Source organism: Anastrepha obliqua, chromosome 1 (genome assembly GCF_027943255.1).
Source record: "Anastrepha obliqua isolate idAnaObli1 chromosome 1, idAnaObli1_1.0, whole genome shotgun sequence".
Taxonomy (NCBI): Eukaryota; Metazoa; Arthropoda; class Insecta; order Diptera; family Tephritidae; genus Anastrepha; species Anastrepha obliqua.
This window is the reverse complement of record NC_072892.1, coordinates 85232142-85520499: the sequence shown is the minus strand read 5'-3', so window position 1 is coordinate 85520499 and position 288358 is coordinate 85232142. Positions and strand designations below refer to the sequence as shown.

General features: G+C 35.9%; 9 protein-coding genes across 11 annotated transcripts in view; 3 read left to right on the top strand and 6 right to left on the bottom strand.

Moving 5' to 3' along the window:
• Window positions 1-8158, bottom strand: part of LOC129247859 (serine/threonine-protein kinase D3) — a 28742-nt gene extending 20584 nt beyond the window's left edge. Inside the window, exon 1 of the mRNA XM_054887220.1 lies at window positions 7336-8158. The gene's annotated coding sequence lies outside the window, so the exon portion shown is untranslated. The remainder of the gene's footprint in view (window positions 1-7335) is intronic.
• Window positions 8159-50363: 42205 nt separating this feature from the next.
• Window positions 50364-51279, top strand: LOC129235779 (uncharacterized). The gene is made up of 3 exons (XM_054869816.1): window positions 50364-50468; window positions 50529-50902; window positions 50956-51279. The coding sequence occupies exons 1-3, from the start codon at window positions 50372-50374 to the stop codon at window positions 51277-51279; spliced, it is 795 nt and encodes a 264-aa protein (XP_054725791.1). The 5' UTR covers window positions 50364-50371.
• Window positions 51280-52917: 1638 nt separating this feature from the next.
• On the bottom strand, window positions 52918-102076 carry LOC129250709 (retinol dehydrogenase 13). Of its 2 annotated transcripts, XM_054890317.1 has the most exons (6): window positions 101895-102076; window positions 101616-101795; window positions 92741-93375; window positions 88048-88111; window positions 55092-55238; window positions 52918-53340 (listed from the first exon to the last, which is right to left on the bottom strand). In XM_054890317.1, exons 2-6 carry the CDS (start codon window positions 101711-101713, stop codon window positions 53112-53114), a joined length of 1173 nt encoding a protein of 390 aa, XP_054746292.1. In that variant the 5' UTR covers window positions 101714-101795; window positions 101895-102076; the 3' UTR covers window positions 52918-53111. The 2 variants fall into 2 exon arrangements, with proteins under 2 accessions (XP_054746292.1, XP_054746286.1); XM_054890311.1 differs by having other exon boundaries at window positions 101616-102076.
• Window positions 102077-124609: 22533 nt separating this feature from the next.
• Window positions 124610-216508, bottom strand: LOC129253234 (patj homolog). Of its 2 annotated transcripts, XM_054891528.1 has the most exons (3): window positions 214244-216142; window positions 213395-214192; window positions 124610-125175 (listed from the first exon to the last, which is right to left on the bottom strand). In XM_054891528.1, exons 1-2 carry the CDS (start codon window positions 216042-216044, stop codon window positions 213414-213416), a joined length of 2580 nt encoding a protein of 859 aa, XP_054747503.1. In that variant the 5' UTR covers window positions 216045-216142; the 3' UTR covers window positions 124610-125175; window positions 213395-213413. The 2 variants fall into 2 exon arrangements, with proteins under 2 accessions (XP_054747503.1, XP_054747502.1); XM_054891527.1 differs by having other exon boundaries at window positions 213395-216508.
• Window positions 216509-216603: 95 nt separating this feature from the next.
• On the bottom strand, window positions 216604-225031 carry LOC129253236 (putative uncharacterized protein DDB_G0283431). Its single transcript, XM_054891530.1, has 2 exons — window positions 224745-225031; window positions 216604-217319 (listed from the first exon to the last, which is right to left on the bottom strand). The coding sequence occupies exon 2, from the start codon at window positions 216999-217001 to the stop codon at window positions 216606-216608; it is 396 nt and encodes a 131-aa protein (XP_054747505.1). The 5' UTR covers window positions 217002-217319; window positions 224745-225031; the 3' UTR covers window positions 216604-216605.
• A 12073-nt stretch (window positions 225032-237104) lies between these two features.
• Window positions 237105-238776, top strand: LOC129253235 (protein hemingway). The gene is made up of 4 exons (XM_054891529.1): window positions 237105-237367; window positions 237425-238167; window positions 238226-238364; window positions 238529-238776. Exons 1-4 carry the CDS (start codon window positions 237230-237232, stop codon window positions 238676-238678), a joined length of 1170 nt encoding a protein of 389 aa, XP_054747504.1. The 5' UTR covers window positions 237105-237229; the 3' UTR covers window positions 238679-238776.
• A 712-nt stretch (window positions 238777-239488) lies between these two features.
• LOC129248799 (3'-5' exonuclease) lies at window positions 239489-241074 on the bottom strand. Its single transcript, XM_054888417.1, has 6 exons — window positions 240918-241074; window positions 240624-240850; window positions 240334-240561; window positions 240127-240268; window positions 239895-239996; window positions 239489-239828 (listed from the first exon to the last, which is right to left on the bottom strand). Exons 1-6 carry the CDS (start codon window positions 240951-240953, stop codon window positions 239592-239594), a joined length of 972 nt encoding a protein of 323 aa, XP_054744392.1. The 5' UTR covers window positions 240954-241074; the 3' UTR covers window positions 239489-239591.
• Window positions 241075-244224: 3150 nt separating this feature from the next.
• LOC129247909 (nucleoporin Nup43) lies at window positions 244225-245832 on the top strand. Its single transcript, XM_054887278.1, has 2 exons — window positions 244225-244601; window positions 244665-245832. Exons 1-2 carry the CDS (start codon window positions 244331-244333, stop codon window positions 245471-245473), a joined length of 1080 nt encoding a protein of 359 aa, XP_054743253.1. The 5' UTR covers window positions 244225-244330; the 3' UTR covers window positions 245474-245832.
• A 20166-nt stretch (window positions 245833-265998) lies between these two features.
• LOC129252672 (prolyl 4-hydroxylase subunit alpha-1) lies at window positions 265999-281745 on the bottom strand. The gene is made up of 9 exons (XM_054890951.1): window positions 281415-281745; window positions 272587-272741; window positions 272360-272516; window positions 271439-271620; window positions 271194-271339; window positions 270657-271106; window positions 270487-270543; window positions 270251-270416; window positions 265999-266198 (listed from the first exon to the last, which is right to left on the bottom strand). Exons 1-9 carry the CDS (start codon window positions 281609-281611, stop codon window positions 266098-266100), a joined length of 1611 nt encoding a protein of 536 aa, XP_054746926.1. The 5' UTR covers window positions 281612-281745; the 3' UTR covers window positions 265999-266097.
• Window positions 281746-288358: the final 6613 nt, after the last annotated feature.

The following is a 288358-nucleotide window of genomic DNA, read 5'->3' as shown; positions in this document are numbered from 1 at the left end:
TAGTCATACATACATATACATAGGAAAGCACGTATGTATGTGTAACACACATATGGACGGGTGTTTGCATGTTCTTTTATTTAAGAGCGTCTTAGCTGCTTTGGGAAACGATTTTTTTTTTCGTATAGGTAATTCCGTTTTGAAAAATTGCCAGTAAGTTTCTCAAGTGAGTTGCACATTTCAATTTCTCGTTCTCCGAATCATATACTCATATTATTTTGTTGTGAGCATGATTTCATACACATGGCTATTTTGACCACAGACAATGTGTAGATAGATACGATTTTGAGCAACTTTCTTGTGGACTACAATGTACATATGTATTAGGAATGCCAATCCCGGGATCTCAGTGTCGTTCAATTTGTAAAACAAAAAAAAAAAAATTAATTGTTTAACTCATTTTAACTTTAAAAAATATGCATTTTGTTCATAAATCTAAATTTAGGAGAAACTATTTAAAAAAATTATTATGCGATAATTTTAAGAATTCTTAGTTTTTATTGTTTTGCCTTAAATAAACTATATTCTATACTCCAATTTATTTTCAATTTTCGTCAAAATGATATGTGTTAAAAGGCTCATAATTTTTATAAAAAATTTAAACTTATTGAATATTTACTGAATTTAAGCATGCTTCAGGATTAGATTAAAAATATCATTAAGTCCCGGAATAAAAAAATAGTCGCTAATATTGGCATCCGTGGTATGTACATACATGCATACAAACATATGTATGTGTGTCGTATAGGTATGCATATTAATGGACAAGCATGGGCTAAGCCACAAAGATACAATTTGTTTGCACATGCATTTAAATATGTATGTATGTGTGTAGTGGACCATGGCTTCTAAGTAATACTTGAAAGTTAAGTAAGTTTAATGTTCTTGTTTTTGCTGAAAGTAGTGTGTTTGACATTAGGGAGTTGTGATTCTAGTAAAGAAAAATAAAATTCATTTTTAATATAGCTTATGTAGACCGAGAAGTGTATGTTAGTTTGGGAAAAGATTATTTACACACTCTACAGGGTGCAAAGTTAATTATCCAAATTTGGTTTTGAATAACTTTTTCACTTAACAAAAAAAAATTCCTATGAGAAATGAAAATCTTTATATTTCCACGCGCTCCATTGCTTGCCTGTTTGTATACTGCGGCTGTATAGTTCACAAGTGTCCAATAAGATTGATGTGCGACGTCATTTGCAAAGATTATTAGTGTCCTGATAGAGTAATTCATTTTGCGTCACCTTGTATATCAATTGAGAACGTGCGATAGGTGAAGTAGAAAGTTCTGAAGTTTTCCGCTAGATGACTTCAGTGAGCCGTATCTCACGCATTTTATATTGCATCAGGTGGTGCTGTACGGCAATTTAAAGCTGACTTTATGCTTAAAAAAAGTTCTTGGACAGTACTATGTTTGATGAAGTCAGTGTGGATGACAGCATTACAATATAAAGGTAAAATATAGGAAATTTAATATATTCTTTAGTAAGGGTACCACTATGCCCAAGGTGAAAAGCCGGAGCTGGTGGCCAAAAAAGTGTGTTGTTTATGAACTTAATACAGTATCGAATTGAAAGCCATGATTCAAATTATTCTATTCTAGTTGTCGAAAATGTTGATGAAAATCATCGAGGCAGACCGCCATGTGAGCGCTTATTCCATTGCCCAGGGATTGAGCACCGCGTTGTTATCAAATTTTAGAAGAAATGCCATTGTTCTTAAGAATAATGGACCTTCATGTACTTATATATTTAGATACAAGAGGCTTGTGAAGTCTACCTCTGTCCGGGCTACCCAGTGATGGCAGTGAGTGAACAAAATATCAAAAAGTCGAAAAATTAGTAGTGATCGAGTGAAAAATTAAGTCAAAGCATATAACGGAATAGAACTGGAGATAAGCAAAGAACGAATAGGAAAAGTTTTATAAAAAAAATGCATATGTCAAAAATTAATGCGCATTGCGAGTTTGCAGAAATTAACCACAAGGCCCACAGTCCAGCTCCGACTCTCAGTGACCTTTTCCTTTTTTTAAATTAAAAAAGTAGTCGCGGGAGCGAAGATTTCTGTGCGAAAATATTTTTTCAGTGACATAAAGGAATTATATTCTCCATGTGAAAAGTGTATTTCCCTTGAGGGGGCCAACATTAAAAAATTAAAAATATCGCACCCAATTTTCCGTTTATTAAGTGGCTTAGACCAAAAATTTTTCAGTCGCCCCACAAGTTTTACTTTTTGGATTTTCTTTTATTCATAGTTCCTGAGGTTAATAGCGTGGTACGAGTAGAAAAACAACCGTCGTCATGGTACATAGGCCCACTATAGATACACACACACACCCCCGCAGTAAACACTTCTGAGGAAGGGACAAAATAATATACTTATACTGACTTTCGAAGTCCGTTGACAGAGTTTTTCTTCAAGTTCCTGATGTGCATCTTGATGGTGATGATTATTAATGGACTTGCAGTTTAATATTAATTTCGAATGGCAGATGGTCTCTATGGTCCCTGGTAACGCAGATGCTGAAATCAAAAGAGAAATGGAAAGCAGTACAAAAGTTTGCAGCAAGGATTGTTATAAAACTCCGAAACATAGAATGGGGTCGCAAAGCGGAGGTTTGACGAATGCGACCGAGCTAGACCATTTAACAGATGCCTTATCCAAGGGAGCTATATTAAATCACATCTGCTGTGGGGGTGACTGTACTTAATCAAGACGAAAACAAACAGGTGACAAGTCGATATCGAGCAACGATATTACAAATTTCCATTGGTCTCAAAGTATTAATGGAGGCTACTGATAGCGTACAACTAAGAAGGGAATACAGGTGCTTGGTGTGTCTAAAAAGCAAAAAACGCGGCTTCACCTTGATGAAATGCTTGTACCAGTCCCAGGGTAGAATCAGCTGAGAGGAAGGGGACAGTGTTAGTGGGAGTATGCCCCCCATACCACTCGTGTGACGGCATCTTTGATGATATTCTGCACGAATCATAGCTACATAATAAATCTTCATCAAGATGGGCATGATACATGCCGCAAAAGCTAGGACATACGATAAGGAGACTTCTTGAAGTGCCCGAGTACATTATGTGCACATCTGCTAGAGATTTACTACCTGAATACTCACCACCAGACGTTAGAATGACAATCCGTATGAGATCTACAAAGACGTAGACTTAGTGTGACTCCGCTGGCTAGGGTATGTCAAATGGCTACAAACCCAACCCGATGCGGTGCCGGCTAATAATGGCAGAAATAGAGGAAGACCACTTCTGTATTGGAAACACTAAGTAGAGCAGAGCTTGACTTCGCGCGCCCTTTTGTGTACCTTAATAAGCTATTACATTAGGAGATGAAGTGGGTTAATTAAAAGATGAACCTCGGTAAGAACTTATTAGAGCTAAGTTGCTCATACTGAAAAGCAAAAACAAAAAAAAAACAATAAATTTGCACCATCTTGCTCGACCTTGGCTTCAACCTCTTTCTATTGTTAAAAGTTTAAAGGATTTTAAAAGCAGTAGCGAACTTAACACCAAAGTCAAACTGCGAAGGAATTCAAAAAGTAGACAAAAATTCAAAAAGGACAAGCAAAGAGTTGGAGAGACGAGAAGCCACATTGAGGAAAATATATTATACAGAATAACAAAATAAGAGCAAGTAAAAAAGTAAGTTAACCGTAAAAATTATCATGCAAGCAACTTTCTAAATTTTTAAGTAGGTGTATCGATGGGTAATGTGATGTTGTTGTTGGTACTTTTCTGATGATGCTATTCTAGAAAGGCAAAACCAGAGCAACGAGACATGGTGCTTATAATTACACAAGAATACATACAGAGTATTTGTGTAAGTGCACGATTCAGTTTTCAATTGAATTGCTGTCTCATTGGCGAAGCAGGCATTTCGTAAATGCTGGCAACTTCTGCAACAACCGCAGACACTGACTCGGAGTTGAAGCTGTGGTTTTACTTTTGCCGGTAGCAGTTGGTTTGTGGGTAGGTTAGTTGGTTGGTAAGTTAAAGAGTTAAAAGGTACAAGCGGAATATATGAAGTATATACACATACATATATAATATATGTATGTATGTATATATTATAGAAAAAATTCATTTACAACTGCAAAGGGGCACACTGTTGACAGCAATTGCAATTAAAATACCTTCAAGTGTTGTGTTACAATGTTTTTTTGTTCGAGTATGCAACTCCTCTCCTTCGCATTCGAGTGTCTGCGTATGGCGGCTGTTGGCTTTATGTGGAAAGCATAAAAATTCCAGTCAGCTTATAAACCGTGAAAAGTTTGCACATAAATAGCAAAAATGGAAGGAGAATATAGTAAAAAAATATTATATAAAAAGTAACAAAATATGATAATGGTGCTGTAAAGAATTTTTGCAGAAATGAAGATGGATTTTGCGCTATAAAAATAAGAGATACAAAGGCACAAAATTTCCCAAGTTATTCTAACTTTAATAAAAGCAACCAGTTCAACGATTTTCTATTTCTGCGCAAACATTATTTCGTCGAAAGCGAACCAGTTTGTTTGTGACTAGATGGTCACCAGTTCAGAAGCAACATAATAAAGTTATCCTGTTAAGATGCTGACCCAATGCATGCTTACTTCGAAAAGCATGCTTTCCTGTCAAAAATGAAAGGAAATGTACTGTAATGTATGAAAGTTGGCTAGATGATAGCTTTGCCTCACTATCTTGCAGCGTTTTAAAGTTGCGAATAACTCAATACTCTATTTGACAGCGCTTTGTCGGTCTTTGGTATTTCAATTCGACACTTCGCTTCCTTTTATTCAGACAGCACTCAATTGTCCATAGAAGTTATCACAGTATAGCAAAGCAAGACATGTAAGCAACTCAATTCACAACTCAGAAATGTGCCTGCGTAAAAAGCACATCACTTCCTTTATACACCGCCCACCCATTTTAATCTGGTTTAGCGAGTTCAGAGGTTCGCCTCTCTGAACATATTTACTTAAAGTTTCATAACCTAACCTAGCTATGACGCCGCAAATTCATTTCCGCCGTCTTATTTTCCTCAACACAGGCAAGATAAATTAGTTAAAATATCGACCATATTCTGCAAATGGAACCATATTAAAAAATACCAGTGAACATTAAACACCAGACAGACATTAAACGGCGTGCATCGAGAGTCTCTTACCACATTCCTAAGCTCTCGATCCCTGAATGCCGTGACTGGAGTCTAAACATCACTCATCGCAGACGAAGAGCTTCAGCTGCCTCGTGATAGCTTCGTTACTTTGGCACAATACCCTTCTGGATATTGTAGCAGATAAAACTCCTCGACCCCAATATACTCATCATGCATCAAATAATATGGCATGGGGAACTATTGCCAAAAATTTGTTTCTTATTTAATTTTAATAATTTTTTTATGTAAACATTCCACAAAAGCCATAAAAATCCGAGCTTTTACTTTTTATTTTCATAAAATTTTAACTTTTTCATCGTTGGATAAAAAAAATATTACAATAAAACGTGTCCTTGAGCTATAGTTACTTAGCGCAGTATAACTGGAGCAGATTTAGACAATGGGATTGGCCCACCAGCAGCTACTCGAAGCCTGCCAATCATTACTGGCTTAAAAACTCACAGCTTTTTGAAGGTGGTTTTCACGCCCGATAGTGATCGCTAGCAAAGAAAAGCTTGTTCAGAATCCGCGTGTACTGGTAACTACAGTCGAATAAGCCCCTTATGTATACTAACTAGTTTCAATGTAGTAAGAGAGCTGTTGCTTGCCTTCAGCCCAACTTGGCTGTCAACTTCTGGAACTCCACCTGCCCTTAACGACGCAATTCACAGCTTTCGTTATTATGTTTACCTCTACTTAGAGTACCGAATCACACTTTCCCAGTGAAAATTACGTAAGGCTAGAATCCTTCAAGGAGGATTTTCAAGCTGCTGTGTATGTAATGTATACGTTAAGTCCGGGATCCGTATTGCTCACAAATTGTATTATCACAGATAAGAATCGGCATTGGGGCAAAATAATTAACGTTCGAAAAGTTTTACAGAACTTTCTTCTTTGCAACAGGTAGTAATACACCTGTGAACATATATATATTATATATATTCCACTGCATATGCATTTACATAATGTACATATATGAAACCTAAGTTTGCTGTGTTACGTCTTTGCCCCTGCATAGTTCATTATTACATCATTAGCAATAATCGCCGTCCCATAAATCTCTCGTTTCTTTCGACTACTCTTCCTTGTAATGTTTGTGCCCCACATATTTAATATAACAGTCATGATAAAAGACCTATAAAGTATGACTTTCTCTATTGCCTTTTAAGCCAATGTTGATTTCGAAACTAACAAAGCCCTATGCTACATCAAAATCACACTTTTAAGTGTCAGCAGTGAGCTCCATAGGTGGAAGGACCCGACTGCATTGGCTGTTTGCTTGGCTTATTCGAGTTGACTATCAGTCTTTACTGCTTACACCAAAGATGTCGATGTCATCGGCATACGCCAGAGATTCTATGCTCTTATAAAATGGGACTCTTGAAAATTAAGTGTACTATCTAGTATCGGTTTAAATAAATCATACGATTGCTTCTCTGAGCGAAACCCATTTGATATCGCAGATATTCTTCTCAATTCAGAGTGAGTGATGGTGTTTTTCAGTGGTACCAGATTCAGGCATACCGGCAGACAAACAATTCCTTTTATTGCTGTCGAAAGCAGAATTAAAACTGATAAAGAGTTGGCGGGTACTGATAAAAATGTGAAGTGTATTGCCGATTGCTAGATCTAAAGCCGTTGTAATAAAGTCAAGTTATAAAGACTGGTTCCATATTGTTTTTGCACATTTTGAGATTGTGAATTACTTTCGCTCGTCAGGCATGCATTCATCAGAGCACAGGAGTTGATACATGCACCTTAGCAGCTTTTCGTCGCCTTACTTAAATGGCTTCGTCAGAAGTCTGTTAATTACCATTTACCCCTTCTTTCATATTAATTAATAATTAATAAAAATAATACTAGGATATTTTGGATGATCTATTTTCAGCTAAATTGAGCAATTCATTTAGAAAGGTTCATTTTCTAACTGGTACCAGTTACATGGATATATGGATAAATATATAGCATATTTCACTGCTTGTCACTTTGATGACAGATTCTGTGTGCCAATGAAATGATTAGCGTGAGACCAATAACTATCGTTGTTAACCGAATCGAAAAAATGTCATAGTTACAACATAGGCCGAGACGGGACAATGTGGGCGAACGGTAGAGGTAGAGGATGGTTGATGGACATATAAACTTAAGCTAGCTTGGTAATTGCTTATTACTTACTTGTTGTTGTTGTTGTTTGCTATTATGCTTTGGGCCTTTCTGCTGCTTTCCTCTTATTGCCACTTCTATTCTTCTCTTCGCCGTCTTCAATCCTGTCAGCTGCTGGGAACTACTGCTTTTGTTGTTGTTATTTTTACTGTTGAATTTTCTGTTGTTTTTACCACCGCTTAGCCGAACTTTTTATTTTATTTTCTTCTAGTTTATATAACACCAGCCGCCGCGCCCGTATGAATAAAGCCAATCGTTATTTCTTTGGATTATTTTGCTGCTATTGGCCTTTAAAGTGGCTTTTATACATACCGCCTCTGCCGTTTTAATATTATAGTATTTTTCACTTTTTATTTCCACCTTATATAATATGTATGTATGTACATATTATGCTTGGCTGATTTTTTTCATTTTGAGTTAATTTCTTTTCCTTTGTCCATTAAAAATGTCGCATATCGTCATTGCACTATTTCAAAGCCATCGATGTGCGTAAATATTTACATTCTATTCCTGGCGTCTACGGCAAAGTGCTGCTAGGTAGTAGTTGCGGCGTCTAGAAGTGCATTCAAACATGGAAATAGTGAAGTGCGCAAACACAAAGACACAAGTTTACATATTATTATAACATACAAGTAGGTGTGTATGTGTGTTAGGTGATGTGCTTGAGCGCGTTAATACACAGTTATTTCTTTCACTACTTTTTCTTCATTCTAAGCTTTCACTTTATTTTCACAGTAATTTTTATTAATTAGTTTTCATGTAAAGAAGTTGAATTTTTCAAAAACACTTGATTTTAGAATAAAAAACACTATCAAAATAGAATTTCTTCACATACTCTTAACGTACTATGCCTTAAATTAAATGATTTTCCGCCTAAGCGTTATTGAGTAAGCCAAGTTAAGCGGCAGTATTGCTAAGCTCAGTAATGTGTAAAAGCAACCGCACAGCTCCACAACGTTCGGATGTATGACGAGTGCTTGTCTGCTTGGCCTGAAGTTTACTTTAGCAGTCAGCACCAGCTAACTATACCTAACACCAATTTCAAGCACTTCGGTCGGCTGGTATATGCAGCCGAGAGTAGCAGACAAGACAAGTTAAAAAGTACAACAAATACAATGAAATAAACTAACAGCTTGAAAACTCGTTTTACCACAAAACAGAAAAAGATCAACTAGTTTTAAAGTGTAGTATGGACGAGAAGCAGCAGAAGAAAGATTTGGAATTATATATGTATGTATGTACAGGTATTTCTATTGATGTATTGAGGTGTCTGCATGTGAAATTTGTACTAGTATATATTTTGAATTATTTACGAGACTTAAAGAATCTCTAGCTGGAGTTGGAAAATAATTCCAAGCTTGGCTCGTATGAAAAAATGTTTTTTGAAAATAGGAACGGAAGTAATACTTTTTTTAAATTTGTTTTTAAAAGTCTTTGTGTCTATGTGCAACCTCTCTTCTTATTAATTAAAATTAATCTCATTAATTAAAAATTAGAAAATATGCCTATATTGTTTGTGAGAAAATTCAAACTATAACCATTTAGTTTGAAAAAAATATATATACTTATCTATATATATTATATAAAAAGGAAACAAAAATCTGAGATTAAAACCAAATAAAGTAGATACAATTTTAAAATTTAAACTAATTTTTATTGTACCAAAAATGTATTATACTTCATTTGTGGGTGAGTAGTTATAAATTTAAGCAAAACCATTATTTTGATGTAAAAAAGATAAAAAAAGTAAGTAGGTAAAAACAAAAAAAATTTTTATACAAAAATGCAAAAAAAGAATTAAAATGAATCGTTCCTTATTTGTGGTAGAGAAAATTAAAAGCAATAACCATTATTTTGATGTAAAAAGTAAAAAACTTAAGTAACCAAACAAAAAAAAAAGTTAAAAATCTGAGGTTAAAACTAAATAAAGTAAGTAAAAACTTAAAATTTAAACTAATTTTTATTATTATATATTTTTTGTGAGCGAGAAGTTATAAATTTATAATTTTATAAAAAAATTAAGTAGAGAAAGAGAAAAGTGAAAATGTGAGCAATAATCATTATTTTGATGTTCAAAATGATTAATAAAAATTACGTAGGTAAAAAAATAAAAATTAAGCAAAATTTTATGCCACAAAAAAATAAACGAATTAAAACAAATCGTTAATTATTCGTGAGCTAGAAAAATACAAATTTAAGCCATAACCATTATTCTGAGGTAAAAAAGATAAAAAAATAAATAGGTAAAAATATGCACCAATTTTTATTATATGTTACAAAAACAAAAAAATTAAATTAAAATTAATCATTTATTATTCGAGGAAGAGAAAATTTTAAGCAATAACAATTATTTTTATTTATTTTAATAAGCAAAAAACTAAGAAATCCAAGCAATAAACAAGCGATGATTTTTTAAAAATTGAGTATGTTTTTAATTAAAAATTAAACAAATTTCATAAGTCTCAGTCACAATCATATCCGCGCATAACATATTAAAAATTACAAAAACCAATTAGGTATTTTTAGTAAAAGTATTAGCTTATCGGCATTTTCTCTTTGTTGGCGGCACAGTTTACCGGTATAGAGATGACTCGCAGCACAGAACAATTTCTCACCAACCACAGTCGCTGTAGGAGCAGATGCTATTTCGAAACAATTAAAAACAAAAAATTGGGCTTTGATACGAATATTCAAAAAAGGCTACAAAAACTGAAACTAAAAAAAAAAAATTGTAAGAAATGATAGTGTGGCCACAGTGGGATGATTAATTCATACCTATAGCAAAAATGGAAAATGAATGGCAGATGCTTTTTGTAAGAAAATTTTTGAGTTTGCCTTGAAAAACTGTGTAATGAGCAGCTAAAGCGAACGCTATTTGGAATTTGTGCTTTTCTCTTCAAGGCGATAAAAACGTCTTGCATATCCATACCTTACATAAGAAATACTCCAATGTTTACTCCACATGAAAATTACTAAACTCTTGATTTCTGTTATATTTTTTAAGAAATTCAGCTTGTTTTGGAGAGTGGACATAAATTGTACGAGGTTAAAAATTTGCTTCTTATTTTCTCTTAAAATATCTTATCTCATTATCTCTTCTTTAAGAATACATATAATATTTTCCCATGAAGGATTTTTTATTTATTTATTTATTTATTTTAAAAATTGACCTAAAGAGTAAATCTTATAAGCTAATTGTAACATAAAGCGATAGCGTCGAGGCCTTACCCTTAAACTGTGTATATGGAGTACTTTTGTATTGTGTCTTAAATTCTATGGTATAGGCTGGTTATTTTAAGGAATTTGGTTATTAAAGATATTGAGTCGGAGCGGTGTGTAGTGGGTAATGAAGGAGGATATGGGGTATGGTACATCTTACATCCGGGTTGCACGTGCACGTAGTTGGGTTGATGTTGATGAAGGATTTTATTCTCCAGCTATTTCTTAGAAACGTTCGATTATCTAATAGTTTCACACACTCTAAATACCTTTACCATGCACTGCTACTGAATTATACACCAACTGTTTTTTGTATGAAAGTACCACAAATTGTAAACTTAATCCAAAACAGCCTGTATGATTATGTTATGGAAACTAAATCATTGAAAGTCGCAGAGAATTTAAAATAAACTAATTATGTTCTACTATATTTACTTTCCAGGTATATCCTTTAACATCCATGGCGCAGCCTTGAACCACCGAGGCTGCTAGCAAATAAATAATACAAAAATGGCAAGACAAAAGTGTTCATACATACATACATGTATACGTAAAGCTAACAAATGAATTCAGTATATGACAGAAGTACTTGCATACATACATATATGTACGTATGTATATGTACATCCAACCATTCATATATGTATATGTGTACATGTAAGTACACATATTCCTTCTACCACTTTGGTAGGTAGGAGAAGCAAGTGAGCTGAAATGACGCCAACAAAAAATTTCTACAAGCATTTGCTACTTATTTGTTACCTATAGCCGTTAACTCGCTTTCATACTTAGCTTAAATATACTTGTATGTGTATGTAGATAACCAATGTGTAGCAGAACTTAAGCATTTGTTAAGTCGTCGTTAGATGTAAATTAAACCGCAGTGCTGTGAGGTTCACATAACTTTGTTGGCTGGTCTACCGGTCGCCTGGCAAAGCAATCGTGCATGCACTTGTGTGTGTGCTGCTTAGTTTCTCAGCTCTCTTTTACTCTTGATACTACTACTGCGCACTTCTGATGGCTGAGTTTTACTGCAACTACATACTAAGAACTGGTCTGTTCCCTTATTCTCAGGCTGAAACCTGTAGAACAGTCAAATAACAAAATTTCTCTCTGAAGCTAGAGTATTAGAGTAGCCATAAAAAAGGTAAGAGAATGAAAAAAACCAATGTTCGAGACATGAAATAAATGCCAAAATATATTAGTTTACAGAACTGTCACATTTCTGTAATTTCTCATATCAGGTATTATACTATGATCATTTGTGTTTCTATAGGTCAAAATGAGAAATATGGATTATCTAAAAAAGACGTAAGCCAGAAAGAGGAATGAATTCTACTATAATATATTTTATATTAAATATTTTGTTTTAAATATAATAAAAGTGTAGAGCCGTCGTGACGGAAAAATCGCGCCTTTTCGATAAAAAATATTGTTGTTGTATTTATATATCAAGATAGAGATAAATCAGGATATTAACACCTACGGAAATATGGCAATTTATAGGAAGTGGGCATATTTGTTGTTGGATAATCATCGTAATAACATTTTTTACTAATCCTTATCACAGAATTCAAATTAAAAATTCTTGCTAAATTTTTACTATACATGGCTAAATTTTGTATAAAACGCAGGCGTATATTGAAAATATTATAATAAAATGTAGATAGTACAGAGAGTGTCTAAAACATATTAAAACCATTTAAACATTTTTTGGTAACAGGTGATGCTTTAAGTTTGATTTCAGTTCTATTTTTTTTGTTTGGTTGCCACATCTGTGACTTGGGTATATCTACCCCTGCACGTGATTTCGATTTTTTACAGTTTTAAAAATGGACTTTTCAATGAGCTTGCATTAAATTTTGTGTTAAAAATGCATTCGATGATGCGAAAACCTTAGAAATGTTTGGAAACTGTTTCGGTAATGATACTCTGAAAACAGCATGACCGCTTCAGAAGAGAGCCTAAGTCCATCGAGGATTACGAACATAGTGGCAGGTCGTCGACATTGAAAACTGATGAAAACATCAGTAATGTGAAGAAAAATTGACCCTCAGGGAGCTGGTTGAGGACTTAAAAATTGCTTATGAATCCGTTCAGGACATTGTAGTTAATGATTTGGGTTTGCGCCGCTTGCTGCAAAGTTAGTCCCAAGGGGTCTGAACTTCATGCAAAAATGGAAGCGCGTTGATATCTCCAAAGATATGATTTCCAAGGCTGAATCCGACCCAGCATTCATCAAACATATCATTACTGCAGACGAGATATGGATTTATAAGTGCGTCGTACTCTAAAGACAATCCAGACATCAGGCGAGTGAGTGGAGGGCTCCGAATGAGCCAACACCAAAAAAAATACTGAAAAGCCGAATACCTGAAATATGTTCTATCCAAGGTTAGAGTTATTATCCTTTTTCGCTCAGGTCTTAGGTACATAACACCAACTATATTTCAGAGAATGAGGGCGGAAGAGATAAGAGCATGCGGACAAGGTCCAAGTCAATATATTTTTAGGTATTTTGAGAAATGTTAAAAAAAAAAACGCTTGAATAAAAGGCTTGTTAAAATATGGCGGACATGAACTTCAAATAAAAGAGAACAGTTTTTGGTGAAAGCATATCAAGAGGAGCCCAAGAGAAAATTTATATATAATTTTTATTCCAAGGAGCTAACAGGGAATAAAGGGGTGCTTTCAAAGAGCCGAACTCTGTCTGCCTCCTTGGATATTTAAATATACTAGTCTTCAAAACTACCACTCGAATTTGCTTGGCTACTTGAACGTACATACGTAGTTTAGAGTCATAAATACGCTTAATTTCATCAACGTGTGGAGTTCATAATCGAGAATATTTTTGCCACTGAGTTTCGTATTCGCTTGTTCATTCCTATAACTTTTCTCCGCAGCCGTCAGTACCGCGCAACTGTTAATCAAGGCTAGATACCATATACGCATATTTATTCCAGGTGGGTAAAAAAAACTACCGCCGCTGGCCTAAGAGACCTATGCTAGGTGGTTACGTGAGTTTTCTTAAAAAAGTATTTCTTATTATATACCTATATAATTGGCGCGTACACCCGTTTTGGGTGTTTGGCCGAGCTCCTCCTTCTATTTGTGGAGTGCGTTTTGATGTTGTTCCACAAATGGAGGGACCTACAGTGTTAAACCGATTCCGAACGGCAGATATTTTTTATGAGGAGCTTTTTCATGGCAGAAATACACTCGGAGGTTTGCCATTGTCTGCCCGGGGGCGACCGCTATTAGAAAACACTTTTTTTTCATTTTGGTGTTCCACCGAGATTCGAACCTACGGTCTCTCTGAATTCTGAATGGTAGTCACGCACGAACGAATTCGGAAACGGCGGCCGCCATATCTTTCTTATTACTTTAATTTAAAATGTTTCTTAGCGATGCTAATATTGCGCGGTGGCTGGAAGGACATCTGTCTGATAACGTGGGGTCTGATTTGGGGCTTGTTCATGTAATGGAAGAAAGTTGTACGTCTGATTATGTTGTGGGTAATAGAAAAATTCTCCAGCACTACTAAAGTAACGGCAGTACTGAAGAAGGGCAAGCGGTTCGCAAAAACTCTTCAACTTGTACTTAAATAAAGGAACGCAAAACAAATATGTTCAAATGCAAATCACCAATAGCCTTACATGCATAAAGTTGAGTTTTCGCTGTCGTGAAAAGCTATAAATATAGACCTTGCAATTTTATTTTATTTTAGAAGACTTATTTATTTGTTTTATAGAACATTTAATTCTTTTTACATTTATTGTTTATTGAACTGTAGAAAACATATATAAAGAAGTTCCTATTCACAATGATCATTTGTTTGTGTCTCATTTTCCAAGTATGCTGGTTTTTAAGCTCAAAATAAGATTAGTGTCAAATAATGGAAAAAATAATAATTTTTTCGTGTATGAATAAAAATGATAAGTGTGCATGTATTTATGAGCTTTAATTTTATTTTTTTTAGATTTTTCTTCACATGATTTTGCAACAAGACAAATATCGGGCTAAACCATTTCTTTTATGGAATTTTTGGGAATAATAAAGAACGCAACAAAATTGAATAAAATACAGTCTAAGCCTGTAAAACTTGTATGCATCTTTGTTTTACTTTTCTATATTCAGGTACGGATATTTTTTCTACAACATTTTTTTGTATTAATTAAATTTGTTTTTTGTATTCTGTCTGTACTTAAAATTCATAATAAACCTTTTAAAAATATTTGAATTTATTTAAAACGTGACATTGATTTATGTGTTAAGGGCATATTTCATGTGAAATATCGCTCGCCTTTTCAACCCTTAAAAGTCACCCAATGGTGGCATGAGAGTAGAGGAAATTTGGTATTTCCTGGTTACATTTTTCATTTCCTCTTTTATTAAACATTTTTAAATCCCGATGAATTTGTGCACTGGTTTGGGTACAGATTTGCAAAGGAGAAGCTTGTTGTCCGTTGAGAGGGGGGATATACGGTTTAACAGCCAATACATGTTTCAAAAACAATATTCCTAGGGTAAAGATGTGTGTTCTCCACGTAAGCCGTTTATCCAAATGAATGTCTAGGTATTTCGCAGTACCACATTGCGGGATTGAGGTAAGGTTTGAGTTGATTTGTGGATTTATTTTCGTTCACTTTCAAGTCCTAACTCCGGAGCCATTTTGAGATTTTATTTGCAATGATTTGGAGCTCTGTGGGATTTGCTGCTGTCACCATAATAGTAGCCTCATCGGCAACCACCATTTGAGGTTGGCGGTTCGTGTGTATAAATTAAGTACAGGGTTGGATCTAATATGCTGCCTTGGGGCACCCTAGCTTTAATTTGTTGGAGATTGGAGAACTCATTTTCGTAATTTACGTAGATCTGTAGTTGGCTAAAATACGATTTAAGGAGCAAATATGCATTTAGATGTAATTCGTTTTTTTTTAAGAGTAGACCTTGGTGTTACACTCAGTTGAAAGCTTGTGATATGGTGATACGTCTGCTGAACAATAACAACCTTTAAACGTTAAAGGAAAACTTTTTCAAAAACTTTTCACAGAACTGGTAGAATACTGATAGGACGATAAGATTTCACTTCATCGCCTAGTTTTCCCGGTTTGAGCACCACTTTAATTTCTGTCTCCTTTAATCGAGCTGGGAAGATATTTCTGGATAAGCAGGCATTGAACAAATGAGTGATAAAATTATAGAGTTCAGGATCTGATGCCTTGTGATTTTTTAGTTTTTTAATGGTGCTAATTATTTCACTTTCAGTGAATTTCCTTATCGGCAATTCTATTTGGTGGTGCTCTTTTAGAAAGGCAGCTACAGTAGTGTCAAAATAAGGATCAGCTTAAGTATCGGGAGTTCAACAAAGGATCAATTAAGAAATATTGAGGTTTTCGCCCAGAAGCCATCTATTTTACGAAATGGCGGTCAGTACTCTATAGTAGTGCTTACGTTTTTGTTAATCTTCCACAAGGAGTAATTGGTTAAATGTGTTGTGACACCATTTGAAGTAGCAGTTCAATTAAAAATCAAACAGGTTGCCAATGAAAAGTTTTAAATACAAGAAACAATATGAAGTTTTTCGCAACGAAAGTTTGGGAATATTTTCCTTTTTCATCGTCAGAAAATTTCTAAAATTATCCTTAACCACCAAGGTAAGCGTGAAATAAATAGAAATTGACTATTACGTCCATATGTAATGTATCATCGTAAATGTATCACAGTGGCTTCTGAAGCTTTTCGAACGAATGCTAGTCAGTGAAAGTTTGCTCAAATAAGTTTGGGTGCTATGCTAACAAACACAACTGCCGCATCTGGGGGACGGAAAACCTTCATGTGATTCTCAATTGGCCAATGCATTCACAGGGAGTTACACTTTTATGCCGATTTTAGAGTGTTAGCATGACTGGCCCGTTTTTTCGAAAATGTTGCAGGGAAAGCCGCTTTGGTTACAAATCCATGATTCCAAAAGTGTTATTTAGCACACATAGTTTTTTACTCCTAAATATCTTTCTTTATTTCGTATATATAAGTAGCTTAAAGTTTAAGCTTAGCGATAACGCGGCTAAAGAACAACAAAGACGCGGGCGCCGACGGTCTGCCGGCTGAGCTATTCAAACATGACGGTGAGGAGCTGGTAAGTGCATGCATCAGCTACTATGCAAAATATGGTCGAATGAAAGTATGCCTGCCTATTGGAATTTAAGTGTGCTCTGCCCAATCCATAAGAAGGGTGATCCTGCAATCTGTGCTAATTACCGCGGGATTAGTTTTCTAAATATCGCCTTTAAGGTTCTAGCGAGCGTATTGTGTGAAAGGCTGAAGCCCTCCATCAACCAACTGGTTGGACCTTATCAGTGTGGCTTTAGACCTGAAAAGTTTACCATCGACCAAATATTCACCATACGCCAAATCTTGGAAAAGGCCCATGAAAGGAGAATCGACACACACCATCTTTTCGTCGATTTCAAAGCTGCATTTGACAGTACGAAAAGGAGTTACCTGTATGCGCGATGTCTGAAACTAATACGGCTATGCAAGATGACGTTGCTCAATACCAGTAGCGCCATCAGAATTGGGAAGGACCTCTCCAAGCCGTTTGATACCAAATGAGGTTTCAGACAGGTTGACTCGCTGTCGTGTAATTTCTTTAACCTGATCTTGGCGAAGATCGTGCGAGCCGCAGAACTTTATCGCTCAGCGACGCTTGGAGTGTTTGAGAGAAAGATTCTGTGGAAGATTTTTTGACCTTTGCACATTGGCATCGGCGAATATCGCAGCGAATAAAGATCCAGCGGCTACGCTGGCTGGGTCATGTTGTCCGAATGGATAAAAACGCTCCGGCTCTGAAAGTATTCGATGCGGTACCAGTTGGTGGTAGCAGAGGAAGAGGAAGACCTCCTCTGCGTTGGAAAGATCAGGTGGAGAAGGACTTGGCTTCTTATGGTGTGTTCAACTGGTGCCGGTTAGCACGAGAAAGAAACGACTGGCGCGCTTTGTTAAACTCGGTCGAAATCGCGTAAGCAGCTATCGCGCCAATTAAGAAGAAGACGTCGCTTTGATATCTTTTGAGTTCTTTACTATAAAGTGAGGCTCCTTTGTTTGATTTAAAGTAACTTTATGCGCGCGATAGTTCCAAACGGTAGGATCGTTTAATGCTGACTGACTTAAAACTATAATATTATGTGAATGTGGAGAAAGGGCTGCATAAAAAAAAAAATTAATAAATAAAATAAAGAACAATAACGCCACGTGGTGATGGCTTCATTTGAAAATGTCCGTTTACTCTAATAGACGGAGGCGTACTATGATAAAATAAGGCTACCCGATTGTCAAATTTCCCTGAATACCTCGCAGTACATCTCAACATTAAAGCCGCCAAGGTTAACTATTTTCAATAATATGCAGAATAATTACAAAAAGCTTATTTTATTTAAAGCTTGAATCGCCGTGACTATTTATACACGACCATGTTTTAGATAAGAGTAACTAAAATTAAGTGTTTACGTATGTGCGGTTAGAAAATAGTCACAGGTTGGTTGAGTTTTAAAAGCGTGTAACCAACGTGTAAGTATGCATGGGTGAATGGGTGTATGGGTGTATGGGTGTATGGGCGCATAGTTGAGCGCACAGAGTTCTGCAAGTGCAAAGGTCAACAGCAATCCGAGGATATGCTGCAGGTTAAATTAGATTCCGTGTGACGCGAGCGCAGTGCTTTATGGCTTACAACTACCATCCCAGTAAGATAATATTTCATAGGCCATATTAATAAATACACCTACTGTTAGAGATGCTAATGCACTTAAATATTTGTAAAATTACTAGTGAGCTAAGATATGTTAGACACTGCTGAACCGTTATGTAAATTTATCAACCGCTGCTATGTCTACCTTTTTGCTGAACCCAGTATGGAGCTTCTTAAGAGAATTTTTTAGATTTTGCGTTAATGTGAGTGCATAAATCTTTTGAAGGTCAAGGCCAAATTTTATTAGTATCATAAAAAAAAATCATCAACCATACAAATAAGTAAGAATTAGTTTAGAGTCAAACGTGTTCCCAGAAATGCCCGTCTCTGAACACGTCTATTTATTTTTTATATGTTTCGGCATTAACATAGTAATATTTTGAAAGCATTTGGAGTACAAAAACATATTTGTATTGTATTATCCTCATTGGACAGTACTCCATTTTTGTGTGTCCAAATTTACAGAATTTCAATAGTAACGACACCCACCATCCACAGTTTTGGTACGCTCTTGTAAGTAAATAAATTATACGTTTTCTCGACTTCCTCTAACCAAGTTCAAGCAGGCCTTAATAAGATCGTAATAGTGGATAGTTGTGGACCAAATATGCTTTACATTCTCCTTAATGTGAAGATCAAGCCTTCGGAATGACTTTGTGGTGGTAACTGAATCAGACTTCATTGCTTGGGAGATATTACACCCCATTATTCAAGCCCTACAAGGTGCACCATTAAACTGGACCTTCCAGGAAAGCATACAGTGTATAAGTTCGTATTAAATCAGCAAAGTTCTGTAGCTTATTGGAAGCCTATAGGTGATGTAGTAACAAACAAACACATTGTGTTTGGAGAGTCAAATATTTCTTCTTATGTAAATGTTATATAATATAAGAGTAACGATACTGGAGCACTATAGAAACATTACATATGCTCCAAATGTCAGTAACCATCAGCTTTTTTTTGAATACATTATTTATTTATTCATTTGGTAAATCTGGAAATATATGGTTCTTTACAAACTACATAGAACTACCAGTATTTGTAACAATTATATATATAGTAAAGGGTGATCATATTGGAGGTACATTTTTTGACAAATCACGCGTGACTGTTCCGAAACTAAATACATAATTTGTTTCAGTATTCATTGATATTTCATCATGTAAAAACTTACGCCTCGATAACGTCTACAAATCGTACAACTGTATTTTGAAAATCGACGTTCTGCGCTCAGGCCAACTTATGGCGTTTGGTGATGAGACTAATTTCTGGCTTAATGTCAATAAGCAAAATCGCCGTATTTGAGCTGAAAGGCAAGCCGAAGCCATTCAAGAACAGCCATTACATCCATTGAAAACAAGCGTTTGGTGCGGCGTATGACCTGGAGGAATTATCGGTCCATATTTCTTTTCAAACACGTGGCTGGCGCCAATGCAACAGTGAATAGCGAACGCTATCGCGCCATGATAAAAAATCGTTTTGATACCGGATATTGAAGTCCGCGATCTCTACAACATTTGGTTCCAACAAGAGGGCGCTACTTGACATGCAGCCCGTGAAACAATGGATTTACTGCGTCGCTGTTTCCCGGAGCAATTTATATCTCGGCTCGGACCAGTGGATTATTGGCCTGCAAGATCGTGTGATATCACACTTTCAGACTTTTATTTGTGGATTTATGTAAAGCATGTATGTATGTATGTGGATGTATGGAGGCATCGGAAGTTAACATTACTAAAGTTATTCACGAGATACTCACTGAAGTCCTCCAGCGAGTCATTCAAAATTGCTGTTTACGGATGGCCATATTGCGGAGCAGTTGCGGCCAACATTTGAAAGGGACTATCTTTAAAAAATAAATGTCATGAATGATTCTATACAAATATAATGAAGACTGCGCAATTAATTTGATTTTTCGTTCTTTTATTCAAATTTAAATTCCGATACCCCTAAATTGTTCACCCTTTAGATACGTAAGAATATCGACACTATTTAAAAAATGTATTAATTGATAACTTGAATTTATAATTAGATAGCGATAAATCCAAAGTCGAAGAACTTGAAATATGGTTAAACTCATTCAATATTCTAATTATAAGTGTTTTCGGGACATAACAGTTCTAACGCGCTCTTGGAAGCGTAAATCATTACTCTGAAGATGTTTCTGAGGTATGTGAAAATGAATGCACTCTAAGAGTAAAGGCGAGTCACCTGTGCCATTTATAATATCGAAAACAAAATATAGTGAAAATATGCTACTTCTACTTTCTACCTCTCGTTTAAACTAGATGTACCAAATAAAAATTTTTTGCTTCACTGGAGAAATGCTAAATATGTATAGCAATAGCGCAACGCATTGTTGTAAAATGGAAGTTTATAATGTGCCGAAGAAATGTATGCGAACGAAAGGTGTTAGTCGCGCGCCCCTTCATTGAGTTCTCGAAGGTCTAAATATTTGTTTTTTATTTATGCTTAATTCTTACTTTTTAGTTAGCAAATCATTTAAATCAGCAAATTTTTTTGAAACTCAAACACAACGATTTAACTCGGAGCTATCTGATTTTTGCTAGCCTAACAGAAAATGTTACATTAACAGTGACAACCGTAAAGGTAAATGCAATTATTTTTTATAAGATACTTTTAGGCGCACTCAGAGCCGTAACTAAGCAAACGAGCGATAAAACATGAATGAAGCTTTATTCTATCATAAATATGTATGTATACTTTATTTTTTTAAGGAGTAAATAATACTCTTATTATTTGAGGATAATAAATTTGCATAACACTAGTTTACACCAAAAATGGTCCTCGACCAAAAGGCGTTTTTTAAACTAATTTGAGGTCGCTGAAACCAAAAATGAATTTTATTTTTTTTTCAAAGAACGGTTTCCGAGTTTTTGGGGAAATAGTGCAGTTATTACCTGCAATCTGCCATTTCTTTGAAGTGCATAAATTTCGAAAGACACACATATAACCTATATGGATATATATAATTCGTGTCAATGGAAGTCGTAGTTTTCGCAAAACAGCTGTTGAAAATAAAAAAAGGCATTTTTGACGTTTTTTACTAAATTATTAAAGTTTATTAACTTTTTATGGAACAACAAATTTTTTTATATCGACATAAGATGGGTTTTCTGAAAGACAATTTTGTCACCTACATTTTAAGCCTAAGTTTGTCTGAATCGACGAAAAATTGTAGAAGTTATGAACCATAAAGTCAACACGTGTGATTTTGCAGCTTTTGGTCAAAAATACGCTTTTACTCTCAAATTTCTTCTTTTATGTTGCACGGAATCTTCACGAAGTTGCATCCAGCAGTAGTCGCTCATCATTCCTTGATCCCAAAAGCCGTCATAACGCTTTTCAATCGTAGCAATATCTTGATGAAATCGCTCGCCTTGCTCATCACTTTCAGCCCCCAAATTCGGAGGAAAAAAATCCAAATGACAGTGAAGTAGGTGCATTTTTAACGACATGCGAGCACCTCTTAACAAAAACAAAGTTAATTGTAAATTTTCCTATTTCTTTATCTGTGGACCGACGAATATACCCGCTTTGATTTTCTCTGTTAACAATCTTGGGAACTTGGTTTTCAAGTATTTAAGGGCTGTGTTTTCCGGTCTTTTTGCCAAAGCTTTCACAAAATTCTTCATTAGTCCTCTGTCATCGTGCACAAATTTATACTTGCAGAAATATGGCGCCACCGAAAAATATACACAGACGTACAATGTTCATACTTAACTCTTATTTAGCTGGAATTGGTACAATGGGCAAATAAGCCTATTCTGCGACATACATATATATATATATATATATTATACAATATATATATATATTTATTTATTTGTATGAAATAAATATTGTTTTTAATTATAGTAAGCCTAAGAACAGTTATTTTGCGTGACTCAATACGCAGGCTGGCATGATTTACTTTTGTTCGAAACCGTATTGTAAACATCAAAAGGATATACGACAGACGATGAAATTGTCTTCATTCACATAATACGTTATAACTTCTACAATTTTTCGTCGATTCAGACAAACTTATTCTTAAAATGTAGGTGACAAAATTGTCTTTCAGAAAACCCATCTTATGTCGATATAAAAAAATTTATTGTTCCAGAAAAAGTTAATAAACTTTGATAATTTAGTAAAAAACGTCAAAAATGCCTTTTTTTTACTTTCAACAGCTGTTTTGCGAAAACTACGACTTCCATTGACACGAATTATATATTGCCACTTCAAAAAAATGGCACGCACTATTTTCGAGATTGCAGGTAATAACTGCACTATTTCCCCAAAAAACAGGTTTTTTGGGAATATCTCGGAAACCGTTCTTTGAAAAAAAAAAAAATCATTTTTGGTTACAGCGACCTCAAATTAGTCTAAAAAACGCTTTTTGGTCGAGGACCATTTTTGAAAGTGAAAATTCGTAAACTAGTGTAATAAGTTAAACTGTAAAAAAAAACAAGAACAAATACAGATCAGCTGTTGGTGATTTAATAAATGAAACTAACAGAGATTTTAGCTTTACTACTGTATATGTGCCTATAACTTTCCGAAACCATTATTTTTCTTTTTGCTCTTTATCCGATAAGACATGGAGGGCTATAACTTAACTCAAAAAATTAAGAGACTTGCAGTTATAGCGACGATAATGCGCTAGTCACACCGATTTAGAAATCTTTAATTTTCTTAAGTGCTCCCATTCATCCATTCATAATCTTTGCCGTGAATTGGAAGCATCTGGCGACGATGCAGAACCTGTTTCAAACGCAAAAAAAAAAAAAAAAAAACACGAAGAAAGTTCTGACACTGTCCGATTTGCAGAATTTATTCAACAAGTGCTCTTGTAAGGGAGCGAAATGGGGGTCTTATCCGTCGAAGAAGCTCCGCAATAAATCCTACGGTATGCGCAGAAGACAGTTTACATCGAGAACCTGAAGCGCCTGAGATGTTATGTTTTTTTTTACGAAAAAAATATTGCAATTTGTTTTTATCAAAGGATAACATTTTTGCAGTCCTCTTTTTTTGTATGTTTATTCCTTCGACTCTACGCAAGCAACACACCTGGCAATATTGCCGTTTATTTATTTATATATATACAAAATTCAAACGAAATACGTGACATTTTGTGCAAAAATATAATTTGAAAAGAACGCGCATAGCTGGGGAATAAAAGTCTATAGTAACTCCATACAAAAATTTTCTATAGCCTTGTTGTATTTCTACGTAGCTCAATGTCATTTAATCTCGCCAGCAGCATAATCCCGTGTTCTGAGAAGGAAATTGATAGTCAACTTTCACATTTATTTTCAAGCAGCTTGACACATTGCTTTGGCCTTTCAGTACTAAAAAAAGTATTAGTATTCAATTTCTAACTTTGCTTAATTCAGTTACATCGCATTCTTATTACGCTTGCTGCGAAACTTAATTTTGACATATTTAAGTAATTTCCAATGGTATTTTATACGTCTGCTTCTTGCATATTAAATTCGCAAAGAAATACAGCGACACTTGTCAGTGACATCGGACGAGGCCATTAGCAGCACACACACATGAAAGTGGAAAGTATTTTGCGATGAGCGCACTTCACTCCTTCAACATTACGTGCAGAGGCGAGACCTTCGACAAGAGCGCCAAGAAAGTATTATTCATTGCATGCATTGTGAGTAGGGAGATTTTGTTATTACTGAATTGGATGCCACTTTTTCTTCTATCCTTATTCTTTTCTTTCCATTTACTGTCTTTGCTTTTGCTTCATTACTTTTTAACATTACAGTTCTTCTTCTGTTTCTATGCACTTTTCGTATTTTATTTTATTTGCACTCGCACTTATACTTTTATTGACGTATTCGCATTCGCGTTCACGTTCCGCCATTCAATCAGCGAGTTTTATGTTAAGTATACGCCATGTCAGTGCGTGATGTGACAACAATTTGCTTTTCGCACGAGTACAAACAAAAGTGCAAACAAAACTTACTAAGCGGCAGCTTTTCGCACTCTATCTGCATTGCTTTTCAGTAGTGTGTTCGATCGTTGCGGTGGTTGTTTTTGCTCTTGCCATTGTTATGTCTTTCTCTTGATATTATCGTCATTCTACTCTAATCGATTCATTGTATTCGTCATTACGCCGGTATTTGTATGCACATGTGTGTGTGTTTGGTGTACATTTTGTTGTGTGTGTGTTCCTTTTGTGATTAGTCTAATGCTTCCACAATTGTTGTTAAGCTTTTTATTTCTTTTATTGCTTTTGTAGTTACTTTGAATTAATTTTTTGTTGTTATACTTAGTTGCTATTAGCGCCATTTGGTATTTTATAAATTTTCATGGAATAAATAAAATATGCAAAGTGAATTGGAAGTGTGTAAATGTACACGTGGGCATGTACAGTATAATTTGAGCGCCAGGTGTACCACAATCGGGTTGGAGGTGGAATATTGGAGAAGATATATAAAATGTTCTTCATTAAATGTGTGTTACAGTTGAAGTAAATATATTTATAAAATTCGTATGCAGATATGAACCTACTTATTCAAATCTTTTTGGAACCACAGTTCTTATGTCGCTTAAATTTGTTAATTTAATTTCAAAGCTGACTAAGATCACACACAAACACATGTTCGGCGACTGGATGCTTTCCTATCAATTGTATTATGAGAAAACCTTTTCATGACAGAAATGCATTCCAAGGGTTGCCTTTTTCAACAATAGCCATTAAATCATAGATGAACTGAAAGGTCTTCACAAACGAACTTACTCGTGGATGATTATTGGAGTTTGGCCGAAAATTTGCATCACATACACCATATGATACATGTATGCAGCCTTGACTTTTCAAAGATCCATCAGATTTAAGAGTTTCCGATATTTGCACAGCTCTGTTAACGTTCTGTTATCAAATTGATAAAATTGTAATTAAACTAATTGCTTTTATTTATAAATGAAATATGGTTGGTGACGCGAATGCATAGCAGTGATTAGGTTAGGTTAGCCTGGTTGGCAACAAGCCACGCGTAGACCTTTTGGTTCCTAGCGATACCAGATGAAGACCGACCTCTATGAATACCTGAAGTAGACATCATGTAGGTTGTCAGCGCTTTTGGCGAATCTAAGTAGGGCTGGGAGCTCCGCTTTTGCGACGTCTTCCAGACCCTCAAACAGTGGGGCTCCCAGGCATCTTAGTCGCGTTTTTAATAATGCCGGACAAACGCACAGAAGGTGTTCTAAAGTTTCCTCAACATCCTCTCTGCATTTCCTGCATTTGTCCGTATTAGCAATCCATATCTTGAACGCATGTGCAGCCAATAGATTATGACTTGTTAGTATACCTATGATAGTTCTGCAGTCCTTTCGCGAGAGCATAAGTACGAATTGAGTCAGTTTTTTGTCTTTAGTTCTACACATGACTTTTGCTGTTTTCCATGACTTTTGCTGTCTTCCACTCGCATTTTCATGTAGTCGTCCATTTCATTGTATATTGTATTTAGCGGGTTTGGTATGTCATTCTCTTGTTCAAATGGTAGTCTAAGCAGTGATACTTCCTATTTAAAATGAACGAGGCTTTGACGTCCGATCGTAGGCGGTATAACCTTTAAACATGCGCAGAGAAAATGCTGTAGCCCCCCAGGCAGGGAGTCAGGAAGACTTTTTCAGCGCCCTATGGTTTTGTCTTAGCCTAAATCCATTGTCTAATACACTTAACAACACTTAATATTAAACACGAAAAAAATATGGAATACAGAATAAGCCAATAAGCTTGACCCTATCTCTGCTAAAGCCCGTGTGTGCTTTTCAAAAATTTTAGAATATCTCTGATTTCCAACTCATTAAAATATTGTTTAGTTGGTGCGAGATTGTCTCTTCCTCTTCCTCATCACCTGTAGAAGACAGAGGTCATATGTTTGCACACCCATCCTTTGGGCGTGTCTACCTATTAGGCAGTGCCCCGTTATGACTGAAATCAGTGTGCTAAGACTGTGTTTATTTTGGTTTAGCAGAGATTCTGTGCGTTTAGCATAGAGAGTCTGCCACAGTTGACGGGCGATTTTGCAGGTGGCTTCATTACGCCATCTTTCATTTGCTTTCCTTGCGATTTCTTCAAGGATGAGTAGCTTACATGTTTGTGAGGGTATCCCTATGCCATTGCTTATGTACTCATCGGACAATTTGGTGCCGAGTTTGCAATATCGCGATGGCCAGGAACCCATAAGTGAAATGACTTAGCCGTCTCGTTAAGAGATGTGCGGCATTTCATGGCTACCTTGGAGGTTCTCGACTATTTTGTGAGGGATTTTATACACAGAAAGGCATAATACAGTTGCATAAATTCTGCACCAAAAAATAGCAAACCAACTACAACTGTTGAAAACCAAGGAACCATTTTATAAATACACTGCATGCAATATAATAGAAAATGAAATATATACACTATGCTATACATACAGATAAAAGCATAATTAACAATAGATCAGATATAACCCTTATTAACAAAACCAATAAAACCACCTTCTTTATGGAAATTAGCAACCTAAGTGATACAAATATTCATAGGAAATATATAGAAAAAATAGGGGAATACATTGAACTTATACAAGAAATAAAACGCGTATGGAAACATAAAAGTGTTCGAACAATTCCGTTTATAATACCAGCCAATTTTATATTACATGAAACATTTATGCCCAATCTGAAACATTTAGAAATATTCCCTAATATTCATCGCAGAATACAAAAATCGGTGATTCTTAAAAGTGCAATATGACAAGAAAATTCTTAAATCTTTAACGAAATATAATAAATAAAAAAATATAATAAGCAATATTTATACGTTATAATTACATTATAGCAATATTTTTCAATTCAATATAAACGGCAGGCCGCAGCTGCCGTCGTGCTTGGTGAAAATGGACCACGCCTCGCGGTATGCGGGGGGAGTAGCGTGGCATAATAATTTTAATAATAAAAAAAAATGAAACACTCAATTCAAAATACATAAAAACAATCTTCAGAAAATATTTAAATACCAAAGGATTAATTATACATCATTACAGCAACAAAATCGAGACTTGTATTAACTTGGCAAACAATCGAACATCGATTTCTAAGGCCAAACATTTTCAAGGTCCCAAAAATAAACAACCAGGCTTCCTTTAAGATAAGAGTTTATTAAGTAGAAAAACGTTACAATATTTATGTTATCGCACAATTTACAGAATATGATATAAATCTTAATTCTACATAATTATATTTGTATATTTATCACAGGTTTGGTTATTTAAACGATTTTTTTTTTTAAATCCAGTATATTTATTAAATAAAAGCAAAAAAGATGCATACGTTTCAATTACATTAATTTCAGTTCTTATTATATTCTTATGCTTGTAAAAATAACGAAAAACACGTCGAAAAACAAAAAAAAAAATGCACTTCACAGTTGAATAGTTTTATATTTTAATGACTGCAGCGACCGTAGCCGAATAAGTTGGTGCGTGACTAACATTCGGAATTCAGAGAGAACGTAGGTTCGAAATAACCAATAAAACACTAAATGAGGAAAACGTTTTTTCTAGTAGCGGTCTTCCCTCGGCAGGCAATGGTAAACCTCCGAGTGTATTTCTACCATGAAAAAGCTCCTCATAAAAAATATCTACCGTTCGGAGTTGGCTTGAAACTGTAAGTTCCTCCATTGAAACAACATCAAGACGCACGCCACACAGGAGTAGGAGCTCGACCAAACACCTTAAAAAGGGTGTATATACATATGTATATGCATATATACACATCATATAACATCATCCAAACACTGTTCCTTCAGTAAAACTCGGATGGATCTGGATAGGGCTGAGCGTATGTGCCTTTCCTCTGGCCACACCAAGCCAAAGTGACTACCTCTTCTTGTAATGCAATGTATAACCAATCACTTACCGACATTGCAAGTGGCACCGTTAATTTGTATATAGGTGTCCTGCAGCACTGAATAAACGCGATGGGACAGGGGCTGTACTTTCTCTAGCAACATCGGAGTAAATTCATCTGAGCAGTATCTGAGCTTTTTGAATTTCTGAGTAAATCTTATTTTTTATAAAATATTTCATTGGGCGAAAAGGAAATTCGAGTGTACACGTTTTATTATACATGTCTACAGCTCACGACGAAATGATAGCACATCAGTATTTTGACTAGTTTTCGCAATTTTTTTTTGCTGTTTTGAAAGCTGATTAAATTTGTATAAAAGTATACCATAATTCTCTAGCAAAAACTATAAAAATCGATTTTTAAAATTAGAAAAAATCCATACACTTTTTATCCCAGTCCATTGTTTTTAATCATAATTTCTAGTAAAAATTGAGGTATGCAATTTTATAGCTTATGAAAGTTTAATTAGATAATTTTGCAAATTTGAGGTTGGTAAAGAGTTTCATTGACTTTTTATAATTTTTTTCCTCCATGGTGTTGCGCAATTTCTCCATATAACAAATGTACGACTTTTTTATACTACAACCATTGTGTAAATTTGATAATTGTGCAATAATTTTGAAATCGGAATGTCGACACTTCCCAAATACAAATTTGAAATACCATAAGTAATACCTCACCAAGAAGGGAGCTTTACGAACGCAGCTGATCGACTTTTATTCACTTTAAGCTGTCCTTTAACTCCCTCATCTTCTGAGCTGCTTAAACAAGAAAAATTTACTGCTACGAAAAACCGCAGAGATGGAGCGAAATCTATTTTTTTCAACTATTTTCAAAACTAGTTGACAGGCACAGCCACGAGTTCCCGAAGATGACTTCTAATGGAGGTATTAATATCCATATTAAAAAATAATAATAGCAACAATTTTATTTATTGTTGAACCGGCCTTTCGCTCACGAAATAAAAATACGAAAACTAACTATTTAAAGGTCCTCCAAACAGTTTAGATTACCATTAAATAATTTCACTTAATTTTGTATCAATATAAATCTAATTAAACATTTTAAACGCAGGGCATTACCTAACCTTTAGGGGTTAAGTTTTGGGAAATTTAGTTACCGTTTTGATAAAGTGAACTGTAATGTTAGCGGTTTATTAAGAAATATATCCTTAATGGTTGGAATCGAACAAAATATTACTTTACATGTATTTAATGAGTCTCTTCCGCACCTGATCCCACAGTTCAACCTACAATCAATCAATCAGTCAGCCAGCTAACTTGAACGCCTATAATCCGAAAATCATTAAAAGGTAGATAGAGTGACGAATATGTGGATGAGCTTTTGCTGCTCTGTAGCATATATACATAAATATTTAGTTGGATAGTTATGTATAATATGTATTTGTGCTTGTACTCGTATATGGTTTATTAGAGCAATCGCATAACAAATACATGTACGAAAGCTTTGTGAATTTACGCTTGAAGGGGTGCCGTTTACGGGGTAGCACAGTGCCCATAAGTACATTAAGTTAATCGTAAAAGCCATACGAACACATACATACATAAAATTTGACATACTACAATTGAAGAGCTTTGCAACAGTGCAAATTTATATGTCAGCATGTGTATGCAATATGCGAATACTTGTGTATATATGTATGTATGTATGTGCAAGTATGATAATGGCAGTAAATATTAAAAAATACTCATCATTTTTGTTGTTCTTCAACTATTGCAATTGTTGGAATTTTTTTGTTTTATTTGTGGAAACCGGCATTAGCTGCTCATATCAGCACTTTGTTTTGAGATGCTTTGAGAATTATGCGCTGCAAAATTTATTGATATATTTACATATATACCACATACAGTGCGTTAAATAGTTATAGCACAGGGACAAGTTTTAACAAATTATTCGTTTCACATTTGGTTTTATAAATAATGTAGTTTGTTCTTCAACAAACTATATATGTAGTATATCCAAAAATTGTTTTTATTATTGTTTCTATATTTTTTCATAAAAAATTAGGACATTCTTTATATTGCATAAGAAAGCCAGCAAAAAAACAAAAAAAAAACACTTCAATACACAACGCGATTTTGCAGCTATTCCATACTTGCCCCAAAATGCATTGAACTATAAAACTGCGCACCCGGATTTTTTTTTTTTTAAATTCTGATTAAAAAGTGTGAACTTTTTGTATTTTTTTTGAATTTGCTAAATGTTTCGAACTTGGATTTATAATGTTTTTGTAGGAGAATGAACTATATATGTGTATATACTTTCAGAAAATGTATAAAAATTAAATGAGAAGTGAATAAATCGTTAAAACTTCTCAACTATGGAGTGTATGGTATGTGAATTTGAGAGTCTATTTGCATAAGCAATAATATAACATAACTGAGAAAATATATTTTTTGATATTTAACAACAATTTTTGTTATTTTGCGTCATGCTTCTGGCTATTGTGGAAGACACAGCTAATAAATACAACAATAAAAATATAGTCAAATGGAGCATAAAATTCATCATCATTTATTTACACTATTGCATTCGGTTTGATTGCCTAATCTAAGGATAAGCCTCTAAGCTGTGAATGTCGTCACTCGCAAATACTGTGAATTTGAAAAATTGTTTTTGCATTCATTGAATTAAGTCTGATATGAAAAAAATATAGTGTAATTAGAATGAAATTTTTCGAAGAAGCGGAGGGGAATTCATTTTGCGACAAATCCCACTACTACTACTACTACTGTCTACTTATCTATGTATAGTATATGTAGTAAATATATTAATGCACATAAGAAATATTTCATTTAATGTGTTTTATGGTAGTAGAAGACTTCGTTCACTTGACGTACAACATTAACACTGATATTACCATCAGCCTTTCAAATCCATTGGTAAATAAACTCACCATTTTACGTGGCCTACCACGAATACTTCAGGAAATGAAAATATGAGTTATAAAAATATTGCAAAGATAAAGAAGTGAGACCCCGACTGGTCTCCTGGCTGGTTTACGTCGCGGCCGTGATTTTTATTTCCTTTCCATATAAAATGTAGGAAAAATAGAATTATGGACGCATTTAAATGAAAATTTGTAAATATGCCCCTTTTACTATAAAAAATGTTTGAAAGATGTCGTATTGTATGTCAGATAATATCTTGAAAAATTTTATTAAAACTAACGACTTAGGCTTCTTTTTTTGACATAAACTCAGCTTTAATAGTCATATTAATTTTGTCATTGTGCGTCATAACGCTGCGAAATTTACTGATCGGTACACACAGGCTCTGCGCGGATGCAACACAGATTCCTAACGATCTACACCGCACAGAGTTTCGCAGCCGTCAACAATAATTAGGAGTCTTTGAACTGACCAGCCTCGTGAGGTAATACCTTTTCGGCAGTACACGTTAAACATTTTGTTTACGAGCTTCGTCCGTTCTGATCTAGAATATGCTGTAATTGTTGGAGACCTTGAAATCAACTCCCTAATCGTATGTATAAATAAGTCTGGAAAAATTGCTTGTAACAAAGAGGGTATACATTTTGAGGATTCTGAATTCAAAAATGTGAAAAATGTGTTTTGATAAGCAAGTAAGGTGCAGTTGTATGCTGGCTGCAATATATTTAGTAAGTTTTGTGTAATTTAATTCCAAAATTCATGACCTTATAATTTTCTACTATCTATATAAATACATCCATATAAATAAAAAAGTCATACCAGCATTTAATTTCAAAAAAATGATTTTTAAATTTTTTTCGGGAAGTATTAAATATGTAAACCTTAGTGGCCTTACTGCTGTATATACAATAATTGTTTTTTTTTTTTTTATAGAGAAATTTCGGCATTATTTTTTTTAGTTGCGCAATTACTTTTTCAACAAAACCAGAAACGTTTTCATTGCAAACTACGGGTTTTTTTTCGATTTTCGTGGATTAAGGCAACACCCTGCGTCGTGTATAATTTGTATGCCCATACTCTAGTTCTTAAAATATTTTATGCAGTAAGGGTTGTAATGGCGGTAGTTTAATCGTAAAAAAATAGCTCAAAGCGTTAAACTGCTCAAAATAGCTTAAGGTGTTAAATGCCACTTAATAAAACAATATGTTTATTTATTAAATTACTTGCGTCTATGGTCACTGTGGTGAATCAAACGTTGTTAGCTCCTTTAGGCGATCTGCCCGCTCTTCTTTATTATACCTCATGCAGACCCAGATCCTTCAATAAAACTAGAATGGAACTGGATTGTGTTGAGCAGTTGTGCCTCTCTTCCGGCAGTTGTGCCTCTTTTTCTCCTCGATATGGCATTTCAACTGTGACGGTTATCTGAGGATAGGTTGTATAAAAAGCAGAAGTCACTAGAACATATCCCGAGCTTGTGCAGATGACTACGCATGACTTGAATTATTGGTAAGAATGCCTGTGAGCATTCATAATTTGACCTTAAGGCGGCTTGTGAGATGTTTAAATATCTTCTGATTATGCGTGGTGTAGTATCAAAAGTATGCTGCACGTGACATGTAACTTTTTATAACCTAATATCCATACTATGTTTATAAAAACCCACTTATAAAGAGACGTTCTCCATCATTCCTCATATGACAACCAATTTCTCGAAAACGAGACTTCCCCAAAGGTAAAGGGACAACAGTTTAGTTGATACTGGTTAGACGGCTAGCGACATCACCAGCAGTTTTGAAAATAAAAATTCTTCAAATTTATGAGATAAGAAATCAACTAACCTGGGATTAATGTGAGTTTTCGAGCATTTTGGGTTGGGGGAAATAATGGTAATGAGGGAAACCGCCAAAGGCAGTAACTGAAAACTTATAAATCTGTTTAGCTCGAGACCTGAGGTCACCTTATTAAACATACTTTGTGATACTTCATAAGCAAATCTTTGCTCGAGACTCCTTAAATGCATACATTTTATTTAATTCTGCTCTTTAAATATTTGCCAGAAAATTTTTTGGAAATCCCAAACACATACACAGTGTTAATATGGAGCATAAGTATCACTAGTAAGTAAGAACAAGAGATAATATGGTAACTAAATTTGAAGTATAATTGCACAAAAGTTAATTAGGCTGTTACTAATTACAGTAATGCGCATAAAACAAAAAAAAAAAACATTTTTAAACGCATACACCTTAAAAAATTTTAAAATTTTAGATTTTTAAATTATCACACTACAACACTGGTTACTAAACACGAGCAAACATAAATAATTATTAAGGAAGATGGCAGCAGGATCAATTTTCCCGAAGAAATTGTCAAAAATGTCCATTTAGATAGGAAATAGGGAAATTGTAAAAAATGTCCATTTAGATAGGAGGTAGAGGATTAAAAAGTATTGCAAAAATTGTTTGCATTAAATTCCACTTTGGAAGTCTGAGGACAGAAATTTTAATTGAAGTCGCTTTATATGCGATATTTTTATACACTATTCGCACTTTCGTCCGAAATTGGAAAATTTAACTCACCGCAGAAAAAAGTTCAGACCCTCTGTATTAGATTTTTCGATATCCATTTTGATTTCGAATAGCCGCTATATTTTTTCGTTATCAACCACCTCTAATATTTGCCAAACGTAATAAAAACTGATTTTTCAAACAGCTAAAGTATATTCGCGGGAATTTTGTAGAACAAACCTGACCTGTTAATGCACCGAGGTGTGTGTGTGCCTACATTAAACACCTGTCAAATGTAAGTAATCTGGTAAACAAAACATTTTCAAATAACATCGATCACTTTTGGAAACTGCATTTTGCTTTACGTAGCACTCCCCACATGGAATACAGGGCTATGAATAGTTGCGTCAGCCAATAGCCTAATATTGGTCAAACTATTTAAAAGTAATTTTAAAAAATAAATTCATAATATTACATTTAATATTATTATAGACACCATCATCGTATCCCCTGAACGAAAGGACTATATTTGGAGCAATCTTCAGCATTACAAATAGTGGCGTAGAACATTTTTGTGGTGTGACTGATTTAAATTATTTATGTGCCTTGAATAAGGATCTATGGAGAAAATTGACTTAACTGTGGCACAGAAAATGCAACACAAGAACAATCAACAATTATTACCTCATTAATAGATTCTGTTAATTTGTATGCCCCATTCAAACATACCATGTCTTTCAGGCCTCCCAATCCCTCTTCTTCTTAAGAAATCACCCTTACAATGGCACACACGCACTGCTTTAGCATACAATACTTCGACACAGCCATGAATAGGTGCCACTTACCACCTCTCGGTAGCCGATCATCCTAGGGTTAAATTAGTTAATCAGCAAACATACAGTTAATACAGAATTTGGAACACAATGGATTTTAGTGACAAAGCGAAATGAGTTAAAGCCGGTCCGTTTCTCTAAGATAACCAGCTAGTAGGTTAAGAAAGCTAAAGCATCAGAAGTTAATTGGATCTAATCCTATTAGAATCGATTCTTCTTGGATTTAAAAGTGATGCAATTTTTGGATGGATGCTTGCTGTTTTTAAACAATATTTGACTGAAGCTTCGGAAAAGGTAACAAGGCTTCGGTTGACACCGAGCAAAGAGGGTAAAGTACATTTTGAGTTGTTAGTGGCTAGCTAAAGGATTGGTTCTGATCTTTACTGCCAATAAATATTAAGATTGAAGCAAGCATTTCAATTTAAACGACCGCAATTGATAAGCAAAAGGGCGATGCGTTCCCTAAGGACAAGGCAAGAATACCTATAATAGTACATACATTCTGTTAAAAAAGTACCGGGTATTGTTCAATAAAACGCAAAATAATTGTTTAATTATCAAAATGTGCTTTGTCGCCTTCAAAATAGGCTCCATTCGAAGCAATAAACATGTGCCAATGGTAGTCCAGTCATCAAACCGCCTTTTAAATGCGTTTGAAGATATCTTCTTCATCTCCTTCAGCGAAATCTCCTTAATGGGCTCTATCGACTGAAAGCGGAGTCCGCGTAGTGGCAATTTAGGTTTTGGGAAAAGGAAAAAGTCATAGGGGACTAAGTCCGAAGAATACGATGGTTGTTCAAGTTTTTGGTCAAAAAAGTGTTCACAATATGAGTCTTGTGAGACGGTACGTTATCATGGTGCAAGATCCATGAGTTCTCTTTACACAAATCGGGCCGTTTTCTACGCACATTCTGTCTCAAAGGTCGCATAACTTCCAAATAACTTTATTTACCGCAGAACCGTTTGGAACGAATTCTAAGTGCACAACACCATGATAATCAAAGAAGTATTAGGATAATAACGAGTAGCATGACTTTCACTTTTGACCGACTTTGACGTGGTTTTTTGGGTTTCGGTTCATGTGGTTAACGGCATTCAGCCATCTGTTGACTGGTTTGCATGTCAAACTCATATACCTACGTCTCATCACCTGTCATGATGCGCTGGATAAAAGTTGGGTCCGAATTCACTTGCTCAAGATGTCTTCAGCAACCTTCTTCCGATGATTTTTTTGAAAAAAATTCAACTCTCTTGGAACGAGTCGAGTAGTCACGCGTCTCATGGCCAATTGATGGTCTAAATTGTTGCGAATTGATTCGTGAGACACGCTAAGGTCACGAGCTACCTCCCTCAAACTTAAATGGTGGTTTTCCAGCACAGTTTCCTTCATTTTGTCGACGTTTTAACCCGTAGAAGACGTTGATGGGCGACCAGATCGGGGCAAATCTTCCACGACTTATCGGTCCTCTGCAAACGTCTTATACCACTCGTAGACCCGTAATAAAGCACACTCGCCATAGGGTTTCTGCAACATTTTCAACGATTCGGTACACGAAATTCCGTTCAAGACACAAAATTGAAGAAAAATTCTTTGTTCGATATTTTTATCCATAGTGCAAATCGCAGAGCACACCCACCTGCGGTTGACTGATATAATTAATAATAATTAAATGTTATAATAATTATAAATAATTAATATAATTAAATGCCAAAAACAAGCTAATTGACAGATCACGCTCAAACTCTGCGAGACTATAGAGGAGAGTTGTACGAAAACAGCAAAAAAAATTTCAACATATGCTACTTGTATGTGTAACGCGCGTTTTTTAAATGAACAATTCCCGATATTTTTTTTTGATGGAATGTATTTTGAGACGCGGTAGAAAATGAAGTTTGGTTCCAAGTTTTATTACGCCCACTCCATTTATACAAAGTGGCGCAAAATTAATCATCCATTTCATTTAAATAAATTTTTACTTAATAAAAATATGATTTTGAGCGATGAAAATTTTTATTTTGATGTTTACGTGTTCCATTGCTTCTCTGTCTCGTTTACAATCCGATAGGGTGATTAATTTTGCGCCAGCTTGTAGGTCTGACGGTACCCTCTATAGTTTGCTTTGTTGCTCAAAAAACTCAATGCTTTTACAGTGATGCAACTTGAATTAGTATAAATCATTTACTTTGCTCTAATCTATTGCCGAAGTTCTTGGTTTATCAAATATCTAAATTTGCCAACCGAATGACTTAGTACGAGTTTTGCTGGCTTCGAAATTGGTTCTACTTTAAGTCACCACCTGCTTCGAGTGAGGGGTGTGGAAAACACATAACTCTTACGCACTAATATAACGCATGTTGGGCATTTCTGCATGCATTCACCTGTCTACACATCCGCACACATACTCACACACATACCTATACATTAGTAAGGGCACATAAAATATTTATGTTTGTATATAAATTCAGTATTGGCTGAGGGACTCCATCCACTTTAACACTTGTGCGCTTGAGTCACGCGATTGTAGAAATACTCAACAATTATTGAGCATATGTTTGTATGTATATATAAGCATACTTGCCTCTATAATGTTTACTTATTTAGATTTTTATTTGCACATAAGCTAAATTTAAGATGTTGTTTGTAGGTTTTTGTTGTTTTTTTTTGTATTCTGATTTTGACTTTTGACTTTGCTTTCTTCCCATAACAAATTATTTACTCAACAGCATTTGTAATTAAATACTAAACAGGCAGAAATTCACAAGTAATTATTTAAACTGTTGGAAGCGTAATTATGTAAACACATATGGATACATATATATATACGTATATATGTATGCCCAATAACACTTGTATAGCACTTGAAAGATGGAAATTAACTACCGTTTTTGCACCAATTTATTAGATAATTCTCCAGAATTGGCATCTGTTCGTAGATACTTTTGGTTACATACTTAGCTCCATAAGCATAACATTTGTGTGAATAAAGAATTTATTTGCTGAATATATTTTGGAAGTTTAACTATATATTTTTTCACTACTTTTTTCCGTGTTTTTCCTTGTTTTATGTTCTTGTATTAAAATTCACTTTAATGAAATTGTTAATTAATCCACACCGGGACCTTAATGACATATGTATGTATACATTGTGATAACCAAATATGTGTTAAAAAAATATTAATAAAGTAGATACAAATAAAATATTTTCATTAATACACGTCTTCTAAATCACTATTTCAAGCTCACTTTGCTGTTGTCGCCGGACTCCACGCGCTGAATACATTCGCACGTTTATTCGTTCGCCGGAATACTAAATTCACGAATTCACGATTCTATCTCAAGCCCAAATTCAATTCGACTGTGCTGAGTACATTTTTATGTACATACATACATACATATACATATACGAGGCATACATGTACATATGTGTATATGCATGAATTGCACATTGTTTGTATCTGTGTGTAGGTTAAACACGCTGGCCGCTTGCCCAGCTGTCTGGCTCAATAGCACTTTGCCGTCACCGAAATGTTAAAAGCGTAGGAAGGACATAGAAGTGGTAGCAAGCAGCAGCAGCATTAGAGCTACATGCACCTACCCTAACACTTTTTCTCTACCACCCTTGTGACAATGCACCGCAATAGTAACACCCGCGACAACAACAACAACAGCCTGTGTGACTGCTGTTAATAAAGACCGTCAACAAAAGCAATTGCAGGCCACAATTGTTGGCGCTTGGCGCTTGAATGAAACACTCATACGCTCTATCAGCTCTCATTTGCTCATTCAATACTCGTACAAATATATGCACATAACCAGGCGTAGTGAGCTATGAGAGGGACACATTGGGGATGCGCAGCACTCAGTTAAACGAACTATTACTATCTCCCCAAATTCATTTTGCTTCTCATTCATCCCCACTTTTGGCCTTTTTGCGACCCTTTTGGCACCTTATCACTTTCCATTCCTCATCTCTTCGTGCTCACTTCACAGCGTGTTTTTTCTTTATTGCGAGCTTACATTCGCATTAATTTTGTGCGCCACCGGCAGCGCTATTGACGTCGTTGCCCATCACTTGCTGATTATAATCATATGCACTAGTCTGCCATTCTAACAAGCGGGTTGTATTTCTCATGTTTTCTACATGCATTAGTATAGCGGAGCTTTTTTCATATTTCACTGTTGTTGATTCTTCATATATTTTCGATTTTAGTACACTTTCCAGTGCGAGCTTTTTGAAAACTTTGGTTTGCAGTTTTGGTTGCCATTTTAGATGATACAGTTGCTTTCATAAAAATAGAAACGATCTGCAGATACGTTCTCTGCATTCTGTAAGGCCAAATAAAGCCACACGTGTTGGGAAAATTTAGCGAAAATTGTATTTTATGATTCAGAGTGGTTGGTAGCGCGGATTTAGATGCACTCACATAATATGACGTGGAACGAATTATATTTCGGTATTTTACATATGCCACTCTTCCGCAAACTACCATCCTAAATATGTTAAATACACATTTCGCAAATTTGGAATGAGCCTGAGATTGATCCAAAAGTTGTAGAATTTCATTGAATGCGTCAGAGCTTAAGTTTTAGACACTAGGAACGGGATAACAAAATAAAGATGTTTGCTTTTTATCTTTCTGGCCCAACAATGGAAAAATTAACATTGTTTATTCACATTCATTTGAACCAATTTTTGAATCACTTCGTCCAGTAGCATTTCCAATAAATTTTTTAAATTGTGGGGGATCCATTGCGAATATACTATACCTCTTTTACTTTCAGGTGATCATGAAAAATCTTGTTCATGCTCGTCATACTAATGTCGGTAAACTGAACACGGAATGTAACGTGACGTGCGCAATCATTTCGCGCACAGTATCGATGTTTTCTGGCAGAACAACTGATATGGGAAATAATCGCTGAGCGAACTGCAACCAGAATTGCAGTAAAGAAATGCAGTACAAAAAAAAAAAACAAATATAAATTTCACATTGGTCTAATGATTTCTAACAATCCTACAATTGTCGATGTATCTAAATACGTTGAATATCTATGAAATGACATCAGAAGTTCACTCTTTTGGCGTAAACTTTCATTACACATGCCCTTTTGTATTTCTTTTCAAGTAATTAACCATTTGTAATACATCAATTAGCAAAAATTAAATTAAATTGATAATTTTTTAACGCAAATATTTCCAGAAGCTTGGAAAAAACTAAAAATTTTAAAATTTTCAAAACGAACTCAATCTGTATTTTTCTGCAGATAAACTTAAAGAAAAATTTCAGATTTTCTTGCTGAATATTATCTACAAAAATACAAAAAAAAAAACAAGAAAAAATGTGTTTCCAATAATTTGGAAGTTCTGTCTGAAGTTCGTGTGCGAAAGCTTTCAGCTATCCCAAAGCATAATTCACAGGGAGCAGGAATAAATTTAACATTCAAAAGCTTCAAACAGTTCTCTGCAAAGAAGCTTGTTGGAAAGCTCAAAGCCCTTACTCAGTTTTAGATGTTGAGTGTTGCCAAACTCATAAAATTTAAATTAAAAAAAACGTGGGAAATGATGTTTTAAAGAGTTTGGATTTATAATAAAGTTAGTTAAAATCTAGCCACCCTTTCTGGGTGTTTGGCCGAGCTCCTCCTCCTATTTGCGGTTCGGAGATTTTGATAAACGTTTTCGGTTTAAACTATTATTTCAGATGTCGATTGAGACATGGACTAGGCGGATACAATAATAAATAATTAAGGTCACTTTTATTTAGAAACAATGCTTCAGTTCGGCGGAGTCTTATTCAACTCCATAACTGGTAACTGGTTTGGACGGATATCAGGAAAATTCGTAGTAGTCTCTCTCCTTTGCGATTTTGCGCCCGTTATTCATACCATGCTCTTCTGAATTTGATTATTTCTGCGTTTGGCGGCATTCTTACGTTTGTTGCCCATCTACGAGGCGTGTTCAAAAAGTATCGCGAATTTTGAATTTTCGCAGGTTATGTATATTCGAATTTCGATTTTTTTGTGGCGATATGTTGGTACTCATGTCTCTCACTTATGCCGACGAGTTCGGCCTTTTTTAATGTTCAGTTAATTGTTGATAGCTGCTTTGCTTGCACGTGTTTCGGCTCGTCTTCGATTTTTACCTATTCAAAAAGATGGATCAAAGAAAGCAAATTTTGTGCGAAAAACCAAATTAAGTGCGCGGATGCATTCCGAATGTTGACTGTATCATACGGAGCAGCTACTTTGGACCAAAGCAATGTTTATCGATGGTACAAAATGTTTTCAGAAGGCCGAGAAGATGTGAACGACGAAAAGCGTGTCGGACGCCCGAGCACTTCAACAACAGACGGAAAAATTGATGAAGTGAAGAAAATGGTATTGGCCAATCATCGAATCACCGTTAGAGAAGTTGCTGAGGTCCTAGACATATCGATTGGTACGCGCCATTCGATCTTTCCAATGCAAAATTCGTACCAAAACTGCTCAATTTTGACCAAAAGCAGCATCGCATGAACATTGCTAATGAGATGTTGAACTCTGTCCGCGACGACCCAAATTTGCTCCAGAGGGTCATAACTGGTGACGAATCATGGGTTTATGGTTATGACGTGGCAACCAAAGCTCCATCATCTCAATGGAAGCTGAGGCACGAACCAAGACCGAAAAAAGCGCGCCAAGTTCGGCCGAATGTAAAAGTTTTGCTTACCGTTTTCTTCGATTGCAGAGGCGTTATGCATCATGCGTTCTTGCCATAGGGTAAAACAGTCAATAAGGAATACTACCTGCAAGTTATGTGCAATTTGAGTTAAGCAATCGGCCAGAAACGCCCGGATTTGTGGAAGAACAAAAATTGGCTCTTGCACACGCCTGCTTGTGCGTGACTTTTTGACCAAAAACAACAGATCTGGTCCCATGTGACTTTTTCTTCTTCCCGAAACTCAAGAGACCCATGAAAGGATTTTTGAAGTACTTTAAGGTTGGAATAAAACGTTGGCACAAGTGCATAATATCTGATAGGGATTACTTTTAAGGCGGAAAAATAGGTATCAATGAATAAATAAATAATTAAAAAAAACACAAAATTCGCGATACTTTTTGAACCCACCTCGTATACGAGCGAGATAGAAAAATCTTTTCCTTAAGTAATCCAACTCTGTTTTTTAATATGTTTTGTATAGCTCGTGGTAAAAGGGGGAAAGGGTGACCAGAGACGATTATTTTGCATTCGCAGCAGCTGCATGGCCGCAGCCTGGGACATTTGTGACGTGTACGGAGAAGGTGTCATAGGCGATTCTACAGCACGGATATGGTTTGCAAAGTTAAAAAATCGCGACTTTGGCGTCGTTGACACGTGCCTCAGCGGAAGGCCTTCTAAAATGACACCACACCAGACAATTTTTGGCGGAACGGCATTGGTCGAGAGGTGGGAAGAGGTTGTAAATAGTAACGGCGAATATACAATTGATTAACTTATTGATATAATTAATGCTTTTTGTTTAAATAAAGGTCTTCGGTAAAAACGTTACGAACTTATTCCCGACCAATAGATATACATAAATAGGCTTATTAAGATCTAACAAGTATAAATTATGTGCTCTGACATGATATGAATGTGTTCTTTTTAACACACTTTTATTAGCTCGGGTTGTATGTATGTATGTATGTAACGGAATCTTTGAGCTTAATTTTCACTGGCTTCTAAAAATCTGATCGACTCGGAACACACAACATAGATGACTAGATGGGAAACTCTTTTTCTCGTGAGAGCGCTGAAAAATGTGCATTTTTTATAACATTTGCCAATATTGCCACACCGGTAGAAACATGAATTGGGTATTTTTTTAAACAAAAATTGGGAATTTTTAGTTTCCACACCACCATTGGGGTTATTATTTAGTGTGCGGTGGTGTAATAGGATATTAGTAGTGCATTTTGCTTCACTTTCATAACCTTTTGTACATAGGTAGTTGCTAATAGAATGATTGTAATATTTACTATATCAAGCATCCCACGCTTTTAACTCTAATTTGAATTACTCTATTTGTATCTTAATTTTTGTTATAATTCTGTTCTGAGGTAGTTGACTATGACTGATCTTTCGATTTGCTATTACTTCATTATAGGTCCCTTTGTCATTAAAATTTATTTTCTACTTTTTAGTTCGATTAGCAATAAAAGCGTGTTTCTTTAGTTTTTTTAAACTTTTTTTTATTTTAAATTTTTTTCAACCAGAACAATTGCAGATTGCTGATATTTTTTTGGGAATTTTTTTCATATTGCATGAACATGGATACCTTGGATACCGCACAATTTGACAATTTATCGAAAAAGGACTGGTGTCAATTGGTGCAAAGAAATGTTGAAGAAATTCAGCCCCGGTGGTTCAAAGCGCGACTATGACATCATAACACATGATGAATCTTGGGTCTATGCATATGATTCGGAAACAAAACAGAAATCGACACATAATTGGTGTTCAAAGACATACTTAATCCGACAAAAGTTGTTCGCGAAAGAAGCTGCTCCATGAAAATAGTTATCAGCTCTTTCGAAAAATCTTGTCATATTGTAACTATACCACCAAAGAAACTTAAATCAGTCAATTCTAAGTGGGACACAACCATTTTTTTGCCAGAAATTTTTGGAGAATTAAGAAAAGAACCGATAAAGATGAGCCTTCCTTCACGAAGAAAATGCGAGCTCTCACATATCGGCTCCCACAAGAGACGATTTTCCGATCATCAAAAATAAAATGGGAGTTCAAGATTTTCCAATACCTGAAGAAGCTGTTGAAGCCTTTAAAAGACTCATTTTAGAGGTATTTACTTCTGAGTGGCAAAAATGCTATGAAAGTGGTTCAAGAGAATGCAGAAGTATATTGACTTTCAGGATGATATTTTAAAGTGAATATATTGCAAAATAATAAGACCATTTTCATTATTATTTCATTTTTGGGCGCAAAATATAAAAGGCAACCCTCCTAGTATTTCTAAGCTCCACTAGGTTCGATTATGGGTTGGCATCTGCGGTATATTCTTTGGGATTCAAACTTTGCGAATTTGTCGAGTTACACGCCTTCCTTTTACGAAACCGTAACTTGTTTTGGTCTTACAGATTTTTGACAGCCAATGTGGCTTAGAGCCACAGTATGAAGCCTGGATGCATGTTGAAATGTTTTTCAATCAACAACGAAGAGTTGAGTGAGTTAGAGAATATATCTAAATTTTTGCATAATTGGTTAGACTGCCTTATATAACGTGCATTTCGACTAAAATTGGTCTTGTGATAAAGTAAATGGAAATATTGCTGAGTCTAAGGTTACGAGTGGGACAAATAAAAAGTATTAGCTCCAGCAAAAAGTGACATTTGATATGGTTCGTAACTATGTCCCTTATAAACATTACCGATGAAATTTTTCTCCGCATTTCTAAAGTTGGCAATGCTAACAAAATACATCTATTTTTATATGCAGGCAAACTGCAAGGTCAACGAAGTAAATGAATAGCAAATCTAGTGAAAAGTTTCTGAACCTTCTCAATTCTTAAAGATGAACCCATATAGAATGGATCCCAAATAATGCTGCAATATTCGAGGTTTGATCTTACAAGAGAAAAATACAAATTCCTCTGCGTAAAAATATCCTGGAACTCCCTTGAATTCCTTATTACAAAGCCAAGCATAGATTTCGACTTGGCAGTCATGTTTACGACATAAAATGACATTTTCGATGTAAATACTGTATGACCCCCAAGTATTTCTTTTCATACATTTTTTTGAGGGTGGTAGTGCCCAACTTGTAATCGAAATCAATCGTAACTTTGCGTCTACTGAATGACATGCGCTGGCATTTACCAGCATTAAGAGGTGAGAAGTTATCATTACACCAAGCTTCCAATCTTGCTAAGTCTTCTTGAAGTCTTATACAGTCAGTTACGTCCACTATCCGACTGTAAATTTTCAGGTCATTTGAAAACATCAGACAACGAGATGTCTCGAAGAAAGAATGATTACTGGAATGCCATTAACAAATATTAAGAACAATAGTGGCCTAAGATGGCAACCTTGAGGTACGCCTGAGGTAACTTTGATGGCATCATATGTTATTTATATTATGTTATTTATATGAACGAATTGAGTTCTATCTGTTAGATAAGATGCAAGCCACTTAGTAAGCTAGGATGAAGACCAATTGAACCCAGCTTTTTAATTAGGATAATATGGCTGACTCTATCGAACGCTCTTGAAAAATCTGTGAAAATGACATTGCATTGTTGGCCTGTTTCACATTGGCTTAAGACGAAATTTGCAAATAACCCTAAATTCGTAACAGTATGGTAGATCTACCCTTAACAAAGCCGTGCTAATTAGGCGATACCAGATCTGAAATTTGAAAGAAAATCAAATCATGAACTAATGGGTGATTTTTTAAGAGCTATAGGAAAGTTTTTCAAAAAAAACACACGTAAAATTGAGAAAAATGCATGAAATTTTTATTTAAATCGATAGTACAGTCCATATAATTTAATGTTTGAAGATTATTTCATGCAAATGTTGACCGCGACTGCGCTTCAAATGGTCCATCCGCTTAGTCCAATTTTGGCATGCTCTTTCCAATGTTTCGGCCGGTATCTCACATATAAATGCTTTAATGTTGTCTTCCAATGCGTTAATTGAAGCAGGCTTGTCTGAATAGACATGAGCTTTAACATAGCCCCACAAAAAATAATCTAAAGGCGTTATATCGCACGATCTGGGTGGCCAATTGACAGGTTCCGAACCTGAAATAAAATGTTCACTGAACTCGCCTCTCAACAAGTCCATTGTTACCCGTGCTATGTGGCATGTGGCACCGTCTTGCTGAAACCACATGTCATGCAAGACAAGCTCTTGCATTTTGGGCAAAAAAAAAGTCGGACATCACTTCACGGTAGCGCTCACCATTCACAGTTACGTTACGATTCGCAGCATCTTTGAAGAAGTATGGTCCAAGGATACATCCAGCCCATAAACCGCACCAAACTGTGACCTTTTCTGGATACATTGGTAGCTCTTGCAATTCTTCTGGCTGATCTTCACTCCAAAATCGACAGTTCTACTTATTTACGTACCCATTGATCCAAAAATGAGCTTCGTCGCTGAAAACAATTTTTCGATAAAAAAGTGGATCTTAAACTTTCTTAACAGAACACGCATTTTTATAATAAAGTTCAATGACTTGCAACCGTTGTTCGTTTGTAAGACGATTCATGGTTAAATTACAGACCAAACTGAAGATGTTTGACAGTGAAACAAAACACGAAACGTGGGCCAGTTGTTTAAACCAACTGTTTAAAAAGATAATAGCTAAAAATTCACCCTTTAGCTTTTTAAAAAGTTTAGGTATGCAAGAGATTTTGCAGATATTTCGATAATTTTGGACTTCCGACTTGCTTCCAGACTTATCGGTATGATAAAAGATTTTTTCCAATTACGTAAAAATTCACACGAAGCAAGTGATTTATTGAAGATAATTGCTAATGGTTTTGCTAACGATGTAGCACAGGTTTTTAATAATATAGGAGGGAAGCCATCTTCTCCAGGAGTTGGGTCATTTGCCAAGGTCGAAAGGCCTGAGTACATCATTAAATGAGAGCTGAAAACCTTTATCTGTTCGTGAGCTATTAAAAGAGGTATCTTCTATTCCGGTGTCAGATTGACAAACATAAACAGATCGAAAAAAATCTGCAAAAAGGTTACTAATTTTTTTGAGTGTCCGACAACGTTTCTATTAGCATAGAAAGCAATGAGACACGAAAATACCTCCGCCTAGCATTCTTTGCAAAAGTCGTTTAGCGGTTCATCTAACGATTGAGCTGCAATAAACGTGGGCTATATAAGGATATAGAAACAGGAAACGCAACGAGCGTGAGGAAAGTCCGAGGAATACTTTCTGAAAACGCTCGATCTTATCAATGTGGAATTGATGGGAATGACGCCAGGTTATATCCGCATACTTCAGATGGGAGCTCTACAAATAACTAAACATTTTTCTGTGCGATACTTTTATACACGTTGTTTTGGGCACTCTTACTTGAGGCACATTCAAGTAAGCAAATGACAGTTATTAGAAAAAAGCCTACGAACTGCTTCAACATTCATATGTCCTTTGCGGTGAACACGAAAAAATGTCCCTCTGAAATGCTTAATATAGGACCCGATTTGCGTTTCCAAAGCCACTATTGTTGTCAGGTTATGCCAATATACGAAGTTAGAAGGGATGTAACTATAAGTACAAAGCAGAAATAAGTAGCAGATTAATTACGTATGTATGTACTTATGCCGTAATCTTGTGCGAAAAGGGCGGCGAAAGCTTTTGAAATACACACGAAAGTGGAAAAAGGCTTTAATATATTCTCAAAGCTTTTCATTATCCCATTTCTCCGCGCGTTGGATAGGTTGTGTAGTAAAACGAGTATTAAGGAGTAGTGGTAGTGCATGATGCCCTTCCATTCAAAGCAAACAACTTTTGAGAGGAACACGACATAATTTTATAATACAATATGAAGAAAATTAGGGCATGCTTGTTCTTCTCTGTGTAGTCAGTCATGAATTATGAAGCCAAACATATGTAGCTCTACATATGCTCCTTATGGACAATAAGTGAAATATGTGAGTAGAACAACATCTAAAACTTAAAACATTTTTTATTAAAAAAAAACAACAGATATAAATCCAATAAGATTTTAATATATTTCACTTGATAAGCAGAAGAGTTAGTGTCCAACGTCTTTAATGCGCTGTTTCTATGAACTAACCCACTTTTGTATTATGTACTGGTATCTTGTTAAGTTTAGAAGAAGCATCAGACTGCCAAAGACAGCAACAGTTGTCTGCTTTCATTGCCATTTCGACCCACAAAAAGAGAGTTAATGGGCGAATGGATAATTGGTTGCTTAAATGCAAATGAATTGAAAGGAAAATGAAGCAAGACATTGAGCAAATTGTAGAGCAAATTGGTAGGGTAAAATGAGCATTTTTATGCCCAACATCGGAACAAATCAGGTGGCTTAAATTGTCAATTCGATTTGGATACGATGATTGGGGCTAGCTCAACAGTGAAAGTGACTGATTTAGCGTCGTTTCTTCTTTATTTTCAAACAAAAATATTAAACTGTATAACAAGATAACTAATATATTTCTATGTATTTATTAAACGAGGAAAAAACTAGAAGAATGAATAATTACACTGTGCTCAGATTTTCACTTGTTTGTTTGTAAAAGTTTTGATAGTTTGTTTATCGTACTTAATTTGGGCCTTCTAAATTCAATGGCTCTAATTTTTGAGAGGAGGTATTTGGAAATAGGTCTTAGTACGCTGAAAGCTTATTTAGAAACAACCTGACATGCATATATTAAAGTGATCCGCAGAATAGCCTTAATTGGAGGAGTTATCTAGTAAAAGTTTAATTTTAAGCAAAATTGCTGCACAAAAAAAAAAGACTGGAAAAAATATAGAATGCTTTGCAAAAATTTGCTAATATAGAATAACCTTAGAACTGAAGCAGTTATCTACAAAAAGTTAAAATTTAGCAAACTTGCTGCACAAAAAAAGTTGCAAACACATTAGAATGTATTGTAAATTATATTTTGTATCGCATATTATACTTATATACCATAAGCATTAAGATTTGAATGGCCTTACCCAAGGTACATTTTTAAATACTGTTATTTCGAACATAGGCGCCATTCTGACAAATCGAAGAACGCCATTACATTTAAAATGCCCCAATTAAGTAAGATTACCAATCAAACCCTCCATCTAAATTTTGAACCTGCACAATTGCGAAGAGAGCACTAACTGCCAGGGCTTAAGGATCACCTGTACCAAAGAATTTATTTTACAATACTTAAAAAGTAATATATTATTTTGATATGTATTATCCGTCTACTTGGGTAGCGCCCTAAGGATGTTGTTGCCGACGGATGTAGTTCCAATTATTATTTTATATTGTGATTATTATTATATTTATATTTAATATTTTATATTTATATTTTATATTTATTTTATTACTGGTACTCATTTAAAGTGGCATCCATGTAATAATCGCAAAGTTGCAAAGTTGCCACTACTGTTTAATGAGCGCCCCACTGGCAATCTATACTAATATTATAAAGAGGAAAACTTTGTTTGTTTGTAATGAATAGGCTCAAAAACTACTGGACCGATTTTAAAAATTCTTTCACCATTCGAAAGCTACATCATCCACGAGTAACATGGATCATATTTTATTTTGGAAATAGGGCTCGAGATATAGGTCAAAACGTGGACCCGGGTAACCTTCGGATTTGTATGTACAATATGGGTATCAAATGGAAGCTGTTGGTGAATGCTTTAGTCCAGAGTATGTTTCATGCCGCTCCGTGACTAGGGTCTCGAGATAGAGACCAAAACGTGGACCCTACAATGTGTTTGTACAATATGGATATCAAATTGAAGCTGTTGGTGAATGCTTTAGTACAGAGTATTTTTTATGCCGCTCCGTGACTGGGGTCTCGAGATATAGGTCAAAACGTGGACCCGGGTAACCTTTGGTTGTGTATGTACAATATGGGTATTAAATGGAAGCTGTTGGTGAATGCTTTAGTTCAGAGTATTTCCATACGCTCCGTGACTAGGGTCTCGAGATAGAGACTAAAACATGGACCCCAGAATGTGTTTGTACAATATGGATATCAAATGAAAGCTGTTGATAAGTGCTTTAATACGGGGTAATTTTCATACCTATTGATGACTAGGGTCTCGAAATATATGCCAAAACGTAGACCCACCGTGTCTTTGAACCGAATTAAACCAAACTTACACACATTGTTAAGTAGGTATTGAAGATGATTTCCGTATAGTTTGAATACCTATTGGTAGATAGGGTTTCGAGATATAGGTCAAAACGTGGACCCGGGTAACCTTCGGACGTGTATGTACAATATGGGTATCAAATGAAAGCTGTTGGTGAATGCTTTATTACAGAGAACTCTTCATGCCGCCCCGTGACTGGGGTCTCGAGATATAGGTCAAAACGTCGACCCGGGTAACCTTTGGTTGTGTATGTACAATATGGGTATCAAATGAAAGCTGTTGATAAGTGCTTTAATACGGGGTAATTTTCATACCTATTGATGACTAGGGTCTCGAAATATATGCCAAAACGTGGACCCGCCGTGTCTTTGCACCGAATTAAACCAAACTTACGCACATTGTTAAGTAAGTATTGAAAATGGGTTTCGTAAAGTTTGGTTTTAATTCGGAGCAGTGGCAACGGGGCGGAACTGAACTGTCAAATTGACAGTGTGAGTTACAATGTGTCAATATTTCTTTCTGATTTGGATGCCATAAGGAAAAAACGTAAGTGCAACATGTAAAAATTGTTTGTGAATTTTTTTGGAGTGGATTTTGGAACAGTGAATAATTTCTTACGAAATTTGAGAATTTAATGTGAAATCCGAATAAAATTATGTGTTCGTGGAAAAAACAATTTTTTTCGTTTTTTTTTGAAAAATATAAATGGATAATGGTTAAAAAAGCTCCAATGCTTAATAAAACATATAAATTGAAACGAAAAATTCATGGATGATCAGGAAAAAAGACGATTGTTTATTCATATGCGTTGATTTGAAATTTAAAAACAATCTTCTTTTTTCCTGATCTTCAATTTATATTTTATATTTACTCAAAAACAAATAGAAAAACAAAAAATATTGTTTATGCCAAAGCGCTTGAATAAAGAATAAAGAAATAAATAATATGAAAATCATTTATTTTCTGTTCTAAACCATATCTAATCTATTTTAGTGTGCCCAGCGAAGGGGGCCGGGTTTGCTAGTACTTTTATAAGTTAGCTGTTTTTTATTTGCCAAAAGTAAAAATTAAAATGCCGAGAACAAGTGAAAAGCAAAAACTTCTAAAATTATTAGAAGTAACAGCGCTAAATGATTTGATGATTCTGGAATTCTTTTGTGAGGACGAAGGTATGAATTTAAACTAGATTATATTTTATTTCATATGACTAACTTTTATTTTTTTGGCAGAAGAGAAAAAAAACAAAGAAGATGAAATATTGGAGGAACTTTCAATTGTGTTGGCCCTAGGTGTAGAATGCAGATACAGTGTACCATTTATCCAAAATAGCGTGCCTAAATGTAAGGTATTTTTAAAAGAAGTTTTATGGGAACTTGATGAAAGCAGATTCAAGAAGATTACTCGTAAGACTTGGAAAACGTTCGATGTTATTTTAAATTTAATAAAAGAAGATGAACTTTTCCACCAACCCCGATCGTGCAAGCAATTTCCTCTTGAAACACAACTCGCAATTGTATTGTATCGCTTAGGCTCAAGCGGTGAAGGAGCTACTCTCTCAAAAATTGCTGGGTTGTTTGGAATAAGTGATGGTGGTATCATTCAGGTCAGAGTCCGTAATTGTATTGGCATTATGAATCTCAACCTTTTTTATTTTAGAATTTAACTGAAAGAATATTTAAAGCGCTATTAAAACACAAAGATGAATATCTATTTTGGCCAAATACGGATGAAAGAAAAAAGCTTGTGTCAGAAATCTGGAATGAATTACCCAAATGTGTGGGATACGTTGATGGCACTGAAATAACATTAGCGGAAAAACCTTCGCAAGACCCAGAAGCGTACTTTTCACGGAAGCACATCTACTCTGTTAAAGCTCAAGCCGTGTGCGATAATAAACTGCAAATACGACATTTGGTGTTAGGCTATCCAGGTAGCGTGCACGATGCACGTATATTTAACAATTGCATGGCAATGGCATGAAAAAAGTGAGCAAGTGGATTCTCTGTTGCGCATTGTTACACAATCTTATACTTCAACAAGATGATCATTTCGATTACCAACTTGAGGAATCGGAGCACGATATTAATGCGACATTACCTAGTGCACGAACTAATGAGGGAGAGGCAGTGCGACGAACAATTTGTGAAATGTTAGAATATGCAAACAATCAATAAATAAATTCGTATTATTTTAATTTCTTTTTAACTTTGTAGTTTGAGCTGTGCTCATTTATTTATATTACAAACACATTTTGGCAGCTTATTAATTATTTACATTTTACAATCTTTCGTGTTCCAATCTTAGTTTTTCCATCTCGACTCTCTCTTCTTTCTCCAGTTGTAGTTTCTGCAATTTAAATTTATTTTCCTCGTTTTCTCTTTCAAATTCCAGTTTTTGGGTTTCTAAGTCCACCTTTTTCTTTTGAATTTCAAATAATAGAGCAAATGGGCTCGAGCTCTGAGCTCTCTTCAAATTTCTTTTTGTTGTCGTTGTATTGTTTTGTGTGCGAATATCTGATGCCAATTTCCTTGATCCTCAGGAAATGTTGGAGAAATCAAAACAGATGGACTCACTAATGAACTTTCAGGCAAACTCGTAGATGTTTCGCAATCAATTTCTAATAACACTTCCTCTTCATTATTCTCCAAGGACAACACTGGCTCTGAAGACTGATAGATTGCTGGTGGCTGGATAATGATGCGCCGTGCAAAAATTGCGTGTAGGTCATCATAAAATGGATAAGTCTTTTTGATGTATTCTTCTACACTGGTTACATCTCCATTCTCAAGCAATCCTGCACCCGTTTGGCTTTTCCACTTGACCGCGGCCAAAAAACTTGTTTTAAGGTGTCTCATTTTTCTGCGCATATTATCCCATTTGATTGTGCATAAATTTGGCGAATTTTGCTTAATGCGATCATAAAATTTTTGAGCAGTTGGTTTCTAAAATAAGTTTGTAAAATGTAAACAAGCTAGTAATGGAAAATGTAAGAGCATTACCTCAAATTGTTCCGGATTAGCCTTCACATTGCCAAAGACAATCGTAAGCAAATCTCTGGTTTGCTGTTCACTCCACCGAAAAGTGCCATTAATGCGTAATCGTTTTTTCTATAAATATATAAATAAACCGATTGATTTTTAAATATTAACAAAATAATATTACAAATGTGTCTACTTACGTCTTCCATTTCAAAGCAAATAGCGCATCGCGCGTTTATGCTTTGCCACCTTGCGAAGTTTGCAATAAATGCCATATGTTTGCAACATTACATGAGTACCACTATTATATAGGTATATTGTTATATTGCGTTACGATTAAAACTAAGATGGTTTGTTAAGAAAAAAGTATACCATTTTATATAAAAATATGTCATAATTGCCTTAATTTCTTCCTGTTTTTCTTCAACTTACAAAATACATACAATATAGGGCTAAGGCAGTTCAGAATCGAGCTGTGACAACATACATCACCTTTTATTATTGCACCAAGTGTACGGCGGTACGGATAACTGTTTTAATATTAGCCTCTTTTGAATTGTTTTAATAAAAGAAAATAAAAAAAACCAATTTTTTCTACTAATAACAACATTGTATTGACAAATAGTAAGTTATTTAAAAATTACATTTTTTGTTTGAAATACCGCCAGAACCATGCTGAAGTATTTTATTATTATTTGTGTAATTATTCATGCGTTATATTTAAATCATGAATAATATTATAATTAGTATAGTATGTATAGTAGATTCCATTTTCATGTGCCTAAGTAGCTCTTTGCAGTCATAATAGCACGCGCTTTGGTGCTCCTCACGCCATTATTGCTTTTTTTGTTTTCCATTTTTCTGCTTTGTCTCACGATTTCTTCGTTCGCTGGAGTCTTCTGCTTGCGCCTGATCCATTTGCAGAGCTAAAGTTTCACCACCAATGTCCTTTTCAATATTCAATTTGGTAACCTTTTCCAATTCTTTGATTGTCTGCATATATAATTTCTTCGCCAAAGCTATATCACGGCCCTGCAACGACGATTGTGCTATTTCGCAATCACTAAAATAACAGCAATGCGATAAAAGTAAAGAATAAGAGATTAGAGTGAGTTTGTAGGCTTAAGTAGAGCTGAGATGGCATGTGCAGCACTTTGGATTAATAAAATATACAAAAGAATTCCAGTAAATACGAGTTGTGTATATGTATATGTATGTACATAAAATATAAAACAGTAAGCTGCACTGATGTGAGGATTCAATGTTAATGCTGCACGTGTTAGACATACATAGAGTTCTACATTGAATTTACACTGCAAAAGGAAATCGGACTTTAAGAATTTATGGTTGCTTTTTCGAATTATACCTCGTTAGCCGGCATGGCTTTTTCTATAATTAGGAACCAGTTCTAATTTATTAGGATATCACTAGTTTTTATTTGATCGTCAATAAATCTTAAAATTTGTAAAATAATTCAGCGAAGTTAAAAAAAAATATGTATTCCACTTTTCTATATCTCTAGTCTATTTTCAATTTTGTCAAAACCTAGTTAGGTAAATTAGAAATTTGTTCCATGTTTTTCATCTCCAAAACGCACGTACACATTCATACGTCTACTCCAACTTCCCCCATGTCCCTGCAAGACAGCTGAGTATCAAATGATTCTTTATTGTCATGCTTAGCAAACTACTCATTTGTGTTCTAGATTCGGGAAAAAATGAGCGCTTTTCCCGTGTGATATTACCTCATTTCCTCTTATATAGGGTGGGCCATGTAAAATTTGCTTTTTTAATCGGCTATAAAAAAAAAACTAATCAATATTTTTTCAAACTTTTTTTTTATTTTGAAGATTTAACATTGTCATTTATGAATGAAAAATAATATCGTTCAAATGACTGCCACGACTAGCTTTACAGTAGGCCATTCGATCAACCCAATTTTTAAGCACATTTTCGATTGTTTGGGCTCCAATTTCATGAATGGCAACTTCGATTTCGTGATTTAAAGCATCAATCCTCTCTGGATGGTTCGCATAGCATTTGTACTTAACGGCTCCCCACAAAAAATAGTCCAACGGACTTAAATCATAGCTCCGAGGCGGCCAATTGATATCGGAATTTCGGCTGATTATTCGGTTTTCAAAAACGGTAGCCAAAAGTTCGAGTGTAACTTTGGCAGTGTGACAAGTTGCCCCATCCTGTTGAAACCAAATGTCGTCCATGTCATTCTCTTCAATTTTGGGAAACAACTCGTTGAGCATGTCACGGTAACGCTCGCCATTTACTGTAACCGCGGCTCCTCGCTCATTTACGAAAAAATGGCCCGATGATACCGCCAGACCAAAAACCGCACCAAACAGTGACTCGTTGTGGATGCATTTGCTTCTTTACAGTAACGTGTGGATTTTCTGAGCCCCAAATCCGACAATTTTGCGAATTGACGTAGCCACCGATGTGAAAATCAGAAAACAAGAAGAAGACACACAACTTTGGAAATAGGTTTTCAATATTTCCCAATTTTGTTCAAGCGCATAGCGTCCCATTTCGTAAATGTCAAACCCTTAAGTAAATTATGAATACATTTGACATGTCATTTGTGTTACCGTTCTCAAAAAAATAGGTGGTTCAAAAAGCAAACGCTATATGGCCCACCCTGTAGCAATTTCTAGTAAAAAAGTGCACTAAAAAGGCAAGCCACCAATAATTTTCAATCTTACTGCTGACAAAACTCAACTTTTCATTGTTGTCATCACAAACACCTCACTGTTTAAAGTGCACTAAGGGCGTGCACTTTGTATGTACGACTAATACTCACTTGAAATATTCGCCGCTCACGTTCTTAAGTTTCGGATCGGTAGCTAGACGTATTGCACATTGTGCTCCTTCGAATGGATTCTTCATGAATAGCCACATCCATGGGAAGGTCATCAATTTTACACTAATGGCGGACATTAATGGGGAACTGCAAAGAGACGAAATGAGACGAAGTGAAATAAAATGAACGTGCAGAAGTTCAAATAAATGGAAGGTACACGTACATACACGTAAACTTATGTATGAATATAATGCCATATCTCAACTAAGAGCAGTATATTTTGTTATTATGTGTATGCAAGTGTGAAATTTCAAAAAACAAAACTGACTTCAAGTTCTTTGCGCTGTTTGTTGAAGCTGTATGTTTGTAATGTAAATTGTGTATGTGCATATTAGATTGTGGTCTATGCCAAACCCATTATTTCTTCAAGTAGCCACTAGCAACCTGAAGTTGGCCTAATTAAATTTCAGTTTTGGCAATTAAATAAAATGAGTTAATCACTTAAGTGCTCTGATTTTGCGCTGTGCGGCACTGGTGTTACAAAATTGATATCCACCCACGCGGATGCAAACATACAACTATACATTTATAATGTGGCTAACAAAAAGCTTTATTTTAAATTCATTATCTCTTTATAATGCAAATGCTATAGTAAATCGATTTTTTTCTCTATACAGAAAATACTGCGCCGGAAAATGCTTTGTACTGGATGGAAGTTTTCCGTAAAAAATGGGATGTGTTGGAGATTACTTTATGTTTAATTATTATTATGCTTTACATGCATACATAAATGATTAAATGAAATTCAAGGCATAGCTTTATGTTTATAACACAAAAAAATACTTAAATGACTCATTTCCTAGGTGACTATTGCTTGGTGAAATTAAAAATAGTAGTTATGTAAAATATCATATGTATATACCTTCTACTCAAATATGAACGAGACGTTATCAATAAAACGGTCCGCGGATGACATATGGCAAAAATAAATTTTCTGTTTTTTGGTAGGACTGTTATAAGCTTACATGGCAGCAAATTTCAGCGTGATATGTCACATAGTTTGTTTTCTGTGCTACTGTAAACAAGTCAAGCTCGAGTGTGCAAAAACACTTATCTCATTTAAGCCTCTCACAAACAAGCTAAACATGCAATATTGCTAAAACCGTGAAAATATCTTCGAGACGAGTGCACCAACATAAAAAAAGTAATCGAAAGTCCAATGTACGTAGTCCGCGAAATTTGAAAATTCACCATATTTTTTTAACAAACCTCGTATTTCGTATACGTCACTGCCAGGAAAATAAGTCAGCACCTATGTATATCGACTCTTCATTACTCCAAGAGAGAATTGGGTGTGTTATAATAACGGAACTTTCAAAAGAGTTAGAGTTTTTAAAATAAAACATGTAATAATTTAAAACATTTAAATTTTTCACTATTTTTATTCAAAATAGGGCACTTAACAAGTATGTATGTATATGTAAAAAATAACATCATTCGAATGTCCACCATGAGCACGTCTACAGGCTGTCATACGAGTTTAGCAATCTCGATCCGAATGTTGTTTCAGGAATCATTGTTGGCTTATTCACATAGACTTTGTTTTTCAAAGAAGACCAGACTGGTCTGCTAGTCCTTTTTCTTGTAGCTTGCCGATTTGTTCCTAAACGTTTCAATTTTCTTCCAATGTTTTCAAGTTTTCCCAACTTAAAAATTCACACTTTGTATAAAATTTTAAAGAATCAAAAGAAGGCCAAACCTTAAATTCCGAGTTTTCAAAAAATTTGCAAGTACGCAGTTTTATAGCCCAGTGAATTTTGTTATAATAAAGTGCCAGTTTAAAGTGGCCCGAAATTCGTGATTTTTGGATACTTTTTTTGCTGATAAAAGATTTACCAAGTTATATTATTAGGCTTCTTAGCAATCTTGCATCGTTTATTATAACAAAATCTCTTTCAGCACCTTGAAAATGAAACATTTTTTTTAGGTGCCCTTACGTTCGATAATCTCATTTGATTTTAATTTGCTTAAAACCGTCTTTAGTAATGCCTTGCGGTGGACTTAAATTTAAACCCTGTTTAAAGCTAAAACCGGGTACTAATTTGATTACGATTAAAATAAACTACGGTTTTTGGTACTAATTTTTCCTTAGCCATAATTTTAATGATTTTGCTATTCTGTCTCCCATTTTACAACAAAAATCAATAATATATTACCTATTCGGTTAGCAAATCGATTATGGCAAATTAGACACTCGAACGAGAAAGTAGGAATTAGAGGTTTTAATTACAGTGAAATTGCATTTTGCAAAAAGTTACAAAAAGCCCGAATTTGTCTTTCAAGTAATTGGTTTATGATTTATCACATGAAAAGGAGGTAGTGGATCGACGTTTGCTTCACGATATAGGCAGCAGGAGAGTTCCAAAAACTATTCCGATTAACTCCAGACTTGGCTGAGAACTTAAAATCTCGGCTTGAAAGTTAACTTAGGGTTTCTAGAATAACAGCGATTTCGACTGAGAAACAGGTAAATCTTGAAATCTTCAAGTTTATTCAGTGTTATTTATCAAGGACTCGTAAGTGAACAATGGGGAACGTCATTTGTTATTAGCCGTGCTACAGATGTCATCACTGTTCCTTGTTCTGCGTAAAGATAAGTCATATGAAAGACTCAAGTGGAGCGGCAAACTGCAAAACGAATTTTTTACTTATTTTAGAAGCTAACGGTGACAGCCTAAAGCAATAAACTTATACAAATAATATTCAGTAATTATCAATTTAAAATAAATGCTTGTTTTGTTTTACTTACTTTGAAAGAAAATCTCAAAATTGAATTGAACATGTTGGCTGGTATGGCATATACTTTAGCCACTTTTTAATATTATTTTTTACGTTTTCTGCTCATTTGGATATTTAATTTGACAGAGATGCCACTCTCTATCAATTTGAATATATGGAAGAAGATAGTTGTTTGGAGAAGTTAGTGAATTGAATTGAAATTTGAAAAAGGAGAGCCAAGAAGCACCGACAGATTGGTAGCTCCTAAAACACTCAGGCTAAAAATCTCATTGTATTCAAAGCTCTGGAAGACAAAAGAGTAGATAGTGAGGGAGAAAAAGAGAGAAGTAACATAAAGATTGTGATAGAGATAAAAACAGCGATGACTAGTCTTGTGAGAATTTCCTAGATTCTTTGGCCAATCTGAAAATATCCTCTAGTTTGATATAATGAATATTACTCATTTTCATGACATTGGATCCCAAAATTCGTAGCCTCGCAAAGGCAAAGGCAGGACACTTCGCCTCTTCTAAGCAAGATAGGAAAATCGGGTCCGCTATGATTCCAATGGTCACGCCATCCTTCATCAACAAATGCCTCCGCATCATCTGCAGAATATTCTGGCCAAACACCATCAGTAACGACGTACTGTGGAGATTAACGAACTAGGAATCCATTCCTAGGCAAATCAAACGCTGAAAGTGATGATGGATAGGCCACACACTGAGAAAACCACCAGATAGCATCACGAGGATGGCACGTGACTGGAACCCGCAAGGGAGCAGAGGTCGCGGTCGACCAAAAAACACTTGGAGAAGGGCGATGATGCGCGAACTAGCAGATGCCGACGGTGTAAAAACAACAGCACAGAACCCTGTAAGATGGAAGAGTTTTGTCGAGGCCCTATGCTCCCGAGAGGATTGAATAAGGAAAAAAAAATGCTGACCCCATGGGTTGTGCCCCGTAATAATACCCACTATCAATCGAACGTCTTTTCTTGCAATTCTTAGAAGAAAGTTCGATAGTTTTCTCTTCGGTCTTGTCCCAAAACACTTTGTGAGTTGCACAATCGTTACTGTAAACAGCAAATAATACAGATAAAAATAACAATTGTCGGATCGTTTAAAGTTAGTGAATTGCCCAACAGGCACGTTCGTCCTGACTGTTCAATTGAATATATCGGAAATCTTTGAAGAAGATCAAAACACTGCTTGAAATGCGCTTTCTCACTTTATTTTTTTTATTTTCAAAAGCGGACCAAATTTGGTAATTTGTATTTTTATGCACAATAAAAATTAAAGCACTCAAATAGTTTCTTATTCCTTCAATTAATTTCAGTTCCCCTTCTTTACTTTAATAGCTGCTAAAACTTTAACTTCTTTACTACTAAATATAAATTTATTTTAATTTTTTTATCTAGGATTGAATTATGTAAGGTATTTTTAAGATCAATAATTGTAAAAATAATGTATGGTTGTATGTTTGACTTGCATGAATAAAGGAAAAGGTCACAGAATACGCGTTGTTTGCAATAATGCAGTTTTGTTGTTTTTAAGTCTATTGCTATTTTCACCTGATGTAAAACCCCCGAGCAAATGTTTAATTTTTTGTTCCCGGAATTGTCTTTGCTGCCTTTATCACACATACATACTTATACATATTTTGTTGGTACTTTAAAGCCAGCGCTATCACCAACAACAGTCAACAAAACTCTATCCATGAATTGTAAAGCTATTTTGCCATGTTAATTAAAAAAGTTTAAATGTCTTAACAGTTTGCGAAGTTACTGCAAAAACGTAACTGCAAACTAACCGAGACTTTCCGCACAAACCAGCTCGTGAAACCAACTCTGATTGAATGGCCTCGTTTTGGTAGTTAGTGCGTCCACGATGGCTAAGCTAAAGAAAAAAGAGGCGATGAAAAGGAAATAATGCAAAATTGCAACACAAAGGCTATGAATAAGTTAAGTTTTAAAATGATGCGGTCGAGGCTGACGTGTCACACAAGCCATCATACTAGACATGGAAAAGGGCGAAAAGCAAACAACTCGCAAACACGAGCTCGCAGAACAAGATAAGCAAAGGATATAGCAGATTGAAATGGGGAAAAGGCGTGGATGAAATGCTGCAGTGAATGGTAATTAAATTTTAAAATGTGTCAACGAGCGACCTTTTGTTCTCCAGCTGGAGTTTAGCACACATTCATACATATATGTATGTACACAGATTAAGGTGGAGCGATAGTATATGGAAACTTTATTTATAGTTTTTTTCTAATGAGAGAACAACGAAATGTTTCCTTTACAAGAGTTACTAAAAACATTGTCTATTTAGGATAGTATCAATAACAATAAAAATAAATAAACATTTGGCGCGTACACATCTGTTAGTTGTTGGCCGAACGCCTCCTCCTTTTTGTGGCGTGCGTCTTGATGTTGTTCCACAAATGCAGGAACTTACATTTTTAAGCCGACTCGGAGTGGTAAATGGCTTTATCATACACTCAGAGGTTTGCCATTACCTGTCGAGGGGTGACCACTAAAAAGAAAAATATTTCTATCATTTTACCGAGATGCAGCATTTTGATACAGGGTATGGTTCACGAATGGATCGAAGTTGGTTGGAAGGATAGGAGAAGGAGTATTCTGCGAGGAGCTCCCCATCAAAGTTAAGTTCAGGTTACTGAAGTACTACCGTGTGTTCCAAGCGGAAGTAGCTGCAATCAAAGAAGCAGCTGATTGGTTGCATACTTATATAATTACTGTAAGTCGAATTAAATATCTACTCCGACAGCCAAGCGGCAATTAGAGCCCAGGGCAAGATGATGGTGAGCTCGAAAATGATCGAGCAATGCTTATTTAGTATTAGGCTTATCTGGGTATATGGTCACACATTGCAGGAAACTGCTGGGCTAACTAGACAAAGGACCTTTGCTTAGATTCCTTGCGAAATAAGATAATTGAGATTCCTTAGACTATTTCTGTTCTGCTACTTGATATATGGTCTTCGTGTCAACCCAGAGAAAGTGGAGCAAGTATACCTTTTGAGCACGTGTGGATTGAAGCCGCTCGAGGAAGCTTCTATACTAAGATTAACAAAGCCTCAGCTCACGAATTTTGTGTTCTGTATTGATTCAAGTCCTTTTTGCGCCTTCTTCATAGCTGTCTTTCTTTCGGGAGGCTAAGATTTAGGCATCCTGGCTCTCACTTCTATGCTACATCTGCTGATCTAGCAGGCGTAGATAGCGTGAAGCAGCTAACGCAGCGTAATTCTCACATACAAAAATTTCAGTTCATCAGCGTTCAGGCAGGTCGATGGAGAAGACGTTCTCAGACATTGTTGAAAAGTTTAGTAGTTACACGAGTGAAAAATAAATAAAATCTACGATAGTGTGTAGTCCGCAATGATCATTTGGGTATCTCCAAGATCAGTATAGGATGTGTGCTAAGAATCCTCACACCATTAGTATAGTGTTCACGTAGATTTATCCCTATGCATATGAGTGGAAGAAAATTTCCATGCAGTGGCACATAATGTTGCAGCATTACCTAAGAATTTCAAGGAAAGAAGTTCCACTCAATACTGTGTATGGTGTAAGCGGAGTTATACTGATGAGGGTTATGCTTTTGAAGTTCGACGGAAGCCCGCCTATGCGAAAAGGAGTTCTATTCAAAAATTCTATAAACTTACAAACACTCGTGTTGTCCATGTATTATATTTATAAAATCGAATCTGCATAAGATCTTCGTTCTTTTTGGTGGTGTCTGGCACAACTAATCAAGGTCAGAATGATGATTACTGCTTTTAGTATTCGGAATATTATATATATATAATTTGCGCGGACACCCTTTTTGGGTGTTTGACCAAGCTCCTCCTCCTATTTGTGGTGTGCATCTTGATGTTGTTCCACAAATGGAGGGACCTACAGTTTCAAGCCGACTCCGAACGGCAGATATTCTTTTTAATGGCAGAAATACACTCTGAGGTTTGCCATTGCCTGCTGAGGGGCGACCGCTATTAGAAAAATGTTTTTCTTAATTTTGGTGTTTCACCGAGATTCGAACCAACCCATTGGGCTACGGCGACCGCCTTACATAAGTACAGTAACTAAAAAACTCTTAATAACTCCCTTTGTAGTGTAGATTTAGACTATGCAGGTTATCCAAGCCTGTTTTAAAAGTCACAAGAAATATTATATTTTTATAATGAAATTGAATTGCTTTATAAAAATGTATAATATTTGCAGGTGCTACAAAAAGAGTACTCTAATATTTTTGCTATTCTACGAAATACGTTCTATGCTTCAAAGTTACAAGCCAACATTAGCCTGAACATAACTTCCTTAAACACTTAACAGCACTTATTGTGCTTTTACCAAAATTTCATTAAAGCTGTTTGGAGACCGGCCAAGGGCCCGTTTATGGAGAAGTTAGAGTTAAAATCTACTACAAAAAGATTTCTCGTAAAATTCTACTGTAGAAATCTGCGCACAGACATTTTATTTTAAGTCATTTTATACAATTTTTTTATATTTCGTTAAATTATTCCCCCTTTCACCTAAATTTTAAAATTGTAATTCTCGGCAAATAAAAACTCAGTACCTTTGTATTAGTATTGGCAGGGTTGGTTCTAAAGTTATCCCCCATTATAATTATTAACATTTGTTGAATAAATTTTTTTTAAATTTGTTGGATTTAAGAGCCTATAATTGAAGCAAAAGCTATAATGGTGAATTTGTAGTTATACTTAGTTGTAGATTTAAATAATAGTTGGTGCTAAACAAACATGCATGTGTGTAAGTGACAGCTTTAACGCCATACTCAACACTTCACAACAATGCGGCACGAATGTAATGCAGTGGAATGCCGTTACATACCACAAATGCGTACTCCAGATGCTCAATGTCATTATTTTCTGCAACAGCTGCTGCTGGCAATGTTGTTATTGTTGCCGCTAACTGTTGCTATTGTCCTAATAAACGGATATTAGGTTAAGAACATACTCAACTATGTGCACCACAATATGCTTGCTCAAAATGTCGGCAATTTTAGTAGCTGAACTACATTCAACCTGCTTCAACATAAAATTTTGATCCACAGTAAGAACGAAGTAAGAGCTCCATACAAATTTTTAAATACATATAAATAATTAATAAGTTTATCCTTTTTTCATTTGCGCTTTTCCTCGATTTTAATTTTAATCGTTTGGTCTCACTTACACTTAAAACCCTTTCAAGTAGTGAAGCCACAGACAGCATTCACTAATATGTATGCACTAATCCCCATAAAGAGCGCCAAGCTGTGCTCGTCCATACTATATGTATGCGTGTGCGTCGTAGCTTTCCTTTTACAATCTCACCTCCACTTGCCTTCCACGTCTATTCATTACGAGACAATGACAGCTGTTTGCTTTTAATATTGTTGTTTTTTAGTTGTAGGGGTACTGGGGTTAAGCAAAGTTCACCTAACTCAAGCGAAGTGGCAGTTGGCTGTGTAAGTGGGTGGTTATGTGTTTCGCTTGCTTATAAAAGGCTTCGAAATAAACAAACATATTCAGCAATAAACAAATGAGGATAATGAATAAAGACAACCATTAAAGAGCAAAAACGTTATTTCGTAGAAAAAACTAAGGCAACAGTCTGTGAACATAGTACCACCACAGCATTGATATGGATGTATATATACATAGTATGCATATGTAAGTAAAGATAAGGGATACTTACGGGCAAAGAAATGTTAAAAGGTTAATAACCTTAGTGTCCAACTTGCAATCAATAAATGTGAAGGTAAAATACATTCCTATAAAAAAAAATGTATTAAATCTCCATACATGTACTATATGTACTTATACTAGTGGATTATAAATTGAGCATTAATAAGCCAGAATGAAGATTTTTAATTTTTTTTTTTCTTCGATAGGTGTCTGATGGATAGTGAGTTAAAGCTTATCTCAGCATTGTTTTAGCTGTCTTGCTTTCGTCATTGAGTAGTCTTCGCTCTCAGTTTTTATCTACATTTGAGGAGATATCAGGTATGGGAATAAGTTACTTCAAATTAATTTATTGAAAATAATAGTTAGTAGACGCAGTTAGAAAAAAGTTTTACAAGACCTCTAAGGCCAAAAAAGTAAAAATATCTTACGACTGGGACTGGGTTCTCGTTTGAGTTCATTACAGTTCTCCCATTGGCTCTCTCATAGGGCGATATTGTTGTAGACGATAGGCGCTAATAGGGAAAATTAATCAAGCTCGAATTGTGTTCCAAGATGATGCATAAATGTGCAACCACCCCTACTGGTAACATATGTTGCAGACCCTAGTAAGTCGTTAAGTTGAAAGATTATTTGGTATGCAAAGTTCGATATCCGGGGAATCTGAAAAAACGCTCTCTCGATCTTTCACTCGATATTTCAACTTGGAATGGTTTGTGGGTGGTTTCATCAAAAATTCAATCGGAGGTTTGCCATTGTTTCCCGAGGGGCGACCGCTATTAGAAAAACTCTTTCCACCACTTGGTATATCATATCCGAGGTTTTGTACTGTAAAACTTCCGCATCTGAGGATCAGTAAACTCGCACGTAACCATCGAGAATCCAATGCATACTCGGAGGGTGACAGTTTGGAGCGGTGGAATCATTGGCCCATTTTTATTTTAAAATTCTGCTGGAAACTCTATTTCGGTCAGAAGTGAGCGCTACAGAGGTATGATATGCGATTCTTTGTGACATGCGATTATTTGGTTTCAGCGGGAGCCACAAGCACATGCCAAAATCGATCGTTTGTGCGCCAAGTTGTGTTATCAACTGAGTCGGCTATATCAATTCACCAACTTGGAGCTACGCCATCAGACTTTTTTGTGGGGTATCGTGAAGGACCGATGTGATGCCAATAACTAGACATCGGATTCTTATGCAAGTGCATATTTTTGTTTAACATCACATGAAGTTCGCACCTAGGTAGAAACTCATCATAATAAAATATTCAATTTGCATAAAAATCCGATCTCTACCAATAACATATTAACGATTCAAGTTCTTAAGGTAAGTATCGAGCAAGTCATTTCTGCGATAGAGCCAGAAATCATCACCAAGATCTTGGAAAGCTGGGTTAACCTGATGTTCTACTGTGTGCCAGCCGAGGCAGCCACATGAATGGAATTGTGTTAAAGAAGTAATGGTAATATTTGCTTATTCGAATAAATTAATAATATACTAAAAACAAATTGATGTTTGTTAATTATTTTGAGTTTTTGAAAACAAATCACTCTTTACATACCAAGGCAAAACTCGCAAAGCAATAACCATACACCCACCTCGATCATTTTGTAAACGAAATGCTTCGTATTGAGTGTTTTTTAGCCGTTATGGTTTGACAGGTTTAAAAATAGCAAACTGTACTGCCTTCCTGTTCAGCAAGGCTTGACAAGTCATCAAGAATCTTTTAGTGTCAGAATAACGCATCCAAATTATCGAAATTTATTTTGAAAAAATAAATAAATCTGTTAATGAAGTGTGTGAAGTGCACTGGCGGCATCATCGCTTTTTATTTCTTTCGAAATGAGGAAGAAGCTGCCGTTAAGGTGAATGGCGAGCGCTATCGATTTTTTTTCCGGTGGCTTCAACAAGACGGTGCAACTTGCCATACAGCGAACTTAACAATCGATTTATTGCAATACTCAAGTCACCATTGACTTCACTCGGCCAGATTTATTGGAAAGAGTAGTAAAAAATTTGATTGATCGATTCTACCAAGTAACTCGTAGCCGTATTTTATAATTAAAAAAATCATTTCATCAATATTCCTATTTTGCCTTATCATTTTAAGCCCACACATTTATAACACATTTCCTTCGATTAAGCCTCCAGTGCCGATGCAATTTGCTATGTGCTTTAATTTATTTTTTGGAGAATCTGTTTACTGGCCCGGAAAACGAGGTTTGATTCCATGATCCGATTTCGCCGATTTTATGTAATCTATATGTAGTACATAGATCTTGCTTACTTCAAACTTTTTTGCGCTCTCCTGTGACAAAAATGTTTTTTAGGCATCGTCACAGTTCTTACCTGAGAAAGAGTACGACTTGATTTCCGATTTTCATGATTGTGGTTACAGATACAACTGTTTTACTAAAATTTGAAAATGAAAATTGACCGTTCTTAAGGGTTTTTTAAACTTTTGCCAAGGGCTAATTAAGCAAATCATTTAATTATCCCAGTTGGTGCTGATTTCTTAAAACTGCATGCTTCAGAATGAAAACTTACCTAAAAAACCGCAAGAATATACACATTTTTGTCTTTTAAGTTTAGTGTTTTGACTTCAGCTCTAGTGATCTTAAATTTTCACGCGAGACTGCCGTTCAGATCAAATAGCTAGAGAAAAAACTCACGAATCTACCCTTATATTGAGATTAAAAAGGGGAAAACAGCATTTATCAACACAAAATGTGGCTTTAAGCAATTTCGCATATAACCGGTGATGCAAAAGAAAGTAAAAAAGGGTTTTGGTGTGGCTGTTAAAGGAAGACAAAGCGAAAACAACCAGGAAATTCACTTGGCTTCATCAATGTGCGCAATAACTGAGACAAAGCGCCAGTTTAATGCCCGTGGATAAAACCAGTTTAACTCGTCTCACCTCAAAGCTGCAATGCCAAATAGATTCCACACAATGATATATCCGTGAAGAAAGTCACGTGTAGTTGCTTCCAATGTTACTGTGCCATGTAAAAGGTAACTAAGTAATAGTAGTAGGGTGGTATCACACATCATTGGACTTGCTGCGAATAGTAAAATGAATGGTAGATAAAATGAATTACAGTAAATCAAGTAAAACAAATTTACGTCGAGTTTGCTTTGCGTAAAATGTCTCAAGACTTCACAGAGACCTGCTGCAATTTCAAGTTGTACTAAAAGCGCAAAAGTTTTGATAGTTTTTTTATCGAACCTTTCCTATAGATCAAACACGTTGCTGTCTTGTCTTATACTCATAATTCCAGTCATAAAATTATTTTATATTGAACTTAATGATACATCATCCCTGTTCTAAACAACTCCTGTCACCACCATGCGTATGCCGTCGGTAGAATGAGAACTAAATTCCACTTCATGTTGTATTCAGATGAAGTTCTTCAAAGTTACCTTTATTTGGAGGTAGCCTTCGTTTAAAGGTTTTCTGAAAACCACCCCAACTAAGCATCTTCCCACCAAATCCTTGTCGGGGCTTTTTCCAGTGTTTGCTGCTATGTCAAGTATCGTTTGCCATGGTCTTTGGTTTCTGAATTTGTTAATAAATTTCGTCCATTTACTTTTGTTTGTGAGACAAATCGTATCTCTATATGATACTTATATATAAAGGGTGATCAATTCTGGTGTGGCCTACTAGAAATTAAGTGAAATAGATTTTTTTTCTATAAGTTAATTAGTTATTGTTGTATTGATTTCTTCTCTTGACCTCTAAATCTTGTTAAAATTAGAGCCAAGGAGCTTCTAGACTACCCTGCAAACTTGATTAAAACAAACAATAACCCCCATACTCGAGATTTTTGAATACCCCTATTAGATAATGAGTTCTCTCCATTTTAACTTTTTACGAGTCGCATTTTACTTCTTTTTCAGGATTCAACTAGAAAAAAGGAATGAATGTTTTTTCGTTGTGATGAATCGAGATATTGCGTCAATATTTTTCGATGTATATGTATGTGGTACGAGGACTGCTACATAAATATACTTATAAAGTATTAGGCGCCTGTGCGCAGTCTGGTATCTTCATTTGTCTTGCCTGGCTCGCGTTGAATTTCGCCCCTTACTCAGGTGGAGGATCAAGGATGCATGAGCTGGAAATAAAATAGAAATCGATTGTATGGGTCTTCCAAGATTAACAACATCCAACGAAGGATGTAAGTTGTGGTCTGTTCCTTCCATTCCACATGGCAAATGTACAATTAGAGCAACGCTGAATGGTCTAATCTTCTAGGTGAAGTCAAAAATAAAAAAGACAGGTGTCATAAAAATGTTTTTGAATTGATGAAAAAAGTTTATGGCGATGATTGTCTATCTCGTACCAGAGTTCATGAGTTGTTCTCACGTTTCAGTTATCAGCGTCAAAGTGCCGAATGAAAGGCCCCCCAGGCGAGCCACTACCCAAAAAATCGCGTTTGGAGAAGTCAAAAATTAAGTCGATACTCACTTGTTTTCACGATTCCAAGGAGTTCATGCCAATGGGCCAAACCGTCAATGCAATTTTCTATCTTGGCATTTAGAAACGTTTGTTGCATCGCATTCGTCGAATTCCCCTGAATACCTGGAGCTTATTGCATGATTGTGCATCATCTCATCTCCACTCTTGTGATTTGAGGCCTTAAAATATCTAAACTATAATACTTTAGGAAATTGCTTTATGTAAAAAATTTAATCTGTTTAAATAGGACGGAAAACAAACCTGACACCAAGAGTTTTTTCTAAAACCCTCCAAATCACACCTTTTGGTCAAACTTGTTTCTCTTTCTTGCGTAATTGAAAAATAAATTGGTGGTTCAATGGACAAGAGATGTCTGTTTTCAGAAAACAGTGTTTCATCAATATATCGATGGATTGGCTATTTGTACATCGCGCGGAAAATTGCCGATGCATCAAAGCAAAATAGCGATACTTTCGATTCATCAACGTTTTTCCAATAACCCTAAGAATACCAGACTCGCTGCAACTCATACAAGTGAACGGAAATGGTTACTTTTTAAACCTTTGTCAATAGTGAAGAATATCAAAAGTTGTAGTGAAGGAGTTAATAGTTTTTCGATTCGATCGCTCGAGATTATAGGGACAAGATTATTTTTAAAAAGGAGTGAACTTTATTTCGGGATACATAAGATTACATTCAACCTAATGGCTTGCAAGCATCGTTTTTCACAAATATAGTAAATTTCCCAGGCTAAATAAAATACTGTTTTAAGAAGAAAGTGTAATTGATAATTTGTAAATATGTTTTTAGGTTTATTAGTTACATTCAGTTCATAACGAGTATTCATTTCTTGCACCTTCCCTGGGGAATCCACACCAAATATTCACACATGCTTTCCATGCTACGGAGGAGTATTGCGGAAACGATTTTAATAATATATTTTTACTTATGGTATCTTTTAATGTCGTTCTTAGCCTGATGATATTTTTCATAAATTACTGAATCTGTCTCATTTTATTTTCTACTAAACAGTCTACAAGTTCAAGAGATATTTCATTATTAGAAAGTACTATTCTATTTACCTATATATATCCCTAACACATATGCAAGTAGGCGCATGCACCCTCATCCACTTATCTACTTGTAGCAAGTCAGTGTGTATTTTCTTGTACATATATTGCAGTCCTTATGTTAATATGTGCTGGCGCCGCTTCTTTTTATAGGTGCGCTTTTAGTATGCAAGTATGTTAATTCTTTCCTTTATAATTCTTTCTTATTTTTTGCCCGTTTGCAGTAACGGTAGTCTCAGGAATGATTTATTCGTAACATGTTCGCTTCTGCAATAATCGGTGGCATGAGGAGAGAGAGCAGAGCTGGAAACATACATACAGAGGTGGTCAGATTAAGATTAATACCATTGAAATCGTTGAAAAGAGTCATATTTAATAGTGAATTTATTATTTATTTTATACCTAAGGTGGCGTAAAATATATGAGTGGGTTGAATCAGGTGATCTGGGCGGCCAGTTGATATCGCCTCTTTTTGACGCTGGATGTCTCGGGAATTTTCGTTGCAGAAATTCAATTGCTACTTTCGCAGTGTGGCATGGCACACCGTCTTGTTGAAACCAGTACCCGTCTAAACCTTTCTCACGCATTTGCGGGCAGATATAATGAGCCAACATCCATCGATATCGGTTTTCATCGAACGTTTCGTTTTCTCGGTAAAAATATGGCCCAATGACGGTGTGGGCGCAAATGCCGGGCCAAAAAGTTACTCTCCGGTCATGCAATGCCATTTCATGGATCTCGTATGGATTCTCAGTTCCCTAAATCGGGCAATTTTGTTTATTCACGCTGCCAGAGGCGATAAAATGTGCCCCGTCAGTCATTAAACTTTGCTTCAAAAAATTAGGTCCAGTGTCAACCATTCGAGGGACTGTTTGACCGTCAAGTTCTTTAGGTCAAGTGCACTCTATACGGAAACAAATTAAAATCATGCAAAATGCTGAGCACGACTACGATACGACACTGTTGCTCCTGGGCAACGCTTTTCCTCACTGCTTCAACAATTTCATTGAAACGTCTTAGTCGACCGGCATGTTGACGATCTCCTACTGTCCCGTGCTCAAAAAAATTCGACACCAAACGACGAATAGTATTGTCAGACGGTGCCTGTTTGCCGCGATACTTTTTGCGATATGCGCGTTGAGTTAGAACAATAGAACGATGTATTCGATGTATAGCGTCACTATTTCAGAGCGTTGTTTCGGTGTAAAGCGGTCCATGGTTGAAATTATGCTGAATTGACGTATCGAAAACATGTTTGTTGAAGTCAATCGGTTGGGAAATGACAAGGTTATTCAGCGTTTACATACCGACATAAAAGATGGCACACCCTGTATATCACTGCTAAGTAAACACAAAGCTTCACGTCGACTAAGCTCGATGGAGGTAAGGAGCTGGTAAAGTTCGGACGAATACATGCGCGTCGATTAGATTTTAATTTCCATCTGTAGAATCCATAAACAGAGTGATTCTGATTCGAGAATCAGAATTCTTAATACGGAATGTAAAGCTCTATCGGTCGCCGTTGCCGAATGGGCTGCTGCGTGACTACCATTTGGAATTCAGAGAGAACGTTGGTTCAAATCTCGGTGAAACACCAAAATTAAGAAAAAGCTTTTTCTAATAGCGGTCGCCCTTCAGCAGGCAATGGCAAACCTCCGAGTGTATTTCTGCCCTGGAGAAGCTTCTCATAAAAAATATCTGCCGTTTGGACTCGGCTTGAAACTGTAGGCTACTCCATTTGTGGAACAATATCAAGACGCACACCACAAATATGAGGAGGAGCTCGGCCAAAAACCCAAAAAAGGGTGTCTTAGTGAAAGCGCACCGCTAGTGAACTGATTGGCAGCTTAGCTTTAGACCAACGATGTAATATGCCAAGCCTTGGAATGGCATCGAAGCAAAGCAATCGACATATTATTGATTTTAGAACCGTTCTCTACAGCATGGATAACAAAAAAAAAACACCTCTATTAGAATAGCGAAGGATTACTCAGAGCTGTTTAATAGAAAACCCACGGGTTGGAGTAGAAGCTTGTATGTCCCTGGAGTGTTTGAGAGGAAAAATCTGCGGAAGGGGTATGGGGTCTTGCATTAAGACATAACTAGTGCAGCTAATAAAGGTTGTACAAATTGATATCAACGCTTCAGCCTTGAAAGCCCGATGCGATACCGACTAATAGTCGCAGAGTAAGCCTAAGAGCAAGCGCAAATAGAAAACTGTTCACAATGTGTAGAACAGCTCTAAGATCTGCTAGAAAGTTTAGAAGTAAAAACTATTATTTTCTTCGAAAGTTACTTACAGATAGTCGCAATTTATTATTTAAAAGACGCAGCAAATAATTCGCCCTTTATAGTGTGCCCTTTATTTGTGCTCTCTGATGTTGCTTCACAAATGGAGAGACGTACAGTTTTAAGCCGATTCCGAATGTCAGATGGTTGTTTCTGAAGAGCTTTTTCATGGTAGAAATGTTTCGGATCTTTGCCATTGCTTGTGGGGTGACCGCTGTTAGAGAAAGTTTTTTCCGTCATTTGGTGTTTCATACCCGGAGGTCTCAACCGGGCACCTTCGAATGCTAGTCACGCACCAACCCATTCGGCTACGGCGAAATTAGGAAAGGTAAACATTTTTCCACCACAAATCTGGATATACCATATAATGGGTACATTTTGGTGAGTTTCTCTCTCAATTTGTTGTGGTCTGCTTGTATGTAGCTTTTCAAAGGTCACTTTGAAGATTCGCATTTCCTACCGAACAACAACCCCCGTCGAAGTAACTTCTTGTCTTATTATATTTGGCGCCCCATTTTCGCTGCACGTATCGATCTAGACATCAACTAGATTTCAGTTGCAAGCAAACCCAATGAGCTGTATAACTGAGTTCATTTTACATATAAAAAGTGGTGAAAGTGATGTACATTTATTTCTGGCCACCAGTGTAAGTATGTATATGAAAACACCTACATATGTATGTACATGCACATCCATGCTGAAGGTTTTCAGCCCAAACGGAAGCGAAAAAGTCCTCCAATTTTACTTGTGTGTATTTCTTTAGGCTTCTCAGTTATTGCAAATTGTAATGACGCATGTTAACACTTTTCGTATTTTTTGCTCTGCTAAATGATAAATTGCTGCATGTGAGAAGCGACACGCATGGTTTGCAAATTTTGAGTAGCACTTAATCTTATCTGCAGCTAAAGAAATTTGTTTGGAACAAATTTGCATACTTTTTTATACTTCGAAGATGGAAAACATTAAATCAAACAAATAACTACTATAGAATCGTATTTTTATATTAGATATTTATGTGCAAGTAAATATAAATGATCTTATTGTAGGTTACTATATTACACCTGGTACACATTTCAGTCCTATAACTCAACTATTTCGTGCTATAAGAAACAAGAGCGTCATGCCCCTATAGAATTAACTTATGGTGATAACACCACTGACAACAAGGTGCAACCAAAGCTGAAAATGAGTTCCCACGAGGGGTCCCCTGGTGTTGCAATCTGGCAACTGACAGCTGTATCGTAAAGTTTGACATTTTTTGGCTTTTACGTACTCAGAACGTTTTGAAATACCAGCGCTATTTGTGTTGTTTACAGTAACTTAAAAGATTCATCTCGGTCCAAAAATGGAATTAAACCGTGAACATTTTCGTGCGATTACTTTTTACAACTTTCGACGTGGATTAACTCAGCAACATTGCATGGATGAACTTAATTCACTTTTTGGCGATGAAGCTCCATCAAGGACCAGTGTTTATCGATGGTATGGTGAATTCAATCGTGGTCGTAGTTCACTCTAAGACGAATTTCGTGAAGGTCGTCCAAAATCAGTTGTTGTTCCGAAAACCATTGCTGCTGTGCGCGAACTGATATTGCAAGATCGTCATGTGACCTATCGTGAGATTGAGATAATCTTAGGCATTGGTGGGACCAGCATATATCCAATATTGCTAAACATTTGCTGTCAAGAAAATTTATTCGCGTTGGATCCCACACAATTTGTCAATCGCTCAAAAAAAGGCTCGTGTCGATTGGTCGAAGGAAATGCTCAAAAAATACGATCGCGGGGCTTCGAAACACGTCTATAACATCGTGACAGGAGATGAATCATGGATTTATGCGTATGAGCCCGAAAGTAAACAGCAGTCGACTGTATGGGTGTTTCAAGATGAGCCAAATCCAACAAAAGTTGTTCGCGCACGAAGCACTTCCAAGCAAATGGTCGTCTGTTTTTTCGGAAAAACTGGGCATGTCGCAAGCGTACCACTAGAACAACGCAGAACAGTAAATTCTGAGTGGTACACAACGGTTTGTTTGCTAGTTGTCTTCCACGAAATTAGGAATTAGGATCACTCTTCACCAGGACAATGCGAGCTCTCACACATCGGCTGAAACAACTGCATTTTTGAGCACCCAAAACATCGAATTAATGGATCATCCGAAGTATAGTCCTGACTTGGCACCGAATGACTTATTTTTAATCCCGTACGTAAAAAACAAACTGAGAGGTCAACGTTTTTCGACACCTGAAGAAGCGGTTGCGGCATTCAGAATGCATGTTTTGGAGGTACCTCATTTAGAGTGGCAAAAGTGCTTCGACAATTGGTTCAAACGCATGCAAAAGTGTATAGATCTTCGTGGAGAATATTTTGTTCTCTAATCCACTTCAGAGGTGCTAAGGAATGCAGTAATTTTTAACTAAATTATTCATTGAAGTAGAGTTACAAGTGGCTGCAATAATTTTTTGTTAGTCCTGACTAAGACTAAAAAACTGAGTCTTAATTGTGTTAAAAAATTATTAATTTCTTGTTAGCCACCTGATTTCAGTCTTTGCATTTTTTGCAATTTCTGTTTTGTCGTATGATTTCTGCCAGTATAAATTATTTGTACGTTCCAAGACGCAGCGGCACTTTGCCCAGAAATAAAGTGGATCAGATGTATGAATGCGCGATGCAGACAAAATTAAAAAAATAAAAGGTAAAGATGAAGATGTAATTGAGCCATTTTCTTTGAAAGTGGGGTAAGTCCATTTTCACAAAAAATTAGTTAATAATAAAAATGCATACAATTTACTATGACCTTTTTACTTATAAAGTTTTTCCAAAAAATTGGATAAAATGTTTATTGTTTTGATCATTACAAATTTTCGTAGTTAATGAAGTTAGAAATATAATTATGTACTTTGAAAATAGTATAAGCCCACTTTCTTCAGAGACATACTAATATTTAGTCCAAATTTGTACCACATAATTTATACGTGTGCAAACATTTTAAATGACATTAAAATGTTTATAGTTTCCTGAAAATTCGGTTTTCACCCCTTTATTATAAAATATGTATAAAGTCATTCAGGTGTGCCCACGAAATTGCTTATTGTTGCTTGAAGCCTTTAGAAAATGTAACCATGCAACAACATGTAATAGCCTACATCGATATGTGCACTGGAGAAATTAGAAGTTTGAAATAGGCTTTAATGTCGCTTAAAGTTGTTCATTCCCCTAAGAACGGCGTAGAAATTATCGATCATTCATTTTTATATTTTGGATACTCTTCTCTACCAAATGATTCTGGTTTTCGATACTACTATTTTACGTCCTTAAATAATACATATTATACTATCACAAAACAATGCCGAAAATATAAAAACTTTATTTCGAATGAAATGAAACCAGCTGGTTTTGTTTCTGCAAAACGCATAGAAGATACGATTCTAAGAAGGCGAAAAAATATCAACGGCGAAGAAGTAAATTCGTTAAAGATATGTTAGATAATGGTTTTAAAAAGCAAACCATGTACAAAGTTCTATAAAACTTCATTAAGTGAGAATGAGGATTTTAAATCACTAAATTTATTGCTCTCGCGGGGAACACCACGTGCACGACAAGTTGGCTTTAGAATTTAATTATTCACCTAAGACTTCGAAAATGGCTAATTAGTCATGAATAAGAAGAAAGAATAATGGCTTAAATATTGCAATTAAAAAGCGTTACTAAATGTATTTTTTTGTTTTGAATCCATTTTCTTTAATTAAAACTAAGACATTGCACTAGACATGTATGGAAAGCACTCAGTGATGCAACGATTTCTATATTTTTGCTTATTAGGATAATAAATCCGTCTTTGACTTCCTCTCTATGTAGTTTTTTATCTTAAAGGACATTGTATTCAGAGTTATTTGAGCAATTAAAAGGTTTGTGTGCGATTGGAGTCTTATATTGTGTGATGTGGCTACCTTTTTTATTTCTTGAGCTTATTGTAGGAAATTTTAAATCATGATAGATGTGAGCATATGTGATGTTATATGGTGCATTTGTAATCATTAATTAGGGTTTTTGATAGGAATATTTGGAGTATTTCGATGTTACAATTGGCAAAATATGCGGTTTTGCGGCTCTTTATATTTAATAACAGCTCTCTATCCATTCTAAGTTTCGTTAAGACTTCTTGTCTGTCCACGATATTTTCATAGGCCCACAACTCAAACGCCTTTAATTTATTCATACTCGTAACCCTTAGTGTCCATGGCTCTACACCGTACAACAAAACAGACCAAACGTAACATTTAAGGTACCGAATACGTAATTTCATGGAAATAACTTTCCTGTAATTGAAGAAAGCTTCCCTCGCTACTTCAATGCAACAGCAAATTTCTCTGTCATTTGTTCATGTTTCGCTAAGCCAACATCCTAGGTTCTTAAATCGAGATACTCTTTGGATCGGATTGTCATATACATAAATGTTTGAATTGATAATTTGTTGAGAGTTGAATTTAGTTTTTGTGTGTTAATACTTAGGCCGTATTGCAGTATAGGATTGGGCCCATTATACTGGCCTGAGGCATACCAGCTAACCTTTCGCATAGTTCAGAGTGTTCTTCGCTCTACTTAACAAAGAAATGTCGGTCTTTGATAAAAGTGCAAAAGGGCTTGGGATATATCTAGAAAAGCGGCCGTGCATTACTTCTTTTGCTCAAAAGCTTTGTGAATGCTATTTAAAAGTCTGTGTACCTGTTCGACGGTGCCGTGTGTCATTTTGAAGCCGAATTAGTAATTTGCGATTAATTTTCGGTCTTCAAATATGGGCATCATTCTTTTGAGAAATAGGAATCCAATAACTTTAGAGGCAGTCGGCAATAAACTGATTCACTTTCTCGGCACTTTTTCCGGGTTTAAGGATCATTTTTATTTGTGCGACTTTCCAATGGGGGGGAACAAAGCCATTTAATATGATGGCATTGTATATGTACGTGAGAAAAGAGATTCCTTCATCTGGCTGCTGTTTAAGTACTTCTCCTGTGATGAGATCATATTCGGGCTTTCTTTGCTTTTTTATTGCTACTTTTAGTCCTTTCCTCGAACATTTTTTATGCGGGAGTCCATTTGGTGAATGAGTTCCAGAGTGTCTTCGTCTTTCTGAGCAGAGCTTAGGGAGGATTCGATTTCATGTAGTGTAAAAACTCGAGATAAGTGCCGCGCAACTTTGTGAGCTTTTTCAAGATCTGATTTAGTCAATTTGCCATTTTGCATTGTAATGGTCGTTTGTGTTAAAGCAGGCCTTTTTAGGTTTTTGGCAGCTTTCCAAAGTGAGTTGTCGGTGGAGGTCGGGGTTACTGAGGTAGTTCTAGAGTTGTGTGTTATGTTCTTTTTTGAGAATATCTAAGTTTAATGTTCTTTTGTCATCGGGATGCCTGCTTCTTTTTCCTCGTTTTTCTTGCCTGTCGTTTTTTTAATTTATCTTTAACCATCAGAGATGCTTGTGTGTGTTCTCGTTTGGATGAGAGAGGGTGTTGAGTTCCATGCTACATGTTGAACGCAATTCATTGCATTTGAGTGGATCTTAAGATTAATTACCTACTTATAACGTTGCGACAAAAGTATCCTAATACAAAGTCATGCATATTATTAACATGTTTTTTTTTTGTCAAGACTGACTAGCAAGTACAACACTCAGGCACAATTAAGTCCATTGTACTGCACTCGGATTCCTTTTTTTAATTTTCTTTAAATCTACTCGACCTCCAAAAAAGTCGGAGTAGATCTTGTGGTGCCAAGCGGCCAAGTTGGTCGCTTCTTAACACTTCAGTGGCAAAAACTTCAAGCCTGATTGGAGCGAAGGCGGGGCAGACGCACAGAAAGTTGTCCGCCGTCTCGTCCTCTCCACATGCTGGGCAGAGTGCACTGTCTGAGATGGCTACCTTTTCCATGTGCTTTGCCCATAAAAGTATCCCGTCACCAGCCTCCCCTCTGCTTAGTGACAGGAACTGCGACAGTCGGTGGGACATGCCAGATAACATCAGTTTTGTTCATCTGCAGCCTCTCTCAGCCTGACAAGCTTGCTTGTGGATTAGAGTAACCAGTTTGCTAACCGTGGCTTTGATGGTTGCAGAAGGGAGTGGCAGAACGGGCTCCGGGCCAAAGGTTGGCCTCAGAGCCCAGTCTGGCTAAATGGGGGCTGCCTGGAGCTATCCGTGAAAATGCGAAAACAGTATTTGCCGGCTTATTTTCTGAGTTTGTCCACAGTTGAGCCTCTGGCAGCACCACACTGTATCTCTTGTCAAGCACGACTCTGGATGGCATGGAGTTAAGGATCATGGTGAGGATCGTTGGATCGAGGTCCATGCCTAATCTGTTGTCCAATGCCGTATAACGGCCGTACTGATTCCCATTATTCTACAGCCTGCAGATGACCTTCAAGGCCTCTCCTAGGATGAAAACTCTTGATTCCCAATGATAGTCACGCACCAACTCATTCGGCTACGGCGGCCGTGTTTATATTATATTTCAACAAATGGCCTATCGAATTGTGGTATAATAATACATAATTTTTAAGTGCGGCAAAAATCGCGTTGATTTTTTATACCTTTTTTTTGCTGGTGGCCTCGCGCATTTTCTCCAAATAAAAATAATTTCAGCATTCGTTATATGAAAGAAAGGCATAACACCGTTAACAAAAAAAAAAAAAATTATCAATACTTAATCCCCACGATAGGACAACGCGTTAAAATTATTGAAGCTTATTGCGAAATTAATCGTCCGCTTGAGTCGACAATTGAAAGGAAATTTCGAGAATCCAGTTCTGTCGAGGATAGAAAAAGGACTGGCGGACCAAAAACTGGGCATTGAATTTTGCTTTGAGGATGTTGCTGCAGTAGCGCAAAATGTTGCTGAACAATCACAACCATCAACGTTGATATCTCAACGTTCTCAACAATTAGGCTCAAGGTGGGCATTAGGTGATGCAATTTTTCACATATAATTGTTAAGAGACGTATTAAAAAAAAAAATAGTGAAACTTCACAGAATCTAGGCGCTTCTTTTGAAAAACTCTTTATTTTGTACAAAATGTAAAAAAATTAGAAATAATTAAAATACAAAATAAATTAATAGTCAAAACTGTACAGTATGTTGCACCGCAATTATTTTGAGCATACATATTTATGTATACATTTATATTTATTATTTATATATATACATACATATTTATGCATGCATGCGATCAAATATTTTCAATACTAAATATTTAAAATGATAAGCCGCTAAGTCGTGCATTCATGATTTTTATTTACTTATTTATTTGCACATTTGCATTCAATAAATTTTTTAGAATTGAGAAATTCTGCACATAAAAATTGAGCTAGGGAAATATATCATGCATAAACTGCAGATATGGGTATGCACTTTCTACATACATACATACGTTCATCTCTCTTGCTGGATTACATAAATTTGAGTGGCTGTAAACTTGCCAACAAGCCCTTTTGCATGAACTTATACGCAAACGAGTGCATATAAACATTTAAGAGGGGCGTACGGTCTAACGCTTGTAGTTGGGTAGTTAACCTTGTGCGCCCTTACTTCTATGAACTATTCAATAAGTCTTTCATTTATGCTTAGTTGATTGCCTTCATATTTGAATATTGCACTCGAGATTTTCGCACTACGTGATGAAATATGCATTTTAAATAAATAAAATACGTATATGGCCAGGCGCTCGAAACTAAAAATTATTATTTTATTATTAAATTTGTATCTTTGAAAGTAAAACCAAACAATTTGACTTCTAGCGCCGATAACTAGAAGTTGCATATTTATGAGCAGGCATAAAATAATTTTTTTTTATATTTAAAGGTGTGTAAAGTTGGATGAATTTAGGAAGTAGAATATTATTATGTTTACATTTGAATGTGTGCCTTATGGATATAAAATTTAATTACATAGATACGAGTGTTGCCTTTTAACAGGGTCCCTTTAGGGGTTATATACAGTTAGAATTTTCAAAAAGTCGATTTTGTTTTTATTTTATTTTCTTAATGTCAATATATTTAAGAATACACACAGCAAATTTAATATCGTTCCGGTGAATATTTTCAAAGGTACACGCAAATTTGAAAAGGCCTTTCAGAGTGCTTGTAAAGTGCTTTTCACACTTTAAACGCGTTTTTCTCAAAATGTTGCTTTGAAAGTCGGTGACCAACATTAGTTGAAAGCGGCTAAACCGATTAGCCTCAAATTTTAACACGAGCTTCTCAAATATATTTTTTAATAATTAACCGAAGATTTTTTCTCACCGATAAATATTTTTTTTATAAACAACTTAGGGCCGAAATTTTGGTCAAAAATCAATGTTTGTTTTTTTTTTGGGAAACCGCCATTTTCCATTCCTTCGATTAATTACTAGATTTAACATTACTTTAACGAAATCTGTTCGTTTTTTTAATTTCAGAGGATCCAGTTCAGAGATATAGTGGTCACCGCAAAACTTTTTTTTTTTTAGAGGAGCTCCCGCAGATCAACAGTAGCTCCTTTCCCAATAAATATTTTTATTAATACTAGGTCTTAAAATACAGTTACAGGTAACATAACTTGGGTACAAATTTTTAGATCAATAAATTTAAAAGTTTTCTCAGAAAAAATTCAGAAAAATTCCCTTTTTTGTGGCCTTCTAGCTGTATATATCTGTAACCCCTTAGTAGCACTACGTGAGATGAGCTGTAGTGCGATATTTTTTAGTATAAGCTTACATATAACGTTTTATGGGCTTTATTAGTTTTTTTCAGTGAGTTGAAAAATTAATTCAAATTCAATAAAATTTCCGTGCGATTATTTATTATGATTTTCGCCATGGATTACTTCGAAGTTTGGCGTTAAAGTATCAAACTTAGCTACTGTGGAACGCCGATACAAAGAGTTCTAACGTGGTTGTTTACCATTGCAGGGTGAATCTCGAGAAGGTCGTCCAAAAATAGTTGTTGTGCCAGAAACAATCGAAGCTGAGCAAGATCATCATGTGACATATCGCTAGATAAAGGCATCTTTGGGCATTAGTGAAACTATTAGACATTCAATATTGCATGAACATAAGGTCGCCTAGAATATTTGTTTTCATTGGATACCGCATAATTTGACAATTGGTCAAAAAAGGGTTAGTGTAGATGATGTAAAAAAATGTTGAAGAAATTCCGCCCCGGTGGTTCAAAGCACGTCTATGACATCGTAATACATGACGAATTTTGGATCTATGCATATGATTCGGAAACAAAGCAGAAATGGTCATTATTGGTGTTCCAAGACGTACTTAAGCCAACAAAAGTTGTTCGCGATAGAAGCTGCTCCATGAAAATGGTGACCGGTTTTTTTGAAAAATATTGTCATGCTGTAACTATATATAACACTAGAGAAACTTGAAACAGTCAATTCTTAGTGAGACACAACCATTTTTTTGCCAGAAATATTCGGAGAATTGTGAAAAACCAACCGATAAAGACGAACCATCATTCACCAAGAAAATGTGAGCTCCCATATATTGGCTCACACATGAGCCGATTTTTCCAATCATCAAAATAAAATATGAGGTAAAGATTTTTCAATGCCTGAAGAAGCTTTTGAAGACTTTAAACTGCTCATTTTGGCGGTATCCACTTTTGAGTGGCAAAGTACTTTGAAAATTGGTTCAAGCGAATGCAGAAGTGTTCTGATTTTCCAGGTGAATATTTTGAGAAACAATAAAGTATTTTGTATTATTGTTTTATTATGTGTTCATTATTGGGCTACAAATAGAAAAGGCAACCCTCCGACTAAACACAGTTTTAGGCAAGGCGGCTCAGTTTTGTGCAACTTCTTCAGTTTGAACTAAAGCAGCACCGTCATGATGAGATTTTCTCGAGCATAGAGAAAATAGGCCGGGAAAGTGGTAAACGAAAACAAAATAAAGTACTTCCTGGCAACATGAATATTGCAATTAGTATTTTGCCGATATCGCTCTTTAAAGGTGTCGAAGAAAAGCGTTGATACTACAAAATTATCGGAAAGGAGTACTCGAGACTTATTTCTTTCGGATTCATTCGAAAACTCAGCAAAAACTTACTTTAAACTAGGACTGATCCAAAAATTTCAGATAGCTATCAAATTAGGTTGTTGCTATCAAACCGAGAAAATTAAACAAACAAAAATCATAAGCTAGAAGTCCCTCATCGTGCCTGCCATTATTTAGCGTAGAAGCATAGAGGATGTCCTCTCGGGTTGTTTGATAGAAATATACATATGGCTGATCTTCATGTTGTGCGTATAAGCGATGAAATCCCATCCAGCACTTCTGGGAGTACAACGAAAGCAAACACACCCGAAAAAGCAATGGGTAACAGTCGTGACATCCAGGAGATTGTCTGCGCCTTCTAAGTCCTAGTTCCAAAAACTACTGCATAGATTAAACAAAAAAATTATAAAAAAATCACTAAAATTTTAAAGAGCAGTATAAACTATGTAATTGGATAAAAAAAATATCTTGAAAATATTTTAACATTAGGAGCAGGTTTTCCTGTTTCTTTTTGTAGAAGAAATCATAAGAATACTACAACTTTATTATTAAGAAAAAGCAAGTAAAGTATTTTTGGGAAAAACAAAGGGAAGTTGATCCCTTGCATCAAAAATGCGGCATTCGTAACCAGTCTCTGTACCTACATCAGTTGCATCAAATGTATATGAAGAACGCTTACTTGTACAAGAAATATACCAAATACCGCATATTCACGAAATCACACAATTACATACACACACAGATAGCCAACTCCACAGCGTGAATGGGAATTTTCGGCGTATTACTAAGAATTTTAATTACAGCGATTCCTAGCTGTGCTGTGATCAAACTCTAGCGCACTTTACTGCAATGGCGCAATAACCGTCTCGTTGATGAACCAACAATTCCACCACAAACATGCAACAGCTCCAATAACAGCGGCAGTGCCAGCAGTGGTGAAGGCGGAAGAAGCAGCCAAAAGCAATTTGCTGCTGCGTCACTTAGCGCCCTAAACTATGTTACAACGCACCAACCACCGGTGCATGTGAGTATGTGTAAGTGAGGAAATGTTAAGAGCTTTGCTTGGTACAAATTGTTTGCCACTACGACATTCGCACCCTCCGCTTTCTGCTTTCCGCTTTGCGCTTTTCGTCATTTCGCATTCGACATTCGCCATCCGCTATCCGCCGGCTCCTGCCGCAGTGATTCGTTGTTTTGGCAAAAAGATTTATGCACTGTCGGTTATTTAATAAATGTACGGCTGTCGGCACAAGAACAACAGAATGCAAAGCATCAACATCAAAAACAACAAATATAGTGCATCTCTTTAGAAGTTGCAGTTGAAGGCACAAGCGCACAGGCAATTAAATGCAAATGCTATCACGCAAACTTACACGCACACACCCGCTCCCACACAAACATCATACATACATAGCACACAATTGTTAATCCTTTTTGCTGTTTTGCACACAATTTATGATTTTCACTTGCAAGAAATGTGTGGGTTGCCTTTAGTTGCTCTTGGTGTTTATTTGTTTTTTACATAAAATCAAGAGATTAAAGTGAAAGCCCATTGGAGCGAAATAAGCTGTAGCTAACGTACGAGAAATGCCATTAGGTCACATGTAGGAAATATGAAGAATTTTAATAGCATAATTGTGTACATTTATGGAGGAAATTATATGCAGAAACATAAACTTAAATTTGCTTACCCTCTTTTCCATTTTTTGGAACATAGATAGGGCCTTTTAATAGGCACATTTCATTTTTCCGCTGAGATTTTCTCTCAACTTTAATATTTACTTTGTGTTTTTGCATTTAAGCTTTTCAGATGCAACAAGTTAGTTACAAGCCGATAGATGAAGAAGTGGGTCATCAAACACCAAAAACTTTCTTGGTGTGAATTTTATATACCGAACTTGGCCTTGAAAATATATTTTCCGCTTATAGTGCTACAAACTCTTTGCAGCTAATGGAAAATTCTACCCAGCCACGTTGAGTGAATATTTTGGAAAAGTTGACTCAGGCGAGAAGTGATAGTGGTTATTTACATAACGGTAGCTCTTAACAGTATCAGAAAGGTGTTATTTATTATGAACTCCTTAAACCATCAGAAACCATCAGTGGCGATCGTTACCGAATGCAGTTAATGTGTTTGAATCGAAAAGAGCGCTACCGGAATGGGACGGTAGACATGACAAACTGATTTTGCTGCATGACAACGACGGGCTACTCGTTGCTAAATCGGTCTAGAAATATTTAGAGGGACTGAATTGAGGATTCTTGTCCTACCCGCCGTACTCCCCAGATATTGCACCTTCAGATTACCATTTGAGCGGTTCACTTCTTACGAGAGCACCACAAACTGGTTCAATATATGGATCAAGTCAAAAGAACTCGAATTTTTTTTTAGAGGAAACCGGATGTTGCCTGAAAGATGGAGTGAAGTTGTAGCTTCCAATGGCACATACTTCACATAATATCATGTAAAGGGTGCTTTTTTTAGAGGTTAGGTTTTCAAGATGAAATAAAACGTATATAATTTAATGTTATGGCCAAGAATTTAGCTTTATTATAAAGATAAGGGTTTGCCATTATGTTTTAAAAATGACTTCGGGCAAGTGGCCGCCGCGGCTGGCTCGAATAAATTCCAGCCGAGAGGCCCAATTTTCGACCACTTTTTGCAGCAATTGGGGCCGTATGTCAGCAATAACGCGCCGAATATTCTCTTCCAAGACGTCAATCGTCTCGGGCTTATCTGCGTAGACAAGCGACTTCACATAGCCCCACAAGAAATAGTCCAGCGGTGTTATATCGCACGATCTTGGAGGCCACGCCACAGGTCCACGGCGCGAGATAATGCGCTCACCAAAAGTTTCCTTCAATAAATCGATTGTTGCGTTGGCTGTATGGCATGTAGCGCCGTCTTGTTGGAACCAAAGGTCGTCCACATCAACATCGTCCAATTCAGGCACGAAAAAGTCATTAATCATGGCTCTATAGCGCTCTCCATTGACTGTAACATTATGGCCGGCTTCATTTTTAAAGAAATATGGACCAATGATTCCCTCTGCCCATAGAGCACACCAAACAGTGACTTTTTGAGGATGTAACGGCGTCTCAGCAATGGCTTGTGGATTATGTTCACTCCAAATGCGACAATTTTGCTTATTGACATACCCATTCAACCAAAAGTGAGCTTCATCGCTGAACAAAATTTTCTTCGATGCGTCGCGCGAACCGAACCATTATTTTCGTAATAAATTTGCACGATTTGCAAACGTTGTTCAGGTGTAAGTCTATTCATTATGAAATGGCAAACCAAACTGAGCATAAATCAAGTGACAGCTTTCAAAAAGACCATCTACGAAAAAAGTAGTGCCAACTTGAAAACCTAACCTCTAAAAAAAACACCCTTTACTATGCCCAATCCTGAGGATAACGTTCACTGAGAAGGTAAGACATTTAGACTTTAGTGTGAGTGCTATGTTGAGCTGTTTCGAGCACATTAATAAAGTAATGTTAGAAATGTGCTTTTTTACACAGATTAAGAACTTTCGTTTGCACCTTTGGTGACAAGAAGAAAGTTAGCTCAACTGATTTCGCCTCACCTAAAGAATTTCGAGCTCGTATATTCCGTAGCCAGCTTGATTCAGTTTGCAAATTAAATTTGAAATTGCATATTCTTTATAAACTATAGAATGTAATACTTCAAATATCAAATTCAAATTTTTAAGGTCTAATTAACAGGCCCCATTTGTGGTACAACATAAAGAGATACGCTACAAATAGGAGAAGGAGCTCGGCCAAACACTCAATAAGGATGTAAGCGCTAATTATATGTATGCATACTATATATAAAGGATTTTCCAACGGCAGGTGTTATTTTGACTAGCCCGCTATTTCGGTAGATGTCACTCTTGAAGCTGTCATTTTTTGATATTTGACAAGTAGAAACTAAGCCATTAATAAAAATGGAACGATACACGCTTAAAATTTGGAAAGTTGGCAGAGACGGTAACTCGAACATTCTTGGGTCACCGTGAAGCACCTTGTCGGACCGCAATACAGAAATTGGTGAAAAAATTCGAGCTGTTGGGACAAGGTAGTGATGTGAAGAATAAAACCCGTGCACGTCGCTCAAGAAGAGCCGAAAATATTGCTGTTGTAGCCGAAAGTATTGAAGAAAACCCAGGTTTGTCCATTCCTCGTCGTTCTTTGCAATTAAGCATTCCACAAACGTCATTACACCGTATTTTGCATAAAGATTTGGGTCTTAAGGCTTATAAAGTTCAGTTAACACAAAAACTCAAGCCGACCAATCATCAACAACGTCGTGTCTTTGCTGATTGGGTCGTGGAAATGCATGAAAATGATCCGAAAATCCATTGAAAAATCATCTTGAGTTATGAAGCGCTTTTTCATCTCTGTGGCTTCGCAAACAAGCAAAATTGTCGGATCTGGGGCTCAGAAAATCCAAAAGTTATTGTTGAAAAGCCTCTCTATCCTCTACGTGTGACTGTTTGGCGCGGTTTATGGGCCGGCGGAGTCATTGGACCTTACTTTTTCGAAAATGAAGCTGGAAAAACAATTACCCTGAATGGATTGCGCTATAGAGAGATGTTTAACAATTTTTTATGGCCGGAATTTGTTGATGTTGCTCTGGACAACGTTTATTTTCAACAAGACCGCGCTACGTGCCACACAAGCAAAGAAACCATTGATCTTAACATTGAATAACACCTCTTATTGGAAAACCCTATATAATTAACAGGCATAAAGTCTTAAATTATTACTTATGCTCACCAAGGCTTTTCTTCTTAATGCTATGAGGCTCTGAAATTCCATTCCAGAATCTGTCTAGTAGACTATGAATGGGAGTAACTACAAAAAAGGAATTCACAATTATTTTCATTCTGTAAATTAAATACAGAATGTTTGTCCAACTGTCCTCTATAGTGTCGCAGAGTTTGAGCGTGATATGTCAATTAGCTTGTTTTTGGCATTTAATTATATCTGTCAACCACAGGTGTGCTCTGAAATTTTCACTATGGATAAAAATATCGAACAAAGAACTTGTATTAAACTTTGTGTTTTGAACCGGATTTCGTGTGCTGAATCGTTGAAAATGTTGCAGAAACTAGAGGCTTTATCGAGTGTGCTTTATCAAAAACTAAGTGGTATAAGGCTTTTGCAGAGGGCCGAGAAGTCGTAAAAGATTTGCCTCGATTTGATCGCTCTTCAACGTCTTCAACATCATTTAAGTTCGAGGGTGGTAGCTCGTGACCTTAGCGTGTCTCACGAACCCATTCACAACATTTTACATCATCAATTGGGCATGAGACGTGTGGCGTTCCAAGAAAGTTGAATTTCTTTCAAAAAATTCATCGGAAGAAGGTGGCTGAAGACATGCTTGAGCATGTGAATTCGGACCCAACTTTTATCCAGCGCATCATGACAGGTGATGAGACGTGGGTATATGAGTTTGACATGCAAACCAGTCAACAGGCGACTGAATACCGCTATCCACATTAGCCCAAACCCAAAAAACCACGTCAAAGGCGGTCAAAAGTAAAAAACATGCTACTCGTTTTCTTTGATTATCATGGTGTTGTGCACTTAGAATTCATTCTAAATGGTTCTACGGTAAATAAAGAATATTAATATATTTGGAAGTAATGCGCCGTTTGGGAACGAATGTGTGTTGGAAACGGCCCGATTTGTAGAAAGAAAACTCATGGACCTTGCACCCTGGTAACGCACCGTCTCCCAAGGCTCATATTGTGAACACTTTTTGACCAAACCTCGACAAATATCATCGAACAACCACCGTATTCACCGGATTCAGCCCCGGATGCCGCTTTGAGTCGATAAAGGATAATTCGTTGAAGGAGCTGAAGGAGATCTCTTCAAACGCGCTTAAAAGGTGCTTTGATGACTGGACTGATGGTTGGCATATGTGTATTGCTTCGAATGGAGCTTATTTTGAAGGCGAAAAAATTAATTTTGATGTTTAAACAATTATGTTGCATTTTATTAAACAATTCCCGGTACTTGTTTGACAGAATGTATGCCTGCGATTCAACTGTTTTGTTTTCTCGATCTACCTGTTTATTAAATAAATGAAAACCTACAGTATTTTTTCGCAATCCTACCGCATTCAAAAAATTAAGTTTGCACTCTGCCTTGTTCGGTTCTTACCCGAACTCAGCATTTCTGTATCGTTGAACCTTTTCCCAACAAATTGATTCATTTGCGATTTGCTATAATTTTTTGTTTACTTTACGCTTATTTATACCAAATGTAGATATATATCTGTATAAAAAATGTTCGATGCCTACAAAAATTTCCAATTAAAGTTATGCCATAAGCCACATAACGCATCTGATATGACAGTAATAAAAAGGTAAAGGGAATGGAGCATTCGGGCTACAGGCCACTTTTGAGAAGTGGACTGAAAAAACTTAGTTGAATTGTATTCAAAATATAAGTAAAATAAAACCTTTTTAAAACACTTAGCAAAATTTGTGCACACTAAAACCCTATATAAGCGATTTCATGATAAATCTTTCGTGCAATATGTACCCAAAAATCAAATTAATAAAAAATATACATACATACATATATGTATCGACTTACTTGCGTAAATGGCCGGTCCCACGCACAAGCCCAGGTGTGCAACAATTGACCGTCAATGGAGTGCCTGTAAAGAACGAAATATCGTAGTACATATAAGCAACTTACAAAGGCAAAATAAAAGCAAACAAAATAAAGTAAAATGAAAATATGAAAAGCGCAAAAACGATTTAAACTCAATTAAAATCACTTTGGCAAAACGTGTTGAAGTTACTAGCAAGGGCAACAAGCACCACGCCCAGCCAAAACAATAAGCAAACAAAAGCAATAAAGAACACCAACCGGCCTCAAAGAGGCTACAAGCCTTGGCAAGGGCTAAGCTAACAAAGTAACAGACTATGCAAACAGTGTAAAGGCCTCACGTACTACCCCAACCAAGCACAAAAAAAGCCAAAGGGGCGCTCTTTGGTAGCCATTTGGTTGCTTTCATGGCGGCGTGCCTGCGAGGCATTTTGCCAAACTTTCGCGACCCAACAATGCATTACACAATATTGCGCTAATATTTCGGAAGAGTATTGCCATTATACATCCTTTTATATAATACTCGTATCTACAGTTGTGGCTATGAAAATCAGGACGCTAATAAAATTACTGATTCTGCTGTTTTTTTGATATTTTGCTTTTCAGTTACGTGTGCTTACGTAATAAATTTTTTTAAGAATTACATATGTATATATATAATTGGCGCCGTTACTGTTTTTCAATTTGTGAAATCTGTATATTCCTATTCTTGCACTTTGAAAGTCGTCGCACAGTGCGCCAAACATGGACAAAAACGCAAAAAACGAATGTGTTGAAAGTTAAAACTACAAAGAAGAAAAGTTTAGAACATATCTTGTGATATAATATACCTTAAGGCTTATGAATCAACTCAAATCAAAAATAATTCATACACAATATCATTTGGACGCTTGGTATATATAAGAAGTCGTAAACATTTTTTCCTATCTTTTTTGTACTTATCTTATTATAATTTTATAAAGATAATTATGATAAACCCAAAAATATATGTTTCATAAAGGAAACTTTTTTTTAATTCTCTCTTAAATGTTAGATTCGGGGAAAAAACATTATTTTCTCGGTAGATGGCTGTAGTGATCGATATCTCGTATCGATCAATCAATTTAAGGTAGAAACTTTCGTTTCTTTTCAGCCCTAACTTTCCATTCTACAGTCTAATTTCCCCCCGAAAAACATACCTTTTTTTCAAAAGTTCGCCATTTTGTTATTTTTCAAAAAAATGTTCCCATTGTAGCACCTGCGAGAATGACAAGCCTACAGAATAATAATCAGTGTCACTTTTTCGTTTCAGCTGTCCTGAAGAGCCAAAATCCTGTTGACAAGCCACCTATCTTTTTTAAGGCGCTTACTTTAGTGCCACACTACTGCAAAAAAATATGTAAAAAAAAATTGGTTTTGTATACTATTTGATGTGAATAATAACACACAATAAAATCAAAACGATTGCATTTTATTTTCTTAAAAACAATTCCTAACGAATGAGTATTGGACCAGATTACTACGTTAAAGGTAACGCTTGTTGTGAAAGTGACATTTCACACTAAAAACTGTTTTTGCTGTTGTTTGTTTGTTCCATTCTGTAGAGAGTTACAGGGTGTCAACAATGGAAGTCAACACAGAGAAAATTCGATACCTTTTACGAAAATGCATGACAGGCCGCTGCAATTGTAAATGGTGTTTATGGTGTAGTGTCAAAAATTTCGATAAAATCACAGAAATAATCGAAGTTGACCGACATGTTAGTAGTCGCAGCATCGTACAAGATCGACCATAAGGTAGTTAAAAGCACAAAACCTAAAGCAGTTAAAAAACGAAGCAAACATTTTTTCGCAAAAATAATGGATTTCCTTTTCCCTATACTAATATTAAATGCAAAAAACAAAAAATTCCTCCTAAAAGAAGGTCAAATCCGTCAGTTTTATGTATTTTATGTGCTTATATAAAAATGTTTATATTTATTTGTTTTTGTGCTGGTATAGATATGTGAAAATTTCATACCTTTTGCATTGTCAATAGAACATTTTCTGTATTTTCATTATTTAGCATATATTATGGCGTTTATGACATTTTAAGTGCGTGACGTAAGATATTTTAATGAAGTCCTTTAATATTCAGTGGAGCCTCCTTTAACTTTAAAAGCGGCTTTTACTCGTATCTGCTTTGGCTTAAATTACCAAATTTTGAAGTGTTCCTTCTACAATTTCGTTATACCAAACTTCTTTGAGTTCATCTTTGTTACGTTGTCTTCAAAATATGTCATGAGGTTCCAGTTGCCTGAAATTTTCAAAACAGTTTGCCTGTATGCCCATCTTTCTGCCGTGTTAACAGAACAGAACATCGTCCTTATACAAAAGGTTACTTGTCAATTACCCTCTTCATTCAATGGGGTCAAACGTTTCTCTAAATGACCATAAGCACAGACTGACATACTTATATATGTCGTGTCTATGTAACAAGAATTAAAAACGATAATTTGAACTCGTCTGAGATTAGAATTTGCTTTCAATCAAGTTTTGGTTGTGTTGGTAATATTTTAGCCTCATTTCCGTTATCAAAATTGACTTTGCGTACCATATTCTACGCACTCTCTAATCTCTAACCTAATTACCTTCACGGGTTTTGAATTGAATATTTTTAAAACTCATGCCTCCATAATTATTTATTCTTAATATTTGACGGTGGATATGCCAAATCCCAAGTAAAGGGTGTTTTTTTTAGAGGTTAGGTTTTCAAGATGAAATAAAACGTATATAATTTAATGTTATGGCCAAGAACTTAGCTTTATTATAAAGATAAGGGTTTGCCATTATGTTTTAAAAATGATTTCGGGCAAGTGGCCGCCGCGGTTGGCTCGAATAAATTCCAGCCGAGAGGCTCAATTTTCGACCACTTTTTGCAGCAATTGGGGCCGTATGTCAGCAATAACGCGCCGAATATTCTCTTCCAAGACGTCAATCGTCTCGGGCTTATCTGCGTAGACAAGCGACTTCACATAGCCCCACAAGAAATAGTCCAGCGGTGTTATATCGCACGATCTTGGAGGCCACGCCACAGGTTCACGGCGCGAGATAATGCGCTCACCAAAAGTTTCCTTCAATAAATCGGTTGTTGCGTTGGCTGTATGGCATGTAGCGCCGTCTTGTTGGAACCAAAGGTCGTCCACATCAACATCGTCCAATTCAGGCACGAAAAAGTCATTAATCTTGGCTCTATAGCGCCCTCCATTGACTGTAACATTATGGCCGGCTTCATTTTTAAAGAAATATGGACCAATGATTCCCTCTGCCCATAGAGCACACCAAACAGTGACTTTTTGAGGATGTAACGGCGTCTCAGCAATGGCTTGTGGATTATGTTCACTCCAAATGCGACAATTTTGCTTATTGACATACCCATTCAACCAAAAGTGAGCTTCATCGCTGAACAAAATTTTCTTCGATGCGTCGTGCGAACCGAACCATTATTTTCGTAATAAATTTGCACGATTTGCACACGTTGTTCAGGTGTAATATTACGTTTCCACCAAAAGCAAACACCGTGTTTGCAGGAGTTGTGTTTGGGAGAACTGTCAACTGTTTCCACCGAAATGTGTTTGCAAAGTGTATGGTTTTTGGTATGGTAAGCAGATTTATGATACATTATTTTGCGGCGACAGCACAGCGCGATAGCCCAGCGGCTAGCAATGTGGGCTTCCGATCCGAAATCCTTGGTTCGAATCACAAAAAATTTTTTTTTTTTTTATACATTTATTTCATTTTGTTTTATGATATGTTTATGAGCAGATTTTTTTCATGGCAGAAATACACTCGGAGGTTTGCCATTGCCTGCCGAGGGGCGACCGCTATTAGAAAAATGTTTTTATTAATTTTGCTTTCACCGAGATTCGAACCAACGACCTCTCTGTGAATTCCGAATGGTGATCTAGCACCAACCCACTCGGCTACGGCGGCCGTCAATCAAAGACAAATTGCAATCATTGTTGCCATATTTCGATAAGAATGCAATAATAAATGAGGAAAATGAGCAACATTGCCACCACTTAATAATTAAATTAGACGCAAACCCAACAAAACACGCTTTAAATTAGACGCAAACCCACAAAACACGCTTTGAAAGTGAGTTTAGGTATGGAGTTGTGTTTTAATTTTGTATGGGATTTGACAGGAGTTTTGTTTCGTGTTTGCGCTAAGAACACGATAGCGGCAGAGAACACGATAGCGGCTGCGGTGGAAACTTAGCATAAGTCTATTCATTATGAAATGGCAAACCAAACTGAGCATAAATCAAGTGACATCTGTCAAAAAGACCATCTACGAAAAAAGTAGTGCCAACTTGAAAACCTAATCCCTAAAAAAACACCCTTTATATCCTCACTTATTTATCACATTTTTTCACCGTACAGTAAAGCCAAAATTTTTGTACTGTCATTTTTATTTAAGAGTATTTTGGTAAATTTCGTAATTAATATTTTAACTTCCATTTGCTTAACATTTTATGATTATTCAACGTATTTACTTACCCTTACTTAGCTTTACTACCTGCCCGTATTTTTATGTCTGCAACTGTGCACGAGTTTTGTGTGTACACCAGCTGCCGAAAATTCTTTTGAGTGCCTTTCTTTTGTCCTATATTTGAAACGTCCCCTAACCTCCGCCCAGTATACTTGGGTACTTACCTTTCAGCTGTCGCGCCAACCAACGCGTTGCCAGCATCACCGCTAACTTGGAGTGAGCGAAGGCGTCACGTGCATGGAAATTCACCGCCCACGTGCCCACATTGAGCGGATCATCGAAATCGATTTTGGCCGCAGCATGAGCATGAGCCGTCAAATTTACTACTCGTCCGCCACTTGGCGAACGTCGCAAGTGGGGCAACAGCAGCTGTGTCAGCAAAAAATGGGATAGATAATTCACCTGCAGATGCTCCTCGAAGCCATCGATGGTACGCGTGCCAAGCGGCCCGAATATAATGCCCGCATTGTTTATCAACACATCAATGCGCTCGAATTCGCCGGTGATGCGGCGTGCAAAACGATGTACACTTTCAAAGGAACGCAAGTCTAGGTAACGCGCCTCCACAAAGAACTCCACTGCACTCGGGCCAATGCGATGGCAGACAAGCTCACGTTTGATAACGGCTGCCGCGCGTTCCGCAGCAGCCATATTGCGGCAGGCCAACACAATGCGGCCACCACGCGCCGCCAATGCTTTAGCAATCTCATAGCCAATGCCATTATTTCCACCTGTCACGACGACGATTTGATCGCGTATTTGATTGTCATTGGGGCAGCGTTGGCCGCTCATCAGTGTGCTGCAAAGAGAAGTGAGGAAAATGTAAATTGTGTAAACTGTATTGTGAGGCGTTGGTAGGGTAAACAATTGCTGTGCAAATGTGGCGAATAGTTGGATAAGCTGGATTTTAACTTGGTCACTGTGTTGTTATAGCAAATATGGTTACGCGGCTTGCCGCTTCAACGCATCCTCATCGGCTGTTTTGTTTCGCTTGTGACATGCTGCCTACCAAAATACACGTTTTGTTACTACTGCATACGTACATACATAGGTACACATGTGAAAATGCTCGTTTTGGGCTCGGGCGATAGCGCGTGAAATCGCTAATTAATGAACAGTTTGGACAAGCGATGTGACATTTAAATGCATGCGTGTCGACGTCACTTGCTCTAACCGCAACACTGTACACGCACATAGGTATGTACGTATGTATGAAAATAGGTGAATAAACATTAACTCTCGTGTAAGTTGCATGTTGTGGTGTAGCAATTACAATGCCATTCCGTCAGCATTGTGCCTATAATTTCAATTATCCTGGTGCTTTTGGGCTTTATTTTTTTGAAGCAATGTAAATAACTGTCACTTAAAGCTATTAGAGTGTTTGTTTAATAATGGAATTTTATGAAAGTAGCCAAATCGTCAACAAAAATTATTTATTTTAAAAATACCCGTGTTAGACATGAAGACACCATTTTTTTAATGTTTTTTATTTTTCAACATAGTCCCTTTTTAGATAAAATAAAATTAAAAAAAAATTGCCAAAATTTAATCAATATTTCAAACCTTTTACTAAGAACTTACAAAAAATTCGGTATGCAGTTTTGTAGATCATTGAATTTTGAAAAGTGCTAGTTTGAAGTTGATCAAAAATCACCCTAAGTTTTGAGAATTTTTTTCTGCTGCTGTCTTGTGCATTTTCTTCATTTAGTAGCCATTGAACATTTATTTATATGGAAGAAAGCAATCTACTTAAAATTCCGTCTTAAAACACTTTTCAAAGCATCTTACGCACCATCCTTCTGTCTTTACACAAAAGTTTTTGCGATTCTTGAAACCTTTCTTATTTTCTCTTGTTTTTTAAATTATAATCTAATACAAAATTTGTTTGATGTAAAAATAGAAATTAATACTTGCTTACTACTGATGAGTAAATCATATAGCTAAAGTGCGTAGTGCAACACATTTTGATTTTGATACTAATAGCTCAATACGCTGTCGCTATAACTAATCTTTATGTAAAAATGCGGTTTTGCGCAGCTCCTTTAGTACCATATTCCCAGAAGATGAGTTTAGAGTTTATAGGTACTAGGTTTGTCCGTATTTGTATTAATTAATATTTATTAGTTGTTAAGTTATGTGAACAACAATGCAAAAATTTCCATTACAAATGAAACCAGGGCATTCAACCTTTGTTTTTATTCACTGTTTTGGCAATTCGAACTTTTTCCGTAGTCCTACTTCACAACGCTGAGTTGATTCTTCTGCGAATGTGTACAAATACACTTACATTTTATTCTATTATTTCATACGTACTATTTATTCAAACGAATTATGTACGATTTTCGTTTATTTTGCTATAATCCAAAAAACATATTTAATACATTTATTATTTATCTTTTACTAGGCCCACTTAGCTGTGCGCTAAAGTGAAAAATTTATCGTCTAAAATTAAAAAAATTACTATTACTTTCATTATTTATATTATTTTTTTGATATGGCTTAAAACTCAACCGCAGTAAAAACAGTTTGATTGGAATTGTAATAATATCCGTTATTTTATTTTGAAGAGGAAACTGTTTGCTTTAAAAAATGTCCCACAACATAAATAACACTGTGCGACAGTGATTTTATACTTTTATGGAGACCTAGTACAACTTGTAGGTATAGTAAAACTAAGAAAAATGGTATAGGAGAAATTTCCAATACACCCCCAAAATCTCGTTTTATGGCCATAAAACCGATTTTCAGTAGGTTGATGTGAAGAATAACTCCTAACTTCGCCAATTTCCATCCGATTTCGAATTTGCTTTTTTAGTTCGAAAGAACAAAAACAAGCCTTTTTGTCAGTGTGTTGACAATTTTTCTGAAATGACAACTGACAAGACTGCAGACGGAAGTATTTGGAATTTTTTTATTTTTTCTCTATTTTTTGACATAATTTTTACGATATTATCCGATATTGAGGATTTTTTTTAGTACACTACTGTTATAGTAAATTTAATTTTGCGTCGAATGAGCTATATTTGACTGTAATTGAATTAAAATTAAAAGAGTTGTGTGAGTTTTAAGATTTTATTTGTTTTGTTTACTAATTTGGTATGTAGGTATAACTTACGCTAAATGGGAATAAGGACGTGTTTTGATGCGTTATTATAGGCACGTAATATTTATTGGAGTATATATGTATACATAAGAGTACACTGTACTGCATACAACAGAACTGGTTAGAACTTACGAAAATATCTGACATATTATAGCACATTTTTATTTCAATAGAAATATGAAAAACCTCCCAAGTGTACCAAAGTTCACACTGTACATTGATTAACAAAAGAAGTTTGCTATTATAATTTAACCTTATTAAAACGTCAATTTTTTATTGTTTGTTTCATTGAAATTTAAGAGATATAAATCAAAACGTTGCCAGAAAAGTCGAATTTCTCAATATTCTCCGATGATGTGGCATCATCAGCCTTATCATAAACCAGATGATTGTGATTTTGATAAAACGGACGTAAACGGTCATCATTATAAAACTCAAAAGCACATAAAGTATACTGATGTTGCAACTGTTAAGAACCCCGTAGTCTTGGACGATATGATTGACTCAACTGCAGCTCATGAACTGAAGGAAGTTCAAGTTCATTGGTGTTGATGATCAAACTGATAACAATAAACCTGATGATGAAGAATACTTTCCGTCTGGTTCTAAGTCTTCAGAACGACACATTGTATCAAATTCAGATATTCAGGATCTTTCTCGTGATTTACTTCTGCCGGGAAGACAATCGAAACGCTCGCTTCTCGATTTAAGCAATGGAATTTAGTTGATGACGACTTCAGATGAATGATGATGATCGAATTTCTTACAGAGAAGTATTCAAAACTGATGAAGAGAATGACAAATGTACCGTACCATACTAAACTCCAAAGGGCCGTTTCCCATGCATTTTTAAGTTTGGGACCAGTTCCGTTGTGTACTGCACCGTACCGCACCGTACCATACCGTACAATGCTGCACTGCACAACACTCCAATAAATATTATGTGTTTATAATGCCACTTGTTCTCATTTTCATGTTTCGAAACGCGCCCTTATTCCCATTTAGCGTAAGTTATACCTACATACCAAATTAGTAAAAAAAAATAAGATCTTAAAACTCACACAACTCTTTTAATTTTAATTCAATTAGAGTCAAATATAGCTCATTCGACGCAAAATTAAATTTACTATAACAGTAGTGTACTAGAAAAAATCCTCAATATCGGATAATATCGTAAAAATTATGTCAAAGTTGAAAAAATAGAGAAAAAATAAAAAAATTCCAAATACTTCCGTCTACAGTCTCGTCAGTTATCATTTCAGAAAAATTGTCAACACACTGGCTTGTTTTTGTTCTTTCGAACTAAAAAAAAGAAATTCGAAATCGGATGGAAATTGGCGAAGTTAGGAGTGATTGTTCACATCAACCTACTGAAAAACGGTTTTATGGCCATAAAATGAGATTTTGGGGGTGTATTGGAAATTTCTCCTATACCATTTTGTTTAGTTTTTCTATAGCCATAACTTGTGCTAGGTCTCCATAAAGGTATATTTAATTTTTTTTTTTGTCACACAGTGTAATGTATGGTTTAATCCCACCCGAATAAGTTTCTTGCATAGATTTTTAAGTGGAATAGACGTAGTAATAAAATAATTTTCTTTTAACATGGTTTGTAAAAATATAAAATTGTTTGTTTACACGTAGTATTTGTAATCATTTAACAGACCTACATACCATCTTGATCAAAAAGGTCCCGGACAGGTGGCGACAGATTAGAGTTCTGTTTTTTTGTTATACTACCGCATCTGTGATTAACATTCTTACCAAAATTGTATCGCAATTGCTTGATATTTGTTAAAATTACGTCGTCCTGAGTAAATCTACTTTTGCACGTGTTTTCGATATTTTACAGTTTTAAAAATGGATTTGTAAAAACGAATTTGTGTTTAATTTTGCATTATAAATGTATTCAACGATGCGAAAGCCTTAGGAATGTTGAGAAATCATTTCGGTAATAATATGGGGGTCACCGTTAGCGAATGGGCTGGTGCGTGACTACCACGCGGAATTCGAAGAACGTAGGTTCGAATCTCCGTGAAACATTAAAATAAAGAAAAAGTTTTTTTCTAATAGTGGTCGCATCTTGGTAGGCAATGGCAAATCTCCGAGTGTATTTCTGCCATGAAAACCCTCTTCATAAAAAAAAAAATATCTGCCGTTCGGAGTCGGGTGAAAACTGTAGGTCCCTCCATTTGTACAACGACATTAAGACAACTGCCTCAAATAGAAGGAGGCACCCGACCAAACATCCAAAAAGGGTGTAAGCGCCAATTATATAATAGGACTATGAATAAGTTCGTGCGGTTTTACAACAGATGGCGTAACTTGATTATTATTCCATCGATCCACATTTCCAAACATTCATTGGAGAGCTACTGTCGTAAGGCACAAACGTCAGTATAAGTTTTTTATTTGAAGCGTAAACAACAATATTTTTACCACACTTGAAAATGTCGAATTTCGTGCCAAATAATGTGTTTTTGCGGGGAATTCTTCTTCATTATTTTAATATGAAGAAAAAAGCAGCCGAAAGTCATCGTATCTTGGTGGAAGTTTATGGTGAGCATGCTCTAGCTGAGCGAACGTGCCAGAAGTGGTTTGCACGCTTTAAAAGTGGTGATTTTGGCTTGGAAGACGAAGAACGCGAGGGTGCGCCGCCAAAGTTCATGGATACCGAATTGGAGGAATTGCTCGATCAAGATCCGGCTCAAACGCAAGAAGAGGTTGCAAAAACTTTGGGAGTTGATCAATCAACCATTTCCAAACGTTTAAAAGCCATGGGAATGATCCGAAAGGTAGGCCATTGGGTGCCGTATGAATTGAAGCCAAGAGACGTTGAACGCCGTTTTATGGCATGCGAACAACTGCTTCAACGGCACAAAAGAAAGGGTTTTTTGCATCGAATTGTGACTGGCGATGAAAAGTGGGCCCATTACGACAATCCAAAACGTCGGGCAACGTATGGATACCCTGGCCATGCTTCAACATCGACGTCGGCGCAGAATATTCATGGCCTGAAGATTATGCTGTGTATCTGGTGGGACCAGCTGGGTGTTGTGTATTATGAGCTACTGAAACCGAATGAAACGATTACGGGGGATGTCTACCGACGACAATTGATGCGTTTGAGCCGAGCACTGCGAGAAAAACGGCCGCAATACGCCGATAGACACGACAAAGTTATTTTGCAACATGACAATGCTCGGCCACATGTTGCACAAGTGGTCAAAACATACTTAGAAACGCTCAAATGGGATGTCCTACCCCACCCGCCGTATAGTCCAGACCTTGCGCCATCCGATTACTATCTCTTCCGATCGATGCAACATGGCCTGGCTGACCAGCACTTCCGTAATTACGATGAAGTCAAAAAATGGATCGATTCGTGGATTGCGGCAAAACCGACCGAATTTTTCACAAAGGGAATCCGTGAATTGCCAGAAAGATGGGAAAAAGTAGTAGTAAGCGATGCACAATACTTTGAATATTAAATTTGTAACCATTTTACGTCAATAAAGTTTCAAATTTCGAAAAAAACCGCACGAACTTATTCATAGTCATACAAGGTGAAGTCCAAAATAAACAAGATTGAGGTAAAATAGCAACGACAGGATATTTGTTCTGATAACTTCAAGTTTAGTTATTCAAAATAGTTCCCTCTGGCCTCGATACACTGTTTTGCCCGACCTAAAAGCTTTTCGAGAGAGTGTTTCAGGTCATTGACCGGAATGTCTTTCAGGATGTCGGTACAAGTCTTTTGGGTGGCGAATCTTCCGAATAGGTAAAAGTCACAGAGAGCTATATCAGGCGAATACGGTGAGTGATTTCTAGACAAAAAATGGGTCACAAGAGTAAATCGATGAGATGGTGATTTATTATGCAATAAGCGCCAGCATCCTCGCTCGCGGTATTCAGGGCGAACAAACGCTTCAAAATGCCAAGATAGAAAATTACATTGACGGTTTGGCCCGTTGGTACGAACTTCTTGTGGACAACTCCTTTGGAATCGGAAAAACAAATGAGCATCGACTTGAGCTTTGACTTCTCCAAACGCGATTTTTTGGATGGTGGCTCGTCTGGTGCTTCTATTCGGCACTTTGACGCTTAGTTTCAGGAAACATCACGTTTTATCACCAGTTACAATATTTTAAAGGAAGTTTTCGACTTTTCTCGTCTCTTTAATGAGGCCTTTCGAATATTGATAATTTTTGGTAATCAGTTAACTTGTGCAATGAAACGTGCACAAACCTTTTGTAAGCCCAAATGATCAACTAAAATGCAATAAATCGATGATTTCGAGATATTCAACTCCGATTCCATGAATTTTAACGATGATTTCGGTTCATTTTTGATAAATTTACGAACAATTTCGATGGAGTTCTCGGTAATTACTGATTTTGGCCGGCCCATATGTTTATTGTCATTTATGCTTCAGAAGAGATAATGATGAAAACATCAATAATGTAAAAGAGAAAACAAAGCCCGCCAGTTGTTATGAAGCTAAATTTTTCCGCCCCTGATCTTTCTAACGGAATACTGTCGGAGCCGTGGCATTCGTATCCGAGAGAGGACTTTACTACTCAATTGCCTACAAAGTAGAACTTGTTGACAAGTTGTAGGCTACTAAATTTTTCAGATCGCTAAATTGGAAATAATGGACCAGAACGAATTATTGCATAAACATTCGACAAGTGGAACACTTAGACCTTTGGATGTACGGCGAAATGTGTGATATGTGAAATACCGAATGTGCCCGCTTGGAGTCCTATAGCGTGCAGTAGACTGCGAATAATAATAAAAATAAGAGACTATTATTTATGAAATATTAAGAAAATAGGCGAAAAATATAATTTTTCGATTTTCATTTATTTGTAATGGATATTTTCCGCAAGCTTGTTTAGTGAACTGTGGTTAAAAATTACATCAAATGTGATTTGTCATATGCGATGAATATTCACTTTAAGAAGCATTCGAGTGAACGGTATATCTCCATTTATCATACTTGTATGTGTTTAATTTGTCGACAAAATCCATATGTTAGACAAAAATGAAAAATCACACGTATGCAAACGTCTCCGTCAACTTTTTCACAGTGGCACAAAGAATGTGATACAAACTTCGCTTTGAGCATTGCCGAATATTTCCATCATCAGTGAACATCATATGATATAATCGGTCAAATAACTATAACAGTTCTTGTAGCCTAAATTCGCAAACCAAACCGATTTGAGTAGTGCCGTCGGAGACAAACTCGTTTTTTTTTTAATTTTTTGAACAGTAGGCGAGGACAATTTTTGATAATTTGTTGAATGATCCGAACACTAACTGAGAATGCAGCATTACTGCCGATTTCACACGCACTCTGAGCTGAGTTCGAAGATTATTGCATAATTAGCAGACTTTGCCTTCATCGTGGTTACTATGGAGGTACGTCATTTATGATTTTTAAGTTATTTTCAACGTTTCTAAAAAAATTTTAACCATCTGCGATTTGTTTTATGTTATATTTACAAGATATCGAAACCCTTTTCTTGTATAACACAAAGTTTTTCCAGGATCCACTTTTGTCGACGGCTTTCCCTGTTCCCCTTTGCAAGTTTTGAATAATTTTCTTACAATTGAATGATGTCACACAATTTATTGCATTATACTTGTCGGCAATGAAACGAGGGTAATTAAATAAAAAAAAACTGTATCTACTATAACTGTTAAAAAGCTTTCGGTGATAAAATTCGCACTACGCCAACACATTCACCTTATAAATTTACTTATATATATGCATGAATATGCATATGTATGTGTATTTAGTTTTTATACAACTTTTTTGCATATTACATGTACGGTAGGCTACACTCATCGTGTAATCGGAGCAATTTTGTTTTTCAGTAGTTGTGAGAAAAATTGGTTGTTGCATAGATTCGATTTCACACACTTACCGCACCATTATAACAACACCGACAACGATCGCGGCAATGGTAGGCCACCAGGTTTTGAATGGGTCAGCATTTTCGAAAAGCGATAACAGTTTTTCCATTTTTTGCTGTTGTGGCACTTTTACGGCGTTACTGGTTTTACGCGTACTTGCACGTTAGTTGACGGTGAACACAGGTAAAGTTCTAAAAAAAAAAATAATGAAACAAAAGCGTGCTAATATTCGTGTACGCTTCAGCACAGCGGTGCAGCTTTGTTTGTATGTGTGGCGTATGCTTACTCACAGGACACGTCGCGAATAAAATATGCGCACGTACGCCTGCACGCACAACCATAAAAAGTATAACAACGGTGCGTTGGTTTCACAGGAATGCGCGTGCTAAGCACAATGCAATGTTATGAAATATTATTGTTTTTGTTATCGTGCATTTTTTTGCTTTTATTGCTGGATCGATACGCTTCGCTTCGTGTCACTTTCACGCAACGAATGTGAGCAAGAAACGTTTAACTACGCGTCATACGCCAATTGCTCCGTGGGGTAAACGCATAATTGTGGCTTCTCCTCCACGAATCGCTGTTCAAATGGCTATTCTAATGGCACAGTGGGATTAAAAGGGGAATGCAGCACGAAACATATAAGTTGGAAAATTAAAATTAATTATTGATTAGCCTAAAAGCAAATATAATTACAAACACGCAAAATATCTGAAGTAATACGTGAAATGACAAAGGACAATTTACTAAATTCTTTCATTCGTAGATTAAAAATAAAGTTAGTTAATATAAAAATTTAAAATTTAGTAAATATAAGTACATTGTGATGGTTCGGCACCTCGCTCCGAGGGTTGAAAGAATTTTCCGAAATAAAAATATGTCGAATATTCTAAGATGTTGCTCCCCATGTCTATCTCTTAATTGTGTTAACAAATAAGGGAAAACATATATCTATATATATAAAAATGAAATGATGTTCGTTTGTCCGCATTTTTTTGGGCCGATACGAGGCCAATTTTATTCGTTCTTTTTTCATATTATAGGGATCCACTAGGGGAAGGTTTTTAGCAAAAAAAATTTCTTTTAAATATTTTCTTCATATAAAAAAAAGAAAAAATCAAAATATTGTCCAAAACAAAACTTGCTCGATTGTTAGATTAAAGTAAGTTTCGAATCGACATTCATTTTATGTGCAATTTTATGTGTACAACTTTTTTTGAATTTTTTGTATTTGTATTGTGATACAGAAATGTATTGTATACAGAAATTTCAAATGATTCGAATGAAAATTTTTTTTTTTTTTTTATTTCTTCTATAAAATATTACACCTGTCGTTAGACAATAAGTAATTTGATTTACAAAAAGATGGAATGAGAGTGATATTGAAGGGCCAATGCCCCCAAGCTCATTTAGAAGAAATATATACATATTATTTAAAAACAATTGGTTAACAAACAATGATATATACGATTAGTTGACAATTGATTACAAGGATTTTGCAAGATCTGTTGGTGTTTGACGGTTAAGCCGACTTTGGGTAGATTTTTCTTTATTTGGTAGTCTTCTTATCATAAGATTTGTATGCGTTAATAGTCTATTTATGTGTCTTCTGCTAGCGCTTTGTATTGTTTCATCAATAGTATCAATGTCAAGGTCGCGATGAATATCTGCGTTAAGTATGTACCAAGGTGCATTAGTTAAGGTCCTAAGTATTTATGAAAATAATGTTTCAATTCAATTGAGCAATGCTTTCTTTGACCAATTCTATATGGAAACGAATGCGTTTGCAAACGATGTTTTCGGCTATGAACAAATGTTGGAATCGAATGAAAAAGGAAAGAAACGCGAAATGATAAAAAAAATTCTTGGAAAATTTAAAATGAATGGTGCTTCATTGGAAAAATTCAAAAGTAATAAGAACATACACAAGATAAAGTTAGAATTCGAATTTTTAGATTTATTTTGTTTATTTCTCATTTTTTCAGAAGTACACCACACAACAACTCATTCCAACTCTGATTTTGAAATCCTGTTGGAATTGGTGATCGATAATTTTGTCACTATAATGGTCAATGGAAATTTGCGTGTATCAGACCCTGCATATTATTTACCATATCAACTTTTTATGGAACATATGGACCAAATGAACACAAAAAAATAATTTAGTTTTGTTTTGATTTTTTGCAACATTTTGGTTTTCAGTTAATACAATAAAAACAATACTGTTTTTTCGTGAACACAAAATTCTAAATTTATTACGTTGTTTGTTTAGAATTTTTTTAGAAAAAAAGTAAATTTTTTGGTTTTGAGGAAATTTGTTTATTGTTGCTATTTGTGAAAGCGTAGATATTTGTAAGTATTTGACTATAATCCTAAAAGTTAATGGAATACCACTATGACACATAGAAAACATTTTTTCAAAGGGGTGTTTTTTGAAAATTATAAAAAAAATTGTTTTCAAAAATTTTGAAGAAATAAAGTAAAATAAAAAAATTTCGAAAGCATAAAATTTTTTCAAAACCAAATTTTCCTCAAAAAGATAAAAGAACCTTCTTCGAAGAGGTGTTTTTCTAAAATTACAAAAAAAAATTTCAAAAATTTTAAACAAATAAAATAAAATAAAACTTTTTCAAGGGTATGAAATTTTTTCAAAACAAAATTTTCTGTAAACCAAAGAAAATTTAAAAAAAAAAATGGTGTTTTCAAAGCATTTCATATTCCACTATTAATAGAGAATACATTTTTTCGAGGGGGTGTTTTTCAAAGCGGAAAAAAATCTTTTTTAACAAATCAATTTAAACTTTTACAAAAGTATGAAATTTTTTCAAGAACAAAATTTTCTCAAAAACGTTAAATTAAAAAAAAATAGTTTTTTCAAAATATTTAATTTTCAGCAATTAACTGAGAAGAAATTTGTTAGAGCGAAGTGTTTTTCAAAACTTCAAAAAACACTTTTTAACCAAAAAAATAAACCTTTTTTCAAAAACAACAGCAATGATAACATTGCCTAACAATTTCTGCACTTTTGCACAGTATAAAGAGGCATTGATACAGAGTGTATTTCCAAACATAGTTCAACATTACAAAAACCATGATTGACTCAGCGAAAGAGCAATTTTAGCTGGGAAAAATAAGGACGTCAATGATATAAATTCAGCTATTTTAGATCAAATACCTGGTGACATGGTTGCGTATAAGTCAATGGACACTATTACTGATCAAGGTGAGGTCGTAAATTATCCAACTGAATTCTTAAACTCACTCGATTTGCCAGGCTTACCACCTCATAATTTACGATTAAAAATTGGAGCACCGATTATTATGCTGCGAAATAGTAATGTGCCCCGACTTTGCAACGGTACCAGACTCGCTGTGAAGAAGCTAATGGGTAACGTTATCGAAGCAACAATTTTGAAAGGGAAGTACAAAGGAGAAGACATTTTGATACCCTGAATTCCACTGATTCCGGCTGATTTACCATTCGATTTCAAACGTTTGCAGTTCCCTATTCGCCTTGCCTTCGCAGTCTCTACAAATGTGCGGTATTAATTTAGAATACCCAATTTCTTCTCATGGACATTTGTATGTAGCTTGCTCACGAGTTGCCAAACCATCGTCATTATTCACGCGAAAGATGAAAAAACCAAAAACGTTGTCTACCAAAAAGTGTTACAATAAAGTTCGAATGAAATTGTATCAAAGAATTTGCTTTGTTTCGTATTAATTTTATTCTCTTTCAGCAAATCATTGAATTTATCGTCTAGCGAAGCGGGCGAGGGTACGCTAGTTTATTAATAAATATAGCAAACATTCTACCTCGAACCGATCATTATGAAAAGATGGAGAAATATCAAAGATCAGTGATTATTGTGGGCATCGTATCTTGATTTATTATAATAAATAAATAAAATGAGTAATTGCCACTTACACTCATGTTAGGCGTTTGGCCGAGCTTCCTCTTCTATTTGTGGTGTGCATCTTGATCTTGTAGCGAGCCGCCGTAGCCGAATGAGTTGGTGCGTGACTACCATTCGCAATTCACAGAGAGAACGTCGGTTCGAATCTCGGTAAAACACCAAAATTAAGAAAAACATTTTTCTAATAGCGGTCGCCCCTCGGCAGGCAATGGCAAACCTCCGAGTGTATTTCTGCCATGAAAAAGCTCCTCATAAAAATATCTGCCGTTCGGAGCCGGCTTAAAACTGTAGGTCTCTCCATCTGTGGAACAACATCAACACGCACACCACAAATAGGAGGAGGAGCACGGCCAAACACCTAATCGTGTCGCAATTATATATTATATATATATATCTTGATCTTGTTCTACAAGTGGACAGACCTACTATAAACAGATAATGAATTCCTATGAAAAAGGAATTCGAACTTGAAACACACTGTACTTCTACTGACCTCCTATACTCACATTTTTCTTAATCAACTCACTATTCTTTGTGTAAAGGATGGAAACTAACAATTCAGTACAGCATTCACCTTCAAATTCATCTCGCAACCCACTGTGCCCATAATGCGCTCATACATAGTTGTTCGTTCAAATCTCATTCCACACCGGATAGGAGAACGAGTAACCGGCAAATTTCACATCTATAGTACAATCACAAACAATCATTTCAATTTCATGCAGTCGCTTAGTATCTCTTGCTTTTCACATTTCTCACCCAACCATTTTACCACGACAATTTCGTTTTAAATTAACATTCCCGCAGCAATTGAGCAGCATGCTACGCCACCAGAGATTCCAAGAGCAGGCGAGCGTAAGCGTACCGGAAGCATGGCTGCAGTACTCAAGTGGGGGAGCACCCATGCAGCAGCATTAAGCTGACACAGAGATTTAACCGAAAGAAAGAAACAACTACTAGCAATTGAATTTCAATGGAGTGTACAGCTAAAGCTAGTCAGCCAGGCATATGAACAAACAGATGATTGGGAGAAGAACAGCCACTCTTGCCTGCCCAGTGATCTAGTGCTACGACACGCAATGCTATATTTTCATTTAAGCTAGATTCAATGAAGATTCATTGCACTAATCATATATGCATTAGGGTCCTTCACGGTTTTTTCACCTGAATTATAAAATATGTTAAATTTTTCCGAAAAATATTAAGATTTACATACCTCCAAAAATCAATTTTTTTATAAACAAAATTAATTTCTAAAAATATTTATTAAGTGCATTCATTATTACTCTGTAGGCCACGAAATTGACAGAAAATGTTTATATATTTGAGTGATTATTTTAGTAAAACGATAGAACGATAGACGGTTTTAGTAAACGATAAGAGAAAATACACTCGACCAAATTGATGTTCGTAAACCCAACCGCTGTTTGCTCTTGATGTCACATCGCTAACAGGTTGAAGCTTAGAAAGTCTGCATAAAAATGTTTACCAATTTCATCAACGGAATGTAGGGGTATGAAATAAAGGAAATTATAAAAGATGAATAAATAGCTTTCCTACGATACCCTAAAAGTCTAAATCAGTAAAGATTTGGCTGAGTTATTCAATTTTTCCTAGATTTATAATATCTTCCGAAAAAAGTTAAAAACATACAAAACCTCATTATCTTGATTCTGTTGATGAATTTTTAATATTTTTATACAGACCTCCTAATTACGAGTATACATAAAGAGCATCAAATCGCTAAGCAAATGAATGTATGTATGTACATGAGGCTGCACAGAACCGAAGTGACTACGAAGCTCGTCTGACAAAAATAAATATATATTTTTCGGAAACATTGCCTCATATGTAGAAATGCCTTGTAGATTATAAACATGACATTTACAACTTTCATAATTTGTATTATGCGAAAAATTTGGATATTCGTTTTTTCGCTTTTGATGGGAATTTCGTTTTGTTTCTATTTTACTAGGGAAGTGTTGTGACATCGATCAGCGATTTCATTCTGTTCCTACTATTAAGCTATTAAGTTTTTGGTAAAAGGATTTTTAAAAACTAATTTTATATATGAAAAAAACTCGGACTTTCAAATATATAAAATAATAATATTTTGGCGGACGTCTCAAAATATTACATAATAAATTTAAAAATTCCGATATACCTGTGGTTTTTTGCATGAAGAGCCTTGCACCCTAATATACACACATATACTTATATATACAGTTCACAATTTTAAGCACCTATAAAACAAAAGGGGGAAGTCGGTAAGATTTTTATGCTTTGTCACAAAGTACATATAATAGTTTACACAAGCTTTCCATACTGGGATCTTAAGAATTACTTACATAGAAACTTTGTAAAATACGTTTAAATCATTAGCATAGATCGAGATTTCGTGAAACGAAAGCAGCTACTTAAACAAAGCAAATAATAGCCGTCCTAGTATACCCCCTTGAGGAGCCTTAGAAAAAGCGAAGGATACAGAGGAAATGCCGTCAATTGTTACAACGCAATTTATTTTATATAATTATGACTTAATACAATTTAGGAAAACAGAATTAAAGCTCATACAAGGTAATGAGTAAAGAATGCGAAATTTCAAGATTTAATCACAAGAAATCACAACATTTAGAGAAATCAGCATAGCGCAATCAACCTGAAACCCATTGGAAAAAGACGAAATGTAGTATTCACTAAAACAGCAAGATTCAAAACTGTAGATAAGTTCGAAACAAAGCCATATTGCTTTGGAGAAATCAGAAATTTTGACGCAAAATACATCTCATCTTTAATGATAGAAATAGGCCTATAATCACAAATATCATACTGTCCCCCTTGTGAATGGGACTAATTGAGGTAAACTTCCAATCATTTATTCCAGAAGATAATGACAAAGTATTTGTAGGGGTAAAATAAAGGTGGGAGAATTTTTTAATAAAAGAACTGAAGGTCCTTGTTAAATTGGGAAACAAAAGTGTGCATAAGAGCAAATTTTGATATGCAAATACTTAGTTAGACTTAAATTCCTTAACTTATTAGAAAATGCAAAGCAGTGCCGCGAAAGTAGTGATGTATTGATAATTCACGAATAAGTGGATTTGGCTAAGCATTTGCTCTTCGACTCCTCTGCTCTAAGGAAACCCGTGTTGCTAATTATGCGGTCAATCATCTTTGATGGCTTGGGTGGCATATCGGAGGTGGGAAATGCTTGACATAATAGGAAAATCGAAGCGGTTTTCATGACCTTAACTTTTGCCCTTAAGTTTTGGTTTTTAAATTTTGGACAGTATTTCAAAATTGTTTACCTATATTTCAATGCTTGAGATCCATATCATGAGACTCGTGGTATTCTTCGGTTTTTGATTTCACTTTTTGGAATTTAGGGGCATTATTATTATGCGGCAATGAGTAATCGTTACAAATTTCTTACAGAAAATTAAGTTACATACGCAATCGTCTCATCGGGCGGCTTTCTGAGAATGCTTGCAACGGTTTTCTGAGCAAACAGGAGAGAAATAGTTTACATCTAACGCAGGCATAGTCGACCGCTCTCACTGGGCGATATGCAATTACGGTTACAACAACGTCGCCCGATGAAACCATCTTGGAGTTAAAGAGCCGCCGGATGCCGAGAGTAACAAATTCGGTCGCCGTCGGGAACGTGCTAACCTTGAGCTTGCACAAGGCAGTGCTTTGAAGAAAATTGAAAATACGTTTTAGAAAAACTTTTTGCGTAGCCTAGGCGGCTAAACAGTTATAAAGATAATTCACTAGAAGCAAGCGCCGTTAGTGTCGATTCGTACAAATTATTTGCTCTGTCTTCCATTATTTCGCGAGTTACAACGAATCGTGGTCGAATCGGTCAGTTACGTCAAATCATTTGCCAAATTTACTGTCTTGGAAAAAGTGAAAAGTGAAAAAGACAAGAAAATTTTGAGAATGTATTGTATCTTCGGTGTAAACCCCAAGTAGAAGAACTCCACATGGGCTAGTAGGGTTAAAGAGATTGTAATCTAAGGATTCAAAATTTCATTTATTAAAACAGGATGGCTCGTTTGCATTCGTAAGGAGTTTTGCCAAATCGGTAACATTTGCTTGCTGGGTATTTCCCTAGCAAAACCAGCTGAAGTTACACCTAACACAAATGTCCATAAGTTGTCAACTTATAGTAGTGCAGGAAAATATTGCTACTAGCGTCAATGCAGTTCGATGAGTTTGTATTAGTTATATACTCATACATCTATGGTATTTATAATGACAGTGTGTTTCCAAGATCATTGTATTGTGATGTTATTGAATGATGGTATTGCGGATGTTGGTGCTCTTACTGGTATTAGTGCGGCGAGATTGCTTTTGAAATGGGACTGCTATTGACAATTCCAATAATGGCAAATATGCAATCAAATCAATGCATGGGTGAAGACGGCTGCAACACAGCTGGGACATAAAACAAAGAAAATGAATAGCATGCGGAGCGGAGGTTTAAAGCCAGTACATGGAGTGAGTGAACCTCAGATTTTTGTATCTGTATTTTGTTTTTTTTTTCGTCTATCGCATTTTTTTAAGCAAATCTTTATAACACATTCTTCTATTGTAGCCTATGGCTATCCAAACTGGAATGATGAAATGTTCTATAATAAAATTATACGCCAAATTCAACAACTGAGAAATTGTTGAAATCAACGCTGCTCAGTGAAAAATAAATGTGGCAGACTTACTTACAGAAATTTACACAACCATTTGATAGAGAGCAGAAGGGCTAATTGGTGTTACTTTTACATCGCTTGCATTTTGTTGTTGATTTGAGCTGATCAGCTTTTTTGCTCGAGAGTCAGTCCATTTGCTCAATATGGTGAATACCTCTAATTTGATTTATGCGGGTTAGCCAGCGATGTGGAATGCTAAATTTTTGTTTCCGGTCTGTCAATCAATCCGGTGGTTCCATCTCGCTCTTTATCTCTCTCAATAAATGCAGTCATCAGAGACAGTTAGCAGCATTCAAATGTAATTCTAATGCAAATTAATACATATGTATATATTACTTTATTTTTAAATGAGTTACAATTGAGAGAGGCTCAAGAGTCTTAATGAATGAGGCATAAATTATTAGTTCGGGAGTATACAGCAAACCTTGAGTTTGAGTTTTTTTTATGTGATGTTTTTCAAAAAGATTAATTCCAAAAATGTTATACACATAGTTTAGTAAAAATTTATTTTCACAAAAGTCGTTTCACGAAAAATGAAGCTCACATACTCTTGGATAGCGGATAAGTGTCAAACCACTTCACTCTACAATTAACTAACAACAGCACTACATTTATTGACAAGTTCTAACAGTTTATTTGGTTCTAATTTACAATAATTTTAATAGTTTTTGTATCAAAAGACACATAGTTCATTTTCATAAAAAAATCAAAGTTTGAAACTTTGAAAAAAAAACAAATTCTTACAAAAAGTGCACACTTTTTAATCAGAATTTCTAGAAGAATTTTGGTTATGTAATTTTAAAGCCAATGGAATATTTATTTAATAAAATGTCAGTTTCAAATGGTTCAAAATGACGTTGACTTTTAAGAATTTTATTTTGTTGGCCGTCTTGTGCGTTTTTCCCATATTATATAGAGAATGCTCGCAATTTATGTTTTTTATATGGAAGGAAACACCCAAGACCGTCAGCAAAAAAAAAAAAACATTGTCAAGAATCAACGCGATTTTTGCTTACACTATGCATATCAAAATTCAATTGACTATAAAACTGCATACTCGAAACTTTTCGGAAAATTCCGTTTAAAAAGTGTAAAATTTTGTTTGGAAATTTGTTGAATATTTTTAAATTTGTACAAAGTTGGAGACTTGGATTTATATGATTTTCACAGGAGAGTGAACTATATTTTCATGCAGAAATTATTATAACGAAATAAGAAATCAATGAATTGTCAAAACTTGTATATACGTACGCCTAATACTATAGTTATTTAATGCAGAGTATTGTTTTAGCTTTACTGTAGGTGTACTCAAAGGGTATGAAACAAATCGCTTGTCATACATCCAGAAACTAGGCAATCCTGCATTTTTTTTATTTTTTCATCGTGGTTTCAATTATATTAATGTATTGTATATATCATCGAAATAAATACCTACACATGCCTATATGTTTTACAAAAGCATGACCTACAAATACACATCTCCATACTGAACTTCGGGTGTTTAATCTTCGTTCAAAACAATTTTTTTGTTTGCTCGCGTGCTTGTGCACAAGTGTATTATAATTTTGTATGTAGCAGCATGAGTTTCTTGTGGAAGAAAATGCAAGATTCGTGAGTAAAAAATGATTAAAAATCATCGCAAGTTTTAAAAATTGCAGTAAACATTTATTAAAAATCAAAGAGTTTTTGTAGCATTAAAATTTAGATAAGAGTTGTGTGAATTGTTTTTAAATTTTGTTTAAAGTCTGAAATTTCGGCTTATATGGGTTTTGCAAAAACAATATCAATACTTAAAATAACAATAATAATTAAAAATTAAAATAATAATAAATAATAATAAATAATAATAATTAAAAGAAGGTAATAAATTTGGTTCTTAAAACATTTTGAATAGTAAAAAAAAATCGTCATGCACCCAGTAATTATCGTCAGTGTATATATCGACTAAGGTCCCATCATAACTGTATTAATTAAAAAGGCAAACAATTATTATCCGTAGAGAAAGATGAGTATATCAACTCCATGATTTTTTTTAAAGTATTTGCGTTTTAATCTGTTATAGCCTTTTGAAAATAATTATTATGGCTAAAAACCATATATAGGGTCCGCCATATAACTTTACGGAATTAAAAATGCTATAAAAAAGAAACTACTCAATATTTTCCAAACTGTTTTTTTTATTTTGAAGTACAATCCTTCCGCTTAATGATGAGGCACCACTTCATTCATATCGCTGCCTCGGCTACCATACCAAGGTCTTTACCCAAAATTCGTCTCAATGATGTCTCCGAAATGTCCAATTGTTGAGAACGACGGTGAACTGATGTTCCTGGTGATTCACGAACACTCTCGGCCACAGCAGCAATATTTTCGGGTGTACGCACGGTTTTTGGTCGGTCACGCGTTGGTTTGTCAATAAGCAACCCAGTTTCTCTTACTTTTTTCGCAAAGTAACGCACATACGCTTCATTCGGTGCTTTTCTTCTTCCCATGGCCGTACGTAATTTTCGTACACATTCTGCAACATTACCATGATTTTCAAAGTAATGTCGCAATATTTCCCAGCGTTCTTTGAGCGTATACACAACCATTTTCATTCAGCGGAAGAATAAAACTAATTTTCTGTCAAATCAGATAACAGCTAAGTGTTACCATTCTTCAAATAATACCTAGTTCAAATCCATAGCGATAGATGGCGGGCCCTGTATATTTAATGGATTTTATAAAAAAAATTGAATCAAACTTGCAATGCCATATATGCACTCATATGCGGTAAAGGGTCAACAAATACTTACTAAAGAGAGGTTAGTATTCAATATAAACTCACCTACTAACTTCTCCTCCTCTCCTTAAGGTAAAAAAATATATATTGTCAAGTTCTTCCCTATTCCGTTTACACATAATTAGATACAGTTATGATTTTTATTTTATTATTTTTATAATTTTTAGAATTTATTACTGCAGGTTTTAGGCATAAAGTATATATATACATATACATACACATACATATATTAAGATAAGTAATATTAAGTAAGTAATACCATCCGTTTCCCAGATGATCAAGTTTCCTACCTTTACTATTTCTTTATTTCCTTCTGCTATGCATGGATAGGTACAGGGTTTGATTGAAAAGTAATGAGCCTTATTTTTTTAAGCAGCTTTATTAAACCTTTTGGCTTATACAACTAATATTCTTCAAAATAGGACCATTGAGCGTGAATACACCGCTGGTAGCAGTCTTTCCACTGCAGGAAACATTTTTTAAACTCATCCGCCGGAATCGCGTTCAATTCGGCTGTCGAAACTCCTTCAGCTTTCTTTTCAGGCGCGGAACAAGAAGAAGTCCGGAGGGGACAGACCTGGGCTATAGGGAGGGTGGGGAATCACCGGAACCCCCATCTTGGCCAATACAGAGGTGCAAAGGAAGGCGGTGTGCGCCGGCGCATTGTCGTGTTGAAGGGTCCAATTGTTGACGAGGTCGGGCCGAACCCGGGCGACGCGGTTTTTCAGCCGAAGGAGCACTTCTTTGAAAAATGCCGCGTTTACAGTTTTGGTTTCGGTACTCGTTTTGTTTAGCTTTACGCAAAATTTGATCGAGTAACGTTGATCCAACGATCGCTGCATTTTCGCCACTGCAAAATCCTAACATACTTTTAAAACAGCTTTCACGCGCGGAGCGATGTTGACTGCACCGCTGTTGCCAGCGAACTGGGACCGGTTTCTAGTGGAAGGGAAAGGTCCAACGATCATTTTCCCCCACCAGCCGATTCGGTTGATCGCTTGGCAGACGCTCCGCGCGGGAAGGCTCATTACTTTTTAATCAAACCCTGTATGCCCAATGACTTTATAATATGGATGTAGATAATATTGGAAGCAGTGCTTATGGGTGCGTGTAAATTATGCCTTTGTGCTGCCATGCAAACGCTAATATGCAGAGGTGTACTATTGCGTTGTATTTACTTTAAAGTTTTTCAAATAATATTTTGCTTTATAAAAGACTTATCTGTTTGTAATTCTTTTTATAGCCAAGAGGATTAACAGTTCGCTTTAGTTTATTTGATTTATTCACTAGCGGCTTCAAGTATACGAGTTTCTTATGGTTTTAATATTCATACAGTAGCTCGAAAATAAAAATGCTTCAAAATATTATTTCATCTAACTGTGTTTCCCAGCAGTAAAACTTCAGCAGCTGTATTGCTATGCTTGATTTATTGGTTCACTTGATTAGAGGCACTAACCAAATAAAAAAAAATAATAACAGATATATTGTAGGATTTTATTTTTCTTTTTACATTTATTATCTAGAGCGTAATAGTTTGTAAATACGTTGATGATATGTAAAAATTCTCCAATTGGCGTAATGAAATTTCAGGCCAGGTCATTATAATGATTCGAATTAAAGCATTTTTTCTCCAAATTGTTTCCCATTCTCGTAAATCTTACAAGGAAGCCACCCCCGTGGATTTTAAATAATGTTCAGATCTGGGGAATACGGTGGTCATGCTAAAGTTTTGTGACGAAATCCAAATTTTGATCATATTTGAAGTCTGTCCAGCTGGATTATTTTGTTGAAAGATCAAATTAATAGGTCCAAATGTTTCACAAATCTAGGGAAAAAATGAATCCAACAGAGCTTTTTAGCTGTTTCCCGTCATTTTCTAGTCTAAAATTTTCAATTCGAACGCGCCTTAGTACCATACCATACAATAACACCACCTTCACCGCTGTGAGGTGGACCCAAGAACCTTTCCTCTTTAAGTCATGCAAATAGTAGTTGTATCCATCTGGGCCATCCAGTTTGAACTTTTCTTCATCACTAAATACTATTTTTTTCCATTCACCAGGATGTGTAATAGACCTTCAAGCCATGTGGATTTTGCAAAATAGAGGCGGCGTTCTTTGCGAAGTTTATTCAAAGAGCGGAAACACGGAATTCGATGCAATCCTATATTAAGAATTTTGCGAATTTTGTTCGGAGTCAAAGCCCTCGCAGTGCAGTTTTAGTGCTTGGAGGAGCCACCTTGCTTCACGTAAAGATCACCAACGTTTGGACTTCCACTAATCTTTTTGGCAATTTGGTATTAAGAAATCGATTTTTTTGAAAGTAATATGATTTGTGTTCGTGAAGCAGTGGTATCAAAGGCTAAATATTATATTATGCAAATAAACCATGCACTTTGGAATGCGGCTTAATTAGTGCGAAAATTTATTAGATCAAAGGCTAAGTATTAGTAACATAATTTCTAATTTATCTCTTTGCTAAAATATGTTTTGATAACCAGTGGCCATAAAAGACTTTAAATATTATTTTATTTATGATAAGCAAAAATTGAGTGTGCCATTCCGCAGACTAAGCACAAATATTTGGATGGGTCAGTATTTCTGAAAGCTGAAAATTAAAATAAAAATTTAAAAAAGTACATTACGAGTATTAAGTAAGGACGGAACTGAAGTTTTTATATCGAGGGCACGTTTTATTAAACTTCAAGCTAATAAATCTTAATAAAATTTACTTTAAGTTTCCTCCATGCTTTTCAAAATGTCTTCCTATTTTATTAATTTGACGCCGTTCAACAAATTTTTTTATTTTCTTATGCTGCTTTAAATTAAAAATATTTCATCAAATTCAAACCTTCTGTGCCTTTCTATCGCATAGGAGGTCCTTTCTTTCCTTTGCTTTCGTTTTCCTTTTCCTTTCCAGTGAATACGTGCAGTCCCGAAGTGTTGGTTCCCATACACATAGAGAATCCTATTAAGCGCAAATCTCAATCTCTTTAAATTGTTTTCATAAAGCTCTTTCGCCTTTACATAATTATATATTTTAATTCATTTTAAATAATAACTTACCTTGTTAAGGAATTTCCATTCAAAATATTGTTGTTACTTTTTTCAATAAACCCTAACAATTTCAGGCATCAAACAATTTTTACTCCATCAACATACATACCATTATGGCTGAAATTTTACCTCAACTACGAAATTTTACCACAATCACCTATGCGATTATCCCTACCGATTGTACTGCCGTGTGACGAGTGATAAGTAAGTCCGTCTTGTCTCAATTCATATCCATTTTAATATTTTCAGTCAAATTGTAAAGGCGGTGTAACTAAAATGTTTAGTACTATATTGTGATTCCCTTGAAACCCTTGGGAACCTGTGGCCTGCTTCTGAAAAGATGGGTCCCGCGTGAACTCAGTGAGCGCTGGGTTAGTGCGCAAACTTGCAAAGCCGCGAGAGTATTCCTGCCATGCCTAGATGGGGGCGCTCGGGGGAACTTGTGAGCTTATCAAAATCGCAGCTCCCGATTGAGACATCTTGGCCCTCATTTGTTTGCTACACCTGCGGATATAGAAGGTTTAAACATTACACACCTGGTGATTTTCACCACCAGCAGCTTGAAACGGTCAAGGCAATGTAATTAGCCACCCCTTGGTCGTCATCCTTCAATCCAAATCTCCTTCTTCCTTTTTCCTCCTCTGTTCAGTTTTCCTTCCCTCTGTTTTTCATCTGCTATCACAAATGACGGATTTGATTCTTTGTCCTAGTGGGCCCTCGCGTGTGCAGCCATTTATCTTAGTTATGAAAATGTAATAATTTGCTGTAAAAGTGCCCTCTTATAATCTTCATTATTATTAGTCAATGAGAACTGTAAACCTTTAATGCCTAAATTTTTCTTTTCCATCGAAATAATTATATTTGGTGTGTTATAAAATTCTAAAGCACATTTTTCCACGACTTTTCGGGTAATTGGGGTTTACACTGAGTTTTGTTTATAGAATAGTGAGAAAGTCAGTCCCACTACAACATGCATAACAGTCATGTAATCATAGCCTACTAAGAATTATATGAAAAAAGAAATCGCCTAACAAAAATCATATTATTTTATTCTCTAAATATGTGGTTCTTTCCTGACGATACCACTAGACATTAAACCATTAGAAAACTTAATTAATTTTTTTTAACACCAGCTTGCATATGAGGTTACCAACTATTAAAGCCGAGCCAACTTTAACCGACTTAATCCAAACCGAAAATAGTATATGAAGTTGTAAACTTCATGTTCTCGCCTTAACCAGAAATAAACAAACATGCATAATTGTTGATATGAAACTGTTTTTCAAGTCCCACTTTATAAATCTGCTTTCCATTGTGGTAGATTTGTCAAATACATATTTCTAAATTTCTTCGCAAATGTCGTTAAAAGCCAAATTTTCTTATCTTAGATGAGGTTGTGCGTAAATGAGTATGCAATGATTTTAAAACTGCTCCATATTACTCATAACCTACTAAGAATCTTTTGAAAAACGAAGTCGCCGCCATACACATTTTTGAAATATTACGCTGCCTTTCACACAGACAATAACGGAATCTATGTATGAAGCAGTAATGCTGTCGTTTATAGGTAGATGACGATAGATTACAAGGTTTGGTCAAGCAAAATTGTGATAGTAATTTCGGCTGTCACGTCATTGAGGATTCGGCAGTAGAATTCTAGCCGCTCATTACTTTCTACTCATATTCTTATACTTGCCCTATCAGTCGTTGTTCAGACGGCTTCGACGTAATGTTAGTGCAGTAGAGGCTATGTCACTTTTTTTATATCACCAATCCAATATCAGTTTTGTCGCAAACAAACCGCCGTCACATCTCAATTAACGTCAGCAAATCAGCTGATTCATTCAAATACTCTCGAAATTGGTTAACGGTCTGATGTTGGCCACACGTTCCGAATTCTGCACTCATTCGATGCACAACTTTCGCACACAGCAATAGCAGCAACAATGTGACGCACGAACACGAACAAGATCTTTTATCAATTTGTAGATATGAACATGAACTAAGTATTGAAGAATTATTTAATAATTAGACGCATACCAAACTTGACTTCCATTATTTAATTGTATTACAAAAAATTAAATAAACGATTGTCGCGTACATTTCTGTTAGGTGTTGGGCCGATCTCCTCTTTCTATTTGTCGTATGCATTTTGATGTTGTTCCACAAATGGGGAGACCTATAGTTTTAAGCCGACTCCCAACGGCAATGGTTTGTATGAGGAGCTTTTTCATGGCAGAAATCCACTCAGAGGCGACCGCTATTAATAAAATATATAAATAAAAAAGATGAGTTTAATTACCTCAAAAATGAACGAGTTGTAATCACAGCCGCTGAGTTGCCTGATTTTTAAAAGCATCGAGCTCGATGTGAAAGTTTGGGAAAATCGGCAAAGGTGCTTACTGTCCCAAATTCGGCCACTGTTGCGCGCAAGGTCTTTTAAAACGGTATCATCAAATTTTTGTCTACACGATTGCTCCATTTTTTTGGTTTGTCACTTTCAAGAGTTAGATATTGAAGTTATCAAGGAAAACTTACCCAGCCAAATCGAGTGTTGAAAACATGATTTGGTGTTTCTTCTCATTTGACAATCAGCATTGCTAGCAACATTTCACGGCATTTCTAGTCTGTGAAGTATGTACTTTGTACAACAGATTAATACTCGTATTAATAAATATTTATACTCGTGTGCGTGCGCGCATACGTGTGGCAATTTAATTAATACCACATTTAAATTAAATCAACAACATAATTTAATTTTCATTTTACCAATTAATATTTATTTTAATTAGTTTATATGCTAGCTTGAAGCAATTTCATATGCTCATGTGTGTATGTGTGTTTGCATGAAGATGTGTGCGCGTATTCGTATGTTTACAGAGCGTTCAAAAACGCATTTTCATTACTAATTATTCGATAATACATAAGAGTAGTGTTGTTTTTGTTTTTTGTTCGCACCAAACAACTATTTATAGATTAGTTTTTATAAACTTTAGACATTTTAAAATTAGTATCACTATTAAGCTTCTCTTTCAACTCATTTGTTTTTTTTTATAGATGATTTATTTATTTTCAGTTATAGGTTGTTTTTATGAAAATGGTAGATAGTTTTTTGCTAGAACTAATGCTATTGTTTAGTGAATTTTTAGAGTCAATTACTTACATTTTTATTATTGATTTTAAATGGATTAATCGAAATATGCGTCTGATTTATGCGCAGAATTTTTTGTTTTGCTTTCTGATTATTCGAATTTCACAAATCCTTTTCAGTTTAATTCTATTGGTATTCGTAATTTTAAATTGTTTTCTATATATAATATTCAACACATAATCACAAGCTCTAAATGTATGCATGTGTGCAATATTTCACACTTTTTTGTTTGTGCTCCTCACTTAATACATATTTACGCTTGTGTGTATGCAGCTGTCAAAGCATTTTATTGATTTAACTAATTGTTGGATGTCAATTCGAGCTTTAATGAATTGGCTTTAGATGAACTACTCGTACGTTTCAAATATGCAAATCGTCGGTGTCTACTTACAGTAGGTGGCTACTTAAATGATTATTTTTTCATTATATATATTTAACTATTTATATGGGCTAATTTGTAAGAATTTCGTTTATATTACAATCGAATTGCGTCACGCATTCGTTATCTACAAGGCAATGCAATTAGTTTAAATGTATTTTTTGTGCCTGGTTCAATTTTTGAATGGGAAATGATGGGATGATAGAGGAGTCATATAAAATCTGAAATGTAAAATCTTAGGGGAAAAAAGCAATAAAATTCAATTAAGACTATAAGTACCTATGTATATAATTTTATATAAACTTTCATTTCCTTGCAACCGCATGGTTTGATATGCATACTCGTATAATATAGACATTCGACCACTTAAGGCCTTAACCTCCATCCAAGGCTTTATTTGAAGACGAGCGTTGTTGAGGCACCAAAGCTTCAAGAGCTTCTAGCAATTAAAAAAAAATGTATTTATATTTAAATTCTCGCTAAAAAGTTTACCAACAACATTTACTGAAACACAAAGCCATTCTTAAGACCAGAAGAAGTGCAAAAATACTCGTATTTCATGATGTAGAAAGCCATTTGAATAATTATTTGGCGACCCACATGTTTGTTTTTAAAGGAGAATGGTTGCTGATGTATTTCTGAATGCTGCTCATGATTCTGGGATCTAAAAGTGCTTATCACGTCAGGCTTCTGAGAAGTGTAGGAGTGAAAACATCCAAAAGCACGTTTTTATGAATTTCTACTCTCGGTTTTTGGGCCACAGAACCTCACAAAAGTGCATAAAAAAACTAGTCTTAAATCATCCAAAAATAAAAATAAATAAAAAATAATGAAACACTAATATAAATAATAAAAGAAAAAAATTATAATAATAAACAAACAATTAATTTTTTTACCAAACTAAAAATTTAGATTAGTTTACAGTGAAAATTCAGATAAAAACTCAAGTGAAATTAGGAATAAGAATCAATTTCGGAACTACTTGATAGCAAACGTGTACGTTTATTACGGACTGGACCAAAAAAGCTATTATCAGCAGGTATGTCAGATTCTATGCCAGATATTAGCAGTCCATCTGTCGGGTTTTATTCAAATTAGCAATGTTTTTTGCTTCCTCGAGTTATTTATATAAAGTGGCGCAAAATTTATCGCCCTATCGCGTCCTATTTGACACTTGTGAAATACACAGTTGTAGTATACAAACAGACAACAATGCAGCATATAAAGATCAGAATAAAGATTTCCCTCACTCAAAATAGTTCTTAAAATCAGTAAAAAAAATGTTCAAAAACAAAATTGGATGATTAATTTTGCACCACCTAGTATAATATGTACTTGTTATCCAGCTAGACGAGACTCAAAGATTACTTGGAGATTTTAATGTACAGTTGGGCTTGGTTAGTCCTAAAATGTACTTATTGCCCTTGTCTTACACGAAAATCAGACAAATTTCGTTTTGTTAAGAAAAAAAATGTTTCTTTTGAGATTTGTGCAAGAACAAAAATTTCGTGTACAAAGTTTATTAGTGAATCAATCTCGTGTAAAAAACAACCGTATAAAAAGAGAGTTGGGTGCGCTTACACTCTTTTGTTTCACTCGAGTGTTTGGCCGGGCTCCTTCCTTCTATTCGTGGCGTGCATCTTGCGGTTGTTCCCCAAATGGAGTGACCTTCTAGTTTTTGGCCTATGGGTTTTATAAGGAGCTTTTTCATGACAGAAATACACTCGGAGGTTTGATATTGCCTGCCCCGCTATAGAAAAAACTTGTTCCATCATTTGGTGTTTCATGCACAGAGATTCGAACCTGCATACTTCCGAAGAATAGTTACGAACGAACCTATTCAGCTACCGTGACCGCATTCCCATGTATGTAATGTATTTAAATTAATATCACAGCGTATGTAACAAAGAAAAATGAGGTTCGTGGGACTATAAACCACCTATTGATTTGTTGTCACATTCCTTTCATTAAGTTTTAAGCGACCTCAGATGTATACATATCTCTCAAAGCAGGGTTTACCTGAGGTTTTATAATTCATCCTACTGGAGGCGGGCCAGATGTTCTAAGTGTTCTAAGAACCGCCGTCCCATCAGATGACTGAACTATGAAAAATTTGCAGCTACGGTAAATTATCTACAAATCACAGGTTTACTGACTGGACTACAACCAGCTTCGCTCTGCTAGCTCATTTATAAATTTCCCTTAAAATAACAGCGATTATAAAGAATAGGATGAAAGCAATACACTATAGAGTTGCACCAATATGGAGTTAACTCATATTCCATATTTCTCCATATTACGCCACGTATAAAATGTTTACGCAGCTTAGGTGCATTTTTGAATACTGTCTAAAAGGAGTTTAATACGTTGGAAATGAGGTACTTTGTGGGTAGGTCGCGCGATTAAAGCTAAAGACATCATAATTCTGCAAATGATGATGAATAATAAGGCTTTGGTAAAAGTAACAGCACTCGAAGACGTACCCTGCCACACATTCCATCATTCAATTGATCTTTTAACTCCAGTAGTAGTATTATCGACTGTCGAGAAGCTCCAGCTAGACTCCGTTAGACCCCAAAACCTTTGAATATGTGGACAAAACCATAAAACTACGCAGGTCATTAAGGCGATTATAGAACAAGACATTTGTGATATAGAGCCAAAAATCGTCAGAAAAGACTTTGAATACTGGGCCAATAGGATGAGCGACTACGAAGTTACATACTTATCACAGAAACCACGTAAGTGAAATGGTATTGTATAGGTTAGCCAGAAAATATAGCAAGAAATTATATTGTTCGCTTTGGATTCTTTTCTATTTACTTTAATTTAATTTTAATTTAGTTAATTTCATGTTACATATATTTTTTAATACTTTGTTAAATTTGCTTTTATTTTTTTAGTTTGCTTTATTCTGTTTAAATTTATTTTAATTAATTTTTCTTTGTTTTATTCTATTCTATTTCATTTTATTTTATTAATTTTTTTTTTTTTAATTGATTTGGTTTTAATTTACTCTAATTTATGAGCTCTTTCTCAGTGGGTTAGGCGATAGAATATAAAATAAAATACGTTATAAAATCCCAGAACCTTCGGTAACATTACAAAACAGAATCTTCTTCTTGAAGAAACCTAGGCCGTAAAGGTCATCAGGATCGATACCAATAAGGTTCTGATCGTTGCGTGCAGGAATATGGTTCGGATGAAATAGTATGAATGTTGGAAAAATGGTATTTAATCACCTCAGTATGCGAGGGTTACACGGCACCAAAATGGCTGATAGTTATAACAAAATGCTGAATATAGAAATGCCCGATGGTATGGGGATACGCAGACGATATTTTATTGCACTATGTTTTGAAAAAGCTCCCAGAAAACCCATCTAGATTATGCTTCATGTGGTGATATAACCATTGAAAAATCGGAGCTAATACCCCTAACTAATAGATACATCCTAGTAGAAGTCTATAATACATGCAAACCTGCTCTGAGACGCTAACCAGAAAAAAGTACCTAGATGAAAGCCCGGGTCCCTGACTAACTTTCTTGGTCCAAATAAAACACACAGCGGAGAAAACAAATCTGACGGTATTCTTACTCAGTAAATTGTGGGCCAACTGAAAACAAACGGAAAATAATGAAGGTTACCACGCTCTCCATCCTTTTATACTGAGCTCAACACTCTCGGATCAGTACCAGTCGACTTATTACCTGCCGGAAGAAAAAAGTTCTGAAAAAACAAAAAAAATGAGAAATGAAAGAAGAAAAGCTAAGACTATGGCAGCACCGTTGGAGTAATGAAAAGCGTGACACGTGGTACAATAGGAACTCCGGTTAAATAAACGTTTACTTAACCCAAACGCTTTCTGGATATTCATGGATATTTATAGTAATACTGGTTACAAATGGGGAGAACTGAAAATTCTAAATGCATCCTATGGTGACGTAGGCTGAGCCCTCTCTCTTTAAATGCTCGCATTAGGAACATAAATGGCGACCATTAGAGAACACAGTCGGCCAAATAACTCCCGAAAATATTATTTGAAAAATGATAAAAAGTGAGGAAATGTGGGAAAGGTTCAGCAAAACTGTGGTAAACATTTTTCGAATTAAAAAGCGCCATCCGGATGTGGGTGTACAGATAAGAATATTGTAATGATATTCCAGGATAGGCGACGGTTCCAAGCGAGGGAGAGTTTTTCAGTCCATGCAAGCTGGTCATACCATTTATAAGACGGCGGCTTCGATGATGTATTATATAAGGCAGTTTACTCCTCACCTTTAGTTTATTTTGTTTTATTTCAGTTCATTTTATTTATTTGATAAATCTTCATTTATTGTTTTTTTATTGTATTTGGTTTTTTTATTTGTTTTAAATTATATTAGTTAATTTAATATTAAGTAATTTATTTATTTTTGTTCAATTAATTCGTTTTATTTTTTTTTTTACTTCACTTTATTCTTTTTTCATTCATTTTATTCAAGTTGTATTCAATTTTATTAGATTTTAATTTATTTAATTTAATTTATTTTATTTTATTTCATTTATTTAACTTTTCTTTATTTTATTTAATTATATTTTAATTCATTATATCTTATTTATTTAAATACATTTTATTTTACTTTGTTTCATCTTATTTTATTAAATTTTTTTTTAATTTAATTGATTCTTTTTTTATTTTATTTTTTTCCATTTTAATTTACTTTGTTTTATTTAATTTAATTTTAATTCATTTCTTTATGTGATTATACTTTAATTTATTATATTTTAATTTATTTTATGTATTTAAAAACAGTTTACTTTGTTTCATGTTTTTATTTGAAGTAATTTTTTTCCTTTATTTTGATTGCTGTTTTTTATTTACCTAGTTTATTTTAATTACATTATTTTATTTAATACAATTTTGCTTTAATTAAATTTTTATGTTATTATATTTTAATTTAATTTCATACGATTTCATATTATTTCATTTTACCATTTAGCTCATCTACCAAAATTCAAAAGAATTGTAAATCACTTAATAAATAGGTGTCACATAGTAAATAGGTAATAGGTGAAACGGGAAAGCTCAAAAGCTAAATAATAATTTTGAATTCAGTGACGATGAAATCTGGGTATTCGCTTATACTCGTATTAGCATGCAAAGCATTTCTTGATCTGCAACGAAATTATTAGTACCACTTTGCCGTTTTGTTATATGCACTTTTACGGCCACCCTTTGCGTATTTACTTGTTGCTAGAATGATTATTATTTCAAATTCGCTAAGAGCTAATTACCTAGCACTAAATCTTATAAGTACATACTAATTTTGTTAAGTAATTTATTGCGCTAACAAAATATTTACAGCACTTCACTTTGTCAGCAGCCTCATAGTTGCTCTGTCCAATCATATCCCTCTGCATTACGCTGCGCTCCGCTTCAACCTTCAGCTACTAGTCGCCATTTTGCATCGCATTCGGCTACTTTGCCACTTCAAAAGGGGGATGCTTGCATTGGTATAATGGTGGTGAAGTGAGGTGAACTCATCCGCGCTTTGGCAGCGTTGTGACTTAAATTCGCGAAAATGCGACGAAATCTGCAAAACAAAAATAAACATAAATAAATAGAGGCAGAAGGAAAAAAATAAATAAATGCTAAGAATAAAAAGTTGCAAGTTGAAGGGGAGATAAAAGGAAAATAAGTGAAATGGAGGAGCGAAAAATGGAAAATGAAAAGATAGTGAGCACCTATAGTAGACTGAGAGCGTAGCCGGAATCGCAATAATATATGTATATTAGGGCGGATCAATTTGTAGGGAAGGAATACGAATCAGAATCATGTTTTATTTTAGGCATATAAATGTCCAAAAAATAGTAAAGAAAAGAACAGCACTAAAAAGCTAAAAACTAATAGAAAAAAACTTGTATTAATTATAATATTTGCTGGATCTTATGTCCAAAATAAGGAATATATGTAGATATGTAAAAGTATAATATAAGTATAAATATTAATATATGAGCTATTTTCAATTAAATGAGCTATGTTACACAGTACGAGAAAGTTATATATAGTTTTTACACTTGACATTGTTGCATTTGCTAGAAGTTCATGGGAGAGCTGTGCCAATTCGCCTAGTATTGATAAAATGGGTTGTATGGAAGTGGTTTTTCTGGCATCGTTCCTAGCTGATTCAGAATGTACAGATAATTCTAAGAAAAGAAGTCCATAAAAGTATAGCTCTAGAGTCAATATCGCCCACCCCAAATTTTGAAAGAAGCTATCTTTATTTAATGAAAAAATAGAGAGGCAGTTATGGGTATCAAAACGCTTCATGTTGTTTTATGCATTTATTTAATATAATTGTATCAATTAATAAGGCATGACCATTTGTCGTCTGTCATTTTCCTTATATGAATATAAATTAAATACTAATTAGTTAAAGTCAGCTATCAATTAATTTCTATGGAGTAAAGCTGAATACAAAAAACCTAAAATTTTTCTCCAACTTACATCGTTTACTCGATGCAATGCGCTTATAATTTCTGTTAATTCTGATTTTATTAAATAAATATTTCTAAACTCAGCGAGTACAGAACATCTTCCATAAAATACTTCACATTTTCTTCTTCAGATTGCAGATGCTTTGAAAATCATTGAGATATCTCCAATATTTTATGTAGGTTGAGCCCTTTATTTGGTCTAAGTATACGCGTGATGCACTTAGGATCCGTTTTATGAAGTATATTTTCAGTTTGTGGACCTGATCCGATAATGTATAATCCCACACTTGGGCAGACAGCTTGAAAAAGTTTTCATTTATTTTTTAGCAAGAAAGTTCTTTCAGGTGCAATTTTGTTTCCGGCTTCCAAATATTTTCAGAATGCCATTTTTGGTGTAGCTATGACATCCACATAACGATATTCCGCCATAACCCTTACAGTCGACTCTGACCCTTCAAGCCGACTCCGAACGGCAGATATTTTTTATGAGAAGCTTATTTATGGCAGAAATACACTCGGAGGTTTGCCATGGCCACCGAGGTGCGACCGCTATTAGAAAAAACTTTTTCGTAAATTTTGGTGTTTCGTCGAGATTCGAACCTACGTTCTCTCTGAATTCCGAATGGTAGTCACGCACCAAACCATTCAGCTACGGCGGCCGCCAATTGCATTCATTTAATCTTCTACGTGGCGGAACAGAAGAGGCCTAATCTGCTCCGTTCTAACCTGCCCCAGAAGGAACAAGTCATTACCCCGCAGGTTTTCTTGTGGAATGTAAAAATAAATGTTCTCTAAGAGAAGAGAACAGTCAATTACACTGATGCCATGATGACATGCCTTCATTTCATTTCACTTCATTTATTGCCCAAAATCATTTTAACATAGGAGTTTACAAAGTTTTGATAAAATTAGATTGTTTAGCATTATCCTAACATACATTTGTATTTATCTAGGAGTTTAAAACTTATTTTTATTTTGATATATACCATAGGTTATGATTATTATTTTGTATGTCTTTGGCATAATTTTAAAACTTATTTATATTCTCCCAAAAAGGGCTTAAAAAGGAGATAACGTATATTATACTTCTATAATTTATTTGGCTATAAATTGATCAATGTTATAAATTAAATTTTCATCGTTGAAGTTGTAAGTATTGTATCGCCTATGATAACATATTGCTTTACTATTTTTATGTAACATATTATATTATTATTTTTTAGTATTTTTAAACATATTGGTGATAATTGTTTTTCTGTTAGAGGTATTAGAGGTATGTTATGATATTTCCCTTGCCTTTGACAGCTATTTGTTTATCAGTTCATTTTCTATTATATGAATGTTAGTTTACCAACAAATCTTACTGACGATTTCATTAAGAAAAAATCTATGCGTGATATTTTATATTTTTCATATAAAATTTTATTAGAAACTCTTTTCCGAAAAGTACCACTTCTGTAAGGTTGGCGGTTAAGACCGCTACAAATTCCTAAAAAATATCGTTCAAATCGTCTTAGTCTCTCCATTTGGTTCGACGAAATATTGAACCAGATCGGATGAGCATAAGAAATGATTGGTCTAATTATTTGTTTGTAAATATTTATTTAAATGCAGTTAGCTAAAGAACATTTTTTTTGCTTTTGTCAAAATGAAATCTACATGTCTTCCAAAGGTGAATTTGCTTTCCAAAATTATGCCCAAGTATTTAATTTGCTCTTTGTATTTTATGTTGCGTCCATTTATTTTAATTTGAGGCTCATATTTACGAGCATTTGGATATAAGTTTTTACGTATTCCTTTAACAATAGTTGTTTCGCTTTTATTGAAGTTTATTTTTAGCTTCCATTTGTGAAAGTATGTGTTTAATTCATTTAGGTATGAGTTAACGGCTTCATTGGCTTTGGTAACCTTGTCGCACACCTGAGCTAACGTCCCTTGTCAAAGAATTAAATATACCTTTATTAACATAAATTGATCGCTCTTTTAAATAACTATACAACATTATATATATATATATATATATAATTGGCGCGTACACCCTTTTTGGGTGTTTGCCCGAGCTCCTCCTCCTATTTGTGGTGTTCGTCTTGCTGTTGTTCCACAAATGGAGGGACCTACAGTTTCAAGCCGACTCCGAACGGCAGATATTTTTGTGAGGAGCTTTTTCATGGCAGAAATACACTCGGAGGTTTGCCATTGCCTGCCAAGGGGCGACCGCTATTAGAAAAATGTTTTTCTTAATTTTGGTGTTTTCACCGAGATTCGATCCGACGTTCTCTCTGTGAATTCCGAATGGTAGTCGCGCACTAACCCATTCGGCTACGGCGGCCGCACATTACAACATTATGCAAAGATTTTTTTCGAAATTGAACTTCCTGTACATTTTAAATATGATTCCTTCTGACCAAGCAGTATCAAATGCTTTTTCCAAATCTAGACTGACTAATATCGTCGCCTGTCGTCGATTTAAATTACTACAAATAAAATCAGAGAGTAAAGTTAGTGCGTGGCATGTTGAATGCTATGTCCGGAACCCAAATTGATAGTCTTTTAAGACATGTCGCTCTTCAATATTTTGTTTTATTTTTTCAAGCAAAAAATCTTCCAATAATTTACTAATATTTGAAAGAAGAGATATAGGGCGGTAATTAACAAGAGAACTAAGGTCAGTGTTTGGTTTTGGAATGCATTTTATTTTTGCTGTTTTCCATTCCAGTGGGAAATAGCCTATATCAAGTGAGTGATTAAAGATAATTGCTAAGAATCTCCAGAAAGTGTCTCTTGTTTTCTTTAGCAAAAAGTTTGAGATACCGTCTTCCCCACAGCTCTTTTTATTATTTTTTAATCGTAAGATTATGTTGATTTTCTCCGCGTTTATAAAAGTGTACCGAGATTCAACTGTAGTTTGTTCACCATCAGCTGTTATGCTGTTCGTAAAATGTACAATTGGCTCAGTTGTGTTAGCTAATTCTAATACACTACTTTCGACATGAGCTGTAAAATTTGTATCTCCGAGTGGCTGGTTCTGGCGATATATTTGTTCAAACTTATGGGCTAATGCATTTATTTTATGTAAGTTTTCTGTAAGAACAATGTTGTCACTACTATTGTTACCAGCCGGATTTGCATAAGGGAAGTCACCATTAATATCGTCTTTATTAATTACAAGGTCTGGTATCTTTGACACTTTTTTTAATCCACATAATCCCTTAATTTTATTGTATGTTTTGTTATTCATGCGTATATTGGAAAAGTAATTTTTCCTGTATTTTTCTTCGTGTATACAAACACGCTCTTCTATAATCTTACTAATATTACGCACTATAGCTGTCAAAGTGTTTTTCCTCTGAGGATTAACACATCTTGACGCAATGCGACGTAATCGTTTCTTTTCAGAAATTAACTCTAGTATATCACTAGGTAGGTTTATAAGCCCACGATTGCGCACTTCTACTTTAGGAGCAGCTCCTGAGTTAAATTTATAATGCAGTTATCAATTTCATTTCGTGTTACGTTACGATTGATTGATAAATAGTTTGTACTAAGATTGCTTAACAGTATATCATTAAAATGTTTTACATCAGTTTTATCATAATTGAAAAACTCAGTTAACGGGCAACTAAGTACATTATGATCCGATTTTATGATAAATTCTACTCCGCTATGATCCGATTCGTATTCATGAGTGTTTAAGCAATTAATATATCCATTCTTCTTCTTCTTAATTGGCGCGATAACCGCTTACGCGATTTTGGCCGAGCTTAATAAAGCGCGCCAGTCGTTTCTTTCTCGTGCTAACCGGCGCCAATTGGACACACCAAGTGAAGCCAAGTCCTTCTCCACCTGATCTTTCCAACGCAGAGGAGGCCTTCCTCTTCCTCTGCTACCACCAGCTGGTACCGCATCGAATACTTTCAAAGCCGGAGCGTTTGTATCCATTCGGACGACATGACCCAGCCAACGTAGCCGCTGGATCTTTATTCGCTGCGCTATGTCTATGTCGTCGTAAAGCTCATACAGCTCATCGTTCCATCGTCTGCGATATTCGCCGTTGCCAACGTGCAAAGGTCCAAAAATCTTACGCAGAATCTTTCTCTCGAACACTCCAAGCGTCGCTTCATCGGATGTTGTCATCGTCCAAGCTTCTGCGCCATACGTCAGGACGGGCATGATGAGAGTCTTGTAGAGTGTTAGTTTTGTTCGTCGAGAGAGGACTTTACTGCTCAGTTGCCTACTTAGTCCAAAGTAGCACTTGTTGGCAAGAGAGATTCTACGTTGGATTTCAAGGCTGACATTGTTATAGGTGTTAATGCTGGTTCCCAAATACACGAAGTCTTTTACAACCTCAAAATTATAACTGTCTACAGTGACGTGGGTGCCGATACGCGAGTGCGCCGACTGTTTGTTTGAAGACAGGAGGTACTTCGTTTTGTCCTCGTTCACCACCAGACCCATTCGCTTTGCCTCTTTATCCAGTTTGGAGAAGGCAGAACTAACAGCGCGGTTGTTAAGGCCGATGATATCGATATCATCGGCATACGCCAACAATTGTACGCTCTTATAAAATATTGTGCCTGAGCGATTAAGTTCTGCGGCTCGTACGATGCTCTCCAACATCAGGTTAAAGAAGTCACACGACAGTGAGTCACCCTGTCTGAAACCTCGTTTGGTATCAAACGGCTCGGAGAGGTCCTTCCCAATTCTGACGGCGCTGCTGGTGTTGAGCAACGTCATCTTACATAGCCGTATTAGTTTTGCGGGGATACCAAATTCAGACATAGCGGCATACAGGTAACTCCTTTCTGTACTGTCGAATGCAGCTTTGAAGTCGACGAAAAGATGGTGTGTGTCGATTCTCCTTTCGTGGGTCTTTTCCAAGATTTGGCGTATTGAGAATATTTGGTCGATGGTAGACTTTCCAGGTCTGAAGCCACACTGATAAGGTCCAATCAGTTGGTTGACGGTGGGCTTCAGCCTTTCACACAATACGCTCGCTAGAACCTTATAGGCGATATTTAGAAGACTAATCCCGCGGTAATTGGCACAAATTGCAGGATCGCCCTTCTTATGGATTGGGCAGAGCACACTTAAATTCCAATCGGCAGGCATGCTTTCATCCGACCATATTTTGCATAGGAGCTGATGCATGCACCTTACCAGCTCCTCGCCGCCATGTTTGAATAGCTCAGCCGGGAGTCCGTCGGCGCCCGCGGCTTTGTTGTTCTTTAGGCGCGTTATCGCTATTCTCACCTCGTCATGATCGGGTAACGGAACTACAATTCCGTCGTCATCGATTGGGGTATCGGGATCTTCACATTCTCTATGACATGCGCAGCTGTCACTGTTTAACAGGTTCGAGAAGTGTTCCCTCCATAATTTAAGATTGCTCTGTACGTCAGTCACCAGAGCGCCGTCTTTGTTCTTACAGGAAAACGCCCCGGTCTTAAAACCTTCTGTAAGCCGCCGAACTTTCTGGTAGAATTTTCGGGCGTTGTTCCTATTGGCCAGCATCTCAAGCTCCTCGCACTCACGTATTTCGGCCTCTCGTTTCTTCTGTCGGATAATACGTCTCTCTTCCTTTTTCAGCTCTCTGTAGCGATCCCACATGGCTCGCGTTGCGCCCGATCGCAGCGTGGCTCTATAGGCGGCATCTTTTCTTTCTGCGGCAGCATGACACTCCTCGTCGTACCAATTGTTTTTTCGGGCTCGCCGGAATCCGATTTCTTCTTCGGCGGCGGTACGTAGGGAACGAGAAATGTTGCTCCATTGCTCGCGTATGCCGATTTGTTGGGCAGTGCTTTCGGAGAGCAGGAGTGAGAGTCGAGTGGCGAATCTTCTGGCTGTCTGTTGTGATTGCAGCTTTTCGATGTCGAACATTCTTTGCGTAGGTAGATGCACGTTTTTTGCTGCACAGAGGCGGGTGCGCAGTTTGGCTGCAACAAGTTAGTGATCCGAGTCGATGTTGGGTCCTCGGATCGTACGTACATCTAATACACTAGAAGCGTGTCTTCCATCTATCACAACATGATCGATCTGGTTTCGCGTTTTTCGATCAGGAGACAGCCAGGTAGCTTGGTGTATTTTCTTATGCTGGAATCTGGTGCTGCAGACTACCATGTTTCGGGCCCCGGCGAAGTCGATCAGCCTCTGTCCGTTACCGGATGTTTCGTTGTGCAGGCTGAATTTTCCGACTGTGGGACCAAAAATTCCCTCCTTGCCCACCCTGGCGTTGAAGTCGCCAAGCACGATTTTTATGTCGTGGCGGGGGCAGCGCTCATAGGAACGTTCCAGGCGCTCATAGAAGGAATCTTTGGTCGCATCGTCCTTCTCTTCCGTCGGGGCGTGGGCGCAAATTAGCGATATGTTGAAAAATCTGGCTTTGATGCGGATTGTTGCGAGACGCTCGTCCACCGGAGTGAACGACAGTACTTGGCGACGAAGTCTCTCTCCCACAACAAATCCGACACCGAATTTGCGCTCCTTTACATGGCAGCTGTAGTAGACGTCGCAAGGTCCTATGGTTTTCTTTCCTTGCCCCGTCCATCGCATCTCTTGGATGGCAGTGATGTCAGCCTTTACTCTCACGAGGACATCAACCAGCCGGGCAGAGGCACCTTCCCCATTAAGGGACCGGACATTCCAGGTGCATGCCCTCAAATCATATTCCTTATTTCGTTTGCAGGGGTCGTCATCAGTAAAGGCAGTTCTCATCCGAGGCTTTTTTAATCTTTTCATTGGGGGGGATTTTTAAGTGGCGGGTCCCAAACCCAGCGCACAACCAGCTATCCTGGAATGTTTCGCCTTCTCACGTTAGCTCACTCCCGAACGGGTGTTCGGAAGCTAACCAGAGGATACGTGTGCTAATCCCGGACGTTGTGAGCTGCTTGAACCATATGCAGAAGAATCGTCCTGGCCACTCCCAAGTGAATGGCGATCAGTAACTTTCCCCACTTGCGTGGACTTCTACACATGGAACCATCCTCCATCCATATATCCATTTACTTCAATAAATTGTGTTCCACCAAACGGTGACACTAAAAATATATCTAAGTATGAAGCTGAATGCCTAGATACCCTAGTGGGCTGCTTTGCTGGTATCAAGTTTAATATGGGACAGTGTTGGAGCCAATTATTTAGTATACGCCCGTTATTGTTTATAAGGGAGTCTCCCCGATTTGAGATCTCCGCCAATTACTATTTTATTTGAATTAAGAAAGTCTAGAACTAAATTAAGATCATTTACATGCAATAAATCAGATGGGTAATTATATAATGATACAAACGAGATTTCTTCACCATTTGTACAGAACATTTTTAAAGCTATTTTCTCCAAATGAACGGTGTCTGGAACTTTTATTAGTTCGTATTTATATTCTTCTCTTATGCAAATAGCATAATAACATACCTTATATTTTGTAAAAATTTCAAAAAGCTTTTGAGTTCGTTCAAGTCTATTAATATGGCAAAAGTGATGCAGCCTCCATATGTATTGGGTCGAGGAATAAGTTCGTAGCGTTTTTAGCGAAGACTTTTATTTAAGCAAAAAACAATAATTATATTAATAAGTTAATCCATTATAAAGGGTGGTTAAATTTCAAGAGCCGATGTTGAATGTGAACCACACCTAACGTCAAGTTTTTTTCTGCATTTCATTCGACATTTTTCAATTTCAGACTAATTCAATTTGAACCATGGAAAGATACACAATCGAGCAACGCGTTAAAGTTATTCAGGCTTATTATGAAAACGGGCGTTCAAATCAAAATGCATATCGCGCACTTCGTGATTTTTTCGGTCAATTTAATCTTCCAAATGTGCGTACAAGCGGAAAAATTGTGCAAATTTTGAGCAAACCGGGACTGTAGGAGAAGTGAAAAGACCAGTGCATGCTCGTACAGCTCGCACTGCAAAAATATTGAAAATCTTGTTGCCAAAAATTCCAAAGTATAAAGTTTTATTAAAAAGAGGTTGGCTGTAAAGTCGGTTTACTGACGATAGTTTAACGTGACAACGTCATAAGAAAATATTGATGGAATGGTTGCAATTTTCAAAATAAAATTTTAATTTTATTTGTTTGATAGATATTTTGTATGGATATAGAGAAGGAGGTAAATGGAATTGGAATGGAATAGGTCAAGTTATATTTACACAAACATGAAAAATGACGACACATTTATCAAATTCATGAAAGATATCTTCAATTTCGATTGTGCATCAGACGTTAATAAGTCAACAACACTAAGAGGCACCATCATCGATTTGCCTTTTTCAAGACACTGTACACTCGAAACACTCCCTCTCATTTCCTACTTTTTCTATCATCGTCCTATTCTCAACAGAGAAATGGTTCATTACCATGCACACAGGAAGAAAGCATATGCAAATGCAAGTATGTGAATTTATATACAAATACGCATATACATACATATACATACATATATGTATATGCTCACTCAAGTAGGACAGAGCCAGATGTCGAACGTTGCCGAACGCGGGGGCCGATTGTGCTCTTTGTCGTTCGTTCCGCGCTCGCGCTTGCAGTTCAAGCACATTAGCTTACATTTGCTTGCGTACGGAATAGATTCGAATATTTGATATGTCCATATGATTTGTATGCATCTTTACATATAGATTTGTTCTTTTTGAAAATTGCGCGATATTGTATATGTATACGCATGTTTATATACATATATTAGTATACAACATATCTTATAAGTACCTATATGGTAAATATTACCATACATTTTTTCCTTCATACATAATTAAAAAATTAATAATAATAACATTAAAACAACAGGTATTATTAACAAACTTGGTTTTATTTTAAATTCTTCAAGTAAATCAAATTAATAATAATCAATAAGAAGGCATATGCAAATACAAATACGTGTAAATTTACGTTAAAAAATTAATAATAATAACATTAAAACAACAGGTATTATTAACAAACTTGGTTTTATTTTAAATTCTTCAAGTAAATCAAATTAATAATAATCAATAAGAAGGCATATGCAAATACAAATACGTGAATTTATATATGTACATATGCGCATATACATACATGTATACGCTCACTTAAATAGAAGAGAGCAAGATGTCGAACGTTGCCTTTCGTTTGCTTTGTTTGCTTTGTCGTTCGTTCCGCGCTTTCGCTTGCAGTTTACTCAAGGTAACGGCAATGAGCAAGGTAACGACAAATGAGCAAGGTAACGACAAATGAACAAGGTAACGCTAATTGAGCAAGGTAACGACACATTTTTTCGTGCGTGCAGCCTGTTAAATCGAATTATGAGACGTTATCACGTCAAAAAATGCATTCATAATGCTTATATTAAGTTTCACATTAACTTCGTATTAACTAAAGATAGCTTTCTATAAATTTTTTTTGTCTAGAAATTGACTTTAGAGCTGTAGGAACGAATCTGCTAGGACCCTAATGTAGATATATACATATATAAAATGTAATATGTACAAAAAGTAAGTTTGTTCTTCGTTTTATCAGTTAGTAACAGCTGCTCGACCGCGTGTATATGTGCGTTTGATTCGCAAATGTATAAATTGGCTTGTAGCCAAATATCGTCGCAGTCAGTTTGAAAATATAAACCCGAAAAATAATTCAATGCAGTATACAATTCTTACATGCTTTTAAAGCATCAACAGTTTAAAGTAAATATTTCCTTATGTAAAAGTCTAAGTGGAGACGTTCAAAAAGTGAAAGGCACAAGTTTTTAACGGAACATACCCCTCTTTTACTCTTTCTTCCGCTGAGTGGCATTTATCTCTTGGCATATGGGATAAGTGAATTTTGTAAATAAATTATACAGACGGCTGGTAACCCAAATTGCAGCACTAACCCAAACCGGCATTGTATAGAATAAGAGAACACAGCACTTGGTAAGGCTTACGGCGAACTAACTGAATTTATAAAATAACTGTCATAATTTGCTATTCCAAAAACTAGTGGGCACAGAAGAGCATCATAATATAATAAAAAATGTATTAGTACGTAAAGCGCCTAAAAGCAACCAATATTTGGTAGTACGTCGCTGGCTGGTATTATTTTGTGCTGCATTTCCTTTCATATACGAGTACACATATGGTCATTAAAATAGGTGCGCTGCCTTCATCTATCGATTTCCTTGTGCCGCTCGGAAAAATTTAAAGCTCTTATTGAAATTTCGCTTTTTTTTATTAATGGCATTATTGCTTCGTTGTGAATTTCAAATATCTGTTGTATAATATTATATTGGTAGTAAAGACTCGGTTATGTTCATAAACTGCAATTTAGCGTGACCACCAAAATAGGTTCTTCGCGAATAACTCCTGCATTTTAGCTAATTATATAAGTGAAAAATATAGAATGTAACGCAAGTATCAAATTAAAAAGTTCATTTAATATTTAATAATAAATATGAATTTCTTTCGTCGATCGGTCATGCGCGGCATTGCCCAGTTGTGGAGCGGAGGCTTGTTGTCAATCTTCGAAAACAAAATAATCGTACAAATTTATCGCTGAGTCACTTGGACAAGCATTTTATTGTAAATGACCTTAAGCCCAAAGAATCCACAGAACGCCATGGTGGCGAAAAGAAAACGGCTATCACTACTGATAATTTAATTGTGACTAGGGCCAAGAGAGATCCTTTTAAGGCATCAAAGGCCATTGTAGCAGAAATCAACAACATAGTATTAACGTGATTGTACAACATGAACAAAATAGGTCATTGAGTTTCTCTGTAGAAATAAGCAAATTTAGAGAAGATAAAAAGTTTTGCTCAAGAGCCCAAATTATGATGTAGACCCGAGGATATGGAAAAATAATGTTACAAAATTTGGAGCGATGAAACAAAAATAAATTTATTTTAAAATGATGAAGAGTGAAATGTCTGATGTCCTAAAGGACAAGAGTTCTCATCGTGGCCCCAAAAAAAAATCAAGCACGGTGGCGACAATATAAATGTTTGGGGATTCTTCTGTTGCTATAACCAATAAAATGGACAAATTTATTTACAAAGACATACTTCAAGAAGTGATGCTACCAATTGTTGAGCAGAATATGCCCCTTCGGTGACTTTTTATGCAAGATAATGACCCAAACCCTCCTCAACGGTAGTACGCGAATGGTTTTTACAAAATAATGCTAAAGTTTTGGATTAGCCAAGCCCAAGTCCCATTGGAAACCTTTGAGAAGTTTTAAAGAAGCGGATTGGGAAGGAAACATTCAAAAACGAGGATGATTTATGGCAAAAAATCAAAGAACTAAGGTATTCCACTCCCACAGAAACCTGCCTGAGGATTACCAAATCGAGCACAGTGGTTATTGATAAAACTTCAATAATTTAAAATTTTTTTTAATAAGATCACTAAGTTCCTTTGTATCGTGCCTATTTCTATTTCGTTCCCATTTGTCACTAATTTAATTTTTAAAAGATCATCGAAATATTATTAATATTTTTATATTAATCTATGAAATAAAAACCACATATAATTTAATAAAAGTTATTTTTAATTGAAAAAACTTGCATTTTCCATATAAACGTGGGCCGTTTCTATTTTAATGGCCATAAGTATTTGTATATACATTTCCTTCAAGGGTCTCATGGTTCCAGGCTGCATTTGCATAACATTTTGTGGTTAAGAAACATTCACGTTGCACAGCTGTGGCGCTTATATATGTACGTAAGTATGTATGCAAATGTTTGTGATCTCCTAAACCACATGTGCATTTGCCCAACGACTACTTTCATTCGAGCTCTACTTTTTCGAGCGGTATTTCCATTGCTCTAGAATTTCAAAAGTCTCTTTCGCCCGGCTATCTGCATATTATTTCAGCTTTCCTTTTCCGCACTCACTACGACTCATTATATCCTTAAGCCCAACAACAGCAACACCAGCAGGGCTTTGTCGGCAAATATCCCTTGCTAAAATTTTCTTGCTTTCTCATTATGCATTGCATTTTTGTATAGCTCACGCTCAGTTTTATTTGCTTTTCATTTGATTTGCTTTTTTATGGCTTTTAATGCGGTTTTTAATGTCAGTACAAGGACACTTTCTCCGTTGACTGTGCAGCATCTCAGCTGTTTTTGTGGCGCTTGACTATTTGGCGTGAAACATGAATTTTTCATTTTCAAAACATACCCACACAGAAACTCACGCACAGCAAGGGAAAAGGATTAAAACAATCGTTTGCTGATAAAAAAAAAAAATAACAGTAATAAGGCGAAGAAAAAGGATTCATATACGCAATTATGTGGAAGCACTCACTTATGCACAAATAAATCTTTGTTTATGTATATGTGTGAATATGTATATGCAGAGGCAGACGATCAGAGTCCATGAAGGGGGGTTTTCTTTGGAAGCTCTAGTCCTCTACTCATGATTACTGGAAGTTCGAAAAAAATGTTAATACTACAGGGTAGGCCATTTAAAGCGGGCCCATCGGGCAACCCTATAACTTTTGACAGGAACGTCAGATCGACTAATGACATAGCGCGTTGGAAGCGTCAGTCCAAGACAATTTTTACCATGGAGCAGTACACTCCAAAAGAACGCGCTGAAATAATTCAGCTTTACATCCAAAATAACTTCTCAATTGTGAAAACTCAACGTGCGTTTAAAAAAAAAATAAAGTTAAAAGTGCGCCATCCAAAAGCACTTTACAGCGTTTATACGCAAAATTTATTAACCACGGTAGTCTCAGCAATACCAGACAACGTACACGACGTTCTGCTGAAAATATCGAGGCTGTACGAGCCAGTGTTGAGGAGGCTCCGCGAACATCGAGTTATCGTCGTTCTCAGGAATTTTGTTATGCCAATCATCGAAGAAAATGACATGGAAGGCTACTGGTTCCAACAGGACGGGGCTACATGCCACACTTCACGCGCTACAATCGATTTTTTGAAGCCATTGTTCCCTGGAAGGTTGATTTCGAAAAATGGTGATTTTCCGTGGCCACCGAGATCACCAGATTTGACGCCACCGGACTTTTATTTGTGGGGTTATCTGAAATCCAAGGTATACATCAACAAGCCAAGGACTCTAACTCAACTTAAAAACAATATCCGACGCGAAATCGCCGCCATACCGGCCGAAATATTGGCCAAAACGATGGAAAACGCCGAAAAAAGGACACATTTGGCCATCAAGGCCAGAGGCAAACATTTGAAGGATATCATTTTCAAAAACTAGCTGGAACAAATCTCCTTGAATCAAAATAAATGATTTTTCATATCAACACAAAAAAAAATGTTTTTTTCTATGTTTTTTTTCAGAAACAAATGGGCCCGCTTTAAATGGCCTACCCTGTAGTACAACAAAAATAATTCATAAAGGCATGCATTCTCAAAAGGTCTTCGGAACATACCCAAGCTTTTCCTCAGTGGTAACCTATAAAATTGCCTATATAATTCGCTTAAAAATTGTGCGATAAGCTTGCCTGCTTATCAGTCCAATTTTCTATATATCACTAAAATCTGGTAACTATAGTAAATTACTCTCAGTACAGGACGAATAATCTTAGCTTGGGGAAAATCTTGCTCTTCGAAATGTCAGCCTGGATATCCAACGTAGAATCTCTCTTTCCAACAATTGCTACTTTGGACTAAGTAGGCAACTGAGCAGTAAAGTCTTCTCTCGACGAACAAAACTAACAGTCTACAAGACTCTCATCATACCCGTCCTTACGTATGGCGCAGAAGCTTGGACGATGACAACATCCGATGAAGCGACGCTTGGAGTGTTTGAGAGAAAGATTCTGCGTAAGATTTTTGGACCTTTGCACGTTGGCAACGCCGAATATCGCAGGCGATGGAACGATGAGCTGGCATATAGTAGATGACATAGGCATATAGTAGACATAGCGCAGCGAATAAGAATCCAGTGGCTACGCTGGCTGTGTCATGTCGTCCGAATGGATACAAATACTCAGGCTCTGAAAGTATTCAATGCGGTACCAGCTGGTAGTAACAGAGGAAGAGAGCCGTTGGAAAGATTAAGGGGAGAAGGACTTGGCTTCACTTGGTGTGTCCAATTGGCGCCGGTTAGCACGAGAGAAAAACGACTGGCGTGCTTTGTTAAACCCGGTCAAAATTGCGTAAGCGGTTATCGCGCCAATTAAGAAGAAGAAGAATTCCTCTCCACTAAGTCTGCTCATCATTTTTTTCGAATATTTAAAACTTGTTCCATTATTTAAATATTCTAATGGACTATGATTAAGTTCGTGCGGTTTTTTTTCGAAATTTGAAACTTTATTGACGTAAAATGGTTACAAATTTAATATTCAAAGTATTGTCCATCGCTTACTACTACTTTTTCCCATCTTTCTGGCAATTCACGGATTCCCTTTGTGAAAAATTCGGTCGGTTTTGCCGCAATCCACGAATCGATCCATTTTTTGACTTCATCGTAATTACGGAAGTGCTGGTCAGCCAGGCCATGTTGCATCGATCGGAAGAGATAGTAATCGGATGGCGCAAGGTCTGGACTATACGGCGGGACCATTTGAGCGTTTCTAAGTATGTTTTGACCACTTGTGCAACATGTGGCCGAGCATTGTCATGTTGCAAAATAACTTTGTCGTGTCTATCGGCGTATTGCGGCCGTTTTTCTCGCAGTGCTCGGCTCAAACGCATCAATTGTCGTCGGTAGACATCCCCCGTAATCGTTTCATTCGGTTTCAGTAGCTCATAATACACAACACCCAGCTGGTCCCACCAGATACACAGCATAACCTTCAGGCCATGAATATTCTGCGCCGACGTCGATGTTGAAGCATGGCCAGGGTATCCATACGTTGCCCGACGTTTTGGATTGTCGTAATGGACCCACTTTTCATCGCCAGTCACAATTCGATGCAAAAAACCCTTTCTTTTGTGCCGTTGAAGCAGTTGTTCGCATGCCATAAAACGGCGTTCAACGTCTCTTGGCTTCAATTCATACGGCATCCAATGGCCTACCTTTCGGATCATTCCCATGGCTTTTAAACGTTTGGAAATGGTTGATTGATCAACTCCCAAAGTTTTTGCAACCTCTTCTTGCGTTTGAGCCGGATCTTGATCGAGCAATTCCTCCAATTCGGTATCCATGAACTTTGGCGGCGCACCCTCGCGTTCTTCGTCTTCCAAGCCAAAATCACCACTTTTAAAGCGTGCAAACCACTTCTGGCACGTTCGCTCAGCTAGAGCATGCTCACCATAAACTTCCACCAAGATACGATGACTTTCGGCTGCTTTTTTCTTCATATTAAAATAATGAAGAAGAATTCCCCGCAAAAACACATTATTTGGCACGAAATTCGACATTTTCAAGTGTGGTAAAAATATTGTTGTTTACGCTTCAAATAAAAAACTTATACTGACGTTTGTGCCTTACGACAGTAGCTCTCCAATGAATGTTTGGAAATGTGGATCGATGGAATAATAATCAAGTTACGCCATCTGTTGTAAAACCGCAAGGAACTTATTCATAGTCCTATTATGTAAAAGGTACCCAGAATTTATTATTTGAAAGCTGCGCCTAAAAGATAGCGTCACAATTTTTTTCTGTAAGTTTGTGCCACTGTTACAAGTACCCATGCGCAATTTCACCGCAATCTGGAACGTAATGTATTGACATTGGTTGGCATATACTTTTGAGTGCTCTGCGATTTTTAATATGGGAAAATTATTTGCATAAAGAGTTCACCTAAAATTTGAAATGAAATTTCTTACTATCATCCATACCTCCAATCGGCTTGTAATCCTCCGCAATCCAAGAAGGAGAAGTTCAAAATCCCTTTCTTTTCCAATATTTAACATTAGAAACCGGCTAACAGAACACCAGATTCATTACTTTTGAACTATTCCGACAATATTACCATCAATTTGAGAAAATTCCTTTAAGTCCCTGCTCAACAAACATTTTTAATGCTGTGATGAACATTTTTGATTTATCTCATCATTGCCTCAGTAACATAGATAGCATACATAGTTTTAAGATAGCCTAAAGGTACAGAATTAGTGAAAGTCATAAATAAGTTTGAGCTTCGGAAATGGAACATGAACCATAAATTATTGTACGATTTTTTTAAAAAAAGTTATGACATTTTGAAATTAGCAGTTTCAGTTACGCCAATAGACGTTATACCCAACGTATACGTAACTGAAACTGTTAATTTCAAAATGTCATAACTTTTTTTTTTTAAATCGTACAATAATTTTAAAAAATGGGTTTTAAAGCTAAAGAGTTGTACTATGCGACCTTTTCGTCGAAAATTGAAAAAAAAAATTTCTATCCCAAAAAAAATTATCAAAAATGGCTAAAATGGCCATTTTTTGACCTTTTAGGCTTCATTTACCAAAAATCCTGACGTGATGGAGCATTTTGAAGGTCAGATTCGTTTTCAGCGCATAAAAAACTACAAGAAACAAGTACAGCCATTCTAGAAACCCACCTTCGCAGGACTGTGTAATTATAAGTAGAGTCGACCTTAAGTGAGGTTATAATTGCCGAATAGGAAGCAGTTATTGGGCGAAGTAGGTTTACCCCTTATGGAGTTCCTGCGGCAACGCCAGTGCATGTGTGCATGAGTAAATTGTATAATATTAACACTTAATACGCAAATACTACAGTTACATGCATATGCATTGCTGTTATGAAAAAGCAATGGCCTTACTGGGTTGAACGGAATTAAAATTATATAAGGGAAGTACTCAGAAAACCAGAAAAAACGGTTAAATGCAAACAATTGCCTTCAAGAGCGATATAAAATAAATGGGTAAATACCTGGTTGGAAAAGAAACTCAAAAAGCAGAAAGATTTACGTATAAACATATCTGCATAAAATCCTTATTATATAAAATTAGTTATTCATTTGTCGCGTTTTACTCACATCCCACATACAGAAACCATTTTTCTCCGATTTTTTATTTATGTATGAAGGAGGAGAACTGCCGAATATATCCCTCTTCCAGCTAGATGAAATTGGAGTCGGCATATTCCGAAAAATTGCACTTATGACCCGTTTTTATTTTTGTTTATATTTGCAGTCGCAACACTGAAAAAGCGATAAGTTTTTATCGCGTGCGACGATGGTGAATGATATCTAGTTTTTCATTCATTTATTGGCAGCTTTCACATTTTCAGCTAAATGTACAACATAGGATTATTTCTCTATAGCTTTAGAATTAAAACGGTTACTAAATAAGTTAAATCGGTTTGTAAATGTTATTTATTAATTCTATAAAATTAAATATTTATACAAAAACTCGCCTAGATTGGACGGAAATTGGTTAAGATCATCTCAAATCGATGAGGTGAATGCGAAGGATAGTTACACCTACTCGTATTAGAGTAATATTTATACTTTAGTCCCAAGGCTGTGTTTGTTAATATATGTTTTTTGTTGTATTCGAATGTAATGGCGATTTATCAATGGATACTCCTATCAAAAGTTTCCATGAATAGATTCAGAGAGGTTTGTAAAAAGAAAAAAAAAAACCATTAAATATTCAGACAACATTTTAGGGTTGCACTCCTTACAGTGAACTAAACGACAGCTGTTTTCTCTTCTATTACCTTCAGGGCTTAATTAAACAAAGAAAATAGATGTGAAGGACAGAAAAGTAAAATAATATAAATTTATTTATCCATTGCGTTAATTTTTCCCAGTGTGAAAGTTTAAAATTGAATGAACATCAAACAGCTCTTTGTGGTGTAACCACAAGCAAAAAAATAAAACATTAGAAAAAAATGCATATTCGTGCGTATCATAGGAAATCAAGGAATGAACACATTCTCCTCTTCCGATTTACCTTTAAGATTGACTGCTCCCGGTATTACCGGGACTAGGGAGTTTGGATAAAAAAATCTAAGCTTTTGACAAAAAATAACACCGCGATCTTACTTTAACCACCGTACTTAGTAGACTTGCCCCTGTGCAACTTTTTCTTGTTCCCAAAGGACGTTATGTTATGAAAGGACGGAGATTAACCACAATTGTAGATATTAAGTCCGCATGGCGGGAAGAGCTAAGACCAAAGCGCTTTTTATTCAGAGGTGGTTCAAGGACTGTAATACAGATCGGTTACTTTGAAGGGCACAAAATAGATATTAATAAATAAATACATATTTTTTTAAAGAAAAAAAATGTAAAATCCCCTTACTGTTTGAATACACCGCGTACATATATTATATATGTGCATACATGCATCCTGCTCTTCAGTTTATTTTACTAGCGCGGAAGATCCCATCGGTGAGAAAATAATCCGATGACATATGAAACGCTTATCGACAATATGATGCCACAGAATTCACAAGGTCAACAATTTTTCCAAACACCACTTCTTTCCACCAACTTGGAGACACTTATAGTTTGAAAAGCGGTCGAGGCAGACAAAATGTATGTATTTTTAGTTACTCGGAAGGTTTACAAAAACGTGTAACTTCTACTCAAATATGAACGAGACGTTATCAATAAAACGGTCCGCGGATGACATATGGCAAAAATAAATGTTTTGTTTTTTGGTAGGACTGTTATAAGCTTACATGGCAAATTTTAGCGTGATATGTCACATAGTTTGTTTTCTGTGCTACTGTAAACAAGTCAAGCTCGAGTGTGTTCTTCGAATTCTCTTTTATGACTTCAATTGTCTCAAAATGTTTTCCACGGAGCGGCAACTTGAGCTTGGGAAACAGGAAAAAGTCACATGGAGCCATATCAGGCGAATACGGTGCTTGCGGAACGATATTAACATTTTTTTGTTCAAATAATCGCGTATATATCTCGTATATCGTCGCGGTAAATCTGTGCATCTTTTGAGGCTATCCACGGATCAAGCCATTTTTTGATGTTTTCATATGAATGGAACTGCTGGTCAGCTAGACCATATGCCATCTGTCGGAACAGGTGATAATCGGAAGGCGCAATATCTGGAGAATATGGCGGGTGGGGCTGTAGAATCACTTTTTCATGCCTCTCCGCGTATTGCGGCTCCTTTTCGCGCAGTGCTCGGCGCAATCGCATCAATTGAAGTCTATACCCATCGCCAGTGATGGGTTCGCTTGATTTTAACAGTTCATAATAAATAACTTGGTCTCACCAAATACCTAGCATAACCTTTGCAGCGTGAATATTCGGCAGAGGTGACGACGTAGAAGCAGTCTCCATGACTTTCTTTTCTTTGGATTGCTGTTATGAATCCATTTTTCATCTCCCGTCACGATACGATGAAGAAAACCCTTCCTTTTTTGCCACTGGAGCCGTTGTTCACAAGGGAAAAAACAACGTTACACATCCTTGGTTTTAACTCATAAGGAACCCAAGTCCCCTGTTTCTGAATCATTCCCAAAGCATGCAATCGCTTGGAAATGGATTGGCGGGTAACTCCTATTATTGAAGCAAGCTCTTCTTGCGTTTGACACGGATCCTCATTGAGCAATGCCTCCAATTCAGCGTCCTCGAAGGTTTTTGGGCTTTCTTCACGCGGACGGTCGTCAACATTAAAATCACCGTCTTTGAAGAGACGGAACCAATCTCGGCACGTTGTTTCACTTAAAGCAGTATCTCCATAAGTTTTTTATAGCTCTCGATGCGCTTCAGCTGCCGTTTTTTTCGAATGAAAGGGGAAAACAACACTTCCCGCAAATGACGATTATTCGGCACAAAATCAGACACAAAACTAAAAGTATACGAGTATGATACCAAAACAAAATCACTAATGTGTGGAAGCAGTTTGTTTACCATATGTCTGAGCTTGGTTTATAACGTTTAGGTTATGTTAGAATCGACTAGCACACACTGTTGGCGGCATCTATTGACAAACAGCGGGAACTTAGTTGCGCATCTTCGCTGGATTTTTCGAAAATCCACTTAATGAAAGACACTGACAGAAAGCGAAAATTTAATAAATACTTTCCAGGAAGTTTAAAATTTACACTCACTCCAAGGCCTGCCGTAGACAATTTTTTAGAGAGAGACCTATTTAGCACCATATTCTAAAATATATAATACTTGTATTGGTTATATGATATTCCATGAAGTTTACTCTTACCGAAATATAATTTAAACTAAAAACGACAAGGCAAAATTATATGTAAACGGAGTGTTAAATGATTTATGGAAATCCCATATTATAGTAAATGTTTTTGCTTAAATTACTTCCTTTTGTTTGAACTAATACTACCTAAATACACTTCCCGATTATGACCAACATATTATCTATGGAGCTTTTCATGTCAATATTTTATATAAAAATCTTTCAACTCCAAGTTAAATACCGGTTTGCCTCCTAAATTTATATATGTTCGTCCTTCTTAATCGTCTTCAAGCTCTTTTCACACTCGACGCCAATTTTGTGCATTCTCAAGAATTCTTCAGATTTTGAGCATTTTTTCCCCAGAGACAATTTTAGCAATACCTTCTCAATAAATTTTATTAAAATTCCGTTCGCAAATTTGTAGTGCTATGTGACGGCCTATGCTTCAACTAGGAATTAGAGGATCTTATTTATATGTATATGTATAGAGCGTCTGTCGCATATAAAAAACGACTATTTCACCCCTTCGGCCTTGTCTGCCACGTGGCAGGAAGTTATGATAGCAAGAGGTATGCTTGCAGAATTTTTTAAGATACCAAGTCTGCTCCCATCCCGTTTCAGCAAAATCCTAGTTAGGGCCAGGGACCATTTTCTTTGCAATGAGACAACTTATCATCAAGAAAGAGCCAAGGAGAGAAGAGGGGTTACTGATGGGAAGTTACTGAAATCATGCAACGATACTATACCACAGAAGAAATCTACTGGAAGTGTGTACCCTAACAAGATTTCAAAGACTTACTAGTGTCCCTTCTAGTTTTTCTTGATTGTCGCGATAACCGCTTAAGCGATTTTGGCCGAGTCTAACAAGTAGCGCGAACTGTTTTCTCTCGTGCTAACAGGCGCCAGTTGAATAAACTAAGTGAAGCTAAGTGCCTTCGCCACTCTTTCCAACGCAAAGGAGGTCTTCCTCTTCGTCTGCTGCCATTTACTGGTACGCATCGAATAATTTCAGAGGCGGAGCGGTTGTATCCATTCGGACGACATGACCCTTCCAATGAAGCCTCTTATTCGCTGTACTGTGTCTATGTCGTTGTAAATCCCATACAGGATTATATTCCATCGCCTACGATACTCGCCGTCGCTCAGATGCAGAAGTAAAAATATCTTCCGCACAATCTTACTCTCAAACACTTTAAGGGACGTTTTATCGTCCTCATATAATAGGACGGGGATGATTTGCGCCTCATAACGTGTCAGTGTTGTTCATCGGGAGAAGACTTTGCTGCTTAATAACCTCATTAGTTCGAAGTAGCACTTGCTGCCAAGAGAGATTCTCCATTGGATTCCAAGGCTGATGTTATTATCGGTGTTGATGCTGATTCCTAAATAAACAAGGTCTCTTACTACCTTAAAATCATAACTGTCAACAGTGGAATGGGTGCTAATACGCGAGTGGGCTTGTTCTTGTTCTCCACCAGGCCCGTTCAATTTGCTAACCTCTCTGCGAACTGTTTAAATTGACAGATATTTAAAAAAAAAAACACTGTAAACTTTCTATGCCTCACTTTGATTCTGTGATTTGGCTGCAGAAGTGGCTGATCATATTACCAGAATAGTCAAAAGAATAAAACGCGTGTATTTAATGGTTTAATAATTAAGGTAATTTTATTCGATTTTAACTAAACTAGAGACTCAACCGTCCGCCACTGATGCCAATCAACATCTGTATGTACCTTCTCTTGGCCCTCTCTATCTCGTTCGGACGTCATCCCCTGCTAGGATTGCCAACAGTAGTTGACAATATGCTTCCAGAGTGCAACACCGCATCAAAAAGGCGGGATAAGTACCAGATGTACAACTAGAAGGAAGCATACGCTCAGTTTCACCTAACGTCCTTCCACACTCTCTACGGGGTTTAGCTCTTACTGAAGTATGGTGAGTAGTAGAGAGCGAGGTAGATCTGAGCGATGCAATGCACATCTCATATGCTTATACATATCTATCTATTGATTTGCATTCATGATGGAAGGAATAATGAGATGGCGCCTATCGTGGTCCCGTTACTTTGCGCTCAGCGAATTTGACAACTAGTTACGTGATTTTAGCTCCAGTATGGCCAGATTACCATTTTCGTAACTTGATTTAGCATTTTTTTTTGTTTTTAGTCTCGGAGTTTTAGTTCTTGTCTTCTTGTCATGTTTATAATTTTGTAAAATGTACATTTTTTAATAATTATTTAAATAATTCACTCAGTTTTATTTAGCTTTACTTTTCTTTAACATCTGGTGGCATTGCCCGCGATTGCAAGTGTTGTTGGTGTTCTTCTGCTTTTGGCAGTCAAATCTCTCTCTCGCTACTGCAGTGTTGCCTAGCTTTGGATATAAAAACGCACTAAAATGCCCACTCAAAGAAAATAACCCAACAAATTTTTATTGAATCACTTAAAGAACTTTGTATGCGTGACAAATTGTCTTTAAAATGTGCGTTTTTTTAAATAAATGTGTTATGCTTATGTACAATTTAATTTATGAGGTTTTTTTGTTAAGCGAGACTCTTTTGTTAAGGGAACGACTTTTTTGCTATATTTGAAGCTATGTAACTAGATAAGGTACTCTTTTTGTAAAAATGTCTGTATGGTTTCTTTAGTATTTTCTGGTATTTTCTTGTTTATTTTTACAATGAATATAACTCTTAATGTCCTATGTCTCATTAAGGATTGATGACCGGAAGAAACGATTACACCTCTATGGTTTTAAATCGCATTCAATAAATTCAAAGGCTTTTTAAAATGTGTAAAAAGGTTTTCAATGTTAAGAAGAGTTGAGAGAGGGGCATTTAATATTTTTGCATAACCTTAAATGGAGCCAAAAATTAAATTTGCACTTTCAAATTATCAAATTTTGTAAGAGTAAAAATATTTTCATTAGCACTAAAATCTTCTCAGAGTGACCTTTTTTAACCTTTTTCTTGTTTTATAATATAGTTTGTTTTTTAACTTAAAGTTTCTGTAGCTTTAAATTAAAAAAAAGAAACAAACACGAAACTTAAAAATTTTTGCATTTTGGGTTTAAAAAAGCACTAAGTTTATTGCGAAGAGCAAATGGTTGGCAATACTGCACAACTCAGCAAACGGGACGTCATGTACGCTCTGATGGGAGCAATCTTCTTTCTATCATTCTTGATTTGCATTCATATTTTCCATTGTTTTCCATTTCATTCCATACTATCATATTCCTCTCGCGTATATACCCCTCAATTTTTATTTATTTTATTCATCTCTTTCCGTCCCACTCTGATAAAATCATTGCTTTCAGCTTACAAAATTTTATTTTCCTACTGAAAGAAAAGCATATTAAAAAAGCATTTCATTAAAACACAGTTTATATCCTCAATTTCTTATTTTTTCACTTTGTGTCTAACGCTTTTTACTTACACACACTATATATGTATGTACTTTACATGCGCTATATTCAAATTTATCCTCTCGTCTATACTTAAAACTAATTCTTTTGAATTCACCTAAACCTATCGTACAATTATCTGAAAACACAAACAAAAGCTGGCATTAGAATGCAACCGGATATTAAAACCTATGCTAATGAAGGTTGCCATGAAAAAGAAACAAATACCCACATGTAGTATTAGATATCAGCAAGTCAAAGCATCAAAATGAAATCAGAGAATTCAAAGAGAAAACGACTATACTGCTTACATCCCATATCACGCCCAATGTACAAAGAGTAGGAGGCCTTATTGATTGACAAACAAAAGGGTTTTCAATGGCATATACTATAGATAGATAAAATTAATGTGCCATTCGATAGCCATAGAGAATACCGTGGCGTCAATGTTTTGCGAACTTTCACAAAATGTTTTCGCTTTTTAACGCTTAACTTTCGCTTTTATTGACCAACTTTGTCGGCAATTTGGTTGAGTTGGCGCGCGCTTATCGCCAAATCACCATTTCCCAAATCGATTTTGGCAATAAAATTCAATAATTTTGTAGGCAATTGTTTTTGAACTGATTTAGAAACATAAATTAGTTAATACTTTCACATTGGACTGAATGAAATAATTTACGCACTTGAAGAATTTCACTTTTATTTTACATATTTTCTATTCCATAGCTTTTTTCATTCAAATTCGAACAGAGCAAGTAGTGATTGATTAACTTAAGGATAAGTTAGATTTCTATATTATTAGAGGTTTTACATCCATTTGCTTTTACAATTCTTAACAATTACGCGCATTTTGAACACTATCGCAAAACTGTTTTGTGAAAGTCATTACTCTAATTAGTGAAAGTACTTGCCTTTGCACCTCTTACAGATTTTGAGCTAGCTATTTGAAAACTCATTAATTATGCACTTAAGTGGTTAGCTTTCCTTCTTTCCTCATATTTTCTGTGATAGAATTTGATTTCATCAATCGGGGAAACTATAACAAAAATAATACAGCTGCGACCGATGAGCAATTCCAATTGGTTCCGTAAGTTTTCCTTACATTAAAGTGCATATTTGTTATTGGCTCGTTTAGCTACTACGAAAAATGAGGTCGCCAAACGACTAATGCTGTTACATGTACAGGTGTAAGTATGTATGTAGTAGGCACATTTATTGGCGTCTAATTGATGTACTCATACTGTATTATCAGACATTTTTTTGGGACAGAAATGGGCACCGAAGTCCAGAATCAACCAATAGGTGCATACTCACAAATACACTCGGATGGGATAATGCTTAGACTGAAATATTACTATACCTGACCCATTTTGAAAATAATTCAAATCATTTTATTCGCGCTATGAGATAATTAAGGGTTTTTATTTGAGTAAATTAAAAAATATTTGACTATCCTTATCCCAAAAGCAATGCAAAGAATCAATGCAATTGTCCAATTTTGAGTTATTGGGTTGACTGGTTCATGAAATGTTTGGATACTCAATGTTATACCAAATACAGGATACCATACGAACGAACTGCCAGCCGGAAGTGTCTGGGTTCGAGTTTCTGGGCATGTATCACCAAATAGCCATCGCTCTTCAGCAGGCAATGGCAAACCTCCGAGTGTATTTCTGCGTTGAAAAAACTCCTCTAAAAAACCATTTGCCGTTCGGAAGCGGCGCAAAATTGTAAATACATCCCTCCATATGTGGAGGGAAATTGAAGAAAAAGCTTAGCCAATAAAGCGTGTAAGCACTAATCATATACATATATACACATATAATTAGTCTTGCCATTAATTCTGTGACAAGTTTTACAATGCATACGGTGAGAATAAATTCGCAGAAAAAAGTTGCGTTATTTTTGCTTTTGTTCGCATGCATTATCTACTCATAAATTATACTCAGTTTCGCGGCAAATTTCTCTTGTTAACAAGGAAAATCCCATTGGAGCGATTGCATAACATAAGGTGTGATCAAAGTGCAAGTCAGATTTCCGAATTTCTGAAAAAAATTAATATATCGAGAATGTTCGTTTACCGCACGATGAATCGTTTTTGCAAACATCTGAGTGACAGAAAAAAAAAGGATCATGCACGGCGAAATGAATGCATCAACCAGATCCATGTCAAAACTAATTAGAGTCGATCTCCACATGAAAGTCTTTCATCGCTAAACTGGTCGTCTTTTGGCAACGCACTTGAAGAAAACTAAACTCGACAGATTCAAGTAGCTTCTTCGGTGGCAGGCGGTCAACGGCCATGAAATATCATTTTCACAGATGATAAAATGTTCACTGTTGAAGAAGTTTTTAATAAGCAGAATGATAAAATCTACGCTAAAACACTATACACACACACTCAAAAAATGTTGTTCAAAGGTTTCAGTGCTGCCACCATCCAGCCACCGTGATGGTTTCGTGGTGAGTGTCGTGTAAAGGCTTACATCTCTTCATTTCTGCTAAAAAGGGGTTAAGACCGGGGCAAAAGTGTATCAGGAGGATGTCTTAGAAGATGTGGCGCGGCTGTTGAGCAGTACTCTCTTCAATGGAGTGCGTTTGATCTTCCAGGGAGATTCCGCTCCAGCCCGTGCGGCAAAAACCACTCACCAATGGCTAAAAGGCAATGGCTGGGTTCATAGCCGTAGAAGACTGGCCGTCTGGTAGTACAGATCTGAATCCATTGGGCTACAGTTTGTAGTCAGAATTGGAGAACATAGCCTATCGAAGACCTCACAAAAATTTGGGGGGTGTCAAACAATCTTTGGTTCGAGCAGCGGCGTGAATATCCAAGAAAACCATGCGTGCTGCAATAGCTGAATGACCTAATCGTTTGAAGGCTTGTGTAAAAGCAAATGGTGACCATTTCGAATGCAAATTTATACGTGTTTTTTTTTTTAATATTTACATGACTAAATAAAACTAACTTCATTAAAAAAAAGGATTATAATCTCATATCTATACCACACTTAACTTGTAACAGTACGTATATCAGGACTAAGTATATATTTATATAAATTACTTGGTTTCTAAACATTTTTTACAGATTCCAGTTCCTGGCATAGGGGCGGCATATAATTTTTGGGGCTTTATATGGTAGTACGAAAATGAATGAATATGTTTGGTCTTGTACTGCAAGGTGAAATATACAAAATGTTGAATTCAGTATCATCAAAAGATTGATTATGAAACACACTTTATGTAACACATAGGCTGAAAGGTCCCAGGTCTAACACACAGGTGACACTAGCACAACGCAGTGGACGTCCAAATTAGGCGATAACACCAGAAAACATCAACAAAATCCATAGAATCGTTTTGGATTACCGAAAAGTGAAGTTGCGGGAGTTAGCTGATATGAGAACTATGAGAAAGCTCTGTTCAACGTGGGTGCCACGTTTGCAAGTTTGAATGCTCCTGCATCCACCGTATTCGCCATATTTGGCTCCCAGCGACAACTGGCTGTTCGCATTCGCAGACCTTAAAAAATGCTCGCTGGTAAGATATTTCGCTCGAATGAAGAGGGATAACCCCTGAAACTGAGGCCTATTTTGAGGCAAAAGATAAATCGTTCTACAAAAGTGGTATTGAAATGTTAGAGCGGCACCGGAATGATTGCGTTGTTCTTGACGGAGATTATGCTAATTTTGAACAAAAAAAAGGTGTTTTCTATGTAGGTATGTTAGGCCCAGGTCTTTTCAGCCCAAGTTTAACATATATACATATGTATGTATAAGGAGAGTTGAGGTGATTGAAGTGATTGGTTGAAATGACTTGAGGAGAGATGAAATGGGGTGAGTGTAGGTAAGGTGTACCGTTTCAAGTTTTTTTTATCTGCAAACAAAAACCAAAGTAAATACAAAAATTGAATTCAAAAAAACTGAACTTCCGAGAGATAAAATAACGTCCAAGGAATAAGTTGTAAAATGTAATCAAATCTAATTTAAGCGCAAAAAAACATCCGAAAATGAGTTTTATTTTTGATCAAAACAATACAACTCGATATATGATTATATTTTCTGAGTAATTAATTAAAAATCGAAGAAGGATTCTTACTAATATTTTTATAGATATCGCGCAACGATTTTTAAATAGAAAAATATTCATAAAGAGCACCGAAAAATATTCACATTTAAAAATAATACTACAAGGGCAAAACCCTTCAGACCTTCGAAGTTCTAATTTCCAACCGTGAAATAGAGATGTAGAAGAAACCCTTTTAATGGAATGCATACCATGCATTCGGAGCAGCGCCCGCTAATAGAAAAATAATTTCCCATATTTCCAAATTATTCGGTTATGGCGATCGCCCATTATATACATTCAGTCTCCCTTCTTGCTCTCTTCCCACCCTTGTAGTAGTTAGGTGTCTGAGCTTTTATTAGCTGAAGTTTCATTTTAATTGTTTTTAAACGATTTTGGTGTGCGCATTGTTAATCACAGTTTATGTAAATGTATTTGTAATCACTTCATTAATAATCGTCTGACACTTTGAAGCACACTACTTAACAAATGTATCTATAAACATATGTATGTCTGCATGTGCGAGCTAAGTGGGTCATTGTGGTAGTGTAGCCAGATGCTGTGCGCCATTTGACTGCCAACGATGATATCAACTCATCGACGGCGACCACAACAAGCAACGGACCAGAAAGCAGACGCACACGCAGCATCCCAAAGTTGAATAAAATTAACAGTTGATATGCAGTGAGTTGAGAGAATATAGCAGGGAATTAAATTTCCTTACAATTAATTAAGAATCGAAATTCGTAAAACGGGAAAATGGCTCAAAAGGTGTGGTTAAGGAATACGCACCACAACACGTATGCCATTGACACTTACATATTCGTAGATGTGGTCGCTTCAGAATAGCACCCCATTACTGTGGAAGAAAGATTTTCGAAAGGGTTTTAACCTCATAGCAAACACCACACAATAGTCAGCAAGCAAATGCTTTACTAACAATGCAAGAGACGTTATGAATACGTATTTAAAAGATTTCCTCAATTGACAAGGGTGTTGTGCTGTTCCCACCACTACACTTCACTTCAAGGACTGGCTGAAATGTTAGATGAAAGCAGTGCTGGGCATAAAAAGGATTGATTGCACATACATAAGCACATATTTAAGTTGGCACATAATACATATAGTCAAATCTCTCCCGCTTAATATCCGAATGAAGTCATAAAGTTGTGTCCTACTTTTGGATTTACCACTGCCATGCGAAAGGAGAAAGAGGCAAGGTTGACAAGGCTGCTTGCTTGGTTACATGCAACACGTTCAATATTAAAAATACTTTTTTTCGCTTAAGAAAATAAAGCATAAAAGCAAATAGAAAAATAGAAAAATAAAAATAAAATTATTATGTACATATTTACATGTACTAATCCAAGATGTGGCAAGGCAACATGACAGCACTCAAGGATGTTTGGGCTGAATTTATGCAAAGGAATTGCTGTTTAGGGATTCAGCTGTTTAGTTTGGCCTCAAAAGGCTTTAGTACTTTGAAAGAACAAAGATTATGTGTGTCAAGATTGAGTACTTATCACTATTTCGGTGTTCCGTGTCAAAAATAGGGATTTCTCGATACCAGTACTTGCAAGTAAATATATATATTATATAATATATAATTGGCGCGTACACCCTTTTTGGGTGTTTGGCCGAGCTAGTCCTCGTATTTGTGGTGTGCGCCAAGCCGACTCCGAACGGCAGATATTTTTATGAAGAGCTTTTTCATGAGAGAAATACACTCGGAGGTTTGCCATTGCCTTCCGAGGGACGACCGCTATTAGAAAAATGTTTTTCTTAATTTTGGTGTTTTCACTTGCAAGTAAATACTCGATAATTTTTTTCCGAAGCCAAAAGTTTTTTCACACGATGTTTTTTTTCTAGTTTGGTGCTATGATCGACCATTTTTTGCAGTATTTGCTATATGACAACGCTATAACTATCATTCATCAAAAATTAATTTCCTTCATGTCACTTAAATTTCAATTTCCGTTATCTTGTATGTTCTGCGTGTAATTGATTTTGAAAAGTATAGATTTTGTAATGCCTCCAATATCTTCAACTTAGGAAAACTTCAAAAAAAATGTACTCCCGTAAAGTATGCAATAAAAGGGCGACTAAAGACTTTTTCTAAAAGCAGGAAATACAATTAGAATGAACAGAAGCAGCCCATCAGGCAAATATTTAGTTCAATGGAGTAATATATTTAGTTAGTTTTTGCGCATTATCCTTAGTGAAATTAAAATAAAACATAAAAAAGAGTCTTGCTTTTTATGCCGTACATTCTTTACTTGACAGTTGCTACAGTACGCCATACATTGTTTCGACACGTTAAAGTATCGATAGCAAGGTGGCATGGAATGAACACTAGTCAAAAGTAAAACACAACTCGCTTCCTATCTAATTACTCAACTTTCAAAAACTTAGTTGTTGTAAAAGTGCAGCGCTCTGAAGCTTTTATACATGGAGTTCAAAAAGCGTTCAGCTTAATAAAAATCTTGATTATTTTATAGAATTTCTTTAATATGTCAAGAACTCAGAACTGAGTGGAGAATGTATGATGTAAACTTCCAGTCGGTATGTTTTTCACGTTGCCAATTTTTAATCTTGAACAGTTTGTTTAAATAATTGAACTATTTGAATCAAACTCGCGAATTTCCTAACGTCCCATAAAATTTATTTGTACGTTTTGCAGTGGCCCATATCCGTTAATTGCCATAACTGCTTTAGCACAATTTGAAGCGGAGGAACGCAAATAGTTTAATGAAAGTGAATTTGAGTGTATATATTTCAAGGTTCAAAATATTATTAATCAACACACTTTCATATAAATAAATAAAAATTGAAAAACATTTAAATAATAGGACTATGAATAAGTTCGTGCGGTTTTTTTCGAAATTTGAAACTTTATTGACGTAAAATGGTTACAAATTTAATATTCAAAGTATTGTCCATCGCTTACTACTACTTTTTCCCATCTTTCTGGCAATTCACGGATTCCCTTTGTGAAAAATTCGGTCGGTTTTGCCGCAATCCACGAATCGATCCATTTTTTGACTTCATCGTAATTACGGAAGTGCTGGTCAGCCAGGCCATGTTGCATCGATCGGAAGAGATAGTAATCGGATGGCGCAAGGTCTGGACTATACGGCGGGACCATTTGAGCGTTTCTAAGTATGTTTTGACCACTTGTGCAACATGTGGCCGAGCATTGTCATGTTGCAAAATAACTTTGTCGTGTCTATCGGCGTATTGCGGCCGTTTTTCTCGCAGTGCTCGGCTCAAACGCATCAATTGTCGTCGGTAGACATCCCCCGTAATCGTTTCATTCGGTTTCAGTAGCTCATAATACACAACACCCAGCTGGTCCCACCAGATACACAGCATAATCTTCAGGCCATGAATATTCTGCGCCGACGTCGATGTTGAAGCATGGCCAGGGTATCCATACGTTGCCCGACGTTTTGGATTGTCGTAATGGACCCACTTTTCATCGCCAGTCACAATTCGATGCAAAAAACCCTTTCTTTTGTGCCGTTGAAGCAGTTGTTCGCATGCCATAAAACGGCGTTCAACGTCTCTTGGCTTCAATTCATACGGCACCCAATGGCCTACCTTTCGGATCATTCCCATGGCTTTTAAACGTTTGGAAATGGTTGATTGATCAACTCCCAAAGTTTTTGCAACCTCTTCTTGCGTTTGAGCCGGATCTTGATCGAGCAATTCCTCCAATTCGGTATCCATGAACTTTGGCGGCGCACCCTCGCGTTCTTCGTCTTCCAAGCCAAAATCACCACTTTTAAAGCGTGCAAACCACTTCTGGCACGTTCGCTCAGCTAGAGCATGCTCACCATAAACTTCCACCAAGATACGATGACTTTCGGCTGCTTTTTTCTTCATATTAAAATAATGAAGAAGAATTCCCCGCAAAAAACACATTATTTGGCACGAAATTCGACATTTTCAAGTGTGGTAAAAATATTGTTGTTTACGCTTCAAATAAAAAACTTATACTGACGTTTGTGCCTTACGACAGTAGCTCTCCAATGAATGTTTGGAAATGTGGATCGATGGAATAATAATCAAGTTACGCCATCTGTTGTAAAACCGCACGAACTTATTCATATTCCTATTATGTACTTAGAGTAAAATTTATTTCTACTCACCGAGAAAAAGTAATAAAATATATATATGTGTCTGTTTAAGAGCTTATTGACATATCATTTTTTAATCAGGCTAGATTTTATTTTTGGCATGCAAATACGTTTTGAAGTATTATATAGCTCAAAATTTTTTAATTTGCAATTTAAGCTTGGAGCTTTTGATCGTATATCCTACCAACCCTTACGACTCATAGATTTTTCACAAAACTCAAACAAGGAATAGAGATAACCATGACAGGTATTGCTGGAAAACTTAGACGCCGCCCATTTTTTTTCCATAAAATTTTGGACCCAAAAATTAGATTGAACGTATTATATATATTTTATATTTTATTTTAACAATTAAAAAAAATGTGTAGAAATATGAAGAAGAACTGAAGATATCTCACTTTGAAAACTCTATACCGAAATTACTAACGTTGTATATAGTACCTATCTCAAAATTATTCTTTGTTTTAATTTTTTGAGTTTACTTCTTTCTATACCAGAGCATATATGTAAATAACCCAATTTTATTAACCCAAAATATTTATTTTTGGAAAAAGAAAACCAATTATGAAATTTAAACGAAGACTCTGCACTTTCGGTATCAAATATAAAATATTGCATCGTTGAATTTAATATTGATGCTTTTCGCCAATTATAGAGATATACTGCCGCCTCCAGATGGCAGATGGTTTTTTATGAGGAGCTTTTTCATGGCAGAAATATACTCTGAAATATACTTTGGCTCTAACGACGAGGTCATTTCTGAAACTAGCGCGTAAGGGTTGTGGAGTTTCATTCTTCAGAGAAGATATAAAAGAAATAAAAGCCTCGTGTTAAGTGTATCGAGCTTAAAAGGACATTACGTTGAAAAATAAAATAAATTTTACACGAAAAAAAATACACGTACATTTTACACGTACTAATCATACACCCCTCGTATGTACCAACCTAGTACTCAAACTTTGCAGATGAGGGCAGGTACAACTCAGCAGTGTGCAAGCCAAGATTTAGTAAGCTATTGAGCAATAAATTTATCTAAATAAATTTGTCGATTGCGAAGATATACTTGTATAACTACTTCAGTTCCCATAACATTTCTCTGGTCACAATCAATAGTTGCGCAAGTCAAAAATCATAATTGCGCGAAAAAGCAACCTATATATCATATTTGCAACTTCTGTGTAGATTGCGTTAAGTCAATATGATTTTGTGAAAATATAGAGATTATATAGGGATGCCACGTAAATATAGACTTTTGTGGAATAGAAAACGGCAGCATAAAAACTCAAAACATTATAAAATCAACTTAGACGGTTACTGATTGCAACCACAGATTTCACTTCAAAGCGGATCTGCCAGTTATTAAGTCCTTCAGTAACCTCCAGGTTATTAAAATCATTATCATCATCATCAATATCACATTATGAAATTATATTAAAACTCAAGTATTAACAAATAAATAAAAGCAAAAGTATTTGTTGAATAATAAATAATTATACAACAATTCATAGCAGAATTATTTTTCCAAAACAAAAACAATTAGCTTTCATATAACATTGCTCACCAAGTTGTTCAAAAAAGAAGACATTCCAATTCAGTGATTTTGGCGCAACAAATTTCGAATGCTCTCATATGTATGAGTAAGATTTTTATATGCACATTATTTGCTTCTTTTCTTGTATCGACAATATAGATTGTGTGAATTATTCAACTTTTTTACTCCATTTCACGTGTCGAAATAAGTCTCAAAATATATTCCTCCATCCCCGAATTATTTCTCATTATGTTGGTACTCGTCGTTTCAGACAACTGCCTTGCGGCTATTGGCCTCTTGTTACAGGCTAATCTTTACGAGCATAGGTAAAATTTGTTGCTTATACGCACTGGTGCCCCGCAGAGACACGGTATTGCTGACAATTGCTGTTGAGTCAAGCATACATTTACGGGCTGAAACATTCTTGGAAACAGCCATAAGCAAGAAAAAAATTGGATTTAATACTTATTTGCGTCTACGTGTTGGCGCGTATGCAAGTAAGTAGGTACATAAATTATTTCGATTTACTTTAGCATCCCCACCAACTCTAAATGCCCGCTGTGACGGTTGTTGCTTCCACTTTTTTGCGTTTTTGATGTACTGTAGGGCTCTTCTATATAAATAAATGATTTTGCATTGCGCCCACTTTTAGTAAAATACATACAGCTTTAGATACATTAGTGTGTTCATACATTTTGAGCAGTTGCTTCTCTCGATACGTCTGTCGCCACAAACGATACCACTTTTCATCCCACTGATGTGGAATTGGTGACGGCACGCAAGCAACAGTGAACTATTTTTATATCTTCAATTTCTTTGATTCCTGCTCAGCTAAAATTTTAGGGTGTGTTAACAGAACTCACAGCCCTATAAATTTCACGGTGATTTATAAACATTTCCTGTCATTACAACATAAATTTATTCTCTTTTGCTTACCTATTTCTTTTGGTCGTTATATCTTGTCAGCACTATCTTGCAGTTATCTTAATATTGAACTAAATAAGCTTGTTGGCTCGCCCATTTTTTATTCAGCCTGAGAAACAATCGCTTTTATATTGCTCAGACATGAACATTTCTGTTCATTATCTAAACAATAAAATTATATTTTATTATCTAGTGCGTTGAATGGTACAACAACGAGATGCCATTAATAAGGTTGATTATCAGATTGCTAATGTTTCTCACAAGAAATGGCTGGTCGGTAAAAACCAGCAGGGTATCGATCTATTCTGAATTATACAAAAGTAATAGTGAATGTAAATAGGAGGATGGTTCCATGGTAGAAGTCCACGCACTTCACTTGGGAATGGCCAGGACGATTCTTCTGCACATGGTTCAAGCAGCTCACAACGGCCGCGATTAGCCCACGTATCCTCTGGATAGCTTCCGAACACCCGTTCGGGAGTGAGCTAACGTGAGAAGGCGAAACATTCCAGGATAGCTGGTTGGGCGTTGGGTTTGGGACCCGCCACTTAAAAATCCCCCCCAATGAAAAGTTTAAAAAAGCCTCGGATGAGATCTCCCTATACTGCTTACGACCACTGCAAACGAAATAAGGATTACGATTTGAGGGCATGCACCTGGAATGTCCGGTTCCTCAATGGGGAAGGTGCCACTGCCCGGCTGGTTGATGTCCTCGTGAGAGTAAAGGCTGACATCACTGCCATTCAAGGGATGCGATGGAAGGGACAAGGCAAGAAAAGAGTAGTACCTTGTGACGTTTACTACAGCTGTAATGTAAAGGAGCGCAAATTCGGTGTTGGATTTGTTGTGGGAGAGAGGGAATTTTTGATCCCACAGTCGGAAAATTCAGTCTGCACAACGAAACATCCGGTAACGGACAGAGGCTGATCGACTTCGCCGGGGCCCGAAACATGGTAGTCTGCAGCACCAGATTCCAGCATAAGAAGATTCACCAAGCCACCTGGCTGTCTCCTGATCGAAAAACACGAAACCAGATCGATCATGATATGAGAGATGGAAGAAACGCTTCTAGTGTATTAGATGTACGTACGATCCGAGGACCCAACATCGACTCGGATCACTAACTTGTTGCAGCCAAACTGCCCCATTGGATTTCAAGGCTGATATTATTATCGTTGTTAATGTTGGTATCTAAGTAAATTATTTCTCTGACTACTTCAAAATTATAACTATAAATAGTGTTAGGGGTGCCAATATGCGAGTGCACCGACTATTTGCTTGAAAAGGTGGAACTAATAGCCTGGTTGTTAAGTCCAATGATATAAACATCATCAGCTTACGCTATAAATAGTACGCGCTTGTAATATAGAGTACCTGAGCAATTAAGTTCTGTCCGATACCTCGTTTTGGTATCAAATGGTTTAGAGAGGTGTTTCCAATCCTGATGGAGCTGCTGGTATTGCTAGACGCCATTTTGATAAGAAAAATATAACATCTGGCATTTTATTTCCCCGGGATCGGATTTCAAAAGCTTGCTTATTAGTATATTATAGATCTAGTGCTTTTGTTTTTTATTTTTGTTTGTTCGAAATAAACCAGTGTACTCGTACTTGTAAAAAGCAAAACTAGGAATATATAATATTACACGCATTACACTGTTAACGTATGTTAATATTTTTTTTTTATGTCTAGGCGAGTTTTTGGTGTTAAATATTTCATAACTTCAATCCATACCTCTCGACTCTTCGAAAAGCCGTTTGTCTACCCTAAGTAAAAGTAGGACAACTTTTAAAATAAAATTGCGTGATATTATTGCTCTCAAAGGTTACCTTCGCAGAACGAATTACCTTCTATAACTTGTTGGCGAATATTGAAAAGTAAAGTCAGAGATCCGTGTTATCGAAATGTTAGATGTAATATTCTTAGATGCTATCAGATGAGCATTACCAAGAGTATACGCAGCTCTTCATGCTTACCAGGATAGTTAAGCCGTAGAAAGCACGCAATTGAGAAATGCTGCTATTCCTCGTGAAATTAGTTCGATAATGTATATAACTGCAATAAGTTTTATTTTCTAATTAATATAAAATCTATTTGGATTTTAGCGAAATTTTCAACTTTCTAACAGAAGTGGAAAACACGTTGTGGAAGCGCATATAAAAGTCGTATATTTGTAAGTTATTAAAAGTTTGTAAAACTTTCAGATTTCTTCCTCAGTGATTATACCAATAGAGTGTTGGCAATGAGGCAATACTTGGACTAGTCTAACTTATACTTTGGCAAATGCTTTAGGACATGAACTTGTCCTCCATAGAGAAGCAATACGCTCTAGTTGATGTTTTGTGCTCACAGCACTCAGTCTGAAAAAAATCTGTATTTTGTTCAAATCAGTTGTATACATTCATTTTATTACTTTTAACACTTATATAATTTAAATTTAGTTAAAATTGCAGTTAATTGCAACATTTCGTACAAAAATGGAGAACCGATTGCAGGTGTTTGAAATTGAACAGCTGATACGATAGCTATCGCATGGCAAAAACCAAAATTTAACATTACACGATAAGCGTTAGCTATCGGATTTCATGCGCCTAAATTTAATTCCTAATACGACATAACGAATGCAAGTATTTATCGAGCACCATATGAACTCATAATAGAGGGGGTTAGAAACCAAAATTGAATAGCGGAATTCGTTCTTTTCTTGTTGGATTAAGCTCTTAAATATTTATTGCACCTACCTACAATGCATTACATACAATGTTTCAACAGATAATTTGCAGCAAAGTAACCATCAAGACGTTACTTATCCTCCAGCCGCTTTCAGAAACTCTAAATAGCATACCAAGAATGCAGCGGTGATCAAAATTGATATGTAGCATCAAAAATCGGCCGTATTATACTTATATGTTGGCATTGGCCAAACCAAAGGACAGTAAAACTAATTTACGACTTTTGCAATATGCTTTTGAATACGTGATGGCGAAATTTACATATATTTTCGTAAATAACATAGCACACTCGCCTGCTAAGCGATATACCATAAACTACCGGAAAGGCCAACGCGAACCATTCCTCTCTTCAAGTACATGAAATAAAAGTTCTTTGCAAACCATAAACAGAGAAATGGCAGAGACAAGCAGCAAGTAAGTGCACAACTCATGACTGATGATACTATACCCGTACTCTTTTGTCTTTGCTGCACATTAATCCGCACATAAAAGTCGATGACATGAGCATTAGTATGTGCGCATGTATGGATGTGTGAATGTAAGTATTTTTATATTTCGAACTTTACCACAGGTCGTTTGCTTTTGGCAGCGACTTGTATTCCTATGTACATATAAGCGGACTAAGCTTGATACATACACACCTACACGGAGTACGCTAAATATGTACAGGGTGCCCGGTGGCAGAATTGAAAATTAATAGCAATGTTAAAAGTTTATTTCAATGAGTGTTACAAACAAGACAAGTGCGGATTTTATCTTTTAAATCGAAATCCATAACTTAAGATTTTACAAAAACAAAAAATCAATTATCTTCTTTTTTACATCATTTAATTCGCTAATATTCACGGTCCGGCACTCAAAGTGTAACCCACCTCAGAGCGCTCGCACAGCTGATGCACGGACATCAGTTGTCTGTCAGTTGGCTAAATGACAATCCAGAGTATTGTTTACAAGCGCGCGAAAGCATTTTGCTGAGCGTAAACGCGAAAAAAGAAAATCTGTAATGGATTTCAAACGTAGTAGAGATGTTACATTATATTTGGCAAAAATATCCCAACCAGCGATTCTTCGAAAGCTCGAGCACCTTAAAATAAATAAAGTTTTTGTTTATCGCAAAATTACTCGTTACAATGATACTGGCAGTCTCGCGAAACGTCATGGAGGTGGTCTTCAAAAGACTGCAACGTCACGTGAAATGGTTAAAAAAGTGAAAAAGCGATTTGAGCAAAATCCCCGACGAAATGCTAATCAACTGGCAAAAGAACTGAAAATATCTGACCGTAGCATCTGCCGCATACAGAAAAATTATCTCAAAGTTAGGCCTTACGAGATCCAAAAGGCGCATGATTTCACACTAAAGCAGCAACAAGTCAGACTTGAGAAAGCGAAGGAGTTGCTTCGCTTGGCCGAAAGCAATCAATTTCCGAACATTGTGTTTTCTGACAAGAAAATTTTTCAAATTGAGCAATTCATAAACTCCAAAATGATAGAGTTTATTTGACCGACCGTTCATACGAACATGTGAGTCGTTGATTGGTCCCCAGAAGGCAGCACCCGCCACAGGTAATAGTTTGGGCTGCTGTAACCACAGATGGGCGTTCTCCAAATGTTTTCATCAACACTGGCGTCAAGGTAAATGCGACATATTATCGGAAAAGTTTTCTGGAGGTTGCTTTGAAGTCGTGGGCAGACAAACATTTCGATGGTAGACCATGGACGTTTCAATAGGAACTCGGCACCGTCTCACAAAGCTCGAGTGAACCAAGAATGTGTAAAAAAAACGTACCGAACTTCATAACGTCCACACAATGGCTCTCAAATTCACTAGATGGGAATCCGATGGATTATTCTCTTTCAGCCATTTTGGAGAGCAAGATCCGAACTAAAAGATTCCCCATTCTCGAGGCGCTGAAAAAAGCCATTGACCGCGAGTGGGTCAAAATACCTGCAAGTCATATTGGGGCAGCTTGCGATTCATTTCTGGACCGTCTCAAAGCTATATATATTCAAGGCAAAAGTTGGTCATGTCGAGTAAAAGTAAATATATAGATTCTTAATTTGGTATTATTTTTACACATGTTTTACCTTAAAATGAATAAAAGTAATGTTCTAAACTAAATTTATGGCCTTTTTAATTATTTACACTTCAAGTGCCGGACCCTGTAATCCTAACCTATACGGTGGCCGCTGTAGCTGAATGGAGATGCGTGATTACCATTCAGAATTCGGAGAGAATGTAGGTTCGAATCGATGTGAAACACCAAAATTAAGAAAAAGTGAAAAAGCTCTTCCTTTTAATTGAGTTATATTTTAGTTTTAGATCGTTTAATTTGTATTTTATTAATATATTGTTTATTAGCACTAAGAACCTTTGAATTTTTGACTTAAATTTAAATAAATAAACAAAAATTTAACAAAATTATTTCCTTTAAATGTTGACCGTTAACATACCATATGTCGGATACACACTTGGAATCTGGCCCCCGTACTCTCTGCCACTCGCTAGAGAAGTGGTGTCGAGATGCCATTAACCTCGGGAACGATAATTTCTTTGAGTGCTGAGATGGTCGCTGGTTTGTTTTATAAACTTTACTTTTGAGGTACTCCCACAGAAAAAGTCTATAAGGGTAAGATCGGGCGATCTGGGTGGCCAGGATATGTCACGGAAACGGCTTATTAGTTTATTAGGGAAGAAATCACGCAGTATCGCGATAGTCTCTCTGAGCGGAGGATGTTCTCTCATTGTTGGCAAAAAATAATAATGCGCCAATAAGAGACACCGTCCACAGAAATTGCTTGTTCTCAACGATTTTCCAAGAAATTTGACGGGGCACGTCTTATTTTCCATAATTCACTCCTCAAAAAAACTGTAGTGAATTGTGTTTGCTTTTAAAACACGTTTTTTCGGTTGTTTTTTTTACAATATCTATTGAAATCTAAATTTCTTCAATAAAATTGTGTTGTTAACTTTCACACCGCCATTCATCATCTAAAATCCGCACAACCTTGGGATTCTGGTTGGCCGGATTATAGAGATAGCACTGCCCTATATTAAAAAAGCGAGCAACCTTCTTTGAAGCTTGGAGAAAAAACATATTTTTTTTACTTTTATTTTATTAAAAAAAAAAAAATTATGTTGAGTTCTATTTTTAACACACTTTTATTATCTCGGGTTGTATGTATGTATGTATGTAACGGAATCATTGAGCTTAATTTTCACTGGCTTCTAAAAATCTGATCGACTTGAAATTTTGCGCACCTATCAAGGACCGATGACAATGCAATAATTTGATAAAAGTTTTCCATTATCCTCATTAGGATGGCCAAGATTAATATTTTCTTTTTTTACTACTGTGGGCAAAAAGTAAGGTGAATTTGGTTGTAAAATGAAAAATCTTTATTTATTCGTGTAAATCAATTTCATCCCCTTAAAAATAATCCCCTCTCGATGAAATACACTTATGTCAACGATTTTTCCAATCCCCGAAACATGCCAAATACTCCATTTCCGGTATAGCCATCAGCACCTTCTTCGATTCAGTTTTTATCTCCACAATCGACTCGAAACGCGTTCCCCGGAGTGGTCTCTTGAGTTTTGGGAATAGCCAGAAGCCACACGGAGCCAAATCAGGCGAATACGGTGGTTGCGGAACGATATGCGTGGAATTTTTGGCGAAATGGTCACGAAGAACGAGTGCAGTGTGAGACGGTGCATTATCGTGATGTAAAAACCAAGAGTTGTTGGCCCATAATTCTGGTCTTTTTAGACGAATTGCTTCACGTAAACGAAGCATAACGCTCAAATAATATTCCTTATTAACAGTTTGGCCAGATGGAAGGAATTCATAGTGCACCACACCACGAAGATCGAAAAAACTGTCATCATGACCTTTATTTTTGAACGGCTTTGACGTGCTCTTTTCGGTCTGGCCTCGCCTTTAGCACGATATTCACTTGATTGGTCGGTTGTTTCATGGTCGTAAGCATAAATCCAAGTCTCATCTCCCGTAATGATGCATTTGAGCTTGTCCTGATAGTCTGAAAGCATTGTTTCACACACATCAACGCGACGACTTTTTTCCAAGAAATTGAGAGTTTTCGGTACCAAATGAGATGTGACTTTTCGTAGGTCAAATGGTCTTTGAAAATGGTTTTCACAGATCCTTCTGATATTTCGATCATATCAGTAAGGTCTTTAACAGTCAACCGATGATTTTTGAGCACTAATTCCTTCACTTTATTGACGTGTTGGTCATCCGTTGACGTCGATGGTCGTACGGAGCGCTCCAAGTCATCAACACGTTCTCGACCCTCTTTGAAGTCTTTGTACCACTTATAAACATTTTTCTGCGACATGGTCGAATCACCAAATACCTTCTGCATGCTAAACGTTTCCGCAGCCGAAATTTCATTCCGCAAACAAAATTTGATGGCACTTCTCTGCTCAATCAAATCAGACAAAAATCGAAAAATGCACTCTTGGTCGTTTAGTAAACCCAAGCGTAAATATATTACTGATAATGACATTCACATGAAAGTTGGCCCAGATGTTATTAACAGTGCTGCCAACTCACGAAAAAAATAACTAGAGCGAAATTTTAATCCCGCGAACTTTGACAAATAAATTTACCTTACTTTTTAGTAGTAGATCTTCTGTATGCTTGATATAGTAAATATTACAATCATTCTATTGGCAACTACCTATGTACAGAAGGTTATGAAAGTGAAGCAAAATGCATCCCACGCTTTTAACTCTAATTTGAATTATTCTATTTGTATCTTAATTTTTGTTATAATTCTGTTCTGAGGTAGTTGACTATGACAGACCGTTCGATTTGCTATTACTTCATTATAGGTCTCTTTGTCATTAAAATTTATTTTCTACTTTTTAGTTCGATTGGCAATAAAAGCGTGATTTTTAGTTTTTTTAAACTATTTTTTATTTTCAGTCGCACATTGCGTCGGAAAGATCCTATACTAATATTTGATATATAAAAATCATGATTGTCAAACTTATACTTAAATTGGACGGAATGTGTTTTTTTTTGTTACCGGAAAACATAAAAGTCGCTTTGAACTTTTTGACTGAAAAAATGAAAGTCAAATTCAACGTAAAGTTAGAGAAATAAAAAGCATGCAGAACTCTTACAAAATAAGTCCTAAGGACCTCAATGTTTACTTAAATTTTAGTTAACAAAAATATTTCGTCTTTGACTTATTTGTTTTTGTCTACAACAATATTTTGTCTTTGACTTTTTTATTTATATAATACAAGAATGTGATAACTCTTATTTTCGGTCCTTGGTTCTATTCAAACATCATCCACTATTGTCGGGAGTTACGAGGATAACTAAATAAGAGTACTTGATGTCTCTCTTCAATAATATTCAACTAACCAAACGTATAAACGGATTAATTTTAGAAAGTCACACAACAACAATGAGGCAGCAATATTAATAATTCTTGAGCAAAAGCTTGAAGCACTAATGGTAAACTCTCTATCGCACACTATTGTTACGCATACATACATTACTTTGGAGAGCATACTTGACGACAGCGAAATCTAGAGGATATATTATATATGTATGTATATGTATTAATGTGAAACCATTAGCGAGAGTGTATGTTTTCCAATTACATACATCACATATTATGTAGATGATGCATTTGCTAACTTTATAATAAGGTATGTGAATGAAATACCAAAAATATTTTATGCTCAACATACGAAAGTCTAATTTACAATACATAGAGAGGGGCGAATAAAAGTTAGCTTGGAATTGCTATGCCAAAGCCGTAGCACTGTCGATGATGACTACCTTTCATTCCATACACCAATGGAAGCAAAAAAACCTGGCTTTTAACTGCATAAATAGAGAAAAAACGAGAGAAATAAATTCCGTACTTTTTAACACAGTAAAAGAAAGAGTCATGACAACGAAAAAAATCAAAATATTAAGGAAAATTAAAAACAACAATAAGAAGGTCGTTGCATATAAACCACAACACAAGCCCAGTACATTATTTATTAAACCAAGAGACAAAATTGGTAAAAAAATATTATAAAGCCCAACGTAGTATGCGAGGTAAAATGTAATGGAAAAAAAAGTAAACACTGCAACAAAATACTTATACATTGAAACAACAAAAAACACGAAATAGCTTCAAAGAGCAAAGAGACAATAACAGAACTAGCCGAGCACCTCACTAAAAGCGAACATCCAACAGACTTCGAGAAGTGTTACGAATAAAACCAAAAATACATGAAGCAATGAATTTTAAACAGGACGTTGACAATGCAAATTGCGCATACACAGCAACAAAGAATGTTCGAGCAGTTGAGCGATGAAACATCAAATTTTAGGTGTTGCCTTGTGAACAATTTGGTGTATCTTGTTTTGATATTTTTTTCTTTAATGTGAGTAAGTGCAATGTTTCTCAAACCTAAATTTGATGCACATACAGTGACTCACAGACTCCCTTGTATGCACACGTTTCAAATTTCTTAAGTATTAGGTATACGAATTTACTTTTTAAATGCGTATTCTGATTGTTGCGCATTTTCTAAAGATATTCGCAGAAATTTTGTATCGTTAAATAATTATAACAAAATACATGTATGACAAGTAGATTTGTACTCACAGAAATATTTGGCTTATTGCTTTTAAAAAAGTTACTAAAACAAGTTTCGTTTCGCCGCATTTACACCTTCTACTAAATGTGTTTTAAAATCTGTCAAATTTTTATTCCGACTTTGTCCCGTTTTTCATGTGGGCACCTTGTTGTATTAAGGGGACCCGGTGGTCTTTAAATTTCAAAAAACCGATGTTTTGTTTTTCGATATTTCGAAAGCATAGTATCTTAAGAATATACTGTGAAATTGTCATGCGGAAATTCTCAATATTATAGCTTCTACAGCCCTTTAACTAGGTAGAGAGCGGTCCGCGCGCTCCTGCAACTTTAAACTCATTTATCTCGGAAAGACTTTTTTCGGTCTGGTGTTGTCAAAACAAAAAAAAATATTCAACCGAATCGTCTTTCAACAACAATGGCTGTCGCCCGTACTAGAATCATATTATTATTTCAATTATTTAATATTGTGTTTCAGATAAATAGAAGAGCAACAGGTCCAATTTTTCGGGAGGGTCAACTTCAGCGCTATTTTTAAAATTATTAAAATTAAAAAAAAAAAATCTTTCACTTAGGTATGTAAAAGAAGCCTAAAAAATTTAAATATCGTTTTTAATTTTTTTATTGTAAAAAAAAATTCCGGAAAATATCCCAAATATTCGAGATCTAACTCTTAATACCCCATGGTTTGGGGTTGTGTTCGAGTTCAGGGAGTTGGAACGAGTTTTGTAGATTGTACGATAGATAAGCATCTTCATTTGTCCATTCTTAAGGAAAATTTACATTCCAGTGCAGAAAAAACCGGTATGTCAAGGAACGCGTTTTTATTCTAACAACTATCCCAAAAATACAAACGGTGTTATTAATATGTATGTGAATACATTTCAACACAAAGCATTTGCAAACATTTCCTCAAAGTCCTGACATAAATTCTGTAGCACATCTTTAGGCGAATCTAGAGAATAAGAATAATATTTTAGAATAATAATTATAAAGCCAAAAGCTTTTAGCTTTGGGAGATTAATGGAAAATAGGGTTTTTTTCGATAAAAAAATTCAATCTGAATGATTCCCTATGTATTGGGGTACTAAATGGAAGAAAAAGGTGAAGAGAATGGCTCGCAATTTCGCAGGGAGTTCTATCATAGTTGTCATAGTAGTCTAATTATAGTTCGAGCAGCAATTAGTTTCAAAAGCAAAACACCTATATGTTTCATATCCACAAAAATGAATAGTGTCAAGCATATGAAAGTTCTAGAGGAAATACTTATTACTTTTTAACAACGCAGCCGTTCATGTTATCGAAGCAACAGAAGAATTTTTAGCAGCGAGAAAAATACCAATTTGAAAAAGGCCTGCTTGCAGCCCTCAACTTAATCCAACCGAAAATGTGTGGGCAACAGTTTTTCAATTGGTTTTCAAAAATGGCTGGCAGTTTGATAGTGCCAAAACCCTTAGAAGTGAAATTAATGACGATTTGTCAAAAATTGAGAAAAATATTATTAAAAAATTTAATCAAATCATTACCCCGACGATTTCAACAAGTTATAATGCAAAACAAATTACTAAACTCCAAATTGTAGATTAACCCCAAGAATTCTAAGTGTTTATTTTAAATATATTTTACCATTGATTTTATATTTTTTCATTCTATAGATTTTACTTTTCTTAATAATTAATTTAAGTCTTATAAACTGATAGGCCTAAAACAGTCTATGGAAAAATGCTATGAGCACAACATCAACCTACGCATGCTGTTTATTGATTTAAAGCAATCATTTGATAGCATTAACAAAGTGAATATACCTGTAGTAACACATGGTAATGATGACTCTGCGCAATAGCAAATCAAGAGTTTTGGTACAAAGCGGATTATCTGAGGCCTTTAACAGAACTACGCAAATATACGCGCATGCGGCTGATATTGCGATAACCAGCACAAACTTTAAAGCATTAGCAAATATGATACTTTCTGTGACATAGAAAAGGCAACCGGTAGATTGAGAATTAACAAGGAAAAAATTAAATAAATTGTGATGTCCAGAAAAAACGATCTGGTACATGGTACAATCAAAATCGGCGCATATGAGTTTGAAGCGGTGAATACTTTCACGTATCTGGGGTTTAAACTAAGCCACGACAACGTAATGAGCATTGCAATCGAAGAGAGAATATAAACAGCAAATAGAGCATTCTACTCACGAGTTAAACTCTTTTTAAATCCAAGCTGCCTTGCAAAATTTCGCTATATAAATCTATAGTACAACCAGTTATTTGCTACGGATCGGAGTCTTGAACAATAAGTGAAAAAGACAAAAACAAGCTCCAAGTATTCCAGGGAAAAATGTTCGGTGCAGTCGAAGGCAACGGCGAGTAGACTATAATATGGATATGAACTGGACCAACTTATGAGAGGGGAAAATGTTGTGCGGTTCATCAAAGCTCAAAGACTAAGATGGCTAGGCATAGTAAGACGAAAAGTATTTGAAAACATTTGCTACGAAAGCAAGTTAGTCGAGTTATAAGTATCGGATTAAAGAACTGTAGTTTCAAGAACTTCTACAGGGATATTTGTATATATGTTTACTTACCGATTTGCAATCCATTTCTTATGCTTAATATAGTTATAAGTACATATATCCATAATTATACGCAACAAGCTTCGTGACAATATTAACAAATAGCAAACTCCATTGTGTAGCAAACAATTGCTTTATGCACAACACGGCAGGTGAGTCACGCAATACACTCAGAGAACGTACAAAGAACACGAACCACATAACCACACCGGCAACAACTCCGCTTCAGGGACGCCACGTGACATGTAGTGTGACCGAAGCAGTTAGCCAAACATTGACAGAGATAACAATACACAATGATAGCACACAATACAACAACACTGATGAAACATAACAATACTACAACAACAGCAAAAATAATATAATATAATAGAAAAGAAAAGATGAAAAGAGAACTGAGTGGATGGAAGAATGAATGAATAAAAGGATGAATGATCCAAGTCACCCTGAATGACACTATGGACACGACTAAGTGGGCGAACATAAAATGGATGGATGGTTGAATGGATGGATGACAGAACAACGATTATGCGTTTGTATGCCATACATACTATACATATGTACAATAATGTAGGATTCGAGTATGCCCCAACAAATTTCTATGACATGAAGTGTTTCGAGCTGCTGATTGATCATGAGGAATTGGCCCAAAAAAAAAAACCAAAAACACACACAATAAATAGGTTACTCTACTAATAGGTTAATCTACAGTCGAAGCACGATGTGAACAGCAGAAAAGTGGAGCAAAAGGACAAGCACTTGAAAATGTGGGAAATGTGTGAAATAAGCATGAACATATCAGCAGCGAATAGTGCAAAATACTTAATATGATTTTAATTGCTAGCACTTACTCACTTGAAGTTGAGTGCTATGCCGTGTACGAGGGTAGGCTCATAAGTATGAGACGCAGTCTCATAACCTACTGTGGCTCCCTCCATTTATGGAACAACATCAAGACGAACATCATAAAATGGAGAAAGTGTTCGGCCAAACATCTAAAAAACCATGTAGGCACTAATTATATATACATACATTCATACAGGTGGTCCATATACATAGTAGTTTTCTTTGAATTATATGTGATTTTGATAGTGACAGTTGTTTTCCGCTGAAAATCTTGACAGAACGTTAAGGTCATATATCCGCGGTACGAAAGTAATCGCTTTATGCTAGTCCAACGTTAGTAGGTAAATATTGTTGACGAAAGTTATGTAGACCAAACAGTGCGTTCATGGAAAGGAAGTCAAAATCATCTTTTTGTACACTTTTATGTCGCCGGCTATATTAACAAGAAAAACTGCCGCAGGTGGGGGTTAGAAAATTCGTCGAGAATCCAATGCATCCTCAGGGAGTGACCGTTTGGTCCGGATTTGGGTGTAATGGCTTCATTGGCCCATTTTTCTTTTAAAATGTCAACGGTGAGTGCAACAGATTCATGATTAACGATCTTTGGTTTCAGCAGGTGGCACAAAAGCTTTTGTGTTCCAATTTCGGTTATCATGTTGTCGCGTGGATGTCAATTGGCAGGCTAGAAGCTAACTGAACGTTAGACGTTAGGGAGCGTGAAGGACCAATGGGATGCGAACAATAATAAAACAGCAAGCGAGCAAGCGATTCGTGATATAGAGCCAGAAACCATCACCATGGTCTCGGAAAACTGGGTAAATAGAATGTGCCACTGCGAAGCTTGCCGCGGCAGAAACATGAAAGAAACAATGGGAATGTTTGCTATTAGGAATACACCAATAGCACATCGAAATTAAAAAAAAAAACAGTAAATGGGCCGCTATGTATAACAAATAGCTTTCAAAGATACTTTCTTTATTTGAATCAATAAATATAATATATCCAGCGGTCTGGATATTTAATTGGCGCTTACACAATTTTTGGCCGAGTTCTTCCTCTTATTTGTGGCAGCGTCTTGATGTTGTTTCACAAATGGAGGGACCTACAGGTTCAAGCCGACTCCGAACGGCAAATGGTTTTTTTTATGAGGGCCGTTTGCATGGCAGAATTATATTAGAAAAAATTTTTCTTTGGTGGTTCACAGAGATTCGAATCAACGTTCTCTTCGAATTCCCAATGGTAGTCACGCACCAACCCATTCGGCTACGCGGCCGCCTAAAGTGGGTTTGTTGTAAAAAATTCTAAAGACCGTATGCTCCCTCATATGTGGGATAATTTGAAGACACACATCGTAATTTCTAGATTTAATTTTACCCTGATGAAGGTATTCTTGTGTACTGGAAGATAGCTTGTCTAGACCACGTGCGGTTCATACGCATACGATTTAGCATACACAATTAGTATTTAAAAGAAAAAATGGAGAGAAACTTTACTATGAACTTTATCAGTCAATAAAATCGAGTCTTTATTGTAGACTGGCTTTGTTCGGAATAAGGGAAGGATGTTTTGGTAATTCTTATAACTTTAAAGTTGCAGTAGCTATTTCTCCTTGCAGCATTTGAACAAAATGCCACTTCAAGGTTGTTGTGGAAGCTGGTAAATTGAATTAAGAAAAGTTTTGTTCCAGTAAGCAGCCTGGTACAGAAACGGCAATCTTTTTTTGGAAGATCAATTACAACTGGTTTCTTCCGCTGCTCACGCAGCTCCTCCACTCGGTTCTCCCACAATTCGTCAGAACAATGACCTCACCATCTCACTCCATCAAAGTATCTTTGTGGGTTTTGTCTTTATAATGAGTATCATTTTTAAAAGAAATTTATTCTTAAAAAATATTTCTATGAAAATTTGTTTTGTTTTTTTGTGCCTCTCTATTTAAAGCTATTACCTTTCGGTTCTTTGATATTTCGTTTTCTTATTGGGCAAACGCTTTACATAGAGGACCATTATTAAGTATTAATTTGAATTTTCATAAGAGAATTGGGTTGCAATTATGGCCCAAAGTGATGAAGTCTTTTTAATTGCCAACTAGGTGCCTCTTTGAATACAATCGTTTAGTGAGTTGAGGAGAATAGAAGTTATAGACACTGCTACACAATGGCATACAAATCTTTATTTGGTTGTAAAATTCTACACCTATAAAAATAAGATTTGTCATTCGTCACTTGTCACTTGTCATTTCCCTCGAAATGGTCTGGAATATTAGGAACCTCATGCATCTTTCTCTTATAAATATTTTATGGCAGTGTGCTTTCTAACCCATTACAATTACTTTTTGGCTTACCCTCGTACACGCTTCAAACAATCGACTTAGTCAAACTCTCTGGTACTTGTCACTTCAAATGTCGAGTGGTACCATAATTCAAGCGAAAAGGGCAACGACCAGCAGCTACATACATAAGTATGTACATATATAATCAGCTGGAAAGCATTCATCCTACAGCTTGGTAATGAATTGCTAATAATAGACAAATAAATATGCACATACTATACATGATTCCACTTCAGTTTTTGTGGTACCTTTTGGTTCTTTCCTACAAATTCGACGACCACTGTTTTTTTTTGCCTACTGCCACCGGTAGTCAAAGGCTTGCCACTGTCTGCCGTGGGTAATCGAGGTTAAAATATACTCTTTTCATGCTTTTTATACACGGCGAACATCGTGGTGCTTGAACCCACGCCTTATTTTCGGTATGTTACGCACATTAGGCTAGGCAGCCACCGAATTCATTCGTTAATGGCAATTAATTATGATAGAAGTTGGTTAGTTTTCTCTCTATTTACAATTTTAGCCCCTCACTTTAGGGTAGAAATTAAATTCCCTTGCCTGATTCCTTCGAGATGAGGTACTTTACGAAAAGCCAAAAAGTTACCCAGAAAATGATTGCAGTAACCTGATTAGTCTCCCCACATTTGTGAATAAATTAGATTTTCGGCGGAAATTAAAAAAAAAGAAAGCATTATACGAGCAGGTTGGTTGGAGCAAATAAAGATTTTAGGGAAATTAGTGACATACGTGACTTTCTCATAAACTGGCCATATGTTGAGTCTGTCGGTTTCGATTCGGGGTAGGCCGGAATTTTACTTGTTGCAATATGTAGAATTTTATTGAATAAGTGTAACGCAGGTCTTACGAGATGGATGAAACTCTTCGACTACAATAAATGGCAATTGGTTTCCGTTTAAGAAAATTATGAAAGACTCTGGATGAGCTAGAGGCCCAGATGTTCAAATTGCGCCACGACATCCAGATATATACAATATACCGAAATGAATTGGAAATTTTCTCATAATTTCCATTTTTTTGGGTAAAGTGGTAATACTTGTTTGTTTTTATTTTTATCTTCGCCGTTTTATATTCTGGCCTGGATAAATTTATTAACAAATTTCGAGTCCAAGAAACTGTGAAAAATAAAAAGTTTAAGAGCAACCAGTTCCAACAGTCCGCTGAACCGCTGTTCTCATTATCAGCGGAACGGAATTAATATAAAATAAATAAATTATTGACGCGTACACTTCTGTTAGGTGTTTGGTGGTGTGCGTCTTGATGTTGCACAGTTTTAAGCTGACTTCGAACTCCAAATATTTTTTATGAGTACCTTTTTCATGGAAGAAATACATGCTGAGGGGCGGCAGGCATTGGAAAAACTTGTTCTTAATTCTGGCAAATACAATATAGCAGGAAAATGGAGCCTGAGATGGATACAGAAGTATTCATGCAAAGTAAAGGGTGATACGATTTGTTGTACTTTTCCAATTAGGGTTTTTAACAGGTCACGCGTGACTGTTGCAAAACGAAATACATAACTGTTGTCGGTATTCCTTGACATTTCATCATAGAAAGTCTTACGCCTCAACAATGTTTACAAATCATACCTTTGTATTACAAAAATTGACGCTCTGTGAAAAGTGTTGATCTCGCGCTCGGGTCAACTTATGGTGTACATAACCGTCTTAGCGATGAGGCCTAGGTTTTGCTTAAGCAAAATTGCCATTACATTCATTGAAAACAAACGTTTGGTGCGGCCTATGGGCTGGGGGTGAGCAATTTATCTCTCGTCTCAGACCAGTAGAGTGGCCACCATGATCGTGTGATATCACACCTTTGAACTTTGATTTGCGGGGGATGAAAAGTCTAAATGCTTTGTGGAGGCATTGGAGGCCAACACTACTAAAGTTATTCACGAGATATCGACCGAACTCCTCCAGCGAACCATTCAGAATTGGTATTTACGGATGGCCAAATCACGGCGCAGTTGCGCCCACATTTGAAAAGAATTATCTTTAAAAAATAAATGTCAACAATGGTTCTACACAAGAATAATAAAGATTGTGCAAATATTTTTAATTTTCGTTATTTTGTTTCAATTTAAAAAAGTGAATTACAAATGAGAGAGCGAATCACGAATGGGAGAGCAAATTTACGTGCCGTAGGAACATAGCATAACCACCAAAAAGACTCGATTCCCAAAATATCGATACAAAATTAAGAAAATAAAGAATAACGAAATAAGAATTAAAAACGAAATTAAGAATTTTTTCCCAACAGTAACATGGTACCTCAACCCTTCGGATTTCCACTGGCAATGTAAAACTGTTTTTCTTTTTCTGAGAAAAAATTAAAAGAAAAAGAAGACTTAAATATAATGAAATAAGACGAAAACATAATCTTCGAATTTAAAAGAAGCAAATGAAAATGAAAAAAGAATAAAATCTTGTTTTGGAAAACATAAAAATAAATATGAAAACAAAATTATGTAGACACTGAATGAAGTTAAGATGTAAAGGCAAATTGTCCAACAAATATCGGTTGAGTTGAGTAAAAACAAACGGTATCGAATAGCAAAGGTATCAGTTTTGTATCGTATCGTATTGAGCTTCGTGTGCCTAGGCATAACATCATGTCATGGTTCAAAGTGACTCAAGATTACCAAACTTCATATGAGTATTTAATTTACTTTGTAATAGCTAAAAATCGAATACTGGGCCTTGAAACCCTATGGCCTCAGGGAACTAGTATTAGTATATGTTAAATAACCCGGCTTCTGTGGTTAACAAAACAAAAATGGTTCCGGTTATTCGTTGTTGAATCTTTTACAACTGAATTTACATAAGTTCGTGTGGGGTTTCATTCCCACGGGAACTCCAATCGTTGCTCAGGAATTTCTTCATCAATTTTTTGGTTGCGCGTGCAAAGTTTTGAATTACCATCACCTTTTTGATTAGCTCTTTGAAGTACTCCGCTAGCTTATGTATTATATTACTCACATAGAACTATAAACATCAAAACTTTCATCAAACATCAAAAATTTCAATTGCCTCCGCCGAGACTACATATATTCTTACCCATGTACGCCCGATATAAACTTCTTCAGTATAAAAGGAAACATGGAGTAAATAAAATATTATTTATTACATAGTATTTATACAAAATATTCATATTTATTCATTTCATATTTCAATCGTATTTTGTATATACCACACATACATATGCATACACACACGTATAAAAATATTCTCTGACCCATTTTTGTGTGCCGCCGGCTACGGATGTTAGGAAGGAAAGCATAACTACAGGACGTCATGCACGCGAAACCATAAAATTTGGTGACATCAATCAGTCCGTTTGGCAGCGCGCATGCAATGAAGTATCTTCATTCTTATTCCTTATACCTCCCCTATTATAATCACAACAATAAAACCGAGGAGAACGAATCGAGAAATGAATTGAAGCTCAAATAAAAGCAGACAGCAAGCCAAATAAGGAATGGCTATTCCACTTTTACCCAGCGGACGTTGAATATTTCTCTAATTTAAATTTTTTTATCAATATGGAAAATGGAATTGGCTTTGCGAATTCATTTTGCTGTCGTTATTGTTATAGACAAATTATATTTTTGGTTTGCAATTTTTTATTAACTATTATGAGCACACTCTTCATATTTTATAATAGCGCTGTAAAACAATGGCTAATATATATCTCTATAGATGTATGGCGAAAAATTTTCTTTAAGTTTTATTTATTTTTCTTTGTTTCTTTTATGTGCATATATAAATTAATTATTCATTTTAAGTACGTAAATTAGTTGTAACATACTCAAGATGATGGTATTCACAATTGATTGTGAATACTCTTTGTGTAATAATTACGCACAATTGATTGTGAATACACGGGGAAAATTATTTAATTATTTTACTAAGTCGAAATTTACACGCAACTTGTCTTTCAATTTCCATTGACCATTTAAGGGGGGACCCTCATTTAGACGGTCGAAAAATGCATCATTTTTGGGAATTTTTTTCTCAGGTAAAATAACTTCAAACGTTTTGTAATTCATAAAGTACTTTAATAAATGTCTTGACTGTCTACAAAAATTTTCGGAGAAGAAAAAAAACATTTTAAGTATGGAAATATACACCTCGTCCATGGCACCTCATTCTATCTGTGTACATTCTAGCGCTCTGAATTTTTTTCTGAAATAAAAAAACCAAATTTTTTTTAAAACTTTAGGATAATACCTCCGATGTGACATTTTGATTTAAAAAAAAATGTCGAAATTGATATTTTTTACCCAGTTTTATGTTAAAAGTGATTTTTCATGCATAAAAATTGACTTTAAAATTACAAAAAAATATGAAAATCTTTTTTTTTTTTAAAAACACTTAATGTCACATTGAAAACAATTTAATTATCTTTAAAATGAGCTATTGTAAAGCCTGATTGGTTCAATACAGCGTTCTCAATTGTGTACACAAAATCGAAAAATAATGTTTCGAGAAAAACGCGTTTAAAGTTTTGGATACAGGCGATCAGGCCACCCGTCGCGTCCTGTTAAAAATTTTGTCACTCCTTCAAAAATACAGATATCGACTTGAAATTTTGAAAGTATATTCTTAAATAGTTGTAGAATAGATTAAAATTATTTCCAAAAAATCGATTTTTTTGACCCGATAAATGAGGGTCCCCCCTTAAGGCGGTTCGCCCTTTTCTTTTCCTTTTTTTGCCAAGACATTCTAATGCACAAAACGTTGTTGTTGATCTAGTGCCATCCCCTTTAAAGAACGCGCCTTAATCAGACACATTAATTTTAAAGTGGCGATAATATATATAATACAAATAAATAAGTAAAAAATTCCCCGCAATTTTTCGCAAAATCTTATATAGACCGCGTTCATACAGGGCAACTTTTGTTGAAGCAACTTGTAACTTGTGGAAGAGGATAAGATGAGGAAAGGAACCTTCATTAGGAATTATTCTCATTTTCAAAACGTGGTTTGCAGCCGACTACAAAAATTTTTACTATCTTTCACATTTATGTTTTCCTGAGTAAAATGAATGTGTAAACCGAATTTCATCAGAAGCGGGTCACATTTAACATTCCCGTCCACAAGAGGAGTAGGCCTGGAAGTACGCCAATCTTCATTGTATGTTATTTTATACATATTTGTTCATTCGTAAGTGAAAGTAAAGCATTGACAAAGTTTTTGGTCACAGATTATATGACGACATAGCACTGTGCGCGGTATTTTGAAAATTAAATTGTCGCTAAATTTCTGTATGAAACTACTTGCAGTCTAGATTTTTGGGAAGTTGTACGCGTCAACAAATCAAAAGGCAAAATGTAAACGGTTAAGCCATTGCTCTGAACAGGAACAATTTAGAGTCAGAAGAAGTTGTTTCTCCTGCGGTCGGACATCTCAACACTTGTTATGCATATTTGACTAATCGTATGGACTCTGAGAGTTCGCAACCTTCTTACAACAAGAAAGACATATTCAGACTAACCGCTGAGTATTGGACGTTCATACATCCATAATGGTTATGCTGCAGTAACATATCCGTGTGTGTAGCTCCACGGGGTCGGACGTACCTTAGAGCATTTACGATATTACTAAAAAATTCAGTAATTAACTCACTTTTATTGGCTTCACCTGTATGTGTGATTCTTTTCAGCTTGACTAAATTACAGTACCTCCAAAGTTGAAATATACATGAAATGAAAGAACTGGATTGAATTTATACATTGATTAATTGTCTATTCGTTCCTGAAGTGTTTGCGGGGAACATATTAAAGTTTTTATATTGACCGCAGCGTTGGGCAAACAAAGTGTAAAAGAGAGAAGATAGAGAGGTAAAAAACTGTAAACCTACATACATACGAGGGGTGCCTTTAATATTTTGAGATTTCGCAACACTACCTTTGATAAGCTGTAATTCAATATTTTAGCATAAACTTACATATAACGTTTTCACTTATGAGCTTCTTTTTCTTTTTTCAGGGAGTTGGAAAACTTTATCTCGTCTTGAAGATGGAAGTAGCTCGAGAAAATTTTTGCGCATTTATTTATTATGATCTTTGACATGGATTATCGAGACAGGAGTGTATTGTTCAACTTACTTTGTCTTTTGGCATAGAAGCACCACACCTAGCCACTGTGAAACCCTGATATAATAAGTTCCCACGTGGCCGTCGATCCTTGCAGGATGAATTGCGTGAAAGCCATCTAAAAAAATATCATTGTGCGAGAGAAAATCGATGCTGAGCATCAATCGATAAGGCAAGATCGTTATGGATGTATCACGAGGTAAAGGTTTCCTTGTGGGCTTACATGCATATATTTGATATGCTTTTGACAACTGCTCAAAACCGACTCGTGTCGATCTGATAAAGTAATATTGATTGATTGATTCAGACACCAAGATAACAAATTCTTAGTGGTACACAAACATAATTTTTCGGAGAATTAAGTAAAACCCGCCGTCGAAGACGAATCACACAATGCGAACTCGCACGTATTAGCTCACACAGCAGAGTTTTTGAGCACTCAAAAGATCGAATTAATGGGTCATTCATCTTACTACCCTGATTTGGCACATCATTAGGTGTCTCCGAACATCAAAAAAAAAAAATTTAAGGACAACGTTTTTCAACACCTACAAAAGCTGTTGAAGCCTTTAAACAGCTCGTTTAAGAGACATCCCCTTCTGAATAGCAAAAGTGCTCGAAAGTAGTTGTTAATAAATAATAGTTAAAAAACGATTAGTTTAAGTAAATTTAAAGTGATTAACACAATAATTTATTTCATTTAATAGAATTTTAGGGAGATTCGTACCAATTGAAAAACGTTGAATACCTTTATATAAAAGTAGCTTTAGTAAAGGAATTAGCAAAGCACGCAACGCATTTTGAAGTTAACTATTTTACACTCACATTAGATATTTTTTTTACGTTTTAGTTCTATCTGCCACTAAAGTGTGTTCTTTAGCCTTTAAAACCATTATTATTATTATTAGTTTTCAGTTTAAGGACTGTCCCCTCTAACCTTTTAAATATAATTTTATTTGTTAAACCATAAAAGTAAATTATTATTTCGTAAATATTCGTTGATTATTGCACTGAATAACTTCAAAATCTGAGCAACGGATTTGATAGCTGAGCTTACTTAATTGGATGCTTCTAAATTCAAAAGCTTTTTACCAGGCGCAAAACTAGTCGTCCATTGCTTTGCTTATCTGTTCGTATACTGCTGCTGTATGCGTGCTACGTACGCTGTACAACTTTCTGAATAAGATATTTAATAATTTGAGCTCTAGATAATTTAACAATTTCCAGAAATCGTTCATCTTTTCACTGCTGAAATATAGTACGAGACAACAACATTAGCACAAAGTTCGCCTGTTGAAACTAGAATCCTATTTAAAGCTGGAGAAGAGGAGCACTAAAGGAACACAAAAGGAAATGTAGGCAACAGCTGAGGTGTTGTTATTTAACCTCATGTAGTTGTAAATTATGTATTTTACCCACAGAGCTTTGATATATGTATATGCATTCTCACATCTATGTATGTATAAATATTTGAATAAACACTTCTCACTAAATTATGTTCACTAGACTTTTGTAACTACTAGTACCTGTAAGGAGCTATTTCCGTCTCGTGCACATATGCACACATGTACGTATATGTGGATGTTTACTTGGCGACGGGGAGTTTTCAACCACCCATCTGTGCCCCATAACACACCCACATTTTATGGTTTGAAAATCAGTACTACCCCGCGGCGTAATTTTTTCTTACGCTTCTCCCTCCTGGCTTTTTTACATACATATATGTGCATGTATCTACTTGTGGTAATTCTCGCTCTTGTTTGTCGTCGCCGCTGTTGTCAGTTTAATGGCTTTTAATGAATTTTAAATGAAGACAACGAATTGTGGGCGAATGGAAGAATCTCGAATTTCTCAAGGGCGCACGTAGGTGGGCAGGTCGGCAAACCGCTAGACGCAAAAGTGGTAACGTACTGTTGTGCTTCTGGTGAGTTTAAAGATTGGTTTTTAGAAATTGGCGATTGATCAGCCCTCTTTTGAAACTATTTAATTCGCCTGGCACAACCGCCTCAATTCCTAACAAAATTATGAAATAGTTTATAGGCGTTCTGTGTACATACTTGAAGCATACCCGCAAAAAGCCATTGAGCTGTAATAAATAAAGCATTGAACGTTTGTTGTCTTAAAGTTCAGATTAACTTCCCGCACGGCTTAATAGTAACTGATCTGCGTCTCTTAGAGCCAAACATTTAGTACTAAATTCGATAACTCAGCCTTAGTCGTCCCTGTTCAATAGCACTGGACCAGCGCTAAAGTCGGCAAATTATTTTTAACAATATGGGATATCTACAACATACAGGGTTGCCAATATTCGATGAACCCATCTGGCAACCCTGTATCTTTTGACAGAGACGTCATATCGCTTAATGACATACCGCGTTGGAAGCGTCAGTCCAAGCAGATTTTTACCATGGAACAGTACACGCCATGCGAGCGCTCCCAAATTGTTGAAATTTACATTCAACAAAAAAATTCAATTGTGAAAACTCAACGTGCGTATAAAAAATTAAATAATGTGAAAAGTGCGCCTTCTAAGAAAACCATTAAGCGTTTGTACGAAAGGTTTTCGACTGGTGGTGCTCTCTCTAATCCAAAGAGGCCAAATCAAAACCGACCAAGGCGTCGCCAAGGACATCCTTAAATCGCCGTTCTCAGCAGTTGGACATTGCACGAACCACTTTACAACGAATTATCCGTATTGATTTGCATAGCATAGCATAGGCGTATCATTAAGTAGATTTTTAGGAAAAGCAAACAAATTTGATAATTTTACACTATTTGATTTTTTCTTCAATGATCTCACTTCTATCTCTAAATTTCATAATTTTGTGAAAATTCAAATTTGATTTCATATTCCAACTTGACACTGATTAGCTGCTCACTGCATTAGGTGTCGTAGGTATCAAGCGACAGGCGATTAGGGTGCATTCTTTTGAGAAACACTTCTTCATAAGCAATGCCCTTAATTCAGAGTAGCTTTGGTTTCTATTGACTCAACCTGGCACCTTACTCCGGGCCGCCAAATTAACCAGAGGCCGATGTATAAAAAACCTTCACTGGAATCAAACATCAGATATCAGAGTGAATAACGAAAGCACGGACGAAAATGACAAATGGAGTTAGACAAGGTTGTCTATTATCATACCATTTATTCAACATTTATTCTGAAACAATATTATAAGAGGTATCATGGAGCTCCAAGGAAGGAATGGAAAAGTAAATGGCGTTACTATTAATAACATAAGGCCATCGACATATGATATTGTTTGCCTATAACATAAACGATCTTCAAACCTTAGTATGCAAACTTAATGAGTATAGTAACAAATATAGTCTACAGATTAATGATAAAACAAAATGTATGGTTGTTAATAGACAAAGCGGACAAATGCAGGAAATACTTAGATTCGCCAAAAGCGCTGACATCCTACATGATGTCTACTTTAGGTATTCATAGAGGTCGGTCTCCATCTGGTATCGCTAGGGACCAAAAAGTCTATGCGTGGCTTATTGCCAAGCAGGCTAACCTAACCTAACCTAATAGACAAAGCACATATAACAACCTGTAACACTTATAGCTATTGTTGATTGGAGGTGAAGTGTAGAAATGGAAATATGGGCTCTTAAAATCGTTACTTGAAAAAGTTAGAAGCGTTCGAAATGGGGCTGTACTGAAGAATTTTTAAAATATCGTGAACGGGTCTCGTTTTTAATAACGAAGTACCTCGGGAATAAATCAGAATATAATAGTAATAAATATAATGTAATAAATAGACAACTATTAATTACAAGTAAGTAAAGGAAGATACCGTATATAGGTCATATCCTCAAAAATACAAAGTACAGGGTAGGCCATTTAAAGCGGGCCCATTTGTTTCTGAAAAAAAACATTGAAAAAAACATTTTTTTTTGTGTTGATATGAAAAATCATTTATTTTGATTCAAGGAGATTTGTTCCAGCTAGTTTTTGAAAATGATATCCTTCAAATGTTTGCCTCTGGCCTTGATGGCCAAATGTGTCCTTTTTTCGGCGTTTTCCATCGTTTTGGCCAATATTTCGGCCGGTATGGCGGCGATTTCGCGTCGGATATTGTTTTTAAGTTGAGTTAGAGTCCTTGGCTTGTTGATGTATACCTTGGATTTCAGATAACCCCACAAATAAAAGTCCGGTGGCGTCAAATCTGGTGATCTCGGTGGCCACGGAAAATCACCATTTTTCGAAATCAACCTTCCAGGGAACAATGGCTTCAAAAAATCGATTGTAGCGCGTGAAGTGTGGCATGTAGCCCCGTCCTGTTGGAACCAGTAGCCTTCCATGTCATTTTCTTCGATGATTGGCATAAACATTGGGATAACTCGATGTTCGCGGAGCCTCCTCAACACTGGCTCGTACAGCCTCGATATTTTCAGCAGAACGTCGTGTACGTTGTCTGGATGCGTGGCTGGTATTGCTGAGACTACCGTGGTTAATAAATTTTGCGTATAAACGCTGTAAAGTGCTTTTGGATGGCGCACTTTTAACTTTATTTTTTTTTTTAAACGCACGTTGAGTTTTCACAATTGAGAAGTTATTTTGGATGTAAAGCTGAATTATTTCAGCGCGTTCTTTTGGAGTGTACTGCTCCATGGTAAAAATTGTCTTGGACTGACGCTTCCAACGCGCTATGTCATTAGTCGATCTGACGTTCCTGTCAAAAGTTATAGGGTTGCCCGATGGGCCCGCTTTAAATGGCCTACCCTGTACGAATTAAAGCAGCAAATCCTAGAAGATAAAATCGAGGGAAGAAGGTGGGCGAAAGCAATTGTCATTGCTACGGAAAATTGTATAAATTGGGTGGACTTCAGCAATATAAAGGAGTTATGGAACGCTTTCAGAGATGGAGAAGCATTTTGTTATATAGTTATTTTTGTACGATCACTAAACATTCGAAGCCGAATAGGCAAATAAAGAAGAAGTCGGCAATTAAATTCTAGCATGGCCTGTGTCTTTTGATAAATCCGCTAAGCATTATTTTGATGCTGCTATTCTACGCTTTACTCCAACTTTCTTCCAGTGGCCTGAATCGAATAATTTCTTTTCACGTGATGGATGACATATTCTGATTTAGTTCAATAAGTAATTTTGTCAACCTTTGTTGGAGGCTCAGATGTGGTTAACATTGCCTATGTTGATTTTTTATGTTGGGCTTAAGACGATGGTTCGTGTGCATATTTTAGGATCACACAATTTTTCACTCACTCATAGAGCCAGTCGTTTTTATCTTTCGGCTAAAATAGGGGTCAAGAAAAACATTTAGACAACCACCCACTATTTGAAAATTTATTTGGAAAGTATCTTGAGACAAAACAAAAGACAATTTTACACCATCCTCAAATCCACTAAAATAAGTTTGACTTCTGATTATCAATTTTTATATATTTCCTTTTAAGATGGTATTTATCTCCGAAGTCGTATATTTGTAAATCACTAAGTTTTGGAATTGCATTAAAAATTTAAGTAGCCAAAATTTGTTTGTTTATAAACTCAATTGAAAAGATTTCGGCCAAGAATTTAATGATTTTGTGAGTTCAATTTTTACAAAAAGGGGTATAACTTGGAGTACAGGACTTCACTAGTAAAATGTGGGCGCGTAGATAAATAATGCTTCAGAAGAAAATACAGCAATAATCGAGTCCTTTGCAACAATAATCATTGAAATGCGCTGCTCTGCCTTAAGCCAAAGTATATACGAAAGAGTTGTGAGCATCACAATAACAAACCAATTTAAATAGAAATAACTGTATGCTTTTCATTTTTCATCTTTGCTTTGCCGCTTAGTGCAGTTGGCACACGGCTCACGGCTAATGTATATACAAACAGCAATTGTTTTCCTTTTATTTTCAAAATTTTAATATTAATAGGAAGTAATTGAGACATTTTATTTGTAATGGAAGATAGTATACAATTCCAGGTTTTAAAGCTGTACAACGGTATTTTAATCGTCTGAGGCATTTTTGATTTGTTCCTAGTTCAAAACTAATTGTATGATTTTCAACACACTTTGGCTTATAGGAAAATTAAAATTTATGCCGAAAAAATATTTCAGAGGAAATAACATTCGGTCTATAGTTATTAACATATATTACATACATACATATGGACTTTCGCAAAATTTTTTTTGTATGCTGGTGACTTGAAGTAGTGCTCTAAATACTTAGCTATCGAATAGCGCAAGTATCTCTATATTCGTTCGATTTTCGTGTATTTCTGAACTGTTGAAATGTTTGTGCGAAATGTTATTTGTCAGTATGTTTTTAGATTTGCACCGATAAGAAGGTTATATAAATCAAAACAAGCATCGCTGAGATTACTTTCAAGTAATGATCATTGAATAGGTTTGCTAGCATTGGTTGCTCATACGCCCGGGCGGCCCGAAAATGTTTAAAGATTTATTCTAATTTAAAGATTTATTCTATTGTACAATTTCAAATCACTCTAAATCTGTTAAGATTCAAACTGATCTCGACAATATCGCAACTTGGTGTCTACTTAAGAAGTTAAACACAATAAGGGTTATCATAAAACCCTTTCCAAATTGCGTGTCCGATCCCTTACCTCTTACTACAAGTATGTCTATGTGATGGTGTTACTATACTATCCACTCATAAGGAGATCCTCGATTTTAGAATAGTTTTTGACACGAAGACTCGTTGTGAGGTATACTAAGTGCTTGTTTTTATTCACCGAATCAACTGTGATTTTAAGAATCCCTATGCGCGTTTACTTATTTTTCACGACGCCGATACGTACTGAGCTAGAATACGCAGTTTTTGTATGGATACCTCAATATGTCTGCAGTATAAGAAGTTAACAAACAACATATTAAAATAACTTTTGTAGCTTTGGCTTTTCTTTCGTTGCACTTTGTCCTATTCCCTCATATAGAGCTAGATTTTCGCTAATTAAGCTGAAATCGTTTTAAGAAGATTAATAAAAAGTGTAAGTAACTCTCCATTTCTCTGTAGGAAGATTTGCTTTCATATCCCTAATAGGTTCATCCACAATTTTGATATCCTTTCACACCTTGCGGAGGTTAAAAAAAATTATTTGTCAATCTTGTGATATGTATTATAAAATACAGCGTACTAAAATAAAGACCAAAATAGAAAAATGTGTACTATTTAATATAGTATCAAATACAGATATTTATATATACATATATAATAGGCCGGGTCGATTTGTGGGGAGGCAAAAAAATCGCCCATTGCTCTGTGAAAATCATATTCTAGGGATCAAAATAAGCAACTTTGCCGAAGGAACCATACCTCTAAAACGAATTCTGATGTCCCCCAATTTGGGTCGAACTTTTTAGTTTCTTTTCTCATTTAAAGGCCAAAAATGGTGATATTTTGAAATGATTGTATGGGGAACCCCCCAGGGGAGTTCCAGGGGGTTTGCCACTGGCATGGGTGGAACGGCCGTCCAAAGTTAGTGGGGGTCGGTCATACATTTGGACTCGATTGGAGCACTCTAAATGGGTCAAAGTGGGATTTTTCGTTCGACCCGAATTGGGGGACATCAGAATTCGTTTTAGAGGTATGGTTCCTTCGGCAAAGTTTCTTATTTTGATCCCTAGAATACGATTTTCACAGAGAAATGAGCGATTTTTAAATCGACCAGCCCTAATATATAATATATATAATTGGCGCGTACACCCTTTTTGGGTGTTTGGTCGAGCTCCTCCTCCTATTTGTGGTGTGCGTCTTGATGTTGTTCCACAATTGGAGTAACTTACAGTTTCAAGCCGACTTCGAACGGCAGATATTTTTATGAGGAGCTTCTTCAATGCAGAAATACACTCGGATGTTTGCCATTGCCTGCCGAGTGGCGACAGCTATTAGAAAAATTATTTTCTTAATTTTGGTGTTTTACCGAGATTCGAACCTACGTACTCTTTGTGAATTCCGAATGGTAGTTACGCACCAACTCATTCGGCTACGGCGGCCGCAGTGTCAAATGCCAACATCAAATGGATGATTCCAACCGTTCCACTTTCGTCGAAAATGTTTGGGAACTTATAGAAATCGTTGTGTCGGATCGGCATGTGAGCACCTATATCCCTGCTCAGGAAAACTGTTCTCAACCATTTGCATGAAAATGTACATGTAACTACTTCTGGTACTTATGACGAAAAAACGTTGTACGAGTTTTATATCTTTCTTTAATGTGTTTTTTTATATTTTAATTATTACCTTTAGAAGTACTTTGTATTTGCATTCACATTCGTGATACATGCATTTTTGATTCCCAAGGTTCTTTAAATACAAATTCAAGAATGTAATGCTATTGGAGACTTTTTACTCAATCTAGTATACATACTCGTATCGCTTATAATTAATTATAATGTTTTGAGAACAAAACCCCTTTTCCAGCTTCATTCAAAAACTATATACTTAGTCCTGTCATAAGTTTTGGATATTAACATTGCTGCTCGAACCAGAGACATTTAGAGACTCTCCAAATTTCTTTGAGGCCTTCGAGAGGCCATGTTCTCCAATTCTGACCACAAACTGTAGTTCAATGGATTCATATTGTTTTTTAGCCACTGATGGGTGGTTTTTGGCTTATGGGCTGGAGCGGAATCTTGCTGGAAGATCCCATGCTCTCCATTGAAGAGAGTACTGCTCACTGCTACTTTTGCCCGGTATTAGTTTCTTTTTCGCAAAAATGACGAAGTGTAACGCCTTGCCAAAACACTCTCCATCAAGCCATGGTGGCCGCGCTGAACTCTTGGAACAACAGAATATATGGCAAGACTAATACATACATTCTACATATATACTTTTGGAATTTTTTTCTTTTTTAACCATAACTACCAGTACCTCTAATATGAAATTCTTTCTGTTGTGTTTCTCTGTTACATATAAGCATGACATTTGTCACGCGTCCATTATCACAGCGATTAACATTTTGATTACTTTAACCTAGCTATTTTAGGCTTCGTATGCCATACTTTCAACAGCAATTGGAGCTTGTTAAAGTTCACAAAATTCAAGGATATTTGTACCTGCTAAGCGTTTTTTCTACCACCCCTCCTTTTCCTCTATTTTTAGATTGTGGTGACGCAATCACTTCAAAAGTTCTATATCACTTTTATTCGTTTTTCTGAATACGGCTCACACAACTCAACATCCTTCGTCTAACGCACAAAGTCATTAACCCAAAACAAAAGTTATACAACGAGCCTATAAGCACGTAAAATAGAAATTAATCAAGATATGTGAGGTTTCTGGCATACATTGAAAATAATTGTTGTAACTGTTTTTTATTGTATCATAGTTGAGGAATACGCCCAATATTATAATATACGATTGACTGGTGGAAGTGAAACGAAAGCGACGCGCAGAGGAATACAATTTAGTTACTGAAAATGTGTACTGATTGAATGTGTTTTTATAAATGGAAAGCCTTTCAGGTAATAAATTATTCTTCGTATATTTAATGCGGCCGCCGTGGTCAAAAGGCTTTGCGCGTGACTATCATTCGGAAGTGCGTAGGCTCGAATCGCTATGCATAAAACATAAAAATGATAGAAAAAGTTTTGGCAAACCTCCGGAGTGTATTTCTGTCATGAAAAAGCTCCTCATAAAAATCATTTGCCGTTCGGAGTCGGCTTAAATCTCTAGCTCCTTGCATTTGTCGAACAACGTCAAGAGGCATCCTACAAAATTGAGGAGGCCAAAACCCAAAAAGGTTGTAAGCGCCACTTATATTTTACTGTTTTATAGTATACACTCATATAAATATATAATTCGGGCGGTGGTCTTATTGGTATGAATGTTCAAACAGGTTGGGTTTCATATAATCGACCTGATGCTTGTTGTAATTTAGCTAAGAAGATTGCGTGGGTAAAAATACATTAAGAATTATTCAATATTTGAAAACCAGAATACTTAATTAATAAAAGGTGGGGAATTCGTACTAGTACTAACTTAGTACTAACTAGGCTCCTAACGATACAATTTGCCCGACCAATTATACAGACAAGCAAAGAAGTTTGTAAATTTCAAAATAAAGATTTCCATCATTCAAAATCATTTTTTTTTTAATATAACACAAAAGTAATTAAAAAAAAATAAAAAATTTAATAATTAATTTGGAGCCACCTTTTGTAAGAAATCTGTAGTACAAATTACTTTTCTTCCTTTTTTGAAACGAAGTTAACTACATCTAAAAAACTTTTCCCTATTTACAAAAAAAATAAAAAACACTGCCGTCGCTTTTTGCGTATATTTTGATTTCGACGTCATCAATTAGAAACTTTTAGTAAAATTAGGTCTCTAAGCTTTGATATGTCTATTAGTTATAAGTTCATATCTTTTATCCTAATTACCACCAGTAGGTACCGCATCGGCCTGAAGCATTTGTATCCACTTGCTCGAAATGACTTAGTCACGCGAGTCGCTGAATCTTCATTTCCTGACTAATGAGTAGAGCACCATACATATTTATACAGCCCTACAAGAGTTGTCATAAAAACCCCTAGAGGACTAAAGCTACAGTTGTCAGTCATCAAATTTCTACCGCCAAACTTTGGTAAATATATATGTAGTAAAGTGTAATAAAAGAGAGAGAGAGCATTTAACATTGAAGCCCATTCGACTTTGCATTATTTCGTAGAAGATTTAAATGGCATAAATTAAGTTTGTTACGTATGTATACCCATTTCAGTTAATAAAATCTAGAATATATTATCATTATATGCAAAAAGTAATACCAGTTTTTTGGTTTTATAATATTCAATGAAAGTTTTGCCAAAATTTACCAAAGTTTTTCTATAAGGGCTTGGAAGCTATTTGGCTGTTTCTAACGAATTCAGGAAGCACAATTCTTAAGCTTTGAGTTAATAATTCCATTCAGGGACAAAAACATGGAAAAGCTGAAATGAAAAAGAGGCACACTTGGTGTTTTTCGTTGGGACATATTTGACGAATGAGCGGTTTAATGAGTGCAACAGTGCTCTAGCGTATTAGGTCCGTATGCAAATCGATGAATGCGCTGCTACGTATATTAATAAGCAGATACGCGGTGGTAGTTTTTGTTGTTGCAGCAGCATAAATATTTCCCATATATATATGGGGAATGCTGCTGAAGTGACAGTCCTTGGCCGGATATAAATCCGGGTCGTTCCGGTTACGTGGAACCGACTGTCGTGGGAACAAGCAGATACGCAGTATTTTGCACTGGTTCGCTGTACATAGTATTTGAATATAACTCGACAAGTTACGGAAATTTCACTGTATAACTTTCAAGGATTACTGTACATAGTTTCAGCTACTAATTAGTAAAAGACGTCAAGAAACAATTTGAGGTAAGTGATTTTTTAAAAATCACATTAAAAGACATTTTTCCCAAAAGTCTTCAAGAAAAAAATTAAAATTTTACCAAAACAAAAAAATGGTTTTAAAAGTACATTTGACCCCAAAAAATTAGAAGAAAAAATTATAACAATGTTAAAAAGAACTTAAGATATTTCTTTAAAACTTTAAAAACTCCTTAATAAATTTTTAAACATTGAATAGATCCAAATTATTAAGTTTTTTCAAAATGTTTTTCACTTTACTTCTTATTACACTCAAGCCTACAAATCAACCAATTTTCAGAAAAATTTATGACAATATCCAAACACTTGACGTGGAATCGCTGACATACATACGCGAGACTACTGTCAAACTATGTACATAATTTTTTTCTGTATTCATTGACATTTCATAATGGAAAGACTTATGCCTTAATAAGGTTTACAAAATTGCCATAGTTGGACTGAAGAGCGACCTAAAGGCATTCAAGAACAGCCATTACATCAATTGAAAACAACCGTGTGGTGCGGCCTATGGGTTGAAGGTATCATCGGCCCATATTTCTTCAAAGACGAGGCTGGCGCCAATGTAACATTGAATGGCGAACGCTAGAAATTTCCAACTTCCAAAATCTAAGTTTTAAGAGGCTAAAAATTTTCGTAGATTTTTGATAATTTTTTGTTTTTCACTAAGATGTTGAACATATTCCTTATAAAATGCTTTCCAAAATGTATTTTATATGTAAGAAAATTCTCAACATCGTTTGCGAAAACAAAATTTACAAAAATTAACTAGATTTTTAAGCGAATCTAAACTTACACTTTATAATAATAAAATTTAATAAGCTATAAATCTGCTTTACTTGAAGTTTTCTACAGATTTTGATTAAAATGTAAAAGTTCGAATGACTTTTTTTTTTAATTGTTAAACTTTTGTGAATTTTATATAAAGTTTGGAGCTTTTAGTTATATAGTTATTGTTTCAAAATGCACTATACTTTTATGAAAACATTAACAAAGATAAATAGAGAAAGATTTTCGTTTGTTTTACGAGCATCAGCTGAATTTCCTACAATGATAATGATTCCAAGCAAAACTTAGCCAATTATTCAACTAAATGTTGGATGAAACTGGACGAAAATGAAATAAAAATCGAGCTGCAGCGCCGTAATGGTAATGCTGCCGAGTGTATAAATTAATTCTGAACGAAAACTTGAATATCGGGTATTATATTCAGACCAACTTTGAAGTTTTCGAAATCTTTAAGTTTCTAGAACCATTTCCTGATTATATTTACAACATAAACTATCCTGCCAAGACCATGCAGTGGGTTCTACTTAGGTAGAAACCATTTCTGGAACTGATTAAATGCATTTAAATTTAAAATTTGCTTGTAAGACGGCAAATGCGACAATTCATATTTTTCAATAAGCTGTAATAAATATATCCTATATTTTTGCATTATTATTTTACTTTTATACAATACAAAAATTCAATGTTTTCAAAGTTTGCCCTCAAACTAAACCCTAACAAATTCAATTTAAAACAAAACTCTTCATCTTAGTGACTTCCAAAGAACTTTCTACAATGCAAACATTCGCATGTGAAAACTGAAAAGTAAGTCTGTATAAACCAAATATTAATTTTGAAAATGACCTCAATAACTTTACAATATTGTCTGCTTCGTATGTTCTGTATACACAGGAATGTATGTACGAGTATGTTGGTAATTATTTGCAATATAGCGTGAGAAATCATGCAGTTTGGATACAAGTTGCAACAATTGCAAGCAAAAACAACACCAGCAACTACAACTATTATAAGAATTTATGGGCAATTACACATAATCGTGCGATATGTATGCGCTTGTATGTACATATGTACATATATTATGACCATCTACATACATATGTGCTTATTGTCATAAAATCCAGCTGGAAATTTTGTGCATAAAAGCAATATGTGGCAATGTACATATGTCAATATAGGCATGGCTGCGTAAATTTTTGAATAAATGCACAAGCCAGACATATCCATTGGAAATCCAATCAATCAATAGGCGAAAATAGTTTCCATTATACCAATTGCAAATATATATAAAGTCATAAAAGTGTCCATTAGTATAGATTGGGTGAGGTATGTACGGTTCCTGTTTAACCTCAGTCATACTAGCTATTAATCCTCGGATTTATTTCGTTTAGCCCATACATGATTTACTACTTCATGTATACGCTAATTTACTTGAATAGATTATAAGTAGTACACGCATGCTAGGTATGTACACCCCATTACATAATTGTAAACGCACAATAATTTTACTTATTTTTTGTATTGTGTTTTAGAAAAAATACTTTCCCAACCACTGTCTGCACAAGTAAATAATAGGTTGTTCAATAAATTATGAATAAGATAAGAGAGGGCGTTGCTACTAGCCTAAATTGTTATGTATTGTCACCGTATTTTCTAAAATGGAATAAATGAAGTATCGTGCAGTGAATGAATTTTCATTTTTGGAAGGTTTAAAAGCAAAGTAAATTTATGAACAAATTTTAAAAGTGTATAAGGACTAAAGTGGTGCACAAATGACTTGCTTATTACAAAGCAACAAGTCACACATTGCATGTGACACTGTTTGTGAAGACAAAAAGCAATGTAGGCACACAACTTGAACAGCAACGAAGAAAAACTGTCTTCAACAAGCAATACTACTTCGGCTCTATCGACAGTGCACGAATTGCACGACGCTGCTTATATGCTTGCATGGCAATGGTAGAAAAACATTCTCATACAAGCTTTGCCGAAAGACATCAAGTACAATGTGTGAATTGGTGTCATATATATGTATGTACGTAGCGTATATTAGCAGGCAAAGTGTAAGTTACATTCAAATATTAATCAGAATTTAATTTTTATTCTACAAAACCATCATACCAAACATTAACTGCGTATTTGATTTTAAAATATCAGGAATTCATGTAAGTAAATAATCCACATTTGACACAATTCACTTGTTTGAATTGAATTGTTTTTCATTGCCTTTCAGTGTCATTGCTTTTCTTGCTATCTTGCCGAAATATGTGTGTTGTGATAATGCTGAGAGAGAAGCAAGTCATACAAAAGCATGATTTGGTTTTCTCTCTAGCTGCTATTGCCTGTTACTGTTAGTTGAGAACAAAACACTGCATTGTTGTGTGAATTTAGCAAATGACTTGAAAGCACATATATGTCGACTTGTGCACCACTTTAATAAGGACCTTTTACCATCAATTAGTACAGTAGGAAGATGGGTTGCTGAATTCAAACGTGGTCGTACAAGCCTTGAAGACCATCCACGTCAAGGACGTCCAAAAATAGCAAGAACACCAAAAATCGTAGAAAAAATATGGGGAATCGTATTGGAAAGTCATCAAGTGACTGAAAGAGGTTTAATAGAAGCTCTAGGGTTCTCATTGGGCAGTATAATGAGTGGGCTCCGAAATGAGTTCGTGTTCAGAAAGATGTTAGCATCATTTTTTTGTGATGCGAAAGGAATTTTGTTTTTGGATTACTGGTAAAACAATAAATTCTGAATATTATTCTAACCTCTTAGAGAAAATTCGTGAAAAGGACCCAATTTGCAAAAGAAAAAAAATCTTTTTTATCAGAACAATGGACCGTGTCACAAGAGCATGTTGGCAATAGTTAAAATTCATTAATTAAAGTTCGAATTGTTAGAGTATCTATCGTATTCCCAGATTTCGCCCCTAGCTACTTACTTCTGTTTCCAGGCCTAAACAAATTGGTAAATGAGGTGGCAATAGCTGTGGAAACGTATTTTGCAGCACTTCCAGATTCTCACTTCAGGGATGGAATCCATCAATTGAAATCTCGTTGGAACAAGTGTATTGATGTTCAGGGAGACTAAATGGAATAATAAAGTGTATTTTAATTTTTCTTTTGTTTTTCTTATCGAACCGCAAAACTTATTGAACAAACTATTATGTGCAGAGAAAGCAACAAATGACAAGCAACAAGCATCATCATCATTTGTAAATATGCATATTAAGCAAAAAGAAAGTGTACATTATATTATTTTTTATTTGCTCCCCCTAGGTATTTCCATTATTTTCAATAACAAGTGACAAAGCAAAATCACTAAATTTAGTACAAGTGATGAGCCTAAAAAAATTAGGAACTTGCTGTTGAGTTGGCTGCTTGAAGGTTTCCATTAATAAAGCTTATGAGAATTGCTGGTTGAGTACTAACACATGCAATCATATGAAGTCATTCCTGAAAAAGCCTGATAGGGTGGCAGTAAGGTTTCTTGTCAAACAGGGAAGGGGCCTAATTAAGGGCATAATCTATGGAGACAGCATGTAACCAACATAGACATCAATCCACTGCGTACGTATTGTTAGCGGACGAGGATTCTATAGAGAATTTTCTCTGCTACTACTCGGCTTGCAGCATTTTTGGGACAGATGTTTTGAGAATAGACCAGCTACATTATTTTTCCCTCGACAAACTGCTAAGATTCCTAAAAAGTTGCAAAAGAAGTGAGGATTTCCCACCTGCCTTTCCCTTCATTTTAAATTCTCTCACTAGGCCATACGGGGAATATACAATATTGGCTGAGTGCTTGGAAAAATATCGGCCATCTATTTTAATTACCTGCTTTGGGTTACCCGATAACCCTGGACCTTGGTTCTTTATTTTATGAACTCAATAGAAGATAATTTATAAATCCGAGAGTTAGTGGCGAACGGATGCGGTATTTTATTTAAAAAAAAGTTAGGATCTAATTATAAATAGAACTAATGGAACTATAAATAGAACTATTGAGCGATATAGGTAAGTTATGTCAACAACAATTGCTATAATAAATTTTCTACTTAAATATTTGTTTGTTTACTATTTTATAAAAGCTCAACTTTAATCGAAATGGTGTGCAGAAATTTAGTGGCATGACCACTTACAACAAATGCAATCTATTTCTCGTGATGTCTATATCACGATTTATGCAAATAACACTTGCAAAAAAAACCTAAAAGGAAAAACAACCAAATAATTGATTTGATTTACCTCCTCAACGTGGGAAGTCGATGAAAAATTGGTCTCTGTACGCCGAACAATGCCATGTCATCAATCAAATTTGTATTTACAAATATTTAACCTATTCACAATAGGTGCTTGCAGCATCACCGAGCGAAGCAACACTCACACACACGAGTACTATAGAGGCATGTAGCGCATCCTGATCAATCATACGCCCCGGCATGACCCCCAAACCACCTGTTATATTCCTATTCATACACTTTGGGCTTCTGTAGCCGTATGCCCCCGCATAAATGCATTACATTGTATTTGAATTATGGGCTCGCACATGTGAGTTCACATATACACACATATAGTGTTGCACATATATACAACTTGCATGTGTGCGATATGTTTTGAAAGCCGATATCCGTGCGGTGTGGGTTCAGGCTTTGTTGGCAAGATAAAAGACATGTATATGAATTGCCCCTCTAGAAGCATAACATGCCAAAACAACAAATACAATCAGTTATGCATATGCAAACTTGCAACAATAACACTGTGTGCTTTGTTGTATGTGATTTTAAACATGCGATAGGAAAAAATACATGCATGTACAAGTAATGCATTAAATCATTTTAGAAGTATCTTCGTTCATTTTTCGAGTGGTTTCGGTGATCAACTATGTTTGTAAATACATGTTTGAGTGTGTGAGTCTGTTGAAAGTGCGCTTGTAAATAACTGCATAAATGAAATGATAACAACGTAGATAAATTGAAAATTGCACGTAATCAAATCCTGCTAAGCAGAATCTAAAACTCGAACAAAAATTGCATAGATGTTTTGAGTTACATGAAATCCTTTTAATAGAAGCGTGACCGGCAAAATTCAAACTTAGAGTTCCGCCATAAAAAACAAGTAAATGCCTAAATAGGCGTATCCTTTTCGCGCTTCGCCTTATGCAATTTGTTAGGTTTGTGAGAAATTTAGGAAGCGTACGTAGTTTTTATAAAACGAGTTCCACGGATGAAAAACGATTTGAAGCAGTGTTCCTAATTGTTCCAAAATATTTGAATAAGTCAAAGACTTTTATAAATAAATATCTGCAACGGTGAACCGAAGTGAAAAAAGGCAAGGCAGTTTCATCCAAATATCCATTGGATAGCTCCCGAACATGAGTTTGAAAGCGAACTAATGCCCTCGACAAGCAACCGGACCTATCCCATCTTTACTCCCCTTGGTCCTCTTTAAACCATCCTGTGGACTTTATAAATCTAGTTAGTCTAGCTAATTTTATATATGCAACATCCGTGATGATGCCCAGAAAAGCGATTCCCAGCAAGTTCAACCTTCTCCTATACAGAGCCACGCACCTGCATAGAAAGTGTTCAACTGTCTCTTCTTTTTCTGACAGCCTCTGCAAAAGTCAAAATATGGGACCCAAATTCTACTGGCATGCCTTCCTATAAGAGAGTGCCCAGATAGGACTCCTACTAATATTTTTACGCCTTTCTTATTAAATTAAAGTAGACTGTTAGTGCGACCCATATTCCATTCTGACCATGTCTGTGTACTAATAGTACAGATATTTGTCACTTTTTATTTGTTAAGACTAAATATCTGTCTATCTCTTTGATGTTACAAGCTATGACTTTCATTCTCTATGAGTTTGTTTGATTCGAAAAACTAATAGAGAGCGAAGGTGAACTTTACGAAAATGTATGGGGGTATAATATATAAAGTTTGGTCTGGACCGAATTTGATTTTCCTTACTTGATTTTATTTGATTTTAATTAGATGGTGGATACGCTCCTATTTATCTATTTTAATTTTTTGCTCACGAAACGAATACAAATAATCATTAGCTTATAATTTGCTTTTGCTTATCGCCTGTATGTTTGAAAACTTACACTTATAAATAATGCCTTTCAGAATATTAAACACACACTTAGGAATACATATACACATCTATGTGAATGTGTGTAGTCAAATGCTATTTATGTATGTGCTGGTATATGCCATCAACAAAGAGTGAATAGCCTCCTTAAAATTATCCCACTTAAGTGTCACAATATGCTTGTAAAGATTCACACACACTAACTACATAGAATGCTCACAAAGCTATACGCACGAGTATGTATGTAAATATATTTGAAATAATCTTCGCATGCATATACATATACACAGATGGTACACACATATGTAGATGAACCAAATATATGCACGCACAAATTTCTTACTAACATATTTATTCCTCTCTTTTAACAGCCTGGCCAGGATTATCGAATAAGAACGAGCTCCTCTCGCTTAGCGCCTTTAGCTGATGATGCGAATAATGTTAATGATGATAATATGATACTAATAATAATGATGCTATTGTTTCTTCAGCACCTTCTAATACTGTCAGCCATCACAATAATCATTATATGTAATTATGATATAAAGTTTACGCTACGTTGTTAAATTAGACAAGCCAGGCCATGCAGTCTTAGGATTTGAGAAATTTGACGACGACCATCAACTCGAAAGCCTGAAGTAAAATTTAAATACGTTATGGTTTTCCTGTGTGAAACATATACTTATGCTTAAAATATTCACAGAAGCTCAAGAGTACATTCCCAACAGGAAAAAGCTGAAGTAGCAAGGAAACATTCTAGTTCAGATCCTAGTATTTAATAGAAGAAAGTTCGTCATTGACTAGAATAATATCAGTCGTAAAATGATCAATTTGTCTTCGATAAGAAAATTTAAGTTCAGATAAGAGAATACTGATGAATATTTATATTTGAAAAAAAAAAAATCAAATAATGGCATCAATTAATTAATATTTGCTTGGAATTTATTCACATTGTATTTAGCCTCGCATTACAAGTCAGTAAGAAGAAGGGGCATTTTTATTTATTTTTTATTGTTATATTAGCTTAGTTTAAGCTTTACAACGTCAAAAGAAATAAATAAAGGGTCTTATAAAAGTGACGCCTAGATGAGTAATCAGTAGTGAGTAATTGAAATGATGCTGGTTTTTCATGCAAAGTCATCGTTTCACACTAGATGGATTTATCAAAAGACAAACTAACAAAATTACAGCATCTGGTGAGAAGAAATACCTCGAATTAATTCAGAAAAATTATTCTTCTTCTTGATTGGCGTGACAACCGCTTACGCGATTTTGTCCGAGTCTAACAAAGCGCGCCAGTTATTTCTTTTTCGTACTAACCGGCGCCAGTTGGATATACCAAGTGAAGCCAAGCCCTTCTGCACTTGATCTTTCCAGCGTAGAAGAGGTCTTCCTCTTTCTCTGCTGCCACCAGCTGATACCGCAACACATACTTTCAGAGCCGGAGCGTCAGTATTCATTCGGACGACATGACCCAGCCAACGTAGCCGCTGGATCTTTATTCGCTACTCTATTTCTTTGTCGCCGTAATGCTCATACAGCTCATTGCTCCATCGCCTACGATGCCCGCCGTCACCAACGTGCAAAGGTCCAAAAATCTTTCGCAGAACCTTTCTCTCGAACAATCCAAGTGACGCCTTATCGGATATTGTCATCGTCTAAGCTTTTGTGCCATTCGTTAGGACGGGCATGATGAGAGCCTTGTAGAGTGTTAGTTTTGTTCGTCGACAGAGGATTTTCCTACTCAATTTCCTACTTAGTCAAAAGTAGCAATGCTTGACAACAAGGAAAAAGATAAAAAACGAACTGTTTCACCAGGAAAGTGAATTGGTTCGCAGCGAGTAGTTTTTCCTGCTGGGTAAATACTTGTATTAGCATAGTTAATTTTCTGACATTGCTAAAATGGGTGCTCGTATGGATTGAAGCAGTATAGACAACACAGTACACAATGGCTGCGGCCGCCTCTTGATGCTTTCATTTATATCTTCCACATTGTAGATATTATAATATATTATACTAATATTATGAATTATATAATCCTTAGATATGTTCATAAGTATTTTGCAAAATTCATATTATGATATTAAAATGTATGATCTCAATAATCCGCAATGTTTCTTGACGCTCTGAACTAAATGGTATGTTATGACGTTGTATTCGGCTTTTGAATTATGACGGCACATCATATGGTGGCGCAAAATTAATCATCCAATTTTGTGTAAGAATACATTTTTTACTAAATGAAAATAAAGGATTTTTTACCTTTACGTACTCCAAGTGTCAAATATGATTGACATACGAGTCCATTTGCAAATACTATAAATCTTCCGATATGATGATTAATTTTGCGCCACCTTGTGTATACATTTTGTTAACGCAAGAACAATACAACGTTGCAGTTTATAAATGTTATGATGCCGGGCTATTTGTACTTAATTGTGAACTTCCTCATTAAGTATTTAAGTAATTCACGAGTATTTTTTTTTTTTTCAATTTCCTTGCAGTAACAAATTCATATCGCTCATTTGCTGGACGAACGACGCAACTTGAAAAACCAAAATATTGGGAAAACCCTCTTTTATATTTTTGTTTTATTATTGCTGCATAAATAGAAATAAAATCATATGGTATTTTTTTCTACAAATGAAGGACCCTGCAGACCTTAGAACGGTAATTGGTATTTATAAGAAGTTTCACGAAGTTTTTTTTGACTGAAATGTCTTCGGTGGTTTACCATTGCCTATCGAAAGCTGATCCTCCTCTAGAGAACAAGAGACAGATGGAAATCTTTATTTTGATCATTACGGGCTCTATTGCTTGCCTTTTTGTATACTATAGCTAATTAGTTCCCAAGTGTCAAATGGAATTGGCGTACGACGCCATTTGCAAAAATTATAAGTATTCTGATAGAGTGATTAATTTTGCCCACCTTGTATTATGAAACATATTATAAGCAACTTTATTTTGTATCAAAATTCTGTTAAAACTCTGTAATAAGATCTTTATTACGAAATGATTATTTCAAATTTTTATACTGCACAATTCTGCATTAAAAATCCTTAGAACAGTTCTGAAAGGAATCAAAAAAACGACGAAGGGAATTTAGGCTGTTTAGAATTTGGTTGACAATTTCCCCTAATTTTTACTCAAAAAATATTTTAATTCAAAATTTATGACCGTTCCCACATAATATATTTCATTGACACCCATAATTTTATTCCTAAGTTATTTCGACAGAAGAAATCGAAGCCAAAACATACCGAGTAACAGCCACGTACAAGCGCTCTCAGGTACTATGGTCGAGATGTAAAAGTTAGTAATCTCAAATTAACAAAACGAAAAATTTGCAAAAGTTTCAATTTCCATACCTAATTTAATACAAACAAAATTAGAAAAGTAATATATAATATTTGAAATATAGAATTCCAGATAGGGTGTGTTGTAATTTTATGTGGGTGAGCAGCAAAAACTTTTTGATGTTTTTCAATTGAATACATCTAATAGATTTGTTTTTTGTGTTAGAAAAGTCCTTTCTGTTATCACAACGATCAGCAACGGTTTCATTCCACTTAATTATGCCAATTTTTCAAATTCAGCACAAAATTTCTTTCATAATACATAATTCCAGCATTTTACAAGCGCGCAAACTGTGAACTTTAGCGACTGCACCACCATTGCTACCATCGTAAAAATTGTTTGCCATTCTAGTAATCACCCTCACTTTTGCAAAAGCTTTTCCATTCTTCAAAGTACTTCTGATATTGCCTAGAGATTTTCCCACATCGTTGGAAATCTCCGTTCTCTAATAGCTCTCCTCTGTTTTGCGAGCAAGAAAAAGTTACAGGAGGCTAAGCGCAACCAGTCATGACCTTTTTGAGACAATCGGGATTCTCATTGACGTCATTCAATAGCTGCTGACCGATACTGGTGCGACGTCTCTGATACACATCCTATGCCAAAAACATACGGAAAAATTGTATGGTACGAACCAACCGATATGCCGAAATCCTCAGCCATTTTTCTAATGGTCATTTGAGTATTATCTTAAATAATTGTCATCACTGCATCAACGTTTTCATCTGTTGCATACAGAGCAAAGTTCGTCATTGGCATCTTCTCGCTCATATTAGGTAAGCCTGCACAACTTATAAAACATTTTTAATCAGAGCAGATTCATTTCGACCCATTGTCAACATTCTGCTTGTTTTGAAGTCGTTAAATCCCTCTTTAAACAAAATTTGATGCAAATTCTGTGATGTGTTTTTCCGATAGCGAGTACATCAAAGCATGACTGACCTTTGAATCGAAAGATAATAGAATACAAGGTTTTGCCATCCGAATAAAAATTGTGAGAATAACTATGGCTATTGCGTCACAGGAGTTTTGTCAGCAGAATTGTGCCCGCTAATTTCACATGTATTCTTACGGTTTCCAAACAGTCGTTCTTTAAACGGAACCGAAGTGACAGGGGCAGTTGCTGCGTTGATTTTTTTTGCATATCACCAATACAATTTCAGTTTCTGAAGACCTCTATCGTAAGCAAACCGCTGGCATAACCCCTGCTACATCAGCAAATTAGCCTTCAACAATCTTTCAAATTTCGCTGACAGCCTAGTATCGATTTGATGTTGGCTACACCTTTGTATTCTGTCTATCGTGCTTTATATTTGTCAAAAGTAAACTAAATATGCCACAAATATAGTTGATTTTTATAAACATATGCTCAGTGCATGTATGTTAACAAAAAAATCCAAAATCGAATGTGAGTTGTACGCGAAATTTCAAAGGCCACCTTAGTATGATATGTAAGAAACTGCAAATTTTCGACGTGTCTGTCCGTCAAATTATAATATCCATAAATCGGAATTCAAAAGGCAATTGTAAATGCCAAATTGCAAACAATTTCAATATTCGTTACGTAAACAAAATTCGAGAGGGCGAGCAAGAGTAACAGCAACAATAAGCACAGCAGCAGTTAAGCGCAACAGCGGCATCACTGGAACATCATCTGGTGGCAAGTAGCCAGCGACACACTTTTTGTGTGGCAACGTACAGCCACAAAAGTTGCAACCATATATATGCGGATACTTGAATGTATATGGGGTGTTTATTTGCGCACTTACATACACACATTTTAAATTTACAAATTTGATTACCTTAGCAAAAGGAAAACTTTTATAATTTGCATTAACTGATGGCGCTGAATGGTGGATCGGATCGTTGGCACGCGAACGCATTACTCATTTATATTTTTTATTACATTTATGTATGCACCTACATATATACATACCATTTACTATTTATGTGTACGTATATTTCTTATTTGACGTGGCAAAAGTGTCCGAAATGCCAAAACGCCAAACGGCTGTCATTTTAGGCAAAAGCGTAATAGATTTTGTGTGAATTTGGCAAAAATTAGTTTATTATTTGTTTGTGTGAATGAATACTTCCTATATGAGATTTACTGCAAAATGTATGCCCATAAAAGAGGTTTCCAATAGAAGCTTTCGAGATTAAGCGACGCATTTTATACAAAAAATTGATAATTTGTTTATTTGCGGTAACGAAAGCTGGTGATGTTAAATTGAGATACAGCTGGAAAATAAACTTTCTAACGAGCGGTATACGAGAATGATGAGAAAGGTGTTCAAAAAAATTAACAATCCAATTGCAAGCAAATGTTTAAGCATACATATCATTTGTACATGTATAGTACCCTTCTGTCATGGGAATTAGTACTGACATGTGTCAACGGCAAAATTCAATCGAATAGAACTGATAGACGATTGATTGAACCAGTGTGAAACATTTTAAATGCTTTAACCATAGACCTGCATGTTTGTGCATCGACGCATTTTTATTACATAAACGATAGACCAATTTGGTCTTATTTTACTTGACTTCAGCTTTTTAAGTCAAACAAATACTACACCTGCCGAGCTTTTTGAGTTATAGTGGCTGTTACATCCAAATCGGCAATTCTTGTCTCGTTGATTGTAGAAGTTGACTAGATAGCGTTCTCTGAAGCACAACTTATGTTATAGCTTGAGGAGTTCTTGAATTAAAAAAATCTTTTGCCGTTCGGAGTCGGCTTAAAACTGTAGGTCCCTCCATTTGTGGAATAACATCAAGACGCACGGCACAAATAGGAGAAGGAGCTCGGCCGAACACCTAATAGAAGTGTACAAGCCAATTATTTATTTTATTTTTTTAGTTCTTGATCTGCTAATCATGTAGTTTTCGATACCAAGATCACGAAGAAATTTTTCGCGACATTTCGTCAATCGCATCGCAAAGTTTTTATGATATATTGAAAATTTTCTGTAGACATAATTGTTTGAAATATCAATCGACCGAAATCTGCAAGAAAAAATACTGGATTTGTTTCGATTTCGTTCTGAAACGAACAATAAATTTTCTCACAAAAGTAAGAACTTCACTTTTGAAAAAACTCACTATTGCATTGAGATTAAAGGCTGTCACTTGAATGCAACGTATTTTTGTCCAATATGCCTAGTATTTATTGTGGCATTTTCTATCGCGAAGAGCGCCATTCTAGTAAAAACTCGTATGCTTTTGAGCCATTTCGTTTTGAAGGCATGCTAAACCTTATGGCATTATCTTATGTTTATTGCCGAGCATGGCTGGACAAACATTGTTCGTTTTCCCGATTATTACTTGAGTAATGGAACACCACCTTTTTTATCACTTTCTGGCGGTTGATAAATATTCTGTTACATCAATATCTTCGAGCACAAAATCTTCTCCACATCCAACTGGCAAAACTTCTTCATTTGTTCCTTCCTCCACTAGACACTTTACCAAAATATTGTTTTTCTCTGTTGAAAATACTGCAACTACTGCATTTGTAGATGCAATACAGGGTTAAATGTACATATGTAAGCAGTAAGTAATATTTAAATACATTACGTGCCAAAAACAAGGCTACCAAATCTATCAAAAAAGTCAAAAACAAAAAATTTCGATTGAATATCATTGCATGTAAGGAATCCTTGAAGCACCGCCAAAATTTTATAAAAAGGTTGTAAAAATAATTAAGTTTAAGCATTTTTTTTTAAATCGACCAAAACAAAAAAAAAGCCAAAAACAAAAAATGTATTTACTTGAAAGCAGGTGGTTCTCAACCTATTTCTTTTTTAATTTTATTACAATCGTATTCTTTCTGTGATACCATACGGTGATAGTAGCGACATTAGTTTTGAGATAATTAGATAAATAAAAATAAATATCTATTATAGAATAGAAAATTGCTGTATAGTTTTATACTCGTATGAACCCATTTTGCACCGGTCGACTAGAGCCTTATTTTGAGTAGTTCCAAAATCAATTCATGAGTTAATTCTTTCTGGTCTAATAGCTACTGTTGGAACACTCTAACGAAATTTCGGCCCATATCGAAGAACGGCCCCGATCGAATTGAGAACTTATTTAACAATAGTTTTCAGCAAGGAGGAAGCACACTTTTGCTTTCAATGTGCAACGCTTGTTAATTGGTTTTTTTTATGGGAAACCGTATAAGTTATTTAGACACAATGCCGCAGTGAATTGGTGAACAACGTGCGATCGCAATCGATGCGTATTTCAAGACCAATGATTCGTGAGCAATTGCATGTTGCATAGATTTGTTCACGTTACAATATTCGACGTTTGCGTGATACCCTAAGTGACGATTTGATATATTCATGGGTGCGATGACTTCGCTCCTTCAAATTTCAAATCGTGCTATTTGAGACAATTTAAAACAATTTGAGTAAACATTTCTGCGAGTCTATGTTGGAGCGATTTCGAAAGGTAAACACTATCTTTTGGAGTGGCGAAGAACATTTTAATTTAAATAGAAGTGTAAATAAGCAAAATTGTCATTATTGTTTTGGTTTCCACTGTCAAGTAATGGAATAATTGGAGTATATTTTTTTGGAAATCGTCGAGATGATGATATGATGAATGAGAGATCATCCTTCCTTGAATAGACATGCATGGTTTGATAAGATGGTGTCACGACCTAGGCGTTAGCCGTTTCGTTGATATATCCTGGCAACCCAGGTCGCCCGATCTTACCCCTGTGCGTTTTCTCTATGAGGGTATTTCAAAAGTGAAGTCTATGGAACAAGCCCAGCAACGATCTCAGCACTAAAATAAAATATAGTTCTCGAGGTTAATGTCATCTCTACAACGATTCTCCAGAGAGTAGCAGACTGTATTCGACGTAACGGTCAATCATTGCACGAAATAAATTAAAAGCTTTAATAGTTTTTAAATTTGGCTTTATTTTTTTATTCTGCCACCAGAAAACTTATATGCATTGTAATACAGTAACTTCGCAGAGAATGCTCCGATTTGCCAAGGTATTTTTACATTTTAAAGCTTAATTTTTGAAAGAAATAGGCAAAACTGTGATAAAAGGCCATCAATTGTTATTGGTGCATCAAAAATCAGTCAATCGATTTAAATATTTCTTCTTTGTACTTAAACATTGAAACGGCTGCTTTCATTCTGCATCAAAGAAATTAGTTAATTATTTTCTAATGTAACCAAAATTATTCAAACAAAAGTCACACTTTTTTTCAAGAAGATGTTTGTGTTTATGTGAACAAAATGTGTCAACGGGAATAAACAGGCAAATATAAGAAAATGCTACTTTCTTTTGCTGCTGCGATGACACGCGTTGTTTTTTTTGCAATTCTATTACTTTGAGAGTGTTTAACTAAAATATTGTCTGCTACATACTCAATGGTTGCTACAAACAAGCGCAATCCATCACAAAAGCATTACGGCTCATATAAATCAAATTGGTGAAAAAGGGGAATGAACCGAAACTTACCATATAAATAGGTCAATACTTCTAGTACAGGGTGGCTGATGAAAGCCGCTACCAAAAAAAAATTGAATAACTTTTTTTCTTTTTAAGTTATCTGTTCCATTTTTGTTTTAATTTGCAGATTGATCTTTAAAATTTATTAAAATGGATAACTGGGACACGCAAACAAGAATTTGGATAGTCCGCCGCTATCACGCACTGGAGTCCGTAGTTTTGGTACAGAGAGAGTACAGGCGAATGTTTGGCGGCGATCCCCCGAGCAGATGGACCATAATGAGACTGGTGAATAATTTTGCTGAGCAAGGAACAGTCGCAAGAAGGCCTTATCATCGAAACCCACCAGTTTGGACGGAGGAAACGATCGCTGCTGTAGCTGCAGCTATACAAAGCAATCCAAGGGTTTCAACAAGAAGCTTATCTGCTCAACTTGGTGTCAGCAGACAGTCTTTGCAAACAATAATGCACAAAAATTTAGACTTATTTCCCTACAAAATTCAAATGGTTAACAAACTGAATGCAGCAGACTTGCCGATTCGCTTGGAATTTTGCCAGAAGATCCTGCAAATGGTGGAAGAAGACCAAAACATGTTAAACTGCCTTTTCATGTCTGATGAGGCCCATTTCGATTTAAACGGCAATGTGAACAAACAAAATTGTCGAATATGGAGTACTTCTAACCCACAGATACCCTACGAGACGGAATTGCATCCTCTTCGCGTGACAGTGTGGTGTGCGGTTTCTTCTCGCTGTATTGTCGGGCCTTATTTTTTTGAAGAAAATGGTCACACCGTTACGGTTACTGGAGACCGTTATTTGAAAATGCTGAAAGAATTTTTCGATCCAGAACTACGCCGAAAGAGAATTCTTTTCAACTCTGTATGGTTTCAACAAGATGGGGTAACGTCTCACATAGCCCAGACTGTTATGACAGAGTTGCGACGAAAATTTCCCAATAAACTGATTTCAAGAAACTCCGAATTTCGTTGGCCCCCCAGGTCGCCTGACCTTACTGCACCTGACTTTTTCTTGTGGGGTTTATGTAAACAAGACGTTTATAAAACAAAGCCAACAAATTTGGATGAACTAAAACAATCCATTCGGGCAACAATTGCGGCTATTCCTGTCGCAACTCTCAAAGCAGCAATGAACAACTTTTTATTAAGATGCCGCACTTGTGTCAACGAGCATGGGGGGCATTTAAATTCAATTATTTTTAAAACTAGTTAAGCTACATTTAATAAAATTGAATGACCTTCAACTTGAAAAAAAAAATAAATGAATTCCACACACTCAAAAAAAAGTTATTTGAGTTTCTTAATGTAGCAAAATTCATCAGCCACCCTGTATGTGATGTAGGGTATTTGTTTTTCCGCTAGGGGGCCCAGAAGATTATTATGATTTTGAAGAAATATGCACGGTGGCTGCGGCTCACTCAAACTTCCACCATATTATTGCTATAATCACCAAAGTTGACTTCAGTAGATTACTAAATAAGAGAATGCCTAAGAGGTGATCGCTATTACAAAAAACATTCAATAATTTCTTGTTTCAAGTGCAAAGTGGGCTGCGAAATCGAACCCATCATCTGGAAGTCTCGCACAATTACACTAAGCAACAACTGCATCCGAAATGGTATTCTTTCTCCCAAAAACAACACAAAAATTCTTTGAGGACTAAACCCCAACTCTCTACGTTTTTCATAACATTTTAATTATACTTTTATTTTTAAATATATTTTTTTGAACATCACATATTTTTTATTTTTATTTACACTTACTGTATCTTTAATTTTAAATACTTATACAAACACTTTTAAACTTTTTGCACAATCCAATTAACATTTTTTTTGCCCACGCAAAAGATAAACATTTTTATGGAATTTTTGTTTGTTTCACTTTATTTTGGAATACTTAATGGGCAATTAATTGATCGAAAATATTTATTACCAAATGCAAAAAATGGAAGTTTAAAGTAGACAGCTACCGAAGGTAATCCGGAGAAGTATTTTTCGCTGTTAAGCAAGAACGGTAGGGAAAGAGATTAAGCGTTCCGCTATCTTGTTTGGGTTGAATTTGACAGTGATCTGCTTGGATGTGACATCATAAACCAAAAGAAAATTTAGCAAAAACGAGTAAGAGAAGCGAAAATATTGCCGAAAGTCAATCGAAACAATTTTTAGCTACCTTAAACTTACTAGTTCTGAAAATTAAATGGATTATATTCAGTATTGCATACTCGGAATTTTTCTAAAGGTCGAAACTCTGATTATAAGTTTCAAATTTAGATGAAAATTTGTTAATTTTTTTTAAGTAACACAATGTTTGAAATTTGGTTTTATGTGGGTTTTAAGTAGAATGAAGAATTTTTTCATAAAAATTTCTCAAAAATTATTAACATTAAATAAGAAACAAATAAATTATCAAACCTTGTCAATAAGTCCCTGTGTTATAGTTATAAGACGTATTATATAATTGGAAGGTGCAACCCTTTTTCAGTATTTGGCTCCACTTTCAATTTGTGGTATGCGTTTTGATGTGATTCCACAAACGGAGAGGCATACGGCACAACTACGCTTCCGAGCGGCAGAGGATTTTTTATGAGAAACTTTTTCAGGGCAAAAATATACTCATTCCCTGTCTAAAGGCCACGGCTATTACAAAAAAGTTTTTTTCCCACCAATTGGGGTTTCAAACACACACAAGTTTTCGAACCCAGGCCCTACCGAGTCATGCACCTATTCGGCTACTGCGACCGATATTTTTGCATACTTCTGTTTAAATTATATTGAAAAAAATAAGCATTAAGCGCAATACTAAGATCGCGTTTCACGTTAAATGACTGTCAAACCCCTAACAAATTTCTTTCCCGTGAAATGCATACGAAATTTCTCAGTTCTAATACTCAGCACATGCTATGCAACTTGCCAGCAAAATTTTTTCACGCCTATTTAAAATACACATGTCATTTAAAATTGTGCGAAAACTGACTGTTCGTTTCCAAGTGAAGTGGTTGAGTTCGAATACTCCGAAGATATGGCATTTTTAAGTGGAACGTCTTCGGGAAGAGTGTTGGTAAATTTTTTGTGTCAATATATGTGTGTATTAATCTGTTTAAAAACCCATTTTTTATCAAAATTTGCCAATTGCTTTTAGGGCGATACTCATAAATTTGACGTTTCTTCTCATTTGAAAATCAGTGTTGCTAGCCACACGTTTCATGGTTGTGGAGTTAGTACTAGCCTTTGCTTGACATCAGTTCCGGAATTTAAACGAATGGATTTCAATCTTAAGTGGAAGAGTATTACTTACTTTGTAGGACACGAGCTACGGTCAACTGTTTTGCATGAATTCGACTAGACTGGAGGAAGTACTGGATGATTCAACAAATTAGTATTCAATATCCAATTCAGCTATAAATAAAATGCGTATGAATATTTTGCAATGAGTTTTTTGTTATTGAACAGAGTAAACCTTTCATAAGGCATAAGATGTAATTTCATTTAAATGACTTCCATAACTGTTTTTACTTTCTGTTATTTTGGAAAGCATTATCGATGCATTATTCCATAGATTCATTTTGCTATGGATGTTTAAAAGTGGAGTTCGCCACAGTGGAGATGTGAATTTTGATTGCGATTTAATAATTAAAGTCCAACTTCTTTCAAAGAATCAATGACATTATAAATTTCATTTTATATAGTTTGCGGTAATACCCTTTGTTTGGTATTTGGGCGAGCTCCTCGTTCTATTTGTGGTATGCATGTTGATATTTTTTCCACAAACAGAGAGAGACCTTCAGTTTTATGCCGCCTCCGAGAGCCGACCGCTATTAGAAAATCTGTTTCTAATATATCATTTGGAGTTTTCTGCTTTGGTTCACGTATTTTGCACTACATTGGGGTAATATTGTAAACATTTATGCTTTTATTATCCCTACTATAAACCATAAATCGCTCTAACTGTTGAGAATTCCTTAAATGTTTTTAAGTCTTGTTCTTACGTAACTTATATTGCTGTAGAACAAAAGTAGTTCTTATTACTAACTGTTTTCAATATATTAATTTATTTTATTATAACATATTTAATGCCTACTGAAAATAACATTCTTAAGCAAGCATTTGTTCCAAATAGTAGAAATAGACAAGCTCTTCAAATAGTATAATGCAAAAAAAAAAAAACAAATACCCAACGCACAAGGAAAACATATGATCATCAATCTATTCAATTTAAACTTGAAATTAATTCAATGACTGAGATTGAATTTAAATTAATAGAAATCAAAATACACCCGCTTATTCAGATTTAGCCGGCTATCTAATTCAGTTAACATACAAATGAAGGTGAATGGCACATCCCAAAGGTTTTGCGCTTCATAAGACTAGTAAAAGAAGCTCACACGCATAATATACATACGTAGCTATTGATTTAAAGTTTTAATGAAAACAGCATCCTCCTGTTACGCCGTATGTGCACAGCCATGTGTGAGTGCGCAATTGCATATGCACATATAAGAGTGCGTGGCTGTGTTCAGTTTTGAAATGAAATCGCGTACACACACACAAATGCTCGCCTTAGTTGTATAGTAATAAAAATAGGATGCAAGCAAGCACAGGCACTTGGCTGTTGCACGCTGTGACGATGATGAAGCAGCAGTTAAGTGGGACACACGCGCCTGTCGATCGAATCAAAACGGGGTCACTAATGCCGAAGCCAAGGTACAAAACTAACGCATATTATTTTGCAACTTTTGCCATCCACATGCCGCAGAATTTATATACACATGCAGAAAAAAACTTAAAAGTTGTAAATGGCTTTAAGGATATGCTCATAAAAGGGATTACAGAATTGCAGAAGTAAAATTAAGATTTTAATAAATATTATATATTACAAATGTTAAAAAGTAGTATATTGATATTTTTTCATACTCACAGTAAAAGTTCCTTAAAAACTATGTGCTCGGTGAGTCGCCCTCCTCAGCTGGCGATGCTATATTGCTGTCCGACGTTGAAAGAGGTCTGCAAATGCCCAATTTTGTTTTCCCCACTGGCATGCTTTTGAGTATCGCCACTGCCTGGTCCAAGTTGAGACCATGTAAGGTGTGTTCACCGACGCTGACCAACCGATCGCCGGGGAAGATCTCATTGGTCTCTTCTGCTGCGCCACCACGTATAAGACCGCGTATTACAATAACAGTGCCTTCGGCGTCCAGCGGATCTTGATAATCAAGTACGGAGAAACCGAAGCCTAGTTCGGCTTTCTCAATTTCGATGGTAGTGACTTCGCTGCTCCAAAGTGCTAGCCCAGAAACATTTTCCAACGATTTGGAACGTTGCTGATCGGTCAGCGTGGCAGTGCTCGATGTGTAGAGGGAACTTTCTGATTGCGCCTTCGTCAGTAGATTTTGTAGACTCTGATGACCACCGGGTAGCAGTGAGCGTGTTTCGAATGCCTCTGGATTTTGTGAGGTGTTTATCACGGACGGTGCGGTGGGACCACGCGCACAAACTAGTTTTACATGCGTTGGCAGCTCTTTAAGTATCTTAACGACTTCCGTATGCTTGAGTCCTTGCAATTTGTATTCGTTCACTTGCAGCAGTTCGTCACCCGGCTTGAGTATCCCTTGTCGCCCCACAGGCCCATCTTCCAGTATGGAGCGTATGTAGTGATGTGGACGCTTTTCTATGCCTCGTTCAACATCCACGGTGCCCTCAAGGCTGATTCCTAGACCTGAAAGTTTATTTATTTCGGCTACAATAATTTCACTTTCAGGAAACTCACTTTTCCAGGTCAGCTTCAGCGTCTCCACATTGGACGGGGCCTGAGTTGATGTGGCGGCTTTGGGAGTTTTCGTTGTCACCGTTGCCGTTACCGTTGCCCTTGATGCCGATGTTACCACAGGTACTGCCATTGTTGTTGTCACCGCCACCGCCGTTGTAGATATCGTTAGCTGTGTGGGCGCAATCGATACTGTCGCCAAAACTGTAATGTCAGATTTCTTTCGGCTGCCATTTAATTGTTTCATGATTTGGTGCGTCATTTTAGGTGTTTGCAGTTCTTTCTCCTCCGACTGATCCTCCAGCGTTGCTGAGTCGTGTTCATCACTGTCACCATTATCGCTTCCGTTGATATGCGTCGCTTTTCCATTGGCCATGTGCTTGGCGTCTGGCGTTGTTGGAGTCTTTTGTCGTTTCGAATTACTAATGCCGCTGTAGTCGCTGCGATCTAGCATGTGTGACATGTTAGAGTCGACCGTCTCCCGTGATGGAAAATCTGCGAATTCCAACATAACAATACCACCCTCAGTGGCCACAGAATCGGCATCCGACCGCGGTGGCAGCCAGGAAAGTGTAGCGATCGAGGGTGATGCGGGCAGTGAAGTTTGTGATTGGATATCTCCTTTCAATTCCGTGAGTGCATTCTGTAAATGTTCAAACTTGCGTCCGCGTAAAAAGCGTTCCAAGGTCAGATGAACTTCGATGTCGGTATTGCGCAATATCTCAACTGCTTGGTGGTTAGTAACACCTGCTAAAGAACGTCCATCTACCGCAACAATGCGATCGTTGATCTGTATGCGCCCACTCACTTCGGCGGCACTACCCTCGATTATGCTTTTTACAAATATGCCTGAAAGATCTTCCTCTTCACAGACATAACCGGCCACAGTTATACCCAATCCATAGACATTTTTATGTAACTCTACAACATAAGTTTCTGTTTCGGGTGAATCGATGTAGTTTGATGAGGCCGATGAGCAGCGGTCGGCGTCAATGGTTGCTGGGTCCGGTGCGATCGTTGAGGTGCCAGCATCTTCGCCAGCTATCACAGTCTCAATATGTTCCAATTGAAGGGTGTTTGAGTTTTTTATGATGGTGCCGGTGGTGTTGGTGAGGTCGAACTGCTGACACAGTAAGCCCGTTGTGCCAACGGTCGACGCTGTCGTCGTAATCGACGTCGACGGCAGAGGCGGTGGGGGCAACAGTGGTGGCGGTGACGGTGACACAATCGAAAATGGTACGATATCCAAATCTTTGGGACACATGCGCGCCGCTGCAGACGCAGACAACGGCAAATCAGTTGGTATAGGTGGCAGTGGCAAATCGGCTAGTTCAGTATCCGGCGTTGGCAGGAAGCAGCCGCTGACGCCCACGCCGACGCCGCCGCCATCGCCAACGCTTGTAGCACTAGTAGCAAAGCTGGGATTTTGAAAGAGATGCCGTGACAGTTCTTCTGGGTCGGAGAGGAGCTTAGTTGGAATAATTGGCGCATGACTTGCCAACGTTTGTAAATCGATGGCTGTCGGCTCCACAGGCCTCGCAACAATCAATCGAACCTGAGCTCCAGTCTGACGAAGAACCGTTGCTACTTGCTCGGAACTGAAGCCACGCAAGTTTACATCGCCAATTTGCAACAAATGATCGCCACACTGCAAACGGCCATCACGTTCTGCAACACCGCCCGGCGTTAGAGCTTTGATCACAACGCCGGTGCTGCGTCCACCGACCAAAATAAAGCCCAAACCATTGCCATCGTTAACCAAATCGATTACTTCCACCTGAGACCATTCGGTGCTTAATACCATTATGCCACTGTTAGGAATGTTATCTTCGTCGTCGTCGTCGTCGCTACAGAAACTGCAATTTCTGCTTTTCGTCTCCGAGTGCGTGCGTGCCGTTGCCGTTCCTGTCGTAATCGTTGCGAGCCGTGGGCAACTACTACTGCTGCTAACATGACTTGCTGCTGGCGACACCGATAACGTTAACGAAAACGTACGCGGATATGACTGCGAAAGCGAAGAGCAGCAATGCGACAGTGATGTAGAACGAAGAGGTGGCACTGGTGGTGGCGACGATACACGTTCTGGGACCGATGTTGTGTACGGCAGAGGTGGCAGTGCCTTAAATACGATAGTACATTTGCAACGGGATGTTGAAGAAGAAATATGTGAAGCGGAGCAAGTGGTGAAGTAGGACGCAACTGGCCCGGTCGATGGAGTTGTTAGGTATGGTGAAATGGACGCACCAAAAGCAACGATTGGCTGTTGTTGGGCGTGTTTTTGTATCGACGATCTTTGTTTGCTGGTTTTGTTGCTGGAGATTTCGTTGTCGTCGTTGTAGTAGCTGTCTGTTGCTTGTCGTGTGCGTCAAATGACGTTGCTGCCAACTGTACTGACGCCGGAAAATCGATGCCTTTCTAGGTTATCAATGGCAAAGTGTGGGTGATTGTCGTTGCGGAGACGATTGTGACTATGGCAACTGTGGCGTAGAATGCCCGTTAGCTGTTGTGTATTGCAGTTGTCACTCTTCGTGTTGCTGCCTTTTCCAGTGTCGTTGTCGTTGTCGTTACTCTTGTTGCAGCTATTTTTATGAGTGTTGCCGTTACTATTTTTACAATGGCTGATTGAATGGTTAGTTACGCTACTTTTGCGCGTGATGTCGGCAAGCTTCTTGCTATTTTTGTCGTTGTTATTGGTGCTGCTATTGCTGCTGTTACTGCTCAAAGTTTGACACCCATCCCTTGAAGCGTGTGTAACGTGCATAGTAACCACGACTGTAACTATCCCGTGCCCGTTCTACTCGGGGCAAGAGCCGCGGGCGACAGTTGCGCTGCCTTACCACCTCGCCATCCGGTCGGCGATGTGTTGCTTGCAAGAATCACTTTATGATTATAATTGCCTGAATTGAGCTTACTGATGTGTTTGTTGTTCTTGTTATTGTGTGCTTTTTGGTTTTGTTAGTTGGTTGCGAAAACGTCAAATTGCGGCACTTTAACTCATTTTGTGGAATGTTCACTTTGCCATCCATAGATGACGATGCTACTCCGATCGCTCCGGCGGATATTACCTTAAGTGCGAATGCTATGGAAAATGGAAATTTTAAGCGTTAATAGTCAACATTATTTTTTTGTTGTTTTTATTGAGTTGTATTTGAGGTTATGTAAACGCATATGCAAGATTGACTGGCATTCACGGCTTCTTGGTTCGTTTTTTACTTCTTATAATAACCAACTACAAAAAGATGCCGCCTTCATCATAACTTTTTGTACGTGCACCACTCAAAGTCACGTACGTTTTCCTATTAGGATGTCGACGCGATGCAATCGCCCACTGAGATATGCGTAACGGCTGAAAATTTGCGCCACTTAGCCAAATAAACAGCATCTAAGTAGCTAAGCAAACATTTGCGACGACAAAAATGTGTTGCGTTATATCGTTTGAATGCATGCAATGCGTGGCAGATGTGTAGCGCGCATTTCGACGCATTTTAATCGAGCGCCTGATAACGAGCAGTAAACGCTTTTCGAAGCAGGTGCAGATAGTATACACTGTTAATATACCTAAATACGTGTGTGTGTGTATGGGATGTACATACGTATGTGCACATGTATTGAAATCTTTGTTTGCCGTTTATGCTGCGCCAGCTGTTGGCTGATGACTGCGGTGTTGTTTGCTAAACTAATTTTCGTAGCTCATTTACTAATTATGCGCTTTAATGATGTGGTTAACAACTGGCTGCCTACCTAGATGATATCTTTGCAGATGTATATTGCTGGGAATTCGATGGTACGATTTTCAGGTGCTGCACGGTGTAGCGTGCGTGAGCAAAAATAGTAAACATGAAATTGGTAAGTTTATTAATAATTTGTTGAGGACTCTATTCAAAAGGACTACTTTTAATATAAAAGTTCGTTTCTAAAAGTTTAAAATTTTTGTTTTCAAAAACTGCTGGTTTTGTGAACTGTCTCTAGAAAGTTATAACTTTTTTATTTATTAAGCAAATTTCTTAACCCTTTCTGTGATCAACTCTGCTGTACTTAGCTTTCCATCGCTTTCTCTTATGAATTCCTTCTCCTTCTCTGAGTATCAATTCGTAAGAAAAAGCATTAAGGGGGAGGTAGGGTTTAGCGCTAAAAAAAAAACACTTTTTTTTTTGAATTTTTTACAGAAATATAGCTTAAGATACTTTAATAAAATCAGTTGCATGTTATTGTACATCTTTTCAACAAGTTTTTAAAAAAAAATTAATAATAAAATATTGACAAATAAGCCCATGACAGAGTTTTTTTGGAGATATGTTTTTCGAGAGGTGCTCTGCGGTGCCAATAGGCATTCGTCGTAGAATCATCTGAAACTAAAAAAGTCGAATTTTTCATTTAAAGTATGACGTAATGCTCCCCCCTACATTAATAAAATTTTTTTTTTTCATTTTTGTAGTTTTGGTGGCAAAAAAACGTAAAACGAGCATTTTTGGCGAAAAATTTCGCCATATTTGTAAGTGAAAAACAACCTTAAAAACAAAAAAATTAAAAAAAAACAGTGTAGGGGGGAGGTATTTTTGATTTAGAAAACGTGTGCCAAATTTGAAAAGAATCGGTTGAATAGTTTCGGAGTTGTGATTGGCACCGACTTTTAAGAAGTCGTTTCGGGAAAAACGCGTTTGAAAAAATGACTCTGAGAAATTATCGATGCTCCGCATTCGAGGTAGAGTGCCTACAAAGGCTATAACTTTGAGAGTTCTGCTCCGATCCACTTAAAATTTTGACACAACATTCTTGAAATGATTTACTATAAGATGAGTGAAGAAAAAAAATTTCGATTTTGAAACCCTACCCCCCCCCCTTAAGTGCAAATTTAGAAAGGAAGCAAATGAAAACTTTTTTAACAGAAAACACGTATACCCGCTGTTTAAATATCACCATTTGTAAGAGAACAGTACGTATTATAAATTAAAGTAATTTACAGGTTTTAATCTGTGCTAACCATTATGTCCCATTAATTTTTACAGCGGCACTTGCTTTAAAAATTTTGAGTTTTTTGAGATAGGATACTCAGAACAAAAAAAACTCAACTTGGAGTGCGCTTAGAAATGTGAAAGAAGCCGAATTTAATGAAATTTCTAAGCGCTGAAGATTGCGAAAAATTTCACAAACTCACGTTCAAATTTATTTTAAAGGTACAAAATTGCTAACTTAATAGAAAATTTGTTGAGAAAAGGAATAGCAAGTGCCTTCCAGCCACATTCTACGTGAGTGGAGGTGGCTTGCCTCCCAGTATACTTCAGATTTTTACCTTTTTATGGGAAAAACAGATACGCTACCCAAATTTAATTAAAATCTTATCACTTTTAACGCTTTCGCCGATAGGAAGAATAATGGTGAGCTTTTGCACCGAAATAAGAGTACTGTTAGCCGTGAAAATGTGATCTTGAAATTAAAAATTAACATGAAGCTCTGAAATGGTTAGTGTTTTCGCAGAGAATATTTGTATGTACTTTTGTGAAGCCGTGATTGTATGGAAAACTGAATGCCTGAAGTAAAGCCCGAATTGTCCGCACAGGGTGCAAATTAATTGGAGAGTAAAATTAAATTAGGTAAAATTCGAATTGTCTTCAATCCAATGAAATCAACTAAAAAGATATAAAAAATTTCCATATGCTGACCAGGGTTTATATTTAACGTAGCTATCTATCATCGCAGTCCAGTTTCTGTACTTGTGTGCACTTGAGATCGCATACACTATTAATCACTAAACTATTTCGCAGTGTTCTGTGACGAAAAGGCTTTCTTTTTCCAACAAGTAATTCGGCTCCGACTGATAAGACTATTAACTCTCCAGACGACTGCTTTAATGCAGACGCCAGTATGCGAATGTGGAAAATTATTCCTTTTCTTGATTGGCGCGACCGCCATTAAAGCGATTTTTGCGAATTTAACAACTTGCGCTAATCGTTTCTTTTCCGTGCTGACCGGAGTCAGTTGCACACATCAACGAAACCATGTCCTTCTAACCAATTTCGAAAGAATTACCCATTGGGAAGTCACACAAGAACTCCGTCAATCCAAAGACCTTTTACCTAGAATAGGGAATTGCATAAAATGCGTAAAGTAGACATCAGGATAATAGTAAGTTTTCCGGCAGGTCACTACTACTTAAAAAACCATCTCTCAAAAATTCACATTGGGAATGAGATAGAGTGTAGATTCTGTCTGGAGGATAATGAAACCACGGAGCATATCTTATGCAACTGTATTACCTTTTCAAAAACAAGACTGCACATTTTTCATCGACCGACATCTTGCACCGAATGGAATCAAGAATGCTCCAATTACTTTTCTGAAAGAATTTGGATTTGAATCAATTCCTAGCCTTAAGCAGGGAACATCTAGGTTAAGTAGAACCTGATTTAATACATTCAATGATAGTAGTTTCAGTCAACAGGACAAGTATTAAGAATCCCTTAAAACATATAGTGGAACACAAAAGACCTTTTAGGTCGAAGTGTCGGGCATTGGGCACACTATCGATAATATATAAATTTGAGTCGGCTGGCTCAATACTCGTGTGTGACCGGGTCGTTCAAATGATTAGGCGATTTTTTTCGAAAATTCGATTACGTTTTCGTTAGCAACTGAGTTTTGACCTATTATTGAGGATATGGATATCAATAGCATGTGGTTTCAACAGAACGGTGTGACCAAAACAATGAAGTTATTGAAAACCAAATTTTCCGATTGATTTCTTGAAATTTAGTTTTTGATTTCCCAACCCGATCATGCGGCTTAACAACGCTGGATTTTATATGGAGCAAATCAAATCAAATGCAGCCATAAAACTCAAAATCGGTGATTTAATTAATGAAATAGGGGCGCCACTTTACCAAAAAGTTATTAAAAACTTTAATAATAGACTCATCATCTGTATCCAAAGTCGCGGTAAACATCTATTGGATATAATTTTTTATTTATAATAGTCAAACTTTACTTCTTCTGAAGCAAATAATATGTAGCACTAAGTTCTTTGTTTTGCTTTGTTTTGGAAAACAAAATTTTGTTGAAAACCCCTGTACTTAGTCTATCAGTAAGAACTTATTTCTTACCAAAGGCAGATACTGGAAAGTACAAGAAATTCCATTATATTGGATTTAATGTAAGCTGTATACTTAAGTATATACATATATGGTATGTTTATAAAGTATTAAGAATCAATTCACTTATTTGTACAGTCAAAACTGAGAGATTTATTTCACAACTTAATTGAATTTCTTTAAACTGTGATTTTGCACTTTCTTATACTTACAGGACTTTATGCCCTGTGCATTTTATGATAATTTTGTAAACATGTTTGCACATTTATTGCAACTCATATATGATTAGTATCTCTCTCACACTTCTCTCCGACTTCCTGAATTTCTCTTTAAAAACGAAATAAAAATCTTGCATGCTATTCTTCGCAGGCGTTACACCTACCATATTTTTACATAGTTTGTGTACTGTGTATGTTCTCATATAAGTATATGTAGAGGATTTATTATATCCCACTAAATAAGTGCACAGATTGCCGATACAAGGATTGAGGCCATCCTCAGTAAGAAGACAAATTTCAATTACTGATACAGCCCGAAAATTACACTTTTTTGATGCCGCTTTTGTAGCCGAATGCGTGATAATGCCAGCCGCTCTGGCAAAAATATCAACGTTTTTATCTTTACATTAATAAATTGTAATTAATTCTATAGGGGTATTGGAACCAAAAACTACCAAGAAGTCTTTCATTTTATTACTGGAGCTAAGACAGTATCTGAAACAATGTTGACGGATACGAGTGGAATTTTGTAGGGTATATTACAAAGCAACTTTGGTCTGTGTTAATATAATATAAATCATGAAATTTAACTCTTTTGGACTACTTTTAGCGGAGGCAAATCAAATTGTATGCTTCCGCTGCGATTGAGAACTTGAAGACAACATTTGGCATGTTATCAGCTAGGTACAAAAAACCGGTTTTGTTGAAAAAAATTATAAGAAAATGGACAAACTAGATAATATTCAAAAAACACAATTGAGAGAAGAAGATAACAGATTTAATCTATTTTTAAGGATAACGCAAATAAGTGCCCACAATTGCTTAGTAATTCGTAACAATAAGTATTTTTTATCACAAATTGAATATCTAGTTTGAATTTAAACTCAATTCAGATGTGTAGGCAAAATATATTGTAAGTATACTTATCTAGAAGGTGGAATAACTTTTTTACTAAATATAATAAAAAAGAAGTTTGAGTGATGGAAATCCTTATTTTGGAAATTCTGTTTGCATACTGCAGTTGTCTAGTTTACAAGTGTTAATTGTTATTCACGTACGACGACATTTGCAAAAATTATAAATCTTGCAATAGAGTGATTAATTTTGCGCCACTTATAATTTAGAAAAAGTTTTTTTTTTACTCTCAGTTGTTTCAAAAATCGATATATCGAAGGGCGGTTTTACAATTTTACGCCACCACTGCTATGGTTTTTTCTGAGTAACTTTTTTCATGGCGGAAATACACTACACTTCTTCTATCAATTGGTGTTGCATGTCTGAGGTTTTGAACCTATGTACCTCCGAATGGTAGTCAGGTACTAACCTGTTCGGTTACCGCTACCAACGGGCATTCTCTGTTTAATTTCATCGATCTAAATTTTGATTGGTTCAATTTCTTTAGAATTGCATAATTGAGATGCAATTACAACATCTTTTTTATCTAATGTTTCGGTTGGAATTATTGTTGAAATGCAGTATTGAAATAATCATGAAAAGACAATAGGTAATTTACCTTGGAAATATATCTGAACACTTCACCAAGCAATTACCAGCTACTTAAGCATTTGCTAAAAATTTTAATATTTTATTAATATATAATGATGTAAAATTAGGTTCAAGAGATGCTTGTAGAAGATTGCCGGTGAATATTTTTACCAAAATGGGCAAAAGTTACTCAACCTACAAAATATGTAATAGCTTGTAGCCAATTAAGTAAAGTTAATTAATAAAGGTAAGTTAAGGTAAAGTTAATTAATAATAGTATTTTTTTTTTGCTAGTCCGAAGCAATAGTTCTGGGCAAAAAATACAAAAACGATTATAAAATGGCAGAATCGCAAAATGGTTGCACTTCATAAGTACTCTGCGAACAGCGCGTGGTTTTATTGCTCAAATGTAGGTATATACCACTTTCTGTTTCGCATGAATTTTCCCTCGCGCCCACTGTTTTTTCCCTGTCAATGACCAGCAATGGACGGTTAGTCTTCAACTTAACCTACATTCCCAACACTCACACGTGCGCCTAATTGCAATTTATTAGCCAGTTGCTCTTTTTCGAAAGCCATTTAGCAAGTAAAAATCGATAAAAGCCGTAAGTAGCAGGTTCCCATGCATTATTTATTACATGAAATTACTTTTAGCTAAAGCAAAAGCGCAAGAGGGTGACAAATAACTAAACTCAGAAAAAAATCTGATCTAATTTGCAGGAAATAGCACAATGAAAAATCCACCATTTCAGCATATATTTATATATATACATACATATATGTATGTGTGTAATTTTACTGTTGCTCTCTTTCCGGCTTTGGTCATTGTCTTTTCGGTGATTTCTATGTTATTAGGCGCACACGCGCCACAATCCTTCCGTTGCCCGTCGCTACATGTGTGCATATGTATATGTAAGTGTGTTTATGTTTGTCAGTGTGCCCTTATAGGCGTAGATTGCGACTTTTTTATGATCTACAGCCGACACTGACTTTCGCTGACTCTCACTTTGGCCTTAACGCCTTGATTGCTCATCCGCCACGTTGTACCTATTGTGCGCGCAAGCAAATTATTTTATACAGCATTACAGCATATCCCTTGCAACATTTCCTACGCTTTTTGTCGCTCTTTGTATATTTATATTTTTACTCCTTTTACATTTGTTTGTTTGAACGTTTTGTTGCAGGTTTGGGTTAGTTTCATACTCATATCCACTCTTTACTCTGCACTTGCCTCTTACTTGCGCCACCGCTCGCCTGTACTCGGTTGCAAATTATTCAAATCTTGTGGTGCTTTATGAAGTGTTATTGTTGTCATTTTCAATTTTCATTATTTCCTGGCGTTTTGTTTGATTGTTGTTTGTCGATGGTATCATATACATATGCACATACTACTATAAAATTGTCGTGGCTGCCATTGTCGCTGCCATTGACCTAGTACACAAACATATACATAAGTACATATGTAACTATATTTCACACACACACGAATGTATACGCATACATATTTCTGTTTGGATAAATAATCGCTGAAAACGCTTTTGTTGCTTCACTTTTGCCTTCTTTGGATTTCATAAAATAACTTAATCTTTATTTAATTACGATTAAGAGTTGCGGCCTGCACACCAAAGTACAATCGAGCACGGCTTAGATTAGCCCAACATGTACCGCATCTATTGATTTAACAATTTAAGCAACATTTCATTCGTCATTGCTTACTTATTCACAAAAGCCATTTTTCACTTTCACATATTTTGCTTATTGCAGCGTATAAAGACTATTTTTTTTTTCAAAACATCTTGAAAAATTTCTCTTCTACTTTTCTCGCTGAACACTTTTTCACCAATTCACTTACAAAATTGATTTCACTATTATAGCAACGATTTTTTTTTGCATTTGCCACATGTCACTAATATTATGTATTGATAATTGTTTTATTCAAAAAATAGAAAAAGAAAAATATATATTTTTCTTGTCTGTTCCTATTTTGTGGTCGACGCGCGCGTTGTCACCAGCAGCACCCGCACGCAACGAGATTTCTTGGCCGATTGAAATCGCGCTCGCTTCTGTTGGCTGGCAGGCGCTGTCGCGCTCTCTTTTGTTCCACATAAGTACTCTGGTCGCACAGCACCAGTTAATGTAATAAATTTGTTCTGTTCCTGCTTGCAGTTCGTTCACTCTCACAGCGGTATGTCAAAACTTACGAAAATTGTATTTGCGCAAACTCCTTTCGATGAGGTGAGCGCAACTATGGTATTCTCTTCTTTTTTTTTTCAAGTAATATTTACGTTTAAAGTTGGTTGCGGTTGGAATAAAAGTCCGCGCTTAGTCGTTATATCAAAAGGATTTTCGAATTTTCTGATTTCTCATCATAAAGTAAAATTATTAGATGCGCATACAACCTTGAAAGGTGTTTAGGGCGAGTTTTTAATCTAATTTGCGGCTCATGCTTTGCTATTGTCCTACAAATGGAAAACTTACAGCTAACTAATAATTAGCTGTCTCGTGATAGGGCCCATGGACGAGGCTTTCGATAGCATTTCCCCGGCTAAATTTCATCTTCCTTAAAAAACAAAAACACATTAAAGAAATTTCATCATAAATTTAACATTAACAATGGAAGCATAAGATGTTGAAGGAGGACTATTGGCCAGAGAATATTGGACTGTCTGCCGTTTTGTCCTGAAATAACCAAATTTTTATTTAAAGTAAAGGGTTTTTCAATTGGCGCGGGTCGATTTTGACGCCCTGTGGCAGCCATTTTGTTTTGGTTACATCTGTCAAGTTTATTATTTGGCTGTTTATGGCAAATCATCATGGCAAGTTACACGATTGAACAGCACGTTCAAATGATAAAACTTTATTATCAAAATGAGTGTTCATTAACGCAAACGTTGCGCGCATTGCGCCCATTTTTCGGTAGACGTGGTGGCCCTTCCAATTTCTTATGGCCCATATTGAACCATATGGACCTAGACGACATGTGGTTCCAGCAGGACGGCGCTACGTGCCATACAGCAAACGCCATTTTATTCCATTTCAACATCTACCCTCCCTTATTGAAAAACCTTTTATATTAATCACAACTTGATCTAAATTATTTGAAAAAAACTCGTTTAAAACTGCATTTACCATAGCGGTGCTGTAGCCATAACGCCATAGCCGTAACCGTAAATATAGACGCAATATTACAGAATTTGTCTATTACTCATGCCATATCCATGAACAGCGGATATTGAAGTAGAATTAATGACCACATTTGCATTTTGTCATAAAAACACGGATAATTTTCCACTAAGTCAATTAATTTTCATCATTCATTTCTAATATTCAAATTTTTATCGCAAATATCAAAACCAATGTTAAGTATTTTACAGTTGAACCGCTTTACGCTTGAGAAACGTTCGCAAATATTGAAAACTTTTTAACAAAAATATAGAGCGCTGGCCAACTTTGGAAACTCGATTTCGAACAAAGGTGAGTGCTACAGGGGCATAATAAAGGGTTGTTTATAGTCGTAAATTGAATGACCTTTGGTATCAACAGGATATCATGCCCTTTCACACAACCAATGCCACAATCGCACCAAATTCGTTTGAGATCGTCACCAAACTCTTGGATACCTGGATCAACAGGATGAGCTACTGCAAAACCATCCGAGGCAGCCAGATGAATAAAATCGTATTCCATAAATAATGAGAATGTTTGTTCTTTCGAATACAACAATTATATAATAGAAAAAACAAACACTATATAGACCACCCTGTAAATCAAAGCTGCAAGCTTTGTACAAGATTTTCTCCATATAAGAAAAACATCCTGAGTTTTTTACACATAATATTTGGAGAAAATGCACAACTGTCAGGAAGACAAATTATAAAAAATAAAAGAGAGTTTTGAGCCACTTCAAACTTGCATCATATCATACTAGAATTTAACGAACTACTTAAAGTTTTTTAAAAATTCTGGCTAAAAAGTTTTAAGTCTTTTATAAAAATTGTAGGTTTTTTGTGAATCTTATACAAAGGTTGAAACTTTGGTTTATATGAAAAAAAAAACAATTAACTTAAAACTACGACTATAAGGAGCTTTAGAATAAATACAAATATCTTTGAGTATATTTATTAGTTTTTGGAAATATATTTTTTTATTGAAATATTCAAAATATTTTTTTTTTCGAAATATTCCATATACTACTCAAGTTTTTATGAAACTTTTTATTGTACATAGTTTAGTAGACGTACCTTATGTCCAATGTTTGAGAATGTCGACCTAGTTGCCTGTGATCAAAGCAACTAACACAGAAACGTTTTCCCTTGATCGGTTAAGCACCGCCTAATGCCCCATTTTGGGTAAATTATTTTTGTAGCGTTACATGTCAAACTATCAACCCACGCTTTGCAGGTTATACGACACAGTTTGTAGGTTGAGTGCCCTCACTCGCTAATTGGCCTGCTTTGTATATCACTATGCCCTGGCACCCATATCAAAGAAGGTAGGTAGGTGAAATGGTTGAAGTATAACCCTGACACTCCCCAAGTAGCACTGAAGCGCCGTTTTGATACCATTACGAGACATCCAACAGACAGATATCCACAGCTAGCCAGAGCTATGGATGTAATGGAGACAATTTATAGGATTTAGGTCGGTTCACTGCCCCAGGCTGTCGAAGAAAGAAGCACCCAGTGGCCTTAATCGTCTAGCTGCCAAGCCTGGACATTTACAGAAAAAGTGCGAAACAGTCTCTTTCTCTGGAAGGTCCCCACAGTTTCTGCAAGGGGTGTTAAATGGCAAACATAGCTTTTCCGCGCGTGAGCCGATCGTCCAATGACCGGTAAACACAGCTTAGAGTTTGGAATGAGTCCACATGACTTTCTGAGTTCTCTGTACATTGTACTGGGGCACAGGGTTTTCGAAATAGCACTTGTACAAATGGAGCTCCATCTTTTCTGCGCTTTCCTCAGAAATAAGTTGTGCAATTCCCGTTTAACGACAGTCAGGGAGGTGCTGATGACCGGGTAGGAGGTATCTGACACCAATTCAGTCCTCTTCCTGGCAAGCTCATCAGCTGTTCCATTTCCCTCTATGTTCCTATTAGGGAGAAATTTGATCTCCTCCTTACAGAAGTTGATTAATTTGGAACTATGGAAAAAAATGTTAATATCTCCCTCGCTCTCACGTTCTCTAACCATTTTGCATGCCTACAGGATCGCAAAGACTTCTGCCAGAAAAGCACCAGCAGTTCTCGACAATTTTAAGGAAATAGATAAATTGGCTGATTAGGAGAAACCCCCTGCTCCCTACTCCCGATTCCATACATTTCATATGTATGCGGAAATATTCAGCCAACTCGTTAAGATATACGAGCAAAGATGGAATTAGTGATAGCCGGGTGGTAACATTTTTGTCTAACCAAACAGCTACCTCATTTTTGTCTAGAATTTCAGATTACAATCCCGTAAATGAGGATAGGTCTAATAATGGTCCTATATAGCCAGTGAGTGTTGTTCGAAGAAAGACTCCACCTGCGTCCTGTAGCTTTCCTTACCCTTTCCTCTACATTCATGTTCCAACTTAGTTTCTTGTCGAGAATTATTCTGTCTCTTTTTGCTAGCTTTACACCATTTAATGATGGCTTCACAAAATGACGAATTTTATATTTCCTCGAGAGCAGCACATTATTTACCTAAGTTTTGAATAACACTAGTCTACAAGGAAAAGTATCCGAAATAATTTAAACTAATATCTGCTTCTCTGTCCATGCAAAATTCAGATTGATAACTAAAATTAATTTAATATATTAGTTTGAGTTTTTACGATAATCGTATCTTTCGTGTTTAATGGAACTAGGCCGACAAAATTTAACCAACATTCAGACCCAGAAACCAGACTATATATTTCCGAAGGTTTATGACGCGCTGAATCCAAATCTGGCCTCAGAATTGCTCTATCAGCTCTGGTTTTCGAGATATCCTAACCTAAAAGTGCAAAAAATACAAAAAAAACATGAAAATTTCAAAATGCGATATCTCTGCGGAAAAAAATGATATTTGAGCAAACAAAACGCCATTTGAAAAAAGAAGGATTGTATTTAAAGATGCCATCCTTATCTCGAAAACCAAACCTGAATGTTGGTTAAATTTTGTCGGCCTGTGTAATTAATTACAGGCAATTCAAATTAGTCAAATATGTAATTTATTATATCCCCTATGATAAGAGGGTATCGGGAATGTTTAAATGAAACAAAACAGAGTTCAATTTCAAGCAAATTTATTTTATCTCCTTCAAAATATGATCCGTCTTTAGGAACACACATGTGCCAACGTTTAACCCAGTCCTCCATGCACCCCTGGTAGGCTGACGAAGGGATGGCCTTTAGCTCCTTTGTCGCATTGTCTTTAATCTCCTATATTGACTAAAATCTGCTTGCACGAAGTGATAATTTCAACTTGGGAAACTAAAAGAAGTCACACGGGGCCGTATCAGGTAAATACGGTGCCTGCACGATAGTATTTACTTGGTGTTTGGTACGATTGGCTCGGTACGATGGCGCGTTATCATCATGCAAAATCCAAGAATTATTTGCCTCATTTCCGGCCGTTTGTGACGTACAGCATCCCTCAAATGGTTTAAAACGGATAAATAATATTCTTTATTGACTGCCTGCCCGATGGAAGGTACTCATGCTGCACTATGCCTTCGGTTCGCTTAAGGGGGGGATAACGTTAATTCATGGAAAAAAGGCACATTTTTATGATTTTTTTTTGATGACACAGTTAAAATTTATTCATCAAATCTTTTACTACATAAAACTATAGCATTTGAAGTATATTTTGTGAAATTTTCATCCAAAAATATTTAAAAATACGGCAATGGCAGAAATTATTCGGACGCATCTCAAAAAAAGTAGTTTTGCGGTGCCCCTCATAACTCGGTGTTAAATCATCTGAAATCAAAAAACCAAAGTTATTTCGTTAGATAATCGTTTTCTCCGGGTAACGCCGAGAAGGTTTTTTGAAATTAAAAATTTTTCGATTTTTGGGAACGTTAAAGTCAAAAACACGATTTTCGCGTAAAAAATCGGTGAATTAGTTACCGTAAAAACAAAAGTATCAACAAATTCGAAAAAAACTCTTCGGCGTTATCTTGTGAAACATCTACAGAAAAAGTGTTCAAAATTTCAAAAGGATCGGTGCAGTAGTTTCAAAGTTATGAGGGGCACCGACTTTGAAAACGTAAGTTGTGGGAAAAACGCTTTAAAGTACAAATGGCGCGCGGTTGAGCCAGGTAGGTAGCAACACTTACATGGCTGTATCTTTGTAAGTTTTGCTCCGATTCATCTAAAATTTTCACTGAATATTCTTGAAAGGTTCTTCATTTAAAAAATCAAATAAAAAAAATATCTTTGGTACCCGGTGCAATTGGTACCTGTGCACTTCCAAATAATAGTCACGTACCAACCTATTCGGCTAAGGCGGCCGTTTTGATTTATTAGCTGCATTTGAAAAGTTCAGTCACTGAATGTGACTGCAGCGATTTCAAATCATGATGGATGCAATTTTTAACACCCCAGGACAGTCTATATAATTTTGTTTGCTATATTATGTTTAAAGAGTACTATGTGTCACGCACAAACACACTTAACAATGGTTTAATGTGCGCGGAATAGTACTAAATAATATCTCTATATTGTGGGCACCACCTAACACCAGAAAAAGCGGTAATAAATTAGCAGACAACGCCGTCAATAAAGTTATAAGCTGACCATTAGTAGCTGCAGTTCCTTATCTAGAATCGGTTATCACCAAATTTCTCTCACCTAATCTCTAAACTAAGAGATGAAAAACAACTAAAATGGCAAACCTCAGGGACTTTCCTAAGGAATCATATTTACAATTACGATTGGCCTAACTAAAAAACCCAAACTGGTCAAGTTACACCTGCGTCAGATTCGTCCGCATTAGGGTAGGAGTAAGGAAGTTTTCCTCCGAACACAATTTCACACAATCCAGGCCATGAGAGTGGAGGCATTAGTGTTAGCCATTTTCTCAAGAGCTGTAAAACATCCGCTAACCCCAACAGCAAATTGGCTGAAAGCCTTAATGACAACAAAGAAAATAATATGTAAAAATTATCGGATACGTTAAGGGCACATAATTTACTGCACGAAGTATAAATTCTTCGACCACCCTTGGGGATATATTACTTATACTCGTATATGTTGTAATAGCGCAGCCTTAAAATGTAATTTATAAATTAATTCATAGAAAATATATTTAAATAAATAGATAAATAAAATAAATGTAAATGTTGCTGTGTTCCAGTGCCACCACCTGGTACAGATTCCCCTTGGACAATTTATTACTTCATTTGCAGTGGCTGCTATATGAAATTGTTTACTGTCTAATGCGCATGAGTGAAGCGTTGCCCTGGGAAACAATTGCTCACCCAAGCCGTAGAGCTCATATGTATATGCACTTATAATATGCAAACATGTATCGGGTGTTATTTTAGCTACGTGAGAAATATCGATATAGATAATTATGGTTTGACAGCTGCGCCAAACTGCGTTGACATTTCTGTTCAGTAAAGTTTGGCACTTCATCGCGAATCGTTTAACATCAAAACAAAACTGCTTCCAAATTGTGGAAATTTACTTTGAAAAAACAAAAAATAAATCTGCTCGTAAGCGTTCCGTTCATAGAGCGAAGTGTTGAAGAAGAACACTTCGGGATGTCGATTCGTCGTCGTTCTCAACTTGTTGGGCTGTGTCCTTCGACTACGCGTAAAATTTTACGTAAGGAGCGTGGCTTATAAAATACAGCTCGTGCAAGAATTGAAACCAAATGACCATCGTTTGTATCGCATTTCTGCTTATCAGGCTCATTTAGATTTATTGGAAGAAGTAGAAATTAAAAAATTGGAATGATCAATAGGCCATGTAACTCGTAGCCGTAATTAATTCCATCAAATTATCTACCAGATTATAAAGAAAATAAAATCATACCAACAATATTTCTGGTTTGTATTATTGTATAATTTTAAATTTTCAAGCTCTTAAAAAACACCCGATATATGTATATAGTTATTTGTCTGTATATAAACATATATCTTTATATATGTACTTATATATGTACGAAGTGTAATATTTTGGTAGCATTTAGTTAATAAACTTGTGAGTGTTGTGCCGGCTAAAATTTTTATACTTATACAAGGTGGTACAAAAAAAAATATGTTTAAAAAAAAACATTATATAACCAAAGTTAATTTTTCCCTTTATATAAAGGTTGTCAAAAAAGTCTTGCGGTATTTTTATTGAATTTTCAATTGTTCATAAAATTGGTTATAATACTGATGGAAGACAATTCGGCCTTTGTTGATCAAAGATGGCCTCTTCTGCATGAGTGCTGCATTCAAGCGGTCCAGTTGTTGGCAGTACAGGTCCGAATTGAGCGTTTGGCCATAGGAGAGCAGCTCATAGTGGATGATTCCCTGCCAATCCCACCAAACACACAGAAGAACCTTCCTAGCCGTCAATCCAGGCTTGGCCACCGTCTGGGCAGCTTCACAGCTTTTCGACCACGACCGTTTGCGCTTCACGTTGTCGTAAGTGACCCACTTTTCATCGCCAGTCACCATCCGCTTCAAAAAGGGTCGATTTTGTTGCGATTCGGAAGCGATTCGCATGCATCCATACGGGCAAAAATGTTTTTTGCGTCAAGTCGTGTGGCACCCATACATCGAGCTTCTTTTTGAATCCAAGCTTCTTCAAATGGTTTATAACGGTTTGATGACTCATGTCCAGCTCTTGACCGATGCTACGGATGCTACTATGCCGGTCTCTTTCGATCAATTCAGCGATTTTATCGCAATTTTCGACGACAGGCCTTCCGGACCGTGGCGCATCTTCGATCACCTCTGCACCAGAACGAAAAGGTTGAAACCATCGTTGTGCGGTGGAAATGGAAACTGTATCGGGTCTATAAACTGCACAAATTGTATTGACAGCATGAGATGCATTTTTGCCTTTATCGTAGTAGTACTGTAAAATATGCCGTATTTTCTCTTTATTTTGCTCCATGTTTGCGACGCTATAACTCACGAGCGACTAAAAGCAAACAACAATTAATCAAACACGTGTTAGCACGTGAAAAGAGCTTTCCAAAAAGCTCTAGCATGAACCGATGCGACGAATACAACTAGAACTACGCGCTTGCAAAGACAAGCTTGCGGAAATACCGCAAGACTTTTTGGCCAACCTATATAATATAATATATACATTAGGGCGAGTACATTTTTTTTTTTCGATATCGTTTCTAGCAGATTCCGATTTTACTTGATATTATATAATATAAAATTATTATATAAAATATAATAAAGCCAATTTCGAGCCGTCCAAATTTTAAAACAGGCTATCTAGATAATATATGATTTTATTATAAATAACAACCAGTCTCAATATTTATGAAAAGAGATTTTATAAGGAGTCTGACTCAGCTGCCTTCGCAGTGACTCATTGTGAAACAATTTTTTCAAAATTGTATTCTCTATCTCTCGAATAACTTGAATTGCCTTAAGGATCTGCATTGATTCTTTACTATACATATACATTACTATACTTGTCGGATTAGGGTTTAAGCTATAGTTTCCTGTTTATTTATTGATTTGTTGATAATTCACATACAATTTTACATTACCTCGCTCTTGCACACTCCAATAATTTTCCCTGTGCTGACTTGCTTGGTTTCGCCTAGCACATTTCTGAGCTCATTTCGAAAACAGATTGTAATATTTCCCAATGATGTTCAAGAAGAAAAAGCTCATTTCTCAGCAATATATCTTAAATGGACCGCCCTGTATCTAATAACATGCATGCATATGCATCTATGTGAATAAGTGCATCTATATATGTATACACATGCGCAGACAAATATATGTACATATGTATGTTACAGGGTGTACGGTGGCAGAACTAGGTTTTAAGTTTACAGTTTCTCTCTAACCGCTGAGCGTATGCGGGAGGGGACCGTCTTAGTTTCGTCATTCGTGCGGACTATTTACTCACGATGTCTCGGTGGATGGGTGAAAATGTGCATTCGCAATCGAAGTGTATTTCAAGGCCAATAATGCCGTTATTAGTCACCTATAGGACAGAGCGCACTATTAAAAAAGCAGCAGCCCCTACTGAGTGGCCACGGCTGGTTTTTGGAGTATCTTCGTCCGTTTAATTTGGCGGAAACTTCGTTTTGCCCAAACTGCAACAACGCGATAGAAAGTGCGCAAAACGTATTCTTCTACTGCGATCGTTTGAGAGAAGAGCGGCTAACGCTTGAAGCACTTCTGCTTACTTGCTGGAATGCAGCAAACAATTTTACAACATTGATAGGACTATATCTTTAACGCGCAGAGTGGTAACGCAACATGCTGCGAAGAAATCAACAGCAGCTTTCGACTTGAGGTGGAGTGCCTACGAACTGACGACAAATCACAGACGCCTGAGCCTAGTGCTCACGACGGTATCAGACTACGACATGTCGGTAATACTTACAAACAACTTTTCCGACGCTGCATTTGCAACAGAACCACTTATGAAGGGGCAGCTATGGATACTATCGATAGCGTATAACAGCCATACGCCCATTTGAGAGGAACCTGGACGCATGTACCTGTTGTGTCAATAGACATAAACGCGGCTCCACCTTGACTAAATGTTACCACGGTCTCAAGGTGGAGTTCAGCCGATAAGGAGGGTCGTTATAGTGTTAGTGGGAGCATGCCCCACATACCACTGGAAAAACGACACCTTTGATGATGTTTCTGTCATTTTGATTTAAACCTCCTTAAAAAATGGAGCCGCTTCACACGCCTTTGCGCACTTCCTCCAAAGTGGTTGTTTGGTGTCCATTGTCAAGCAGTGGAATAATTGGAGCATTTTTTTAATTTTATTTTTTAAGTCGTCGAGGGCAAATGATTTATCTTGATGATGTCTTTATCGGCGCATGTTGAACGATTATTTCTAACCAATAATGAGAGAACATCCTTCCTTTAGTACACACACATGGTTTCAATAAGATGGCATCACGCCGCACACGACCAGAGATACCATGGCGATAAGCCGTTTCGGTGACATAACCTGGCCACCCAGCTCGCCTCATCTTACCTCTATAAACTTTGTTCTGCGTGGGTACCTCAAAAGTAAAGTCAAACCAGTGACCATCTCAACTCTAAAAGAAAATATCGTTCGTGAGGTTAACCCTTTTTAAGGCAGAGGCGATATATTTACCACCAACAAAAACTTTGTTTATCTTTTTATGTAAGTTATCAAAGGAGTCCTAATTTGTTACACTGGCAACTAAGAAGGTCTGGTTTATTATTATAAAAATAAAAAAAATTACGTTTGTGTGACATATTTTTTCTTGGCGCCACTAGCTGTCAAAAATTGCGGTAATTTTGAAAGAAAATTTGTTACTCCGTGAATCTTCATATTTTTTATTTGAAAGGAGGTAAGAAATTGTTTTTTTATTATGTATTTATGTTTATTCTACAAGTTGTTGCTATACCTTACAAGTTACTATCGTGTTTAGATGTGAGAAGACTTTTTACTCGGTGGGAAAAATATTCCCGCTGCCCGTGGCGTGTTATGTACATTGGTTGAACTATGTAGTTCCTTCTTTTCTCAGATTTTCATGAAAAATGCCGCGCTATTTGAATGAAAATGATATTGAGCAGACATGCCCGATGATGGCTCAGAAGACGGATTTGAGTCTGATGAGGCAGAAGAGTTCAACGTGAATACAATACAACGGTTACTTCAAGCACCTGATGATTCAAGTGACCTTTTACAAAATTCTCCTACTCATTTGAATTCTACACCTAACAGTTCTTCCGAGTCAGGTACATCTACAATAGCACTATGTTCTTAATTAGATATTCGCAGCCAGAAGAGCCTTTGATAGTATAGTCATCATCACCCTTAGAACAAGAATTGACTGATGAATCTGAATGTGAAGTTGAGTCATGGGGGAAGGTTTTCTGGACATCCAGGCCAGATCCCGATGAATTTGACAAGGTGACAATAAAACCTCGGTATTTATTGAATAGGAGAGCACGTCCAGTAGCGCATTTCAAAAAGTTTTTTAGTGATGAAGTCTTCGATTTGATTGTTACTCAGACAAATTTGTATGCGGAGCAGCAAAATATAAAAATTTGGCAGCCTGTTGACACACAGGAAATTAGTGCTTTTTTAAGCATTCTCATTATAATGGGTTATCATATTCTTCCACATATCGATTTATATTGGTCATCGGATCCTGGATTTCGTGTGAATGAAATAGCTGAAGTTATGCCAGTAAAACGCTTCAAGAAAATTTTAGAGACTTTGCATTTTAATGGTTAATGGCAGCGAGTGCCACAAAGTACGGGGGCTAGATTCGAAGGGTGTGTCCGTAACGTAACGGTCAGCATTTAGATAAACTAATTCTTAAAAAGATAAAATCCGCGCTTGTCTTCTTTGTAATAGTTATTAAATCTGCTTTTTTCAATAGTAATTCTTTTTTAATTTAGCTTTTAATTCCTAATCCTGCCACCGGCCACCCTGTACTACTAGATACCTAAGTATGTGTGTATATTCCTACATATGTATGTACCTTTATGACAGCTTACTCGTATACTTGAATATAATTGTGGTGCCCATTACAACGTGAGTAGCGAGAGTATAAAAACAAAACGTTGTACAAGAAAAATATGTATTTTACTTCTTCGATTTCACACCAGGTGCAGTTCCGGCAGCGGAAGTAGTAGGACTTAAAAAAGAACAAATCAAAAACACTTGCTCAAAAACCACCACCAAACATCACACGTTGTCAAAAAAACGCCACTCCTCCCCTCTCGATTATTATTACAATATTTACTATAACCTACATTACGCTGCCAAATATTCACTGGTAAGATAGGTAGTCAGTCGCCCATTGCACTAAGCAGGAAACACGCCTTTGCGCACCGCCAACTTACAAGCAACTTATTTGTTTTCAAAAACGAAATTGTCAAAGCTACATATATACATACACACATACATATGTATATTTCATAACTGATGTGCTTAATTTCTATTTTTCAATTTTCCGAAAATTGAAAATTTACTCAACACATTTGTTTATTTAATGTTATAAAAATAAACTGAGAAAATATTAACAAATTAAACGAATATGTCTATTGAATTGAATTCAGATGAAGATAAATATGCGAACGAATCCTTTGAGAACGACACGGACGAGATTCCTGAAATTTCAGAAACGGAAAGTGAGAGTGAGGACGAAGCGGCAGTAGTATCAACCCAAAATAACGTAAGTTCATGTACAGACGTGCAAAAATAAAAAATCTCAAAATATTGTGTGTTGCAGCTGTATACCTATGCGCAAAATGGATTCAATGGACGCAAAAACTCCTATCAGAAAAATAACTATTTGCCCTTTGATAGTTCTTCAGAAGATGATCAGGATGTTGTTGTTAGTGAAACTATTGCCGAAATCAATACAGAACCCATGTGCATGGATGACGCCATGGAAACCCATAGAACAGCAGTGGATTCACGCAGGGGCAGCTCGGCACGAATGAAGGGAGGCATGAGAATGCCTGTTGAATCACTAGCTATTCTAGAAATACCAAATTTTCCATCCTACGCTAGCGATGATTGCGTTGTGGACGAAATCTCGGACAATGGCGATGCGAAATCAAGATTGACAGCGGATGAAAATGAAGGTGAATTGCTGGAGAAATTTACCCATTTGAGTTGCGCTCAAAATGAGGTGTCAACTGCAGGCGTAATAGAAGGTGATGATATTTTGGTGGTGAACAAATTGTTACAACCGGATATGTCAATTGAACCACTGAAAGAGCCATTAAAAGCGCAAACCATCGAATTAAACATACCGTCGATTAAAAAATGCCACACAAATTCGGAAAACATTTCCGACACCGAAAACGATGATGAATACGCGCCAACGGAGACGGATAAGGAGTTTGTTGAATATGAACCAAGTATTGAGGTGCATATTACTAGTGAAACGCCGACTAGTTTCAATTCAGATGATTATGCATTCCATTTGAACTTTTTGAAGGCGAATGGTTCGAATGAGAAATTGAAGTGAGTGGTAACGGAGTGTGTTTTACTAGTATTTTCATATTTTTGCTCACATTTGTAGAATGCGGGCTTGTCAACGAAAAAGTTGGAGCTTCTCCAATGATCGAATGCGCGAAATCGAGCGTCACAATCACATTTTGCTCCGAAAAATACTCTCACAGAAGCCAACCTATCAGTCGATAGCGCCGAAACCAAAAAAAGTGAGTGCCAGCCATTTTTTGTGGTATAATAATCAATTTTTTAGAAAAAATTATATTAAAGACGCTTGAAAGTGTTCTGTTGATTATTCTATCTTTAATCTAAAAACGTTATAAGATATTATTGACTAAACTGCTGCCCATATATATAATTTTTGCATTATCAGTTCGCTACATTACCTACGACCTCACGAATCACCAGCGCTGCCATCAACCGTAAAAAGAAGCAACGACAGATCGATCTCGATAATCAAGGGCTTAAACGACGCATCGAGGCGATATCACTGCGGCGTCCAGCCGTTCAAAATTTAAGTTAATAATAAATGTTTCAGGTTTGTGCAGTTACAAACTTCCTTTATTAATGGATACAAAATGGAAAAATATAATGTATACATATTTTGATCATTTAAGCAAATAGGAGCATTTTTCTTATTAAGAATTAAGGGGGTAGTATGGTATTTTTTTTCATTTTTTTTTTTTTTTTTAAGATTATTCTATAAAGTTTGAAGTGCATTAGAGTAAAATTGACAAAGACACAAAGGATTAAGTATCTACCTAACCGGATTTCACGCTGCCGAAAGTCTTTAAACGCGTTTTTCTCACACTTGCCTTTTTTACGGTCGGTGTCCACTGTAGATTCATATCTACTGCACCGATTCTTTTCAAATTTGGTTTTTTTGTTTCTTTACTTTATTCACGAGGTAATGACGTCGAGTTTTTTTTTTTTTTTTAATTTTGTCATATTTTAAAACAACAAAGTTTTCAAGTTTTTTTATGAAAAATCGGTGTTTTGACTTCAAAGCGCTTTAAAAAATTAAAAAAAAAAAATTCGACGTTGTTACCTGCGAAACTTTATTAGCTGATGAAATCAATTTAGTTTTTTGATTTTAGTTGATCCAGTAATGAGTTCTGAGGGACACCGCAATAAAACTTTTTTATGAGACGTCCGCGAAGATTCGCTGCCACCAACTCATTTCTCCATAAAAATCAATGAAAATTTCACACAATATTCTTTAAATATGACTTTATAATGAAGTAATTTTAAAATTTTGAATAAATCAACTGTGTCGACAAAAAAAATTTCGAAAAATATGCTTGTTTTACACCGAATTAACCATACTACCCCTTAAGTGGATGGTAAAAATAAAACGAATCAATATAATTTAAATCGCACCATCCACACAATGTCCAAAATATGTTTGGGAAGAAAAAATATTTTTAACATTAAGATTAATGGCTTATTAATTTTTCTATAATATCTCTTTTCATTTGAGGTTTCTCTTTTGTTTTAGGGTTTTCCTCTGCCGACTCGGACTTTCCGATTTCATCAGTTTTATTTAGAAAAGTCTCCCCTAACGTCTTAATAGCTTTAAAAGCAGCTTCTCCATTTGTTTCTTTAAACTCTAGTTCGTTCTTAAGTTTAGTTTGTTCGCGTTTCTCCAACTCACGGTAAATAACTTGCCCAATCTAAATAATAGAATATTATAAGATGTACACATGTAAAGATGCTATGTAAACCACATTTTCTCTTACATAAACATCAATGGATGCGTATAACAGCTGATTCTCATCGAGTGGTACGACATGCCATTTACTCATTCGTACTTTTTTGTTCTTGTCTACAGCTTGATTGACCTGAGGTAAAAGAATATAATTGATAATATTAAATATATCAAAAAATAAATAAAAAAAGGCTTTTAAAAATAAATCATTACATTTCCTCAAAACTGCATTTTGTAATCTATGATATACTGTATTAACTTACAACGTAATTTGCCAAGCGATCTAGACTCCAACGCCCACCTGTTTGGCACACTTGATTGCACCATACACCCAAGTCGATACACTTCTCGATAAGATGATCCGCATTAACCTCTGGAAAGTCACGCGCCAACTTGCGAAAATCACTGCAAATAAAGGGCATACATGAAATTTATTTTCGAAATCGTACATTGCATATAATTTGTTTTACCTTTTTATATTTACTCCATGTAGTCGCACTTTTGGGTGTTTTAGCAATGCTACTAGCGCAGCAGGCAAACGCTTCAAGTAGGTCAGATGGAAAACGTAGCAACAGTGCTCTTCTACGCATATTTGTATTACGGCGGATTTACCGGGTCCAGTTTGAAATGAAAAAGGCCACTCCATATCAAACGCCATGGGCACCAACTCCGTGTGTAGCTGCTTTTCCACCCATTGACTATAATGAGGGGTAGAAAATTCATTAACATCTAACAGAAATTTGCCATCATTGCCACTTACAATATTGAATCCGATGCTTCGGCTATTTCGTGTCCTTCAGTAAAGTATTTTATTTTGCCTTTGTACTTTATGAAGGGCAACTTGCGTTTGATTTCTATTTCCTCAGGTATAACAATATCATCCTCAGCCATGGAGCGCGTATTACGTGTCAAACGTTCGCTACGTCGCTTTGGTGGATTTTCATCTTGATTTTTGTTTTCCTTGTCCAATGGTGCAGATGCCATGTCCTGAAAATGTAAAATAATGAGCTATGCAAGAATACTCCAAATCAAGTGGTAATCCACAAGTATTTACATCGTCCTCATTTCTTTTTCTACGCTGCTTAATCATATCAGTAAGAATTCACTTATATTTAAACGTTATTACAATTGAATAAGATACTTTAACTGTCTATTCTGTTGATGAAAACAAATCAAAACTTTTACATGTTCAAGCGAAATCAGCTGCCAATTTGCCCGCCAAACCAGTGATGGTGATGAAAAATCCCTATACAGCCCAAAAAAATTCCCTACTTTTCCTACGCTTACAAAAAATTTTCCCTACACAATTCCCTACATTGTTTCTTCTGTGTTTACACTATAATGAGAAACTTGCAACGTCAAAATTTAATTATTTGCTTAAGTTTTGGACTTGGTGCTATTTTGATACTTTATAATAAAAACAAGTTTTATTTTAAATATATATAAATACACATATTTATTATATTAGAAACACATATGTAAGGAAAAATTCAGGAAAAATTCTAAAAATTAGACTTTTTCATTTTCTGTTTAAAGCAAGGCAGAATCCGGCACGGTTTCGTTTAAGAGTGGGATTAAATGGTTCACCACTTGGAGCGCGACATTATGCTCAGCGAAGAACATGCTAAGTCTTAATTCGAAGTTTCTGGAACCATTTGGTTTAGATACTCTTTAAAAAAAAAATCTGTTTATTTTAGGTGTCTTCTTTATTGCCTTCTTATTTTTTTGGTGCATTTCTGATTCGGCGTACTTCTGAAAATCAGATTTGCCGCAGTTTAAAACTTTGTCGCACGCAGCGCATTTGCATTTGAATGGATCGTAAGCCACAGCTTCCAACCAGCCACTAAAATTGTCGTCGTCAAGCCACTTGTTATTGAACTTTTGCTTCCGATACTTGCTTTGTTTTTTCTGGTGTTCCTCCGAAGAGTCAGTCGAAGAGGGGGAACTCATATATATATACTAGATTAGCTAAACAATTTAAATAAATTCAAATTGAGTTAAATGCATTTAAACTAAAACATAGAATTTCCATAAAAATTCTAACCTGCCTCAATTAAGGGGGAAGCCTGGTTTATGAGGTCTAAAAATTGCATCTCTTTGCGATTTTTGTTTTTAAGGAAAACATTAATTTAGCACTGCACAGTTTTTTCTATCTTTTAATGAACATTTAAAGTATAAAAAATGTTTGTACTGGTTAAAATAAGTTGAAAAAAATGTTTAACATAGATATTAGTAGAGCGCTGCAATGCTGGAGTTTCCAACTGGCGTACAAGATACAGCTCGTAATTATTATCTAAAGCAAAAGATTCAAATGGATTTCTAATTATCATGATTTTTTCTTCTAGATGAACTAAGAAAACTGAGGGAAATTCCAAAATTTCAACTTTTTGGAGGTTTTAAAGAAAAAAATGCCTTTCTATAAAAAAAAAATTCACTTCAACTTGGTATAAAAATCTTAAAATTTTTTTTAATCTATTTTTAGCATTTCCCAGTGGGCTTCGCACCACCATACATAAAATGTTTTTTTTATATCGCAAGAAATTTTTCATATTAAATAAGTTTTCTTTATAGAACTCGTAAAATGTTTAAACAGTTAAATTAGTTGATTTTTTTCATTCAACATACTTTCTAAAGATGTCACAATAGCCTTTTCTGTACTTTTTTAAAATTTGATTGTGGTGGTCACCTATATACAGGTAAGGTGAAAGAGCCGATAAAAACTTGTAATTAAACTTTGATTCTTTAATTTCCATTTCAATTTTTTACGCTAAATAAATTATGCTAAAATAAATAAAGTTAAAAATGTTTTTCCAGTTCCTTGAATGCTCCAGTTTTATTATATTTTCGTCCAAAATTAATATTAACATAATACACTTACAACCACAACAGTACAACAGAAACGCTCATAAGCGGCTGTGTATTTGTTGTTGTTTTTCCCATATAGGCATTTCGTATGAGAGGAAACCATTACTCACATAAAATGTCTTAACTCAGGAACGGCTGCACCGATTTCAATAAAACTTCACACAAACCACCTCCTTAAAGATAGAAAAGAACTCTAAAATTTGTGTGCCAATCGGTTCGGCGGTTCTTGAGTTATAAGATTACCAAGGAAATGTAACTTCTTTTTATATATATAGATATGCATTTTAAATATAAAAAAAGCTAAAACGAAATTAATTGAAAACTTACTTCAAAAGTGAAAAGCACCAGAAAACTAACAATATTCGCGCGAAGAAAAAATCGCGTTAGCGTTAACGAAGAAAAAAACGGCCATGTTGCCGTATTAACGCTTTTAAAAGTATTCTGCCATAAAGAAAAAAAATCTGGCATGAAACCTTACTGCGGATTTTTATTTTAAATGAACTTTTCTAATTTTTCCCGCCATTTTAAATTTTTTTCTGCTCTTCTACAATAGAAAATTCCTTATATTTGCAGAATTTAACAAAATCTGTCCTCCTTTTCCTTACACCCACATATTTCGACAAAAGTCCCTACATGTAGGGAATTTTCCCTACATTTACCATAACTGCGCCAAACAATGGATTTAGTGTTGACGGACGGTAGAATTCTATATATTGGTTTTTAACTGTACCCATCGCCTACGAAGTCATATATTATTTTAAATTGATTCCTAATCAGAAATTATTAAACAACAGTTAAATTGCGGTAGAAAAGTTATTACTAATGTAAAAGAAAAACAAACTAATACTCGTATATCAATTTCACAAAGCAAAGTGAAAAATATGTACACTTATTTCACAAAAAAATGTATGTACATGGGGAATTTTTATATGCCAACGATTTTTCCAAAGCATTCTTTTTATATTATTTCCATACCGCACAATATGATAATGTTCACACTTAGTTGGAAATATTAATATTGCATATTGGTTTTAATCATTTTCACCGAGTTTAATAATACGTCTGAGATTATCTGAGATTATAAAATAATCCTAGATAATAATCATACCTTTAGACAAACAACACTGTGTTTTCTGTGTAATAGATCATTATTTTTATGAGTGTAAAGAAAAACGTCAAAGTAAAAACTAAATAAAATGGATGCAAGCAGAGCATATAGATAAAGAGCGGGGAAATGACGAATAGAAGAGATTTAGTTATTGAAGAAAATAACTAACAGTAATAAAAGTTTTTAATTAATAGAAAAATGTGTATTAATATGTTTTACATATGGCTTAATTGCTAACATATTTGGGTTTTAGGTAGTTTAACGCTACCAGTTGTAGATATGTTCCACACATTTTTTTTTGTTTTGTTGCCGTGCCTCGGTGAAATTTCAACGGCAGCACTGCCAAGAACAGATATTTGATGGGAATGGATTGCAACCCTGAAATATTGTTTAATTATTCCTAGTTTAACCTCAAATTATACCGGCCTAAAATTGTTAATCAATTGTGGTTTCTAATTTTCTAAGATACTATTTTTAATAAAAAAAAAACTGATATGAACACAAGAGTGAACACTTTCTTCGTTTCGGAGAAAATCTCAAAAATACGCTGGCTGCCCGAAAAATTGGAAGCAACCGAACGTTTTCTAACTGGCAGCTGGGAGATGCCTACAAACTTTGTTCGTCTATGGCGCTTACAACAGAACCAATACGCGGATGACTACAGTGATTTTGTGCCGCGCTGCAGTGACAAACAAGCTTTCAATAGTGACATTACGGGTGTGGAATTCATTACAAATGATTTGCCTGTCGTTAGCTGCGCTGATGGTAGGCCGTCCTTCAATGAATTACCAAACATACAATTTTATTAAATACTGTAAACATCCATAGGTCGCATAACAATACTGCAAATAAAACGCGCCGTAGAAGATGATCTCTTGCAGCAGAAAGTCCAAAGTGATGTGTTACACAAATTCAATGCCAGTGGTACTGCGGCGCCCTGCACGGCTATCTCGGTATTCGAAAAAGATATTGCCACAGTTGGCGAAGATGGTCGCTTAAATATAGTCGATGCTAATGACATTCGAAAAGTGCTACGCTCTATCGAAGCGGATAGTATATCACTTACTGCTTTAAAATATGTAAATCCGCGTGAAGTGCTTACGGCAAATCGTATGGGCGTTATACGTTTGTTTGATGTACGTGCTGCAGCCGATGAAGTGGCCATAACAGCTTTTATGACATCTTGTGAGGAAGAAAAACGATCCAATTATGTATCGGCTCTCACCTCACATCCCACACAGCCACATATTGTGCTAGCCGGATCAGAGGAAGGCTCCATAACTGTATGGGATCTTCGTCAACCCGGCTTTCCAGCGTCTTACCTAAGTGCACACACAAGCGCAATAACTGAAATAGGTTTTCATCCCAGAGAACCTTCCAAACTCTTTACTGCTGCTGAAAATGGAGAGTTATGGTTGTGGAAGCAGCAATCAAGTATAAGTATTTCTGATATAGAACCAATCGGTGCAGAAAATGTCAATCCTTGGTTGAATGGTGAGCGTGCAAAGAGTCGCATCAATGTCACATCATTAATATCCAATTTACGCAAATCTGTCAATACTTTTGATGCTAGTGGCTCGAGTATTATATGTGGCAGTGATAGTGAAGCAATTTACTTTATCGATAGTATATACTAAATATAATGGTAGAATTAGTTGTTAATATTAAATGTTGATGTTTTTTTGTACGAAAAGCTGTTGTTGTTATTACTGTAGCAGGTTACAGATCCTTGCTTAGATCAGTGATCAGGGTTGGAGCAAAAAGAGGAGGTTGCTAGATGAGTCATGTGTCAGACCCATGTTGAGTATGCCGAAGTCCATTCCAGAACATAGTTGTTTCAGGGGCTAAATTCTTGCACATAGAATGTTTTACGAGTAGAAGAATTCGCATATGAAGTCTTAACACGTTCGCGGACGTGAATGCTATAGCATTCATTTTTATAGTGATGCAAAATGACGTGAATGCTACAGCATTCAAATTCTAAAGCCAATTTTTGTTCATTTAATTTCATGTAACCTTAAGTTTTTGTAATTAATATATATTTAAAAGTAATGACCAATTGATTTATTAAGTACTTTCATATTATTTTATTTTTTCTTCGTATATTTACAAATTTCCTTAAGCCAAATTTCCAAATGCTTATTATCTGATTCAGTTAGACATTTCAGATTAAAGTGAAAACATCAGTTTTTTGAATTATCGTATAACTTTTTTGAAAAATGAATTCACGTAGAAGCCTACGCCAATTTTGAGATTATTTGATGATACTGATTCAGATCAAGATATATGTATGTAAATGTATTACAGAAATAATTGGAAATTAAATCAATAAATTTATGGAGACTTTTGTGATACAATATTAATAATTCAGCAAAAACTCAAGAGAATGTACCCCTAATATATTTTCGTCAGACCATATGGATTTATTAACATCATCATCTTCTAAATCAGAAGAATCTAACGGCATAAACTAGGACAACTACCTAGCGGAATGAAGATACCGCAGAAATACAAGACTTTCATTTTGATTGGTCTCCAATGGGTATAGCTGATGATCTAACAAATTGTAAAACTCCGAAAGAGATTTTCGGTAAAATTTGGTCTGCATTTAATTGTTAGTTGCACAAATGAATATGGGAAAAATTTGCTGTCACTATCACGTCCACATACCAGAAATTGCCCGATAAAGAGTTTCACAGACACAAATTTTCAAGAAATGGAGATATTATTTGGCCTTTGTTTGTTGCAGGCTGAAATAAAGACACCTAAAATTCATTCAAATTGGTCTAACAATCCCTTTTATTATCATCCAATTTTCGGGGCATCTATGACCGGGCGCAGTCTTGCGTTGCTTATATTGTGAATCCGTACCAAATAATGACAGGGTATCTAAGATTTCCGAACTTTTGAAGCTTCTAATAGTTCGATTCAAACCGCATACAAACCTGGAAAAAATGTATCGTTAGATGAATCTATGATGCTGCATCAAGGAAAAGTAAGTTTTCGGCAATTTATAAAATCAAAGAAAAGTAAGAACGAAATTAAATCCTATGAGCTTTGTACACATGATGGCTATGCTCTCAATATAGACATATACATATAAAGGCAAAGTAACACATGAGGGGTCTTCCTTATCTGTAGTGGATTCTGTGGTTGTGAGACTAATGGAACCATATTTATCGAAGGGCCATTCATTATTTATGGTTAACTTATATAATAGTGTTGGACTGAGCAATCGATTATTTAGTTTTAAAACTCGTACCACTGGAACCTTAGGTACCAATCGCAAAATGAGTCCGAAAGTCGTAATGCAAAAAAAAGAGGTTGTCTGTAAAGTCGGTTTACTGACGATAGTTTAACGTGATAACGTCATAAGAAAATACTGATTGAATGGTTGCATTTTTCAAAAGAAAATTTTAATTTTATTTGTTTGATACATATTTTGTATGGATATAGAGAATGAGTTAACATTAACATAACATATACTTTAACATAACATAACATAACATAACATAACATGACATAACACAACACAACACAACACAACATAACATAACATAACATAACATAACATAACATAACATAACATAACATAACATAACATAACATAACATAACATAACATAACATAACATAACATAACATAACATAACATAACATAACATAAGATAACATAACATAACATAACATAACATAACATAACATAACATAACATAACATAACATAACATAACATAACATAACATAACATAACATAACATAACATAACATAACATAACATAACATAACATAACATAACATAACATAACATAACATAACATATCATAACATAACATAACATGCTGTTCAAGCAAGGTAACGACGCATTTTTTGGTGCGTGCAGCCGGCTACATAGAATTATAAGACGTTATCACGTCAAAAAATAATAATAACATTAAAACAACAGGTATTATTAACAAATTTGGTTTTATTTTAAATTCTTGAAGTAAATCAAATTAATAATAATCAATAAGAAGGAATATGCAAATACAAATACGTGAATTTATATTATATATGTACATATGCGCATATACATACACATATACGCTCACTTAAGTAGGAGAGAGCAAGATGTCGAACGTTGCCGTTCGTTTGCTTTGTTTGCATTGTCGTTCGTTCCGCGCTTTCGCTTGCAGTTCATTCAAGGTAACGGCAATGAGCAAGGTAACACTAATGAGCAAGGTAACGACACATTTTTTCGTGCGTGCAGCCTGTTAAATCGAATTATAAGACGTTATCACGTCAAAAAAAAAATAGGAGAACATGTATGGAGAAGATAAGGCAACGTCTATATTAGTAAGTGGAAAGACAAGCGAGATGTGCTTTGTATCACCACGAAAAACCATCCCAAATTAATTGACGTGCATAATAAATATGGTATCTCGAAAAAAAATGTGTCTGGCATAGCAAGATGTGATCAAATGATATCATATTATTCCTTGCCTAAAAACTTTATTCGTTGGTATAAGAAGGTTATATTCCATCTATTAGATATTTCTGTATGGAATTCGTATTACATACATTTATAAGAAGATAAATGATTCAAATATTGCTTTCCTTGATTTTAGAGACAATCTAATAAATATGCTACTAAAAATATCACAGAATTCAAATGGTCGTTACTTTTTTCTTGAAAATGGCAACACACGTTAGATACACTCCGCCAAGGCATTTTCAAGATGCACACTATCAGGAAAAAATTTCGGCACCTTTAAATTACAAACGTAAAACAAAGTTCAAGTACAAATATTGTTACAGGCAAAAAGTAATAAAATTTGCATCATATCGATGTCAGAACTGTGTAAATAACCCTCCACTTTGTCCTGAAGAGTGCTTCCGACAATGGCAATTACCTTCTGAAGATCATAATAGCTCCAATTCGGATATGGAATCCTAAAAACATTCAATCATAATGATGAACAGAAATATTTAGTTTTGTTATCACATATACATTATGGATTTAATTTATTAATTTTTTTATATGCAGACGAATAAAGATCTACTGTTAAATACAAAATGTAATGAAACTATAATAAACCTTTTGACGTGATAACGTCTTATAATTCGATTTAGCCGGCTGCACGCACGAAAAAATGTGTCGTTACCTTGCTCATTAGTGTTACCTTGCTCATATGTCGTTACCTTGCTCATTGCTGTCACCTTGCTCATTGCCGTTACCTTGAATGAACTGCAAGCGAAAGCGCGGAACGAACGACAAAGCAAACAAAGCAAACGAACGGCAACGTTCGACATCTTGCTCTCTCCTACTTAAGTGAGCGTATATACATATGTATGTATATGCGCATATGTACATATATAAATTCACGTATTTGTATTTGCATATGCCTTCTTATTGATTATTATTAATTTGATTTACTTGAAGAATTTAAAATAAAACCAAGTTTGTTAATAATACCTGTTGTTTTAATGTTATTATTATTTTTTGACGTGATAACGTCTAATAATTTTATGTAGCCGGCTGCACGCACCAAAAAATGCGTCGTTATCTTGCTCATGCGTCGTTACCTTGCTTGAACAGCACGTTATGTTATGTTATGATATGTTATTTTATGTTATGTTATGTTATGTTGTGTTATGTTGTGTTATGTTATGTTATGTTATGTTATGTTATGTTATGTTATGTTATGTTATGTTATGTTATGTTATGTTATGTTATGTTATGTTATGTTATGTTATGTTATGTTATGTTATGTTATGTTATGTTATGTTATGTTATGTTATGTTATGTTATGTTATGTTATGTTATGTTATGTTATGTTATGTTATGTTATGTTATGTTATGTTATGTTATGTTATGTTATGTTATGTTATGTTATGTTATGTTATGTTATGTTATGTTATGTTATGTTAAAGTATATTATGTTATGTTAATGTTACCTCATTCTCTATATCCATACAAAATATCTATCAAACTAAGCTGCATTAGGAAGCAAAGCGAATGGGTATGGTGGTGAACGAGGCCAATACCAAGTTCTTCCTGCCATCAAACAAACAGGCGGCGCACTCGGGTATCTGCAACCACGTCACTGCTGACAGTTACGATTCCGAGATTGTAAAAGAGTTCTTTTATTTAGGAACCAGCATTAACACCGATAACAATGTCAGCCTTGCAATCCAACGTAGAATCTCTCTTGCGAACAAGTGCTACTTTGGACTAAGTAGGCAACTCAGTAGTAAAGTAAAACTAACACTACAAGGTTCTTATCATGCCCGATCTAATGTGTGGAGCAGAAGCCTGGACGATGACAACACCCGATGAGGCGTCCCTTGGAGTGTTTGAGAGAAAGATTCTCTGGAAGATTTTTAGACCTTTGCACGTTGGCGCCGGAGAGGGTCGCAGGCGATGAACAAAGAGCTCTATGAGCTTTACGGCGACAAAGACATAGAGTAGCGAATAAAGATCCAGTGGCTTCCTTGGCTAGGTCATGTCGTCTGAATGAATACAAATACTCCGGCTCTGAAAGTATTTGATGCGGTACCAGCTGGTGGTAGCAGAGGAAGAGGAAGGCCTCCTCTGCGTTGGAAAGATCAGGTGGAGAAAGACTTGGCTTCATGTGGTGTGTTCAACTGACGCCGGATAGCACGAGAAAGAAGTGACTGGCGTGCTTTGTTAAACTCGGGCAAAATCGCGTCAATCAAGAAGAAGAAGAACTCAAATGGCAGATTTCACTTTATGTACCGTTTTAAAAAAACTTGGTTATTTAATTTGGCTAGCTGGAAAACTTTCCATCAATGGATAGATGTTCCACCTGCGCGAGCGTCTCATATAATTTTCTTATGCAACACAGCAAACGTATTGCATTAACTGTAACTATAATTTTTAAAGGGGTTTTTATTTTGTTATTACTGTTAGCACCTGCTAATAAAATTGGATACATATGTATATGGTTTGAGACTTCGCTCAGTTACGACATCAATCAGTAGCCTCTCTAAATATATATATGAAAGTATGCTAGTTATTCATATTAAATTGGGCCGGCAGGAAGCAGTTTGAAAGCTTCGTTCAAAAGCTTAAAAGCAACGAATAACTACAATTGGAAAGTTTGCAACAGCGGAAATAACAGCTTTAATAGATGAATACGAGAGAACTTTTAAATTGGAACGTATGATGTTTAATAAATTTAGCGGGTGGGGTAGGAACCCTGATTTGAGTATTTTTGAATATGGCTTAAGCGTTGAATGCTGATGTATCAGTGTTGTTGTTGTTGTTGTAGCAGTACCTTTGCCCTGTCAGTGCAGCGTAATCACCGGTATTCGTCTAGCTCATCTAACGGTAGGCCCAGGAAACTACCTGTTTCGACGGGTTGGGTCCAGAGGGAGAGGGGTGTTAGATGAGTGGGTTTAATGGGGCATGTGAAAAGGTGATTCCTCTCTCGACGAACCTAATTAACACTCTACAAGACTCTCATCATGCCCGTCCTAACGTATGCCGCAGAAGCTTGGACGATGACAACATCCGATGAAGCGACGCTTGGAGTGTTCGAAAGAAAGATTCTGCGTAAGATTTTTGGACCTTTGCACGTTGGCAACGGCGAATATCGCAGACGATGGAACGATGAGCTGTATGAGCTTTACGACGACATAGACATAGCGCAGCGAATAAAGATCCAGCGGCTACGTTGGCTGGGTCATGTCGTCCGAATGGATACAAACGCTCCGGCTTTGAAAGTATTCGATGCGGTACCAGCTGGTGGTAACAGAGGAAGAGAAAGGCCTCCTCTGCGTTGGAAAGTTCAGGTGGAGAAGGACTTGCCTTCAATTGGTGTGTCCAATTGGCGCTGGTTAGCACGAGAAAGAAACGACTGGCGCGCTTTGTTAAACTTGGCCAAAATCGCGTAAACGGTTATCGCGCCAATTAAGAAGAAGAAGAAAAGGTGGTTAGTGTTGTGCGGGACATATGTTTAGTACAACTGCCAAGGTTACGCGGGACTCTCGGGGAAGTTGGAGCTCTTCGTCTAAGATTGGTGGTGGTTGGACTCCTATAACGGCATTCGGGGGTCGGGAGTTTAAGAGGTGGTGAAAGTCTCCCGATGAATGTCGTTTATGGCCTGTCTGTACACTGTCCGATCCAGTAGCTGTGTGTTTGTTTTGTCTAAGATCTCGTCCGCCTAGTTGAGGAAATGCCTCCTGATGTGCCTGGAAGGTGGCTCAGGCTCGAGCAGGTGTCTGCATGGGTGAGGCCTGCGGTAACACCCTAGCAGAAACGGCTTACTGAGCAATTTGTTATGCTCCTTAACAGGCAGTATAAGGACCTCCTCATGTAGGTGAGGCCTGAAGCTTTAAAAGTCGAAAGCAACATTTCCTTGTCTTTGCCCCAAGTGCAATAGCGGTTGTATGCGCTGAGAAGGAGAGCAAGCTGTCAAAGGTAACTCCCAATATTTTGGTGTTGTTAACCGTCGGAATTTGTGTGTCATCGACTTTCACCTTGAGTTGTAGCTTGAACTCCTTTGTCCAGGTGGTGATAAGGGTCGCCGTGAATTTAGTGGGGGAGAGTTGTAAATTCCTCGCAGTGAAGAAGCGAGAAAGGCTGGCGAGGTAGTCGTTTACCTTGGAGCATAGGCCATAAATGTCATTGCCCGACGCCATTTACGTGCAGTCGTCGGCGTATAAGACCAGGGAGACTCCCTCTGGTGGCTGGGGGAGTTTCGAAATATAGCAATTGAAAAGTAAGGCTGAAAGGACACCACCCTGCGGTACATCTTGCTTTATTTCCCTCTGTTTAGATGTTTGGTCTCGAAATATCACCGACGAATGACGACCACTCAGGTAGTTCGCGGTCCAACTCTTCCGGCCTGGTGAGAGTGTCGACTGTAAAATGTCATCTAGTAGCGTGGCGTAGCTGACTGTATTGAAAGCTGTTTAAAACTTCTCGGGAGTGTGATCGTAACTTGGGGGGTGAGGGACGCGTGGTATTGTCTGCGTTGGTCCTGCTGTGCGTTCCGCAAGAGTTGTTGTGGCCTGACGTTGACGAGCAACCGCGCCGCAGAGGGCGGTTGCGGGTGCAAAGCTCTGCAGCAGGGGGCAACGAAGTCGTGGGTCCACTCACGGGTAGTGTGCAGGCTAGAGCACCGCCACATTGCAGGAATTGCACTGGACTGTTGTCAGGTTCCGAGGGACCCTGGTCTCACACACGGAGCAGACGGTGTGGGGGACCAAGAGCTGCTGGTTTGTCCCCGCACTGAGATAGGAGCAGGAGGGTTGTGGGTCATAAGGGGAGTTGTGTTGCGCCTGAGGGCTCCTTACCGTTGAGGTATTGTTGGTGCCGGCAGTTTGAAGTGTAATTTATTTTTTTTTAATCTTCCACTGTTCAAAAAATTGACGAAAGTCTTTTGCACGTGTGCCATTTTGTCTTTTACGGATTCAGCGCATTTGACCGTTCCTTTGAATATAGTTTTCCTCTTAGAATACGTTCACATATAAGTGGATTATCTATTTTTAGGCGCTTTACTCCCAATCCGTATTTAAAAAGCGAGTTTACCCATACAAAATTTCTCTCCCGATATATGAGATTATATAGATTATTAACACACTCTTTTAGATATAACCCTGTGTTGCCGATAATTAATTTTACGAATGTAAAGAGAAACGTCAAAGTAAAAACTATATAAAATGGACACTAGCAAAGAAAACAGGTTTGTAGACATAATTCTAATAAAAATATTGTTAAATATTAGTAATTATGCATTCATATAACAGAAAAAGGCGTGTGTCCATAAATGCTTCGCATGCGTATTGCTACGATAATTATTTGAAACCTCAGTAAACGTCGTTTACTCCACCTGTTTGTTATTAGCAGCCAACTGCGCAATTAAATAAGCTATTCCTTTTCCTTGTATTTCTTCATATCATTTGATTTTAAGCACACTTTATGGCAAGTTGGGCTATCTTGTTGGAACCAAACCAAATAAGGACCAATTATGTCGCCAGCATGTACCATATATTGCACATAAAATGACGAAGTGCTCTAGGAACTTCGCGAAGAGGTACATTTTTTCAACGTAAATTTGCACAATTTGGAACTGTTGTTCTGGCGTTAAGCGATTAATGATTATTTGGCAAACCCTACTGAGCAGAAATGTCAACACAGTTTGCCATCGATAGTTCTCATGTAGCTAGAAAAACACCCGATATAAGATAGAAGATGCAATTTTTTGCATATATTTAAATAGTTGACATTTTCTTACAGTTTTTCTTGTTGCAGTTTACAGCTTTCGATGTTGCTCGTGTGAGCTCCGAGAAGCCGTAAAGGTTCCGTTTGTGGTGCTAGGTGGGTAGTGCATTATGCGTAACGGCCGTGGGGCTAAGTGCGCTTGATGGCGGGAGCAAAATGTGGTCACAAACTAATGGGACCACTCCCTATGTGCCTTAAGGTCTGAGTAGGCAGGGCTTAAGGTTTCACTACCCGTTGCACTGATTGCATCTAAGTGATGAGGAGTATGGGTGGAGCCGTTTTGCAAACGCAGCAGAAATAAATTTCGGGTGACGATAAACGAGGGGTGAGGTTCAGCGCACTAGACAGGCCTAGTTTACTGGAGCGTCAGCCCTTGGTCGGGGAAAACCCGAGCCATTCCGGTACCTAGAATCAGCTTAGTGCTTATTAGCGAGAAACACTGTGTATCCGATCTAGTGAAATACGTTGGTCATACAAGGAAACATTTCACGAGGTTGAAATGTTTTTCATTAATACTTTTGAGATTTCACTTGTGTCAAACGAATAGAAAAAGAAAGAAATATATATTAGTGATGAAAATAAATAAAAATCGCCAAATGCACATACTTACATATGCCGAATTCATCTATGCTTCCACAAAATTTTGAAGTAGGCGAGCGAATACGAGTGTATGTACATTTACACCTCTAGATGCATGTGGGCCTGTACATTTTATGGTCAACAAAGATTTCGTCATTGTTAATGTCATTTTCTTCCTAGCCATGTCATGTTGCCTGACCGAAAAATATATTACTATGCACCAACTGCATGTTTACTGCATTTTGTGGTCAATATGGCCAAGGGCAATTAAATGAAATTTACAGATGTGAATTTGTGAGTGTGCAATTATGTGGGTTTGGGCGTATTTGTAATTAAATTACATGCATTATATTTACGGCAGCCTCATTAATGATGACAAAATGATAATCCGTTTATTCAAGTGCACATTTTTAGTATTTGCGGCCTGGGCAAAAGGTATCAGCTTTTTATTGTATTGTACATCAGGTCAAATTATCTGAGCTTTTGTGCAAAAAAGAAAAAATCTATTTTTGTTGCTCTTCCAAAATAAGTAAACTTGCGTTTTATTTACGCAAAATACACCCATGATGTAGTGATACAAGCACAACACTGAGCCAAAGTCATTTAATCGAATTTCGAGAGCGAACGCCGAGTTCAGTAGTGTTTGCTCAACTTTAAATGCGTGTCTCTTAAATTTTGTTTATAATATTCCGAAAGTATCAAATGGAAAACTCTGAAAAAAGTAAGTAAGTATACATATGTATATATTTTTAATTAAGTACGGTTTATAAAGGGTCCGCCATATAACTTTACGGAATTAAAAATGCTATAAAAAAGAAACTACTCCATATTTTTCCAAACTTTTTGGCATAACACTGGTCTTTGACGGCACGCCAAAGATAATAATCCAACGGCGTCAAAGCAAGTAACGCACATACGCTTCATTCGGTGCTTTTCTTCTTCCCATTGCCGTACGTAACTTTCGTGCACATTCTGCAACATTACCATTATTTTCAAAGTAATGTCGCAATATTTCCCAGCGTTCTTTGAGTGTATACACAAGCATTTTCGTTCAGCGGAAGAATAAAACTAATTTTCTATCAAATCAGATGACAGCTAAGTGTTACCATTCTTCAAATAATACCTAGTTCAAATCCGTAACGATAGATGGCGGGCCCTTCATTTGTGACGCTATATTTAAAAAAAGAACCGATTGTAAGCATACCCCTTAAAAACATTGACATGGGATCACTTTAACATAAGTCATAAGGTTGTTTTTAAATGAGCTCACAGCACTCCATACCCCATTCTAAAACACCGTTATCTCGAAAGCTGGAGCCAATCTGACAATTTAGAAGGCCTTTGTTATGTAAGATCTACTAGCAAAACGTTAACAAAAAAAATTATCTTAGCAATTGCTTAGCATTAAATTTTCATAGTCGAAAATAAGTCTTCTCACTTTTCTTATCTTTAAAAAGCCCTAGATATCATCCTCAAATCCTAGCGAGATTTCAGAAGGAACTAGCTACTAATATTTTGAGTGGGGCACAGGATTGTATTAAACAATTTGATACATTTCACCAGGCTTCACGAGCTAAAATTTTGGAAATACAGTGGAAACTCGATTCTTGCACGTAATGAAAACCGGGTGCAAGTTTCGAGGTTGTCGCAAGCACAGCGGTTTTTCTTTCCATGCAAATCCAAATTGTTTGTTTACTGATAGCTTGGATTGCTATTATTTCTTATTTATTTTTATCATATTAATTAAATACACTTTACAGCCTTAAGTTTGAGCAGCGTTATAACATCGTTCAAGCAAGCATTGTTTTGCTTTGCTCCATCCAAGCATATATTGAATGCTGCTATTACCTCCTCCGATGTAATTTTATTCTAGTTTAGTATCACGTCGTTTGCTCTTTCGCCGATTGTTCCGTCGTCTTCATTACAGTATTCTTCATTTAAAGCTGTGGGTTCCGAATGAGGGTCAACAATCCATTCTCGAAGCAAATCACAATCCATTCCCGAAGCAATGACCTGAATATTGGAGACATCATCAACTATCTGTAATCGTAACACCGAAAGAGGAATGACATCATCACAATCTCAGTTAGACGATTTTTCTAATAGTTTTTGAAACGATGCCGGAATTAAAGTTGTAGTAAGAGCATCCCATGCACTAGCTAAAAAACAGATTCCATTTTTCAGGTCGATATTTCGCAGTGATTCATCGATACTTTCTCCTCAAACAGCAATGCGACTTAAGGGGTCCCGGCGTTCTAGAGCTCGAAAATTTAAGGCATTTTCAAGAATTTGTTTTTGCAATAAAAAAATGAAAAACGATATTTAAATTTTGTAGGCTTTTTACTTAACTTCTTTTACATACAAAAATTAACATTTTTTTTTATTTTAATAATTTTTAAAATAGCGCTGAAGTTGACCCTCTCTTCTTCTATTTATTTGAAACACAAAAACAAAAAAAAAAATATTAATCAGTATGACTGCAGCTATGGCCCGTACTAGAAAAAGAAAATTGACAAAATGGAACGGATTTGAATTTGACACTCTAAAAATCGGGATTTTTTTCAGTTATTAATACGAAATAATAATATGATTCTAGTACGGGCGATAGCCATTGATATTTTGAATCAATTGGCGCGTACACCCTTTTTGGGTGTTTGGCCGAGCTCCTCCGCCTATTTGTGGCATGCGTCTTGATGTTGTTCCACAAATGCAGTTTCAAGCCGACTCCGAACGGCAGATATTTTTATGAGGAGATTTTTCATGGTAGAAATGTAGGTACTCGAAGGTTTGCCATTGCCTGCCGAGTCACGACCGCTATTAGAAAAATGTTTTTCTTAATTTTGGTGTTTCACCGAGATTCGAACCTACGTTCTCTCTGTGAATTCCGAATGGTAGTCACGCACCAACCCATTTGACTACGGCGGCCGCCATACTATTCGATTGAATAGTTTTTCGTCAGACTATTCGATTGTATAGTTTTTGTTTTTCCTTTTTTGACAACACCAGGCCGCAAAAAGTCGTTTCGAGAGAAATGAGTTTCAAGTTTGAGGAAAAGAACTTTCTCTACCGCTCTCTACCTAGTTAATGTGCTGTAGAAGCTATAATATCGGGAATTTCCGCATGAAAATTTCACAGTATATTTTTAAGATACTATACTTTCTAAATATCGAAAAAACAAAAAAAATCGATTTTTTGAATTTTCTTTTTAGTTCAATTTAGTAAGCCTTATATCGTTTTCATCTATGAGCTGTATTAGAGCAGTACAGTTTGGAGGAAACTACATTACCGATATTTGGTTGCGGGTCGTCTTTAACTTGCCTTTTTAGGGGTGGCATGGAGCATTATAAATAATAGAAAATGCTTTTTAGGGAAGATTTTGGACACGAACGAACCCTTTTACCTTTTTATTTAAGCAAATTTTTGATTAAAAAAGGATTCTTTGTTTTGACAAAAAATGAACATACCTCTGGAACAAATGTTCTGTGAAACCATTCTTCAAAGCGAAGGTCATACTCGTACAAGCACTTGTAATTCCTTTTTAGAAATCAAGTACATTAGCAGCATAAGTATAAGCAAAGAACGTTACTTTCTCCTCACTGATCTTATGCCCCGGAGCAGAGGTCTCTTCGCACAAGGTCTGAGCGCACACAAATTTTATCGGGTAAGAGCTTCCAAAGTAAGCCAGACTCATCAGCAGATAACCAAACTGCTCTTTTGTCAAACTTAAATTCATAATTGGTTAAATTTGTTCAAAAATGGGTTGATGGAGTCACTCATATTTGATCATTTTTCTCCGCAAATTTTTAGTAATCGTATGCCATATCTCTTTTTAAAGTTTACATCCCAACCATTGCTAGCGTGGAAACATCCAGGCTTTTCCTGGATTTTGGCATGTAATAATTTGGCATTCTCTTTGAGGATATCACTTGAAATGAATAAGTTCTTGGCGCCTTGATTTGCAAACCAATTGAATAACGGTTTTTCAATTTTTGGAAACTCACAAATGTTAAGACCAGATTCAGATCGTGTAACAAACTTCCTTATGGACCGTTCAGAGTTTTAATACGAGTTATTGTTGCTCTAGCATTAACACCGATAACAATGTCAGCCTTGAAATCCAACGTAGAATCTCTCTTGCCAACAAGTGCTACTTTGGACTAAGTAGGCAACTGAGCAGTAAAGTCCTCGCTCGACGAACAAAACTAACACTCTACAAGACTCTCATTATGCCCGTCCTAACGTATGGCGCAGAAGCTTGGACGATGACAACATCCGATGAAGCGACGCTTGGAGTGTTCAGAGAGAGAAAGATTCCGCGTAAGATTTTTGGACCTTTGTACGTTGGCAACGGCGAATATCGCAGACGATGGAACGATGAGCTGTATGAGCTTTACGACGACATAGACATAGCGCAGTGAATAAAGATCCAGTGGCTACGTTGGCTGGGTCATGTCGTCTGAATGGATATAAACGCTACGGCTTTGAAAGTATTTGATGCGGTACCAGCTGGTGGTAGCAGAGGAAGAGGAAGGCCTCCTCTGCGTTGGAAAGTTCAGGTGGAGAAGGACTTGGCTTCACTTGGTGTGTCCGATTGGCGCCGGTTAGCACGAGAAAGAAACGACTGGCGGGCTTTGTTAAACTCGGCCAAAAATCGCATAAGCGGTTATCGCGCCAATTAAGAAGAAGAAGATTGTTGCTCTATGAACGTAAAAGTTTTTAGCTAACGCATTAATACATAGAAATTTCAGCATTTAATTCCGTTTATAATTTTATTTTCTTGGAAGCAGAGTAATTTTATCTTTGCCATTATGAGACCACACCATGCAAAAACTAGTGCAAAACTGTCATTACGTCAGCAAATGAATTAGACGTTACTTTCCCTAAATTCAATCAGCTCATTCAATCCAAAAAACGTCATTACCAGAATGACATCGACGGTACTCCCTCGAGCTTTATTCTCAGAAATACATTGTAAAAAGGGCAAAAGAGAAAGACAAAACAAAAAATGTTGGAAGTATCGAGGTAAAAGTTTTCTTCTATCATAAGTACTGAGTACGCATTAAAAATAATTGTGTCGCAAGTTTCGAGTATGTCCAAGAATCGAGTGTCTACTGTAATTCGTGTTAATTCGTTTTAATAAATAATAAAGTCATGACTTCGCCTTCCTTTAGGCTTCCTCGATAAATCTATATATATAAAAATGAAATGATGTTCGTTTGTCCGCATTTTTTTGGGCCGATACGAGGCCAATTTTATTCGTTCTTTTTTCATATTATAGGGATCCACTAGGGGAAGGTTTTTAGCAAAAAAAAATTTCTTTTAAATATTTTCTTCATATAAAAAAAAGAAAAAATCAAAATATTGTCCAAAACAAAACTTGCTCGATTGTTAGATTAAAGTAAGTTTCGAATCGACATTCATTTTATGTGTAATTTTATGTGTACAACTTTTTTTGAATTTTTTGTATTTGTATTGTGATACAGAAATGTATTGTATACAGAAATTTCAAATGATTCGAATGAAATTTTTTTTTTTTTTTTTTATTTCTTCCATAAAATATTACACCTGTCGTTAGACAATAAGTAATTTGATTTACAAAAAGATGGAATGAGAGTGATATTGAAGGGCCAATGCCCCCAAGCTCATTTAGAAGAAATATATACATATTATTTAAAAATAAGTGGTTAACAAACAATGACATATACGATTAGTTGACAATTGATTACAAGGATTTTGCAAGATCTGTTGGTGTTTGACGGTTAAGCCGACTTTGGGTAGATTTTTCTTTATTTGGTAGTCTTCTCATCATAGGATTTGTATGCGTTAATAGTCTATTTATGTGTCTTCTGCTAGCGCTTTGTATTGTTTCATCAATAGTATCGATGTCAAGGTCGCGATGAATATCTGCGTTAGGTATGTACCAAGGTGCATTAGTTAAGGTCCTAAGTATTTATGAAAATAATGTTTCAATTCAATTGAGCAATGCTTTCTTTGACCAATTCTATATGGAAATGAATGCATTTGCAAACTATGTTTTCGGCTATGAACAAATGTTGGAATCGAATGAAAAAGGAAAGAAACGCGAAATGATAAAAAAAATTCTTGGAAAATTTAAAATGAATGGTGCTTCATTGGAAAAATTCAAAGGTAATAAGAACATACACAAGATAAAGTTATAGACGGAGAGCTGGCTACATAGATAGTGCCCTCATCAGGTACATGGCTAATTTATATTGAAAATAATAGTATTAGTGTAGACGAATATAAAAATGAATGTCTGCCATTGCAAAACTGGGGCGCAAAGGGGGGATACGCAGTGAAAGGGGTGAATTTTGGGTGGAAAAAAATTCATAAGGTACAGGTATTCTATGTACGGGAAAAGTTTGGTTATATATTTGAGAAAGTGTAAAAAAAATTGGCAGACATTTTGCGAGGGGCTAACTCGCCGGCAGACGGCGCTGAAGATTGCAAAAATTAATTAAAAAAAAATCATAAGGTACATGAATTCCAATTATTGTATTTTAAAGTTTAAACATTCCAAAAGCCATTTACAAAATGGCAGACAAAAAAGTGAGGGCTAAGGCCGCGGCAGACGACATTCTTGATATTTAAGTGCAGAAGAATTATTATCGATATTTATGGAGTGTTTCGAGTGTAAAGTGTCTTGAAAAAGGCAAATCGATGATGGTGCCTCTTAGTGTTGTTGACTTATTAACGTCTGATACACAATCGAAATTGAAGATATCTTTCATGAATTTGATAAAAGTTTCGTCATTTTTTACGTTTCTCTAAATGTAACTTGACCTATTCCATTCCCATTCCATTTACCTCCTCCTATATATCCATACAAAATATCTATCAAACAAATAAGAGAAAAGTTTATTTCTGAATGTGCTGCGTCTGATGATCGTTTCGAATTAACTATTAAACAAAATAAAATACTGAATTTCGCTACTTCAACCCAGAAAAGATTTGTCTCTATAAATAATAAAGTTCAAGAAGTACGACTACAGCGTGACTTGTTCGGCCGAATGTTAGCTATTTCAATGAATGACAATGCTAATGTTGAAAAAATATTGACTTATCCTCTAACACCCGTTCCAATGTGTATGTGTCACTTGGATGGATCGATTTATAAAACAGATAAATCTGTTTTGTTGAAGTCGTTGGAAAAAGATGTTCAAAGTACAGCCCCAAGCTACACTGACATTTGATTAATAGACGGATTCTTTCTCATACATTGTATCAAGGATTTACCAAAAACATTCGGAAGTATCTCCAAAAAAATACTTCAAATGGTGACTAACAATGCAGCCCGTGAAATTCATGTAATTTTTGATAGATATTGGTCACCATCTATCAAAGATTACGAAAGATGTCAGCGAAGCGGTTCCTCTGGTAATCGTATGTACGTGATTTCTGGACCTGAACAATCAAGACCATCAGACTTTAATAAAGAACTCCGAAACAGCTTTTTCAAAGAGGCACTCGTGAAATTTTTAATCTTCAACTGGCAAAATCAAGAATTAATTCCATTCTTTCAAAATAAAAAAGTGCTACTCAATTTTGATAACTGTTATCAATATGAAGCTGTGAATGAAAGCATATTATTTTCAAAAAATGATAAGTTTACTCTCGATTTGCATGAAGAGGCGGATTCAAAAATAGTATATCATGCGTGCAATATCGAGTCAACAGCGAACATTCTAATAAAATGCTCAGATACGGATATTTTAATTATTATGTTGGCTAATATGATTCACGTACAACACAATAGCAAAGTTTATATTCAAACAGGGGTTTGGAATAAGCAACGAATAATTGACGTATCGACGTTGCATGAAAAGTTAGGCGAGATAATGTGTCAATCTCTGCCAGGATTTCATGCTTTGACTGGCTGCGATTTTAATCCCTCATTATTTCGCAAGGGAAAGCAACGTCTTTTACAGATTTTAAAGAAAAATGAAGACTTACAAAAAGCATTCGGTCAAATTGGACATGAAGACTGTGATGAAACCGCTGTTTTCCCGATTCTTGAAAAGTTTATCTGTCATTTGTACAACTTTCCATTGTTGAGCTCCGTAAATGATGCACGATTCGCCTTATTTTTAAAAACCTATAAGGTCAACGATTTGGAGGAACCTTTCCAGAAAAAAAAATTGCAGAATTTTGACTCATCCACTTTGCCTCCTAGCCAGGCTGAATTAACGCAGCATTTATTGAGGACCAAATATATTGCTACAATATGGAAAAATGCTCATAAGAAAATTCTATCATATTTACGACCAGAAACTTGCGGATGGATATTAGTAGAGGGAAAGTATACATTTAAATGGTTTGACGGACCACAGCTGCCTAGTACAATACAAGATATTATTGATCCTGGAACAAACGAAGGTAATATATTTATCCACAGAACATATAACTATTCCATTCTATTAAATGTCTAAAAATCATTTTGCTTTGTGCTTTGTTACAGGCGATGAAGGCATTAATGCAGAAAGCGAATCAAATGAATATGAATATAGCGATAGCGAAGGAGATATCACGTCCGAATCAGATTCCGATTGCGAATGTGACTAAAAATGTTGACGTGTAGCGCACTTTTTAACGTCGTCTGCCGCGGCCTTAGCCCTCACTTTTTTGTCTGCCATTTTGTAAATGGCTTTTGGAATGTTTAAACTTTAAAATACAATAATTGGAATTCATGTACCTTATGATTTTTTTTTAATTAATTTTTGCAATCTTCAGCGCCGTCTGCCGGGGAGTTAGCCCCTCGCAAAATGTCTGCCAATTTTTTTTACACTTTCTCAAATATATAACCAAACTTTTCCCGTACATAGAATACCTGTACCTTATGAATTTTTTTCCACCCAAAATTCACCCCTTTCACTGCGTATCCCCCCTTTGCGCCCCAGTTTTGCAATGGCAGACATTCATTTTTATATTCGTCTACACTAATACTATTATTTTCAATATAAATTAGCCATGTACCTGATGAGGGCACTTTCATGTAGCCAGCTCTTAGACTATTAGAATTCGAATTTTTAGATTTATTTTATTTATTTCTCATTTTTTCAGAAGTACACCACACAACAACTCATTCCAACTCTGATTTTGAAATCCTGTTGGGATTGGTGATCGATTGTCACTATAATGGTCAATGGAAATTTGCGTGTATCAGACCCTGCATATTATTTACCATATCAACTTTTTATGGAACATATGGACCAAATGAACACAAAAAAATAATTTAGTTTTGTTTTGATTTTTTGCAACATTTTGGTTTTCAGTTAATACAATAAAAACAATACTGTTTTTTCGTGAACACAAAATTCTAAATTTATTACGTTGTTTGTTTAGAATTTTTTTAGAAAAAAAGTAAATTTTTTGGTTTTGAGGAAATTTGTTTATTGTTGCTATTTGTGAAAGCGTAGATATTTGTAAGTATTTGACTATAATCCTAAAAGTTAATGGAATACCACTATGACACATAGAAAACATTTTTTCAAAGGGGTGTTTTTCGAAAATTATAAAAAAAATTGTTTTCAAAAATTTTGAAGAAATAAAGTAAAATAAAAAAATTTCGAAAGCATGAAATTTTTTCAAAACCAAATTTTCCTCAAAAAGATAAAATAAATTTCTTCGAAGAGGTGTTTTTCTAAAATTACAAAAAAAAAAAAATTCAAAAATTTTAAACAAATAAAATAAAACTTTTTCAAGGGTATGAAATTTTTTCAAAACAAAATTTTCTGAAAACCAAACAAAATTAAAAAAAAAAAATGGTGTTTTCAAAGCATTTCATATTCCACTATTAATAGAGAATACATTTTTTCGAGGGGGTGTTTTTCAAAGCGGAAAAAAATCTTTTTTAACAAATCAATTTAAACTTTTACAAAAGTATGAAATTTTTTCAAGAACAAAATTTTCTCAAAAACGTTAAATTAAAAAAAATAGTTTTTTCAAAATATTTAATTTTCAGCAATTAACTGAGAAGAAATTTGTTAGAGCGAAGTGTTTTTCAAAACTTCAAAAAACACTTTTTAACCAAAAAAAATAAACCTTTTTTCAAAAACAACAGGAATGATAACATTGCCTAACAATTTCTGCACTTTTGCACAGTCTAAATAGGCATTGATACAGAGTGTAATTCCAAACATAGTTCAACATTACAAAAACCATGATTGACTCAGCGAAAGAGCAATTTTAGCTGGGAAAAATAAGGACGTCAATGATATACATAAATTCAGCTATTTTAGATCAAATAGCTGGTGACATAGTTGCGTATAAGTCAATGGACACTATTACTGATCAAGATGAGGTCGTAAATTATCCAACTGAATTCTTAAACTCACTCGATTTGCCAGGCTTACTACCTCATAATTTACGATTAAAAATTGGAGCACCGATTATTATGCTGCGCAATAGTAATGTGCCCCGACTTTGCAACGGTACCAGACTCGCTGTGAAGAAGCTAATGGGTAACGTTATCGAAGCAACAATTTTGAAAGGGAAGTACAAAGGAGAAGATATTTTCATACCCTGAATTCCACTGATTCCGGCGGATTTACCATTCGATTTCAAACGTTTGCAGTTCCCTATTCGCCTTGCCTTCGCTATGAGAATTAATAAGGCGCAAGGACAGTCTCTACAAATGTGCGGTATTAATTTAGAATACCCAATTTTTTCTCATGGACAATTGTATGTAGCTTGCTCACGAGTTGGCAAACCATCGTCATTATTCACGCGAAAGATGAAAAAACCAAAAACGTTGTCTACCAAAAAGTGTTATAATAAAGTTCGAATGAAATTGTATCAAAGAATTTGCTTTGTTTCGTATTAATTTTATTCTCTTTCAGCAAATCATTGAATTTATCGTCTAGCGAAGCGGGCGAGGGTACGCTAGTTTCTTTATAAATTGCAATTGTTTGTCGCAAACGCTATCCGGTTAACTTGTTGAAAATAGCGACATCCTGGTAAACATCCAGTCCATTCTTGCTTTGTGTTTTTATGATTCCAATATAAAAAGGGAAGTAGTGACGTTTGATACCCAGCGCGTATAAAATAGATTATTGTATCAAACGGCGATCTTTAGCGGCTGCGAAAAGCTTGTCTATGAATTGCTTAATGTGTTTGTAGAGAATAATAGATTTAGGCTGGATGATGGATGAATGACAGAATAAACCCTTAACGCGGCTCCAAACTCGTAGACAATCCCCCAATTTCGAAACACAAATTTGAAGATCTCTAAAATCAAGCAAAAAAAGCTCCGCAATTCTTATAAATTTTTATTATTGTTTTTTCAAATTATTATAATTATATTATTATTATATTATAAAAAGTTATATAGAATCGCAAAAAAAGTTTATACTTATACTCGTATACATAAATACATATATTTACAGTAAATAATAATATCTAATAAATATTATAAATATATGGTTAAAAAAAAATCATTTAACAGTTGCGTACGGCCTGGAAATTTCATTGTCATTATGCAATAGGCAGGGCCGCGTAAATGGTTGCGTTATATCGTTGATCCAAACATTGGCGACTGAAATAAACACAAAAGTTTATGACGTTGAGGTTGAGTTTATAGATAAACATTATTACATTACTACTTATATATTCCTACTTATATATAACAGTTATTTAGGGTGTCCTAATTGAACTTCTCAAAAGTTCTTTATTTAAAATTTAATTTTGTTGTATTAATATTTTAAGACGCTTTACCAATTTTCCCCATTTCATTTCGAATCTTTGTTAGGGTTACTGTTTTTTACACTCTTATTTTATCGATTTAATCGAGACCTGCAAATCATCCTATGCCAAGAAATCGAGAATATCGCTGCTGGTGAATATACCAAGTAGTAGAAGATCAGATGAAGTACGGAACGATGTCTGCCAAGCATAGCATGGCAACTATTTTATGTGATGGCAGATAATCTGTTGAAACATTCACTCACTCTTTCTTTCAGCGAAGAATTGCGTTACCCATGACTTCCTGGAACCTTTCAAGACTTTCGTGTGCTAGACATTCGGATTAACCTTGACCTTATGGTCCAAAAACACAAAACGGAGAACTACTATCGGTCATTACTACATCCACCCAAATCATCCCAAACGGAATTGGTTGACATTCGCGTGTTTAAATTTTCATATCATCTTGCCGCAAACTTCTTCAATTTTTGTATGTATGTTGGGAAGTTACGAGGGTTACTATTTATATTTACAAAAGAAAAAATGAATTTTGGTGGTTTTATTGTTTTCCAAGATATTATCCATGATGATCAATCAATGCCAATTGTGAATTCATTTGAACTAATTTTCAGGTGCATTGTATAGTTTCGTTACCATGGTGTTTTTCAAATTGTTGAGATTCAACACACCTTCTTCAACATGAGCTGATCGTGCAAAATCTTATTCCCAATCAATCAATCTTGCATTATGTGGCATGACGACCTTGTTCAATCATTTCGCTCAAATCATCGATATTTTCATGTACAACTATTGATTTTGGACGCCCATCCTGAAATTCGTCAGTGAGCGAACAGCGACTACGAGAAAACTCATTGTACCATTTTTTACGACGCTAAAGAATGGTGCTCACTCGCCGTATAATTATTTTAGTTCATCGATGCATTCTTGTGCTGTTACGTTCAGGACGGAAATCGTGGAAAAGAATCATATGAAAATGTTAACGGTTTAATTTAATTTTTTCGGCGAGATGATATTTAAAGCCACTGCACATAACACCTTCTGAGTGCATTCATGGTAAAATATGTCAAACTTTCCAATGGAAACCGCAAATAGCGTCTGACAACAATCCTAAAAGTGTCCAAAGATGGAAGTATGTTGATATGTATATATCCGAGTGTGATAGATTTACAAGGTTTGCTATTTAAAAGAAGTTTGTGAAAAAGAAAATTGTGAGCGGTACTTGGAATGCCACGCAACAAGGGAGATTCAGCAGCCGAATTCTGCAGGATCATTTCACCTGTATTTACACACTCATCCAATCAGTCGTTGCTTAGATACTAACGAAATGGCATTGTGTTGATTTTTTCGTATATCATCAATACGATCTCAGTTTTTTTTCTAAATCCCAATTGACTTCGGCCCATTAGCAGATTCTGTCGAATTCACCGAATAACGGTCTGTTATGGAGTACAATTCGATGGTTTTTGAGAAAAGTGACATAATTCAAAAATACAAAATACTGAGGTGGGTCAGTTTTCTAGATAATTGACGCGCCAATTCGATCACCTGACAAAACGACACTAACGCCATCTCTCAGAATTGCTTCAAGATTCGCTTATGACGCTTTTCCAGATAAAAATATATAAACTCTGTAGTTGATTTTTGCTTTTAACGGCAAAACTCCGAATTTGAGTTAATTTTGAGTTGTGTCGCTTTTCTCGAAAACCATTGAATTCTTTTCACCGTGATAAATATCAACCTTCGTATTCTCATCAGAGAAATCAATGCCGGTCACGTTCGTGCTGATACAAGACACATCCTACTCATATGCGAAATTTACGTATTAATATTGAAGCAAACCAAACAGTACAACTACTACTTTTTCTTGTGAAATATTTATGAGCAACACAATAGGCACTGAATGAAATAGTTTGGATGGGAGCCTTACGAAAATCAGATGTTCAGTAAGCAGCTTTCTCGTTCCCTTCCTTAGCAAGACACTGGGTTGCTAACTCTCGAAACTTTGAGTAAAAGTGTAGAAAAAACATTTCGTTTTCAAAATGGTGTTTAAGCAACAACTCGTTCAGGGATTTGTATTGGTATGCACGCCATGGAATGCATCCGATCATGCCGTTTAAATCAGGACACCATGGAGAATTTTTATGGGGCAATACGTGCAAAAGGTGGACATTTTGACAATCCAAGTTTATTCCTCGCCGGCTTTTAAAATTCAATTGTGATTTCATCGCTGAAGGATCCATTTCATGAAGGCAATAAATCAATTGTTGTGCTTGAGAAAATGGATGCTGGGAAGGTGAACAGTTTGCAAATGTAATAATATTTGTTCTCTCAGTTTGTCGTACTTAAGGAGTAAAACCGGTCAAGGATATAACGCTGAGTGTGTTCGACATTCTCTTAAGTGGCAGCCGAATGGTAGAGATTTTTTTTGAAAAATGGCCACAAAATGTGAATGTGTAACAGGGTGACAAGAACTTTGCCTGGGTGAACACCCTAATCTCCGGAAAGGATGGGATGCATTTGACGGAACTTTCATTGATAAGTATAATCAATTTCTGAGCAGGTTTAATACTATTTTTCGTATATTTCTAAGTAAGGAAATTTATTAACATTGAGGTGTTCGGTACTTTACCAGTCAGCTTTAGTTTCGCGCTGAAATGGAGTGCTATTACAATGTAGAGAATACAAAGAAGGCGCCAATCCAGTAGCACTACTATGTTCTTGGCGAATTAGACAGATTCTGCTGTTTTGAGTGATGTCAGCACAGAAGAGAAACAAACCATTGTGTGGAGACTGTTCGTGAATCAATCAGTGAATATTTTGATTCTTAAATTAAACCAAATAATAAACATCAAGTCCCGCGTGTTAAATATTGAAAGCAAGAATGATAATAACGCCTACAAATTCATTTTATTACTTTGCTTTCCACGTATTTTCCTCGTGTATTTTTCCTCTTCCTTTCATTTGTACTTTTTTCGTGCCTACGTCATGGCTGCGATGGCACGATTTTGTATTCTATCTTGAACTCCCCTAACAGTTAGGACTGCCGGATATACTGGTTTTGTCCGAAATTATAATATCCACGCTCAATTTTTATTGATAAACATTTCTTTTGATTCTGTCCTTCCTACAGCATTTTTGTAATAGGTAAGCCAAATCTATGGCAAAAGGGCCTCTATTTTAACAAGCCGTAATATTTTTGCGGCGGCCGCCGTAGCCGAATGAGATGGTGCCTGACTATCATGCAGTAGTGCGTAGGTTCGAATCTCCCTGCATGAAACACCAAAATGGTAGAAAAAGTTTTTTCTAAGCGCCGTCGCCCTTTGGCAGGCAATGGGTAACCTCCGAGTGTATTTCTGCCATGAAAAAGCTTCTCATAAAAAATATCTGCCGTTTGGAGTCGGTTTAAAACTGTAGGCCCCTTAGTTTGTGGAACAACATCAAGATACACACCACAAATAGGAGGAGGAGCTCGACTAAGTACCCTCAAAGAGCGCCAACATATATGTACATATAATATTTTTGCGTAAAATTAAATTTATAATAGTAACGACATTTTTCTGCAGATGAACACCTTCAGGGAAAATATACGTAAATTTCGTTCTATTTCAAGAGCTACACTACAAAAACATTCATCGATGAATTAGTTAATATTACTGTCACGCTATGCTATGTAAACGTAAGAGATTGTAAAATCAAATCATTACTTCTAAATAAACTGAAACTAAATGAATTATAAATGAAGTTAATGAATTTGTACTCATTTCTTAGGTAACTAATTTTCGACACTAAGTACCTGGCAGCCTTACCCAAAACCACATTAGCTGGCTTTATAATTGTGTTTTATGAAAATTTAAACCAATCCCAGTGGCCCTCATTTATACTCACTCCATTTGGATCCTTTCAATACCGGACACGCTGCATGTTTAGTACGATAATCTCCATCCAGCGACCGATGCAAATTGTACCAGAAAAGTACGTTGCCCGTTTTGGGCTTGATGGCGGTATTCAAGTATGGAAAGGCAGTAGCGCCACCTTGTTCCACCTCGGAGAGCTATGCGAGTTGCAAAGAAATTGGTTTCAAAACTAACATAAACAGGAGTTTGGAATTCATACACACTCACATAAAAAATAGCGGTGGCTATGCGATTACCCAATCCCTCTTGTATGTATTCAGAGTCCTAAAAGTGCGGAAAACCAAACAAACGAACAAATAACTTAACGTCATGCACTACAATATACCGCAATCTACAATATGTAGCAACGTTCTTGCGGTGCCGCAATCTACACTTACCAAATAGAAGTCCCAATGTGGTTCATAGTGCCCGCCCAGTCCGTAATTGGCTACCTGCAATTTTTCACAGCGCGTCACATCGAGGCCGGTGATATCGTGCAAATCACGCAACATATCCAACATGTAAGTGTGCTCCTGATAGCCTAACCAAGCGTTCTTGCTGATGCGGAAGTCAGTGGCCTTTGACATAGTGACTACATCGCGTACCGTGGAACGTTGCATGTGTGGTGTGGCCATGTGTTTGATGGTAGCAATCTTTGTGTCGCTGATAAAATCGTGAAATGTCAACACCAATGGATCCAAGCTATGTTCCTCCACTTTGAAAGGAGCTATAAGGCGATAAGGATGATTATTGCTTTCATAGCGGCAACGGAGTGTACGTAATTGCGCTGAAGAGGGTTTAATTTCACCGCGACAAACTTTTTTGTACGTTTCAAATTCCTCGGTTTGCTAGGCGATAAGAGAGGGATGACGAAAAGCGATTCAGTTCGTGTGCTAAATGTTAATTTTCAATCTATTCAAAGGGCTTCGACTTACATGATAGTAAGAGGGGTTTGTGGTTAGAGACGGTTTCCTTTCGCCCACTGGACTGAGTATGGTTTTTCTGACGTACGAAGCGGTTTCGCGGGTGGGATCAAGTCTCAGGATATCATCAGAGAGTTTAAGTGCTGTCTCCAAGTCACCTGTTACGAAATAATCGATAAATAAAAGTAACAGAAAAAGGTGAATACTTAAGCTTTTAATATATTTTTTCATATTAAGAAAATAGCTCGACAGCTCACCTAAATTAAGTAGACTTTTCGCCACATCCTCTACATATTCGAAAGTGTGTGGATGTTTGTAATATGGCTCACGGCTTAGGCGTTGCATGGATTCTTTCAACCATAATTTTGTGTGGTTGTACTCCTCTAAATAGAACAATTGTTTGCCCAAAACAAAACAGTCCTGCCAAGTCATGCTGGTTCTGGAACAAAAATTAGGGTATGTTAAATCAACTATGAAAAAGAGAGTTTTTAGGAAACGTACCAAGATTTCAGGGCAGGGAAGGATAAGAAATCTCTCCTAATATGCACCTAGCATTTAGTTTAGGGTCTTTCTAAAGACGCGCCTAGATATTGTTGTAAAATAAAATATATGAACATTCAGACTATTTCCTGTTTAATTTTTTTTATTCAAAATGCGGCTCTAAACAAATCATTTAAATGGCTACCATGCGCACGTCTACAGGTAAATCGGACAAACAGTCGATTCATTAATGCCTAATTGTTGAAAACGTCAATGTTTCGCTGTGGAAGGTTCTTCAGCAACACTTTGTGCTACTACACCAATATTCTCAGCAGAACGTCCAGTTTTTTGCCTGGTAGGCCTTTTTCTAGCCTCAACAGAACCCGTTTCTTGAAATTTTTTCACCAACCTTTGAATTGTCGACTCATTCGGACGATTATTTTTGCAATATGTTTTTCTTAAAGATCAGCAATTTTTATAATAAATTTCAATAATTAGTTGTTCTATCGCATAAAATTGTATATCTGCCTACTTGACATAAGAAAAGTTACCGTCTGGGTGTCAGTTTTGAAAGACCCTTTACAAATCAATTACCTAAAAACTCTAAACTGTGACATCACAATATTTTCAGTTTTCTAGTCTTTAAACAAATAAAGGGGCTTGTGGAATACTTATGTACTATCTGCCGTTTCACTTACCCATATTTGACGCCATTTAAGAAGCCTCCAGCTATTTGTTCCGTATCCAGATGATACGTTTCTTGTAGACGCGCCAGAGCAGCTGCCGAGGCTTCAAAATCGTCTTGGCTGGGGAAACTTAGGGTTTCTCGGTACTCAGCCATTTGTCGCAGGAATGCTATGACGATTTGGAGTGAATTTAATGACATGTAAACAAGGAATTAAAATATTAAGCTTTCTCTACTCACTTTTTGCCGCATCATCGGCTTGCACCCGCTCCTCATATATCGTCCAGTCGTTGGTGAGGCGTTTCATCAGTCGATAAACATTTACTGGGTTGGTCAAATAATTTTCAGTATTACGCGCTGCCTGTGCATACTCCATTTCAATACGATGCAACTCACTAAAAAATCATTTAAAGAAAGAGGAGATATTTTATAGTCGTTTTTTTTTACATTTATTAAATGGTTACACTAATGTTTTTGGAGAAATCGATTTCGATCAAAAAATAATTTAGGAATATTTAATATGAACTATTGGGAGAAGAGCTTTTAAAACTCTAAGTGTGCAAATAGCTTCATATTTATAAGTAAACTATAAAATGTTGTGGCACATACTGGCCAAACATGACACCTAATAAGGCCGTTTTGTGATTGAATGTAGATTTTTTGCCTTCATAAACAAATCACACTTTATTCGAAAAAACAAAAAAATTGTTTATTCGTGAATACATCCTGGAAATCAAAGGCATGGTTTTGTGGTTACGAAATTGATGAATACCACTTATTGTATTATACGGCGCGACAGTAAAACCTATCCGGGAAAAATTTCATTTGCATTTATATTCAGATTCCGATTTCATGTAGTAATGCTGCATACTTGGTTTTTCATTTTAAAAAATCCATGAGGATGACGCCGTTCGCATCTCAAACAATTGTCGCCATGACCTTTCCGGCTGATACCTGTAGGACTGTCTTCGTCTTCTTTGGATTCACCGAGAGAAATCCATTGTTTTGATTGCTGCTTAGTTTCTGGTGTGTAATAATGAATCCAGGATTCATCAACGGTGACAACTCGCCGTAAAAATTCCTTCGGATCTTGCATAAATTGCTCCAAATACTGCTTCGAAGTTAACACCTACATCCGTTTGTTGTCCATCTTTAGCAATCGCGGCACCCCTCGGGCCGACAATTTTTTCATCGGTAACTTACAATGTAAAATATTAATTGCCATTCCGGTCGACACACCTATGGTCTCTGTTACTTCGCGCACTTTCGTTCATCGATCAGCGAGAATCACGTCATGGACTTTTTAAATGACTTACTCGGTAATCAGATCAGCCGGGCGTCCTGGTCGCTCCTCATCAAAAAACGGATGTTCGTCTATGTTGAAATATTTAAGTGTGGTCATAGCTGGCGAAGCGTTCCCATAGACAGCATCCAACTTTGTTTTTATCTCCTCGCATTTTTTCCCATCCAAAAACAAAAAGAGAATTACTGAACAACACTGCTCTTTTTCCAGTGCACACGATGCTAACACCAACTTCCCTAAGAAACGCTCTCTGTCATCAAACACGGATACTTATTGAACCGCCCTCGTATGAAAATTGAGTAATTCGATTAGTTTTTATGCCCCTAATTCTTCGGACTAATAAATAAGTATCCACTCAAAACGCCATTTCATTTATGTGAAGCTGAAGACTCCTTTTCTCCTTACTCTCATGACTTTTTGAATCCAGTTGTTAAAAAGTTCGGCAAATTCAGAACACATTTGGGCAAACGTTATATTCACGAATGAATCTTCCTTTTAGGTGAATAGTTGCATATGCCAGTCCTGGTGTTCTGCTAATAATCGACAACTTCAACGAACTGCTAAGCATCCAGTTAAGGTTCATATTTGGGATTGCTTCTTCGAAAAAGGATTTTGTTGTTTGTTTCTGTTTACAACCAATTAGAATTCTTTCTAGATTATGGTATTTAAATTTACATTATCGCATTAAAAACATTATTACCGAGAGCTGCGAAGATGTTTGGAAAAAGCAATGAACCATGAAGTTTATAAGAAGACAATGATCCTAAGCATCGAAGCCGAAGGTGTGTAGGTCCTGAAGTTGGATTGGTCCTCACAGTGCCCTGATGCAAATCTTATTGAAAGGGATTACGAAATATTTAAGCAAAAACTCAAAGAAAAACAAGTATGTATGGTTACACAGTTATCAAGCCAAGTTTAGTTGATTTGTAGCCGATAACCTCCACTACCTGCGCAGAAATTCTTTCAGAATTAGATTTTCCTTTAACAAAATTTAAGTTGTAGCTTTTATTGTCTGCAATTTTTAATTAATTACAATGTAATTTTTAATATTAAACACTTAGTCTGAATGAAAACCGTTAGATTTTCTAGATTAAGTAAATAAGTGAAATAATATATGACAGCTGTTATTCACTATTAGGCTTGAAGAGCATTTATTTTTAAGTAGAACTAACTGTTAATAAATACCAACTTGCGGTGGGTTTAAATTGAAATTAATTGCCATTTCACAGAGGACGTTACATTTTTCTCTTTATTCTCTAATAACTACTTATTTTTCGTAATCTTCCTTTTATTTTCCTACTGTCAAAGCCTCATCTTATTACTATTGTTAAGTTATATATATTGGATTCATTTGTTAATGTATGGGTGTAAAAATTTAGATTAAGAAACTTTCATGTTCAAATCATTCTAGTTGTATATAATAATGTTGAAGTACTCTATACAACTGATTTAAATAAATAAAATGAAATATATTTTAATAGAAAAGAAAAACATAACATTAATGCCATGATTGCCATGGAAAGCCACCCCAGGTACTAATTCTATTATGATTAAAATAAATTATATCTGTTTCATACCTTTGTTTAACAAATACAGAATCAACTTATCATCGACTATAATTATGCGCCATTGAAATTTATTATTAGGTTAGTTAAGAAGTCCACCCAATTATTTATACCCGTCGTCCTAATCTAGTAATGTATTACAGCCTAGTTCACATTGGGGTAACTTGTGGGAGTTTATCGGAATAGAGATGGATAAGCCCACATGAGTATGCACCAAAAGGCTCAGAATGACGAAATCAATCGATTAAGCCATATATATGGTATTTATGTATGCATGTATGTCTGCCCGTTCATTTACCCAACTCTCTGTACAACGAATAAGGTGCAAAAAATGGAAGTAACACCACCCCCTTAAAGCAAATGTGTGTATCTTCATAAAACTCTGCCAATGGGGGTTCTGCTTCACCTAATCAAAATGCAATTCATCTAATTAAGCTCCGAAGCCAATGAAGTAGCGAACTTAGGCATTTCATTACTTGTTTTTATTACTCTGTGCTAACATTGCCCCACACGATGATTTAAAAAAAAACATTCCAACAAAGATTTTTTAATCATCAATTTGTCAATATACCGATCAATTAAATCCCCTGTTTTTCAAACTTTTCATCATATAGCAAAACTCTGAACTTTGGCTCTTTATACCAACTTGAACTTTGAAATTGCGGTCAGCTGTTTCGTTTTTGTTTTCTACCAACTTCTTATCAATTAACATAAACCATAAACTTGACTGTCATTGTCGCAACGCACTCACGAACATATTTTTTCATACTCCTACATTCTACCCCTGTGTTAACAAGATAGGCGTTTAATCACTTACAAACGTGCCGACGGTCAGGTCATTAAAAATTCATATTTAACTATTCAACGTAATAATTTGAAGCTTAGCGTCAGCTTTACCGGTTTGAAGAAGTCTTAATTTGAAATTTAAACATTTTCTGTTTGTTTTTTTGTTTCATATCTGCTTTATTATGCAGATGGCCAGCCGGTCTATAGTTTTATCATGATCAATGCGTATTTTCTGAATATCAATTGAGCGTAAAATGGAAGGGCTTAGATTAGAGAATTATGTGGTCCAAAAAAAAAAAAACAATTTTCCTAATTTACTAATAGTGAGTGAAATTAGTAGGCCGCAACTTTTAATCCTCCTTTTATTTATATTCATATTTTATTTATTAAAAAAATACTACACTAGGTTTTTTAGATACCTCTATTTATATTCTTACTGAGGAGGCATAGAGCATCAGTAGCATGTTTTCGTAGTCCAATCTGATTTCAGGAATATGGGGTTTTGCCAATTTCGCTTTCATTTGTCAGCAGTCTCAATTTATGTTTTCTCTCTATTTTCTGTTGATATAACATCGGAAATGTGCTGTAGTGGGTATCGTAGACAGACAGTTGTAATTTAGTCTAGGCTGATTTTGCCTGATATACACAATATACAGAATATGTTCATCATAGGTAGCTAAGCCATCTAGCAGTTGTTTCCAAACATCCGGTTTATTTATGGGTGTGTTTAAGTGCTCTTATTTAGAGATCATCCGAACTTCAACTTCGGCTTGGACTACGTTTGGTTACGCCCAAAGTTGACCGAATTTTCCACAAAGACTTTTTTACTTTCTTTGTTTATACAGGGTGGCTGATGAAAGCCGCTACCAAAAAAAAATTGAATAACTTTTTTTCTTTTTAAGTTATCTGTTCCATTTTTGTTTTAATTTGCAGATTGATCTTTAAAATTTATTAAAATGGATAACTGGGATACGCAAACAAGAATTTGGATAGTCCGCCGCTATCACGCACTGGAGTCCGTAGTTTTGGTACAGAGAGAGTACAGGCGGATATTTGGCGGCGATCCCCCGAGCAGATGGACCATAATGAGACTGGTGAATAATTTTGCTGAACAAGGAACAGTCGCAAGAAGGCCTTATCATCGAAACCCACCAGTTCGGACGGAGGAAACGATCGCTGCTGTAGCTGCAGCTATACAAAGCAATCCAAGGGTTTCAACAAGAAGCTTATCTGCTCAACTTGGTGTCAGCCGACAGTCTTTGCAAACAATAATACACAAAGATTTAGACTTATTTCCCTACAAAATTCAAATGGTTAACAAACTGAATGCAGCAGACTTGCCGATTCGCTTGGAATTTTGCCAGAAGATCCTGCAAATGGTGGAAGAAGACCAAAACATGTTAAACTGCCTTTTCATGTCTGATGAGGCCCATTTCGATTTAAACGGCAATGTGAACAAACAAAATTGTCGAATATGGAGCACTTCTAACCCACAGATACTCCACGAGACGGAATTGCATCCTCTTCGCGTGACAGTGTGGTATGCGGTTTCTTCACGCTGTATTGTCGGGCCTAATTTTTTTGAAGAAAATGGTCACACCGTTACGGTTACTGGAGACCGTTATTTGAAAATGCTGAAAGAAATTTTCTATCCAGAACTACGCCGAAAGAGAACTCCTTTCAACTCTGTGTGGTTTCAACAAGATGGGGCAACGTCTCACATATCCCAGACTGTTATGACAGAGTTGCGATGAAAATTTCCCAATAAACTGATTTCAAGAAACTCCGAATTTCGTTGGCCTGACCTTACTGCACCTGACTTTTTCTTGTGGGGTTTATGTAAACAAGAAGTTTATAAAACAAAGCCAACAAATTTGGATGAACTAAAACAATCCATTCGGGCAACAATTGCGGCTATTCCTGTCGCAACTCTCAAAGCAGCAATGAACAACTTTTTACTAAGATGCCGCACTTGTGTCAACGAGCATGGGGGGCATTTAAATTCAATTATTTTTAAAACTAGTTAAGCTACATTTAATAAAATTTAATGACCTTCAACGTGAAAAAAAAATAAATGAATTCCCTACACTAAAAAAAAAGTTATTTGAGTTTCTTAATGTAGCAAAATTCATCAGCCACCCTGTATTAAAAAAGTAGCTTTAGAATACAAGGCGCAGGTATTATGTTCGCGATCTAAGATATTTAATGAATGTTATGTATGGTTTTACATAACTTATTTTTCAATGTAATTTCCATCAAAGGATATATACTCTTCTGAGTATTTATAATGCCTCAAAATTCTTTAGATTTCTCTTTAATATGGTTTTCTATTCCCGACTTCATCTCAATGTCGTTCTCGTAATTCCTGTTTTAAATATGAAAACGTCACTGGGAGCCAGGTTCGGATACTAGGGTGGGTTACCAATTTCTGATTGTAGTTCTTTTCCACTATGAAGTTCTCTTACTAGGCTTCGGTTCATAATGACGAATCTAGGTTTCATCAATGTCCACAATAAGGTTTCAAATTTCGTTCAAATCACTCTTGGGCAACTTATTTATTTAAAACTTCGGTGCTTGGTCAGCTCCACCCAATGCGAACTAAATTGTTTCATGTGCAAGTATTGACGTAAAATTACTTGTATGCTAATTGTGGTTTCTTTGCTGTCTGCCACAATTTAAATATCTTCTTATAAATAAACAATTTAAGTTTAGAAATGTTTCTTAGGCTACAGCCAATTATCGAATACCTTAACGCATTGAGCACCACGGGGATTTGATGAAAATATTCTAAGGGAGCCCAAGCAGGTCCATTATTAGAAAGTGATGTGAAAGTAGTATATATTGATTCCCGATCGGCTTTGATTGAAATTTTATTTTGAAAATTCAAAATAAACAATTTTATAGTATAAGTGCTTTTATATATGAATGACGAAACCGGAGTCGTAAAACTCATCATTGCGATATGAAAACCTTCAACCTAAAAAAGAAACAAAACATTTCATGTTATATAGCACGAATGTACTCGATAAAATCTAATGTGAAGCAGCCCCTGTCTATGCTTCGTACTACGTGGCATGCCTTGAAATATTAGGTGTCGTAAAAAATGGTGCGACAAGGCATTGGTTGTTAAAAATAATAAACACCAAAATACATTTAAGGCATATGAGTATCTTATGGCAAAATTAAAGGGAACGTCCAGTTTGTGAAGAGTGAGAATCAAATGGCGATTTCGTTTAACCAAAAATATTTCCCTCTACTCTCTCCGTTTTCGATTCCGAAATAAGTGTAGCCCGGTAAAAAAGTTCTCTCCTCGATTTTTAAAATACCACACTCAACGATGGCAAACTTTCTCCCTTGAGTAGCTTTGTCAGGGAAGTTGGTTGCCCTGAAAATTAGGTGACTACTGAATAATAATATGTAAGAAATATGTACAAAGATAGATACAAACTTGCAGTCCCTTGTGCTCTTTTCTGAGTGGGCAAAGACCATGTCTTTCTGCGGGGTTGAGTGAATCATTAAACAATTTTCACACCGTAGTATGTGAATGGTAACATTTTTTCGTAGACATAAAAATACCCTAACTAACACGAAAATACTTCCAAGTCCATTGCGAGAGAAAATAATGAAAAACGACAATCACGAAAAAACGAAAAATCAAACAATTACAAGGGAAGCACATTGAATATTTGCCCTCCATATTTAAAAGGGTATTATTACGTATATTTTTCTGTATGTGGGCAGTTTGATCCTAATATTAGAGTGTTATGAGTTCGTAGGCTTGATAACACGAAGGAGCCTGCCAGGCTGTGTCAGATGCTTTAACAAAATCGGATAGTCAGAATGACAAACACACTAATCTCGATGGGCTGATGGATCCCATATCACGTAGTTGCAACACTGCTACAATAATCTCCTGGAAACTCATATATTAGAATTGCATTTAGCTCACGCCACCGTAGCCGAATGGGTTGGTGCGGGGCTACTATTCGGTAGTGCAACCCGATGAGGCAACGAAATACCAAAAAATTTAGAAAAATATTTTCTATTTCCGAAATGCTAAAGAGTGGGTAAGTAAACTTATTAAACTTATTAGAGCACCTTTTTGGGCTTAGATGGCTTTGCCAATATCACCATTCTATGGTTAAAAGTTAGGGTAGCTTTCACTCCTAAACCAGGGAAAAATAATTATGCTATACTACAGATTTTCAGAACAATTTGCTTGAGATCTTTCTTACTGAACGGTCTACTTGTCCTAACCATTATTATTTCGTACCCCTACTATATTTTTTGTTGACGGTGCAAGGATTTTTTTATTAAAAAAATTCACGCATGTGCTTTGTATGGAAGACAACGTCTTTGTGAAAAAAACTACGGTATTTTGTAGTCAATTAAAATTTGTACATTGTTATGCTAAAATTCAATGCGTTATAAAACTGCATACTTAGAAAAGTTCTAAAAATGATGTCTAAAAAGTTTAAAGCTTTGATGAAAACCGTACAAAATTTGAAATTTTGCTTTATATGATTTTTGTTGTAGTACGAATTATATTTGTTATAAAAAAATATTGGTGTGCTTATAATTTTGTAACGGGGTGTAAATGAGAGGAAAACCTGAAGGAACGAGTTTTAGTGGTTGGGGAAAACAGAACGCATGGCGAAAAAGTTTACTAAGTCAAACATGTTATTGGACAGACCATCCAATTTCTGGATTTTGAGACAATTGAGACGAGGTGGGGCAGATACAAGATAAGAGTACACATTAATAGACGGTCTGCTCTAAAGGCATTAAAACACGTGTAACTTCTAAGCAAATATTCACAATTGTATGTTCTATCTAAATTTCTTTGAGAAAATAATCTAGCTTGCAAATTTGCAAAATGTGGATATTTACACAGGACTCACACGACCGCAGAAAAGGCTATACCAATGACTAGTGAATAATGACTGCTGCTTGAATACGGTCTTATAGACATATATTGGCGCTTATCTATACACAAACGTCCAGCTGAAAACTCAAAATACCCCTGACAAAAATCCATTGTAGCCCACTGTGCGACATATTATTTTCTTAGCATAAACTTTCGATTACGTTTGAAAACCGGAAAAACGCGCATAATATTAAAAACATAGAAATAATAGTTAAGAAGTGATAAATATTAAACAAATATTAACACATTTATATATATATATACAAATGCTTCTTTTAATAACACTACGTATCTTTAGAATTGACTATTTCCATGAGCTCTTAACGAACTTGCCAAACTTGATGTTATACATACAATATTTTATAGAACTAAGTATTTTTCATAAAACTTGATTAATCAGGATAATAAATTAGCACACACATATTGCCACGTACTCATGCACACATTTTCGCCAATATGCAAACGATAAACATTTGCAAACGATTACCTTTCAAGTGTCTGTAATTGATGCTTGCTCGCTCGCACATACTCCCGGAAGCTTTGCAATAAATATTCCTCAGTTCTTAGTAGATTTTCCATGCCGGAAATAGATGAAAAGTAATCTATTTGTGCATAACAACTGGAGAGGAGACAGGTAGCGACGATAAACAGATAAGGTTGAATTTTCCATTTAATTTTTGACATTTTGTGTAGTCGATTGAAGGGGTCAAATGGGAGATGAGTTTTTTTTTAATTTTTTTAATTGAAGTATTTTACCACTATGGATTTTTTTATTTATATATTTTTTTTATAATAATTATAATAATAAAAATAATTAATATATTATAAATTACAAATTTTTTTTAAGATACAATTTTTCTGTTTTCTGCACTTTCTTTATTTTTGAACAATTTTCTTTTTTAGAGTTCCCTTAATAAATCACATTTATGTATAAAATTTGCAGCCTCAGCAATTTTTAATTTTTGTTTTTTATTATCACTTTTTCACTTGGTCCACTACAATTCCTAGCGAATTTGATGCTTGTGTGCGCGCGCTACTCCCGTCGTATCTCAGTTTTTGCTATTCTGGCTACTCAATTTGTACGAACTTGACAGTGTCGCGTTAGAAACACAACTAGCCTATTGATGTTGAGATTTTAGCAAGGCTTTAAACGCGCTTCACTAGCGCCGCGTATTTTTTCAACATCTTCATTTTATTTGCTTAGTTCTCCTACACATTAGCAAAGACATTCATATGCGCATCATCAGCTGCTCTTGTGATAGAAATCAAATGGTATAGCGGTTAATTAGAATAAAATTATTCTATGATGTTCGCAATGGCTCTTATTTCGGATTTAACCCGTCAGTAGCCGACACAGCTTCACCACACACTTGTATTACATTTCAAGTATCGCGTCGAGCAACTACAAGAAGTGAACTAATTACACAAACTTAAGATAACTCTTACGCTCCTATTTTGTATGTATTTACTTATAGCACTTAGGCATCTACTGGGTCAATGTCGTAACTTGATACAAATGTGTGATGAAAGCAGCTTTTTGGCTTGTGGTGCATTCGCATGGATTTCCGCGTCGCCTTTGTATCAGCGTATTACTAGCTTTTAATATTTATTTAGTACAGCAAATGACTAATATATATACTTGTACATTTTCTTTGGGTTTCACGTCAATCACAACGTACATACCTATACATAAAGGGTATTTCAACAGACACTTAGAAATTAAGATTCTTTCAGGTTTTACTATTTTTATTTAAATTGTGGCTCTTAACAATCATATGCCAAAAATGGCAACATTTAAATGTCTACCATGAGCCCGTCTACATGTAAAATCCGTCGAGATTTCGATGTGGAAGGTTATTCAGAAACATTTTGCGCTACAGCAGCAATATTCTCAGCAGAACGTGCAGTTTTTAGGTGACCATTTTTTTTTTCTATCCCCGACAGAGCCAGTTTCTTGAAATTTTTTCAAAAACCTCTGAATTTTCGACACATTCGGATGATTATTTCCATAAAAAACGAATTTTGCGTTATTTGCTCTTAAAGATCGCCTCTTTTCATAATAAGTGTTAATAGTTTTAACGAGTTACTCGATCGTGTAAAACTGTAAGTTTGTCTACTTGACAAATATCAAAGATGGCATAAAAAGGTTCCGTTTAGGAATTACTCTTTACTGACATCTTGGCTTCATTTTTGAAAGACCCTTTACATACATATGCACTTACAGGGTCTGGCTCTCGAAGTGAAACCAACTTCAGACTGCTCGCGCTGCTGATGCCCGTGCATCACTAGTTGGCTAAATGACAGTCCAGAGTACTGTTCATATGTGCGTGGAAGTATTTTGCTGAGAGTAAACGCGAAAAAAGAAAATCAGTAATGGATTTCAAAGGTAATGGTGTGATTGCATTACATTTGGCTGGAAAATCAGAACTAGCGATAGTTCCTGAGCTCGAGCACTTTAAGACAAATACAATTTTTTTTTATCATACCATTAATCGTTACAATGATACTGGTAGCATCGCAAAACGTCATGGAGGTAGGCATCAAAAGACTGCAACGTCACGTGAAATGGTTCAAAAAGTGAAGATTCGACTTGAGCGAAATCCCCGACGAAGTGCCAATCAAATGGCGAAAGAACTGAAAATATCTGACCGTAGCATCTGCCGCATACTGAAAAATTATGTCAAAGTCAGGCCTTACGAGATCCAAAAGGCGCATGATCTCACACCAAAGCAGCAAAGCAGCAACAAGTCAGACTTGAGAGAGCGAAGGAGTTGCTCCGTTTGGCTGAATGCAGGCAATTTCCCAACATTGTGTTGTCTGATGAGAAAAGTTTTCAAATTGAGCTTACGAATTGCTCAAATAGGGTTTATTTGACTGACCGTTCAAACGAGAATTTGAACAATTGATTGGCCACTAGGAGCCAGCACCCGCCACAGGTAATGGTTTGGGCCGCTTGGGAAAGTATTCTAGAAGTTGCCTTCCAGCTGTGGGCAGACAAACATTTAGGTGGCAGACCATGGACGTTTCAACAGAACTCGGTACCATTTCACAAAGCTCGAGCGAAAGAAGAATGGCTAAAAAACAACGTTCGGAACTTCATAACGTCCACTCAATGGCTCTCAAATTCACCAGACGCGAATCCGATGTATTATTCTCTTTGGGTCAGTTTGGAGAGCACGACCCGAACTAAAAAATTCCCCAGTCTCGAGGCGCTGAAAACAGCCATTGTCTGCGAGTGGGACGAAATACCTGCAAGTTACATTCGGATAGCTTGCGATTCGTTTCTGGGCAGTTTCAAGGCCATAGTTAAGGCAAACATCGAGCAAAAGTAAATTGATTTTGAATTTTGTATTAATTTTACACATTTATTACTTTGAATTGAGCAAAAGTAGTTTTGCAAACTAAATTTATAGCCTTTTTAATTGCTTACACTTCGAGTGCCGGACCCTGTATATATGTTTACAAATCCGATAGTGATCCGTGCACGCAGGCAGCTGCAGTTGTTCTTGATAAGAGTGTATGGAAATTGGTGAAAAAAACTGCAATTCAAAGCGTTAAATAGCAATGCAATCAGCAGTGAAAGGGTTATCGAACGAGAAGCGGCGCGCGTGTACCCAATTTTTTATGTACACGTGAATGCTAAGGGTGGTCCGAGTTTATTTTTAAGAAGTAAAACAATGTACATATATAACTTGAACATTGTGTTGCATATATACGTATAGAGGATGCACATTTTAAGTGAAATATTATAGTCATAATCATAAAGGGATCATCACTAATTGCGCTACGTAACACGAAAAATTAACTTGAAATGCCAGATAGTAGATGTGAAATTTTTAGTTTTAATTTGCAATGCCAATCTTTGACATAGTTGTGTTCATTTGTGCGCATTCATAGCATAATTGAATTTCTTAAATTGTACATGAAACATGTCAAAATGGCGCAGTACCTACCAGGTATATAGAGAGTTAATATTCTTAAGATGTCAGTACAATTAATTTCACATGTTAGCACATTTAATGCAAAGAACCATGACAAAAGTGTACTTCTACTGAGTAGTGATGTTAAATTCAAAAGTTGACATCGATAATTGTATGAAGGCAATGACTTTAAATAGTTCGGCGGCCGTAACGCCTTTTTTATAAATAGATTTTGTAGACATACGCTCAATTCTTTTTATGTAAGTGGCTTGGAAGGACTGCCAGATAAAAGCGACATATTCTAAACGGGTCCTAAAAAATGCTATACTCAAATTTTAGAGGATCCGAGGATATGAAAAATGTGTACATTTACGCCGGACAAAGGCTAACATAAGCATGCGAAATTAAGTAGTCTATATGGTCACAGAATGTGAGGACACGAGTAGCGTGGAAAAATGAGCGGTGCAGTGATGGTTAAATTTAATTGAAAATAGTAAAATTTAGAAAATGGAGCCGTCAAAAAAATAAATAAGAAAAATTAAACTACGGGAAAGTAGTTACCGCAGGTTTCACATGTAGAATATTCTTGGAAAGAAAAAGTTACATATAATGGAAATCCATAGCTATCAATGCACGAATTATTACCTGGAGTTATAGGTTTTTTCTTAAGGCAAGAGCAAAAATGTCTGTGGATATGAAAATAGGTTCTCTGTAATCAATGCATGAATTCTCACCATGCGTTATCGTTTTTTCTCTTAAGGCACGAACCAAAACGTCAGGGGTGAAATAGCAATAGATTTTCTGTAATCGGAATAATTAGATACATATGCCCCCTTTTTTGGCTGCTTTCAGAAATCTATTCCATCTCCATCAAAATATGGTCTCACAAGCACGCGGCGATTCTGTTTTTATTTTCTTAATCGAGAAGATTAACTTTTTAGGCGTAAATCATTTACATATTTTGGAATGATGTTAATAGTAATTCGACATTTTTTGATTTCTTTAACACTTTGATATTGATGTTAACCACTTTGGGAATTCAGTTTTTGCCCTTTAAAACTTTTTTGCAAAATGTTTTTTGATTTTCACCAAAAAAACTTTTGTTTTTGTGTACTTTGTTGACCAGCCTTTATTCTTAATAACTTTCTTTGCTGTTACGTTCATTAGGCTCCATTACGACAATAACTAGAATAACACTAGGCATGGACAGATTATTCTATCCCGTCGTAAAAAATGCTGATTAATACCTTAAAAATAGACTTTCATATTAGTCGCTACAATCAAACTTTAATCTTTGGGATATATCCAAAACAATAGGAAATAGTCACGATCGCGCTCCTTCCGAAGCTTAAAAACCCACATATTCCTCCGTCCCTATATGCCCACAGCTTTTTGTTCGAGATAAGTGGTATGACAAAGCCAGTGGGTTACGAGCGCCCACTAATTTTGGTTTTAAAAAGGAGTACAAATAGTTGGAGTCCGAATCATATTTTAGAATTAGGCTTGGATTTTTAAAAGGCTTTATAAAGATTTGGAGCGTATATACTTTTATAAAGATTTGAAGGAATTAAAGCGCTCATGGATTGTCTCTAAAATGTTCAACATTTTAAAAGAATTCGTATGTAGACGCATATTTCTGGTTTGCGCTAATAAACACCAATAAAATATATATAACTCGTAAAAACAACTCTGTGGCCTTTTCTACCATAGGTTTAATCAAGGTAGCTCCACAATTTTTTCCAGTTCATTCGTTCAACATTTTCTTTATTGTGATGATGTTCTAATTTTCAGGTTACATTCAAGTACAAGAATCCCATTAAGAAACTTGCAGGGATTATTGAGAATAGTCTAAGCTATTCATACACAATTTTTTAAACTAATTTTCTAATTATAAATAATAAAAAAAAAAATTTAAAAAAAATTATAAAAATAAAATTTTAAAAGACTCCATATCAAAATTTTCAATATTGAATATATAACTCTCAAAATTATTAAATTTTGCTTTAATTTTTTCAGTTTACTTCTTCCAAGCTTAGAAATAAATCAAATTTGAGGAGAATTGACGACAATACCTAAAATACTTAAATCACTTTACATTTAATTGCTCCTGTATAACATCCAAATCTACATTCTATATTCTAATACTTTAAAAGTACAATACTAGGCTGTCATACAGAGAATATTTTATACTTCTTTGATTAAACGTATTCTTTTGACTTTACATTTCAACATTTTTATCGTCTAAGCTGTCAACATGTAAGCCCGTCGAGACAACTCAACCTCTTTGCAATATGGAGATTTGGTTGAAACAACCGTGTAAGCCCGTCGAGACAACTCAACCTCTTTGCAATATGGAGATTTGGTTGAAACAACAATAAATACTACTGTGGGCAAAAAGTAAGGTGAATTTGGTTGTAAAGTGAAAAATCTTTATTTATTCTTGTAAATCAATTTCATCCCCTTCAAAATAATTCCCTCTCGATGAAATACACTTATTCCAACGATTTTTCCAATCCCCGAAACATGCCAAATAGTCGATTTCCGGTATAGCCATTAGCACCTTCTTCGATTCAGCTTTTATCTCCTCAATCGACTCGAAACGCGTTCCCCGGAGTGGTCTCTTGAGTTTTGGGAATAGCCAGAAGTCACACGGAGCCAAATCAGGCGAATACAGTGGTTGCGGAACGATATGCGTGGAATTTTTGGCGAAATGGTCACGAAGAACGAGTGCAGTGTGAGACGGTGCATTATGGTGATTCAAAAACCAAGAGTTGTTGGCCCATAATTCTGGTCCTTTTAGACGAATTGCTTCACGTAAATGACGCATAACGCTCAAATAATATTCCTTATTAACAGTTTGGCCAGATGGAAAGAATTCATAGTGCACCACACCACGAAAATCTAAAAAAAACTGTCATCATGACCTTTATTTTTGAACGACTTTCACGTGCTTTTTTCGGTCTGGCCTCGCCTTTAGCTCGATATTCGCTTGATTGGTCGGTTGTTTCAGGGTCGTAAGCATAAATCCAAGTCTCATCTCCCGTAATGATGCATTTGAGCTTGTCCTGATAGTCTGAAAGCATTGTTTCACACACATCAACGTGACGACTTTTTTCCAAGAAATTAAAAGTTTTCGATACCAAACGAGATTTTACTTTTCGTAGGCCCAAATGGTCTTTCAAAATAGTTTTCACAGATCCTTCTGATATTCCGATCATATCAGTAAGGTCTTTAACAGTCAACCGACGATTTTTGAGCACTAACTCCTTCACTTTATTGACGTGTTGGTCATCTGTTGACGTCGATGGTCGTCCGGAGCGCTCCAAGTCATCAACACGTTCTCGACCCTCTTTGAAGTCTTTGTACTACTTATAAACATTTTTCTGCGACATGGTCGAATCACCAAATGCCTTCTGCAACATGCTAAACGTTTCCGCAGCCGAAATTTCATTCCGCAAACAAAATTTGATGGCACTTCTCTGCTCAATCAAATCAGACATTGTAAAAATCG

Coding starts and splice junctions, on each gene's coding strand:
- LOC129235779 (XM_054869816.1), top strand. CDS start 50,372: ATGCCGAGAACAAGTGAAAAGCAAAAACTTCTAAAATTATTAGAAGTA. Junction 50,469..50,528: donor ATTCTTTTGTGAGGACGAAG/GTATGAATTTAA, acceptor TTTTTTTGGCAG/AAGAGAAAAAAAACAAAGAA. Junction 50,903..50,955: donor GTGATGGTGGTATCATTCAG/GTCAGAGTCCGT, acceptor TTTTTATTTTAG/AATTTAACTGAAAGAATATT.
- LOC129250709 (XM_054890311.1), bottom strand. CDS start 101,713: ATGGAAAAACTGTTATCGCTTTTCGAAAATGCTGACCCATTCAAAACC. Junction 93,376..101,615: donor GGTGTTGTTATAATGGTGCG/GTAAGTGTGTGA, acceptor TTCTCTTTGCAG/CACACTGATGAGCGGCCAAC. Junction 53,341..55,091: donor GTGAGCGGCGAATATTTCAA/GTGAGTATTAGT, acceptor CTGTTATTTTAG/TGATTGCGAAATAGCACAAT.
- LOC129253234 (XM_054891527.1), bottom strand. CDS start 216,044: ATGGTATTAAGCACCGAATGGTCTCAGGTGGAAGTAATCGATTTGGTT.
- LOC129253236 (XM_054891530.1), bottom strand. CDS start 217,001: ATGCACGTTACACACGCTTCAAGGGATGGGTGTCAAACTTTGAGCAGT.
- LOC129253235 (XM_054891529.1), top strand. CDS start 237,230: ATGTCTATTGAATTGAATTCAGATGAAGATAAATATGCGAACGAATCC. Junction 238,168..238,225: donor GGTTCGAATGAGAAATTGAA/GTGAGTGGTAAC, acceptor TCACATTTGTAG/AATGCGGGCTTGTCAACGAA. Junction 238,365..238,528: donor TAGCGCCGAAACCAAAAAAA/GTGAGTGCCAGC, acceptor TTGCATTATCAG/TTCGCTACATTACCTACGAC.
- LOC129248799 (XM_054888417.1), bottom strand. CDS start 240,953: ATGATTAAGCAGCGTAGAAAAAGAAATGAGGACGAT. Junction 240,851..240,917: donor GAAAAAGAAATGAGGACGAT/GTAAATACTTGT, acceptor TTACATTTTCAG/GACATGGCATCTGCACCATT. Junction 240,562..240,623: donor GAAGCATCGGATTCAATATT/GTAAGTGGCAAT, acceptor CCCTCATTATAG/TCAATGGGTGGAAAAGCAGC.
- LOC129247909 (XM_054887278.1), top strand. CDS start 244,331: ATGAACACAAGAGTGAACACTTTCTTCGTTTCGGAGAAAATCTCAAAA. Junction 244,602..244,664: donor TGTCGTTAGCTGCGCTGATG/GTAGGCCGTCCT, acceptor AAACATCCATAG/GTCGCATAACAATACTGCAA.
- LOC129252672 (XM_054890951.1), bottom strand. CDS start 281,611: ATGTCAAAAATTAAATGGAAAATTCAACCTTATCTGTTTATCGTCGCT. Junction 272,742..281,414: donor CAATTACAGACACTTGAAAG/GTAATCGTTTGC, acceptor ATGATTTTTTAG/TGAGTTGCATCGTATTGAAA. Junction 272,517..272,586: donor AGCCGATGATGCGGCAAAAA/GTGAGTAGAGAA, acceptor AAATCGTCATAG/CATTCCTGCGACAAATGGCT.